This window comes from Lithobates pipiens, unplaced genomic scaffold (genome assembly GCF_037356315.1).
Source record: "Lithobates pipiens isolate NorthernLeopardFrog02 unplaced genomic scaffold, aLitPip1_a1.2 Scaffold_54, whole genome shotgun sequence".
Lineage (NCBI taxonomy): Eukaryota > Metazoa > Chordata > Amphibia > Anura > Ranidae > Lithobates > Lithobates pipiens.
Window position 1 is genome coordinate 1,785,642 of NW_027507876.1, and position 288,358 is coordinate 2,073,999.

At 45.5% G+C, this 288,358-nt stretch overlaps 1 pseudogene; it reads left to right on the plus strand.

The window, feature by feature from the left end:
* The first annotated feature begins 45,404 nt into the window (after positions 1-45,404).
* On the plus strand, positions 45,405-47,345 carry LOC143957677 (uncharacterized; annotated as a pseudogene).
* The last annotated feature ends 241,013 nt before the right edge of the window (positions 47,346-288,358 follow it).

Below are 288,358 nucleotides of genomic sequence, written 5' to 3' on the forward strand. Positions count from 1 at the left end.
GCAATATCTTTGAAAAAAAAGCTATTTTTGGCAGATAAAGTACATTAGAAAATTAAAAGAATGGCATAAAACGAATTAGCTAATAGGATATTTCCAAATGGAACAAATCTTCTTCAGGCTATCCATTCACTGGCATACTTCCCACCTCTTTTGAGAAATGATGAGAGATTTACCTTTCTACGAACCAACTGCCGTATACCTCTATCTGCTGTAATTTCCCCCCCAGACATTTGTTATTTTCAAAGTGTGTGCAATACAGCCAATCAACTTTATGGTAGAAGTAGCCAAAAGAAAACTAACAGGCTTTAACTCAAAAACTTCAGAGCATAGGAAGTGAAAGAACTATTCTCTTTTGTAGTAGAAAAATGAAGAATATTCAATCTTAAGCAGAAATGCCCTACAAAGCTGGGAAGTATCTACAGTTCACGCAAGGTGGCGGACTTCAAAGTCCTTTATGTTCTAAGGGATGCCTGAGAATTTCACATATCTGAATGTTACCTTCTTTATTGTATAATAAAGATGGTGACCCAAAAAACAGTTAATAGTCTCCACTGACTATTGAAAGACACTAGTTAAACATGACTCCACAATTGATACTTCTGGTGTCACCTCATACACTAGAGACTCTGAGCTAGTGCCTCAACAAGTTGGAATGTAATAGGCTGGTTTACGGAGCTTGAAACAGCCTTCCTTGCCCCTAATGTGGATCCTTGAGATTATGATCTTAAATCTCAAAAATACTTTGTTAATAAATTAATAAAATTAATATCCCGGTGTGTTTGAACATAAAAGCAAGCTTGGCAATATTCACCTCCACTCCAGCACTTTTCTTCCAGGTTGAACAATGCCCATTGTTATCCAACCCACTTTTGGTGAGCCCAGGCTGTCAGGTCACCTTGAGGCGACCAAAGGGGATCAGGAGTGCACCACAAGGTTGTGGAACCTAAGGCTGACTGCTGCGGACGGGAGACAGATCCCACTGAGGTTAGAGCGTAAGATTCCCTGGGGTGCGGAGTCTAAGAGCCAGCAGGTGTTCACCAGAGCCTCTAGTGGTGAGGATGGACTTGGCTGCAACTGGCTCCAGGTCACGACCCCCAGGGTCCCCCAGCTCACACCCACAGTAGGCAACAGGAGGACAGGGATAGTGAGGGATAAAGCCAAGGTCGGGGCCACAAGCAGACAGGAATAGTCAGGGACACGCCAAAAGGTCAGGATCACAGGCAAACAGGGATAGTCAAGGACACGCCAAAGTTGGTAACGGAACAACAGAAGAGCACACGGCAGGTAACAGGAAGCTAAACACACAAAGGAATACACAATGGTTGATCAGCAGGGTTGGCCTGCAGTGATGACAGGTTAATATATAGTTCTCTGATAGAAGCTAGGGTGGAGTCATGCCAGAGGATGAATTACAAAAGCATTCAGGTGAGGGTCGGCTGGTCTCTAGAGATGAACACATGGAAACAGGTAAGCAGACCAACTCTATTGCATAACCATGACACAGGTTGTCATGGACATGCCCCCTGGGGTCACGTCATCATGCCAGCCTGTGCTCACAGTACTTTTGGATAGTGCACAACTCACACCTCGTTACGCAAGCACCACATCCAGGAGTAAGGACAACCATTCCCTCTGCCAAGAAGAGAAAAGAACAGATGGCATTCGCGGATTGGCAGAACGTTGCAGGAAAAGGGTAAGTATTATATATATATTTTTTGAGAGGTGGTAGCTGGGGGGATTGTACAGGGAAGGGGGAATGGATCATAGGGTGGTGGGAAAAGTGGAGTCACTCAACACAAAAGACTGAGAATTCTTAGGAATGCAGGGCACCATGAGCCCTCCCCCTGACCGGACATCACCACGGTGCCTTACATTTACAATATACCTGTACAGAAAGCATCATTGACATATATTGTGATATTGAAAAATTCTTAATCTGGTTGAAAAAAAAAGACACAAGTCCATCCAGTTCAACCAACAGAGAGAGAAAAAAAATAACACTCTTAGATAGTGTATGAGGAAGTTTTTTTTATTTAATACCCACAGTTGATGTAATCGCATCAGTTCCATTCCATGAATTAGTAAGGACCACCCAGCCTAGAGAAAAGGCAAAGAAGAGGGCCCTGTAGCATCACATCACTAGTGTAAAAACTTCAGAAAAGGTAAGTATTAATAAAAGTATAAATAACATGCTAGGACACCTTCCTGTGAGGGTGTGGGTGACCAGGGGGGCGAGTTTGGAGCCTGGAGTTGGGTCAGTCTACCCAAAACGAATCTTTTGGTTTCCTATACAGTAGATGCTCCAGAGCTAATTTATTCTTCATATATCTCTTGGGGAGTATATTGTTTAGATAGCTGCCCGTGAGTTGCTGGGTCTGTGCAACAACTGTAGCCATTATGGGGCATACTCACTCTCTCTACCACTACCTTTGTTACTCATTATTCCCCGGGGTTCAGATATTTCCCTTTCAGTGTGTGCAGCAGTACCCTATCTCCCTCTATTTCCCTGACGTGGCGCAGGAATACTTCTTTTCCACATACTCACTCTCCCTGTTGAATTTTTTATTTATTTTTTATCTAATGAAGCATGAGGAGCTGGAACCCAATTATGGCAAAGAGATCAAGTTGTTTGGGGCACCCAGGACACAAAAATGGAAAATGAAGCCAGTATCTAACTCCACTTGCTATAACAAAAAAAAAAAATCACATTTAGGTGAATAAACCCTTTACATACTAAGAACTCTTTGCCCTTCCAACTTGCTTATATTTTGACTAGCATTCTTAGCATACCATCTTGTTAGTAGGGATACTTGGATGGGCTTTAAAGTAAAGTCACATTGGTTGTCCATGTACTGTATTGTTAGTAGTGAATGATACTTAGATGGCCTCCATTACTATAAAGTAAGGTCACCTTGGTTATTCATGTATTTCTCTATTGTTAGTAGAGATACTTGGATGTGCTGCAATACTATAAAGTAAGGTCATCTTGGTTATGTATTTCCATTTTGTTAGTAGGGGTGATTGGATGGGCTGCATTACTAATAAGTAAGGTCACCTTGGTTGCCTATGAATTGCTGTATTCCTAGTAGTGTTACCTGAATGGGCTGTCTTATTACAAAGTCAGGTCACCACCTCCGTAGTCTATGTATTGCCGTATTGTTTGTTAGTACTAGTAGTGATATTTGGAAGGGCTGCATTACTACAAAGTAAGGTCACCTTGGTTGTCCATGTATTGACACATTGTTAGCAGTGATACTTGGATAGGCTACATTACTACAAAGTAAGGTCACCTTGGTTGTCCATGCATTGCCATATTCCTAGTAGTGATACTTGGGTTGGCTGGCCTATTATAAAGTCAGGTCACCTCCGTAGTCCATGTATTAACTATTTGCGTGTAGTGATACTTGGATTGGTTGCATTATTACAAAATAAGGTCACTTTGGTTATCCATGCATTGCTGTTTTGTTAGCAGTGATACTTGGATGGGCTACATTACTACAAAGTAAGGTCATCTTGGTTGTCCATGTATTGCCGTATTCCTAGTAGTGATAACTGGATGGGCTGCCCTATTATAAAGTCAGGTCACCTTGGTTAGCCATGTATTGTTATATTTTACAGAAGGTGGTCTATTATTCCCTTTACCAGTAAGAGTTAAACCTGCAGGTCTCCCTGTATATCACAACTCACCAGCTCTAAAAAGCTGCCTCTTTTCCCTCTGCTGAAGAAAATCTTTGGGCTGAAAAAGAAGTACATTATTTAGCTGCCCCTATATCACCCTCTGTTTCCATCCCCAAGCTCGGCTGCAGCTAGACCAAAGCCAGACATGCTCAAAAGAACTTGAAATTGCCAAGCACTCCAAACCGTTTTTCTGTGTCAGTGGATCTATCCCGGAAGTGTCATGGAGCTGACTCCAGCTGTCAAACGGTGTCCTTTTCTACAAAGACAGAATCACATGAGCCTCTAAATCAGCCCTGGAAAGTTTCAAAGGCTGCGTTAGCCTGAATATGTCTAAGTGGATGGTTTGCCAGTATCAGAACATAGCAGTAGTTCTTTTGAGAATGAACCTGGCCGATCACCTGTTGGGAGAATCGTACAGCACTGGTGCTTTGCCTGTCATAATCGGGTCAGATTTGGAAAGTTTTGTTCAATTAAGATTAAAGACAAACTACAGTCAAAAAGAAAAAAAAAAAACGGGCTTCAAGTAGATATAAAGTCTACTAACTACCTGTCAATCCTTGTTTTTGGCAGTTCCCCATGCTACAAAGCTGCCTTAGCCTGATAACTGTGCTTTACATTTATTGAAGGTGCAATTATTGCTCTACAAGTCTCAGTTCTGCCTCCTGGTGCTGTACAAAGAAATAAATATAAGTAAGGTGTGCAATACCTATAATACGATGCTTAAAGTGTAACTCCACATTTTTGGACACAAAAATAGCAAATAATAAAAAAATAATATAGCATTTACAATTGCTAAATAAGTCACATTGTAATATATTGTTATAAAAAATTACATTTCCTTTTAAATCAGCTGCCACTGTAATTCTGTAGAATTCAATGCAATATAGCAAATCGGAGGCTTTCCGTACAAGATTGGTATACAAAATGCTTCCAAAAATGACACTTCCTGTTTGTGTGATTGGCTTAGTCAAAATCAAATTTTAGGCATCATCTGCAATAGAAATTTCAGTTTTGGTGGGATACTCACCAATGGTTAAATACTGCTAAAGGGATGCCAGCACTGCATTTTTTCTCATCAAAATACTGAGAGTGCACCAGGTGATTATAATGAATCAAATTATTATTACCATCCTGTTAGAAGGCAACATGGTCTAATGTCATATTTCTGGAGTTTCTCTGTTAATGTTACTGCGTTTATTGGTAATAGGGATGAGCTTCGTGTTCGAGTCGAACATACGTTCGACTTGAACATCGGCTGTTCGCCCGTTCGGCGAATTCCGAACGTTATGGGCCGTTCGCACCAAATTCGTGTGGCGCTCACGGCCCACAATGCACTGCGATGGCGCAGTGCATTGCTGGCTCATGATTGGCCAAGCATGCACTGTGACCCTACATGCTTGGCCAATCACAGCGCCGGCAGCGAGGAGAGCCATGATTGGCCACAGGCAGGATGCCTGTGGCCAATCATAGCTCAGGCTGTGTAGTACACGCCCCACACTATATAAGGCCGCCAGCGTGGCGGCCTTGTGTAGTGTGTTGGCATCTGTAGCAGTTAGTGGGTGTTCTGTGTACCTTCAACACAGTATACACCGATCGTTATCAGCCGATTTTTCGTTCTTGCTCTTCTGTAGTGGTTGTTGTCTGCATGCCCTGACCGCAGTATACACCGCTATATTCACCTATATATCTATCGATATATCTATCTTTTATAATAGAGCTGTCAGTCAGTGTTAGGAAATTGTGCGTGCTGTCTGCGTGCTCTGAACGCAGTATACACCGCTATATCCACCTATATAGCTAAATATCTTGCTCATTTTAAATAGAGCTTGCAGTCAGCGTTAGGAGATTGTGCGTGCTGTCTGCATGCTCTGAAAAAGACGGACGGCAAAACAAATTATACAGGGGTGATAACCCTTCCCTATGTTTTCCAAAAAGCTTAAAAATAGTTTTTTTGACCGGTTGAAAATTACAGATTCAACTTAACACAACAAACCTACACAGTCCCTGTCTGGTTTGCACCGCCTGTATACTGCTGTTCTGAGTATATAGGGCCTGGGGGCCACACGTATTTCCTTTTTTTAATATGGGTACGGGGTTCCCCTTAATATGCGTACAAGACCCAAAGGGGCTGGTAATGGGCAGGGAGGGCTACCCATGCCATTTTTCTCAATGATTTTCAACCATATTGCAGGAACCAGATATAACATTAAAACCGCAAGCAGCAAGACGCGCATGCGCGGGATCTCGGACGCAGACGTGCTCTGAGAGAGCTCCGCACGATCCGGCCCAAATTCAGCTATATTCAGCGCAGCCAGCGGGACAGCGGTGACGATAACGGCAGAGGGAAGCTCCGGAGAGGGTGATGAACAGGCGGGCTCGGGGCCAGCCGAAAAAAGGACAGCGTAAAGCCCTACTATTCACCGGGGGGTCCGGGTCCTCTCCTGAGCGCAGGCCGCAATCCAAGATGGTGCCGGGACGCCGAGACACGCGAGGCCCGGCCGGAGCTGCAGCCTTCCTGAGGGATGGAGCCAGCAGAACTCCCCTGAAACTCCCCAGGGATCCGTTTTCCTCACAATCTTCCGGGGACATGGAGGAAGAGCAGCAGGGTGAGTCCCGTTCGCATCCCCCTTCCCCGGCCATAGATGAAGATGCACAGGAACTGGCGGGCTCCCCTGGATCCTCTATGGATAAAAATATGGCTGAACTGGCAGAGGCCATGTCTAGTCAACTTAGTTCTGCTTCCATAGCACCCCAGCCAGCTTATTACTCCGGGGACACAGTGTTACTAGCTCGGTTCTCCACGATGCTACAACAGGAGCTTTCTAAGGCCTGCACTCTGATTACCACTGATCTAAAGAGGGACATTCACAGTATTGGTGAGAGATTTGACATTGTTGAAGCTAAAGTTGAAGGAACTGTTAAAAGCGTTAACCAGAATACCCATATGCTCACAGACCTCCAGGACAGGCTGGAGGATGCCCTTGCAAAAATTGAGGACTTGGAAAATCGCTCTCGCAGATACAATGTGCGTATTCGCGGCCTGCCCGAAACGCATACCGATTTGGAAGGGGCGATGCAGGAGTTAATGAAGGACTTGGTCCCAGACATAGCACCGCATCACATGGAAATTGACCGCATTCATAGGGCCCTTACTGCCCCTAGATCTGATGGCCTGCCTCGTGATGTTATTGTTAAACCACATTACTACCAGATCAAGGAGAAGTTGATGTTTGCTGCCCGCAGTCGACAGGACTTGACTCTCTGTGGGTCGTCTATTCAGTTGTTTACTGACCTTGCTCCTTCTACGGTACAGAAGCGTAGAAATTTGAAACCCCTGCTACAACATCTCATCAACCAACAGATCAGATATCGGTGGGCCTTCCCCTTTAGATTATCTTTCACCTATAATGGGAAATCCTACTCATTTTCCACGTTGCCGGAGGGAGAAGAATTGCTACTTAGTTTGGGCATTATCTCGAGAGACTCATCAGCCTCCTCTCCTCCGATTCCAGCACGCCGCTCACTCTCCCCACTTTGGACGGAGCGTAAGCGGAACCCACCTAGAGGAGCCCCCCGGAAGACCAGGAATCCCGAGAATGCACTTTTATGCCCTCCTTGACATCCTGGACGTGCCACTTGCAGCTGAAGGGATACTACTATTTTTTGCCTGAGGGACACACCTGAGTCCGTCTGTGCCTGCGCGACTGCGTAGTCACCCTGTTAGCACAACCATAGTGCAGTTTCCTATTTTTTGGATTTATTCCACCCGAAACGGTTCTTCCATGACTGACTTAAAGTTAATGTGCTTTTTTCTTTATTGTTTTTATTTTTATTATTACTCTCTCTTTTTGGACATGTTTTACAGCGTCCTCATGGTTTGATGTTTGAACTCTGTTTCTGTATAGCATGGGGGTATGGGGTCTGTCCTATGGTGGGGCCCGTGGGGCCTCCCCCGGGGGGGGGGGGGGGGTGCTGGGGCGGGGGGGGGGGGCATTAGGTGCCTGCTTGCCCTGGGGCCGTTACTCTCGGGGTGGGACGACTCGCGAAGCTAGTGCAACTTATTGTCCGACAGTATGCGAGACCTGAATCCGCACTGCTGGCATGCTATGGAGCAAGGGCCCTTTGGGCCGGATCGGGAATCCATGCTGCTCCTTTGCAAGACTACCTTCTCTCTTTGGAGAAGAGGTACCCTTGCCACTACCGGAAAGGACACTCTATCCGGCAGGGATTATTTCCCACATTGTTATACGGTTTACACGAGTCTACTGGTATAAGTTTCTGGGCCTACGGCCCTTGTCTTTTATGTTAACTAATTCTCAGTTTTTTCTCTTTTTTCTCTTTTTCCTCTCTCTTTCTACCTCCTATCTTCCCCGAGCTGTAGTCCTGACCCTAACCTACGTACGCTGGTACTGGAAGCCTGCGGAATGTCAATCCCATGTATTGAAGGCTATGCCCGACCTTCTGGTGCTACAAGGTAAGAGTGCTCTGCCCTACCACGATGGCTAAGTCATATTCGTCCGACTTTTCGGTGATCACACATAATGTCCATGGCTTTAATTCCCCAATTAAAAGGACTAAAGCCTTTCAATTTTATCACAAACAGAAAGTAGATATTTTACTACTACAAGAAACGCATTTTTCTAAGACGTCAGCTCCACGTTACCTTAATGTTAAATACCCGCAGTTTTACCTGGCTAATGGACCCGATAAAAAGGAGGGGGTAGCTATAGCTTTTTCTAGACGTACCCCTTTTACGCCCATAACCATAATTAAGGATAAGGGTGGCAGATACATCATGGCCGTGGGACGTATACATGACCAACTTGTATCCTTTGTATCTTATTATGCTCCAAACTCAGGACAGGTGGACTTTTTTAGCAAGATGTTACGGACATTGATGCCCAAGGTCCAGGGACAGGTGATTTTGGGGGGAGATAGTAATATCCCGCTGGACAGAATTATGGATAAATCCAACCCTGACAGACCCACTCTCAAGAGACCGCCGACTGGGAGTAATAGGGTGGCTAGGCTCTTACATCTCTATGATTTAATTGACGCTTGGAGGGAGTCCAATCCCACGACTAGAGATTATACGCATTTTTCGCAGGTGCACCATACATATTCCAGGATAGACCATATCCTGGTCCGCACACCTTTGCTCCCGTATCTAACGTCGGTATCGATACTATCCACCCCCTGGTCGGATCATTCTCCGATCAAGATGTCATTGACTGGGTTGTGGTCCAAAGCTTCCCCGGCCCCGTGGCGTTTGAATTCTAGTCTGTTAAAAGACCCCGTTTTGTGCGCTGAAATAGACAAAGCATTGCAGCAGTTTTTTGCAGGTAATAAATCCTCAGATACGTCACCCGCGATTAATTGGGCAGCTCACAAGGCCACGATTAGGGGCATTATGATACAAATAGGCTCTAGGCAAAAACGAGCACGTGACCATGCGATTCGGCAATTAGAAACCAAATTGGACCAGCTACTGCGGGAACAACATGCTCACCCGCTCTGCGACATTAGACATACGATTGACGATGTTAGACTGGAATTGAACTTAGCTCTGACGACTCAGGGTGAAAAACATATTGGCTGGACTAAACATAGGTACTATACAATGGGTGACAAACCGAATACTATGTTGGCCAGGAAACTGGTTCCCCGACCACATACGCCTACGTTACCTAAACTGAGGCTCTCTACGGGTCGCTCCACACAAAACCCTGAACTTATTCTGCAGGAATTTTACAAGTTCTATTCCAAGCTTTATGGCTCACAGACTGCGTACGATCCTTGTAGAGCTGATCTCTTTTTCCGTGATGTTCCGCTGCCTCAATTGACGCAAGCCCACGCGGATCTGATGGAGGCTGAATTCACGGAATTAGAGATTAAAATGGCGATTAAGTCACTCCACCCCTCGAAGGCCCCGGGACCGGATGGCTTTCCAGGCCAATATTATAGGAAATTCCAGGATGTCCTGATTCCTCACCTGTGCTCTTATTTTAATGGGCTTCGGAGGGGAAGCAAGATACCCATACATGAAAATGTGGCTTATCTTAGTGTCATTCCTAAGCCGGGCAAGGATCACGGGGACTGTGCGAACTACCGACCGATCTCCCTGATCAATACCGATCTAAAGATTTTAACGAAAGTCTTAGCATTTAGACTTAACACTTTTCTGCCTAACTATATCCACCCTGACCAGGCCGGCTTTGTCCCGCTTAGGCAGGCATCGGATCAGACCCGCAGGCTAATTAATCTTATATCAGCAGTGCAGTCGGACTGGGATGGTGGAGGCTCTAGACGGGGAATGCTGCTATCGTTGGATATTCAGAAAGCGTTTGATTCCCTTTCTTGGGAATATTTATTTGCGGTCCTACGCAGATATGGTTTTGGTGAGCGCTTTTTGACTCTCCTTGGAACGCTTTATGACACACCATCAGCATCGTTGATGCTGCGGGGATATTCCTCTGAGCCTCTACCGATTAGACGGGGTACGAGGCAGGGCTGCCCACTGTCCCCGCTCCTGTTTGTTCTTGCAATAGAGCTACTGGCCATTAGGATTAGGGAATGTCAGGATGTTCAGGGGATTAGGTGTGGAAACAGAGATCATAAATGCCTACTGTTTGCTGACGATCTCTTGCTCACGCTGACGTCACCAATTACTTCTCTCCCTAACCTATATGCGATTCTTCAACCCATCTCCGAAATCTCGGGGTTAAGAGTTAATCAGTCCAAATCTAAAGCGCTCAATCTTTCCCTGTCGGAGGCCACACAGAAGGCTATAGAGAGCACATACCAATTTAAGTGGGAGTCGGAGGCACTGCCATATCTTGGTGTTAATCTGACCCCGACTATCCAGAAGTTATACAGGCAGAATTACCCCCCACTCTACAAGACACTGGCAGCGGACCTAGCTAAATGGCAGCTACACCCTCCATCGTGGTTCGGCAGACTGCACTCTATTAAAATGAATGTGTTACCTAGAATACTGTATCTGTTCCGTACCCTACCGGTGGCTATTCTGCGTAGGGATCTACAAATGTTGCAAAATGACATTCTTAGGTTTATTTGGGGACACAAGAGGCCCAGGGTGAACAGGAGTACAATGTACACCCTAAGGAAGCAGGGGGGACTGGGCCTGCCGGATCTGCAGAAATATTATCATGCTGCTCAGCTGGCCCACCTTACCAGATACCACTCACGCCACACACATGCTATTTGGATGGATATGGTATCTTATTCCTGTCGTCCCTCACAGGTTTCACAGCTATTATGGCTTCCAATGAAGGATAGACCGCTGATATTGTGTCCTACCCTGTCACTGGCTCTGGCTATATGGGACAGGCTGTCCAAAATATACAAATTCAGATCGCCCCACAACCCGCTGGCGCCATTACTTAATAACAAAGAGTTCACCCCGGGTCTCTCTCCTCAACTGTTCAGTTGGTGGACAAATAAAGGGCTATTGCGCATTGCTGACCTATGTGACCGTAGGGGTATACTTTCTGAACAAGCTCTAACTGAAAAATTTGATATGCCGTCCTCTGAGAAGTTTCGATGTGCCCAATTAAGGCATTTCGTGCAGAGTATGGTCCGTAGGGGAGACCTGGGTTCCCTGACTCCCATGGAGCAGTTGAGTATGCAATATGACAAAATAAGAGGCCATTTATCTGCCATCTACGCATTACTTAGGGGTCCAGGGAAGAAGTTGAGTTATATGGTCCAGTGGGAGCGGGACATTCAGGAATCCTTTGAATTAGATGACTGGTGCACGCTCTCTGAGACGGCATATCGCTCTCTCGCCAACACATCGGTGATAGAGGCTAATTACAAGGTATTGTTGCGGTGGTACATGGTCCCAGCCAGATTGGCCGCTTTTGTTCCGGGAGCTCCGTCCCATTGTTTTAGAGGATGCGGCCAGGTGGGGACCACCTACCATATTTGGTGGTCATGCCCGAAGGTCAGAAGGTTTTGGATTAGAGTGTTTAATTTTGTCTATACTATCACAGGATTGAACCTGAGGAAATCACCTAAGCTGGCCCTCTTGGGGGGAAAGGCGGCAGAGGCTTCCAGGCTTCAGCAGCGGCTCCTTACCTTTATATTTATTTCAGCTAAGATCACCATAGCTCGTAACTGGAGATCAGCCGCACTACCGATAGCCCAGCTTAAACATAAAATGTCATGGCTAATGCTAAACGAACGGTTATCAGCACTGTCACAAGACAGGATGAAAATGTTTTATAGAATTTGGGATCCATGGATTGTCTATCTAACTAATGGTTCCGGGACATATGCTGTTTAACCACTTTCAGACCGGACCATTTTGCTGGTAAATGACCAGAGGTCTTTTTACACTTTGGCACTGCGCTGCTTTAACTGGTAATTGCGCGGTCATGCAATGTTGTACCCAAACAAAATTTGCGTCCTTTTCTTCCCACAAATAGAGCTTTCTTTTGATGGTATTTGATTGCCTCTGCGATTTTTATTTTTTGCGATATAAACGTAAAAAGACCGCAAATTTTGAAAAAAAATGATATTTTCTACTTTTTGTTATTAGAAAAATCCAATAAACTCAATTTTAGTCATACATTTAGGCCAAAATGTATTCAGCCACATGTCTTTGGTAAAAAAAAAGTCAATAATTGTATATTTATTGGTTTGCGCAAAAGTTGTCACATCTACAAACTAAGGTACGTTTTCTGGAATTTACGCAGCTTTTAGTTTACGACTGCCTATCTCATTTCTTGAGGTGCTAAAATGACAGGGCAGTACAAAACCCCCCCAAATGACCCCATTTTGGAAAGTAGACCCCCTAAGGAAATTGATAAGAGGCATGTTGAGCCCATTGAATATTTTATTTTTTTGCCTCAAGCGATTGAATAATGACAAAAAAAAAATTTTTTTTTTTTTTTTACACAAAGTTGTCACTAAATGATATATTGCTCACACATGCTATGGGCGTATGTGAAATGACACCCCAAAATAAATTCTGCTGCTTCTCCTGAGTACGGGGATACCACATATGTGGGACTTTTTGGGAGCCTAGCCGCGTACAGGGCCCCGAAAACCAAGCACCGCCTTCAGGCTTTCTAAGGGCGTAAATTTTTGATTTCACGCCTCACTACCTATTACAGTTTTGAAGGCCATAAAATGCCAAGATGGCACAAAACCCCCACAAATGACCCCATTTTAGAAAGTAGACACCCCAAGCTATTTGCTGAGAGGCATGTTGAGTCCATGGAATATTTTATATTTTGCCACAAGTTGCGGGAAAATTACAAACTTTTTTTTTTTTTTTTTTTTTTTCACAAAGTTGTCACTAAATGATATATTGCTCATGCATGCCATGGGCATATGTGAAATGACACCCCAAAATAAATTCTGCTGCTTCTCCTGAGTACGGGGATACCACATATGTGGGACTTTTTGGGAGCCTAGCCGCGTACGGGGCCCCGAAAACCAAGCACCGCCTTCAGGCTTTCTAAGGGCGTAATTTTTTGAGTTCACTTCTCACTACCTATTACAGTTTTGAAGGCCATAAAATGCCAAGATGGCACAAAACCCCCACAAATGACCCCATTTTAGAAAGTAGACACCCCAAGCTATTTGCTGAGAGGCATGTTGAGTCCATGGAATATTTTATATTTTGCCACAAGTTGCGGGAAAATTACAAACTTTTTTTTTTTTTCACAAAGTTGTCACTAAATGATATATTGCTCACGCATGCCATGGGCATATGTGAAATGACACCCCAAAATAAATTCTGCTGCTTCTCCTGAGTACGGGGATACCACATATGTGGGACTTTTTGGGAGCCTAGCCGCGTACGGGGCCCCAAAAACCAAGCACCGCCTTCAGGCTTTCTAAGGGCGTTACAGTTTTGAAGGCCATAAAATGCCAAGATGGCACAAACCCCCCCCCCCCCAAATGACCCCATTTTAGAAAGTAGACACCCCTAAATTTAGGGGTACACTAGTGAGACTAGGTAATAAATGGCGGGTGCCCTGAAACTATAAAAAAATAACTAACCAACCAGCGTCACCTGTAACAGTTATATGGTGATCACTGGTGAAAGGGTTAACTAGGGGGCAATCAGGGGGCTTTATGCGGTAGTATATGGGGGTCCCTGGCGCTATAAAAAGCTGCGGCGAACCTAAATACCTACCTGCCTAACTAGCGTCACCTGTGACACTAATACAGCGATCAGAAAAACGATCGCTTATTAGGCTGGGTTCACACTGGAGCGATGCGGGAACGCCACGAATGCGCGGCGGGTTCCCGCATCGCATGCCTCCCGGCGGCAGTTCACACTGCCCTATGCGAACTGCTGGGAGTGTCAGTGAAATGTTAATGACACCCCCAGATCAGTTCGCATATCGCAGTGCGATCTGCAAACTTGGATCGCATGGTGTGAACACCCATGCGATCCGATTCTGCTGCGGACCAAAAAAAGGGTCCCGTGCGAGTTTGCGGCGGGTGCGGCGGGTGCGACACGAATTCAGCCATACTATCTGTATAGCTGAACTCGAATCGCACAGAGATCGGATGTGATTTGCACTGCAGTGCGGTGCGAATCACATCCGTTCTCATAAACCGCTGCAATGTGAACCCAGCCTTAGTGACACTGGCGACGGGGGGTGATCACGGGGTTAAACCTTTATTGGGGGGGTTAGGGGGGTACCTTAGAACTAAAGGGGGCTAACCCTAACTGCCCTAACAGTTATTAGTCACAAATGACACCTGCCGGGTGATCAGGGGGTTAAACCTTTATTAGGTAATAAATGGCGGGTGCCCTGAAACTATAAAAAAATAACTAACCAACCAGCGTCACCTGTAACAGTTATATGGTGATCACTGGTGAAAGGGTTAACTAGGGGGCAATCAGGGGGCTTTATGCGGTAGTATATGGGGGTCCCTAGCGCTATAAAAAGCTGCGGCGAACCTAAATACCTACCTGCCTAACTAGCGTCACCTGTGACACTAATACGGCGATCAGAAAAATGATCGCTTATTAGGCTGGGTTCACACTGGAGCGATGCGGAAACGCCGCGAATCCGCGGCGGGTTCCCGCATCGCATGCCTCCCGGCGGCAGTTCACACTGCCCTATGCGAACTGCTGGGAGTGTCAGTGAAATGTTACTGACACCCCCAGATCAGTTCGCATATCGCAGTGCGATCTGCAAACTCGGATCGCATGGTGTGAACACCCATGCGATCCGATTCTGCTGCGGGCCAAAAAAAGGGTCCCGTGCGAATTTGCGGCGGGTGCGGCGGGTGTGGCGGGTGCGGCGGGTGCGGCGAATGGCTGAACTCGAATCGCACAGAGATCGGATGTGATTTGCACTGCAGTGCGGTGCGAATCACATTCGTTCTCATAAACCGCTGCAATGTGAACCCAGCCTTAGTGACACTGGCGACGGGGGGTGATCACGGGGTTAAACCTTTATTGGGGGGGTTAGGGGGGTACATTAGAACTAAAGGGGGCTAACCCTAACTGCCCTAACAGTTATTACAGTCACAAATGACACCAATGCAAAAAAAAAAAAAAAAAAAAAAAAAATGACATTGGTGTCACTGTGACTGGGGGGCAGGGGTAATTGGGGGGGTGATCGGGGGGTAAAGGGGGGGTGTGAGTGTGCCTGGCATGTTCTACTGTGTGTGGGATGTGTTGGTGCAACTCACTGATCCGCTCTCCTCCGTGTCGGAACGAAAAATACCGACACGGAGGAGAGAATACATCACTTCCTCTCCTGTGTTTACATTACAGGAGAGGAAGTGATGTCACCGGGGATTTCCATTCGTCGGGAGCGATCGCGAGGGGGTGGCCATGAATGAATGGCCGTCCCCTCGTCCGGGATCGCTCCCGAACGAAAACCGACCGCCGCAGGCACCGGGCGGGGGCCCGATCGGGCCCCCGACCCGCGGGAGGCAAAGGACGTACATGTATGTGCTTATGCCTGCCCGTGCCATTCTGCCGACGTACATCGGCGTGCGGCGGTCGGCAAGTGGTTAACGTTGTCACGGTAACATGAATTTGAGGATCCAGGACTACGGCTCCCCCCCCCCCCTCCCACCCAGTTCTCCCCCTTTCCCTCTTTTTCCACCTTTTTCTACTCGCCACTCTTTTCTCTTTCCCTGCTATAGGGTCTTTCCTCTTTTCTTCACTGTTCTCTGTTGAATTCTTTATATCTCTCATTTAGCGGTGCTAGCTAAATGATTGGATATTTATATCACTCAAGAGGTAACAGCTCCGGCAGCTGGGATCCTATGTGATCCGGGGTTATTGGATAAGGCACCTATTTCGCTGCCGCCAGCATGTTTACGGAACTGACCGGTGTGTTAGCCCATTATGCATTGTGCTTGATGCACTACGTTGCCGCATTAATGAGACTATTGTTTGTATTGTACTGGAAACCTTTAATAAAAATATTGAAACATAAAAACCGCAAGCAGCTTTAAATGATGTTATTTCCGTTAAATGTCATTTTGTGCAGGGACTGTTCTAAACACGGGAAACATGTGGCACTTCACAGGCATACTACAGACACCCCCCAGGCACGATATTTAAAGGAATATTTCACTTTTTTTTTTCACTTTAATCGTCATTAAAATCAGTGCTCCCGCCAAAACGGCCGTTTTTAAAAGTTTTTTTTGCATTGACCCATGTCCCCTGGGGCAGGAGCCAGGTCCCCAAACCCTTTTTAGGACAGTATCTTGCATATTAGCCGTTAAAATTAACACTTTTCATTTCGAACGTTCGAGTCCCATAGACTTCAATGGGGTTCTAACGTTCGTACGAATTTGGGGTCCGTTCGAAAGTTCTGGTGCGAACCGAACCGGGGGGTGTTCGGCTCATCCCTAATTGGTAACAGTGTTTTGGTATTATCCAGAGTTTGAATTGGATCTGTAATAGATCCGTTACATATTTGTTTCCTATTCCCAAAGATCAGCCATGCTGATACTTGCAGTTTCATGACTTTAAAGGGTAAAGGTCTGACGTTCTTCCTGGTTGATACCAGGTCTGAAATGTAACAGATTGCACATCAAAGCTCTGTAGCATATCAGAATCTGCATCCCAACGCCTGGCTCCGGAACGTCTGTTGCTGACAATACACTGCAAGCAATCTTCAAAGAGAGCCATGGCTGCCAGGACGATTGATAATGGTGGGTGACAAAGATCAAAGGATCAACAGGCACCCAGAGATGATACATGGACAATGCTGCCCCTAGGGACCAACACAGCAGGACGGACAGTAATATAAGATATTAAAAGGACCACCTCTTGACAACAGCTCATTAAACAGGAGGCTAGTGGGGGTGGTTATGAATGGGTCTGGATGAATGTATAAAAGGGCACACAGGAAGGAGTTTGTCCCTTTTTCGCTGGTGGCCCTCTGAGCCGCATGGCTCTGTCTCCATCCTTATCACTCTTGGCTTGGGCCTGAGCCACATGCCTGCATCTCTTTGCCATCTGAAAATGTATAGAGGGTGGATTGCGCTATGGGTAGAAACAGTATATTAGTGGTATGAGCTGCCTCTGCCTAATATCACCACCACGTGGATGTAAATATATTGGATGTATAAGGAAAAATACAGATCTGGCGCTAAACCTTTAAAAAATTGAAGGCTAGATAAAAATTAGAAAATGGAAAAAAAATAAAATGAAGGAATATGTATACTTCTATTATTTTACCTCTAATAAAACTTCTATTGGTAAAGAATTGTGATTGAATAAATGTGTATTTGTGAGGTGTGGCTAGATACACCTATCAAAGCCACATTCTAGTATGAAGAATATCAGTAAATGTAAAAAATATCTAAATCAAATTGTGTCCATGCAAAATTATACCAATCCTGAAAAAAATATATAAATCAAATAGTATCCGTGCAAAATTATACCAATCCTGAAATATATAAATCAAAATATGTAAATCAAATAATGTCCATGCTTAATTATGCTGGAAAAAAAAAATATATATATAGGTGTATACAAACCCAGTATACAATCCTTACTCTAAAGTGCTAATAAAATATTAATTCGTGACAATACAAACAAATATATCAAAAGGTGCAAAAATGTAAAAGTGTCTCATAGGTAATCAATGAATCCTCAGATATACAGGTGCAAGGAAGCACTGAAAGTTTCCACAAAGTCCCAAAAGATTGTACAGATGATTCGTGCAAGAGATGTGAGGTTAAATGCTGAGTATCATTCCAGTGTGCGTGACAAAAAATTGATAATGCCCTCACCAGATACCCTGTCCCTGCAGGGGTGATATACCCTCCACAGTGTAAGCCCCTGTGCCGCTATGTGGATCTCTGGGGGGTTCGTCTGTCATCCACTGGGGGTACTCCGTTTTGATTCTCAACTGAAAAGAGGAGTCTCCATAGTGTAAATCGTTTCAACAGACAATACTTTATTAAATAACAGGGTTGTACTCACATTTAGTACGCAATAAAATGCCAGTAGCATAAAACGCCAGTAACATAAACCACGTCCTGTTGGTGTTACAGCTGAAAGTGAATGGTGCACGTCCCGTAGGCTTGTGCAATTAGTTTCGTAACTAATTGAAATTCTGCCGAATTTTGCATCTTTCGGACATTCGGATGCATCCGAATGTCCGAATAAAAAAATTGCGAATAACAACGAATACAAAAGAAATATAACGAATGAATTTGAATGAATTCGGTAATTCTTTAAAGATCTAATGAAACAAAAGGTCAGCTCAAAGTAAATCTTATAGTCCAATCAGCTAATTAATTTTGTGCCAGAGGATGGATTACTGGCAAAGTGCATTCCTGAGAACTGAGTTAGAAGGGTGTTGTATTGTATTTGAGCGGAGGAGAAGAGACGTTGTCATTGTGTGTGTTAAAAGATTCAATAAACAAACGACTTTCCAAACTACGAATCATTATTACGAATGTATATACATACATAAATAGCGAATTTCAACGAATACGAACAAATGAATTAGACACTCTACGAATAATAACGAATTATCCGAAAACATATTAACGTAACATAACGAATATAACAGAACGAAATTATGTATTTTACGAATGACAACGAACCGAAACTAAACAAAATTTTCCGTTGTGCACAAGTCTAACGTCCCGTGGCCACGTCCTACTAGTTTCGTCACACCGACGTATCTGAGCCCAGCCTGATACTTATCACAATGCTTTCCTCAAAGCTTTATAGCATCTTTGATATTTTGATATTATGTGTTCTGTTGTTATATGTTTGTAATATCTTTGCTTAGTATTTTATGTTAGCGTTTTCCTATTTTTTGGGAAATAAATAAGACTTTGTTTTATTAAGCCATGTGCTTGGTCTCATATTATTGTGATATCAACAGTAACATGATCAGAGTTTTAATAGACAAGCTAACTAGGGGATTAGACAATTTATACATAGGTGCAATACATAGAGGGAATCCGTAACCACCCTTGAATAATATTTATTGTACCAATTACTTCACCTCCCATTCGGAATGGACATGGCCAAACAAACAGCTATTTATTTCAAGCAAATTAGGAATCTGCTCCAAAGTGTGTTAAAATCTCTGTAAATTGGCATATATCGCCCAGAGGGTATTGTTTTGTTTTTTTCACACCAAAAGTGGAAATACACGTTCAAATATTCAAATGAGAAAAACATAGTTGACGCAGCAAAGCATAGCAGCAACAATAAGGCTCCGAGTTGACGGATTCCAGCAGCATGCTTTTGCCAGTATGAGATGCTTCTGAGATCATTCAGAACTATTTGACATTTGAGCCTCTTTCTGACCTATATTTGACCTACTACAACCTGCTTTTGTATTCCTATACCAAACAAATGGGTAATTGGAGAGAAGCGCCCAATGCCCAAAAAAAGTCTAAATACCCATCTTTATACCAAACAAAAGTCATCAACACTGGCCCTTAGGCTACACTTACATGGGTAGTAGATGCAAGGGTGCACCAAGTGTATTTAAAAGCAAAGAAGTGTAGAGTTGCTACATAAAAAATGTGACTGGTGAATAATGCTCAGTGTCAGTGGCGGCTGGTGCTCAAAATTTTTCGGGGGCTCAAACAAACTGAAACATTCTGAAAAAACCCCTATCAATTGTAGCCACACTGTACCATTAATCGCAGCCACTGTGCCATCAAATGCAGCCACTGTGCCCATCAAATGCAGCCACTGTGCCCATCAAATGCAGCCACTGTGTCATATTAAATGCTCCCACTGTGCCATCAAATGCTGCCACTGTGCCCCATCAAATACAGCCACTGTGCCCATCTTATGCAGCCACTGTGCCCATCTTATGCAGCCACTGTGCCCAGCTTCGAATGCAGCCACTGTGTCCATCATATGCAGCTTCACTGTGCCCCATTATATGCAGCCTCACTGTGCCCCATCAAATGCAGCCTCACTTACGTACCTTACAGGCAGCTCCGCTCGGACCGTGTGTTCCACGGAGCTGCCGACATCACTTCCGGTTTCCCTGTTGAACAGGGAAACCAGAAGTAACCTCTTAACAACAAAGCTTCCGCCCATAGTCATACTACGGATGGAAGCTGTTCAGCGCTTTGGATTGCGAAACAAAGCAGGTCAAAATCTTGCAAATGAAGAGCCTCGTCTGCAATGCAATCTCATGATTGCATTGATGTGGCGCTTCCCATAGTGCACTTCAAATTTTTTTTATCTTGATTTTTTTTTTTGTGACTGCTCTGTGGGGGGTTTGCCGCCCTTGCGCCCCCTATGGACAGGCTGCCACTGCTCAGTGTATATACAAAGGAGTAATATATACACTTACCACCCACTTTATTAGGTAGACCTGTTAAATTGCTTGGTAACACAAATTCTAACTGAATACATGATCCCCGCGCTGCCAGGTAAGAAATAGGTGACTAAATGAAATGAAAATGCTGCAAAATCTAAAGTGTTCACAATACACATAAGCAAAATAAATCAATAAAGTGATATTGAGCAGTTTCTTAAGTGTCACTGAATCCCCGTACACGCGATCAGACTATCCGGCGGACTTAGTACGGTGGACATAGTCCGGCAGAACACCCAGACTTTGCAGCTGAGGTCCGCCGGACTTTCTGAACGACCTGCCCACATACGACCGGACTTTTCCATCGGACAAACCACCGGACTTTTGAAATGAACGGACTTGCCCACACACGGAGAAAAGTCAGTTCATTTTGAAAGTGGCTCCAGGTAGACGGGACTAGCGCAGATTGACACCTCGCTGGCTCCGTCACCTGGTATGGACTTAAAGGGGAAGCCCTACGCCGAAAAAACGGGGTGGGGGTCCCCCCCAGAGTCCATATCAGACCCTTATGCGAGCACGCAGCCCGGCCGGTCAGGAAAGGGGGTGGGGTCGGGCGAGCGCTACCCCTCCGCAGCCGTACCAGGCCGTGTGCCCTCAACATGGGAGGGTGCTGCAGCCCCCCACCTCAAAGCACCTTGTCCCCATGTTAATAAGGACAAGGGCCCCTTCCTGACAACCCTGGCCGTTGGTTTTTGGGGCTTGCGGGCGGGGGGCTTATCGGAATCTAGGAGCCCCCTTTAATAGGGGGCCCCCAGACATCGGCCCCCCACCTTATGTGAATGAGTATTGGGGTACCATGCACCCTTGTCCTCATCAACATGGGGACAAGGTGCTTTGGGGTGGGGGGGCACGCAACCTGGTACGGCTCAGGAGGGGGGCACCCTTATAACGCATAAGAGTCTGATATGGACCCTGGGGGGGACCCCCACACCATTTTTTCAGCGTAGGGCTTCCCCTTTAAGTCCATACCAGGTGACGGAGCCAGCGAGGTGTCAATCTTGCCAATGGAGGCGGCTACATTGACTTTCTGCGCTAGTCCCGTCTACCTGCAGCCACGTTCAAAATGAACAGACTCTTCTCCATGTGTGAGCAAGTCCATTCATTTCAAAAGTCCGGCGGACAATTTTGAGTCAAAACTTCTTTCTAAGTCCGCCGGACTTTTGGGGAAAAAAAGTCAGCCGGAGCCCACACACGGGCTGGATAGTCCGATCGTGTGTACGCGGCATTAGTGTATAAACTCAAACAGAATGGTTATAATAAATCAAGCAATAAGTCAGATCCAGTGTCCAAGTATCAATAGATACATCTAATTAATACAATTCAGTTGAACTTCCACCAAAGAAAATGTCCCGTCCCGGAGCCAAACCATACCATCAACTGTAATAACTATAGTAGCAAACCCTTGGCTACAAGGCCAACAGAAAGTGGCACATAATTATAAAGTGGAAGGAAAATGATAAAAAATTTACAAATAAATATCTGAAAAGTGTGGTGTGCATTTGTATTCAGCCCTCTCTACTCTGATACCCCTAACTGAAATCTAGTGGAACCATTTGCCTTCAGAAATCACCTAATTAGTCAATTAGAGTCCACCTGTGTGTAACTTAATCTCAGTATGAATACAGCTGTTCTGTGAAACCCTCAGAGGTTTGTTAGAGAACCTCAGGGCACAAACTGCATCATGAAGGCCAAGGAACACACCAGACAGGTCAGGGATAAAGTTGTGGAAAAGTTTAAAGCAGGGTTAGGTTAGAAAAAATATCCCAACATCTCATGGAGCACTGTTCAATACATTGTTCGAAAATAGAAAGAGTATGGCATAACTTTAAACCGATCAAGACATGGCTGTCCACCTAAACTGACAGACCAGGCAACAAGAGCATTAATCATTGAAGCAGCCAAGAGGCCCATGGTAATTCTAGAGGAGCTGCAGAGATCCACAGCTCAGGTGGGAGAATCTGTGCACAGGACAACTATGAGTTGTGCATTCCACAAATCGGCCTTAATGGAAGAGTGGCAAGAAGAAAGCCATTGTTGAAAGAAAGCCATAAGAAGTCCAGTTTGCAGTTTGCAAGAAGCCATGTGGGGGACACAGAAAACATGTGGAAGAAGGTGCTCTTACCATATGAGACCAAAACTTTTTGGCCTAAAAGCAAAATGCTATGTGTGGTGGAAAACTAACACTGCACCCTGAACACACCATCCCCACTGTGAAACATGGTGGTGGCAGCATCATGTTGTAGGGTTACTCTTCTTTAGTAGGGACAGGGAAGCGGGGATGGGATGGGAATATGGATAGAGCCAAATACAGGGCAATCTTAGAAGAAAACCTGTTAAAGTCTGCAAAAGACTTGAGACTGGGGCAGGGGTTCACCTTCCGGCAGGACAACGACCGTAAACATACAGCCAGAGCTATAATAGAATGGTTTAGATCCATTAAATATAAATTTAAATTGAAAAATTTAATTTATGTGTTTGAATGGCCCAGTCAAAGTCCAGACCTAAATCCGATTGAGGCAAGACTTGAAAATTGCTGTTCAAAGACGCTCTCCTTCCAATCTGACAAAGTTTGAGCTATTTTTCAAAGAAGAATGGGCAAAAATTTCACACATGTTGATGTGCAAAGCTGGAAGAGACATCCCAAAAAGACTTGCAGCTGTAACTGCAGCGAAAAGTGGTTCTACAAAGTATTGACTCAGGGGGGCTGAAAACAAATGCACGCCACAGTTTTCACATATTTATTTGTAAAAAAAATGAAAACCATTTATCTTTTTCCTTCCACTTCACAATTATGCACCAATTTGTGTTGGTCTATCACAGAGACAAAAAAAAACTTTTAAGTTTTTGGCAGTAAGGCCGCGTACACACGCGGGGACTGTTCGCTCAACTTTGTCCACTGAACAGTGTTTCGGTGGACAGTCCGCTCGTGTGTGGGCTTTCAGCGGACAGTTTCAGCGAACAGTCTGCTGAACAAAGTTTTTCGGAATTTCCGAAAAACTGTCCGCTGAAACTTTGTTTCAGCGAACAGTCCCCTCGTGTGTAGGCTTGTTCGTCAAACTAAGTTCCGCGCATGCTCAGAAAGGATTTACACGCCGAAAGTTGTATTGCAGTGTATAGGACGTCGTATTTTTCGTCCCGTCGTACGTGCCGTTCACGTCATCGCGCACGTTTCAGCAGACTGTTCGTTCGTCGTGTGTGGCCAAGTCCGTCCATGCTAATTTTGAGCGGACTGTCCGCTGAAACTGTTTGACGAACAAAGTTGAGCGAACAGTGCCCGCGTGTGTACGCGGCCTAACATGACAGAATGTGGAAAATTTGAAGGGGTACGAATACTTTTTCAAGGCACTGTATGTACATACTCATAGTGATGAAGAGGGAAAAAATAAGTAAACATGTACTAATCAATATTGTCATTTATAATCATCAGTCTCTACTTTAAAGTGGTTGTACAACCTGTACAACCAATTTTACCTACAGGTAAGTCGATATTAAAGCTTACCTGTAGGTTCTTGAAATATTTCCTAAACCTCCACGGTTTAGGAGATATTTGAAAAAAGTAGATTGCCCATGACTATGGTGCATGCACCAATATCTACGGCGCACACGCACTTTAGAAAAGGCACATCGGGGCGTGGCCGACAGCAGAAGAAGAGGGACGTGTTCGAGAGGAGCTCCGCTGGAACCTCTCGCAATCCGGGTCCATCCTCCCTCAGGATCCACTTTGGGAGCCCGCTGGTCCACCCATCTCCCTTGCGGGATACCTCTCCTTCGGGCGGCGGCAGTATTTGGCCGGTCTCGGCATCATACACCGGCCCGCGGCCGCGATCTGCACCACAGGCCGGGCGCCGCCATCTTGCGGCCTACTCAGTCCCCGTGGCCGCCGGACAGCGGAATCCGGGCCGCCCTTCGGCCATCCCGGCACCACCTAGCACCGCTCGACCCTCGGGGCCCCCCGCTGAAGGACGGGAGCCGAGCCTGAGGACACAGGAGCAGCAATCAGCTCAGAGGTTAGTGAGCTGTATTCCGGCGGCCATCTTGCTACACCCAGGATCTCCTGTCTGGCTCCCCTACAGCACCAGTATTACTGTCCCCAGGGGAAAGGACATATTACCCCGCCACAGCGGGGATTGGGCTCCCCTGGAAGGTCCTCTACCTGCCCCACGGTCACCTCCACACTTTGGGTCTGAGGCTTTGGCCCAGCCGGTGGCCATCTTGGCCCACCCAAGCCCTTCAACTACACTCAAAGGCTTTCGTTCACCCTTTTACCTACCTGATTTATGCCTTAAACATCTCTACTAGGTCGCCTGCGCGGCTCTCCAAGATGGTGGATGTTTAATCCGTGAGTTCCGGTCCCGTCCCGCGATCCGTGGCCCCTGTAACGCTAACGCTAGCACAAGATTGATCCAGGGGCAAGCCTCCGACCCTCCTCATCCCTCCCAGGCACTTCATGGGAAAAATCGGGGATCAGCGATCGGCGTATCGTCCCCCGCAGCCCTCCTCCAATATGGATCGCTTTCTAACTAGGCCCTCATCCCCGGCCCCGATCACGCAGGGGGATCCGAAGGACTATGTCAGTGCGCTTATGGCGGAGGATTCCTCGCAGCGGTCACCCCGACAGCCCCCGCCTTCCCCCCCTCCGCAGGCCCTTACACCGGAACTGATGGATCTCAAGCTCCAGGCCCTGGCGCAGCAAGTTACCAGGGACATAGCCCAGGAGATGGGGAGGATCTCCAGAGAACTTAGGGGGGAAATAGATGCCCTAGGGGAACGCACGGCGACCCTGGAAACGAAATTTGACGAGACTCTGCAGTATGTGCAGGCCCTTGAAGAGGAAAACGCTACTCTTAAAAATTCTGTCTCCCAGCTACAACTCCAACAGGAGGATCTTGAGAACAGAGAACGACGCCAAAACCTCAGGATCCGCGGTGTCTCTGAGAAGGTAGCTGACAATAACATCAGGCCGTATCTTCTAGGCCTCTTCAACACTCTGGCCCCGGACATAGTGGACATCGACTGGCGCCTGGACAGGGCCCACAGGTCCCTGGCTCCTAAACCCCCTGCGGGGGCCAGGCCCCGGGATATAGTGGTGCGTTTCCACTTCTATGAGAGCAAGGAGGCACTGACCAAGGCTACACGCAACAGGTCCAGCATCGAGTACAAGGGGGATAAGATTCAACTGTTTAGTGACCTTTCTCCCATCACATTGGCCAAGCGTCGCTCTCTTAGACCCATCACATCCCACCTTCAGGAGCTCAAGGTCCCTTATTATTGGGGCTTTCCCTTCCGTTTGAGTGTCACCATGGAGGGGGCCCAGCACACCCTGCGGGACCCCCAGGAGGGGGAGGCTTTCCTCAAGAAGCTGGGCCTTCCCCCGCTCCCTGCAGAGTTTGACCAAGCTCCTCCGACTACCCCAAGACACAGCTCTCTTCCTCCCAGGATCTGGACCCCGGTGAGAGGAAGAGGATCAAGGGCCTACTCCACACCCCTACGCTCTCAACGCTCCAGACCCCCCACCTGAAGACCTGTCGGGGTCCCCTCGGGATTTGCCCGCTTCATTCCTTTTTTTTTTCTTCTTGTTGCCTCACATGGGGGGTTGTGACCTTCTTGACGGTCTCCCCCCGTGGAGTGAGGTATGTCTCTACAGTTGGCTTTCGGCCCTGCGCGGTTCCACCGCTAGTTCAGAGATCCCAGTTGGGCTGTTTTTTCTACGGTTCTGTTTTCTACTTCAGTTTATGTTTGCTTCCCTCGGCTACTGACTTTGTTACGGAGGACATGAGGAGCCCTTACTACGCCACCGACTTCTCTGGATCGTCGGGGCGGGACGTCACGGACCCCCTTCCATGTTGGGAACTGCCATGTTCCCCACCAAGTCCTTGGGCTGCGGCCAAGGACCCCTGAGGGGTTTGACTCTCTCAGGTTTTTTTTTGCTGATTTTTCTTGTTTTTTTTAGGCTGTCCTGGCCTTATGGTTGCTCCGCATCACTATGTTCAGTGGCCCCCTTTTTGGGCCTGCACGCGTACCCCCTTTTTTGGGGACTGATATGTGTTTTCCTTTTTTCATATTATTGCTCTGCTGTCTTCTTGGTGTTTTGGTTTTTATTTTTTATTTTTTATTTTTTATGCTTATTTTTTGTTTTTTATTTTTTTTTCATGTATTTCTCTGATTTTATTGCTTTTATTGGGGTTTTTCCTCTGATCCATTTGCCGATAACTGTTATGTGCATTTTATGTCTATATATGTCTTTGGGTGTTTCTTTCCATGTTGCAACTAACTCTACTGTAAGCAATATCTGTTTTAATTATAATGTGCTGATAGGCGGGTTGGGGCCCCTCCCTGGCCCCCTTTTGAGCCGTGTTGTGTCTGGGCCTCCGCCCTTTGACCTGCATGTTCACTGGCCTGACAGCCCCGACGCGACATGGCTTTGAAACTGGTCTCCTATAACATAAAGGGCCTGAATTCCGTCAGGAAGCGATGGCTGGCCTTGAGGGAGTTTAGGGCCTCCGGCGCGGATGTGATATTAGTCCAAGAGACGCACTTCCGGGCCGGAGGCTCCTTTAGATTCGCATCTAAACATTTTCCGGTGTCCTATGTGGCATCGGACCCCTCGGGGAAGGCTGGAGTAGCAATTTTAATAAAAAACTCATGTCCTTTCCAGGTTAGGTCCTCTCAAGTGGATCCTCATGGTCGTTATATTATTTTGCAGGGATCCTATCTCTCTAATCCTGTGACGATCATGAACGTCTACGCCCCCAATTCAGGCCAGGTGAAATTTCTCACAGATGCCTTGGCACGTCTGCATAAGCTTTCTACTCCCTTTACAGTTCTAGGGGGGGACTTTAATGCTGTGCTCTCTCCCGCCCGGGACAGACGATCTCTATTTAATCTCACTCCTCCCCCGGCCTCTCACACCCTGGCTACCTCCTTTAGGAAACTTATTCGTACACACCACTTGTTCGACGCTTGGCGGCTGAAACATCCCTCGGGTAGGCAATACTCCTTTTACTCCCCTCCTCACAAGATGTTCTCTCGATTGGATTATTTTTTTATTACGGCCCCTTTGATATCTCACACAGTGTCCTCTGACCTGGGTGCGATAACCTGGTCGGACCATGCCCCCTTGACTCTAGATTTATGCCTATCTGCTGCTTTCCCCAAGAAATGTCACTGGAGACTCAACGAGTCCCTGCTCAAGCACCCTGAAACCAATGCTAAACTCGAGGCGGCCCTGACCGAATATTTTCTCCTGAACAAGGGCTCCGTGCCCAGCCCATCCACCCTCTGGGAGGCCCACAAGGCCTTCTTCCGGGGGCAATGTATTGCTCTCGGTTCTCGAAGGAAAAAAGATGCAGCTCTCTTGAAAACTTCTTTGCTCCTAGAACTTCACAGAGCAGAAAGGGCTCTGTTGCGCTCCCCCACGGTGGATCGGCTGCGCACAGTCACGGGCCTGCGGAACCGTATTAAATCCCTAGACATGTCTCACGTAGACAAATCAATCCTGTGGGCTAAACAGAAGTTCTATGAGTACTCGAATAAGCCACACAGGATGTTGGTTTCTAGACTTAACCCTAGGCCTTATCATGCCTTCCCGGACCACATCAAACTCCCTGACGGGTCCCCCACTTTCTGCCCCCAGACAATGACCCAGGTGTTTGGCGACTTCTATAACAAACTCTATAATTGCCTAACCCCCGCACAACATCCAACTTTTGATTTGGCTGCTTTTGAGGAGTTCATGTCGGGCCTGAAGCTCCCTCAGTTGTCAGATTCGGATCTGCATATACTAAACGCACCCGTTACAGAGGATGAGGTGGATAACACTGTTAAGGCTCTCCCCTCCCACAAAGCCCCAGGTCCGGATGGCCTCCCATACTCCTATTACAAACATTTCCTCCCCATCCTGTCGCCTCATCTAGTGACCCTGTATAACTCGCTGCTTCTAGGTAAGTCACCTCACCAACATTTTCTTCACTCCTTCATCACGGTCATTCCTAAACAGGACAAGGACCCGACCCTACCAGACAACTACAGACCTATAGCCCTTTTAAATTCAGACTACAAACTATTTACAAAAATCCTTGCAAACCGTTTGTCCCAATTCCTGACGAAGCTCATAGACAGAGACCAGGTGGGCTTCGTTCCAACCAGGCATGCGGGTGACAACACCCGGCGAACTATAGACCTAATTGACATGCTGAACAGAGTTCGTCGCCCCGCCCTGATTCTCAGTCTGGACGCCCAAAAGGCGTTTGACCGGTTAAGCTGGCCCTACATGTTCGCGACCCTCACTAGATTTGGCTTGCGGGGACCCTTTCTCTCCGCGCTACAATCCCTATACTCCAACCCCTCTTCCCAGGTCTGATTAGTGTCCTTCACCTCCCACTCATTCCCTATGACAAACGGGACGAGACAGGGTTGCCCTCTCTCCCCGCTCCTCTTTATACTCTGCCTAGAGCCCCTGGCAGAGGCTATCAGATCTCACCCTGATATCAAGGGGGTGCCCATGCGGCAAAGGGAGTATAAATTATCTTTATTTGCGGATGACGTTCTCCTTACTCTAACCAGTCCCCACATTTCCCTCCCTTCCCTGCATGCCCTACTCACTCAATTTAGTTCCCTGTCGGGCTATAAGGTCAACACGGCAAAGACGGAGGCCCTCCCCCTCCATGTTCCCCCGGAGGAACTCCTGCGTCTACAAAATACATTCCCCTACCGATGGTGCACATCGTCCCTCAAATATCTTGGGGTTCAGCTAACGACTTCCTACTCCGCCCTTTACCCGACCAATTACATCCCTCTGTTTAAGTCTATCAACAGTATGTTATCTCGATGGACCTCCCTTCCCCTGTCCTGGATAGGCCGAATTAATGTCCTGAAAATGTCCATCATGCCAAAACTGTTATACTATTTTGAAACCTTGCCTGTCCCCATCCCGATGTCACAGATTAAGTTGCTTAAGCGCTGGTTCTTGAAATTTATTTGGAATGGCAGGGCCCATAGAGTGGCTGGTTCGGTGGTTTTTGCCCCCAAAGATCAGGGAGGCATGGGTGCACCGGACGTCTACAAATACTATCTGGCATCTCATTTGCGCCCGATAGTGTCTTGGTCCTGCCTGAGACCTCCAAATCGCTGGACGGAGATTGAGATGGGTTCCCTATATCCGACCCATCCCTGCTCCTTGGCGTGGTCGCCGGGGACAATGGGGGACCCCGGGCTTCTGGATCTATGCCTGGGTCCCATGTTGTTCACGCTTAGACTGTGGCGTTCCTGCTCTTCCAAATTTGCATTGTCATCACCCTGTCCCCCCTCTCTAATGTGCTGTTTAATCCTTTAATTCCTGACAGTCTATCGCATGTTCGTATGTTTCCCTGGGCTAGAGAGGGATTGTTCCAACTCCGCCACTTCGTTCACCCTGTCACGCGTAAACTTAAGCCCTTTTCGGCCCTCCAAACCGACAGTCAACTCCCAAACCACATGCGGTATTCATACCTCCAGATAACTCACTACTTTTCAACTCTTTCCTCCTCTCTCTCCCTCTCCACACCGACGCCTTTTGAGCTGCTCTGCTCCCAGGGCCCCTACCAAGCAAAGCTTATCTCTAGTATTTACCATATACTCCAGCAGAGGTCCTCTCTCACTGCCCTATCCCACTCCTACATGGGCAAATGGACGCAGCTCCTTAATCAACAAATCACTCTCCCACAATGGTCCAGAATTTGGTCCTCCACCTCTAAAATTTCCAGATGTGTGGCACAGAGAGAGACAGCATATAAAGTCCTACTGTTCTGGTATAGGACCCCCGAGGTTATTCATCGGTATGACGCCTCTCTTTCTCCCATGTGCTGGAGGTGTGGGAGGACCAAGGGTACGCATTATCATATCTTTTGGCAATGCGCTCTAATTACTCCTTTCTGGTCCATGGTATCTCACATGCTCCAGCAAATTTTTGACACCCCCATTCCATTGGATCCTGTCCACCTTCTCCTAGGCCTTCCCTTCCCGGAGTTGGGGAAGGCAGCTAATAAATTAGCTTCCTATGTGCTGCTTGCTGCTAAAAGAGCTATCCCCTCTAATTGGTTGTCTACTCAGCCCCCAACCCAGACTCAGCTGATACAAACCGTCGGGGACATACGCAGGATGGAACATTTGACGGCTATGGTGGAAGATGGGATTGACCGGTTTGGCGTGATCTGGGCCCCATGGGATGCCTCGATTTTTGGGCTCCCACGGGAGCCCTTGGTACCCCTAGCCACCCGGTTGGTGCCCGTCCCCTAGTGTTCCCTGACCTTCTGGCTCCCTGATGTTTTGTATTTTGTCGGTACTTCAAGTCTGTTTCTGCTGGCCCAACGGCCATTTGAAGCTTACCTTACCTCCTGAGGAAATTTATAGTGGTATGTAGCCCTCTTTTGTCAGATATTAGTCACGTTATTGAAGCACCTGCTCAAGACCCCAACCTCTGCTTAACGATATGTGTTGTCTCTCAGCCTTTTTATTTTCATAAGGTCTTACGTAATACTTTTCTGTTGTTTATTTCCTTTCTGCATTTTATTTTGCTTTGTTTTCTTTTAGTTATTTTTTTTTTTTTTATCCTTCCATTGCTACTGTATATCTGTAGTCACCATGAGGTTATATCAGTCTCTCCAATAAGGTATGCTCCAGATTTTCTTTGAATATTGTCAGTTCTGTATCTTTTCATTCTCTGTAAAAAATTCTCTCAATAAAAATTACAATTTAAAAAAAAAAAAAAGAAAAGGCACATCATGCCATTTCTAATGGGGGTCATGCCATGGCAGGCTGCTCCCATGCTCATGCATGACTTCAGGCAGTCACAGACCCAGAGTTCTTGGCCCCGGAAGGAAGAGGGGTTGAAGATGGACAGCAGTGACATCGCAGGCTTCGGTTTCAGGTAAGTGACACATAATGGGCTACTATGCGAAACATAGTAGCCCATTATGCTTTACCTTTGCAGGGAAATAAAGAGGAAGTAAAACCCACCAGGGTTTACTTCCTCTTTAAATGTCCAATCATAGGAAATTGTAGAAAATTTTGATTTCTTTTGTGTTCATAAACATCCAACATTGTACTGGATATAAACGTGCTGTAAAACCACACATGCTACCAATATGTTCTCAAATCCCCTACTTCCAAAATTGCTCTTGTATGTTAGCATCAAGCAAGGTATTCCCAATCTGTGGATACCCCAAAGCCTCCTCTTCGCTAGGGACTCTCCTACTACCTTGCACACTCCCAGCTAATAGATGGGATGGGGGTATGGTTCCTTTAAGACTCTGAATTCCTTATGTGGAAGAGCAAAGAGCCTCCCATTGTGTTAGATAAAATAGCCTTATTTATTATAAGAAAGCACACTTCCCCGCTATACCTGCTACAGTGGTTGGGTGTTCTCTTACTTTCAGTTCCAGTAACAATGGTCACAAGAACAAACAGAGAGGGTTAACCTCCCCATTGAAGACACAGACAGCAATAAAAAATAGCTGACAGTGGTTCTAATCCAACCCTACTCTATCCAAAATTGGTGTCACGGCCTAACTTGAATAGGTGCCATCATGTGGACAGCTTTTCTTAGTGTAGTCTGCTTGCCTTTCCGCTATGATGCTGCCATTTGCTAGAGACTCTGCACATTGCATACAGTAGACTGCAGGAAGTGGGTGTGTATATTTCACCTGTCTCTATTTACTTGAATATTCACCTCCAGTTTATTACCTGTGCTCTGTGATTAGTGTTTGTATCCTGAATGATGTCTCACTGTCTCACCTGGCTTATCATTGTATTTGTTCTGTCTACTATTTGCCTTCTGGGTTACCTGACCACACATCCTGTCTTCTAAATTCTCTTACCACCTTCGGATATTGCCTACAGTTGCCCTCAAAGATGACCGAGTGTCCTACTTCCATGCACCTGTTTGATGCTGCCTTTCCAGGCCTTTGGCAAGCTTCTGCCAGCCTTGTTGTTACATCAGTCCTGCTAGCATCAGAAGTCAGCATAGAAGCCTCAACCTGGGGATTGTTCCAATGTCATCGGGTCTCAGCATATCCAGGTATGCCAAACATTGCTCCCTTGTGGGATGGAATATCCACTCACTTTGTGGTGTTTGGCTTTAGATACACCTGAATTACCACTGTAGAGTTTATGGTACATGGGAACCCACAGAAGAAGACTTATCTTACACAATGTATTGGGAGTTTCCATATCAGAATGGTTTTCCATTTTGTGAAACTAACTTTTATGTCGAAGGTCTACTTCAAAATATGTCTGAACTTTGCCTAATGGAGGCATAATCCATAGAAATTAGGTAAGTGAATGGATGTGCCTTGCCTTCTATGGAGTGGAAGTTGCTTGAACAGTGACCAAAGAAAATATCTTAAATTTATGTTTGTGTCTCAAGCAGTATTCTGTTCCTGCTTAGCTTCCATTTCAGTTGCTATCTACCAGCACTTTCACTGTCAGGTTAATTTCACATTCAGTTGGTGTGCAGGAGAACTGGCTTAGTCAAATCTGAGTTATTTGAGTGGGTTAAGAAATGTTAAAGGGAACAAGTGCAAGAATGGTCTGTGGTTTCATATTTTGTATGTCACAATAGACTTGATATTTACACATGGGAACTTTTGAAAATCAGTGGGCCTGAGAACGAGGGTTGAGTAGTAGGATTATTAGTGCACTGAATGGTGGTTGTGGGCAACGTGCTCTAACTGTGAGAAGGGTTTAACCACTTAAGGACCGCCGTATTGCCAATGTACGTCATTACAATGGCACAGGCAGGCACAAGCACGTACATGTACGTGCCTGCCTTCCAGCGGGTGGGGGGTCCCATCGGACCCCCTCCCGCTGGATACGGCGGTCCGTTTCCCTCCAGGAGCGATCCGTGATGAGGGGATGGCCGTTGGTTTCTGGCCACCCCCTCTGGATCGCTCCTGACCAATGACGAACTTCCTCCCACTGTGTATTGTTTACACAGGAAGGAGGAAGTGATGTCATTCTCCTCGGGGCGGTCTTTTTGACCGGACTACGAGGAGAAGACACAAAGTAAGTGTGCACCAACACTACACTGACATGTAGGCACACACAGGCACACAACCCCCCCCCCCCCCCCGATGCCCCCCCCCCCCAGTCACAGTGTCACTGATTGCATTGATCATTTCTTTACTGATCAATGCATTCAGTGTCAGTTGTAAAAGTAAAAACTGTCAGGACAGTTAGTGTTAGGTCCAGGGTAGCCCCCTATCACCCCCCAATAAAGATTTAACCCCCTGATTGCCCCTAGAGTTAACCCTTTCACCCCCTTTTGCCAGTGTCACTAAGCGATCATTTTTCTGATCGCTGCATGTGTCGCTAGGTAGCTAGTTATTTTTTTAGGTTCACCGCTTGGTTTTTATAGCACTAGGTACCCCGATATACTACCCAATAATGGTTTTAACCCCCTGATTGCCGCTAGTTAACCCTTTCACCCCCTTTTGCCAGTGTCACTAAGCGATCGTTTTTCTGATCGCTGCATTAGTGTCGCTACTGTCGCTAGGTAGATAGTTATTTTTTTAGGTTCACCGCCAGGTTTTTATAGCGCTAGGCACCCCCATATACTACCCAATAATGGTTTTAACCCCCTGATTGCCGCTAGTTAACCCCTTCACCCCCTTTTGCCAGTGTCACTAAGCGATAATTTTTCTGATCGCTGCATTAGTGTCGCTAGGTAGCTAGTTATTTTTTTAGGTTCACCGCCAGGTTTTTATAGCGCTAGGTACCCCGATATACTACCCAATAATGGTTTTAACCCCCTGATTGCCGCTAGTTAACCCTTTCACCCCCTTTTGCCAGTGACACTAAGCGATCATTTTTCTGATCGCTGCATTAGTGTCGCTACTGTCGCTAGGTAGCTAGTTATTTTTTTAGGTTCACCGCCAGGTTTTTATAGCGCTAGGTACCCCGATATACTACCCAATAATGGTTTTAACCACCTGATTGCTGCTAGTTAACCCTTTCACCCCCTTTTGCCAGTGTCACTAAGAGATCATTTTTCTGATCGCTGCATTAGTGTCGCTACTGTCGCTAGGTAGCTAGTTATTTTTTTAGGTTCACCGCCAGATTTTTATAGCGCTAGGTACCCTGATATACTACCCAATAATGGTTTTAACCCCCTGATCGCCCCTAGTTAACCCTTTCACCAGCGATCACAGTATAAGTGTCACTGGTGACGCTGGTTAGCCAGTTAGTTATTTAGGTTCCCCGTCAGGTTTTTATATAGCGCCAGGGACCCCCATATACTACCTAATAAAAATTTGAACCCCCTGATTGCCCCTAGTTAACCCTTTCACCACTGATCACCGTATAAGTGTTACGGGTGACTCTGGTTAGTTTGTTTTTTATAGCATCAGGGCACCCACCATTTATTACCCAATTAAGGTTTAACCCCCTGATCACCCGGCAGGTGATATCAATTAGGTTTTAGGGTCAGGGTCTGCGTCGCCCCAGGCAGCGCTAGGTTAGTGCCAGTACCGCTAACACCCACACGCAAAGCATAAACCTCCCGTAGTGGTATAGAATCTGAACAGATCAATATCTGATCTGATCAGATCTATACTAGCGTCCCCAGCAGTTTAGGGTTCCAAAAAAATGCATTGTTAGCGGGATCAGCCCAGATACCTGCTAGCACCTGCGTTTTGCCCCTCTGCCCAGCCCACCCAAGTGCAGTATCGATCGATCACTGTCACTTACAAAACACTAAATGCATAACTGCAGCGATCGCAGAGTCAGGCCTGATCCCTGCAATCGCTAACAGTTTTTTTGGTAGCATTTTATATTTAAATCCGGAAGGCAGTGCTTGGTTTTTTTTTTTTTGTCATTATTCAATCCCTTAGAACAAAAAAAAAAAAATATTCAATGGGCTCAACATACCCATCAGCAATTTCCTTGGGGTGTCTACTTTCCAAAATGGGGTCATTTGGGGGGGGGGGGTTTGTACTGCCCTGCCATTTTAGCACCTCAAGAAATGAGATAGGCAGTCATAAATTAAAAGCTGTGTAAATTCCAGAAAATGTACTCTAGTTTGTAGACGCTATAACTTTTGCGCAAACCAAAAAATATACGCTTATTGACATTTTTTTTACTAAAGACATGTGGCTGAATACATTTTGCCCTCAATGTATGACTAAAATTTAGTTTATTCGATTTTTCTTATAACAAAAAGAAGAAAATATCTTTTTTTTTCAACATTTTCGCTCTTTTTCCATTTATATCGCAAAAAAATAAAAATCGCAGAGGCAATCAAATACCATCAAAAGAAAGCTCTATTTGTGGGAAGAAAAGGACGCAAATTTCGTTTGGGTGCAATATTGCATGACCGCGCAATTACCAGTTAAAGCAGCGCAGTGCGAAATTGGAAAAAGACCTCTGGTCCTTAAGGTGTTTATTGGTCCGGGGCTGAAGTGGTTAAAGGGGTAACGTTAAATAAGACTTAAAAAGGTAATATTAAATGGGACGTTTTAGGTACCACTCAATTATTCTAGAATTAATCCAAAATGTATAACATTTATTTTTATATTTTATAAATACAATTACATAATAAAAACACATAATACAGCTGACAATTACATTTTCCAATGATTGAGTGGTATCTAAAAAGCCCCATTTAGTATTGTGTTTTTAGGAATTTTCATATTGGGGATGTTGGTACTTTTATGAGTTTACTAACTTAGGGGGTCTAAAGTATTTTGTTATGGTAAATAAAACCTAAGCTTACTCTGCTGTGGGTCAAGAATGCATAATGCACAGAGCAGGGGTCAGGAAAATGTAATGTGCAGGGGTCAGGAGCACATAATGCTCATGGGATGATTTAAAAATTAAGTGAAGTTACAAGAACCCACTTGTAACAAGTATCCTCCCTCAGACTTTAGCCCTGATGGAAACACAGGGCTGTCTCTTGGGAGTAATCGGACAAATATCATTTAAATGAATGGTAGAGTGGATGTCGGTTTGGAGGAGCGGGCAATTCTAAGCAGGCTACGTTTACATAAAGACTGCCCTAGATATCGCCCAACAGTGATTCTGAGACTCCTTAATTGAAACAACTGAAATCCAATGAGAAGGAAAGACCTAAATGATGCTGAATGTTCTTCAGCCAGTAAATGGGTCAGACTCAATCTGATTTGCTGCACCTTCAAATGAATGAACTCATAGTATGCAGTGAAATCAGAGTAAGCTATTTCAGTAGAGGAGAGCAATCTGTAGAGCTGTGCAGCAAGACTGGAGATAAGGCTGGAAGTCATATTTAATTGTTGTTGGGTAGCCTTTTTTTAGAATGTATACAGCATAGAAGAAAAAGAAAACTAGTTCCCGGATGTTCTTTTGAACTTACCTGTGGATATCCAACTGTTTGCGTTTGGTATACTCACTTCAAAGCGTGTTGAGTTGAATAGAAACCTTTTTAGCTGTGTTTTTTTACAATTGAATTCTTTGCTTCTCCAGACTGAATTCTCCTTGGCACTTCCAGCATTCTGCTTGCTCTGTAGGCATTAAACCTGCAAGCGTTACTACAGCCTGTCAACCAATAATAATCTGTGGAGCACTTTTTTCCAGAATTAAAGGGTAAATTAACAGGTGAACCAACTGAAAATATCCTTGCCACTCCTCTGGACCCTGCTTTACATAGAGAACCTGATGCCCCATGCTACAAGTGTAGCAGTCTGTGCAATGTGGTCACATGACTGCACATACCATTGAGAAATGTTTTTTTCTTCTCTTACCAGAGGAAGAAGCCTCAGATGCTGACCAATGAGCACTTGACGTTGTGAGTATTATGGTGGATTCTCACTCCTGAGCTTTATTTTGCAGTGTATAGTGATTGGACCATTACATTGACAACATTGGCCTTCCTGGTCACTATATGCAGCGGGGTCCAGAGGGGTAGCCAGGATATTTGGAGTTAGTTCACCTCTTCATCTTTCATGAAAAGGCGAGCTTACCCTTTAAGTGATCCTTTCTTTGTTAGTTAGCTCTTTGGCTGTCTTGGAAGATCTTTTTCTTTTAGAAGACCACTGATCAATGTGGAAAATTGCTTTGCTCCCCCTCTTTCTACTCAGAGATATGCAGTAGTGAACAATGGATCTTTACCAGCATATCTTGGTATAGTGATAATCTTGTCCTTTGTGGACATAAAGCAACAAGTTTTATCAGCCAAGGTTTTTTGGACCTTGTAGGTTCCTTTTTTCAAAGCAGAGTGACCTGTAGGGTCCCAAAACATTAACCTGTTGCTTTATGTGAATAAAGGAGAAAATGACTATACTATTGTACCAAGGTGAGCTGTGAAGGCCCTTATTGTCCTATGATTGTATGGTGGTGCCATCCACCAATTCTCTACAGAACCCTATTTAATCGGCAGTTGAGCCTGGAAGGATTGCAACAAATACAGTTAAATTTTCTGTAATCTACAGCAGAGAAGGTGTGATTTGCAATCTTGCAGTGTTTTTATGTTAATGCAATGTCTAATGATGTTCTCAGCTCACAACCACACCTTGTTGATGTCATCCTACTGCATTGCACTTTCATCATACCTTACTATGACTTGCATTAAGCTTCAATACATGCAGATCGTTAGACTGCAGTTTTTACATTTCACGTTTTATATTAAATACCCTGGTATTTATCTTTGTTATAAGAATTAAATGGTGAAACAAACACTCCAATATGTCTTTGCATTTCTCATATTTCACTTTGGGCTTTAAGTTTCATTCTTCATTCTTTTAAAATGGTATCCATTTACTGAAGCTGATTTTCTTGCTCATCTGTTGTCACTGCTGATTAGGGATGAGCTGAACGCCCCCTGTTCGGTTCGTACCAGAACCTTTGAACGAACCTAAAATTCATACGAACTTTAGAAGCCTATTAAAGTCTATGGGACTCGAACATTCAAAATCAAAAGTGCTAATTTTAAAGGCTAATATGCAAGCTATGCAACAGACAACACCAGCAATAAGGGGTATCATCAGGTGTATACTGTGCTGGAGGCACACAACACCCACTTTAACTCCTGCAGATGCCTGTATTAGAGAACACCAGCAACAAAGGGTAGATACAGGTGTATACTGCGCTGTGCTGGAGGCGCACAACACCCACTAACTCCTGCAGATGGCTGTATTAGAGAGCAACAGCAGTAAAGGGTAGATACAGGTGTATACTGTGCTGGAGGCACACAACACCCACTAACTCCTGCAGATGGCTGAGAAAAGAACACACTGTCCCAGCCTATCTAGCTCTTTCCCTGCACGCCTACACACTACACAAGGCCGCCGCGCTGGCGGCCTTATATTGTGTTGGGTGTGTACTAAACCCCCTGAGCTATAATTGGCCACAGGCATCCTGCCTGTGGCCAATTATGGCTCTCCTCGCTGCCGGCGCTGTGATTGGCAAAGGACATGAGGGGTCACAGTGCATGCTTGGCCAATCATGAGCCAGCAATGCACTGCGATGGTGTAGTGCATTGTGGACCGTTCGTGCCACAAGAATTTGGTGCGAACGGTCCACAAAATTCGGAATTTGCCGAACAGACGAACGGCAGATGTTCCAATCGAACACCGAGCTCATCCCTACTGCTGATTTATGTTAAAGAAAATTAGGATTGTTTCAAAATTTAGGCAAACTGTGTTTGGATCCTGAGAAACCAATTTTAGAAAAGAGGAGTCAAAACAAGACCCCACATCCCCGATTATATTGAAAAGAAAAAAAGGACTAGAGGTCGCATACCTCGGGACTTTAAAGGTGTCTATGTTAAAGGAATAGTAGTACTACAATGTTATAATAAAAATAAAAATACAAATATAAATTTTTATTTTACAAAAAAATATCAATAGATGTATATAAAGAAGTCGTACATTACATAAAAACAAAAACTGTAAAAACAGTCAATAGTTCACTGCAGATTATATTTATGTTGAGAAAGTGGTAGCAATTATGTATAAATATAATCTGCAGTGAACTATTGACTGTTTTTACAGTTTTTGTTTTTATGTAATGTATGACTTCTTTATATTGTGGAAAGTCCATTATGGCATTGTTCATGGCTTCGATGTCCTCCACATTTCACGGTTGAATCTACTGATACCGACATTCCCCCTTTGTTATTTTTTTTATAGCAAAGATGGGCTGACTTGGACCAAAAGCCCAAGAACTGAGCTAAAACGCTTAAACCCTTCCCCAGCTTGGGCCTAAACAGTACACATTTTTCAATCATGCTCTCTAAAAATGTTTTACTCTACGCAGAATTTGAATCTTCTCTATACAACTATTAGAACTTCGCCAGCCCCACGAGAGCCTGAAGGCTATTTGTGCCTTGACCTGTTAACCAATATTCCCTAATCGGTAGGGTTTTACTACCAACTATGGCTTTATAAAAAGTTTGATGGCCTCCAAATTATTGGATTCTTCTACCCTTTTTTTTTTATTTATTATTTAAGTTAGACCCTCATCATTCATTGGTTCTGCAGAGCTTACCTCCACAATAGCCATTTTGTGATGATGGATTCTCTGTTCTGCCACAACTCTTTAAAGTGATATTAAAATCTCGTTGTTTATTATTTTTAAAGAGAAAAAAAATGTCATACTTACCTGCTCTGTGAAATGGTTTTGCACAGAGCACCCTGGATCCTCCTCTTCTTGGGTCCCTCTTCGGTGCCCCTGGCCACCCCACTCCTGTCGAGTGCCCCCACACCAAGCAACTTGCTATGCGGCACCAAGCCAAGCCACAGCTCTGTGTGTCCATTCAGACACAGAGCCATGGTTCGTTCGGACCCGCCCCCTCTTTCTCCTTATTAGCTAACTGACTGGCTAGGACACAGCAGTGGCGCCGTTGGCACCAGTCAAGCAGGAGGGAGAGTCCCAGGTGGCCAAGGCACTCGTATACATACCTCCATAGAAATGGGGCTCGGGTAAGTATTAGAGGGTCTTAGGGGAGCTGCTACACACAGAGAGTTTTTTTTATCTTAAAAGAGAAGTATGGGTTTTTAATTACAGTTATATACTTACCTAGGTGGATGCAGCATCAGACCGATGCTGCATCTGTCCCCTGGAGTCTCTACACTGAGAACCGAACCACCGAACCACTGCGATGGCTCGGTTCTCAAAGATCTCCGAGAGCTCTCTGCTCCTCTACGTTCACTGGAGCGCTGAGCTGTGGAGGGGTGAGGAGGGGCCGTCTCAGCATCTCAGCGGCTCGCTGAGACTGCCATCAGTCAAGGTAGCTGGCAGATCCAGACTTCGGAATTTGGGATGACGCTCTGCCTCGACGGATTGCAGTGAAGGGAGCGGAGAGCAAGACTTCAGACTGCTCTCTGCTGAAAACGGGTCACAGGAGTGCAAAATAAATTGCACTCCTGTGACCCATAGGAGAAGTCCAGCATAAAAAGCTCAGGCTGGACTTCTCCTTCAATGCATTAAGATAAAGAACCATTTGGCTTTGCAACCACTTTGAGCTGCTCTTTCAGCATGGACATAGTACCATGATTGTTACCAGAAGGACAAAATGTGCTATATGTCTACATTCACATTAGGGATGGGCTGAACACGCCTCGGTTTGGTTCGCACCAGAACATGTGAACAGGCAAAACATTTGTACGAACATGCAAACCTTATTAAAGTCTATGGGACACGAACATGAAAAATCCAAAGTGTTAATTTTAAAGGCTTATATGCAAGTTATTGCCATAAAGTGTGTATGGGGACCCGGGTACTGCCCCAGGGGACATGTATCAATGCAAAAAAAAAAGGTTTTTAAAACTACAGTTTTTTCCGGAGCAGTGATTTTAATAACACTTAAAGTGAAACAAAAAAATATTTCTTTAAATATCGTGCCTGGGGGATCCCCTTGGTCTGCCTGTAAAGTGGTGCATCTGTGTGATGTGTTTTACAGTGCCGCAGCAAAATGATATTTCTAAAGGAAATTATGTTATTTAATATTGCTCGCAGCTGTAATGTATTGCCGGCTCCCGATAATATAGATAAAAATCAAGGAAAAAATTGGCTTGCCCCCCCCCCCCAGTCCATACCCGGCCCTTAGTTCTAACTTTGGGGGATGGGAGTGACTATAAGATCTGAGAGATCGTGGTTCCCAGCTCATAGAAACTCACGATCTGCCTTTCCTCTCCTCACAAAACTAACCACCGGTCATGAGCATCGGCACCCCCACTGTGCAGCGGGCACGTGTGTGCCTGCTATCCCGCTTAAAGGGTCTGATGTATAGATACGATGGTTCAGGGGATCATACCGACCTGCCTCTGTATAATGACGGCAGCTGGTTGGAAAGCGGTTAAATAGGTGTATTATACCAAGGCATTTAAACAATGCAGGAATCAGTAAACAGTCAACTGAACACATTTAAAGATCATGTACTGGATCAGGTGAACACTGGCCTATAACATAACATGGCAGTTAAAGTGCTATTAAAGGCTTGTTGTTTTTTTTAATTTAAATAGCAAACATGTTATACTTCTGTAGTGGACATTCCTCCTCAGGGTACAGGTTACTAGGCATAGTGGATGTAGTGCAGGGTGGAAAGATTGGGCGCCAATCACTTTTTTGTCAAAATGAACAAAGAGAGTTTTATTTTCTCTTAACAGGAAATGGTGGGGAGAGAGGGTTTAGGGCACAGGACACCCTTAGGCAAATACAATGAAAGCTCGGAGACGTCCACGCAGGGGGTAGGCGGAGAGACGCATGAATAAAGTAAACTGGGGAAGCAGGGATAGGTAGATAGAGCGGGGGGCGGAGCTTAGCGCCACGAGGAGTGAGCGCTGCCCGCCCCAGCGTCAGTCAGGGTAAGAAGATTGGAGAGAGAGGACCATGGCATCCTCACTGACGGACCTAGTTGCACAAATGAGGGCCGCGGCGGCAGCCAATGGGGAGCGCTGGCTCCGCGATCAAGTGGCGGCTGTTTTGGGACCGGCAGGGGACGGCGGCAGTGTGCAGGGGGAGGACGCGGCTCGGGTGCGGCGCTCCCGCCGCCGGCTCGTTTCTCCCCGGAATCTCCCGGGTCTGCTGCATTCCGCAGAGCGGGGAACGCTAGCTCCGCCCCCCGCGAGCCTCCCGCAAAACGGCTGGCAATGGCGGCAGCGGAGGCCTTAGGGAGGAGGCGGGCGGGCGCAGTGCCACCAGGCTGCAGGCCGGTCCGGCAGCGGCATTGCAGGTGGTGAGCACCATTCGGCGGGGGCGGGGCCCAGCGGTGGGAGCCGAGGATCGCCAGACGGGCGCCTGAAGGGAGCCAGCCTGCGTGATGGAGCCAAGCGGAGGGACAAGTCGGTGGGCAAGGCAACCACCGGGTGGAGTCGGGGACGGCCCAGGCGAAACTCTCCTCCGGAGCAGTCAGGTGCGTCCAGTCACCAGCTTGGAGAAGACGATCGGAGTCCGGATCGATCCGAAGGCGAATTGTCGGCGTTCGAAGATGAGGTGCCGGGTGGCGGTCCGTCAACGGCCGGTGGTCGGTCAGCGGCTGGTGGGAGTTCTTCCAGGCGGCCCGGTAAGTCAGCTTTTCTTATGGGACATTTGGGGGGGGGTTGGGGGTGGTGGGTAGTACAGTGGTCGGGGCGCCAGTCCTGGGCGGGGGGACATCCTCCCCGCTCCGCCCCCCTCTGGCTCCGCGGGTCATGGACTGCGCACCGGCGGATGGGGGGTTGATGGGCTTCCTGGCGGGGCTGAAAGAGTTGGTGGGCCGCTATGAGCAAGTCGGTCCCGTGCCGATGGCGCCAGGGGCTGCATGGGCCGCGCCGGGGGAAGGGGGTGCGGGGGGGGGTAAGGGATGGGTCGGGGGCAGGTGTCCTGCCTGCCCCAGCGCCGAGTGGGGTTGCGGTGGTGGCGCCTCCGCCCGCCGCGCCTACGGAGGTTACCGGGGGGGTCGGGTGCTGCGGCGGTGACCGCGGAGGCCGCGGTGCTGCCAGGTACGTCCGGGGAAAAGACGGGGACTGGGGGGGACGTGGGCAAAAAACAAGATGTGATTCGGTTGGCGGATGCGGCGCGGTGCGAGGTGTATGTGTGTTTTGAGGGACCGCTGGGCGCGCATTTGAAGCAGGAGGTCAGGGACAAGATTTGGAAGGGGGAATATGTGGAAATATTTTCGCTGTTGCCCCTGGAGAAGTTTAATTTGGACAGGGTGAAGCCGGATGACAACAAGGAGGACGAGGAGAAACGGCGGTACCGGCTGATACTTTCCCGAACTGGTTACAGGCTTTTGCGATTCTGGCCAGTGTGATAGGGGAAAAGAACCCGGAGCAGTGTTCGGCGCTTTTTTGCTATCTGGACGTGATCAGGGAGGCTAACAGAGTCTATGGGGGACTGGCGTGGCTGTGGTATGATGAGCAATTTCGACAACGGAGGGCAGTCAGACCGGTGCTGCGCTGGGATCATAAGGACATCAGCTTGTGGATGTGTTTGATGTCTTCTGCGAGGGTGCCGACTCAGTTTTTTCAGGGGGGTGCGGTGGATCTGGGACTTCCGGTCAATCGGCCTCTAGAAAAAAGGGAGTCTGTTGGCAATACAACGAGGGCAGTTGTAGATTTGCGGGGAGCTGCAAATACAAACACGAGTGCTCGGGTTGTGGGGGAGCCCACCCGGCCTCACGTTGTTTTAAACAAGGAAAAAGTAGGGTTGGAGATTCTGCGCAGAAGAGGGACGATGCCGGTGAGGCTGGAAAGGATGCAGCCTTTTCTCGATCGACATCCGGATAGGGAGGCAGCGCGGCTTTTGGGTACAGGGTTTGAGGAGGGGTTTCGAATTCCAGCGGTCTTGGAGGTGGCCCCTCCTGTGTCGCGGAACCTGCGGTCGGCGCTGCTGCATCCGGAGGTGGTTTCTGAGAAATTACGGAAGGAGGTGGCGCTGGGGCGCGCCGCGGGACCGTTCAAGGATATGCCCATCAAGGATTTGGTGGTTTCGCCCTTGGGGGTGGTGCCCAAACGGGAACCGGGTAAGTATCGGCTGATACACCACTTGTCGCACCCAAAAGGGGGATCGGTTAATGATGCCATCGATCCCAGGCTGAGCGCAGTGTCATACACATCCTTCGATGCGGCGGTTTTCTGGGTGAGGCGATACGGTAGGGGGGCGCTGATGGCGAAAACGGACATCGAAGCGGCGTTTCGATTGTTGCCAGTGCACCCTGACAGTTTTCACCTGCTCGGTTGCTGTTGGCGGGATGAATACTATGTTGACAGGTGCCTGCCAATGGGGTGCTCCGTGTCCTGTGCGTTGTTCGAGCGTTTCAGTTCCTTCGTGGAATGGGTGGTCAGAGACGTCGCGGGAGTGAGTTCGGTTATCCACTATCTGGATGACTTCCTGTGCGTGGGACCCGGCTCATCGGCGATCTGTGCAGTGCTGTTGACGACGCTGGAGCGGGTGGCGGAGAGTTTTGGCATTCCTCTGGCCCCGGACAAGACGGAAGGGCCGACCGCGGTAATCAGCTTTTTGGGCATAGTTTTGGATTCGGGGGTCATGGAGTGCCGGCTGCCGGTAGACAAGCTGGAGGCATTGAAGGAGGAGGTACGGAGGTTGGTAGGCGTTCGCAAAGTTCAGCTCAGGACTCTTCAGTCTGTGCTGGGGAAGTTAAACTTTGCATGCCGGATTATACCGATGGGACGGGTTTTAATTCGGCGGTTGGCAGGCAGTACAGGTGGGGTGGTTTCCCCCACACACTTTGTGAGCTTGTCGAAAGCACATCAGGAAGACCTTCGGATTTGGCACATGTTTTTGGAGCAATTCAATGGAAGGGCGTTGTGGATGTCGGGGCCGGTGAGTAACTTCGACATGGAACTCTACACGGACGCGGCTGGGGCAGCTGGGTTCGGGGCTTTCTTTCAAGGGGCATGGAGTGCGGGCCCCTGACCCATATCCTGGAGATCTGGGGGGCTGCTGCGGAACATGGTGCTGCTGGAGCTTTTTCCGGTGGTGCTGGCGGTGGAGCTTTGGGGGGAAGTTTTCCGGGATCGGAAAGTGCGTTTCCATGTGGACAACTTGGGGGTGGTGCAGGTGCTGAACAGAATGTCGGCGGCATCTCCGCCAGTGGTGCGATTGCTGCGCCATTTGGTCTTTCGCTGTATGCAACTGAACATCTTTCTACATGCAGTGCATTTGCCGGGGGTAGACAACGTTATAGCTGATGCACTCTCTCGTTTCCAGTGGGACAAATTCCGGGAGTTGGCTCCTGCAGCGGAGAAACACGGGATCCCCTGCCCAGAGGAACTGTGGAGGCTTGCGTTGGAAGAGTCTCCGATTGGATCAGAAGGTCGGTGAGTGGGGGAACGTGGTCGGCGTACGAGAGGACTTGGGATGAGTGGGAAGCCTTGTGTGGGCAGGTGCAGGCGGAAGTGCGGGATCATAGGCTGTTGGTGCTGTACTTTGTAGCTCGGAATTTGGAGGACGGCATATCGGTGGCCAGTGTGGGGCGGAAATTGGCAGGTTTGGCGTTCTGGTTCAAGCTGAGAGGTGAGCCGGACTTAACGAAAGATTTTTGGGTGTGTCAGGCGGTGAAGGGTTACCGGAAGGGTCGCCAGGTAAAGGACGACAGGAGGCCGGTGTAGTTTGAATTATTGGGCAGAATTTGTGAAAAGCTGAAGGTGGTGTGTGCCTCGGGGTACGAGGTTGTGTTGTTTAGAGCCGCATTTGTGTTGGCCTTTTTCGGGGCATTCCGAATAGGGGAATTGGTCAGCCCTTCTAAGCGGGGGCGGGGAGGTTTGTTTGTGGAGGAGGTTGCTTGCTTGACTGACAGGGTAACCATGAAGGTACGCAGGTCCAAAACGGATCAGGATGGGAAGGGCAAGGAAGTTGTGGTGTTCGCAATTCCGGGCTGCCATCTGTGTCCTGCGGGAATTTTTGGCTTGCCGACCGGCTCTGCTGGGTCCGTTGCTGCTGCACGAACGGGGGGAATTTTTGTCGCGATTCCAGTTCATAGCGGTTTTTCGGAAATGTTTAATGGCCTTGGGTTTAGGGGGGGAAAAATGTTCCTCTCATCCGTTCAGGATCGGGGCCGCGACGGGAGCAGTCCGGTGGGGATTGGACAAGGAATCGGTGAAAAGGATCGGCCGGTGGGAATCGCGGAGGTTTCGGTCCTATGTTAGACCGGAATTGGTGTGTGTTTAGTTGGATAGCGATAGGGGGGGCTGTCGGCATGGGTTTTGTGTTGTGAACGTCCTGTGACTGTTATGTGGTTTTTTGTTCTTTCTTTCAGGTGGTCCACCAGGGTTGGTCTGGATTATGGGACACTCGTATGTGTGCTGGGGAGCCAGGAGGGGTGATGTCAGACCGGAGGGTAGGCAACTGGGCATCTCAAGGAGGGAGGCTTACATAAAAAAGCTTACAGCCATAACATTTAAAGAGGAGGGCCGGTTTAAAAAAAAAAAAAATTTAAAGTCAGCAGCTGCAAACACTGTAGCTGCTGACTTTTAATAAGCACACTTACCTGTCCAGGGCGCCCGCGATGTCGGCCGCCCGAGGCTGACCCGTCCCTCGGTCTCGGGTCCCGGCGCCGCCATTTTGGCTAAGGGAAACAGGCAGTGGAGCCTTGCGGCTTCACTGCCCGTTTCCTACTGCGCATGCGCGAGTCGCGCAGCGCTTTGTGAATGGGGTGCGCTGTGTCCTGGGACACACAGTTCCCAGAACACAGCGCGACCCATTACCCAGAAGATGCCGCACGGAGGAGAGAAGACCAGAAGATCTCCGCAGAGGAGGAAGAGGCAGATTAGGATGATGTGCCTAGCAACAGGCATTTCTGGTAAGTTAAAAAAAAAAAAATCATATTTTTTTTTTCTGATTTTTTTCTCATTTTTAATGTATTTTTTTTTTCAGGGTGGTCCTCCACTTTAACTCATGTAACTAACTTAATTAACATTGTAGAGCATAATTAACCACTTCAATACTGGGCACTTATACACCTTCCTGGTCAGACCAATTTTGAGCTTTCAGCGCTGTCGCACTTTGAATGACAATTGCGCGGTCATGCTACACTGTACCCAAACTAAATTTTTATAATTTTGTTCCCACAAATAGAGCTTTCTTTTGGTGGTATTTGAGATTTTTATTTTCTGCTAAACAAATAAAAAAAGACAGAAAATCTTGAAAAAAAAACATGTTTTTTTTGTTTCAGTTACAAAACTTTGTAAATAAGTACATTTTCTCCTTCACTGATGGGCACTGATGGGGCTGCAGTGATGGGCACTGATAAGGCGGCATTAATGGGCACCGATGAAGTGGCACTGATAGGCGGCACTGATATGCGACACAGACACTGATAGGTGGCACAAATAGGCACTGATAGGTGGCACGGATTGGCATGGATGGGCGGCATGGATAGGTGGCACAAATGGGCATGGATAGGCGGCACGGATGGGCATGGATGGGCACTGATAGGTGGCTAGGATGGGCACTGATAGGCGGCATGGATGGGCACTGATAAGGCAGCACTAATGGGCACTGATGAAGTGGCACTGATAGGCGGCACTAATATGCGACACAGACACTGATAGGTGGCACAAATAGGCACTGATAGGTGGCACAAATAGGCACTGATAGGTGGCACGGATTGGCATGGATGGTTGGCATGGATAGGTGGCACAAATGGCCATGGATATGCAGCACGGATGGGCATGGAGGGGCACTGATAGGTGGCTAGGATGGGCACTGATAGGCGGCATGGATGGGCACTGATAGGCGGCATTGTAATGTAAAGTATTGTAGGGATGGATGCCAATCAGTGCCAAACAATAATGCATGCCAATCAGTGATGCCCATTGTGGGCACTGATTGGCATCCATTATGGGCACTGATTGGCATTCATTATGGGCACTGACTGACATCCCTGGTGGTCTAGGGGGGGCATACCTGGTGCTGGGCATCCCTGGTGGTCTGGTGGCGTCCCTGGTGGTCCACTGTGGGCATCCCCGGGGGGGGGGGCTGTGCTGATAATCGATCAGCACAGACCCCCCCTGTCAGGGGATCAGCCAATCGTCTCTCCTCTATTTGCGTCTGACAGACGTGAGTGAGGAAAATCTGATCACCGGCTCTTCCTATTTACACTGTGATCAGCCACGATTGGACACGGCTGATCACGCGGTAAAGAGTCTCCGTCTTTACCGAGATCGTAGTTGCGGGGTGTCAGACTGACACACCGCAACAACGATCGCCATGATGCGCGCCCCCGAGGGCGGCTTAATATCCTGATCACGTCATTTGACATCCGGTCAGGATATTAAAACCACTTTGCCACCGTCATTTTTCTATATGGCGGGCGGCAAGTGGTTAACATAAGCAAAACATAACAGAACAGTGACATATAGTAGACACCTGCCTACAACCCTAGGACAAGGGTGCCTACTCGCCCACCAAGGTTCAGCAGTCATCCACTACAGCAGCTATAGAATGTTCTTTCTGATGTGGCTCATCCAAACTGACGAGAGGAGCCTCAAACCCAGATTTCCCCCATATTTATGCCACCGGTGATTAGGCTGGATTCAAAAAGCCCAGAAACTGTAGCACACATATTAACTCGTTTCCCCCTCAACATGGGTCAGCCATTCAACCTTTTCAACACAAAGGAACCCTTGAAATAGTTCTCTGGTCTCGTGGAACCCATGCTAAAAATTAGAAATCGACATCTCATGATACATTAGTGTGATGGTCAGTGGGAAGAATGGTCCTTACACTTGTGGTCATTGGGAAGAATTACATCCTTACAAATAGCTAAAAAGATCAATGGTGCCAGTGGGAACTTATCTGAGAGGCAGAAATGGCCCAATGCTGAAGGAACCCCTAGGAACCTCTGGAGGAACCCTGGTTGAGAATCACTGCGCTAATGAATGCACCTGTAGGCTACCTGCCTATAAGAGAGTTAATGGCGGCATCACAGGTAAAAAAAAAAAGGGGAAAGAGGCTAAAAAAAAGAAGAAAAAAAAGGAAATAAATGCAGCCAATACAGCTAAGGGTTGATAATCTGCAAAGTATTACATTTTTTTTTTCTTGGGCTTAGCTATGCTTCAAACATGACCTTGAGCTGCACAGATGTGCAAGATACTACTGGCTTACAGAGCTTTTTTCACTAAATATATAAGTTGCAAGACTATACATCACCTGCAGTGACACTGTTAGTGGAATGAGATTGTGTCTTCAGGCAGGAAGATCGGAATCCTCTTATAAAGGAAACTTCTAGAAGACAAATATGATGACTGCCACTACTTACACTTTCTTCTGAAAATTGTTTCTGTACACGTTTGATACAATATGCAAGAGATTTATCTGTAATGGGGTACAGGTGGCGGAGGTTACCATTTATAAGCGCTACAAACACAGAGGGGGGACATTATCAAGCAAAAGGAGTATTTGTATGCAAATCAGGCATCTCTCATTTTGCCAATGTGACTTTTTTTCCTGTATATTTGCAACCCCTGTGACTGCCATCCTGGGCAGCCAACTATAAAAGATTTATTACAGCAGATAGCAGATTTTCATACTAAGGACTAAGGAATCTGTATATGTATGACGATACAGCATACCTCAACTTTGGGCAAACAGACATACAATTGCATGCACATGTGAGATTACACAAGTACCAGTGTAAATCCAACCCCAGTCCACAGTGCTATACTGCACCACAGACTGGGCAACTACACTTCCTTTCCCAAACTGAGCAACTACATTTCCTTTTCCTCTTTCAGGCCACAAGAGAGTTGTAGAAGTGGCTGTGAGAGAAGAGAGAAGATTATTAAACCTAGAGCTATGGAGAAATTGAGAGTTGAAGAAGAGCCCCACCCACCACCCAGGAAACAAAGGAAGCTGTAATAGACTGCTGTGCAGCCAGGGAGAGGACAGAGCCTGCTGGGAGGAGCAAGGATTTGTGGGGGATGTAGTCTCCAGTTATATACATAGTAGGTGAGGTTGAAAAAAGACATAAGTCCATCAAGTCCAACCTATGTGTGAGTTAATCCCCTTTTTAATGCATGCCAATATTCTGCTGGCTTTGCTGGCAGCAGCTTGGCTTTGCATGCCATTGCTGAGCCTGTCATCTACTAGGACCCCAGGTGTTTTTTCCATCCTAGATTACCCCAGAGGTTCACCCCCTAGTGAGTAGATTGCATTCATATTTTTGCCATCCAAATGCATTATTTTAAATTTTTCTACATTAAACCTCATTTGCCATGTAGTTGCCCACCCAATTAATTTGTTCAGATTTTGCAAGGTTTCCACAAGAAGTTATTGCCCTTCTTAGCTTAGTGTCACCCGCAAATACAGAGATTGAGCTGTTTACCCCATCCTCCAGGTCGTTTTTGAACAAATTAAACAGGATCGTTCCCAGCACAGAACCCTGGGGGACCCCACTTCCCACCCCGACCATTGCGAGTATTCAACATTTATCACCACCCTCTGAACTTGCCCTTGTAGCCAGTTTTCAATCCATGTACTCATCCTATGGTCCATGCCAACTGACCTACTTTGTACAGTAAACGTTTATGGGGAATTGTGTCAGATGCTTTTGCAAAATCCAGATACACCGGATCTGATACACAGGGAGTCCAGGTAATCGTTTACAAACAATGTAGGGTTGGAAACACCATTGATCAGTCAGCTTATGCTTTTCCGGCACCCCTAGATTGCGCAACAACACTCAATCTCCAGGTTGCAAATCCTGAATCCTCACTTTAGACCACTGAACCATTTGGCCCATGATAAGCATTGTAAGGCTTCTTCGATGTGGAAGGGCGTGTATTGATCTGGGATAGTCCGCTTCGCTGACAGGAATTCGCCCCCTACTTCTTGCCCACTCTTGGCACAGACCAGATCAAAGTCATTCTTGGAGAACAATTTCTCCCATCGAGCTATCTGATCTTTAATTCTCTTCTCCCACAAAGGGGGTAGATTTGGGCAGGGAACAGTGGTTCTTCGTCCATCTCCCTTCTGAGCTGTCTCATCCCCCGCCACCAGGGTGGCAGCACTCACTTTTCCAACCACCATCTGAGGATTTAAGCTGATTGGGTGGCTGGTGATATTCCGCACGCTGACAGGAATTCACCCCCCCCCCCCTCACTTCTTAGTAAGGCTCGACTGGATACGATCACCAGGACCAGTTCTAATCCAACCTCTTCTTCTGCTGAGTCAGGTTCTACCATCACATATGGACCTGGCTGGTCCCATGACAGCTTGACCATGGCTTTAAGACAGGCCCTCTCTCCAGGCTGTAACATCTTCTCATGGGTATCCAGTCGCCACAATCTTTCCACCCCTTCAGCAGGTGCCTTCTTCTCTTGCAACACTCTCTGAAACGCCTGCCTCAGTTGAAGATGAATCTTTCCTACCGGAGCATCCTCCATGGCCAGAGGAGTGAGCAGTCTTCTCACCAGGTTGGTGTTGGTGCCTATCAACAAGGAGTTTCAGCCGGCCCCAGGAAGTTGGAGGCAAACGACAGCCAGTGTATCAAAGGTCTCTGGTTTTCCTGCTAGAGCAGAGTCAAATGTTATCTTGATGGGTATGAATCCATCGTGTGGGCACTTCTGGATCAGGCAGAACTTAGTTCCTATATAGTTTCCTCGGTCACAGAAAGACAGCTATCCAATTGGATGCTGGCATCCCATGTGACTTTGGTGGACATCCAGCCCTGGCTCCCAGGTTTGGCATGCATTTTCCAAGTGGCTAGAGTAGGAACAGATCCCCCATCTGTCAGGAACACTGCTTAACCACTTGCTTACTGGGCACTTAAACCCCCCCCCCCCCCCCCCCCTCCTGCCCAGACCAATTTTCAGCTTTCAGCGCTGATGCACTTTGAATGACAATTGCAAGGTCATACAACACTGTACCCAAATGAAATTTTTATCATTTTTTTCCCACAAATAGAGCTTTCTTTTGGTGGTATTTAATTACAGCTGGGAGTTTTATTTTTTGCTAAACAAACAAAAAAAGATGCAAAAAAAAAAAAAAAAAATCATGTTTAATAGTTTGTTATAAAATTTTGCAAACAGGTCATTTTTCTCCTTCATTGAAGTGCGCGGATGAGGCGCACTGATAGGCTGCACTGGTGGGCACTGATAGGCTGCACTGGTGGGCACTGATAGGCATAGTTAAGGTGGCACTAATAGGCACAGATAAGGTGGCACCGATAGGCACAGATAAGGCAGTACTGATGGGCACAGTAAGGCAGCACTGATGGGCAAAGATGGGCACAGATAAGATGGCACGGATGGGTGGCACGGATGGCTGGCACGAATGGGTGGCACTAAGGGGCACTGATAGGTACCAGTGAGAGATGGGACTGATAGGGGGGCACTTATTTATTCCTGAGGGGGGCAGGTGGGCATTAGTAAGCTGGCCGTGATCGGGACTGATGTCCCGATCACGGCCGCCGGTGATCGGCTCTTTTTTTTCTCCTCATGCTGTCAGCGCGAGGAGGAATAATAGCCGATTACCGGCTCCTTTGTATCACATAATCAGCTGTCATTTGCTGACAGCTGATCACGTGGTAAGGGGTCGGGATCGACCCCTTGCTCGGATCCGTGATCAGGCGAGTGTCATAGACTCGCCGATCACAGAGCGCGCCGCGCGCGCCCCTCAGGGGGCGTGCAGGCTGCTCGTGCACGGGACGACGTCAATAGACGTAGCCCCGGCAAAGAAGGTCCGCGCTGTAGCCGTCATTTGGCTATAGTGCGGGTCTCAAGTGGTTAATGTCAGGGAAAGGTTACAGAGGAGTAGGGAAAAAGTGCAGGGTCACACCATCCTTCCAGGAAGCCTTACCTTTGGGTGCAGGCCAGGCTGCATTCCACTCCTCAATACAGATACTGTCGGCACCTCTGGTCCATTACTCTATTGCCACTTTGCTGTTAGAACTTGTGAGTGCTCCCGGTCGGGAAGCCTTCCCACTGGACCTGTTTGTATTGTTGGACTTCTGTTACAATATACACTTGTCACTGCACCTGGACGTTGTGTGTTTCACCTGCCGCATCATGCTGCACCTCCCCATACTGTGGCCCCTGGTCTAGATGAAAGAGCAGTAAGAGGCCCTTCTGGAAGTCAGAAAAAAACTTTAGTGAAGGGCAGATTGTAGGCCTGTAGACCCTGGTGAAAGAGCAAGGAACAAAAAACCTGTCGCTTGTTAAGGATCCAAGAAGAGGCGCTGGATCCAAAGCTTTTTCCGATAGGTGAGGGATCTTAGTAAAAGCTAGATAGTCTAGGTTTGGCAGCTCTCAATAAAACAAGGCCATCCCCTCCCCCCCCCCCTAGAGATTTGGGTTACCCATCTTCAGAATTCTATAATTGAGCCAGAGGGCACATGTTTAGAGTAGGGATGAGCCGAAAACACCCCCCGGTTCGGTTCGCACCAGAACTTTCAAACGGACCCCAAATTCGAACGAACTTTAGAACCCCATTGAAGTCTATGGGACTCGAACGTTCGAATTGAAAAGTGCTAATTTTAACGGCTAATATGCAAGATACTGTCCTAAAAAGGGTTTGGGGACCTGGCTCCTGCCCCAGGGGACATGGGTCAATGCCTAAAATGTTTTTAAAAATGGCCGTTTTGGCGGGAGCACTGATTTTAACCACTACAATACAGGGCACTTTCACCCCCTTCCTTCCCAGCCCAATTTTCAGCTTTCAGCGCTCTCGCTCTTTCAGTGACAATTGCGCGGTCATGCTACACTGTACCCAAATGAAATTGTTATCATTTTTTTCGCACAAATAGAGCTTTATTTTGGTGTTATTTATTCACGACTCCGTTTTTTTTTTTTTGCGATATAAGCGCAAAAATAGCGGAAATTTGGAAAAAAAACTATATTTTCTTTTTTCTATTTGAAAAGAAATCCAATAAAATCAAATTTTGTCATAAATTTAAGCCAAAATGTATTCTGCTACATGTTTTTGGTAAAAAAAATTCCGTTAAGTGTATAATAATTGGTTTGTGTGATCACGGACATATGTACGCAAATGATCATGTACATATGTGTGCAGGTGATCACGTACATATGTGTGCAGATAATCATTGGGACATGTGATTTTAGTGGGACATATGTGGGGGACATGTTTTTATTATTAGGGACATGTGTTTTTATTATTTGGGGACATGTATGTTTTGGGGACATGTGTGTTTTGGGGACATATGTGGGGACTGTGTTTGTACTGTGTGGTGTGTTGTGTGTGTACACTACACTGATGATCAGTGAGTAAAAAGCTGTAAAAAGCAGCCCATACTCACTGATCATCAGCCGGCTGCAGCGATCTGCTCTCTTCTCCTCAGCGGTGACTTCCGTGTGAGGAGAGGAGAGCCGATTGCCTAGCAACCGGCTGTTTGTTTACATCACATGACGGCCGTGATTGGACACGGCCGTCATGTGATCAGGAGGGCCAATCACAGAGCCCTCCTGCCGATCTGAGATGTGCCGTGTCCGGGTGACACGAGCACATCGGGATCGCGCCGCTGCGCGGGCGCGCGCGCGCGCGATCCCGCTGCTCCTGAATGACGTTCCCAAACGTCCTATCAGGAGCAGGCGGCTCCCACCCGGCCGTATATACGCATTGGCCGGGTGGGAAGTGGTTAATGACGATTAAAGTGAAAAAAAAAAAGTAAAATATTCCTTTAAATATGGTGCCTGGGGGGTGTCTGTAGTATGCCTGTGAAGTGCCACGTGTTTCCCGTGTTTAGAACAGTCCCTGCACAAAATGACATTAAACGGAAATAACACCATTTAAAACTGCTTGCGGTTTTAATGTTATATCTGGTTCCTGCAATATGGTTGAAAATCATTGAGAAAAATGGCATGGGTATCCCTCCCTGCCCATTACCAGCCTATTTGGGTCTTGTACGCATATTAAGGGGAACCCTGTACCCATATTAAAAAAAGGAAATGCGTGTGGCCCCCAGGCCCTATATACTCAGAACAGCAGTATACAGGCGGTGCAAACAAGACAGGGACTGTGTAGGTTTGTTGTGTTAAGTTGAATCTGTTTGTAATTTTCAACTGGTACATTTTTAAAGTGTAGCTCCAGTCAAAAAAATGATTTTTAAGCTTTTTGGAAAACATAGGGAAGGGTTATCACCCCTGTATAATTTGTTTTGTCGTCCATCTTTTTCATCTCACTTGCTGCTGTCTCCTTCCGTTTGCAAGTAGGAGATGTTTGTAAATTGGATGTTTGAAAGTAGGGGCCTGCCCTATATGCTCTGCAGAAATGGCGGAACAAGGTTTTGGTTTTGCCACAACATTGTAAGCCCTCAAAGTGACTCTTGGTGGGCGCTGGAGCGCCCTGCTGTGAACGATTATATCAAGAATTGTAATTACATGCCATTGTTGAACAGTGGTAGAAAAATTGACCTTTGGTGGTTGTGGTGCTGGTGCCACAACACTATAAGTCCTCACCGTTACTCTGGGTGGGCACAGGAAGGGGCCCTCCTGTGAAATATTATATCAAGAATTGTAATTACATGTCCCTGTTAAACAGGGGCAGAAAAATTGGGCCTTAGGCACTGGTGCTGGTGCCACCACACCGCAACCTCTGCCATATACTCTAGTTTTATTGCAGGAATTAGCCCTGCTGCAAAGCATTGCATCAAAAATTGTAATTAAACGCCCCTGTTAAACAGGGGCAGAAAAATTGGGCCTTAGGCACTAGTGCTGGTGCCACCACACTGCAACCTCTGCCATATACTCTAGTTTTATTGCAGGAATTAGCCCTGCTGCAAAGCATTGCATCAAAAATTGAAATTAAACGCCCCTGTTAAACAGGGGCAGAAAAATTGGGCCTTAGGCACTGGTGCTGGTGCCACCACACTGCAACCTCTGCCATATACTCTAGTTTTATTGCAGGAATTAGCCCTGCTGCAAAGCATTGCATCAAAAATTGTAATTAAACGCCCCTGTTAAACAGGGGCAGAAAAATTGGGCCTTAGGCACTGGTGCTGGTGCCACCACACTGCAACCTCTCCCATATACTCTTGTTTGATTGCACGAATTAGCCCTGCTGCAAAGCATTGCATCAAAAATTGTACTTAAACGCCCCTGTTAAACAGGGGCAGAAAAATTGGGCTGATGGCATCAACCAGAACCAGAAATGTTCTTCCAACATATCAGTGGAGGAGGAAGAGGATAGACAATCAACATAACAGAACAGTCACTCAGCATCAGCATAGGCAGTCTTGAAGGGATGTGATATTTCAAAAAAAATTATTCTGTTACATCAGCTTCAGGTGCTTGGTAGCTGTGGGTGATCCAAGACTGATTCATCTTGATGAAGGTCAGTCGATCAACTGATTCGGTGGACAGGCGCAAGAATACGAGGATCCTTCCGCAGGCTTTGCAGGATCAGGGAGGCCATGCAGCATAGGTTAGCTGAGGCATTCGGTCTGGAGTCCACTGGGTCACTAAGGACAACATGATCCGCAGCTACCTCCTCCCAGCCACGTACAAGTCCATGTGTTTCTTGGGACTGTAAATCATCCCTATAAGACTGCTGCTGCTGATGCTGATGCTGAGTGCCAGCGTCCACCTCCATGCTGACACAATCATCCTCCTCCTCCTCTTCCTCCTCCTCATCCTCTTCCTGTGTGATGGGTGGCACAACAGGAACACTGTCTGGATAAAGGGGGCCTTGAGAGGCAAGGAAGTCCTCCTCTTCCTGCCTCTGTTCTGCCTCAAGTGCCCTGTCCATTATTCCACGCAGCGTATGCTCCAAGAGGTGGACAAGAGGTACAGTGTCACTGATGCATGCACTGTCACTGCTCACCATCCTTGTGGCCTCCTCAAACGGTAACAGGACAGTGCATGCATCCCTGATCATGCCCCACTGGAGTGGTGAGAAAAAACCGAGCTCCCCTGACCCTGTCCTGGTGCCGTAGTCGCACAGGTACTCATTGATAGCCCTCTGCTGCGTGTGCAGCCGCTGCAGCATGGCCAATGTTGAGTTCCATCTGGTGGGCATGTCACATATAAGGCGGTTCTTGGGCAGGTTCAACTCCTTTTGGAGCTCAGCCAGCCGAGCACAGGCATTAAATGATCGGCGGAAATGCACACAGACTTTACTGGCCTGCTTCAGGACATCCTGTAAGCCGGGGTACCTGCCCAAGAACCGCTGCACCACCAGGTTAAGGACATGAGCTACACAGGGCACATGGGTCAGTTGTCCCTGTCGGAGGGCGGAGAGGAGGTTGGTGCCATTGTCGCAAACCACCATTCCTGGCTTAAGCTGGCGTGGCGTCAACCCCCTCTTGGCCTGCCCCTGCTGAGCTGACAAAACATCCGCCCAAGTGTGGCTCCTGTCCCCCAAACAAACCAGCGCAAGCACGGCATGGCATCGTTTTGCCTGCGTACTTGCGTAGCCCCTGGAACGCCTACGGAGCACCGCTGGTTCTGAGGACAGAGCACTGGAAGAGGCCATGGAGGAAGAAGAAGAGGAGGGGGTGGAGGAGAGAGGTGTGTCACAACCAATAGTAGCATTTTGGAGGCGTGGTGGCGGAACAACCTCCAACACTACTGCACCTTGTGCTGCATCCTTCCCAGCTGCCAGAAGAGTGACCCAATGGGACGTGAAAGACAGGTAACGTCCCTGTCCATGCCTGCTGGACCATGAGTCAGCGGTAATATGCACCTTACCGCTGACCGCCCTGTCCAGCGAGGCAAGGACATTGCCTTCCACATGCCGGTAGAGAGCCGGAATCGTCTTCCGTGAGAAAACGTGGCGTTTGGGGACCTGCCACTGAGGAACCGCACATTGTACAAACTCATGGAAGGGGGCCGAGTCTACCAACTGAAAAGGCAGCAGTTGAAGTGTTAGCAATTTAGCCAAGCTAGCATTCAACCGCTGGGCATGTGGATGGCTGGGAGTGAACTTCTTTCGCCGGTCCAGCAGCTGGGGCAGGGACATTTGCCTGCTATAATCGGACGTGGGTGTACCGCTAGCAGAGTTCCCGGAAACACTTGGCTGTGACACACCTAATTCTACACCTTCATTCCTCTCAGAGCAGGTTTCAGAGAGGACTGAAGGTCTAGTGGGGTTAGAGATGCCAGCTGATGAGGAGCAAGGAGAGGTCCGCTTTGTTCTTTGGTGTGGGTCTTTGAGGTACGCTTGCCAACGAGCTGCATGGCAGGTCAACATATGTCTGGTCAAGCATGTGGTGCCCAAGCGGCTGATGTTTTGGCCACGTGAGATACGCTTGAGACATATGTTGCAAATAGCAGCGGTGCGATCTGATGCACTCGTCTCAAAAAAGGCCCACACCAAAGAACTTTTAGAATAACGCGCAGAGGAAGCGCTCTGCACAGGCGGAGCTCTGCGGTGTGATTTAGTCGGTGTGCTGCCCCTAAGCTGTCCCCCGGAGGGCATCCTTCCTCGTTGGACATGTGCCTCCTCCTCCTCCTCCTCTCTCCTTCCAGGCACCCACGTGGAGTCAGTGCCCTCATCATCCCCTCCCTCTTCATCGCTGTAGCAAACCTGGCAGTATGCTGCAGCTTGTGGAACATGACTGCCAGATTGCTGTCCTTCTTGAGCATCCCCTCTCTCTGCGCTCACGCTACTGCCTTCCTCTAGCTGAGTGTCATCATCAGAGCCCACAAAACACTGGGCATCCTCCTGGAGCATGTACCCAACACTGTGCTCAAAGAGTTCAGGAGACTCCTCAGGAGGACGTGGTGGGTCTAGGGAAGGAGTCACTGATGATGACATTGAGAGGAGGGAAGACGATGCGTTGGCAGCTGCTTTGCTAGTACCCTGAGACTGGGTGAGAGAGGATGAGGAGGATGAAGAGGGCTTGGTCATCCACTCTACCAAGTCGTTGGCATGTTGCGGTTCAACATGTCCAGCTGCCGAAAAGAAGGACAAGCGTGTCCCATGGCCACGTGCTGATGACAATGCACCGCGTCCACGACCAGCACTGTTGTCTCTAGACACAGAGCCTGCTTGCCCTCTTTTATCGGCTCGCGCCTGTCTGCCTCTCCTTGCTGGCCTTCCAGACATGGTAATGGCCTGAAGGGAGTTGGGTAAAAAAGCAGTTGGGTAGTGTATATTGTGCTAGAGGCACACAACACCCACTAACTCTTGCAGATGCCTTTATTATAGAACACCAGAGATAAAGGGGTATATACAGATGTATACTGTGCTGTGCTGGAGGCACACACAACTTCCAATAACTCCTGCAGATGGCAAGTGGGCTCAAATAGAGAACAGCTATGTAGGTGGATATAGCGGTATGTACTGGGTACAGAGCACGCAGACAGCACGCACTATCTCCTAACACTACTGACTGCAAGCTCTATTATAAAAGATAGATCACTAGCTATATAGGTGAGGTGAATATAGCGGTGTATACTGCGGTCAGGGCACGCAGACAACAACCACTACACAACAGCAAGATCGAAAATCGTCCGAAAACGATCGGTGTGTACTGTGTTGAAGGTACACAGAACACCCACTGCTTCAGACGCCAACGCACTACACATTGCCGCCGCGCTGGCGGCCTTATATAGTGTGGGGCGTGCACTACACAACCTGAGCTATGGTTGGCCACAGGCATCCTGTCTGTGGCCAATCATGGCTCTCCTCGCTGCTGGCGCTGCGATTGGCCAAGCATGCGGGGTCACAGTGCATGCTTGGCCAATCATGAGCCAGCAATGCACTGCATTGCAGTCCATCGCAGTGCATTGTGGGCCGTGAGCGCCACACGAATTTGGCGTGAACGGACCAAAATGTTCGGACTTCGCCGAACGGACGAACAGCCAATGTTCGAGTCGAACGTATGTTCAACTCGAACACGTAGCTCATCCCTAGTTTAGAGGCTAGAAATTAGATTTTTTCCCATTTGGGAAATCTATAAAGACACCAAATGACTTCCAATGCATTTCAAGGGCCAAACAACCCTTCTTCATCATGGCTTAACAATGAATGCGCTCAAAACTGAGAAACTGTGTCAGTCAATCAGAACTAGGATAAATAGTACGTGTGTACCTGAGCTTCTAAGCCCTTGTACACACGGTCTGACATTCTGACAACCAAATCCGTTGGATTTTGTTCCGATGGATTTTGTCTGAAACTGTTGCATACACACGTTCGGACAATTTTGTCAGAAAAACCGATCATTCAGAACGTGATGACGTTATTTCATTACGACGGGACTACGTTCAGGCTAGTAGCCAATAGCTTTGGTCTAGGAATTTGATCTGAGCATGCGTGGCACTTTGTCCGTTCGGAATTCTCTACACATGATCGGACAAAGTCCGATCGGATCATGTTGTCGGAAAATTTTATAGCCCAGCTGGAAAACTTGATCCGATGGAAACAGTCCGATGGAGCCCACACACTGTCGGATTATCCGACAACACGGTCCTATCGGACATTGTCCATCGGAATGTCTGACCGTGTGTACAAGGGCTTAGGATGACAGATTTAGCTTGTGACACCACGGACAAAAGCCTCGCCTTCCATGACCAGTTCATTGTCCATAATGTTAAAAAGCTTGGTTTTAGTAAAGTGTGTGAAATTTCAGTAATCCAGCTGCGCATACTAGATTAAATAGCTAAAGGGATGTTTTACTTTCTGAGAAACCAGTGTCTACAATTTCCTTCAGAGCTAAGCAAAATATAATCTCTCTTCAGACCTTTTCAATGCATATGACTGCAGCATTCCTCTTAATCACAGTGTTCTCCTAATTTCCATTCCCCTGATGGATAGTAAATACAGTGTGCTGATACATCCTGACATCAGTTTATCCCTCCGTATTCTGATCACCCCACGCTAAATCCAATATGTAATTATACTGTACATCCATGGTCTAGAAAAAAAAAAATATTCATCCACTGAAGGGAGAGATGGGATTGGTGCATGAGGTTCCCACGGCAACAATCAATAGTTGAAAGGTTAGAGAGATGTCATCTTCTGATGCCTTTTGGTCCCGCAAGCCATTATTCAAAGCTGCAAAATAGGGGAGGTCAGCTGAGGTACAGAGCAATTACACCGCATAATTGCAAGAGCGATGATTTCCTGCTGGTCCAGAATGGATATTTATGGAGGAAAAACAAATGTAGCCACGTCTATAAATGTCACAAAAATAACAGAATTTCTCAATGTCTAAAAGGAAATCATGAATGAAATGTCGCAGGCGGTTCTATGGGTGGCGCTGTCCTTAGGAAAGCGCTTATGACACTCGGGGACTATAATACTGATATATACCCTGACACCCTCCCTTGAGGCCTGTTATAGGCACTTTAAGTCAAAATAGACAAATTGTGTCGTTTTCTACAGCAATGGAGTAAATAAAAATCGGTTTGGCCTGTTCCCTGAGGATTCTGGGTAATGCACAGCGGGTGGTAACACTGAGCAGTTTATATACTGAGCATTATAACGATTTACTGTACAACAGAACACATTGCATTTGTTTTAAGAAGGTTTTTTTTTTTTTTTTTTTTTACATACAGGTCCATGAGAAATCTAAAAATACAACATTTTTACATGGTTAATATCGATCTACAGAACATGAATATATCATGTAAATAACAGAGAACAAATACAGATGCTTTTATATTATATCTTGTTAAAAAATATATATATTATACCATGTTAAAAAATGTGTGTGTATGTATATGTGTGTGTGTGTGTGTGTGTGTATGTATATGTGTGCATGACTATGTATGTGTGTGTATGTGTGTGTATGTATATGTGTGTGCGTATGTATATATATATATATGTATATATATGCGTATATGTGTGTGTATATATATATATATATATATATATATATATATATATATATAAATATATGTGTGTGTGTGTGTGTATATGTGTGTGTGTGCGTATGTATATGTGTGTGTGTGCGTATGTATGTGTGTGTGTGTGTGTGTGTGTGCATATGTATATATGTGTGTGTGTGTGTGCATATGTATATATGTGTGTGTGTGTATATGTTTGTGTGTGTGTATGTGTGTGTGTGTATATGTTTGTGTGTGTGTGTGTGTGTGTGTGTGTGTGTGCGTATGTATATATGTGTGTGTGTGTATGTATGTGTGTGTATGCTCAACACACTGGATCAGCTTAGCAGATAGGATCAGCTCAGCACACTGGATCAGCTTAGCAGATAGGATCAGCTCAGCACACTGGATCAGCTTAGCAGATAGGATCAGCTCAGCACACTGGATCAGCTTAGCAGATAGGATTGTCAAACAGGCCGGGTCAGGTATCAGGCTGGAAGCGAGGTACAAGGGAGCAGGCAAGAGAGTAGTCACAGACAGGCCGGGGTTGGGTAGAGGCAGATAACAGGTAGGTCACAGACAAGCTGGGTCTAAATCACAGGTAAGTACTTCAGATCAGGTTCTCAGGCACACAACGGTTCTCAGGCACACAATCTTATGCTGACAGGTGCGATTGCGGCTTTGTTTACTTCCGGGAACCCGGGTAGGGTTGCCACCTTTTCTTCAAACCAAACCAGAACATTTTCACGGCGCATGGCAATTTTTTTGTAGTACACGCTTGGGTACCTTAAATACCTTGGGTTACCCAAAAAGAGTAGTAATGAAGTGTGCTACAGTGAACAGTTGCTATAGCCAAATTGCATTAACAGTGGGGGGACTTAAAGGGGCATGATTAAATAAAACAAAAGCATTTAGTGTACCCATAAAATATAATTTGATTAATAAAAGAAATTTCAGTGAAAATAGCCTACCTTAAAAGTGGACACTGTCAGCCAGTAGGGCAGTGGACGGTGTCAGCAGAGCAGTAAATGGTGTCAGTAGGGCAGTGGACAGTGTCAGTAGGGCAGTGGACAGTGTCAGTAGGGCAGTGGACAGTGTCAGTAGAGCAGTAAATGGCGTCAGTAGGGCAGTGGACAGTGTCAGTAGAGCAGTAAATGGTGTCAGTAGGGCAGTGGACAGTGTCAGTAAGGCAGTAAATCGTGTCAGTAGAGCAGTGGACAGTGTCAGTAGAACAGTGGACAGTGTCAGTAGAACAGTGGACAGTGTCAGTAGAGCAGTAAATGGTGTCAGTAGGGCAGTGGACAGTGTCAGTAGAGCAGTAAATGGTGTCAGTAGGGCAGTGGACAGTGTCAGTAAGGCAGTAAATCGTGTCAGTAGAGCAGTGGACAGTGTCAGTAGAACAGTGGACAGTGTCAGTAGAACAGTGGACAGTGTCAGTAGAGCAGTAAATGGTGTCAGTAGGGCAGTGGACAGTGTCAGTAAGGCAGTAAATGGTGTCAGTAGGGCAGTGGACAGTGTCAGTAGAGCAGTGGACAGTGTCAGTAGAGCAGTGGACAGTGTCAGTAGAACAGTGGACAGTGTCAGTAGAGCAGTAAATGGTGTCAGTAGGGCAGTGGACAGTGTCAGTAGAGCAGTGGACAGTGTCAGTAGGGCAGTAAATGGTGTCAGTAGGGCAGTGGACAGTGTCAGTAGAGCAGTGTACAGTGTCAGTAGAGCAGTGGACAGTGTCAGTAGAGCAGTGGACAGTGTCAGTAGGGCAGTAAATGGTGTCAGTAGAGCAGTAAATGGTGTCAGTAGGGCAGTGGACGGTGTCAGTAGGGCAGGCAGTAGACAGTGTCAGTAGAGCAGTGGATGGTGTCAGTAGAGCAGCGGACAGTGTCAGTAGGGCGGGCAGTAGACAGTGTCAGTAGAGCAGTGGACGGTGTCAGTAGAGCAGTGGACGGTGTCAATAGAGCAGTGGACGGTAGGGTTGCCACCTTTTCTTCAAGCCAAACCCAAACAGTTTAGCGGCGCAAGGTATGGCACCCCAACCTCGGTGTGCGATTTTGCAGAGATGGTCACCCGACACATCACAGCAAAATCACGTAAACAGAATTGTGGGATGCCTGTCACCCAAAAGAAGTTTTGCTTTGTGATTGGGGTGCCATTATACCCATTTCCTTCTATTACAAATGTAGCGCCGGGCTCCTGAAGAGCACGCGCTATTTTTTTAGTAAATTTAAAATGTTCCTAAGACCATAGTTGAGTTTTAGGGTAAATTGCAGTAAATTGTGGTCTCAGTATCAGTTTGGCTGGATTGTACTATGTTCTGCCTGGCTATGGGTGTGGGTGTCACCTTTGGCAGGCATTGGAACGCAGTCTGGTTGGACTCATTGGGTACCAATCTCTCTCTCTGAGCCAGTGGGTGCGTTGTCTCGCTGTGTATACAGGGAAAGGGTACTTAAGGTGCTGAGGTCACGTGATTCTGGGTTCCGGTCTAGAAGTCTGTTCTGACTCCCTGGTCCTGGTCCTCCTGACCAGCCCCCAGAGGCCCTCATGGCCTGGAGTGCGGATCCATCAGTTTTCGAGTCTCGGGGCTGCCTAGCCCGAGTCACAGTAACTGGAAGGAGGGTTCCAAGGTGGTCCGGTGCCGTCTTGGGTTTGGAGAGGCCCAGCAACTGAAAACACAACCAGGGGAGGACTCTTCAGAAGAGGGCCATGCACGAGGCTGGCTGCTCGGTAGGAGCCTGTAAGCTAAGCTGGAAAGGACACCAAGTGAATCCACACTCTTACGGTATCGCCAGACCGGCTACAAGATACTGGTACCGTATGAGAGTTCCTAATTTCATCCTTCAGTTACAACTACGTTTGTGAGACTCTCTCTCATTCTAACGTTCTACAACCAAGTCTGTGGCAGAGACTTTGCTTCACCCGAATCACCTGTCGGTTGCTAAATTCACAAAAAAAGGATTTATCCGATTGCTGTAATATCCAGTTGCGAATGGCTATTCCCTGGATTATCTAGAGAGACATTTCAAGTGTCAGCAGTAGGGATGAGCCGAACACCCCCCGGTTCGGTTCGCACCAGAACTTTCGAACGGACCCCAAATTCGAACGAACTTTAAAACCCCATTGAAGTCTATGGGACTCGAACGTTCGAAATTAAAAGTGCTAATTTTAACGGCTAATATGCAAGATACTGTCCTAAAAAGGGTTTGGGGACCTGGCTCCTGCCCCAGGGGACATGGGTCAATGCCTAAAATGTTTTTAAAAATGGCCGTTTTGGCGGGAGCACTGATTTTAATGATGATTAAAGTGAAAAAAAAAGTGAACTATTCCTTTAAATATGGTGCCTGGGGGGTGTCTGTAGTATGCCTGTGAAGTGCCACGTGTTTCCCGTGTTTGGAACAGTCCCTGCACAAAATGACATTAAACAGAAATAACATCATTGAAAACTGCTTGCGGTTTTAATGTTATATCTGGCTCCTGCAATATGGTTGAAAACCATTGAGAAAAATGGCATGGGTAGCCCTCCCTGCCCATTACCAGCCCCTTTGGGTCTTGTACGCATATCAAGGGGAACCCTGTACCCATATTAAAAAAAGGAAATGCGTGTGGCCCCCAGGCCCTATATACTCAGAACAGCAATATACAGGCGGTGCAAACAAGACAGGGACTGTGTAGGTTTGTTGTGTTAAGTTGAATCTGTTTGTAATTTTCAACTGGTACATTTTTAAAGTGTAGCTCCAGTCAAAAAAATGATTTTTAAGCTTTTTGGAAAACATAGGGAAGGGTTATCACCCCTGTATAATTTGTTTTGTTGTCCATCTTTTTTCATCTCACTTGCTGTTGTCTCCTTCCGTTTGCAAGTAGGAGATGTTTGTTAGTTGGATGTTTGAAAGTAGGCCTGCCTCATATGCTCTGCAGAAATGGCGGAACAAGGTGTTGGTTTTGCCACAACATTGTAAGCCCTCAAAGTGACTCTTGCTGGGTGCTGGAGCGCCCTGCTGTGAATGATTATATCAAGAATTGTAATAACATGCCATTGTTGAACAGTGGTAGAAAAATTGACCTTTGGTGGTTGTGGTGCTGGTGCCACAACACTATAAGTCCTCACAGTTACTCTGGGTGGGCACAGGAAGGGGCCCTCCTGTGAAATATTATATCAAGAATTGTAATTACATGTCCCTGTTAAACAGGGGCAGAAAAATTGGGCCTTAGGCACTGGTGCTGGTGCCACGACACTGCAACCTCTCCCATATACTCTAGTTTTATTGCAGGAATTAGCCCTGCTGCAAAGCATTGCATCAAAAATTGTAATTAAACGCCCCTTTTAAACAGGGGCAGAAAAATTGGGCTTTAGGCACTGGTGCTGGTGCCACCACACTGCAACCTCTCCCATATACTCTAGTTTTATTGCAGGAATTAGCCCTGCTGCAAAGCATTGCATCAAACATTGTACTTAAACGCCCCTGTTAAACAGGGGCAGAAAAATTGGGCCTTAGGCACTGGTGCTGGTGCCACCACACTGCAACCTCTCCCATATACTCTAGTTTTATTGCAGGAATTAGCCCTGCTGCAAAGCATTGCATCAAAAATTGTACTTAAACGCCCCTGTTAAACAGGGGCAGAAAAATTGGGCTGATGGCATTACCCAGAACCAGAAATGTTCTTCCAACATATCAGCGGAGGAGGAAGAGGATAGACAATCAACATAACAGGACAGTCACTCAGCATCAGCATAGGCAGTCTTGAAGGGATGTGATATTTCAAAAAAAAATTATTCGGTTACATCAGCTTCAGGTGCTTGGTAGCTGTGGGTGATCCAAGACTGATTCATCTTGATGAAGGTCAGTCGATCAACTGATTCGGTGGACAGGCGCACCCTGTGATCGGTAACAAAGCCACCAGCAGCACTGAAGGTGCGTTCCGAAAGAACGCTGGATGCAGGACAGGCCAGTAGCTCAATTGCATACTGTGCAAGCTCTGGCCAGTGATCCATCCTCAAGACCCAGTAAGCCAGAGGATTTTCGGTGGGAAAGGTGTTCAAGTCTGACCTTGCCCCTAGGTATTCCTGCACCATGTAAATCAGACGCTGGCGATGGTTGCTGGAACCGATCATACCTTGGGGTTGCGGACTAAAAAATTGTCTGAAAGCATCAGTCAGACGGCCACCTTCTCCACCGCTCCTTCTGACCGATGCCTCAGCAACACGTTGTCCAGGACCAGGAGTTTGTAACCTCCCAGTCTCTGGGAACGCGTTGCACAGACCTTTCTGCAAGGCCTCCCGGAGATGTCTCATCCTCTGCTCCCTCTGCGATGGCAAGATAAGGTCGGCAACCTTACCCTTGTACCGTGGATCAAGGAGAGTGGCCAGCCAGTAATGGTCCCTCTCCTTGATCCGAAGAATACGAGGATCCTTCCGCAGGCTTTGCAGGATCAGGGAGGCCATGCAGCATAGGTTAGCTGAGGCATTTGGTCCGGAGTCCTCTGGGTCACTAAGGGCAACATGATCCGCAGCTACCTCCTCCCAGCCACGTACAAGTCCACGTGTTTCTTGGGACTGTAAATCATCCCTACAAGACTTCTGCTGCTGCTGATGCTGAGTGCCAGCCTCCACCTCCATGCTGACACAATCATCCTCCTCCTCTTCCTTCTCCTCATCCTCTTCCTGTGTGATGGGTGGCACAGCAGGAACACTGTCTGGATAAAGGGGGCCTTGAGAGGCAAGGAAGTCCTCCTCTTCCTGCCTCTGTTCTGCCTCAAGTGCCCTGTCCATTATTCCACGCAGCGTATGCTCCAAGAGGTGGACAAGAGGTACAGTGTCACTGATGCATGCACTGTCACTGCTCACCATCCTTGTGGCCTCCTCAAACGGTGACAGGACAGTGCATGCATCCCTGATCATGCCCCACTGGCGTGGTGAGAAAAAACCGAGCTCCCCTGACCCTGTCCTGGTGCCGTAGTCGCACAGGTACTCATTGATGGCCCTCTGCTGCGTGTGCAGCCGCTGCAGCATGGCCAACGTTGAGTTCCACCTGGTGGGCATGTCACATATAAGGCGGTTCTTGGGCAGGTTCAACTCCTTTTGGAGCTCAGCCAGCCGAGCACAGGCATTAAATGATTGGCGGAAATGCACACAGACTTTCCTGGCGTGCTTCAGGACATCCTATAAGCCGGGGTACCTGCCCAAGAACCGCTGCACCACCAGGTTAAGGACGTGAGCTACACAGGGCACATGGGTCAGTTGTCCCTGTCGGAGGGCGGAGAGGAGGTTGGTGCCATTGTCATTCCTGGCTTAAGCTGGCGTGGCGTCAACCACCTCTCAGCCTGCCCCTGCAGAGCTGACAAAACATCCGCCCCAGTGTGGCTCCTGTCCCCCAAACAAACCAGCGCAAGCACGGCATGGCATCGTTTTGCCTGCGTACTTGCGTAGCCCCTGGAATGCCTACGGAGCACCGCTGGTTCTGAGGAAAGAGCACTGGAAGAGGCCATGGAGGAAGAAGAAGAGGAGGGGGTGGAGGAGAGAGGTGTGTCACATCCAATAGTAGCATTTTGGAGGCGTGGTGGCGGAACAACCTCCAACACTACTGCACCTTGTCCTGCATCCTTCCCAGCTGCCAGAAGAGTGACCCAATGGGCCGTGAAAGACAGGTAACGTCCCTGTCCATGCCTGCTGGACCATGAGTCAGCGGTAATATGCACCTTACCGCTGACCGCCCTGTCCAGCGAGGCAAGGACATTGCCTTCCACATGCTGGTAGAGAGCCGGAATCGCCTTCCGTGAGAAAAAGTGGCGTTTGGGGACCTGCCACTGAGGAACCACACATTGTACAAACTCACGGAAGGGGGCCGAGTCTACCAACTGAAAAGGCAGCAGTTGAAGTGCTAGCAATTTAGCCAAGCTAGCATTCAACCGCTGGGCATGTGGATGGCTGGGAGTGAACTTCTTTCGCCGGTCCAGCAGCTGGGGCAGGGACATTTGCCTGCTATAATCGGACGTGGGTGTACCGCTAGCAGAGTTCCCGGAAACACTTGGCTGTGACACACCTAATTCTACACCTTCATTCCTCTCAGAGCAGGTTTCAGAGAGGACTGAAGGTCTAGTGGGGTTAGAGATGCCAGCTGATGAGGAGCAAGGAGAGGTCCGCTTTGTTCTTTGGTGTGGGTCTTTGAGGTACGCTTGCCAACGAGCTGCATTGCAGGTCAACATATGTCTGGTCAAGCATGTGGTGCCCAAGCGGCTGTTGTTTTGGCCACGTGAGATACGCTTGAGACATATGTTGCAAATAGCAGCGGTGCGATCTGATGCACTCGTCTCAAAAAAGGCCCACACCAAAGAACTTTTAGAATAATGCGCAGAGGCAGCGCTCTGCACAGGCGGAGCTCTGCTGTGTGATTTAGTTGGTGTGCTGCCCCTAAGCTGGCCCCCGGAGGGCATCCTGCCTCGTTGGACATGTGCCTCCTCCTCCTCCTCCTCCTCCTCCTCTCTCCTTCCAGGCACCCACGTGGAGTCAGTGCCCTCATCATCCCCTCCCTCTTCATCGCTGTAGCAAACCTGGCAGTATGCTGCAGCTTGTGGAACATGACTGCCAGATTGCTGTTCTTCTTGAGCATCCCCTCTCTCTGCGCTCACGCTACTGCCTTCCTCTAGCTGAGTGTCATCATCAGAGCCCACAAAACACTGGGCATCCTCCTGGAGCATGTACCCAACACTGTGCTCAAAGAGTTCAGGAGACTCCTCAGGAGGACGTGGTGGGTCTAGGGAAGGAGTCACTGATGATGACATTGAGAGGAGGGAAGACGATGCGTTGGCAGCTGCTTTGCTAGTACCCTGAGACTGGGTGAGAGAGGATGAGGAGGATGAAGAGGGCTTGGTCATCCACTCTACCAAGTCGTTGGCATGTTGCGGTTCAACATGTCCAGCTGCTGAAAAGAAGGACAAGCATGTCCCATGGCCACGTGCTGATGACAATGCACTGCGTCCACGACCAGCACTGTTGTCTCTAGACACAGAGCCTGCTTGCCCTCTTTTATCGGCTCGCGCCTGTCTGCCTCTCCTTGCTGGCCTTCCAGACATGGTAATGGCCTGAAGGGAGTTGGGTAAAACAGCAGTGTAATGGAGTCACACAACACCCACTAAGCCCTGCAGATGGCTCTATTAGAGAACAGCAATAAACGGTAGATACAGGTGTATATTGTGCTGGAGTCACACAACACCCACTAACTCCTGCAGATGCCTTTATTATAGAACACCAGAGATAAAGGGGTATACTGTAATTGAGTCACACAACACCCACTAAGTCCTGCAGATGCCTCTATTAGAGAACAGCAATAAAGGGTAGATACAGGTGTATATTGTGCTGGAGGCACAAAAAACCCACTAACTCCTGCAGATGCCTTTTTTATAGAACACCAGAGATAAAGGGGTATATACAGATGTATACTGTGCTGTGCTGGAGGCACACACAACTTCCAATAACTCCTGCAGATGGCAAGTGGGCTCAAATAGAGAAGAGCTATGTAGGTGGATATAGCGGTGTGTACTGGGTACAGAGCACGCAGACAGCACGCACAAGCTCCTAACACTACTGACTGCAAGCTCTATTATAAAAGATAGATCACTAGCTATATAGGTGAGGTGAATATAGCGGTGTATACTGCGGTCAGGGCAAGCAGACAACAACCAGTACAGAAGAGCAAGATCGAAAATCGGCCGATAACGATCAGTGTGTACTGTGTTTAAGGTACACAGAACACCCACTAACTGCTTCAGACGCCAACACACTACACTAGGCCGCCGCGCTGGCGGCCTTATATAGTGTGGGGCATGTACTACACAGCCTGAGCTATGATTGGCCACAGGCATACTGCCTGTGGCCAATCATGGCTCTCCTCGCTGCTGGCGCTGTGATTGGCCAAGCATGCGGGGTCACAGTGCATGCTTGGCCAATCATGAGCCAGCAATGCACTGCGATGATGCAGTGCATTGTGGGCCGTGAGTGCCACACGAATTTGGCGCGAACGGCCCATAACGTTCGGAATTCGCCGAACGGGCGAACAGCCTATGTTCGAGTCGAACGTATGTTCGACTCGAACATGAAGCTCAACCCTAGTCAGCAGTTCCAAGAGTACCTGAGCTTTATTATCCATCCCCTCTATTCCCTACTGTGAGAGACTGTGTTCTGTTAAACGTTTTGCAAATAAAAATTCCTAAAGGGATTCAAGTGTTGGTCTCTACAGTTTATGGGCCATCTACCTTGGGAAACACCTAGACGTATACGAGGCAGAGAAGGTAACGGTAAGCCCAGAAAATCCAGCCGTTCGTTCGGGGGTCAGAGCTACACAAATCTTCTTCCCCTACCAGCACACATCCTCCTCCCTCCAATACCCCCATGGCAAGCGACAGGGGTTATCACGGGGCCCCAGCACACAGGGAGACGCGGACAGCAGGCGGTTCAGAGCGGTGGGCGTGGGGAGCAATTACAGAGGAGGGGGGACAATTACAGAGATTGGGGAGAAATTAGAGGAGGGGGCAATTACAGAGAAGAGGGGTGCAAGAAGGGAGGAAATTACAAAGGAGGGGGGTGCAAATACAGAGGAGGGGGGCAGATAAAGAGGAAGGGGGCAAATAAAGAGGAAGGGGGCAAATACAGAGGAGGGGTGCAAATACAGAGGAGGGGTGCAATTACAGAGGAAAGGGGTGCAAATACAGAGGAGAGGGGAAATTATAGAGAGGGGGCAATTACAGATAAGGGGGGTGCAAACACACAGGAGGGGGTGGCAAACACAGAAGGGTCAAAACATAAGGGAGAGAGAAGCGACAGGCAGCTGCTGGTGCAGAAGTTTTTAATAAAATAAATGCTTAAAAGCAATCCACTCACTCTCCATGTCAGAGCTGTATATGTCAGTCTGTGAAGTTGGCTGTCCCATTCTCCCCTCCGATCCACGCTGCTCTTATCACTGAATCGCTGGAGGAAACAGAGAGCCGCAGGAAACTCATGTGAACTGTCAGCCTCTGATGATGGAGGCGTGGTTAAGCCTCTGGAATGCTCTGATTGGTCACAGCATCCCAGGCTGACAGCTCACTGCAGTCTCCCCGCAGCTCTGTATCCTTGGCTTCCTCCAGCGATTCAGTGATAAGAGCAGCGTGGATCGGAGGGGAGAATGGGACATCCAACTTCACAGACTGACATATACAGCTCTGACATGGAGAGTGAGTGGATTGTTTGTTTTTAAGCATTTATTTTATTAAAACCTTCCGCACCAGCAGCTGTCTGTCGCCTGCTCTCTCCCATATGTTTTGATTGCTCTGTAATTGTTCCCCCCGCCCGTCGCTCCGATACCCCTGCTGTCCAGTGTGCTGGGGCTCGTAAAAGGAGGCCCCATGGTACCCCTGTCAGCTGGAAATGGTGTCCGGGTGTGAGGCAGAGGGAAACCCGGGCACAGCCTCCTAAACCCGTACTGTCCGGGTCAAAACCAGACAGGTGGCAACCCTAAACCCGGGAGTGATGTCATAACGTCACACCCGGGCCCCTGGCAGTCATAGAGATGACTGGTGACCATCTCTATCATCATCATCCAGCGCCAACTGATTCTTTCTCCAGGTCCCCGATGGCACAGGAGAGCCCGGAGAAGCACCGTATGGCGGCGGGAGAGGGGGATGTCCCCTCCCATCGCCTATAAGAATGATCAATCAGCGGAACTGCCGCTATGATCATTGTTATCGTGCACAGAATCGCCGGCTGGAAAGAATGATATCTGAATGATGCCTATAGCTACAGTCACCATTTAAATATCCCCCACAAACTCAAGGACGTCATATGATGCCCTAAGGCATTGAAATGGTTAACAGGATATGTTATTAAAACTCTAAGCTATAAGAAACATCTTTATCTGTTCCACAAGTTTTATATACTGTGTGTGTATATCTACACTATATTACCAAAAGTATTGTGACGCCTGCCTATACACACACCTGATAGGTGTTCTATCGGGTTGAGGTCAGGACTCTGTGCAGGCCAGTCAAGTTCCTCCACCCCAAACTCTCTCATCCATATCTTTGCGCACCAGTGCACAAAGCAAGGTCCATAGTCATGATGGAACAGGAAGGGGCCATCACCAAACTGTTCCCACAAAGTTGGGAGCATGAAATTGTCCAAAATGTCTTGGTATGCTGACGCCTTAAGAGTTCCCTTCACTGGAACTAAGGGGCCAAGCCCAACTCCTGAAAAACAACCCCACTCCATAATCTCCCCTCCACCAAATGATTTGGACCAGTGCACGGTTCATAAAGATGTGGTTGAGTGAGTTTGGGGTGGAGGAACTTGACTGGCCTGTCCTGACCTCAATCTAATAGAACACCTTTGGGATGAATTATAGCGGAGACTGAAAGCCAGGCCTCCTCGTCCACATCAGTGTCTGAACCCATAAATGCTCTTGTGGACGGCCTTGCCAGAAGAGTTGAAGCTGTTATAGCTGCAAAGGGTGGGCCATCTCAATATTGAACCCTACAGACTAAGCCCCTGTACACACGGTCGGAGATTCTGCCAACCAAATCCGTCGGATTTTGTCCGTCGGATTTAGTCCGACGGATTGTGTCCGAAACTGTTGCATACACACAGTCGGACCAAGTTGTCTGATTTAGCGGTTGCCAAGAACGCGGTGACGTAAGTCGTGTATGGCGGGACTAGAAAAAGGAAGTTCAGCTCCACGTCCGGCACCCTTTGGGCTCCTTCTGCTGATCTCGTGTTTTAGTAGAAGTTTGGTGAGAGACAATTCGCGCTTTTCAGATTAGTGATTCAGATCGCTACTGCTCTTCAGTTTGTGCTTGTCTTTGCGTATCTGATAATCAGTGCGTGCAGTCATTAAGTATTTGCTTCTCATTGTGGACTATATCTTGGTATAGTACGCTTTGAAAGGCATTTTTTATTGTCTGCTTGCTTCTGCTATTCAGGTCGTCCTTTCAGGCCTTGCTGTTTATCGGTGCTTTCTGGTGTCCGTTCTGACCAGCCGACCGTTTTCCAAACATGTTTCATCTACGTACTCATCGTACAGTTTGTGCTGTGCAGGGGCTTCGTGTTGGGGTTCTTACTTTGACTTTGACACAAGCCCGGTCCATGAACAGGGAGGGGAGGCGTTTGTGGACCAAGAATTGGTTGCGCCAGCGTCACCAGTTCTCCCACATGCCTTTGCTCCATGAGATCCTCGAGAATAATCCTGATCATTTCTGGATTTTTCTCAGGATGACGGACCCCGTTTTTCACCGTCTGCTGGCTTTGCTGACGCCTTATATCACCAGGCAGGATACCTGCATGCGGCAAGCCATCACTCCGGAGCAGAGGCTCATCGCCACGTTGCGCTACTTGGCGACGGGAAGAAGTCGTCAGGACCTCAAGTTCTCTACAGGCATCTCCCCCCAGGCTCTGGGGATCATTATTCCAGAGACCTGTTCTGCCATTATTCAGCTCCTGCAGAAGGACTATATTATGCTAATTTTTATCCTTAAACATCACATTCTATGTATTTCATAATTGCTAATGTCTTGCATTTCTTTCCTCATTCCCTAATTACCATAATTGCAATATTCTCTAATTCATATGCTCTGCCCCTTTGTCCTCATGCATATTTGCCTCACTAACTTCCCCACCATGCTTTTCTTGGCCCCTAAAACTATAGTCTAGTCACTTAACAATGTCTTTTGGCAGCTCCATAGTATTGTTTTCCCCTAAACACCCCCTAAAATGTCTACAAATGTGATGTGTGTGCTTCAATTCATGAAAAGTGACCTTTTTTGGATTTTTGGAGTTGTGCCAAACTTATTAGTAACCCCCCACTCCCCAACTGCTACCTCAGCTGATAGCAATCTTCTATCTGATGACTTGACCCAACCCAATACACACTCTAAATACCTTTTTCATGATCACATTTATGGACAAATTCACCAAAGCATGTAGTGTAAGGGCCTCAATACTTTCAAATGCTATTTTTATTTTTTTAACACATTAATTTTCTTGCTATGTAATAGCAGAATGTCAAAATGTCCTTCCATTTTGTTATTATGACACTTCTTACCTGTCCGGTGGGCTGCCAATAGTGTAACTAAGGAGGGGCTTCCCAAAGTATCACACATTATTTAGGCATTCAGCTCTCAATCAAGTGGAGAGGGTTACCTGTCCTAAACATCCCCCCTCATTTTTTAGCAAGGGCCCATCAGATGGGGGGATGGGGGGGTTATGACTCTCATAAGGGGACCTTATACTTTAGGCTTTAAATACTCAGTTAAAAAAATGTTATACTAATTTTGTCAAAAAATGTGGGTGTCTAATCTGCATGCAATGTTGATTTGTCAAATTACTAGTTTTTGTTCTTGTTTCACTACACAGTGTCCTTCAACGCCACAGGAATGGCAGACTGTGGCCTCCCACTTTGCCAGTTTTATTAAAGTTGTGCCTTTTTCACCAACAGTGCAAACCCAAGTTCAGAGCGAGATGAGGGGACAGTCTCTTCTTCAGATAATCTTATTATGTTGTGGGTCTGCTACACACACACCTTCTTTTTGTTAACTAATGTATGTAGTGCATTACTGATCAAAATCATGCTAATTTTCAGCACCATGGCAGGAAAATGGCATGATTGTCCAAATTTACACATCACTGTGGGTGCTTTTTACTAAAGGCACATCCACTATGCACTACAAGTGCACTGCAAAAGTACACCCGAAACTGCACTTGGAGTGCAAAGTGGAGTTGTATTTAGTAAATCGCACTCCTTCTCAGCACAAACTCAAATTTGACTACAAATACATTTTATGCCCAATGAAAAAGGAAGCCACACATTTTTGAGAATTCAACTTTTTAATACAAGCACACTCATATGTGCGTTTATTAAAGGTTTTTACAACAAACCAAGAGATTTTGTGCATCCAAAATAGAGTTTAATCATATTTTTTTTTACTTGTTTTTTTTGTGTAAACAGGCATGTATTAAACCGTAAAATACAGAACACAGGAACTTACAAAGTTCAACTTGGAAAAGTGAAGACAATATCAGCCATGAGTATGTACAAACTGGGCTGATATTGCCTTCATCACATGGGGTGTGACCCCTGAAAAAAACACATTTGGAAGATGCACACAGTGTGTCAACATGTGATATCTCCCATCATGGGGGATCAATGTACATGCTTTGGGGCTGCAACCCCTTCATCTCAGACACTTTACACAAAACATGTACATTGATCCCCCATGATGGGAGATAGTGCATGTTTACACACTCTGTGCATCTTCCAAATTTTTTGATTTTGCAAAATACAACATTTTTATGTTAAAAAGCAAAAATAAAACCCTATCTAGTTTTTTAGTTTTCACACTCTCCCCAAAACATCAATGATGTTCTTAATTTTATTTTTAACATCATTGATGTTTTGTTGTACAATTTCTAAATCCCGATTGCACCCCATTATCTCCCCGATCAAGATCTGGGCACTTTCACTGGTAAAACGGGAATCTTCTTCCACATCACCTACAAAACAAAGCAAACAAACACACCATGTAATCCAAATATGGTGATATACATTTATGAGCTTACCAGAAGCTGTGTTCTCCGACACTCACCTGTTGTGGTGACAATTTGTCCAACCTCCACAATCTCTCATTCCTCCTCCTCCTCCTGCTCCTGCTCCTGCTCCTCTGTTTCTGCTTTTGGAAGTTGGCCTTCTTTGGGAGGGGTGTGGTCCCTGGTGTCCTCATACTTGCCGAGTCTTCTCTCCCCTATGAGAATGTAAACAAAGATTAATTAGCACACAGAGGGCAGAAATAGGAATATGAAACATTGCTTGGAAGTGCTGTACAATTGTGTTTTTGGGCCGAGTTACAAGGTGAGAACATTATTGGGGACACTTTGTTAAGCTGGAATACTTCCCTGCAGAACGATGTTTCATACGAACAAACGAAACCATGACCTTGAAAGTGGCCATTTTAAAATGCACAACATGAAATCAAAGCACATGGAGCATGTATGCAAGCAAGAATAATCATATGAACACACAACTACTTACTTTTTTTAAGAACACGCTTGATCCTTAGGTACTGCTCGTGCTCCCTCAGTTTCAGGTCTGACCAGCGTTTTCTCAGTTGATCCTTGGATCGGTGTACCCCAAAATTCTTCAGAAGACTCTTCACAACTTTATTCATGATCTTGGCCTTTCTTATATTTGGGTTTGGGTAAGGTCCATACTTCCCATCATAGTCGGTCCTGTTCAATATGTCGAAAATGCTGGTGTCAGAATGATAGTCTGTTCTATTTGGTAACATTCAATTAGCAAAAGCCAGGAGCACAAAATGGTGTGATTGATGAGCAAAAAACTAAAACTATGTCCCCTTTTCATACACAGGATGACCTCAGTCGGGGGGGAGGCTGTGGCAAGTGGCAGCCAGGAGGTTGACCAACGCCCTCCTTCTCCTGCCCCAGCTACAGGAGCCCAGCCACAGCCTGGAAGGATGCCTGGTGGGAAGTCCCGAAGGAAGACCAGAGAGTGATGGCCTGGGTTGAGTCTGGTGTGCCAGAAGATGCAGCCTCTTGAAGATCCACATCCTGGGGACAGAAATGGCATCTGAATTTCCTGTTCTCTAGGACTTCGGAACCAGACTTCTCTCCCTGAGATATCTACTCCTCAGGCCACCAATTTTTTAATATCTCATTTAGTCATGTCTGCCCTGGGGGCCAAAGGCTGCACCAAAGTTAAGAAGTTTCTCCAGTGCTGCGTTCCTATTTTTAGTTTCTAGCGAACAAAATACATTTTTTTTTTGTTTGATGAAATACTTGTGTAATGTGTTTTCCTTCAAAAAGTACAGTTTATTTGTGAGCAGGCAGGTACATTTCAAAAATACAAAGTGAACGAAATAACAAGGGATAACAACACTAAACAACCTCCTGTAGATTAAAAAAGAAAAAGAAAATATAAAAAATACAATAATGTTGTTGTTGTTGTAAGTTTACACACAAAAAAATATATAAATAAATAAGGAGAAATGAGCAAACTGTCTTTAAAGGAGATTTTTAAGGAATCCCCCCACCCCAAAAACATCCTAAAAAGAAAAAAACTATTTTAAAATTGTGTAGATGTGACGCAAACTAAAATTGTATTGCTGAAATGGTTAAAAAAGAGTAATGAAATCCGTTCGGGAGAAATGTGTGTGACTATGAGCATCAAAAGAAGTTTGTTCTTGCAGCATTGTAAAGAACAAGAGAATGCACTTGATGAAAGAATTTTTAACATTGCAGCGTGACGAATGTGCTATATCGCTTACGAGCAGTAGTTTTACCTGAACGAGCGCTTCCGTGTCGGAATTTGAATGTGAGCATGCGTGGCACTTGGTCCGATCAAAATTCTCTACACATGATCGGATTAGGTCTGACCGGCCCAGTTGGTCGGGAAATATTTCCAACATGTTGGAAAATTGGGTCCGACGGAGATTCGGACAGAATCAGTCCGATGCATACCACACACAGTCGGATTATCCGACGACGCGGTCCGATAGGACGCATTCCGACGGATTCTCCGACCGTGTGTACAAGGCTTAAGACTGGGATGCCATTAAAGTTCATGTGCGTATAAAGCCGTCCGAATACTTTTGGTAATACAGTGTATATAAAATCTGTATATGATTAAGAAAAAAATGTGAATCTATGAATGCCTTTTCTGCACTGTGTAACATATGCGTTATTTTGTTTTGTACATTGCTAAAGCACTATGTACCTTATATACTGAACGCCTAATGTTTGCATTTGGCCATCCAGTCCTGAGATTTACACACCACAGAACTCCTCCTGTACTGGACAGTGAAAGAAGGAGCAGACCAATAAGATAACGTCCCTGATACTCTGCACTTTCTGTCTATTAGCATGCTTTTTGCACTGCTGCACACCTGATTGGATACTTGTGCTGCCTCCCCCTCCCTTCTCTGAAGCTCTGCTGTACAGGCTGTAAAGCAGATTGCAGGAGGCTGATACCAGGTCAAAATCAGATACTTACACTGCCCGCTAGGGGTGGTCCGAACAAACCCCCATCCCCCTCCCGAAAACCTCGAACAGGCAAAAAGTTCTAGCGAACATGCAAACCCTATTAAGGTGTATGGGACACAAACATGAACAATCAAAAGTCCTAATTTTAAAGTCTTATAAGCAAGTTATTGCCATAAAAAGTGTTTGTATATCAATGCAAAAAAACATTTTTAAAAACGTAAATTTTTTCAGGAGCAGTGATTTTAATGATGCTTAACCGCTTGCTGCCCGCCCACTGTCAAATGATGGCGGGGCATTGCAGCTCTTGTTCCGATGGCAGCCCGGAATGGCAGCTCTCGTGCAACGGCGGGGGCGCACCTGCGGTGGAGCGTAGCGCAGCGATCGTGGCCTCACCATGTTGCTAGGACACAGTGCGACCCCGATCTGTGTAAAGAGCCGCGTCCGCGGATCTTTAACCATCTTTATTCATTCACTATATACGGCTGCCGTGTAAGCAGCAGCCTTATGGGGCCCTGAGCCATGATTGGCCAAAGGCACCCTGTCTTTGGCCAATCATGGCTCTCACAGCACATCATGCTGTGATTGGCCAAAGCATACAGGTCAGGTGCATGCTTTGGCCAATCAGCAACTGTCAATGCACTGTGATCTCGCAGTGCATTATGGGGTGCTCTGCGGCAGGCGAACTTCCTGCAAGTGTCGAGCGACCTATATTTTTATTTGTTCTTCTAACAAACGAACACCCGATGTTTGAGTCAAACTTGCATTTGACTCGAACATTGGGACCATCCCTACTGCCCGCATTTAAAAAAATAAATAGTTAATGATGTATTAATGATTACAGTACTGAATAATGTCTCGCATGTCACGAGAGACCCACCACTATATAAAAAATAATGATTGTGCGGCAAGCAGAGTAGGAGTTTTTTTTTCATGTAAGTTACCACAGCAAGTACAAAGTTATTGAGGTGACATCTGTTCCCCCGATGATGCCTTCTGGAAGGAATGGCTCATGAATATATAATCATCTTCCTGCTGAATGATGATGAGGTTATCTGAAAACTCTCATGTTTGCTTTATAACAACAAATCGCCCCTGTATGGAAAACACAATTGAAGGCTCATTAAAAAAAAAAAACGGAGACTTTGTAAAAGCCGGTAGCTCAGGGCAACTCATGTAGCAGTTCATTTCACATTAAGGTGTCAACCAGTCCACAGGTGTAAGTCCAGCATCTGCGATCTTAATCTAAAATAAAAGAGCGAATTAGTCCACGGGGACAGGAGCAATGGCGTGTGTTACCTACAGCCATTGTAAAGCCAGTGACATATGGTATATCCTAAAAACATGTGGAAGAACTCTAAACCTTTTTGCCAAGAGTAGTTTTTTTATCCTGCTTTTTTAGTGTTTTGTCAAGTTAAAATTATGTTTGCAGTACAGTGCTCCATCGCTCCCTCTTGCAAAATGGTGCTCCATCCCTCTCCCATGTTGGACGGTGGCTCTTCCCTTACAGGTGCTGCAGTCCTCTTCCCTTACAGGAAGGTGCTGCAGCTCACTTCATCATCCCTTTTCCCTTACAGGTGCTGCAGCCCTCTTCCCTTACAGGTACTGCAGTCCTCTTCCCTTACAGGTGCTACAGTGCTCTTCCCTTACAGGTGCTGCAGTGCTCTTCCCTTACAGGTGCTGCAGCCCTCCTCCCTTACAGGACAGTGCTTCAGCCCTCTTCCCTTACAGGACAGTGCTGCAGCCCTCTTCCCTTACAGGACAGTGCTGCAGCCCTCTTCCCTTACAGTACAGTGCTGCAGCCCTCTTCTCATACAGGACAGTGCTGCAGCCCTCTTCCCCTACAGGAGAGTGCTGCAGCCCTCTTCCCATACAGGAACGTGCTGCAGCCCTCTTCCCTTACAGGACGGTGCTGCAGCCCTCTTCCCTTACAGGACGGTGCTGCAGCCCTCTTCCCTTACAGGACGGTGCTGCAGCCCTCTTCCCTTACAGGACGGTGCTGCTGCCCTCTTTCATTACAGGACGGTGCTGCAGCCCTCTTCCCTTACAGGAAGGTTCTGCAACCCTCTTTCATTACAGGACAGTGCTTTAGCCCTCTTCCCTTACAGGACAGTGCTGCTGTCCTCTTCCCCTACAGTACAGTGCTGCAGCCCTCTTCCCATACAGGACAGTGCTGCATCACTCTTCCCTTACAGGACAGTGCTGCAGCCCTCTTCCCTTACAGGAACATGCTGCAGCCCTCTTCCCTTACAGGACGGTGCTGCAGCCCTCTTCCCTTACAGTACAGTGCTGCAGCCCTCTTCCCATACAGGACAGTGCTGCAGCCCTCTTCCCTTACAGGACGGTGCTGCAGCCCTCTTCCCTTACAGGACGGTGCTGCAGCCCTCTTCCCTTACAGGACGGTGCTGCAGCCCTCTTCCCTTACAGGACGGTGCTGCAGCCCTCTTCCCTTACAGGACGGTGCTGCAGCCCTCTTTCATTACAGGACGGTGCTGCAGCCCTCTTCCCTTACAGGAAGGTTCTGCAACCCTCTTTCATTACAGGACAGTGCTGCAGCCCTCTTCCCATACAGGAACGTGCTGCAGCCCTCTTCCCTTGCAGGATGGTGCTGCAGCCCTCTTCCCTTACAGGACGGTGCTGCAACCCTCTTCCCTTACAGGACGGTGCTGCAACCCTCTTCCCTTACAGGACGGTGTTGCAGCCCTCTTTTATTACAGGATGGTGCTGCAGCCCTCTTCCCTTACAGGAAGGTTCTGCAACCCTCTTTCATTACAGGACAGTGCTTTAGCCCTCTTCCCTTACAGGACAGTGCTGCAGTCCTCTTCCCCTACAGTACAGTGCTGCAGCCCTCTTCCCATACAGGACAGTGCTGCAGCACTCTTCCCTTACAGGACAGTGCTGCAGCCCTCTTCCCTTACAGGAACATGCTGCAGCCCTCTTCCCTTACAGGACGGTGCTGCAGCCCTCTTCCCTTACAGGAAGGTGCTGCAACCCTCTTCCCTTACAGGACAGTGCTGCAACCCTCTTCCCTTACAGGAAGGTGCTGCAACCCTCTTCCCTTACAGGACGGTGCTGCAGCCCTCTTCCCTTACAGGACGGTGCTGCAGCCCTCTTCCCTTACAGGACAGTGCTGCAGCCCTCTTCCCTTACAGGACGGTGCTGCAGCCCTCTTCCCTTACAGGACGGTGCTGCAGCCCTCTTCCCTTACAGGACAGTGCTGCAGCCCTCTTCCCTTACAGGACGGTGCTGCAGCCCTCTTCCCTTACAGGAAGGTTCTGCAACCCTCTTTCATTACAGGACAGTGCTTTAGCCCTCTTCCCTTACAGGACAGTGCTGCAGTCCTCTTCCCCTACAGTACAGTGCTGCAGCCCTCTTCCCATACAGGACAGTGCTGCAGCACTCTTCCCTTACAGGGCAGTGCTGCAGCACTCTTCCCTTACAGGGCAGTGCTGCAGCACTCTTCCCTTACAGGGCAGTGCTGCAGCACTCTTCCCTTACAGGGCAGTGCTGCAGCACTCTTCCCTTAAAGGGCAGTGCTGCAGCACTCTTCCCTTAAAGGGCAGTGCTGCAGCACTCTTCCCTTAAAGGGCAGTGCTGCAGCCCTCTTCCCTTACAGGATGGTGCTGCAGCCCTCTTCCCTTACAGGATGGTGCTGCAGCCCTCTTCCCTTACAGGATGGTTCTGCAACCCTCTTTCATTACAGGACGGTGCTTTAGCCCTCTTCCCTTACAGGACAGTGCTGCAGTCCTCTTCCCCTACAGTACAGTGCTGCAGCCCCCTTCCCATACAGGACAGTGCTGCAGCACTCTTCTCTTACACGGCGGTGCTGCAGCACTCTTCCCTTACAGGACGGTGCTGCAGCACTCTTCCCTTACAGGACGGTGCTGCAGCCCTCTTCCCTTACAGGACGTTGCTGCAGCCCTCTTCCCTTACAGGACGGTGCTGCAGCCCTCTTCCCTTACAGGACGGTGCTGCAGCCCTCTTCCCTTACAGGACGGTGCTGCAGCCCTCTTCCCTTACAGGACGGTGCTGCAGCCCTCTTCCCTTACAGGACGGTGCTGCAGCCCTCTTCCCTTACAGGACGGTGCTGCAGCCCTCTTCCCTTACAGGACGGTGCTGCAGCCCTCTTTCATTACAGGACGGTGCTGCAGCCCTCTTCCCTTACAGGAAGGTTCTGCAACCCTCTTTCATTACAGGACGGTGCTGCAGCCCTCTTTCATTACAGGACGGTGCTGCAGCCCTCTTCCCTTACAGGAAGGTTCTGCAACCCTCTTTCATTACAGGACAGTGCTTTAGCCCTCTTCCCTTACAGGACGGTGCTGCAGCCCTCTTCCCTTACAGGAAGGTTCTGCAACCCTCTTTCATTACAGGACAGTGCTTTAGCCCTCTTCCCTTACAGGACAGTGCTGCAGTCCTCTTCCCCTACAGTACAGTGCTGCAGCCCTCTTCCCATACAGGACAGTGCTGCAGCACTCTTCCCTTACAGGGCAGTGCTGCAGCACTCTTCCCTTACAGGGCAGTGCTGCAGCACTCTTCCCTTACAGGGCAGTGCTGCAGCACTCTTCCCTTACAGGGCAGTGCTGCAGCACTCTTCCCTTACAGGGCAGTGCTGCAGCACTCTTCCCTTAAAGGGCAGTGCTGCAGCCCTCTTCCCTTACAGGATGGTGCTGCAGCCCTCTTCCCTTACAGGATGGTGCTGCAGCCCTCTTCCCTTACAGGATGGTTCTGCAACCCTCTTTCATTACAGGACGGTGCTTTAGCCCTCTTCCCTTACAGGACAGTGCTGCAGTCCTCTTCCCCTACAGTACAGTGCTGCAGCCCCCTTCCCATACAGGACAGTGCTGCAGCACTCTTCTCTTACAGGGCGGTGCTGCAGCACTCTTCCCTTACAGGACGGTGCTGCAGCACTCTTCCCTTACAGGACGGTGCTGCAGCCCTCTTCCCTTACAGGACGTTGCTGCAGCCCTCTTCCCTTACAGGACGGTGCTGCAGCCCTCTTCCCTTACAGGACGGTGCTGCAGCCCTCTTCCCTTACAGGACGGTGCTGCAGCCCTCTTCCCTTACAGGACGGTGCTGCAGCCCTCTTTCATTACAGGACGGTGCTGCAGCCCTCTTCCCTTACAGGAAGGCTCTGCAACCCTCGTTCATTACAGGACGGTGCTGCAGCCCTCTTCCCATACAGGACGGTGCTGCAGCCCTCTTCCCTTACAGGATGGTGCTGCAGCCCTCTTCCCTTACAGGATGGTGCTGCAACCCTCTTCCCTTAATGGACGGTACTGCAGCCCTCTTTCATTACAGGATGGTGCTGCAGCCCTCTTCCCTTACAGGAAGGTTCTGCAACCCTCTTTCATTACAGGACAGTGCTTTAGCCCTCTTCCCTTACAGGACAGTGCTGCAGTCCTCTTCCCCTACAGTACAGTTCTGCAGCCCTCTTCCCATACAGGACAGTGCTGCAGCACTCTTCCCTTACAGGATGGTGCTGCAACCCTCTTCCCTTACAGGACGGTGCTGCAACCCTCTTCCCTTACAGGACGGTGCTGCAGCCCTCTTCCCTTACAGGACGGTGCTGCAGCCCTCTTCCCTTACAGGACGGTGCTGCAGCCCTCTTCCCTTACAGGACGGTGCTGCAGCCCTCTTCCCTTACAGGACGGTGCTGCAGCCCTCTTCCCTTACAGGACGGTGCTGCAGCCCTCTTCCCTTACAGGACGGTGCTGCAGCCCTCTTCCCTTACAGGACGGTGCTGCAGCCCTCTTCCATTACAGGACGGTGCTGCAGCCCTCTTCCCTTACAGGAAGGTTCTGCAACCCTCTTTCATTACAGGACAGTGCTGCAGCCCTCTTCCCTTACAGGACGGTGCTGCAGTCCTCTTCCCCTACAGTACAGTGCTGCAGCCCTCTTCCCATACAGGACAGTGCTGCAGCACTCTTCTCTTACAGGGCAGTGCTGCAGCACTCTTCCCTTACAGGGCAGTGCTGCAGCACTCTTCCCTTACAGGGCAGTGCTGCAGCACTCTTCCCTTACAGGGCAGTGCTGCAGCACTCTTCCCTTAAAGGGCAGTGCTGCAGCCCTCTTCCCTTACAGGATGGTGCTGCTGTCCTCTTCCCTTACAGGATGGTGCTGCAGCCCTCTTCCCTTACAGGATGGTTCTGCAACCCTCTTTCATTACAGGACGGTTCTTTAGCCCTTTTCCCTTACAGGACAGTGCTGCAGTCCTCTTCCCCTACAGTACAGTGCTGCAGCCCCCTTCCCATACAGGACGGTGCTGCAGCACTCTTCCCTTACAGGGCGGTGCTGCAGCACTCTTCCCTTACAGGACGGTGCTGCAGCCCTCTTCCCTTACAGGACGGTGCTGCAGCCCTCTTCCCTTACAGGACGGTGCTGCAGCCCTCTTCCCTTACAGGACGGTGCTGCAGCCCTCTTCACTTACAGGACGGTGCTGCAGCCCTCTTCCCTTACAGGACGGTGCTGCAGCCCTCTTCCCTTACAGGACGGTGCTGCAGCCCTCTTCCCTTACAGGACGGTGCTGCAGCCCTCTTCCCTTACAGGACGGTGCTGCAGCCCTCTTCCCTTACAGGACGGTGCTGCAGCCCTCTTCCCTTACAGGACGGTGCTGCAGCCCTCTTCCCTTACAGGACGGTGCTGCAGCCCTCTTCCCTTACAGGACGGTGCTGCAGCCCTCTTCCCTTACAGGACGGTGCTGCAGCCCTCTTCCCTTACAGGATGGTGCTGCAACCCTCTTTGCAAACTTTCCGAGGTTGTCTTTAAAAATTTTCAAAATTGTTCATTTTTGTACAAAAATTGTGCATGCTTAGTATTTCACTTGGAGAACAAATACAAATAGATATGTTTGCCAAGTTTGTTTGGGTCCTAGCAGTTTTGCTCCATTTTTGCAGGGGTGACCGGAAAACTGGCTAACAAGCTTCCAAAAGTGGAGTTGAAAAAAATAACGTACACTTTTAAGTACACCAGTTCTTTATAAACAGGCCCCCCATTTTGACTCATATTTGGACAAAATTGAGCCCATTCAACTGCATCCGCTTCCTACTACTGTATATACTACTATAGATATGGCATCTGCTGTTTAAAGTAGAACTATGGTCTCCCCCCCAAAAAAATGGGCGCACTTAGACCTCTTTTATTCTCCTTGCAAATTCCCACACAACCTGTTGAGGTCCATCTAGGGCAGCTTTTGGTGATGGTGTGGCAACAATGCTGCACTGGTACTGAATTCAGAGCCGAGTTGTCACTTTTATGCAGGCTAAGGTGAACACATTTTCAGAAATAAAATCCAGTGACCCCCTACTAGCCCCTTTTTTTTGGGGGGGGGACAGGAGCAGAGCAGGGGATGGGTATAATAGAAGCAAGTTAGGTGTTCCACACAGAGGGATGGTCTTAAAGGGGTAACATTTAATACCACCTGAGCCTATTTTGCTCTGGGTCAAGAGTGTAGTTCCAGGTGTACACTGCAGGTCACCATCACAATGTAAATGTTTCCAACATGGATCACCCAGCACAACATTATTAAATCTGGGAAGAAACATTGGACACAGTTTTCCGTTCCTTACTCCCACTTCTGGAGTCCCTCATCAGTGCTGCCCACCCCACCTTCCTCTTGGTGCCCCCTCAGCAAGCCAATGAGGGTCCATAGACACACACAACACTGGCAAGCCCCAACAGACAGACAGATGGGCCCGAGGCAAAAGCAAAAATAGGTGAAGGGCATGCATGCTGGGTGAAGAGGGGAGAGAGGGGGGTAAATGGTTAAGGTATGATTATATACGACATGATTGTTGGGAAGCGATGCATCCGGGAGGGGCTTTGGGCATGCACAGGAAGAGGTGAAGAACCGGATACCTCAATCAGTGGTCATTGGACAGAGAGAGAACTGTCCGCCCACCCTCCATGTTTTGATTTGGTTTGAGGGTTTGAATTCACAGCAGCCTGGCGGTTGTGGTCTTTTGAAGGCGGTAAAAAAAGAGTGATAGTCTGATGGTTAGGGACCCATCTGTGGTATGGCATCCACGGATTATGGTTGGGGACCCATCTGTGATATGGCGTTCTCGGGTGCATTCTAGTTAATAATGGGTTAACTGGGGACATAGAGGTCTCTGCGGATAGTTTGGTTATTGTCTCCGAGCCGGTGTGTTGCGGCTGGGGGCCTATTGTTTCCACAGATAAAATTAACCAGTTTTCGGTGTATCTCCTCCAAAGATCATCTACCTGAATACATATATTTCTGTTTTAAAGGAATTGTTTTTTGTTTCTTTGGATACAAATTGGCCATAGCAGCCTTATATTAACATGTAACAAAACTCTGGTATGGTCTGGTATTGGTGGGTATAGGTACAGAATTGGTTTGGAATGGCATAGCAGATAATCTTATTAGGAATGGGGACATCTGTTCTACCTCAGTCATGCTGTTATATGTCCTGCTGTAAGGTTGGGTTCTGCTGCATTTTTTAAGCCAGTTGGCCAACTTGTTGAAACTGTGTGTTAATACATCGTGCTGTATTCCCATCAGTCTCTGTGTACACCTACTCCCCAATGGGGTACCATACACTGGGCTTCACCTGCAGACCAGTGCCAGTGCGTCCATAGAGGGCGCAGGAGGCCCCCTCTCCCCTGCACCCGTCAATCTTCAATAAGTAGATTCATGGATTGCATGAATCTATCTATTGTTGCCGCTGCCACCCCCATCCAGGTGTCCGGCCCCTTGTTGGGCGCCAGTCATCTGAATTACAGCTGCGGGGATGTTTTTGGAAGTGTCTGATTAGAGCTGTTGGCTCTAATAGGCATCCTAATTAGAGCCGTGGGCTCTAATAGGCTTCCAAATTGGTAAATAGCGGGCGCACTGCTGTGCGTTCGCTGCTTACGTAGTGCTGTGTTAGGGAATCAAATAAATCACTTCCCTAACACTGACCCGCCTCTCAGCCAATCAGGTGGACGAGTCTGGTTACCTGTCACCTGATTGGCTGAAGTGACAGGCACTGTGATTGGATGCCTATCGGGCGTCCAATCATAGCAGAAGAGGACGGGAGAAGACATCGAGGACTCGAAGGAAGCGTGGAGGAATGTGCTGACTTAAGACAGGTAAGTGCCGGGCGGGGGAGGGACACTGGCAGTATTTGATGTGGCAAACTGGTGCCAATTGATGGGCAAACTTGTGACAATTGATGGGGCAAACTGGCATCAATTGGTATGACACACTGGTGGCAATTGGTGGGGCAGACTGGTGGCAATTGATGGGGCAAACTTGCGGCAATTGATGGGGAAAACTGGTGGCAATTGATGGGGCACACTGGTGGTAATTGATGGTTACAGTGGGTGCGCTTGATGGCACAGTGGTGGTAATTTATGGGTACAGTGGCTGCATTTGATGGGCATAGTGGTGGCAATTGGTGGGCACAGTAGCTGCATTTGATGGGCACAGTGAGGCTGAAATTTATGGGGTTTTTTTTCAGTTTGCACCCCCCCCCAAAAAAAAAATTGTGAGCACTAGCTGCCACTGCTACAGACTGGTGAGGGCATCCTTCTGCTTTCTCTGCTCTCTTCCTCTGTCAGCTTTGTTGAACGTCAGCATGTTTGCATGCAGTACACTTGACTGACTCATAGTCACTTAAGCTGACTGTCAGCTTTCTTTGACCCCACACTTCTGGGGTTCTCTTTAACCCCTTGTGGACCGCCCACCATACATTTACTGCGGCAGGGCGGCCACTCTGTGGCACTTCCGGGTTCTGGAGCATATGCTGCCAGAGGCCAACTCCCACTCTGGTTCTACAAAGCGAGAGCTGATCTGCAGGTATGGCGGACTCTATGTCCGCTGGCACCTGCCGATGCTTCGGTACACAGGCAGAATGGCAGGCTGCCTATTTAAACAAGGCAGATTGCCGTTCTGTGAGTACAGAAGCCATGGAACCTGTATTCCTGTAAAGTAGGAACAGCAATCCATGCCTTCCACTAGTAAAAGTACCTCCCCCACTACACTTAATCGCAGGCTAGATACACAGTTAACCCTTTGATCTCCCCTGATGTTCCCAGCCAGTGTCATTAGTACAGTGCCAGTGCATATTTTTTAGTACTGATCAATGTAATAGTGTCACTGGTCCCCAAAAAGTGTCAAATTTGTCCCGCTTTAAAAAAATTTAAATTAATTAATAAAAATATCCCATAGTTTGTAGACAACTTTGCGCAAAGCAATCAATATACGCTTATTGTGATTTTTATTTTTTTTTTACCAAAAAAATAGGTAGCTGAATACATATTGGCCTAAATAGATGAAGAAATTCGATTTTTTTACATTTTTGTATTGGATATGTTTTATAGCAGAAAGTTACAAATATTGTTTGTTTGTTTGTTTTTTCAAAATTGTTGTTTTTTTGGGTTTATAGCACAACAAATAAAAACTGAAGAGGTGATTAAACATCATCATGTGGGGAAAAAAATGATATCAATTTTATTTGGGTACAGTATCACACGGCCGAGCAATTGTCAGTTAAAATGCTGTATTGCAAAAAAAGGTCCGATCATGAAGGGGGGAAAATCTTCCTGAGGTCAACTGGTTGATAAGACATCAGAGGCCTCATCTGCCCTCCATTAAACCTAATGGAGCAATATGCTCCAGGAGGGAGACCGTCACATTGAGGACATTAAAAGTCCCCTATGTGATAAAATTTCTTTGTGATTTTAAATAAAGTTTTAGTGAAAATGCATACAAAATATAAAGTTACACCCAAGCCTTTAACCCCCCAAAAAAATAAAATTTTGAGCCCGTTCCATCCTTATATACACATGTAAATGCACCTGTTGGGGCACCTACAAAATATGTTGCTTATGATATACGTGTTACAAATGCCAAATACTTCGGAGTGAGGTCAATAACTTTAGGGACAGTTTTTAACAGTTAACTCTAAAGTGGTGACCTGTAGGGGTTTTTAGAGTGTCCCCTATGGAAAATGTATGGTTCCGAAGTTGTAATTTTACAGGCACACACGATTTTAAAGCTTCACATGTTGGATATCTACTCAGCGCAACCTCATCTTTTATATTTTACCAAAAATTTGGCAGTTTTTTTTTTTTTTTTGCCAAGTCAGTCCAATGCAAATTTGCAAAAATGATAACTGTACTTTAAGTTGCATCGTTGGTGAAATGTTTTTTTTTTTTTTTTAAATCGACTCCCTTAAGTCACAATAATATAACAGTCTTTCAGAGTACAGATCCTGACCATTAAACAATCGTAATAGAAATGTGATCAACAGCATGAAGTCCACATAAACATAATTAAAATGCAGAATGAAAACCATTAACATGAAATAAAAATCAAGTTACTAGACAAATTAAACATACATACGATTATTAAATAGTCTACAGGGAAATTAGTCACAATGATGAGAGGGATGCTAGTGTGTAACATTAATTAACAGAACATTTCTTTATTCACCTTTATTCTTGACAAATGACCTTACGAATTAGGCAGAAACACAAACATGGGTAATCATCACCACCATATTATCTTCAATAGAAAACACAAATTTCTTCTTTTAGACTGACTATCACGTAGGTCACACAAGAGGATGATGTACTAATTAAAACACCTGGAGCTGCTAGCAGTCAGCCAAAGCAATGTGCTGATAACAGGAAATATTTTATACCTGAATGGAGTGCCAGGGAGTTCATTTTAAAAGTACACCTGTCAGTAGTTTTAATTGTTCTAAACTGGTCCCTGGGCTAAAATATAGGCAACTATTGGTATCTAGAATCACTGTTTGTTGTTTCCATCAGGGCCCTGGGAGCCTCGCCTATACATATATTATCAGTTACCAGCACTGTTCAAAGCCAGCACCCTCCAATGCCTTCTTAATGGCTAGTAAGGATTCCCATCGAGGCTTCCAGGTTCCTTGTGAAAACATCTAGATCAACCTTTCTCAACCAAGATTCCATGTAACCTTTGGGTTCCCTCAGAAATCTGTGGGTTAAGGCTTCCAGGGTGCTTGTGGAAACATCTAGACAAGGCTTTCTCAACCTGGGTTATTCCAGATGCCTGGGGATGGAGCTTCCAGGGTGCTTGTGAAAACATCTAGCTGAATCTTTCTCAAATAGGGTTCCATGGAAACCGTAGGTTCCTCTAGTGGTTAAGGGTCCCTTCATCAATGTTCATTTTTTGTCTTTCATGTATGTAAACACTGACACCATGATCTTTTCAGATATCTGTAAGAGGCACAATTCTTTATACATTAATTGCTTGATTGAACACCTACTGTATGTGTATATTACTTATGTTTCCATTGTTAATTATGCCAGTGTATTTAATAAAATGTTTTATGGACTTTTGTCCACATGAAATGGTAGACAAATATTTTTTATACAGTACTTCCATATACCTCCAAGCAGTGTCCTACCATCTTTCTCCAATCCTCTTTTTCTGTGTACAGTTGGTAGGTAGTGAGTAGGTACAGATGTGTAGAGTTAAATTGGTAATTTGAATGTGATTAATTTAATCCCAATAGGGATTAGAAGAGTGCAAGAAACCAGTGTGGCTGAATAACCTATCTATAGTTGTGACCTCATCATTGTGCAGATTGGATTTCAAGTTGTTGCACTAAGCTGAGTAGGGGATGAGATCCTTGAAGCCAGCACCTGGCCCAGGACCAGATACACACACAAAGTTTTCTAGTGGCGTTTGTTCTGGGATTTTGCAAAATGATACTCCTTATGCCCCGTACACACGAGCGGACTTTTCGACATCCAAACTCCGACGGACTGAGTCCGTCAGACTATCCGATCGTGTGTGGGCTGCAACGGACTTTAGCTTCGCTAAAGTCTGACGGACTTTAGAAATGAAGCATGCTTCAAATTTTCCCGACGGAACTCCGCCGGACCCGGTCCCCTTCGAATAATTCGCTCGTGTGTGTGCTACTCCGACGGACTAAAACCGACGCTAGGGCAGCTATTGGCTACTGTCTATGAACTTCCTACGTCGAATCCAGTCGTACGTCATCACGTTCGACTCCGTCGGAGTTTGGTGTGATGGTGTGTGGTCAAGTCCGTTCGGTCGAAAAGTCCGCCAGAACTCCGTCGGAACTCCGGCGGAACTCCTTTGGAGGTCTGTCAGACTTAATCCCTCTCGTGTGTACGGGGCATTACAGTTCACCCACCCGGGGGCCGTATACCTAGAACTGAGATGCTAACAGAGGAGGGTAACCGTTTTTTCAGATCTACTAGCACATGCACTGTCACAAAATTGAGAAACTGCCTTCTTTAGCCTTTACATCCACAGGCTCAGTCAATAGAATGTTTTGCCTCAGAAATAATTTAAAATTGAGGTTTAGATACCATCATCCCCCCCCCCTCCCTCTTTTTTCTTTTTTCCTTGTTTTTTTTCTTTTCTCTGTACAAGCCTCTAAATGTAACCCCCCCATGATATTAATATTTATTTTATTTATAGAATTATTCTAATCTTCTTCTACACACACCCCCCGTGTGTGTAGAAGAAGGGATCTGCCTTTGACAATGTGCTTGAGCATGAAACATGTCAGAGAAAGTCCTATGCACTGACACATTCATTGCTGCAGCCTCATGGTAGGTGCAGAGGTTTTTTGCACTTGTTTTTACTGGCCATATTGTACATGTACTTCTATTGATATCCAATAAATACTACACCATATTAGCTTCTCCTTGGCTCCTGGTGAGCTTTTTTCACACAGTACTCACCTCACCGGGGGTATTGAGGATGGATTAACTTCCTAATTCCATGTCCACCCGTATGCTGACTGAGGATATTCACATCAATTGAGCACCATCATTTGGATATGAACCAGCCTTGCATGGGTATCCTGTGTCCAGTTTCTGGTGAGTGCACGATATACTGGTGGCGGGTATTCACCACAAAGTTTTACTACATCGCACGGAGTGGTGGATTATTTTCCCTTAAAGAGGAGGTTTAAGTTCTATTGTGGGTCACCATATGTCCTAACACCTTCTATATCTGGATAAAGAACTATTTGAAGTGATTCACCCAGCGTATCCACAAGAAATCTTTTTTTCACTAATTGTTGACTGCTTTTTTTGTATTTTGATTTTTGGACATTCACATATAATACTTTTTCTAGTGCTGCACTGTTATATCTTTTACGCTAGAAACATTGCTCTGCTTTAGTATGCCTATGGTAAAGTGCCCCAACTGAGGCAGCTGAAGTTAACATCAAGGAACTGTTCAGACCTTGTGGCCTACCTGGGGGCAGAACTGGATTGCTGGTAGCATTACAAACTCTCAGGCCTAAGCCTAGCCCATATTGACTGAGAGCCCCAAAGTAAGCTAGCCTGCCATACTTATTGTTAGCCCTCCACAGTCACTTAGAAAATAAACAGATTGTATTGTCAAGATTATGTCCCAACAGTCAGTTTATGCCATTCTTGAGTGACCTCTGGGAGTTCCTGTCAGAAACCATGAATCAGACTGAGACAGAAGTACAATTAAATCACACTTGTTTATTAATAAAAATGAAAAGGTAAATAGAAAAAGCGTAGTCAAAGCATAGCCAGAGTCCAGTAACCGGATAGAGTAGTCAGCCAGGCCAGAGTTCAATAACCAGATCGGGTAGTCAGCCAGGCCAGAAGTCAGGGATCTAAGTAGAGCAACAGCAAGCAGGATAATTTGCCAGAAGGGATGTCAGCAAGCCAGTCTTTAAACAAACTGCAGGAGATGGTTTCTTGTAATGTCACCAAGCGAAGGCAGAGGTGAAGTGAGCTGGATGGCTTTAAGTAGGCAGGTCAGATGAGCATAATCAGGAACAGCTGGTAACTTTGGAGAGAGAAGAAAGCTGACAATTAGCCGACAGCTGAGCAGTCAGCCCAGAGAAGGAAGGGCTAACCCAGCCCTGACAGTATAGCTTGAACTCTCCAATACCGATTTTCATCCACAAGATGCTTTTATTCTAAACATCAGATTACAGCAGATGACAGGATACAAACAGATGAACAGGTTGTGGCATTGTGCGGTCAAAAGAGGATATTGTCTGTAGCTTACAATGTAGAATACATGTGCTCTGCTACATGAGGCCTGTTACTCCATTGATGACACAGGAAGTACAAAACACAGGAAGAAGGGTGGAGCATTACATACAAAGGAAGTATGTCATAACATAATGGAAAAAATAAGCTTGAGAACACAAGTGCATTACCACAAAAGATCACTAGATGGCGGCATGTGAACTAAATATAAATGTCCATAGAGAAAATGGTTAGGAAAACAATATATGTAAATAAATTCTCTGCCCCGTTTGGGCAGCACAAATACACTAGATAGGATGAGCTGTGCAGCTGACCCTGAAAGTAAACAAAGAAGCTGGAATGCTGGTGAAATTGTTGTCCAAATATGTCCAGTGCCTCTTCTTGGTAACAACGTTACCAGCAATATTCCATTATTTGTTTACTTTTAGCTGTCTGCTACTGAATGGGGTTAGTGATGAGTCATTGGTAGCTATGATGCTGGCAGCTGCAGGGTTCATAGCAACTAGGAAGCCCTTTGAAATTGTTGTCCAAATATTGCCAATGCCATTTCTGGGTAACAAAATCACCATCAATATTCCCCTTTGTTTACTTTCAGCTGTCTGCTGCCGAATGGGGTCATGGATGAGTCATTGGTTGCTATGATGCTGGCGGCTGCAGGGTTCATAGCAACAAGGAAACCCTTTGCAGGAAGTTGTCACATTCATGACAGCTTCTAAGCACAAAATGCCCTACTCTGAGCACCGACACCTCTTTGTACACAAGCTCAGATTTGGTCTTAATTAGCACCAGTTTGCTTATCTGTGAAGTTGTTGCTAATTCTTTTAGAATCTGACACAATAGCTAGGACAGATGCTAAAAGTGGTATTAATAAGAACGACCTGAATGTAGTGCACCTGTCAAATAATTAGCAAAACTGCCACAAGGTTTTCCTAAATTAGGAGCAGGACTCCTAACAGCAAAAAACGTAGCTGCTTTATTGAATATCCCTCAAGCCCCATACATACTATCAGATTTTCTGCTGATTTTTGTCTTCAGATTTACCAAAACCATGTAGTGCAAGGGCCTGGCTGACTGCATACAAATTGAAACCCCTAATGCCTTATACACAGTGTCGGACATTCCGCAACAAAATCCGTCAGATTTTTTCCGATGGATTTTGTCCTAAACTGGTGTTGCATACACACAGTCGGACAAAGTTGTCGGAAAATCCGATCGTTCGGAACGTGATGACGTTCTTCATTACAATGGGACTACGTTGAGGCTAGTAGCCAATAGCTTTGGTCTTGTAATTTGATCTGAGCATGCGTGGCACTTTGTCCGATCCGAATTCTCTATAAATGATTGGAAAAAGTCTGATCTGATTTTTTTGTTGGAAAATTTGAGATCCTACTCTCAAATTTTTTCCAACGGAAAAAGTCCGATAGAGGCCACACATGATCGGATTTTCCGACAATATAATCCGATCGGACCTTTTCCATCGGAATTACCGACCATGTGTACAAGGCATAAGGTTTGACCTCATATTATATGGCTTTGGTAAATCTGAAGGAAAAAATCAACAGAAAATCTGATAGTCATGCACAGAACACTAAAGCCCCATACACACTATTAGCCCTTGTACACACGGTCGGACATTCCGACAACAAAATCTGTCGGATTTTGTCAGACGGATTTATCTGAAACTGGTGTTGCATACACACGATCGGACAAAGTTGTCGGAAAATCTGATCGTTTGGAATGTGATGACGTTATTTAGTTACGACGGGACTACGTTCAGGCTAGTAGCCAATAGCTTTGGTCTAGAAATTTGATCTGAGCATGCGTGCCACTTTGTCCAATCAGAATTCTCTACAAACGATTGGAAAAAGTCTGATCGGATTTTTTTTGTTGGAAGATTTGAGATCCTGCTCTCAAATTTTTTCCGTCTGAATTTCCAACGGAAAAAGTCTGATAGAGCCAACACATGATCGGATTTACTGACAATATAATCGAATCTGACCTTTTAGGTCGGAATTTCCGACTGTGTGTACAAGGCATAAGGTTTGACCTCATATTATATGGCTTTGGTAAATCTGAAGGAAAAAATCAACAGAAAATCTGATAGTGTGTATGGGGCTTTAGTGTTCTGTGCATGACTATTAAATCAAATTTTTGTTAGGTTGATAGAGTAACCAGTCAACTTGGGCAAGATGGGTACATGAAGTATAAATCCTTGATTTCATCAAGTTACGTAGACATCAACTTTAGAAGAGTTTAATTATGCCCATATCATACAAACCTTTTATTTAGAACAATGTTTCTTGCCTTCAATTTTATTTTGCACTGGGCCTATTATTTTATATTCTTCTATTATCCTTGCTGACATGGGAACGAATTGGAATGCATCATGGAGAAAATGAATAAACTCCTAAAAATAAGTTGAGTATAGATGTTTTAAAGTGCCTTTTCAACCAACTTGCATTTTAGGTCTGATTTGCTATCAAGGGAGACCAGCTAGCTGCCAGCTCCTAAGTTATCTCTCTGATGACTCCCATAATCCTCTGGGAGATAAGAGGTTGGCAAACCTTACCGACACCGCTTGTATCATTTAATGGACTTACCCACACTGGAGGTTTTGAAACTGCAGAGCCCATCTCCTTGCAACGGTCTTGATTTATGTCTTGTCAAACCCATGCAATGAAGTGGTTAACCCAATAGGGCCGGTAGATTTTCTTCTGAACGCCCTTGCGTGAACGTTCAAAGCAGAGGAGGCGAGAGAAGAGGAGAAGCGGTTGCTGCCCCTCCCGGCAGCAAAAAAAAAAAAAGATACACAGACACAAAGAAGGAAATAAGATTTCTAAACATTTAACGCCTATACAGCTTGTGGGGGAGGACTGCCAGTCTCCGCTGAGATAAATGGAAAATATTAACAATGAAGTAAATACATTACCAAGGAGCTTGACACCATTTATTGGGAGAAGGGGAATTAAACAGGTATTATAAATTGACTGTACAAATCTAAAAGTGAATATTGATGGCCGGAGCGCACAGACAGACGTGATGGTCTGATTTGTATGCAGTTTAGCAAGGAGACTGGCATAATTCAGGTGGTATCGTGCCATCAATTAAAGTGATGGCACAGACTCAGACTTTTACTTGTTTATTAGACTGAAGATGTCCGTTCCTTGGGCATGTTTCACTGAATGTCACAAATGCTCCTGCAGCCTTTTCTTTTCTAATTTGCGATCTGTGGCAGTGGGAAAATATAAAGAAAAATAGCAATGATTGAGTCATGCGATCTATCTCCATATTTAGGTATTAAAGCTGCGGGGGAGATGAATATTCATTAAGTGCCAATCACGTTTTTTTTTTTGTTTTTTTTATGGAAAATTGTTAAATTGTTTTATTCTTTGTATACAAGGGATCATTATGTACGGAACATTATTAGTGTGTGTTAATGTGTCAAAAACATGTTCTGTGTATAATCTATTTACATAATTGTATATATACGGACCCGTGTTTACTCATTACACAACCAGGCTATGCGTCTCGATTGCAGTGCCAGGCAATGGTTCTAAGGCAGGGGTCTCAAACTAGCGGCCCTCCAGCTGTTGCGAAACTACAAGTCCCATGACCATTGCAAGCCTGACAGTTACAAGTATGACTCCCACAGGCAGAGGCATGATGGAGGCAGTTGGAGGACCACCAGTTTGAGGCCCCTGTTCTAAGGCCTCATGCTCACTGGACATTTTATTTTTTTCCTCCCCTGGCGCACGGAAAAAAGAAAAAGGCAGCATTAAAAATGCCCAAAGGCCAATTTTTACATGTGTGTTTATGCAAATTTGGCGTTAATGCATTCTATTGGCCATTATAATTCATTATTATGCATATATACCTAAACGTGTCTAGCTTTATTGTGCATTTAGGTGTTTGGCCTCCGAATGCTCCTCTTCAAGTTATTTTTTTCCTGCCTCTAAATGCCTATGTGTGCATGAGCCATGCAAACACGGAGAGGTGTTTAGAAGCAGAAAAAAGTCAAACGCCCTTAAAATCTGCGTTATTGACATCCAGTGTGCCATGAGGTCTAATAAAATTTGAGTCAACCAGCTTGTTGAAACAATGTATTCCCTGAGTGGTTGCTTTCTTATCTCAACAGTTGTTGAAGTGGAACTAAAGTTGGAAGAAAAAAAAAATGCCAACAGGTAGGCTCTTGACCATAATTGACCTTACCCTAAACTACACACAACTACACCTCCATATAACCCCTAGGAAAAAACACACTACTATTAATAGGAGCTAAATGGCCAAATCAGCCTTTTTTATTAAACATAAGCTTATAAATAAAACAGAACAATAAACATATCAATCAAAGTAACGATTAGGGTACTAGTATTGTTATCGGGACCGATTCCGAGCAATTGCGCGAGTACTTGTACTCGTGCAAATGCTCCCAACGCCAGATAAGATACCTAGGAGAGATAAAGAAAGAGACCCGGCGCAATCGGAAATCGATCATTGACGATCCATGTCGATGTCGGCTGTTGGACATTCCGTCTTGGTACACCCTGCACTCGGCCCCAGTAAGCCAGCAGTACACATCTTGTTACACCCAGCCCATATAGTTTGAGCTGGGTGTAACAAGATGGCCGCTTGCTGCTTTTATTCAGCCAAGTGCAAGAAGTATCAAGCTGGGCCGTCGCAGGAAGCCTTTCCTTATGACATTTCAGTGCCTGCCCATCAGTGCCCATAAATGCCACCTATCAGTGTCAGCACCACCTATCAATGCCATCCATCAGTGCCAGCCACCTGTCAGTTCCAGCCATCAGTTTCATCTGCCACTGCCCCCCATCAGCCAGTGCTCATCAGTGCCGCCTAATCCTATCAATGCTGCTTAATCAGTGCCACCTATCAGTGCCCATCAGTACTGCATATCATTGCCACCTAATATGTATTGTGCTTTGAAAACTCACAAAAAAGTATTGGTAATCGGTATCGGCGAGTACTTGAAAAAAAGTATCTGTACTTGGTCTTAAAGAAGTGGCACTGGGACAACCCTAGTAACAATGGTTGCAGGTCCTTGACTGTACCATATAACTAAAACTTTGTGTATGTGGCACCAATTACCTAAGTTATGACTCCAGCCACCAAACACCATTTTGGGGACTAACCTAGCTGACCTCAGACGCCCACCGGTCTTACCATTACCCGTCACTAAGAATTAAACCATACTAAGGCCGCGTACACACGGGCGGACTGTTCGCCCAACTTTGTCCGCTGAACAGTGTTTGGGCGGACAGTCCGCTCGTGTGTGGGCTTTCAGCGGACAGTTTCAGCGGACAGTTTGACGAACAAGGTTTTTCGGAATTTCCGAAAAACTGTCCGCTGAAACCTTGTTTCAGCAAACAGTCCGCTCGTGTGTAGGCTTGTTCGTCAAACTAAGTTCCGCGCATGCTCAGAAAGGATTTACACGCCGAAAGTTATAATGCAGTGTATAGGACGTCGTATTTTTCGTCCCGTCGTACGTGCCGTTCACGTCATCGCGCACGGTTTCAGCAAACTGTTCGTCCGTCGTGTGTGGCCATGTCCGTCCATGCTAAGTTTGAGCGGACTGTTTGCCGAAACAAAGTTGGGCGAACAGTCCCCGCGTGTGTACGCGGCCTAACTAGAGAACACCATACCTAAGATGGGTCCCCACCGTTTTACCAATAGCTCCAGGTTTAGACAAAAGACCTCAAAGACCCCAAACCACCAAAGAACAACAAAATAAGTATAACAGTCCTACCCAAAAGGGTAGAAGGGAGGGACATTCTTCTGATGATTTCTTCTCTGCAAGTGAACCTAAACCATTTCTACCTAGAACTATACTCTCCCGCTCCTCCCAATCACCTCATTTACTTGACCAATCAGGTTTTTGTCCGTACTGACCACACCACTTAATATAGGTAACTCCTTCTGCCTGGTTCCCCTTCCACCCAGTCATGAATGCCCTCTGCCTAATTTGCTCCTTCTCAGCTCCGGGCATACCTTTATTGAAGAAGAGCTCTTAGAGGTAGAAGACCACCCTGGACTGACTTGCTCAGTTGAGGGTCTGTGAGTGGTGGTGGGAGCGTGTTGGAAGTTCTCTCCCGGTGAATCTGGCCCAACTTGGCAGAAAGATAGTGGTGGGCCCCTTTGAGGCTACTATGGCCTCAAGGTCGTTTCCGCATAAACTTGTGAGGGTAGGTAAAAGGAGCGTCCATTTTCTAATTATAAGTAAAATAAAGGTGACTAAAGTAGTCATTTTATTGAAAATGGTAGAACATGATAACGCGTTTCAGGGGAACAAAGACTCAACCCTTCTTCAGGGCTACTGCTCTATGGTATGATAGATTGTGCTCAAAATGATGTGTCTGTGACACTGAGGTCAGGACGGTCACGGAATCCTCCAGCGGCGGCAGCAAGAAGAAGAGAAAAGCAATGGGGTTGAAGACACATGCAATAAGGTTGATTTACTAAAACTGGAGGGTGCACAATCTGCTGCAGCTCTGCATATAAACCAATCAGCTTCCAGTTGTTTTTATCAAAACTTAATTGAACAAGCTGAAGTTAGAAGCTGATTGGCTACAATGCATAGCTGCACCGGATTTTGCACTCTCCGGTTTTAGTAAATTAACCCCAATGTCTCTTCTACAGTAAATGACCTGTCTGTTTGCAATCCTCTGCAGAATGTACACTGACCGCTCAGCTCAAAGTACAGCTCCGTTTACATTCCAGAACAGTGCCTGTGTGGGCAGGGTGACTGCATTCCTGCGCATGCGTGGGAGTGACATCATCCCAGTCCAGGCAATCAAGATCGAAGACCAAAGACTGGCACCCGCAAGAAGCCATAGGCAAGATGCCAACACCAGCAAGGGATCTCACGCGTGTCAGACCAATGAACAGATGCAAGTATTTTTACTTTAGTTCCACTTTAAGCAGGGAGTAGGGATGAGCCGAACACCCCCCGGTTCGGGTTCGCACCAGAACTTTCGACGGACCCCAAATTCGTACGAACGTTAGAACCCCATTGAAGTCTATGGGACTCGAACGTTTGAAATTAAAAGTGCTAATTTTAACTGCTAATATGCAAGATACTGTCCTAAAAAGGGTTTGGGGACCTGGCTCCTGCCCCAGGGGACATGGGTCAATGCAAAAAAAGTTTTAAAAACGGCCGTTTTGGCAGGAGCACTGATTTTAATGACGATTAAAGTGAAAAAAAAGTGAAATATTCCTTTAACTGTTGTGCCTGGGGGGTGTCTATAGTATGCCTGTGAAGTGCCACGTGTTTCCCGTGTTTAGAACAATCCCTGCACAAAATGACATTTAACGGAAATAATGTCATTTAAAACTGCTTGCGGTTTTAATGTTATATCTGGTTCCTGCAATATGGTTGAAAATCATTGAGAAAAATGGCATCGGTAGCCCTCCCTGCCCATTACCAGCCCCTTTGGGTCTTGTACGGATATTAAGGGGAACCCCGTACCCATATTAAAAAAAGGAAATACGTGTGGCCACCAGGCCCTATATACTCAGAACAGCAGTATACAGGTGGTGCAAACAAGACAGGGACTGTGTAGATTTGTTGTGTTAACTTGAATCTGTTTGTAATTTTCAACTGGTACATTTTTAAAGTGTAGCTCCAGTCAAAAAAACTATTTTAAGCTTTTTGGAAAACATAGGGAAGGGTTATCACCCCTGTATAATTTGTTTTGCCGTCCGTCTTTTTTCATCTCACTTGATGCTGTCTCCTTCCGTTTGCAAGTAGGAGATGTTTGTAAGTTGGATGTTTGAAAGTAGGGGCCTGCCCTATATGCTCTGCAGAAATGGCGGAACAAGGTGTTGGTTTTGCCACAATATTGTAAGCCCTCAAAGTGACTCTTGGTGGGCGCTGGAGCACCCTGCTGTGAATGATTATATCAAGAATTGTAATTACATGCCATTGTTGAAGAGTGGTAGAAAAATTGACCTTTGGTGGTTGTGGTGCTGGTGCCACAACACTATAAGTCCTCACAGTTACTCTGGGTGGGCACAGGAACGGACCCTCCTGTAAAATATTATATCAAGAATTGTAATTACATGTCCCTGTTAAACAGGGGCTGAAAAATTGGGCTGCTGGTACTGGTGCTGGTGCCACAACACTGCAACCTCTCCCATATACTCTAGTTGTAGTGCAGGAATGAGCCCTGCTGCAAAGCATTGCATCAAAAATTGTAATTAAACGCCCCTGTTAAACAGGGGCAGAAAAATTGGGCCTTAGGCACTGGTGCTGGTGCCACGACACTGCAACCTCTCCCATATACTCTAGTTGTAGTGCAGGAATTAGCCCTGCTGCAAAGCATTGCATCAAAAATTGTAATTAAACGCCCCTGTTAAACAGGGGCAGAAAAATTGGGCTGATGGCATCACCCAGAACCAAAAATGTTCCTCCAACATATCAGCGGAGGAGGAAGAGGATAGACAATCAACATAACAGGACAGTCACTCAGCATCAGCATAGGCAGTCTTGAAGGGATGTGATATTTCAAAAAAAAATATTCTGTTACATCAGCTTCAGGTGCTTGGTAGCTGTGGGTGATCCAAGACTGATTCATCTTGATGAAGGTCAGTCGATCAACTGATACGGTGGACAGGCGCACCCTGTGATCGGTAACAAAGCCACCAGCAGCACTGAAGGTGCGTTCCGAAAGAACGCTGGATGCAGGACAGGCCAGTAGCTCAATTGCATACTGTGCAAGCTCTGGCCAGTGATCCATCCTCAAGACCCAGTAAGCCAGAGGATTTTCGGTGGGAAAGGTGTCCAAGTCTGACCTTGCCCCTAGGTATTCCTGCACCATGTAAATCAGAAGCTGGAGATGGTTGCTGGAAACGATCATACCTTGGGGCTGCGGACTTGAACATTTTCTGAACGCATAGGTCAGACGGCCTCCTTCTCCACCGCTCCTTCTGACCAATGCCTCTGCAACACGTTGTCCAGGACCAGGAGTTTGTAACCTCCTAGTCTCTGGGAATGCGTTGCACAGACCTTTCTGCAAGGCCTCCCGGAGATGTCTCATCCTCTGCTCCCTCTGCGACGGCAAGATAAGTTCGGCAACCTTACCCTTGTACCGTGGATCAAGGAGAGTGGCCAGCCAGTAATGGTCCCTCTCCTTGATCCGAAGAATACGAGGATCCTTCCGCAGGCTTTGCAGGATCAGGTAGGCCATGCAGCGTAGGTTAGCTGAGGCATTCGGTCCAGAGTCCTCTGGGTCACTAAGGACAACATGATCCACAGCTACCTCCTCCCAGCCACGTACAAGTCCACAGGTTTCTTGGGACTGTAAATCATCCCTACAAGACTGCTGCTGCTGCTGATGCTGAGTGCCAGCCTCCACCTCCATGCTGACACAATCATCCTCCTCCTCCTCCTCCTCCTCTTCCTGTGTAATGGGTGGCACAGCAGGAACACTGTCTGGATAAAGGGGGCCTTGAGAGGCAAGGAAGTCGTCCTCTTCCTACCTCTGTTCAGCCTCAAGTACCCTGTCCATTATTCCACGCAGCGTATGCTCCAAGAGGTGGACAAGAGGTACAGTGTCACTGATGCATGCACTGTCACTGCTCACCATCCTTGTGGCCTCCTCAAACGGTGACAGGACAGTGCATGCATCCCTGATCATGCCCCATGAGTCAGTGGTAATATGCACCTTACCGCTGACCGCCCTGTCCAGCGAGGCAAGGACATTGCCTTCTACATGCCGGTAGAGAGCCGGAATCGCCTTCCATGAGAAAAAGTGGCGTTTGGGGACCTGCCACTGAGGAACTGCACATTGTACAAACTCACGGAAGGGGGCCGAGTCTACCAACTGAAAAGGCAGCAGTTGAAGTGCTAGCAATTTAGCCAAGCTAGCATTCAACCGCTGGGCATGTGGATGGCTGGGAGTGAACTTCTTTTGCCGGTCCAGCAGCTGGGGCAGGGACATTTGCCTGCTATAATCGGACGTGTGTGTACTGCCAGCAGAGTGCCCGGAAGCACTTGGCTGTGACACACCTAATTATACACCTTCATTCCTCTCAAAGCAGGTTTCAGAGAGGACTGAAGGTCTAGTGGGGATGGAGATCCCAGCTGATGAGGAGCAAGGAGAGGTCCGCTTTGTTCTTTGGTGTGGGTCTTTGAGGTACGCTTGCCAACAAGCTGCATGGCAGGTCAACATATGTCTGGTCAAGCATGTGGTGCCCAAGCGGCTGATGTTTTGGCCACGCGAGATACGCTTGAGACACATGTTGCAAATAGCAGCGGTGCGATCTGATGCACTCGTCTCAAAAAAGGCCCACACCAAAAAACTTTTAATATAACGCGCAGAGGCAGCGCCCTGCACAGGCGGAGCTCTGCGGTGTGATTCAGTCGGTGTGCTGCCCCTAAGCTGGCCCCCGGGGGGCATCCTGCCTCGTTGGACATGTGCCTTCTCCTCCTCCTCCTCTCTCCTACCAGGCACCCACGTGGAGTCAGTGCCCTCATCATCCCCTCCCTCTTCATCGCTGGAGCAAACCTGGCAGTATGCTTCAGCTTGTGGAACTTGTGGAACTTGACTGCCAGATTGCTGTCCTTCTTGAGCATCCCCTCTCTCTGCATTCACGCTACTGCCTTCCTCTAGCTGAGTATCATCATCAGAGCCTACAAAACACTGGGCATCCTCCTGGAGCATGTACCCAACACTGTGCTCAAAGAGTTCAGGAGACTCCTCAGCAGGACGTGGTGGGTCTAGGAAAGGAGTCACTGATTGGAGGGAAGTACCCTGAGCCTGGGTGAGAGACGATGAGGAGGATGAAGAGGGCTTGGTCATCCACTCTACCAAGTCGTTGGCATGTTGCGGCTCAACATGTCCAGCTGCCGAAAAGAAGGACAAGCATGTCCCATGGCCACGTGCTGATGATGACGATGCACCGCGTCCACGACCAGCACTGTTGTCTCTAGACACAGAGCCTGCTTGCCCTCTTTTATCGTCTCGCACCTGTCTGCCTCTCCTTGCTGGCGTTCCAGACATGGTAATGGCCTGAAGGGAGTTGGGAAAACCAGCAATTGGGTAGTGTATATTGTGCTGGAGGCACACACAACTTCCACTAACTCCTGCAGATGGCAGATAGCTCAATTAGAGAAGAGCTATGTAGGTGGATATAGTGGTGTATACTGGGTTCAGAGCACACAGTCTCCTACCACTGACTGCAAGCTCTATTTAAAATTAGCAAGATAGCTAGCTATATAGATGGATATAGCGGTGTATACTGGGTTCAGAGCACGCAGACAGCACGCACAATCTCCTACCACTGACTGCAAGCTCTATTTAAAACGAGCAAGATAGCTAGCTATATAGATGGATATAGCGGTGTATACTGGGTTCAGAGCACGCACAATCTCCTACCACTGACTGCAAGCTCTATTAAAAAAGAGAAATATAGCTAGTCATATAGGTGAATATAGCGGTGTATACTGCGGTCAGGGCACGCAGACAACAACCACTACAGAAGAGCAAGAACAAAAAATCAGCCGATAACGATCGGTGTATACTGTGTTGAAGGTACACAGAACACCCACTAACTCCTACAGACGCCAACACACTACACAATGCCGCCGCCCTGGTGGCCTTATATAGTGTGGGGCGTGTACTACACAGCCTGAGCTATGAATCATGGCTCTCCTCGCTGCCGGCGCTGTGATTGGCCAAGTATGCGGGGTCACAGTGCATGCTTGGCCAATCATGAGCCAGCAATGCACTGCGATGGCGCAGTGCATTGTGGGCCGTGAGCGCCACATGAATTCGGCGCAAACGGCCCAGAACGTTCGGAATTCGCTGAACGGGAGAACAGCCGAAGTTCGAGTCGAACGTATGTTCGACTCGAACACGAAGCTCATCCCTAGCAGGGAGGCTAAGTGATTACAATGCAAAACAGAGCTCCCCCCGGTGGCTACTACACCAGCTTCTGTACTTAGAGCGTTTTTAAACCTGAAACCAAAAATTTAATATTTTGCACTTTACTAACCCTTAGATGTAGTGGCTGTATTCGTTTTCTTTTTTACGCTTTTTTCCCTCTGTTTTCACCTGTGATCTGGCAAGTCACCTTTTGGACAGCTGCATTGTTAATCTGGGGGGGGGGGGGGGGTGCTAGATGTAGTAGCAGATTTAAATACACTAACCAATTAACACTTTTTACGCAGTTACAGCTAACAGTTTTTTTTCCTTTTTGGGATATAAATTTTACATAGATACAAGCTTATCATTGTAAGCACATCTGTTAGTTGTATATGGTTTGCCTCAACCCTCTAACTGCTACAGCTAGAGGACAGCTTGTTCTGCTAAAAAAATAATAGACTTACTGGCCAGATCACCAAGTAAAAGAAAGGAAGCCTAAAAAAGAAAACTAATGCAGCCATCACATTTAAGAATTGGTAAGCTGCAATATAATAAATATAGTTACATAGTAGGTGAGGTTGAAAAAAGACACAAGTCCATCAAGTCCAACCCATGTGTGTGATTATATGTCACTATTACATTGTGTATCCCTGTATGTTGTGGTTGTTCAGGTGTTTATCTAATAGTTTCTTGAAACTATCAATGCTCCCCGCTGAGACCACCGCCTGTGGAAGGGAATTACACATCCTTGCCGCTATTACAGTAAAGAACCCTCTATGTCGTTTAAGGTTAAACTTATTTTCTTCGAATTTTAATGAGTGGCCACGAGTCTTGTTAAACTCCCTTCCGCAAAAAAGTTTTATCCCTATTGTGGGGTCACCAGTACGGTATTTGTATATTGAAATCATATCCCCTCTCAGGCGTCTCTTCTCCAGAGAGAATAAGTTCAGTACTCGCAACCTTTCTTCATAACTAATATCCTCCAGACCCTTTATTAGCTTTGCTGCCCTTCTTTGTACTCACTCCATTTCCCGTAACCATTTCTGAGGACTGGTGCCCAGAACTGGACAGCATATTCCAGATGCGGCTGGACCAGAGTCTGGTAGAGTGGGAGAATTATCGTTTTATCTCTGGAGTTGATCCCCTTTTTAATACATGCCAATATTCTGTTTGCTTTGTTAGGCTCAGAAATGGCATGCAATGCCAAGCTGCTGCTATCATTTAGTAGGACCCCCAGGTCCTTTTCCATCCTAGATTCCCCCAGAGGTTCTCCCCCCAGTGTATAGATTGTATTCATATTTTTGTCACCCAAATGCATTATTTTACATTTTTCTACATTGACCCTCATTTGCCATGTAGTAGCCCACCCCATTCATTTGTTCAGATCTTTTTGCAAGATTTCCACATCCTGCGGAGAAGTTATTGCCCTGCTTAGCTTAGTATCGTCCGCAAATACAGAGATTTAACTCTTTACCCCATCCTGCAGGTTGTCTATGAACAAATTAAATAGGATTGGTCCCAGCACAGAACCCTGGGGGACCCCACTACCCACCCCTGACCATTCCGAGTACTCCCCATTTATCACCACCCTCTGAATTCGCCCTTGTAGCCAGTTTTCAATCCATGTACTCACCCTATGGTCCATGCCAACTGACCTTATAAGTATAAATGTTTTCTCTTGGATTTAAAGTGGTTGTAAACCCTTACAACACACTTTGACCTACAGGTAAGCCTAGATTAAGGCTTACCTGTAGGTCCAAGAAATATCTCCTAAACCTACACGGTTTAGGAGATATTTACCGAAAGACAGGCACCGCTGTCTACGGCGCATGCGCCGTAGACAGCGGCGCGCAGGTGCACTGAGCGTGCCGCCGTCAACGGCGATATGCCGTGCGTGGTGGCTCCCGTGCGCATGCGCGGGAGTGACGTCATTGCGGCTTTGCCGAATGACAGCGACGCAGCAGCGAGACCCACCGAGAAGATGGATGCGCCGGACTACAGAGGACAGCGGTGACATCGCTGGCTCCTGTGTCAGGTAAGTGACACATAATGGACTACTATGCGATGCATAGTAGTCCATTAGGCTTTACCTTTGCAGGGAATCAAAGAGGAAGTAAACTCATCAGGGTTTACTTCCTCTTTAATACCGCTTTAAAGTGTTACTAAACCCACAACAGTAAAATCTGTCTGTGTATGCAACATAGCATGCTTGTTCACTGTGGATTATAAAGGGTTAATCCTCTGCATCGTATAATAGTCTATTTGATCCTGTATGCACAGATCCTCCCCCTCCTGTACTGTTTATCTGGGGAAAGCCGGCTAACACAGGCAAGGTAGCCGACCTGCACATGCTCAGTTGTGTCTTTTATGCTGGAGAGAACATTTACTGGTTCTCAGAGCTAGCCAGGTTACATGATATTGACATTACACATGTGGGCGTGTATACAGGCTGTAGTGGAAATCTCCTCCTACCTGAACTCTCAGCACTGGAGAAACTGTGCAGTTTATCATGTAACCGTGGTAGTGGTAGTATCGAAAGCCCCATACACACTATCAGATTTTCTGCAGATTTTTTCCTTCAGTTTACCAAAACCATATAATATGATGTCAAACCTTAGGAATTTAAATTTGTATGTAATCAGGCAGGCCCTTGCACTATATGGTTTTGGTAAATCTGAAGGAAAAAATCAGCAGAATCTGATAGTGTGTATGGGGATTTAACCACTTCCCACCCGGCCAATGTACATATACGGCTGGGTGGGCACTCTCTCCTTCTGAGTGAACATTCAGGAATGTCCTTCAGAAAGAGGGGGATCGCATGCGCTCATGCCGCCCAGACATGGCGCAGCTCCGATCGGAAGAAGGGCTCTGTGATCAGATGACAGCTGTGTCCAATCACAGCCATCATGTGATGTAAATACAGAGCCGGTTGCTAGGCAATCGGCTCTCCTTTCCTCACACGGAAGTTGTTGGTGAGGAGAAGAGAGCAGATTGCTGCAGCCGGCTGGAGATCAGTGAGTATGACCTGTTTTTAACAGCTTTTTACTCACTGATCACCAACCTAGTATAAACACACATGTCCCCAAATAATAAAAACACATGTCCCCCACATATGTCCCACTAAAATCACATGTCTCAATCAGGGGCGTACCTAAAGCATTTGGCACCCAGGGCCCATCCTATATCTGGCACCCCCCCTCAACTGTAAAAACAACCACAAAAAACACCCTCCTCTGCCAAGATCAGTGTTTTTTAATTCTGCTTTCTTTTTTAAATGGCGCTGTTGGCTACCGAGTAAACCGGAAGTGACACTGTGCTGTCGCTTCCAGTTTTCTACATCGGTGACCTGATCAAAGGCAAATTCGGCTTTGTTTCGGGTCTCTGGCCAGCTGGCTGGTGGCTCAAGTCTGCGGGTGGGATGGGAGACCTGGGCGGAGCTGTGGGGGGATGGGGACGTCCCCTTCCGCTCCTTGTAATAATAGCCGATGCTGTTCATCCATGGTAGCCAGTGACAATAGACGGGACAGGACAGAGGTGTCAGTCACTCAGGTGTGAGCAGATGCCACATTTTTGGACAGATTGTGCCGCGGTCCAGAAAGTGGAGAGCTGGACTGGAGCTGCTATGAGGGAGACATCAGAGTGATACAGCTGACAATACAAAGTATGGCCCATGTCTACTGTCCTCAGGGACAGATCTGATCCAGATATCCCACTGTATAGCGATCTCTGGATCGGATCTGTCCCTGGGGACAGCATTGGCATTGATGATTTGATTCAGATTTGGGAACTGACCTTCTGACAAGGCGTGTTGCTTGCTGGACCGTGGATGGGATCTGATGGCCGCAGGGAAGATGGCAAGATGCCGCTGTGACCTGCTGCTTGCTGGACGGATCTGATGGCTGCAAGATGTGGGTGTAAGTCCCCCCCTTTATCAGACCAGCTAATCTACTCTATACCTGGTTTGTGAACACAGCAACACCACCCCCCCCTTACCAGGTAAGATCACAGCTCAGCTACTATAGGTGGGTGGTAGACACACAGCAATATACAGCACACACATGCATTCTGCAACCTGTATACAGCACACGCCTGGATTCTGCAACCTGTACATAGCACACGCCTGCATTCTGCAACCTGTATACAACACACGCCTGGATTCTGCAACCTGTACACAGCACACGCCTGGATTCTGCAACCTGTACACAGCACACGCCTGCATTCTGCAACCTGTACATAGCACACGCCTGCATTCTGCAACCTCTACATAGCACACGCCTGCATTCTGCAACCTGTATACAGCACACGCCTGCATTCTGCAAAATGTATACAGCACACGCCTGTATTCTGCAACCTGTACATAGCACACGCCTGGATTCTGCAACCTGTACATAGCACACGCCTGCATTCTGCAACCTGTATACAGCACACGCCTGGATTCTGCAACCTGTACACAGCACACGCCTGGATTCTGCAACCTGTACACAGCACACGCCTGCATTCTGCAACCTGTACATAGCACACACCTGCATTCTGCAACCTGTACATAGCACACGCCTGCATTCTGCAACCTGTATACAGCACACGCCTGCATTCTGCAAAATGTATACGGCACACGCCTGTATTCTGCAACCTGTACATAGCACACGCCTGCATTCTGCTACCTGTACATAGCACACGCCTGTATTCTGCTACCTGTATATAGCACAAATCTGGATTCTGCAACCTGTATACAGCACACGCCTGGATTCTGCAACCTGTATACAGCACACGCCTGCATTCTGCAACCTGTATACAGCACACGCCTGCATTCTGCAACCTTTATATAGCACAAATCTGGATTCTGCAACCTGTATACAGCACACGCCTGGATTCTGCAACCTGTATACAGCACACGCCTGGATTCTGCAACCTGTATACAGCACACGCCTGCATTCTGCAAACTTTATATAGCACAAATCTGGATTCTGCAACCTGTATACAGCACACGCCTGGATTCTGCAACCTGTATACAGCACACGCCTGTATTCTGCAACCTGTACATAGCACACGCCTGCATTCTGCAACCTGTACATAGCCCACACCTGGATTCTGCACCCCCCCATCAGGTCAGCTACACAATACCTACTACACAGCAACCCCCCCTTCTATGACAGGCCAGCACAGTAAGGATGACAGGACAGACACACTCCTCCAACGTCTTCTCACAGCTCACACATCCCCTATCACCAGCTCACCTCGGCTCTCAGCTTCAGCTAGGGAGGTTTAGACTCTGGAAGATGATGTGGACACAATGTGTAACAGCAACCACCCCTGCGCTGAATGATGACACACTCAGCTCGGCTGCTCAGCAGTGGTGGGTGGAGCTAGCAGGGGAAAACAGAAACTAGACCATACTATTTCGGCCGCAGTGCTGGGGGTGTTCCAGCTCACGAAAAACTCACAAAAAACAGAGCAGCCAGAGCCAGGGATTCCCTTCAGGATTATGTCAGACTGTCTGAGTGCAGAGTGAACCCCATAGCAATGGCACCCAGCCACTTACACCCCCCTCAATGTGTGGCACCTGGGGCAGAACGCCCCCCCCCCCGCCCCCTGCTTGGTACGCCCCTGGTCTCAATGATTATCTGCACACATATGTCCGTGATCACCTGCGCACATCTGTACATGATCATTTGCGTACATATGTCCGTGATCACACAAACCTATTATTATACACTTAACAGAATTTTTTTTTATCAAAAACATGTAGCAGAATACATTTTGGCTTAAATTTATGACAAAATTAGATTTTATTGGATTCCTGTTAAAATAGAAAGAAGAGAATATTTATTTTTTTCCAAATTTCTGCTCATTTTTTATGCTTTTGCTTATATCGCAAAAATTTTTAAACAAAGTCGTGAATAAATACCACCAAAATAAAGCTCTATTAAAAATGTAATTTCATTTGCCTCATTAGTGAAGGAGAAAATGTATTTACAAAGTTTTGTAACACGCAAAGAAAAACTTTATTTTTTTAAAAAAAATGTCAGTATTTTTTAATTTGTAGCGCAAAAAATAAAAACCCCAGGGGTGATCAAATACCACCAAAAGAAAGCTCTATTTGTGGGAAAAAAATTATATAAATTTTGTATGACTACAGTCTAGCATGACTGCACAATTGTCATTGAAAATGCGAGAGCGCTGAAAGCTGAAAAATGGTCTGGGGAGGAAGGGGGCGAAAGTGCCCGGTATTGAAGGGGTTCATGTAAAAAGAAGATTTATAAGCAGATGAACTATTTTCATATTACTAGGTTTAGTAACACTTTACGGACTTAAAGCTGGAAACTTGCATGGATTATCTGCTCATTTATGTCAAGGGGACTTGGAAAGCACTTTTACAGATTCCCCGCTTCTGCAAGCTCTTCTACACTGCTGGACCAGTCCCTGCAGCCTCTTCTCTAATGATGGCCATACACCCTTCAATAAATGACCAATTTTTTTTTTTATTTTTTTTTATGATCTTTTTCAACCAAAATGATATGCCACACATCGAAAGTGGGTTTTAATACTTCAATCACAATTATAACTAACGATTGTAAGTTATTGATCACATCTCTGGTGCTACCATGTGATCTCTGATCGATGTAAATACATTTCTACTCAAAAATAAAGTATATACGGTCAGTGCTTCCGATTGATCAATACATTTCCATCCTGGCCAATGGAAGTTTTAAAAGAATCCCATCTAAATCAAGTCTAAATTGATTAGAAGGGAGGTTATGGCTATTTATATACAAATTGATTGGATAATGGCCACTATTACATCCTTTGACATCATCAAACCCTGCATTGGACATGAGGATACAGAGAACAGTCCACTTCCGAACCATTGGGGGAAGGCGATGATTATTGGGGGAAGAATGGAGGATCAGGCAAGTAAAACATGTCAAAGTTTTGAAAATGTATTTGAAATGTTCACCTTTTCAGAAGAAATGAAAAGGTAAACTATCTCCCTACACCCTACCCCCTCCCGCTGTACTTACCACCCGTCTGCGGTGCATTGTCCATACCCAAGGAGCAAGTGTAGAGGTCCAGGAATTTTGAATCCATGATTTTCTCCTTCTTCGCACTGCTGGGTTTTCCTGGGAAGGCTGAGAGAGCTTCTGATTGGAACTGTGATAAAATACGCTGTGGCGCTAACAATTGCGCGACCGTGTGACGCTGTACCCAAATAAAATTGATGTCCTTTATTTCACACAAACAGAACTTTTTGGTGGTATTTGATCACCTCTGCGGTTTTTATTTTTTGCGCTATAAACAAAAAAAGAGCGACAATTAGGAAAAAAAAAAAACATTTTAATTTTTTTTTTTTTTTTCCATTCAAAATTTTTATTAGAAATGTATAATGGTTACAGTAACAGAGCACGTAACGTGCGTGCAAAAAACAGTACAGTCCAAAGCATGGCACATATTGAAACATATCGCTCACATTATGCATCCGATTACATCTCGTTATGTATGGTTGAGTTTCTGGAGCAGAACCTACTCACACAATGGGAAGGTCTAACCTTCTGCTATCATGTATAAAGCAGCCTTTCCCTTTCCATCCAATCAGCAGACATAAGTAACTTTAACATGTCTCACTGGAATAGTCTTAAGTAAAAAATCCTTTGTCATGTCTAATAAGTAAGATAGATTTCTGTCCCAAAGTAAGTCAGTCGTCTCACGTGAGGTCGTTTGTGGGCAAGTTGTTAGACCATCCAAATTATTATAGTCTACTGGAAGTGAAAAATGGGTAGTTGAGTAAGTAGGAAGGGTTATCTACGTAAGTAGAAAGAGGGAGGGAGGGAGGGGGAAGGTAAAGGGAGGGGGGGGGGGGGGTAAAGAGAGAGAAGAGAAGTAGAGGAGGGAAGGATATAGAGGATATGATTGCCTCTCCGGCCTCCGCCGTTCATAGCACTGGGGCCCAGCCTGTCTGGGTCTCTGTATTTCTTGTATTGCGGAGGGAACAGAGTAGATCCCAGTCTGTCCTAGACTATGAGGAGGAGGGATATTGTCTATGTGTTCACCCAAACATAGCGTGCGGGTGTCAGTATATTAGTCCTTAATATGGCACTATTCTCGCTACTTAATTCATGGCTCGCAGGCTCAACTTATATCTCTCTGAGTTTCTAAAGTCGTTCCATTGTCCCCAAGTTCTGGCAAACTTATGTGGGGTGTCTTTCACAATGTGGATTAGTTCTTCCATTTCTGCTATCTTCTCGATACGTTTAAACCACTCTGAAACAGAAGGGGTATCCGGGGATCCCCAGTGAACTGGTACGCATAATTTAGCTGCGTTGAGCATATGCATAGACAGCGATTTTTTGTAAACTAGAGCAGGTATATCAGAGTGGTGAAGTAGAAATCTCTCAGGCGAGTAGTCTAGCTGGGCATTCGTGACTTGGGATATGGTATTGTGAACTAGTACCCAAAAGGTCTGTATTCTGGGGCATGACCACCAGACATGAAGGAATGTGCCTATTTCAATGTTGCATCTCCAGCACCTGTCCGTGATCTCTTTGTTGTATTTGTTAACCAGAGCCGGTGTCCTGTACCACCTTGAGATTGTCTTATAGTTGTTTTCCTGTGTTGTGACATTAAGTGATGTTTTGTGGGCAAGTAGAAATATCTTCTCCCAGTGTTCCTCTGTCAATTCCATCTGCAAGTCCCTCTCCCAGGCCCTGCATGCTGTCCCCTCTTTCGGTGAGATCGAGGAAAAAAGAAGTGAGTATGTATTTGAGATTACATGCTGTTGCGGCGTGGTTTGGGAGCAGAGACTCTCAAATGGGGTGAGTGAGCGTCCAAGTGAGTTGTCTATGTTTGTCTTCTGGAGGAAGAGTCGAATTTGGAAGTAAACCCAATAGGGGAGGGGGTCTGCTTCGGGAGTCTTGGGAATTGCATCGCGCTCTAATAGTTTACCTCTTTGGAAAAATTGATGGGCTTGTAAGTCAGTAAATGGCCATCTATTTCTAAGAAAGTGGGTAGACATTCCCGGTTGGAAGTCCGGATTTAGCCTTACCGGGGTGAGAGGTCCGGGTTTGAGGAGATCTTTCCCCCTTTGACTGCTTCTCGGAAACTGGATAACGTTGCACTGATGAGTGGGTGTTCTTTCAGTGTCTTGGGGATACAGTGCGGGGCTATCCAAGGGATACTTTTGATTTGGAGCTCCGTTAGGGAGTCTTCTAGTTTCACCCAGTCTTTAGTGTTATCGTGAACCGCCCAATCCACTACTCTACATAGGTGACTGGCTTGTGCATATTTTGTGAGGTCCGGTAGACCGATGCCCCCCTTTGGTTTCGGTTTAGTAAGTTGAGAATAACTAATTCTGGGGCGTTTGTGATGCCAGAGAAATTTTTGGGTCAACCTTCTCATTACTTGAAAAAAGGAACGAGGGAGTTTGATGGATATTGTTTGGAATAGGTATAGAACTCAAGGGAGGACATTCATTTTCAATATAGCCGCGAGACCGAACCATGAAAAATGTGAATTGTCCCAGTTACGCAAGTCTGAAGCAATAGCCTGAGTAAGCGGGCCAAAGTTCCTCGCATAAAGGTCTGACAGGTGCGAGGGGAGTTGAATCCCTAGGTATCTAATTGAATCGTGTTTCCATATGAATGGGAAGTTATTTTGGCATAGTGTGACTACGTCTTGCGGGAGGGATATATTGAGGGCATGGGATTTGGAGAAATTGATTTTTAAATTGGAAATACGATGGAATAGGTCGAATTCTTTCAGTAGATTGGGAATTGAGGTTAGGGGGTCTCTGAGGAACAGTAATATATCGTCCGCAAAAGCCGCTAACTTGTATGAGTGGTCAGCGATGGGTATCCCCTTGATGTTATCGTTCGCCCTTATGCTATTTAGGAGGGGCTCAAGCGTGAGGATGAACAGTATAGGGGAAAGGGGGCACCCTTGTCTCGTTCCATTACGGACGGGGAAGGCGTCTGACAGGTGGCCGTTGACTCTAATTCTCGCCGTTGGGGAGGAATATAAAGATAAGATGTAGTTCAACATGTGAATAGGAATACCCAGGTGACGTAAGGTCATTTCCAGATAGTCCCAGGCCAGCCTGTCAAACGCCTTCTCCGCGTCCAAGGAAAGGAAGAAGCCTTTCATCTTGCTAGAAGAAAGCCAGTGGTGAATGTTAATTGCCTTGATGGTGTTGTCCCTGGCCTCACGACCAGGGACAAATCCAACCTGGTCCTTCCCAATCCATGAGGGTAGGAGGGGGAGGAGGCGGTTGGCTAGAATTTTTGAAAATAGTTTCAGGTCTACATTTAGTAGCGAGATTGGCCTGTAATTTGCGACCGAGGTGGCATCTCTACCCTCCTTGTGTATAACCGTTATGTGTGCTGCAAGCGTGTCAGTGGGTGGGGTAGGAGAGATGGCTAGTGAATTGAGGGCTGCCATAAGCGGGGCATTGAGTATATCAGAGAAAGTTCTATAATATGGGGCTGATAAACCATCTGGGCCAGGGCTTTTGCCCGGTTTCAGTTGTTTGATTGCCCTTTTCAGTTCCTCCTCTGTTATAGATTTGTTAAGATCGCTGGCCATTTCATCAGATATAGGAGAAGGGCCGAATTTTCGTAAGAACTTCTTAAGTAGGGCTTCTCTACCATTGTTCCCTAATAGGATGACTTGTTGTCCTGATATATGATAAAGCTTCCTATAGTATTTTTCGAATTGGGCCGCTATATCTACAGACGACGTGTAGGAAACGCCCGTATGATCCTCTATGAAGTGTACTGAGGTATTGGATTTCTTTGAATGGATAGCCCTGGCCAATAGCCTCCCGCTCTTATTACCCTGTTCATAAAAGAGTTTCTGGGTCAAGATAAATTTACGTCTGGTTTTGCAATTAAGGAGGTCAAGGAGTTGTTTTCTAGCATCCGTGAGGGCCAGAAGAGTTTCCTGAGCCTGCGATTGCTTATGTGCGCGTTCTAGTCGTTTAATTTTACTAATCAGGTCATTAATAGTCCCTGTGTGAGCTTGTTTCCGAATAGCTTTGAGAGTCATAAACTCGCCTCTGATCACACATTTATGTGCTTCCCAGATCGTAAAGGGGGATAGATCCGGATCAGTGTTTTCTCTAAAGTAGTTGGTAAGGCTCGTTTTAATGTAATTTATGTCAGTCTCAGAGGACAGCAGGGTGGGGTCCAAGCGCCATATTTTAGTGGTCGTTTTCGTCTGTGGAAGTGTCAGGGTAATTGTGATCGGGTTGTGGTCCGAGTGTATGAGAGGTTCTATAGTTGCTGATTGTAATAGTGGTAAATCTTTTTGAGAGAGAAAAATATAATCCAAGCGTGAGTATTTAGTATGGGGGGCCGAGAAGAAAGTGAAATCCTTCTCGCTCGGATGTGCTATGCGCCATGAGTCGTGGAGACAAAGATCTTGCAGATGGGATTTAATCTTACTCAGAGATCTATATGGTAGTGATGAGGTGCCTGATGAAGAGTCTAACAGAGGCTGGAGAGCAACATTGAAATCTCCTCCCAAAATGGTGATACCCGCCTGAAAACCTATTAAAAGTTCAGTTATTGCACGAAAGAAGCTAACCTGGGCTGTGTTTGGACTATAAATGTTCGCTAGTGTGCACCTATGACCGTTGATAAGTCCTTTTAGAAAAATGTATCTGCCTTCCGGGTCTGTCAGGGAAACGTCAAGCTGCCAATGAATGTTTCTGGACAAAAGAATGGACACCCCCTTCGTCTTGGCCAGTGGGTTTGTGGCATGGAAGGCAGTGGGGAACCTGTGGTTGGACAATTTAGGGATTTTTTTCGAGTGGAAGTGCGTTTCCTGGAGAAACGCCACATCCGATTTCAGTTTCGATAGCATGTTCAGGATTTGGGACCTTTTTTCTGGGATATTTAGACCCTTAACATTCTGAGAGACTACCTTCAGTGTTACATCGTGGGTGCATGGGCTATTGGCAGGCATGATCGTGTAGTTTAGCTAAAGTGATGTATGCGTGGAAAGAGCATGGTCTGATCTCCGTTACGTGCAAGGTCGAGACTCTTAAATTCTATGAGCGTATGTGGCCTTTTTCCGGCTGTCAGACTCAAGAAGTCTCCGTTAAGGAACCGCGGTTCACACTCCGGCGAAAGCCGGAGAGGCAATGAAAAGGAATGTGGACTAGGATATCTATAGGTAGAGGGAGGGGGGGTGGGGGGGGAGATGTCAGAAGGACGGGTCAGAGGGAAGGGAAGGAGGAATAGGGGTGGTATGGGTCACTATACGACACCGGGGGTGTGTAGACCTGCTACCTTACCCAAAGTACCTTGGCGTCCGGTGTAAGTCAAAGAAAATAAATTCTTTGTCGTTTTGTGGAGGAGTGGAAGGTCGTCCGATATGAGTTCTTGCGACGTCCAGTCAGTGTCGAGACCATATGAAACATTGTACTTTCAAGAGTTAATTGCCTACTGTAGTAGGGGAGAAACAGAGAGTGTGTGAGGGTAGAGAGGAGAGGTTTGTTAATCATTTGGATAGTACAACATGTGGTAGGCCATGTATAAAACAATAGAAACTTAGGCCAAACTGTATCAACAGAGCACAAAATAAGAACTGGTAAGCTGCAAATATACGTTTCCAAGCATTGTGAATAAGCTAAGTGTAAAGATATAACTCCATCTGACCCATGTCGTCTATAAAATAAGAAAAGAGTGGAGGAGACGGGAGTGGTAGAGGGACGGGAGGAGGGTAGCGAGGCGTCTAATAAACCTCCGCCCCTGCTCGCCATAAGGCAGCAGGGATCCAGAGGTTATCGAAGGAGTAGATAACAACAAGGTACACCGTACCACCATGGAGGAACGGAGTACTGGCATAGTGGAGAAGAGGCTTATGCCACACTGATGGGTCAGGCAACGTTCACAAAGGCCTGACGTCTCTTCATGACTCCAAGCCGATGGAATGCGTCGAGGAGGCAAGATTGTGAGGCAGTGACCTCAGGATCCCGGCCTCTTTTCTCTATAGCTCAAGGCGACCCTTCTCCCGCACCTCCTCCCCCGACAAGCAAACATTAACCGTAATGATGCGGGAGCCCTGACCATCAAGGATGAGAACCCCTTAAACATGTAAACAATCCCCCAAAACTGTGGGAAACAAACAATGCCCCAATTACATTCAGTTAATGTTCAGGAAAGGGCTAAGAGGACAACTCTGGTCTCTAGAGGCGGCTCTAACTGGAGCAAAAACCGTAGAGCCTCTGGCCTGTGTGACCAAGCACCATCAATTAGGAACTGCTGCGGTATGCCAACAAGTTCGCAGGAGAGGTAAGGAGACTACCATGGTTTGCAGCAGCAGCAGTAGCCAGCCCACTCCGTCTCAAATGAACGGACCAGTGATACGTTACCATAGGCGGTCAACACTCAGACAATCGTCCTGTTAAAGCTATTGGCAGGTAGTGGGTGTCCGAGTTGCCCGTCCTGTGTTGAAAGTCTTGAGAAGGACGTGGGACCAATGAGTAAGAGTACAGGGGGTTGTTTCACGGAATTTCGCTGTTGTAAAAGCCAGGGGGGTAGTATGCATTGTTAACGGTGAGGGGTGGCATTAACAACGGTTTGAACCCGTTAGCCAAGTGTCCAGGCGGGCTCATTGAATGCGGTTCTGTTCAGGAGCTGTCTGGTCGTGCACGCCGGTGTGCAGGGGAGGATGTCGGGCTGAGATGTGGTCTGTCCCTACGCTCCCTCTGAGGTGGCGGTCTTGGGGAAGCGGATCTTCGTCTTCGAATTTGAAAGTCATCTCTTTCTGGGATGGTGTCCATGGAATTAGACCGCTGCATTCGCGGGGTACGGAACGCTTTATACCAGTCCGGTAAGTCAATCAGGGGTATTTGGAGCGTAGAGCAAAACTCTCTAAGATCTTCTGGGACCCTGAGATGTGCTGTGCGTCCTGCCACTGTGGCTGATAGGCAAAATGGATGACGCCAGCGGTATTGAATTTCCTTGCGGCGTAGGACCTCCAGGAGAGGGCGTAGGTCCCTTCTGTGCTGCAGGGTAATTGGGGAAAGGTCTTGGAAGAGCTTAATCTCTGCACCTTGAAAGGTCAGGTTGCGCCTGTCTCTGGCCCTTTTCAGGATGTCTTCTTTCAATTTGAAGTTTACAACACAGCAGATTACATCCCTCGGGGGGTCTGATTCTCTGCCCCTCGGTCTAAGGGCTCTATGCAGCCTTTCAAAGTCAATCGGGGTCTCTGGAGGTCTCCCCAAAAGGTCATTAAAGATATGGGTGGTGGCTTGGGTGATATGCGGTTGTTCGATCGACTCAGGTGTGCCTCTTACCCTGATGTTGTGGCGGCGTCCGCGATTATCTAAGTCCTCCATGTGTCTGTGGAGTTCTCTGATGTGTGTAGTGTGCGCCTGGGAGGCCTGCTGTAGGTGGTGGATGGCGGTGTCATGGCGTGTTGCGGCCTCCTCTAATTCCGACGTGCGTATATGCATAGCCTGGACGTCCCTCCTCAGGTCAGCAATTACCGATGTGAGGGACTCTTTAATGTCATTAGCCACTGACCTGAGATCCGCCATCGTAATCGTGCGTGCTGCGGGCGGGCTGTCCTGTCTCTGGGAGCCTCTCCTCTCTGAGGGGCTTCTGCTGGGCGATCGTTCGTCCGAGTAGGCCGCAGACGGAGCCCCGGCCTCGCGTGAGTGCGCTCTAAACATGTCCGGGATATTGCGCCCGGCGCCGGTTTCGGGTCCCCGCGGGGAGCGGGAGCGGGATTGGGAGTTCTTCCCCTTCTGTTTCCCCATGCTTGCGGTGTAAATACTCTCGGCTAGCCTTCAGTCTGGATCTCTGGCTGCTGGAGCTCTGCAGTTAGGTGGCCATTCCGGATCAGCGCCAGGCCACGCCCCCCACATTTTTAATTGTTCCTTTTAATAAATACCAAAAAACAAAGTAAAAAAAATTATTTCTTTTTTTTTTGGTAAAAAAAATCCCAATAAGCATATATTGGTTTGCACAAAAGTTATAGTGTCTACAAAATAGGGGATAGATGTATGGCATTTTTTTTTTACTAATAATGGCGGTGATCTGCGATTTTTAGTGCAACTACGACATTGCGGTGGACAGATCGGACACTTTTGACACTTTTTTGGGACCATTGACATTTATACGGCGATCAGTGCTATAAAATTGTGCTGATTACTGTGTAAATGTCACTGGCAGGGAAGGGGGCGATTGAGGGGTTAACTATCTTCCCTCGTGTGTGTTTCTAACTGTGGGGGGATGGGACTGACTGGAGGAGGAGACAGATCGCTGTTCCTAATTACTAGGAACAGCAGATCTGTGTCTCCTCCCCTGTCAGAACAGGGAATTTGTGTGTTTACATATACAGATCTCCGTTCTGCCTCAATTGCGGGTGGCAGGCAGACGTAGCGGCCGCTGGCCATGATCATCGACCCCCCCGCCGCGCAGTGGGCACGCCCGCCTTCTATGGCTCTGATGGGAGCCGGCGATTCGTGGGAACGAGCCAACCTGCCGCCATATAATGATGGTGGCGGGTCGGAAAATGGCTAAAAAAAATTGTAATAAAACAAACAATACAAAACTGTGATGTCAACTTACCAGTTTACTGAAAATCTGTGCAACGTAAAAAAAAAATAAAAAATTGTTACCTACCACCATTTTATTCTCCAGGGTCTTTGCTTTCAGAAAATAAAAAAATGTTTGGGGTTTTAACTAATCTGTAGGCCATAAATGATTTTTTAAATGTATGCAAAAATGGCTCTAGCAGCCAAAGAGTTAAAGTATAATTCTCTAGCCGGCAGAATCGGCGATGACATTGGTTTGAATCCTGTTATTTTGTTGCGTTTTTGGTAAAACTGAAGACTACAGTTTTTTTTTTTTTTTGATTTTTTTTTTTAAGACTGCCTCGTCTAAGAAAAAAATATAATTTCACAACTGGAGATTTTAGTCCGTTGTTCTTTCTCTCGCTCATCCCTCTCCATGGTGCTAAGTTCACAAAGCTTTCTCCACACATAAACTATAATAGGATATGTCAAAACGAGGAGGGCAAAATGTAATTTGTGCTGTATTGAGTTTGAATTCCCAGATGATGGTAGAGGTGTATAGGACAAATCGGGAAGAGGAGGTGACTGACAATAAGATTCCAGGTACACATACTCTGGTATTTATCTGGCAGTCATCAAACACCTATGATAAATCATAAACACTGCATTTCTCTTCTGATGTTTGATTGCATTTATTCGTTCTCGCAATGGGTTTATATTGCCCTTTCTGTTAGAAATCTGACAGGCCCCTCAGGATCGGAGAGAAATAAGAATAGATTTGATACGATAAGTAAACACTCTTCAAATGCGTTCCTATATCCAGCGCTCGTTTGCGTCAAACTTTAAAAACAGAACATCCTGTGTTAACAAAATGTGATTCTGGGCAATGTGAACCAAAAAAGAAAAAAATATATATATACAAAAGTTTATGTTGTGGTCCCCTGGGGTGGTTGAGAAGCCAGGTCCCTCACCAGGGGGGCCTACATGGTAACCTTTCAGCTAGTGGAATTATAAACTTTTTTTGCATTCTGGATCACATTCATTGCCAGATTTGACAAGGAGTCTACATGACAACTACGGAACATAGTGGTCTTTAGCCTCATTACATTGTTTCCAGGCCAAGTCCGTTGAAGGTTGCCTACTAACATGGCCTAAACACAATGTGATCACAGTTTGTTTCCAGCGTGTGATTCAGTCAGAGAAGGAAGTGTCACCAGCACACCAGGATCTCCAAAATTGGGTCCAAAATTGTAATCACATAGTATAAAAAAAAATAGAAGCAACGTTTCCGAGCCACGCAGGACCCCTTCATCAGGCATGTGTGGGTGGCTCAGAAACTTTGATTCTATTTATTTTTTGTTACTATGTGATTACAATTTTGGACCCAATTTTGGAGATCCTGGTGTGCTGGTGACATTTCTTTCTCATGATTGCAGTCGGTTTCAGCCATTGGTCATTTCATCACCCAATTTATGATACAGCCGTTTGTGCAGGAACGTGTGCATTGGGAGTTTTGCATTGGAGGTTCTTATTCAGACAAGAGGACCCATCACCACTGCCAGCCAGCCAAACCTTCTTCTGACCACCACCAATCCCTTGCATGTGTCCTACCTTCTTTTTTCTCAGATATGGGCCATTAGAATTATTAGGCTCAGTCTGCTTCTTTTTGGAATTCATCTTTACTTGTGCGACAGGCATCATAACAGTCCATTGCTTCATGGTTCTATAAAACATGTGCAGCACCCTCCTATCTAGGTGCTAGGATAGTTAACTAAATGTGTCTGTTTTTGGCAGGTAATTTTAGTTGCCACACTGTAGTCTGTGAATTGGTTGAGGCAAACGCATAGTTTGGCTCACTGTACTCAGTAAGCTGCAATCATTTGTTCAGGCCTGTTCTGTGTGCACTATTTCAGCTAGTTGCTGGATAGCTTCCTCTGTATCCAGACAACTTGAGAAGTTTCTGGATAATAGATGTGGAGCTATGCAGATAGCAGCATGAATATTAGTGCAGCTCCAAGATTTCCCAGAGAGGAAGGCTCTAAAGTTGGGCTGGGAGACTGTATTTATTCTTAGAGCACACAATGCTCTGGGTCTTGTTCCAGAGTGGAACGGTCCAGCCTGAGGGGACAATCTGCCCTCTAAGGCACTGTGGAAGCCTCAGGTGAGCGATCTGAGGGGAGAATGCAGAACCCAGGAGCCTAGAAGAATCTGACTGGGGGAACTGTCTGCCACAGATCTGTATGGTATCACTGGAGGGCATTGCATGGAAGCTTAGAAGGAGGCATCCATCTGTCCTTGGACCTTGTGAGTCAAGACATTGCTAGATCTTATTGACCTTGTGCACTAGCTACCCCTCTGGTGCCTAGTTAATGTCAGCTGTGGGTCTGTTAAAGGGGACTGGTGTCCTGAAGAGTTCTGTCCAGCTACTTTATTACTCAAAGAGGAAGTATACTTCTGCTTACATTTACCTTAGCATAATAAAAGGCTTACCTTTTAGGTAGTGAAAATATCTTCTAAACGTGCATCATTTAGGAGATATTTACATTCCATGCAGTCAGTGACATCAATGGCACATGTGCTCTGAAGGAGCCCCATCCCATCAACAGTAGCTTGTGTGTGTCAGTGATGTCCTTACAGCTCCAGCCAATCACAGCGTCGGAGCCCGCAAACTCGGGAAATAACTACAGGGAGAATGTCAGCGGTGTGCGGGCGCCGCTGCAACAGCTTTGTTTTAAGGCGCTTACTAAACTTACTATGCTTGGCTAAACCATGCAGGTCAGGTGCATGCTTTGGCCAATCTGCAGCCATCAATGCACTGCACTCCTACAGTGCATTATGGGGCGCTCCGCTGCTCTCGAAATTGCCACAAATGCCCCATATGTTCTTTTGTTCTGCGAACAAATGAACAGCGGATGTTCGAGTCAAACTTATGTTTGACTCCAACATCCAGACCATCCCTACTTGGCACTATAGGTAAAGGTATATAAAGGTAAGATGTGCAGGAGACAAAGGTGTCTATATACAGTGTCTATAAAGTTGGGCTATTGCCTGCTCACCACACTGGAACAAGAGATGATGATGGTTGTCCCTCAGGATTGTAGCTCAGGGGATGGTATCCACCGCACCACGCTACGGCTCACCCGAATCAGATATTACTACAGGATGAATGGGATAGGAGCGGCCTCAAGGCTGCCACCAAACAGCAAAGGGGAGCTGAACGCAGATGTCCCTCAGAATATCCGCTGGATAGTTCTGCTGGTGCAGGCTGTGACTCAGCTGCAGCTCCCACTATCACAGAATCCCTGCACATAGATTCACACGGGGTCCTAAGAGAGTGTGCCAGGCCTCAACACATCCCTCTTATTGTCTCTACCAGCTGGCTGATGGAGAAGAACAGACCGCTAGGAGTTGTAGTTACTGATAATTCAGCCAGAGGGCAAATTCCATCTATATGAACTACATATCCCAAGATGCTCTGCTCTGCCTTGTCTCTGAATAAGAAGGTAATAGGTCAGCATCACACTCAACACTAGAGGGAAACGGCTCCCCCTGCAGCAACACCACACAGTGTCTCCTGATTTCAGGATTATGTATATATCCAGCGCCTGGCCACATAACATTTTGGATTGACTGAGAGCACTGTAGTTGTTCAATAATTAAATGTATCCTAAAATATATATATATATATATATATATATATATATATACTTTTTTTTTTTATTACTTTTAACTGACATCTTTGATATCTCTGACATCTCCAGTGCCACAATTGGCACCTTTCAGGGGGGAGGGGGTGCAGATATCTGTCTACTACAGATATCTGCACCCACTTCCGGGCATAGATAGCCGCAGAATATCCACAGATCCAACCCCCCCCCCCCCCCCCGTTGTGTTCTGTGAAACACACAGTTCACAGAACACAACGGGGACCAGTGAAGATGCGCAGAGCGACTCGCGCATGCGCAGTAGGGAATCGGGCAGTGAAACCGCAACGCTTCACTTCCTGATTCCCTGACCGAGGATTGCGGTGGGGTCAGCCGAGAGACGAGCAATTGCTCGTCATCTGCTGCCAACTTCGTGGGCACCCTGAACAGGTAAGTGTCCATTTATTAAAAGTCAACAGCTGCAGTATTTGTAGCTGCTGGCTTTTAATATTTTTTTTAAGGTGGAGCTCCACTTCAAAGCAGTAGTTAACACCGGAGAATCCCCCCCCCCCCCACCAAAAAAAAACCTGGAAGATAATGGCATAATGTGCTAGTATGCATCGCATACTAGCACATTATGAAATGCCCACCTTAGAACACCTTAGAACAAAGCCCCCCACAGTGGCGCCCGGTCACCGCTGAGGGGGCTGACATGTTCCCCCAGCATTTCTTGCGGGTTTCCGGAGCCCTGGTGTTGTGAGTGTCCGGAGGCGAGATGATGTCACTTGCATACGCATGCACTCAGGCGCCCTCAATTTCAGCAAGAAGCTCTGAAGTTCCAGCACTATACGCGGGACCTTCAGAGTGCATGCGCCACTTATGTCAGCAGCTGCATGCAAGATAAATATCTTCTAAATGGTGTAAAAAATCACAAAGCGGGGCATACAACTGCTTTAACCATTTTTTTTCCCACAAATAGAGCTTTCGTTCGGTGGTATTTGATCACCCCTGGGGTTTTTATTTTTTGCGCTGCAAATTAAAAAATACCGAAAAAGTTTTTCTTTGCTTGTTGCAAATCTTTGTAAATAAGTTTTCTCCTTCACTAATGAGGCAGTACTGATGGGCACTGATGATGAGGCACTTATATGCAGCACAGATTGGCACTGATAGGTGGCACTGATATGCAGCACTGATGGGCACTGATAGGTGGCAATGGTGGGCACTGATGGGTGGCACTAATAGATGCACTGATGTGCAGCACAGATCAGGAGGCACTGGCAGGCACCACTGATGGGCACAGAGTGCCATTCCTAATGGACACTGATTGGCATCCCTGGTGGGCATAGCTGGTGGTCTGCAACAGGTGACCCTGGTGGTCTCCAGTGGGCATCCTCGATGGGTCTACACTGATAATCAATGATAACTGATAACCTGTCAGGAGAGCAGCTGATTGGCTCTCCTCTACTCACACTTGTCAGTGCGAATAGAGGAAAAGCCGATTAAACGTCATTTCCTGGTTACCATATGATCAGCTGTGATTAGACACCGCTGATCACATGGTCACACTTGCTTCCACACCCGGACAGGAATGTAACAGAGTTTAAAATGAGATTTCCTCATAGAGGCAATAAGTTCTTTAACCACTTGCCACCCACCCATTTGCCCGCAATGTACTGCGGGTGAGCGGCATCTGGAGGCAAATCGACATGCCCGAATATCGCTGCCTACCTCTGGGTTGGGGGTGCGTGCGTGAATGTACACAGTGGGAGCCTCTCAGCGAGTCCTAGCCAATGGGACCTGCTGATTGGCAGTGTGCAATCACAGCCCAGAGCTCTGTGTTGGTAAACAATAGAGAGCTCTGTACCGAGGGAGCGATCTGTCAGTTTCTCATCCCTGCAAAGCAACTGGAAAAAAAATGGGTTTGGTTTCATGCAGAGTCCAATTCATTTGCAGAGTAATGCGTTGTACACACGGTCGGACTTTCCGGCAGAAAAAGTCAGATGGAATCATTTCATCGGATATTCCGATCGTGTGTGGGCTTCAGCGGACTTTTTTTTTTTTTTCGAAAAATTCTGATGGACCTAGAAATAGAACATGTTTTAAATCTTTTCGACGCAATCAATTCCTATCGGGAAACCCGTTCGTCTGTATGCTGTTCTGATGGACCAAAAACGAAGCAAGGGCAGTTATTGGCTACTGGCTATTGAACTTCCTTTTTCTAGTCCTGTAATAGTTGTTGTACGTCACCGTGTTCTTAACGATCGGACTTTGGTGTGATCGTGTGTAGGCAAGTCTGTTTCAGCGGAACTCCGTCAGAGTTTATTCTGATGGAAAAAACGGACGTGTGTATGCGGCATAAGTCTACTCTGATGGATTAGTGTCACTGGATCTTGTGATACTAATGACTGTTCTTCATTCAAAGTTTTAATGGTGGATGAAGGCCAATGAGCTACAAATTGCAGCCATCTTTTCAAGTCCCTGAAAAGGGTATTTACAGAATTAAAGTTGGTTTATGAGCAAAATAAAAAATGACATAATGCAGTCTGTCAATGGCATTAATACGGCAGTTTGTTTTTTCCGAATACCCCTGGTGGTTTAGTTGTATCATCTGGTGACCTTTCCAGTAAGTCTGTTATTTTTCAACTTCCTTTAACAGACCATGTTTCCATCAAAAGTGATTGTTAGACGGCTGAGACAAACCATTTAACATTTACAGTACATGGGCACTTACAATGGCTAGCTTTTATTTATTTCATTAAAACTTTAATTCCCCAAAGAAAAAAAAAATAAGTTTCAGTTTATGTAATCTAGAGTTAGGCAATATCCATCTAAAGCTGTTATTCCACATAACATTATCCTCTCCACAGGCTAAAGATGCCGTTGTCCATATATATCTGTAATTCTCCTCCAAAGATGCAGTGGAGGAGTGAATATAGCCACCCTAGGATATGAAGTGTGGTATTGCATTATCAGCAAGGGAAAATAAAAGGAAAGCGAGTCTAAAGCCCCGTACACACGACCGGATTTGCAACGGGAAATGTTGGATGTCAGGCTGTTGGTGGAAATCCGACCGTGTGTACGCTCCATCGGACAATTGTTGTCAGACTTTCTGCCAAATGTTGGATGGCATGTCTTCAAATTTTCCTCCAACAAATGTGTGTTGACGAATTTTCCGTTCGTGTGTACACAAGTCCATCGGACAAAAGTCCAAAGTACAAACATGCATGCTCAGAAGCAAGGACGAGCCAGAAGCGGTCGTTCTTGTAAACTAGCATTCGTAATGGAGAATTAACATTTGTGATGTGGCAAATTATGAAATCTCCAAATGCAGTGCACAATTCTCTTCTTCTTTAAAGAGGAAGTAAACTCTCCCACTCTGATGCTTCTTTTCATTTAGTCCATTATAATAAGTAATTATCAAAGTATAGCCACTGTAATCAAGCCCAAATTGCATATTACTTACTGTTTAAAGAAACTTTAAAAAACTTGTTTCCAGGGGTTAGGCAGCGCCTTCTTAAAGCGGTAGTAAACCCGCACATTTTTTTTTTTTTAAACCTGCAAAGCAAAAGGCATAATGAGCTAGTATGCACCGCATACTAGCTCATTATGAAATACTTACCTTAGAACGAGGCCCCGATATCTGGCCCGATCCACGCCGAGGGAGCTGACATGCTCCCTCAGCGTTTCTTCCGGGTATCGCGGCTCCGGCGCTGTGAGTGGCCGGAGCCGCGATATCGTCACTCCCGCGCATGTGCGCGGGAGATTTCATTCCGGCCGGCCGGCCACTGCCGGATTTTCAGGCCGAGAATCCCCTTGTGCGCATGCGCCGCTGCAGTCAGCGGTGCATACCGAGGGGAATATCTCCTAAACCGTACAGGTTTAGGAGATATTTTTTTTACCTACAGGTAAGCCTTATTATAGGCTTTCCTGTAGGTAAAAGTAAAAAAATTGAGTATACAACCACTTTAAGTATTGTTTTCTGAGTCCACAGTGGAGTGTACTTCTGCCCTTACATTGAGCACTTCCTGTACTGTTAACCAAGCCTCCTTCTCAGTGTCTAATGTTTGTCTTTGTCAGACTTATCAGCTTCAGCTGAAAAGATTGCAGTAATGGCCAGGTTTAGACTGTATGTGAGGTCACATGGTCACATGGTGTGTAGGAGGAAGCTCTGAGTGATTAGCAGAGTTCAGTGTTGTGCCATAGGATGTCCTGATAACAGATAGATAAGCACATAGAGAGTGTGCCGTAAATCAGGGGAGATCTGGGCATGCTCAGTGACTTCATTCTACAGAACAACAAGGATTACAACAATACTAAACAAGTAAGGAGATATCTACAAGCAGTGTTCATTAGGGTTTTTATGCTGATTTACATGGGACAAAGTTGTGGGGGAGGGTTTACAACGACTTTAATGGGATAATAATGAAGCTGCTTTGCTGGTGATACCGATGGAGTTATTGCAAGCTTTTTTTTCTAGTGATATCAAGAATAATATTATGTTTCTCTTATTATTTGTGCAAGTTACCACAACACCATTATCCCATAGTTTATAAGATTAAAGATACAACTATGTTGGTGCACCTTGTGAATTTTACATTGTATTTTTTAAAATGTAACTGCCTACTCCCAAACTGTCATTTGAAGTAATTTTTTTATTGTGCATTAAAAAAAAAAAAATAGACATGCTATCTGCCTATAGAACTTAACCAAAAAGTGCATTCTATGCATCCAAAAATATAGAAAATATACCAAATCAAATCATTATTCAACCAAAAAAATAATGTCAAAGCAATAACTCCAAGACCAATAATAAATGACACGTTATCTCCTCCAATTCCACAACATGTCTGGTTAAAGAATGACTGTTCAGAAACTAACTGAAGAGCACGAAATGAAAAACACAAAAAGAAAAGCGCGAATCAACACTCACCAAACGTCTACTAACACGAAATTAGCACAAGGAGCCCAAAGAGTGGCGCTAAAGAGCTGAAAAACCACGTAGTAGACGGCCAACAATTACGAACGTAGTGTCGTACTAGATGTACAACATTTGTGTGACTGTGTGTAGACAAGCTCAAGACAAGTTTGAGACAACACCCTTCGACAAAATTCCATGGTTTTGTTGGCGGAAAGTCAGATCGTGTGTACGAGGCATAAAAAAGAAGGCCACCACCACTTCTATGGATTGGCAAGCTGCAATAGATTACATTTTAGTTTTTTAGTTTATATATGCTTTAACATAATCTTCAACATAACCAATTTAAGTGTCAGAGAGAATTCTAAAGGGGTGTGAAGTGTTTCATAATGTTTCAGACACTCCCTCAATGATTCAAAGCTAACTATAGCTATATGACCATGTTTTACAATCCGACAACAGAAATGTTTAACAGAATGAATTTTATGATTTGTTAGAGATAAATTTGATATAATCAGATGTGATAAAGATCCAATGTGATCCATCAGTTTTCGGAACGTAGTAATATAGGCATTTTTGGGGTCTTATGATTATTTTCTTATACATTAATGTAACCATGTTTTATTAATGCAACTTTATTACAGCAGGAATCACGTAGTATTGTCTATAGTTTTGGCTTCATTAATTTGATCTATGGTCACAAGCCAGACTTACAGATGTGTATTGCTTTAGTAAATAGATTTTGAATAGGTTATAAGGATTCTAAGAGACGTTTTGCAGATTCTGTTAATCACTGTTTATGATGCTACTTGACATTTTAGGACCCCGAGACTGACATCTAACATTTTCTGTTTTATGCCAATGTATTTTAAAACTGAGCCAGTGTTCTAGTGGGGGGTTATATGAAACGTGTCACCTCTCTACCCCAGACATAAGACTTCATCTTTGAGATTATTGGTACTGAAACCTTAGATAAATGTAGCTTTTTTGTTTAAAATTGATGTTCTCACAACTATACTAACAGTGACCCAATGGGGAAACAAAGTGATATGTTGGCTACTTCCATAAACCGAGAGTGAGCCTTGGGATGTGACTGCAATCTTTGAGTCTAAACTAACATTTACCTCCAGCAAGGCTTTTTAAAACACCTAGACATTCTCAAAAAACATAAAAAAATATGGGGATTTGGTCACACCATATTGCTATATGGTGCTTAAGCCCACTTACTGTGACAATGTACCCCATGATTAGTGGGTCCTACACTATCCATAGATTGGGAGATCCTGCTTCTCTGAACCATTGGAGCTATACTCCTCTATATGTGAGAACATGAGGTCTCCACCATGACACAGGTGGACACTAATGAGAGGTACTTACTGAGGGAGTGGGGTGCTTTTTAACCACTTGCCGACCAGCGCACGACGATGTACGTCGACAGAATGGCACGGGCAGGCAAATGGGCGTACATGTACGTCCCTTTAAATTTGCCATCGGGAGCACGCCGCCGGCGGCGCGCTCCCGCGCTGGTCGGGACCTCTGTGAGTCCGGTCGCGGGACCCGCGGACTCGATAGCCGTGGGCATCCCCGCGATCGTCTCACGGAGCGGCCGAATGAAGAAATGCCGTTGTAAACAACATTTCTCCATTCTGCCTAGCAACTAGTGACGCTGATCTCTGCTCCATGTGATTGGAGCAGAGATCAGTGTTCACTAAATGAAAGCCCAACCCCCCCACAGTTAGTAACACACCCCTAGGAACACTTAACCCCTACACTGCCACCCACTGGTTAACCCCTTCACTGCCAGTGTCATTTACACAGGAATCACTGCATTTATATAGCAGTGATTATTGTATAAATGACAATGGTCGCAAAAATGTGTCAAAAATGTCCGATGGGTCCCCCACAATGTCGCAGTCACAATAAAAATCACTGATCGCCGCCATTACTAGTAAAAAAAAAATAATAAAAAATTATTAATAAAAATGCTATAAAACTATCCCTATTTTGTAAACGCTATAACTTTTGCGCAAACCAATCAATAATCGCTTATTGCGATTTTTTTTACCAAAAATATGTAGAAGAATACGTATTGGCCTAAATTGAGGGAAAAAACATTTTTTTATATATTTTTGGGGGATATTTATTATAACAAAAAATAATAAATAATGCGTTTTTTTCACAATTGTCGCTCTATTTTTGTTTATAGCGCAAAAAATAAAAACCACAGGGGTGATCAAATACCACCAAAAGAAAGCTCTATTTGTGGGAAAAAAAGGACGTCAACTTTGTTTGGGAGCCACGTCGCACGACCGCGCAATTGTCAGTTAAAGCGACGCAGTGCCGAATCGCAAAAAGTGGTCTGGTCTTTGACCAGCAAATTGGTCCGGTCTGTAAGTGGTAAAATCTAATTAAGTCCCAATTTAAGTCCCAAAAGTAGGACTTTATTCCAAATGTATACTGAATGCAAAATCGAAAGTATTTCAGGGGCCATATAAACTCATCAAATTTTGATTAAAAAAGGTTTAAAAAGTCTCAATCCTATACATCAAAGAATATCCAATCCTACTGTATGCATCTACTGGTTATGAAAAACATAAGTGTTAATTTGCACATAGATAAAAATCCATAGGATAGATTTACAATGAACTATTTCATAATTAATATGTGAATTTAAATAATCATGTTGAGTATATGTATGTGTGTGTGTGTGTGTGTGTGTGTGTGTGTGTGTGTGTGTGTGTGTGTATGAGACCATTCAATTTGTTATTATTGAATATTTAAATATATTTAAAAATCATATGAAAAACTTCATAAATATACAGTTTTTATCGCCTCAAATTGTAACTATAATACATGCCATGATTTATAGTCTAACAAATATTGGGACAATGTGAAATATTTAACTTTTGAGAAAGATGGTATGGACACTGAATGGTGTTAATGGTGAAAATGGTGCCCCTTGTCCATAACTATTAAGTGAATAACTCTGCACCAAGTACACTATATGAACTACTTATGTATTTATACATGGTGATCATATCTATCCTTAAAGCGGAGTTCCACACAAAAATGGAACTTCCGCTTTTCAGAACCCTCCCCCTGTCACATTTGGCACCTTTTAGGAGGGAGGGGGGAGCAGATACCTGTCTAATACAGGTATCTTGCTCCCACTTCCGGGCATAGATAGCCACGCCACCCGCGGGTATCTACTCCACTTCCTGACCCCCGTTGTCTTCTGGGAGACACATGGGTCCCAGGAGACAGCAGAGACCAGTGGGAACGTGCAGCGTGAGTCGTACATGCACACTAGGGAACCAGGAAGTGAAGCCACAAGGCTTCACTTCCTGATTCCCTTATCGAAGATGGTGGCGGCAGCACCAGAGAGCCAAAGGACAGAGAGCTTCAGGTGCTGACATCACTAGCTGCCTGGACATGTACGTGTGGAATTAAGTAGAATGGCTCTAAATCCCCTTTATCTAAGGTCCCCCACTGGTAATCCTGGCTCACAGTGTGCCGCCATAGGAAGACACTTCCTATCGTGGCTCAGTCCTGAGCCACACTGCCCGCGTCTATTGACACAGACAGCATGGCCTAGCCCCCGCTCCCTCATCACAGGATTTGAGTGACAGCAGCAGGGGCCAATGGCTCCCCCTCCCTTGGCACAAAAATACAGTATGGCAAAAGATACACAGTATAAGAGAGCAGCATGATGTAGTATCATACATAAGGCGCTGGCCCAAAAAAGTTGTTGAAGGCAGACAAAAGCTTGAAACCAAAGTTGCTAATGTTCTTTCATGAGACCATCAAAGGAAAAAAAAATCAGGAAACACGTTTTATATTGAAACCACTGTCATTTATTTTTTGGTAATCATCCTCTGATAGAACTACAGCAAAGTGACTCCATCCAAATGAAAAGTTGTGACATTTTTGTTGTGCTAAGCATAGTGTAAGACTGAAAAGTGCACAGTAATTCTTGTAAATTCCCTATGACGAGAAATACCAAGAAAAATCTCTTCTGCAAAATATGTCCAACACACAAACATGATCACCAAGTACACACTTCACAGGAGTAAATAAAAGTGTAGATGGGGCCACCGATTCCAAGCAGTTCATCACTGTCAATGGACGATAATTGCCCACAATGACAAATCATTCCTTACTATGGAGTTCTACTGCCAGGAACATCTACCACTCTGTACGCAGTACCATGCCGAGAGATGGAGTGGTAATGATTGAGCAATTTGCAAGTGGAACGCTACCCCTGTAGGAGCAGCAGATTAAATTTTTTTTTTCCCCCAAACAGTTCAGAGGCTTTCCATCACACAGGCAACTGTCCATTCACTCTGGCTCTAGAAAACAGTCTAGGGCAGCCTTTCTCAACCTTTTCAGCACAGAGGAACCCTTGAAATAGTTCTTCGGTCTCAAGGAACCCCTGCTAAAAATTAGAAATCTACAACTCGTGATACAATAGTGTGATGGTCAGTGGAAAGAATGGTCCTTATACTTGTGGTCATTGGGAAAAATTACCTCCTTACAGATAGCTAAAAAGATCAATGGTGTCGGTGAGAACTTATTTGAGAGGCAGAAATTGCCCAATGCTGAAGGAACCCCTAGCAACCTTTGAAGGAACCCTAGGGTTCCATGGAACCCTGGTTGAGAATCACTGGTCTAGGGCGTGTCTTTATGTAATTTATTGGTTGCAAAATTTGCAGGAGAGGGGTTGGGGTAGCTTAAAAAATGCTGACTTGTAAAAGGACACAGTTCAAACGTCTTTGTACAGTCTTTAAGCCAGAAACAAATGGAAAGGCCAGAACTGAGATCCTGTATGGACCAGCTCAGAGAGAGAATCCACTGGCACCCCAAAAGTAATTTGCACATAGTCACTAGGATCCTGAGCTCATGTCAATACTCACGATGTCCCAGGGCAGCTACACACCTCCCAGCCTCCACCAGGCACTCTTCAGTGAGTTCTCCACACCAAATCCTTATGGGAAACTTCTTAGTTCCAAAGGTAATTAGGAATAGGACCCCCAGCTGTGCTATAGCTGGAAGCTCATTGAACATCAGCAGACTCCAGTGGAACTGCCTCAAAGAAGCAGCAGCCCCTGAGGTTAGGAACTTTTCCAGCAAAATAAGAACAGGACTGCTCCAGATCTCAGATTATTTGTTTCTGCTTAGCCACCTACTGGGCACACTTCCCTAGGGATTGGCTGCAGTACCATAAATATTCAAGCTTTACTTTACCAACTGTCTATGCTCTGGAAGCCTACCAAATGCAAGAGGAAGCAATCAAACCTGTAGCCTGTGAAATCTAGAACAGCCCAAAGAAATCAATACCCTCTCCAATGACTACAGAGGAGCCAAAAAAAAAAGAATTTAGCTAAAATCCTATACTAAGTGGGTGCTACACAGGAGATTTGTGAACAAAGTAGCAAAGATACGTACAAAATTCATAAACTAAAAAGGATATCCAAATAGCCTGTACAATTTGGACCAAATGGATCTATTGCATAATTAAGTTCTGTTTTAAAACATTGTCTGCTATTCAAAACAATATTTCTTTTCTCTCCATCAACAGCCATTTAAAAATAATCTGGGGAGTTCCTGGGAAGTTTGGCTGTCCAGACACATGCCAGTTATTTTTATACCTAATCTCGAGAATATTGGCAAAACATCTGTTTCTCAGGCTTCTATTGCACAGCCAGCGAAGAAACATCAGAATACAATTAGGAAATTGAGCTGTGTGACAGAGGAATTGTTATCTTCCAGACTGAGTAACAGCCCAGTAAATAATAATGATCATAGTTTCCTAAATGTGTACAGTGCAGCACTACCCCCATAGGAGCCACTGATTAGGATAGAGCCTCTGTTCCTCGATGTGTACACACATGCAATATCACAAGAAATCACTAAAAGTAGTATTTAGTACCCAATAGCAGCTCTGTATAAAAAAAAAAATAGGCACCAAACCAGGTAGTAAAGGAAAACTAAATATATGGTCACCCAATATGGTTGGTAACTAGGGAAGCATAAAATGCATTAAAAATGGTAATCACAATTTAGTATACAAAGTGATTAACAGTAAGGATTAGGCATAAGATGACATTTGGTGTCCACATCAGCATAAACAGTAGCAAGGCTAGCTCAAGTGCAATAGTGAGCAGTATTAAAGTTTAATCAATTGAGTGCTGGAACTATACAGCCAGAGCGCATTTATGGTAAAAGGGGGGAGAGGGAAGGCAAGGAAACAAAAAGGATTTGCAAAATAATATTACTGAAGGGGCAGTCCTATTAAGATTTTAACAACAGCTATCATTGGTGCCCTTTAGGAGCATTGGTGCACTTAACAACAGTATCCCAGTTAACCTGCATGCAGTATAGGTACAGTAGAGGTGTGGTATAATCTCGGTACAAAAGCAAGGTATATCTGGTTCAGATGTGATAAAGGTTTGGTATAGGTGCAGTCTAGGTTTGAAATGAATGCAGTATAGTGTGCAGTTTGGGTGCAGTGTGGATTGGGTACACTTGGTGTCCTGCTCTTAGTGGTTCAGTCCCAGCTAGTAGTATCAGCAATGGGTAAATAGCCCTCTTATCAGTCCCTGGGATGCTGTGGTGACCTCTCACTGTAGGGAAGGGGCTTGGTCTCTCCTCGAAGGCCTCCAGTGATCAGTAATAGGATGCAGAAGGCGAGTGGATGCTCCAGTCTCCCTGCAACAACGGTGTAGGTTTTGTCCTGTGACGGTGCTGTGTTGCCCCTTGGGTGTACTCACTCCCAGTCTCAGGCTAGGATCTCCAGTGGAATGGTCTCCCACTGACAGGTGAATATTCAGACAGTGGTGCTCTCCCTCTAACTCCCTTGGTGCCAAGAGGAAGAACTTTTCCGAGCAGTTAAAAAAAATATTTTTAATCTCTCACTCCTCCTACAGCACAGTACCTATTGGGATGTGTATTTTAAGGAGTCGATTGACCCCATTATATAGCTGCTGTCTCAAACTACAACTCTCAGGACTCTCAGCACTCTTCATAGATGTTTATGGGCATGCTTGGCTTTAGCATTCCTCTTGTTGGCCAGTGGAATATGGTGCAGCATAATGTCAGTATCTCAGTAGAGGGAGAGAAGAATAAAATGCATTGTCATCTTCTTTACATTGCTGTAACCCAACACCTGGCTGCACAGTCATTGTGTCCAGTGGTTTATAGACCGGTATTCTTGTTATAATTTAAAAGGGACTTCAGAATGACACAATACTTAGAGCTTTTCGTGTGTAGGTAGCACCTTCCTCTGTTTAGGTTGTTAAGCTATATTTAGTTTTTGGTCTCACTGCAGTCAGTGGAGCAGTGATCGTTTTTTTCTTCCGGTCAGGGCTTACTAGCTTGGTATTTGATTTCTCCCACCTACTTCTGAGAGATGTTTCCAGAATATAAGGTGAGGAGAGTCAAATGGCCAGTATGAATATTTAACATGCTCTGGCTAATCCCTGGAAGAAGGCATCCAGAAAATGGCTGGGAGGTGATAAATGTTTGGGAGGCCTTTCCAGGGTGTTCTATTCCCTTCAGGGATGGTTCCAGTTCTCCTGGTGCTGTTGCCCCTTGAAAAGAAGCAATACTGAGTCAGGGATTGCAGTTTGGGCCTTGATAGATGCTGAGCGGAGGGCCTGGAGAAAATGTACTGATGGATCTTGGCTGGAGGGCACTGTCATGAAGGTCCTGGTCTGGAGAAGGATCATTTTATTTCTCCCTCAGGATCCACCTGCGGAAGCTGGTTGACAGTCAACTCCTGGGACTTTGTGCATCTGCAGCTATAATGGTTTGTGCTAAAACTTTGCCTACCTAGAAAAAGCAGAGAAAAGGACTAGTCACAAATATGTAGCCTCTAGTCTGCCTGCATCTGTTATTTCCCTACTACTGACTTACTATGCCTTGTCCTGCACTGTTTCTATGTAGAGGTGGCCATGTTGGTGGAAGCAAAGCTTTGCTTCTTTATTTCAGTGCCTCCAGCAAGAAGAACTGTTAACAAGACAGAAGTGACATCACCAAATCTCAGTACAAATCTCCTGAGACTAGCAGTTAGAGGCATCACTGCCTTAGATCTTACACTGAAGATATACAGCTATGAGGCTGTAGGCACAGAAGTGTGTAGACACAATCTCATACATAGGAGTGAGCTTCTATCTTTCTAGAGGAATAAAAGACAAGGGTCATGCTTGAGCATTATTAAAGGAGTTGTAAACCCTTGTGTTTAAAAAAAAAAAAAAAAACACCTGGCAGTCACTGCCCCCCCCCACCCCCCCCCTGTTTTACTTATCTGAGCCCCTTCACCTCTTTGACGGGGACGCGCTTTCCCTCTCTCCATGGGGTCCCGGCTCTTAATTGGATAGATTGATAACAGCGCAGCCGTTGGCTCCTGCTGCTGTCAATCCAATCCAATGAGGTGGGTGCCGGGGGGGGGGGTCCGACTCCGGCATTCATGTCTGTGGACACAAATGCTGGACTCGGGTGCGCTTCACCTAGGGGGTTATCTGATGTGGGGAGGAGCCGCAAGAGCTGCGGGGGGACCCCAGAAGAGGATGTTCAGAGCCACTCGGTGCAAAATGAGCTGCACAGTGGAGGTAAGTGTGATTTCTTTGTTAATTAAAAAAAATAAAAAGCGATCCTTTACAATCACTTTAACAATTCTAAATGTTCCTATAATATAGCAAATATTCACTTTTTGAGTATACAGGTCCACAAGCCTTGCATGCACTAGTTCCAGAAGGCGAGAGATGAAGAGCAGGAGGAGACAAGGATCTTGCATGCTGCATGGTACACATTCATTACAGATACAAATTGTGCTTGGTTAGGTTTGTTACAGGATTACAACAACAGCATTGGCATATCAGCTTGCTTTCTGTTTTATAAAGGCAATGTCCTAACATCTGCTGCAACAAAAGAAAACCTGTGTTTGCTTACAGTAATCTCATGTGTCCCTTGTCGACCATTCGGTATGATATGAGCTATCATGTATGGTGTTACACGGCCTATGATGGTTCTGTTTACAACCATGCCACATGGAGCCTGAACTGTTGTAGAAGCTGAGAGTCCTTAATTATTAACATTTTTTAGTTTTTATTCTATAGACCTCTGTTTAAACGTGTGCTCTTTTATCTAACCCTAGTTTGAATTTCTTGCTGGACGTTGGGGAGGTTTTACAACCTTCTACAGTTGTTTTTATGAGCTAGCAACAACAGCTCAGTATAACAAGCCAGATTAAATGGTCAATGCACATATCTGTTGAATTGCACGCACCATTATAACTTATTCTGGGCTGTGCTGTTGGCCAGTGGCGTAGCTAGGGAGTGGCTTTTGGGGCTATAGCCCCTAATCTGGGGCCCATAGCCCCGAGTCTCTGCAGAGGTCTCATGGGGGGGGGGGGCTCTCTGGGGATATATACACACATATATAAACACACATATATTATATACATGTATATGCCCACCCAAGCTTATGACTTTCTTTACTACACTGCTATGGGCTCTAGCCCCAGATCTTTTGTAGATGCAATAACTTATTGCGTCTACAAACTATGGGAAAGATTTTTTTTTATGTTTTAGTGATCTGCCATTTTTAGTGGGACTGTGACATAGCGACGGACAAATCTGACTCTAAGTGACACTTTTTTGGGGGACCAATTACATTATTACGTTAATCAGTGCTAAAAAAATGCACTGATCAATGTATAAATAACACTGGCAGGGAAAGGGTTACCACTAGGGGGCAATCAGGGGGTTAACTGTATTCCCTGGGTGTGTTCTAACTGTGTGGGGGATGGGCTCACTAGAACATCACAGAGATTGCTGTTCCCGATCACTGGGAACAGCAGATCTCCATGATGGCTCCTGTCAGAACAGGGATTCCACATTCTCCCTCTGTGTACTGAGATTGTAGGTCGCCGGGGGACATAGAGTCCATGGGACCGATGGGACATGCACGTACCGTGGTATGCGCAATCGAGCTGACCTGCTGCCGTGTATATACAGTGGCTGATCAGCAAGTGGTTAACTTAGTGTGTATTGTTGTGATTAGCTGTGATTGGCCACAGCTAATTACATCGTACAGATGGGATGTGATTGGCATTGTCTGTACTATGTGATCACTTTACCTATCACAGCTAGCAACACAATTGGACACAATAAAATGGCATGAAACAAACTCATCCATTGTTGTGATTGGTCACATTGATCACATAGTATCGGCAGCAGCCTGGTACAGTGATCTGTCATTAACTGTGTCCAGGGGACACAGCCAGTGACAGATCTAGCCTCAGAGCGTCCCGGGAGGATGACGTATGATGCCCACCTGGAACAATGAAGGTCCTACCCAGCTGTCATTTGACAATAGGCTAGGTGGGAAGTGGTTAATCTGGAGGCCGTTAGGGGGTGGTTAAAAAACGCTCAACCATTTGTTTTTACTGTTCCCCCAACAAGTGTAGACCAGCCTATAGGCTTAAACTTTTTAAAAAATTACTGTCTGTGTCCCTCCTGGGGAAATTCACCTTCTATATATGTCATGGGGAATAGTGATGGCCGAACGGTTCGCCCGGCGGTCGTTTCGCGGCGAATTTCCGACATTCGCGGTCCGCACGTTCGAACGCCTTTTTCCGTCGTTCGCCGCGGCGGACTTACGTGTTTAATGTATACAAGAACTTTAACCTTTGGTGACACGTTTATCATGTGATACAGGACAGCCAATTGAGACATGACAGCACATGGACACTTGTACATTCCCCCTAACCTATAAATACACCCGATCCGGTGGCCATTTTACATTCTTTCTTCTGTTACGATAGGGACAGGTTCCTGTGTGGAGTAGGGAGAGATAAACCACTAGCTATTTGGTACACAAAAGTTCTTTTCAGGACTGGTATAGGTGTTAGGTGTTGATAGGTTTGCTGTGCTGCTGATTCTTGCAGCAGCCTGAGTGTCTTTTGTTAGTTTAGAGAAAGGGAAAGGACGGTGTATGCTACAGGGACAGCCAGATTAGTCTTTCATCATCATCATCATCATCATCATCATTAGCTGTTACTATCAAGGTCCACAAAAGAGCTGTTCCAGTAACCACTAATCGTTCTCTTTTTTTGCCAATTTGTATAGGGACAGGAAGGAAGCAGTGTTGTCAGGCAGTGAGGGTAATTTTAAAGACTTGCTGTTATTATTAGTTCCACAAAGGTTCTTTTCAGGACTGGTATCAGTGGTACAGTAATAGGCTTGTACATGTATAATATTCTTTCTTCCAAATATAGAAAGGATATTATACTTGACTGCTGCCCTTCTGCTGCAGTCTGCTAAACATTCACAACTCACTTGTTCCACAAAAGTTCTTATAAGGACTGGTAACTTGGTATAGGGTGCTACGGTACATAGGCTTGAGTGCGGTACAGTCTGCTGTTCTGTAAGGACCGCTATCGGTCCACAATAGATAGGGTTGACGTGCACCACTGCTGACCGCTCACCTATACTGCAGCAGTCCTTCAGCGGTATAGGGACTGACGTACAGTCTGCTAATCACTAACACACAACCTGCTTGTTCCACAAAAGTTCTTATAAGGACTGGTAACTTGGTATAGGGTGCTACGGTACATAGGCTTGAGTGCGGTACAGTCTGCTGTTCTGTAAGGACCGCTATCGGTCCACAATAGATAGGGTTGACGTGCACCACTGCTGACCACTGCCCTATACTGCAGCAGTCCTTCAGCGGTATAGGGACTGACGTACAGTCTGCTAAACACTAATACACAACCTGCTTGGTCCACAAAAGTTCTTATAAGGACTGGTAACTTGGTATAGGGTGCTACGGTACATAGGCTTGAGTGCGGTACAGTCTGCTGTTCTGTAAGGACCGCTATCGGTCCACAATAGATAGGGTTGACGTGCACCACTGCTGACCGCTCACCTATACTGCAGCAGTCCTTCAGCGGTATAGGGACTGACGTACAGTCTGCTAATCACTAACACACAACCTGCTTGTTCCACAAAAGTTCTTATAAGGACTGGTAACTTGGTATAGGGTGCTACGGTACATAGGCTTGAGTGCGGTACAGTCTGCTGTTCTGTAAGGACCGCTATCGGTCCACAATAGATAGGGTTGACGTGCACCACTGCTGACCGCTGCCCTATACTGCAGCAGTCCTTCAGCGGTATAGGGACTGACGTACAGTCTGCTAATCACTAACACACAACCTGCTTGTTCCACAAAAGTTCTTATAAGGACTGGTAACTTGGTATAGGGTGCTACGGTACATAGGCTTGAGTGCGGTACAGTCTGCTGTTCTGTAAGGACCGCTATCGGTCCACAATAGATAGGGTTGACGTGCACCACTGCTGACCGCTGCCCTATACTGCAGCAGTCCTTCAGCGGTATAGGGACTGACGTACAGTCTGCTAAACACTAATACACAACCTGCTTGGTCCACAAAAGTTCTTATAAGGACTGGTAACTTGGTATAGGGTGCTACGGTACATAGGCTTGAGTGCGGTACAGTCTGCTGTTCTGTAAGGACCGCTATAGGTCCACAATAGATAGGGTTGACGTGCACCACTGCTGACCGCTCACCTATACTGCAGCAGTCCTTCAGCGGTATAGGGACTGACGTACAGTCTGCTAATCACTAACACACAACCTGCTTGTTCCACAAAAGTTCTTATAAGGACTGGTAACTTGGTATAGGGTGCTACGGTACATAGGCTTGAGTGCGGTACAGTCTGCTGTTCTGTAAGGACCGCTATCGGTCCACAATAGATAGGGTTGACGTGCACCACTGCTGACCGCTCACCTATACTGCAGCAGTCCTTCAGCGGTATAGGGACTGACGTACAGTCTGCTAATCACTAACACACAACCTGCTTGTTCCACAAAAGTTCTTATAAGGACTGGTAACTTGGTATAGGGTGCTACGGTACATAGGCTTGAGTGCGGTACAGTCTGCTGTTCTGTAAGGACCGCTATCGGTCCACAATAGATAGGGTTGACGTGCACCACTGCTGACCGCTGCCCTATACTGCAGCAGTCCTTCAGCGGTATAGGGACTGACGTACAGTCTGCTAAACACTAATACACAACCTGCTTGGTCCACAAAAGTTCTTATAAGGACTGGTAACTTGGTATAGGGTGCTACGGTACATAGGCTTGAGTGCGGTACAGTCTGCTGTTCTGTAAGGACCGCTATCGGTCCACAATAGATAGGGTTGACGTGCACCACTGCTGACCGCTCACCTATACTGCAGCAGTCCTTCAGCGGTATAGGGACTGACGTACAGTCTGCTAATCACTAACACACAACCTGCTTGTTCCACAAAAGTTCTTATAAGGACTGGTAACTTGGTATAGGGTGCTACGGTACATAGGCTTGAGTGCGGTACAGTCTGCTGTTCTGTAAGGACCGCTATCGGTCCACAATAGATAGGGTTGACGTGCACCACTGCTGACCGCTGCCCTATACTGCAGCAGTCCTTCAGCGGTATAGGGACTGACGTACAGTCTGCTAATCACTAACACACAACCTGCTTGTTCCACAAAAGTTCTTATAAGGACTGGTAACTTGGTATAGGGTGCTACGGTACATAGGCTTGAGTGCGGTACAGTCTGCTGTTCTGTAAGGACCGCTATCGGTCCACAATAGATAGGGTTGACGTGCACCACTGCTGACCGCTGCCCTATACTGCAGCAGTCCTTCAGCGGTATAGGGACTGACGTACAGTCTGCTAAACACTAATACACAACCTGCTTGGTCCACAAAAGTTCTTATAAGGACTGGTAACTTGGTATAGGGTGCTACGGTACATAGGCTTGAGTGCGGTACAGTCTGCTGTTCTGTAAGGACCGCTATAGGTCCACAATAGATAGGGTTGACGTGCACCACTGCTGACCGCTCACCTATACTGCAGCAGTCCTTCAGCGGTATAGGGACTGACGTACAGTCTGCTAATCACTAACACACAACCTGCTTGTTCCACAAAAGTTCTTATAAGGACTGGTAACTTGGTATAGGGTGCTACGGTACATAGGCTTGAGTGCGGTACAGTCTGCTGTTCTGTAAGGACCGCTATCGGTCCACAATAGATAGGGTTGACGTGCACCACTGCTGACCGCTGCCCTATACTGCAGCAGTCCTTCATCGGTATAGGGACTAAGAGTTTTGTCACAGGGTCATTTAAAAAATGACAGGCAGAGGAAGAGGCAGGCCCTTCCGCAGGGGTGGTAGGGGTAGGGCAGGAGCAACAGGCTTGAGCCAAAGTGGGAAGTTGCAGAAGGTGCGTTCAATTACTTTAAAGGATGCACCAGACTTGGTTGAGTGGCTCGCTCAGCCTTACTCTTCTGCACCCTCCTCATCCTCTCGATCTGCACCCTCTTCTTCACTCTCTGCTATGTGCACCCCCAAAGACACTACCACCAACAACACGACCACCACCACCACCACCACATACCTTCCGCTTGAGTCACTGGAATTATTTTCCGATCCATATCAAGAGGACATTTCTGATGCGCAGCCACTCTTGGTATTGGATCAGGAAGAGGAGGTAGCAACAAGCGCTACTCAGCAGTCTGACGCCAGTACCCAGATCAGCCCAAGGAGGAGGTTGGTCCCCGGTGTTGCTGCCTACTCCGAGATCTCTACTTATAGCGGTGGGGAAGGTGATGTTGATGATGACGTGTCTAGTGATGTCACGTGGGTGCCCACAAGAGAGGAAGAGGAGGGGAGTTCAGAGGGAGATATGGACCAGCAGATAGGGAGGAGAAGCAGCAATGACTTACATTGCACAGCAGGGACAAAGCAGACTGCAAATGTATCAGGAGCGAGTCATCGACCATGTACGGTCACATCTGGCGCTCCCAGGACACCGGCACATGGCTCCGCAGTGTGGGCTTTTTTTAACGTGTCCGCTGCTGACAATAGCGTTGCCATCTGCAATCTTTGCAGTCAACGCGTTAGTCGCGGTAAGCCCAATACTCACCTAGGGACGACCGCCTTAAGAAGGCACATGAGCAGCCATCACTGAGCCCAGTGGGAGCAACGGAACACACAAAGCCACACTGCAGGCTCTCACCGTCCAGCCTCGTCTTCTACTTCTCCTTCTCCTCTCTCCTCACAATTGTCCTCCACTCCACCTTCCATCACGCCAAGCTCACATTTTTCTGCAAAAAGGCAGGCTTCCGTGGGCCTAATGTTTGAGCGTAAAAAAATGATGACGCCGGATAACCCTCTTGCCCAACGGTTGGCGGCTGGCTTGTCAGAACTCATAGCCCGCCAACTACTGCCATATAAACTGGTGGACTCGGAGGCCTTTCGCAAATTTGTGGCCATTGGAACACCACAATGGAAGGTCCCAGGAAGGAAGTATTTCTCAGAGAAGGGCATCCCAGAGCTATATGGCCATGTTCAGCGGCAAGTGAATGTATCTCTGGCACACAGTGTCGGTGCCAAGATACATCTGACCACAGACACGTGGTCTAGCAAACACGGGCAGGGAAGGTATATCAGTTTTACTGCCCACTGGGTGAACCTTCTGACGGCCGTCAAGCATGTAACCCGTGGCACCCGTGTAGATTTGGTTTTACCGCCACGGATTGCATGCAGGCCTGACTCTTCTTCTCCTCCTCCTACTCCATCCTCCTCCCTCTCCTCCTCAGCTGCCTCCTCCTTTTCCGCTGCTAGCGTCTCTTCCACTGCACCGCCCAAGCTCCCCAGAACCTATTCCACATGCCAGGTGAGACGTTGCCATGCCGTGCTGCGTCTGTTGTGCCTGGAAGCAAAGAGCCACACTGGCCCGGCACTCCTTTCAGCTTTGCGTTCACAGGCAGATGAGTGGCTAACACCGCTCAATTTGACAGTTGGTAAAGTGGTGTGTGACAACGGTGCCAATCTGCTTAGCGCATTGAAACAGGGCAAAATCACGCACGTGCCGTGCATGGCACACGTCTTAAACTTGGTCGTGCAGCGATTCCTTGTCAAATACCCTGGGGTCCAGGACATCTTGCGGCAGGCAAGGAAAATCTCGGCCCATTTCAGAAGATCTTACACGGCCATGGCTCGCCTTGCTGACATTCAGCGGCGACACCATCTGCCGGTCAGACGTCTTATTTGCGATTGCCCGACGCGATGGAACTCAACCTTCTATATGCTTGATAGGCTGCTCCAGCAGAAACGTGCAGTTAACGTCTACCTGTATGAACTCTGCGAAAGAAACGGTTCTGGGGAGCTGGGTTTTTTTTCACCGCGCCAGTGGCTGCTCATGCGCGACACATGCAGACTTCTGCGGCCATTTGAGGAGATCACCAAACTGGTCAGTCGCAGCCATGGCGCCATCAGTGACATGGTACCTTATGCCTTCTTTCTGGAGCGTGCATTGCGTCGTGTCATTGATCAGGCTGTGGAGGAGCAGGAGCGGGAAGATGAGGAAGTCGCAATGCTGGATGAATTCCCAGGGGGGGCTACTCTATCTGAGACAAGTCAACAACAGGAGTCTGATGAGGAGTCAGAGGAGGATGGTGCCGGGGCGGATGAGCAGGAGCAAGAAGAGCATGCTTTAAACCTTTCTGGGATCCCTGTTGTGCGAGGATGGGGAGAGGAGAATGAAGAGGACGACATTATCCTGGATGATGAGCAGGAGCCAGGCCACCACACCGCTTCCACTTTAGTGCAAATGGGGGCCTTCATGCTCCAGTGTTTTAATAGGGACCCCCGTATAAAAAGCATGAGGGTCAAGGACCAGTACTGGGTGGCAACGTACTTAGACCCCCGGTACAAACACAAAATGGCGGAAATGTTACCGCCGTCGCAGAGGGCTGTCAGAATGCAGCACTTCCAGGCCTTGCTTCGAGAAATGCTGCATTCTGCTTTTGCGTGCGCTGGCAGAGGAGCAATTCCCACTCCCAGAGAAGGATTTGCGGGTACCAATCCAACAGCGCCTGCAAGAAGAGGCCGGTTTGAAGATGTGTTGGTGACTTCGGATATGAGGTCATTCTTTCAGCCGACCCATCGACAGGTGTCATCCGGATCCAGCATCAGGGAACGCCTAGACCGTCAGGTGTCCGACTACATTGGGTTAACGGCCGATGTGGACGCTCTGAGGAGTGATGAACCCCTAGACTACTGGGTGGGCAGGCTTGACCTCTGGCCAGAGCTTGCCCAATTTGCAATCGAACTGTTGGCTTGCCCCTCATCCAGTGTCCTGTCCGAAAGGACGTTCAGCGCAGCAGGGGGGATTGTGACCGATAAGCGTACTCGCCTAGCTCACCACAGTGTTAACTACCTCACATTTCTAAAAATGAATGAGGCATGGATCTCGGAGGAATTCAACACATGTGACCAGTAGACCATGTATATGTCTATAAACTATTTTTTTAATCAAGCACACAGACCTTCTTAATTCATTTGGCTCACTTCCTTGACCCAAAAAAGCACACCGTACTATATGCCCCTACCCTCCTCTTTGAAGAGGTTGAGCGGTGTCATATTTCTACTGGGGCTGCTTATGATATCCCTGTGCTGTGCTGACTTCCTCCTGGGGGTTCTTATTATGAAGGGATCACACTATCCCTGTGCTGTGCTGACTTCCTCCTGGGGGTTCTTATTATGAGGGGATCACACCATCCCTGTGCTGTGCTGACTTCCTCCTGGGGCTGCTTACGGTGCTGCTGTCAGTGCTGTATGTCACGGTGCTGCTGTCAGCGCTGTATGTCACGGTGCTGCTGTCAGCGCTGTATGTCACGGTGCTGCTGTCAGCGCTGTATGTCACGGTGCTGCTGTCAGCGCTGTATGTCACGGTGCTGCTGTCAGCGCTGTATGTCACGGTGCTGCTGTCAGCGCTGTATGTCACGGTGCTGCTGTCAGCGCTGTATGTCACGGTGCTGCTGTCAGCGCTGTATGTCACGGTGCTGCTGTCAGCGCTGTATGTCACGGTGCTGCTGTCAGCGCTGTATGTCACGGTGCTGCTGTCAGCGCTGTATGTCACGGTGCTGCTGTCAGCGCTGTATGTCACGGTGCTGCTGTCAGCGCTGTATGTCACGGTGCTGCTGTCAGTGCTCTGTATTACGGTGCTGCTGTCAGATGCCTCTATCACGGTGCATGTGTCATTCCGGTATGTCACGCTGCTGGTGATCATCTCCTGCACCCTCTTCTTTGCCTACCCTGGTCCCTGACCTTCCCTCTCCTCCATTGCCTTCATTAGCTCCATAGTCCTGAATTGTTAGAACAATTTCCCAAATAAAATAAAAATGCTTGTAGTTATCGATCCCAAATTCACCTCATACATGTATTATGTCATTGTCCAGATGGTGGGACTACGTTTTACCCCCTAATAATTACCACGTGGCCGCAAATTCGACATGAAGGTTTGCAAAGTTCGCCTCCCATTGAAGTCAATGGGGCCCGCGGCGAACGTTCGGTTTCGCGAACGTTTGGGTCCGTTCGCATTTCGCGTTCGCGAAACGTCCCGTCGGAAGTTCGTCCATCACTAATGGGGAATCAAAGTTTTTGTTGCTAAAACAGGAAGATGGGTGGTTGATCCAGTGGGAATGGGGACACCTGGTCTCGGGACAACTGCCTAAGAGGGAATCTTCCACACTTTCAAGAGACTTCCTTGGATGGACTGTCTGTTGTTTTGGGGAAGAAAGTGAAAAGACATTTCTCCAATGGGACACAGGGCAAAAAAATGAATAATTGGAATAATTTCCAGGTCTCAGGAACTCTTGCAAAAAACAGTTCATTGGTGGTCAGTGGGAAAAATGCCTCTTACAATCGGAAAAAAGGTATTTTTAGGGAAAAGGAACGTAGTCAGAATACCATGTGTAGCTATGTAGCTGGCTCTGGAGGAACATCACTGTGCTCGATGTGTTTGGGACCCAACAAGCAAAGCGCCAATCGTTCTAATTAATGAAAGAAAAAAAGTTGAGAAGCTGAGGATCTCTAAGGCCCCAAACCAAAGCTTGCGTTTTAAGAATAGCTCAAAAAATGGCAAGCATTGTGTGGAGTAAGAATTGCAGTATACTTCTGCAGAGAGACATTAGAGGTCTTTGGGAGGTGTTGAGAAATGTTGGGCTTCTTGAATGTGCCTCCAACATGCAGGAGGAATTAAATACTTCCAAGGCATACCTGCTCTCTATTTATTGCTATATGTTCCAACATAGGAGCTCAAATACAAGAGCTATCAAAACATGATGGGGTGGATTTACTTAAGACCAAACTAATTGCTTGGTAAGAAAATTTCAATTTGTACGGGGATGTTCTCTTACCAAGGTGAAAAGTCACTTTGTTTTTTTATTTCTTGCATGTGATTGGGTATTCTTTGCAATGTTTTTTAGAGCCTCTGGCTCTAGGTGCTTCAAAAAGTACCACGCCCTTCTACAGTGAACGGGTCTCCACTGAACAGGTTTACTTGCACATATAAAGGTTTTTCAACAAGTGTAGCAAAACTTTAACTGGACATCGATCTAGTCTGTACATTTGGAGCAAATGGAACTTTTGCATAATTCAGTTTTGTTTTAAAACATTCTTCACTGTCCAAAACAAGATTTATTTTCTTCTCATCGACAGCCAATTAAACTTTATCTGAGTTCCTGGGAAGTTTGGCTGTCCAGGCGCATTCCAGTTGTTTTTATGCCTATTCCTCAGAATATTGGCAACAGATTTGTTTTTCAGGCTTCTATTGCACAACCAATGAAGAAACATCAGAATACAATTACGAAATTGAACTGTGTGACAGACTAATTGTTATCTTCCAGACTGAGCAACAGTTCAGTAAATGATACTGACCATAGCTTCAGAAATTTGCACAATATAGTCATTGTGTCCAGAGGTCTACAGACGAATGCTCTTGTTTATAACTTAGCTTCAGAATGACGAAATACTTGGCTCTTCGCGTGTACATAGGAATAAATGACTTTAGCTACTAAACAGTAGTAATGAACTGGCTTAAAGCGGAGTTCCACCCTGAATTTTTTATTTTTTTTACATATTCACAGACCTTTGATAATGTAAAGAAACATTTGAGAATTTTTTTAAATAATTTTTTATACTTACCAGAAACTCCCTGTTGCTATGTAGTGCTCCTAATCTGCCACTTTCTGGTCCGCTGAGCTCCTCGTCACTTCGTCCCTCGCCTGTGCTCCTGGGAAATGGGAGTCATCATTTCCCAGGAGTCTGTGGGCAGTACTGTGAGCAAAAATCATGTTATTTCCAGACAGGAAATGACACGATTTAAGGCAGTTGCCATAACAACGTGGCGGGACCTTCCTCTGTCAGCAACTTTCGAAACAATCTGCGCTACAGCCACTGAAGAATCGCGCATGTAGGAGATCAAGAGGTGCATGTTGATTACCTCTCCATCGCTATTCCCAGAAGAGGAATCATGGCAACACCCAGAAGAAGATTTACTAAACTGTGAGTTTAAAACAAATATATTATTAACATCCACAAAGTTTTTAATGTTAATAATGCATTATGCTTGTATACCAGGAAAAAATAAAAAAAATGTGTCCGGAACTCCGCTTTAAGTTCAGGTGCAAATCCAAACCCAAAGTCAATGGGAGTCAATGGGCTCAGGTCTAAGCCCTTGTACAAACGGTCGGACATTCCGACAACATTTTTGCCAACGGATTTTGTCCTAAACTGGTGTTGCATACTCACGGTCGGACAAAGTTGTCCGAAAATCCGATCGTTCAGAACGTGATGACGTTCGTTCTTTTTACGACGGGACTATGCTGTGGCTAGTAGCCAATAGCTTTGATCTCGTAATTTGATCTGAGCATGCGTGGCACTTTGTCCGATCGGAATTCTCTACCAACAATCGGACAAAGTCCGATCGGATCATGTTGTCGGAAAATTTGATATCCAGCTCTCAAACTTTGTTGGTCGGATATTCCAACGGAAAAAGTCAGATGGAGCCCACACACGGTCGGATTATCTGACAACATGGTCCGATCGGACCTTTTCCGTCGGAATTTCCGACCGTGTGTACAGGGGCTAAGATTGTCAAATGTTCAAAAACAGTTCTGGCCACTTTCAGGCCAATAGGCAAACAAATTGCATGGGAAACTGGGCACTGCCCTGGAGAACATATACCAAAGCAAAAAATATATATATTTTTTTTATAGCTTAGCGGTTGTATATATGTTGTGCATTTTGGGGTCGTTGGCGATGGTATAATTTGGTTGGGTTAAGCGGTTGGGAACCATCTCAGGTATGGTATCCTAGCGTGGGAACGGTTCCCTGTGTAGTGACCAGGTAGCGTTAAGGACCCTGGGTGGCTGAGGTCAGCTGAGTTTAGGCCCTGAGTCTATAAGTCGTGGCTGGGGTGGCAACTCAGCTAGCTGGTGCCTGACACAATAAAAGGGGTATGGATATATCGGTACCATCAAGGATCTCAAAATCATTACATCTGGTTTTGGTTAGTAAATATTATGTTGGTTAATTATGTTGTTTAATATAAATAAAGTTGGATTGTTAATAAAAGGCCGTGTTCGGCCATTTACCCCACCTCAGGTGTTGCGTGGTTAGTTATGTTAGGGAGAAGGTGTTATGGAGGCGTAAGTAAAGGTAATATGTAAATTGCATGGTCAGCTCTTAGCAACCCTAGTCAAGGGTTGAGGGGGGTGGGGATACTACAAAACACCAAACACAACTTGCAGAGGACACTTCTCTGTCAGTGGCAGTAGGACAAGGACAGTTTGGCTAGTTCAGTCTGTAGTTACACAGCTGAAGACCATGCAGGAACATATAACATAAGTAGTAGTAGACTAGGACAATCTATGGTTCATGGGTGAGGACCATTTAGTAGGTTTTATCACAGATATTGTTAGATTAGAACATTCTGAATTATTGCAGCTGGGGGCAACATGACAGATCTCCAGTGTAGAGAACAAAACTATGTCCATAGGTGAGTAGTCTAGCAGCCAGTCCAAAGGTGCTCCAGGGGCAGTCAGTTCCCCAGAAATTTGCATGTGGCCGGCATCTTGCTGCGCCCATGCATGTGAGATAACACCTTGCCCGAGGGCGTGGTCACAAATGGCCCGGTCTAGGTGGGGGCTGTGGTCATGTGAAGAATCAAACATTAAGGCAGAGCCCTGATTTAGAGATGAGACTATTTAACAACAACCTAGCTCCATCTGGACGCCTCCCCAGGGATTAGCTAGGCTCTGCTGAATATTCAGGCTGGACATAGGTCCCACTCTAAGTTCTAGAAACTTCTTCAAGAGACAAGGGGAAGTATTAGAACTCTCAGCCTTTCTGAGAACTCCCAAGATCTGAGCAGACCAAACAATCGCTGCTCCTGTGATTACAGCAGAAGTTGAAAACCAAATTTGCCTAGCAGCCTACCTAAAAGGGTGGGTGCTACAGTAATAACCAGTGGAGGCCCATCCATAGGGGGCACATGGGCAAAGACCCCCCCCCCCCCCACAGGCAGTCACAAAAAATAAATAAATGTGTGAATGAGCCTCTAGGCTTGGATCACATCTGTGTATCTGTGTGCTGGGTGTAGGGCTGTCCTAACATGTTCACTTGCTGCCTGATATATCCCACCAACTTTCAGATGCCATTGTAATCAGATAAATTGTATTATTCACAGATGGTTGGTCAGTGGTCATAATGTTATGGCTGATTGCTGTATGTGACTTGCGTGTATATACATTGTACATATATGATTTTTGTGTACATACAGTAATTGACTTGTGTGTTCATTGTATACAATGTACATATGCATTATATGACCTGTGAAGATACATTGTACATAGAAATGACCTGTGGTGTATATATTGTACATATATGACCTGTGGTATATACATTGTACAGATATGACCTGTGGGGTATACATTGTACAGATATGGCCTGTGGGGTATACATTGTACAGATATGACCTGTAGGGTATACATTGTACAGATATGACCTGTAGGGTATACATTGTACAGATATGACCTGTAGGGTATACATTGTCTGTGAGGCTGTGCTATATACCATGATCTGTGATGCTGAACTATTTAGTCTGTCTTGTGATGCTGAGCTATTTAATCTGCCCTGTGATGCTGGAGCTGTATACTCTGTCCTGTAATGCTGAGCTGTATACTCCTGACACTATGGGTGGAAGCAAATGGAATACAGGGGACGGAGTGGGTGGATTCTATAAGGGGTGATGCTTATGAGTAATGGGAGTGGTCAAAAATGAAGGCGCCCCCATCCTGAAACTTCACTAGCCGCCACTGGTAATAACAAGCACAAGGTCATCCTTACGACAGAGGAACTGTACTCTGGAAACCTTGCCCAAAAAGGCTGGAAAGGACTAGTTGTGAATAAATTACCTGTTTCCCTGCATTTTTCCCTCTTACTAACTTGTAGATATGCAAGATGAAAGGTACATTTTTTCAAGGTAATGCTTGAGCATGATTAACCGCTTGCTGACAAGGCACCGTCATACTGCGGCAGGTCGGCATGATCGTGCGAACCGTTGTAGCTATACGTCGTCTCGCAGGATTGGGATAGCAGGTGCGTGTGCCCGCTGCACTGCAGGGGGTGCCGATGCTTGTGCCCAATGGTCACATTAACAATGACTGCCGGCCACGAGCGATCACAAGCATGAGAGGCAGAACAGGGACGTGTGTGTGTAAACACACAAATCCCTGTTCTGTTCTGTGAGGAGTGAGAGATTGTGTGTTCCTATTGGCTAGGAACCACGATCTGTCATTTCCTCTAGGTCAGTCAGTTAGAAACACACACAGGGAACACACTTAACCCCTTGATTGCCCCCTAGTGTTAACCCCTTCTCTGCCAGTGACATACAGTAGTCAGTGCATTTTTACAGCATTGATCGCTGTATGAATGCCAATGGTCCCAACAATGTGTCAAAAGTGTCCGATGCGTCCGCCATAATGTTGCAGCCCGATAAAAATCGCAGATCGCCACCATTACTATTATAAAAAAAAATAATAATAATAAAAATGCTAAAATTCTATCCCTTATATTGTAGACGCTATAAATTTTGCGCAAACCAATCAATTTACGCTTATTGCGTTTTTTTCTTGCCAAAAATATGTAGAAGAATACATATCGGCCTAAACTAAGAAAAAAATCATTTTTAAAAAGAAAAAAATGGGGATATTTATTATAGCAATAATGTCGAAATATTGTGTTTTTTTTTCAAAATTGCCTCTCTTTTTTTGTTTATAGCGCAAAAAATAAAAACTGCAGAGGCGATCAAATAGCACCAAAAGAAAGCTCTATTTGTGGGAAAAAAAGGACGTCAATTTTGTTTTGGTGCAGCAGCGCACGACCGCGCAACTGCCAATTAAATCAATGCGGTGCCGAATCGCAAAAAATGGCATTCAGCAGTCAAATCTTCCGGGACTGTAGTGGTTAACAATTCGAAATATTCCTCTAACGTAGCAAATCTTTACTTTTGGAGTTCGGATTCACTTTAAGCCTGGCTTGCACTAGTTCCAGAAGGTGAGAGATGAAGATAAGGAGACAAGGATCTTGCATGGTACATTCATTACAGATACAAATTGTGCTTGGTTAGGCTTGTTACAGAATGTACAACAGCAGCATTGGCAGATCAATTTGCTGCTTGTTTTATAAAGGCAATGTCCTAACATCTGCTGCAACTACAGAAAACCTGTGTTTGGTTACAGAAATCTCAAGTGTCCCTCGTCGGCCATTGGGTATGATATGCGTTATCCTATATGGCATGGCACAGTCTATGTCAGTTCTGTTTACAGCCTATGCTACACTGAGCCTGTACTGCGCTCCCCTGCAGCTGGATAGAACCTTAATGTTGCAGAAGCTAAGAATCTACATTAATATTACAATTTTTTTTGACCTTGTATTTAAACTTGTGTCCTTTATCTAACCCTGGTTTGAATTCCTTATGGGAGGTCTCACAACCTTCTGCAGTTGTTTTTTACGAGGTATACTTAGAAATACAGCTGTTTGTCTTTGCAACCTATTCATTCTGGTGTTTGTGAGTTCATTTTTTATCAGCACAAGCCCATGCTTTATGGCCTGTACTTATGCACTGCAATAGCCTGCAGACAACAGCTTGGCATAACAAGCCAGATTAAAGGGCCCGTTTCTGTTGAATCGCACGCTCAGGGCTTTTTTTTCCGCAGAGAATAGGTGCAGGAACTCGCCCTTCCCAGCCAACTCTCCGCTCCCAACCCCAACGTTCTGCGGGAAGAGAAGTAAAGCAGCGGCAAATCTTTGTATTGCTCAAGGCCCAAAAAGGCACAGAGTACCATGCCTAGCAGTGTATAACACAGAGCTTAGGAAAGTGTACACTGCAGCGATGAGGTGTGTGTATCACATAGAGCACAGAAAAAAAGCATCCAAACTAAGTTCTCATAGGACCAAAATAGGTAAGGAAGAAGGAAAGAGAAAGTGGGGTATGAGAAGGGGTTTAAGCGCCACTCTCCGGTCAAACCTGGATTCCGTTCTGCGGAATTATTGGAAAAGTAGAAATGCCTATTAGGCGGGCCCATGGTTCCCAGGTAGCTTCGAACTTGTTGGCGGAGTCGAATAGTATGCTGGACAGCTTTTCCTGAGACATTATCCACGATATCTTCCATTTTGCCATTGAGAGAGAAACATTTGGCTTTTTCCAGGCCTTTGCGATTGTTTCGCTCCTAATAGCATAAAGTGTATCAGTCTGCCTGCTGGTTTTGAGACGCGCGGGATAGGTTCATTTAAGAGCGCTACTCTGGGGTTCCTAGGGATAACTGAATCAACCAACCTATCCAAGAGTTTAATTTTTTTTTTCCAGAACTGTTGGATCCTTGGGCACTCCCACCAGATATGTGTCATTGTGCCACGAAGTTGGCATCCCCTGAAGCAGAGCGGACTAACCGTAGGGAACATTGAGGCTAGCCTGGTAGGCGTGTAGTACCATCTAGTTAGTACTTTTAAGCTAGCCTCCATTAATGTGGTATTATAGTGGCGTTGCCACCAAAAAATAATTTTTTTTTTTAATTCTTAAAAAAATATATAATTGGGAAAAAAATACATTTTTACTCACCTCTAAATACCTGTTGCTAGGGGGTCCCTCGTAGTCTGCCTTCTTCCTTGCCCGAGCTGGTGACATCACTTCCCCTCGTGCCGCACAGTCACCAGGGACCTGTCACGTGTCCCAGGTGACTGCGCAAGGTATCATGGCACGTAGCATGCGCAGTGGGTGCCCGGCTGTGAAGCCACAGCCGGGTTCCCACAGTACGAATGACGGCGTCGCGAGCGGAGCGGGGAATGAGGGGGGGCTTTGTTCCCCTGCATCGCTGGACCCTGGGACAGGTAAGTGTCCAATTATTAAAAGTCAGCAGCTGCAGTAGTTGTAGCTGCTGACTTTTATTTTTTTAATTTTTTTTTAGGGGGTACCCCACTTTAAGAATGCCCCGGAATGATCTAGAGCACACCAAGTACCATTGTTCCTTAGGCCATTGAAAATTGAAGTCCTTTTCCCAAGCTCCCATGAAGGGTGCCTTGGCTTTGGGGGTAAACAAAGACGAATAGATCGTCAAGATCCCCCCACCCTCTGGTCCATGGCCTGACTGCACCACATTTCATAATCGGGAGAGCTTTTTATTTTCTGTCTGTTCAGTTCTGGTGGTCCTCCTGACCCAGCCCCATGGCCCTCCTGACCTGGGGTGCGGAACCATGCATCCTGAGTCTCGGGGCCGGCTGGCCCGTGGAGACGCAACTGCAGAGACAGGCCTGACTGGATTTCGGGGCCTACTGATCCAAGGGTGGTACGGCGCCATCTCATCTGAAGGGAGTGCCCAGCAGCTGAGGAACCCCAGGGGAGGACTCTTCAGGAGAAGGCCGTGCACAAGGCTGGGTTCTCTGAAGGAGCCTGGAGGCTTAGTTGAAGGATGCAACCTGGATCAACACACATATGGTATCGCTAGATCGGCTGAGAGAACCTGGTACCGTATGTTAGCTCTTTAAGTTTATCTACGTCCTTCAGTAATGCTCAAGTGTACATCACAAGTCTGTGGCAGAGACTTTGTCGACCACCCTACCGGCTGCTATGCCTAGTGAGAGGAGGTCTATCTGGGAGTTGTTAAATCCAGCTGTGAAACGGTCTTTATCCTCTGGATTTTGTCTAAGGACTTCCATTATTTTTGCAATCTAAGTACCTGAACGCACTCCTAACCCTCTACCCTTTATTGAAAGATTCTGTTTCTGTTACAAATAAATAACCCAGAAGAAGATTCAGTGTCCGTTTCCACATTCTTTGGGCCATCTACCACGGGAACCCCTAGACGGAGAAGTAAACAAAACGGTAACGGTAAGCCCAATAAAATCAGCAGCTCCTTCGGGGGTCAGTGCTACATTATTACTAGTCAACCAACATTAGAATTCTTCTATAGCCTATGGGTGGAGCATTTGACCATAAATGTCCGCTCGCGGCGACTGCTTCATCGAATCTTCATGTCGAATCTTTTCTCTCCATGTTGAATAATCTTGGACTAATAGAGTTAGGTTAGACACATTTGACCTTTTCTGCTATTGTCTCTATAATGTCTAATATTTTCTCTCTGTCGAATATTTTCTCTTTTTCCCGAATCTTTTCTCTCTATGTAGAATAATCTTGGACTAATAGAGCTAAGGTTAGGCACATTCGACCACAGGTTCGATGGACACAGATTGCTATTGTCAGTGTCATGTCGAATCTCCTTTCTATATGGAACTGTTGTTACAACGAAAATTAAACTAAAGCATTTGTTTATGTCGGATCTTTCGGTTTTCGGATTCTGCCCGTTCATTATCGTTTCTTAAAACGATAATGAAATACTTGAAAGTCAGATTAAAATGCATTTGGACGAAAACAAATGCACATGTCTACTTCTGCACCCCAATCCACAGCTCTCTTCTCTTCAACCCTCCAGCTTTTGCCTCTTCACCCCCTGCTACCTCTAAACAACCTGCCAACTCTTGCCACTGTATCACCTGCCCCCCCCCCCCCCCCACTACTCAGCTCTAACTTTGTACAACCTCTCCCCCTTTCCAGCTCTCACCTCTTCTCACAAATTCACCCCCACTGCAGTTAACAGCTGTCACCTCCCCCACCGATACCTCTGTGCACAACCACTCGCCCCCCCCCCCTTTTCCCTCTCCCTCCATAGCTTTCTCTCACCTCCTCTTAAAAGCTTGCGGTGCAGCTGTTTTTTTACAACACAGTGTTGTCCTGACTCCCGTTCCACCCTGCCTTGCTTCACCCGCCCTGCTCTCCTCATCTTGCACCACCTGTCAAACGTGTGTAGCACAGAGCAAAGGAAGAGTTTTAGAACACCGCACTCGGTGCTGAGCTACACAGGTGGAGCGTGACAGGAGCCGACTCTCGAAGCCCCCGAGAAACTTAAAAGAGATGCAGTGGTCGTGGAGTGGAGACTTGGGGCACCCACTGACACATGTACTGCTATACACATGTCATGAGTGCCTGACACATAAGCGATTAGTGCAAATACTTCTACTGCCTCCTGTGTTCAGTGACAGGATGGAAAGGACAGGGCTGCCAGAGGTGGCGGAATGCAATTCCGCCACGTTCCGGCAGAAAAAAAGCTGAATGCACGCTCCATTTTTACTTATCCTGGGCTATGCAGCTGGGATGAATTCTCCAAATGCTATGCAGTCCCTGGCTTCAAGGCTTTTAGACTCAAATCTTTATGCCATAGAGTTGCTGCTATTTATTCCAATCAAAGCTATGTATTTGTCAGGGTGCAGCTTGTTTGTTACAGTCAGGGCCACTGTTAGAAATCATGGGGCCCCATACAGCCCTCCTGACGCCCCCCCCCCCCCCAACCATGCCTACATCCCACCTATTGGGGTGCAGCAGAAAAGCAGCTCTAACTACACTGCCTACACCATGAAAATGAAAAAAAAAAATTCTCACATGCTCCCACCTTCTGGGCCCCTCTGTTAATCCAATGGGGCCTAAGGAAATGTAATTTCTGGGCCATCTGGGCCAATTCTGACACTTACTACATGTAAAAATCATCTTTTTTTGGTACATTTTTTTTTGCAGAGGCCCTATAGAATTAAATGGTGGGTGTTGCAATTTTTTTATATCAGTATTTGTGCAGCAGTTTTTCAAACAGTTATTAAAAAAAACAAAAAAACACTAAAGTTAGCCCATTTTTTTGTGTATAAAGAAAGGTGTGAAAGATGTTATGCCGAGTAAATAGGTACCAAACCTGTCATGCTTTAAAATTGTGTCTGCCCGTGGAATGGCAGCAAACTACAGTGCTTAAAATTCTCCATAGGCAATGCTTTAAACGCCTTTAATGGTTACCAGTTTAGAGTTGCACAGAAGGTCTGGTGCTAGAATTATTGCTCTCACTCTGACGTTACAATACCCCACATGCATTCACTGTTTACTGTTGCGGCAGATGTAAAGTATGCATTCGCATTTTTTACATAGTTACATAGTAGGTGAGGTCAAAAAAAGACACAAGTCCATCAAGTCCAACCTATGGTTGTGATTATATGTCAGTGTTACATTGTATATCCCTGTATGTTGTGGTCGTTCAGGCGCTTATCTAATAGTTTCTTGAAACTATCGATGCCCCCCGCTGAGACCACCACCTGTGGAAGGGAATTCCACATCCTTGCCGCTCTTACAGTAAAGAACCCTCTACGTAGTTTAAGGCTAAACCTCTTTTCTTCTAATTTTAATGAGTTCCCATTTGCATGTAAGCACAATGGGACAGGGGCGATTTAAATTTTTTATTTTATTATTAATTATTTTTTACAGAGACGTTTTTTTTACACTTGTTTTTATTAACTTTATTGCTATCACATGGGATGAAGAACAACCCTTGTGACAGCATGGGCCATGACAGATTCTCTTTATGGAGAGATCTTGGGTCTGTTAGACTCCAAATCTCTCCTCTAGCCTCCCATGCAAGCGAATTAGACACAGGTAGATCTGATCAGCTGCTTTCCTGGCCTTAATTTGGCCAGGTAAATAAAGAGGCGGAACAGGAAGTGACAACATAATTCATCATACCCATTTTCCAGGGTTACAGCTAGAGAGAGATACAAAGTCAGTTCCTCCTATCTCTCTCTGGTCATGGCAGCCTTCGCCACCAGCCACATCGCTCCCAAGCACTGTCTTACAGTAGAGCCCAGGAGAGGTGGCAGCAGGAGGAGGGTAGGACACCTTTTCGCCAGTGAAAGAAGTGATCGAGTGGCCAATTAGCCCCTTGGATCACTTCTGCATGTTAAGGAATTTCTGGCTGAAAACATACATACTGGAATGATGCCTGTAGGTGCAGAAATCATGCCGGTATAAACAGTGAAACCAGAGGACATCCATGGACATTCTCCCAGCACTAAGAGGTTAAGCCCTGGTAAACAAGTAGGGGTGAGGGTGGGGTCAAGTAAAATCCATTTATTTATTTAGGCAGAAATGAACAATGAAGCTGTCCTGAGCCCCCCTGTTTAGCTGATGTGGGCTGGGCTCGGTGCAACAGGACCGGTTGTATTGCCTTATCAGCAGCCCTGTTTGCAGTGCATGCAAGACTAGGTTTACGCTAGCGGCAGTGCTGGCTGCCCCTCCAAAAAAAAGCGATTTGTAGTGGACTACTTTTTAGAGGTGGTTGACAGGTGGTGAGGAGGTGATATGTTTCTCCTCTCCACCTGCTTTACACTGTAAATGCCACACCACTACACTGCACGGTTGTGCAGCCTGCTGAAACAACAGGGGTTCGAATTTTTGCCACACACGTCACCAAAGCATTGCTGGTGAATGGGCCCTAAATGTTTATAATTCATATTTTCAAATCTGCAGCAGCCTATCCTGGTACTGGTATCATACTACTGCAATAAAAGGCACATTTATTATAAAGCACAGTTGTGTGCTAGTCAAATATATGTAGCACCCTGGTAGTAGGCAGGGTTGCTAACAAATTTAGCTTGCTGGGTGGTAACTAGCTTGGCTGATTGATAGGGGAATCATTGGCTTTTTCCTAACTTTGGATTTGATGCACCTCTCTCTTCTGTCACTAGGTGGCATTGTTGCCTGTGGCATTAGAATGATCAGGGCATAGTGAATACAGATTAAGAGTTGATGGGTTGCCTCAGCCTATTGGCAGGGTTTTTTTAGTCCCTTGGCCTGCTATGAGAGCCTATTTATTCAGGAAGAGTCAGGTTATTGGGCTTCTGTGCCACCTGGATGGCTGTCTGGGTGGACGCGTGTCCACTGCTAGGTTGTCTGAGGCCTTCAGGCTGGAAGCCCAACCAAGTTGGAAATATTCTGCTGGACAGGGGGAACTGGATCGTTGCCAGCAGTGAAGAAGAAGTACTTGCCCCAAGCAATGACCACTCCTGTCGCTAGGGGCAAAAGATGATCATAGCAAGAGGTAAAGGGAGGAATTGTTGCCAGCAAGGGACAACCATTCCTGTTATCAGAAGCCAGTGTATGCAAGTCTGAAAAGGTACCAGAGCAACCTTTTCACCAGCCAGGGACAGTGAAGAAGTGGGAAAGCTTCAGCAGAGTGCCAAGCCAGGAACCCAGCGGGTTAGCATGGGTGAAGCTTGAGAAGTTTACAGGGGGTAGCTGTGGAAGAGCTCAGGGGATCCAGTGACATCTGGGATCTTGAAGTTTAATGAGAAACTGGGAGCTCACTCAGGGAAGATCTACCGTAGGATACTGGGAGATGTGAGAAAAGACCTATAACGGGTTACTATGAGTTACATGTATGGATCTCTATTGACTGTTCAAAGTTCAGTTGCCATAGAAGACAGCAGTTCTACAAATACAGTTGCTGTATCCTGCTTAAAGGTCCTCTACATGTATAGCTGTGTGCCTATTTTTTTTGTCTGAGTCTACCAATTACTATTGCATCTGCCTAAGGGTATCCTGGCCCTAACCCTCTCTCCCCCAGTTCTGTTTAAGAGACAATAAATCTCTTTTCTTGCATTCCAAAAAGTGACTGGTGCCCATGTTTCCAAATTACAATACACACACCATCCCTAATAATCCACACTACAAGGAAGGATGTCAGCTCTCCCTGACTCTGGAAGTCACCATTAGGCCTTTGGAGGTTGGGGATGCTGCTATATATATATACTATGATCAGAAGTGTGAAGGCAGAACACTCGCTGCTCAGGGGAGCAGTCAGCAGGTGAATGAGCGGGCAGACCAATTGGTAGGTGAGCAGGCTTGCTGGCCAGTCAGCACGCCGACTGGCAGGGGAGCAGAAAGATGACATTATCTCTCACCGCCCGCCCTGCATCACTGCAGTTCCGCCCTCACTGTGCAGCTGCCTTCACTCTGGGACACAGCAAGTGAAAAATCTGCACCTTAGCAGGTAAGTGACATGGCAAATGCCTCTGACTGAACCCCCCCATAACTGCTGCCTCTGACTGAATCCCCCTCCCCTCTACCACATCTGCCTTTGACTAAATCCCCCACCACTGCTGCCTCTGTCTGAACCCCCCCCCCCCCACCATCACCACTTCTGTCTCTGAGTGAAACCCCCCCCCCCCACACCGCCACATCTTCCTCTGACTGAACCCCCCTCTGACTGAGCCCCCCCACCATCACCATCACAACTGCCCCTGTCTGAACCCCTCCACCACCACCATCATTGCTGCCTCTGACTTAACCCCCCCACCACCACCACCATATCTGCCTCTGACTGAACCCCTCCACTGCCAACAACACCCCCCCTTCCCCATTACCACTGCCTCTGACTGAACCCCCCCACCACTACTGCCTCCTCTGACTGAACCCCCCCACTGTTGCATGTAAATCTAACTCCCGGATACATTTAATTTTAATTGTCATGATATAAAATAATGGGTGTGGGGGCCTTTTTTTTTTTTTTTGGGGGGGGGGCAGCATTTAATTCTTGGGCCCAGGCAGCACAATGTCTTGGGCCAGCCCTGACTATGCTCTATGTGATTTGGGAATAGGGATGAGCTGAACACCCCCCAGTTCGGTTTGCAGCAGAACATGCGAACAAGGCAAAAAATGTGCTTGAACGCATGAACATAGTTAAAGTATATGGGATACGAACATGAATAATCAAAAGTGATAATTTTAAAGGCTTATATGCAAGTTATTATCATAAAAAGTGTTTGAGAACCCGGGTCCTGCGCCAGGAGACATGTATGGCCCTGCCTTCAGTCATAAAAGAACTGTCAAAGCGAAGACCCGACATACAGCGGGTGCCTCCCATGGCGATGGGTCGGTCATGTTTTGTTTTTTATCGGTCCCGAGGTGGAGGAAGAGAGAGACAACTTTGTGGGACATTTTTATTTTTTTATTTTTTAATAAAGGACTTGTCCCCAAGCCGTGTCATGTCATTTTCACAATTTTTACACTTCTTTTGTGAAATGGTAGGGTACCCCCTTACCATTTCACATGGGGGGAGGCCGGGATCTGGGGGTCCCTTTGTTAAAGGGGGCTTCCAGATTCCAATAAGCCCCCCGCCCACAGACCCCCACAACAACCGGGCAAGGGTTGTGGGGATGAGGCCCTTGTCCCCATCAACATGGGGACATGGTGCTTTGGGGGGCATGTGGCCTGGTACAGCTCAGGAGGGGGGGCTGCTCTCTCATCTCCCCCTCTTTTCCTGTGGCCTGCCAGGTTGTGTTCTCAGATAGAGATATTTTACGGATTTTTGGGGGGACCCCCACGCCATTTAAAAAAATTTTTGTCACGGAGTTCCCCTTAAAATCCATACCAGACCTGAAGGGTAATGGCTCCAACAGGATCACAGGAGGCCCCATTATACTCTCCTGTTCCACCCCATGCTGTCCCCCTCTGTCCTCTACCCCTCACTGTGTCCTTCACCTGCACTGTGTCCTCCAACCCCCACTGTGTCCCCCTGTGTCCTCCACCCCCACTATGTCCTCTACCCATCACTGTGTCCCCATGTGTCCTCCGCCGCCCACTGTGTCCAACTGTGTCCTCCACCCCCCACGGTGTTCAACTGTGTCCTCCACCCCCCCTCACAGTGTCCCCCTGTGTCCTCCACCACCCACGCTGTCCCTCTGTGTCCTCCACCCCACTCCCCAACAGTATATATATATACTGTTTTTGTGCATGTTTGCAAAATTAAAGTGGCCCGGTCTGGATGAAGTCCAGGGCCAAATTTTTGTCCCAGTCCAGCCCTGCCCTCAGTGCGCACCCTCTGGTGGATATCATCCCTCAGTACAGACCCCTCCTTCCTCATTAATAAAGACCTTGCCTTACACTCACTCACAAGATGCAATGCCGGTCTCACATACTGTACATCAGCAGCAGGAAGTCCTCCCATAAGCTGTATTATATGACTAGAGCTAATTTGATATGCAAGTCGTACAGTGTCTCATTCATATGCCATCTGGCAGTGATTTACATACAAATGAGATGTGAGCTTACTGTAGCAGGGGCAAAGTCTTTGTGGGACAAAGCTTCTGTAAACAAGGAGGTGTCTCCTGTCTACACAAAGGAAGTGAGCAACAGGGCAGGAAATGGTAGGTGCAGCAGGTCTGTGCAGAGGAAATTTTGTTCTGCTTTGAATGCTGTGGAGCAGGTTATTGGTTGCTAGGATGTTGGCTTCCTAGCAACCAATGACGATCACAATGATGGCAGCAGGCAAAACCTTCACTGGGGGACTGCAAGGGGATATGCATCAAGCATACACCACTGGATTCCAGGCATCGGGAAGCACGTGACCTCTCCAAATAAAAGCACTCTGGGAACTGTCTCAAAGTGTCTCGAGGTGAAATGAGAGCCTGATAGGGCTAATGTTCTTTAAACACTGGTGTGAGCCAGCTGAGCAATTAAAACTAATAAACCTGAAGGGGGGAGCACACAAACAGTGGTGAAGTCCTCCCATAAGCTGTATTATATGACTAGAGCTAATTTTATATGCAAGTCGTACAGTGTCTCATTCATATGCCATCTGGCAGTGATTTGCATACGAAGGAGATGTGAGCTTACTGTAGCAGGGGCAAAGACTTTGTGGGACAAAACTTCTGTACACAAGGAGGTGTCTCCTGTCTACACAGAGGAAGTTAGCAGCAGGGCAGGAAATGGTAAGTGCAACAGGTCTGTGCAGAGGAAATTCTGTTCTGCTTTGAATGCTGGGGAGCAGGTCATTGGTTGCTAGGATGATGGCTTCCTAGTAATCAATGACGATCACAATGATGGCAGCAAGGGAAACTTGCACTGGGGGACTGCAAGGGGATATGCATCAAGCATACACCACTGGATTCCAGGCATCGGGAAGCAAGTGACCTCTCCAAAGAAAAGCACTCAGGGACCTGTCTCAAATTATCAGACCTGAAAACTATGAGGGTAGGAGTTTAGTTTCAACATTTGACAGCAGAGCTTACTCATGGTGAACTCCAGCCAGTGAAGGGGGGGGGGGGGGGGGGTAGGTCATAAGGTGGCACAGAGACTCTGTTCTGAATGGGCAGGTAGGTGACTGCGTTCCCTCTTAGATATTGTACATTTAGTTCCATAAGTATCAGAAATAAATGGCGAAAAAAAAAGAAATGATGAGTTCAGCTCAGTTAGGCCAAATAAGAGCCCCTGGGTGATTTATAGAGAAATAAGCTGGGCAGGTTTTGTTATATTTAGAGAAATCCCCCCTCCCTCTCTGTCCAGCACTTAGCCTGGACTTTTGCTATCTCATACCTGGGAACTCTGCCCAAGACTCTGGCCGGATTTTCAGATGTGGTTTATCATTTCCTCCTCTTAATGAAAGCTGCAGCATCTTGTCTCGAGGAGAAATGAGAGCCTGATAGGGCTAATGTTCTTTAAACACTGGTGTGAGCCAGCTGAGCAATTACAACTAATAAACCTGAAGGGGGGAGCACACAAACAGCGGTTCAGACGTCAGCTCCCGCTGCCAAGTGCCAATGTTTTCATTAAAGAAAGAACATCATTTCATGCAAACATTTCATACAGGGTTTTGTCTCTGATGCTGAGAGCATGAGTGTTTTTTTTTTTTTTTTGCTTTATCCCTTTTATTTTTTGTTGGGTTTGAAAATGAGCGGTTATTAGCAGCATTGCTGTTAGAACTACTAAATACATGGGGTGAAGCTTTCAAGGCTCATTTACACCTACCATGTCCCTGCTTCGATGACAGATAATTTTAAAGCCTAAGTTTAGTTACATTTTTTTTTTATATCAGCACACGGGATAGTACTTATATTGAATGAGACATGTCCCTATGTTGGTGGCTGCTGTCTTATTTGATATCCTCCATTCTCTGCCCCCATCAGCCAGTGGACCTGTCATAGGCACTTGTCAAGAGAAAAAGTAAAGTGTTACCAAGATGGCAGCAGGCAATACGGAGGAAGGTATGTCTAAGCCCACTTTCTCACTGAAATTTATGGTGTGGATCTTGTACCCTATTAATTAGACTTGAAATTTAACCCAAGAATAGAGCTCTTGCAAAAAGTAGGTACTCCTGTAGATACAAATTAGTGTGACTATGCAATCTCTTTATTGATTCAAGATACAAAAATTCAAATTAAAGCACGGTGTAAGCCAAAACAACACATACATACTGTACCTACACCATAAAAATATCAGTGTTGTCAAATATAAAAACTGTGTCCAAATAGATTATCTTAAAGAGGAAGTAAACTCTCCCACTCTGATGCTTCTTTTCATTTAGTCCATTATAATAAGTAATTATCAGACTATAGCCACTGTAATCCAGCCCAAATCGCACATTACTTACTGTTTAAAGAAACTTTAAAAAACTTGTTTCCAGGGGTTAGGCAGCACCATCTTAAGTATTGTTTTCTGACTCCACAGTGGAGTGTATTTCCGCCCTTACATTGAGCACTTCCTGTACTGTTAACCAAGCCTCCTTCTCAATCCAACGTTTCTATGGCAACCCTGCTTCCCTGTTCATAGCTGACTTGTTTTATTTCATAGTATTTACTTGTGCCAATGTTTAATGTTTGCCTTTGTCAGACTTATCAGCTTCAGCTGATAAGACTGCAGTAATGGCCACGTTTAGACTGTATGTGAGGTCACATGGTGTGTAGGAGTGATTATCAGCCTCCTGGGATATCAGTTGTGTGCCATAGGAAGTCCTGATAACAGATAGATAAGCACATAGAGAGTGTACCGTAAATCAGGGGAGATCTGGGCATGCTCAGTGACATCAATCTACAGAACAAAAAGGATTACAACAATAGTAAGCAAGTAAGGAGATATCTACAAGCAGAGTTCATAAGGGTTTTTTATGCTGATTTACATGAGACAAAGTTGTGGGGGAGGGTTTACAACCACTTTAATCCCTACAACCAAATAATGTCACTATTGATTCCATCAGGATATTCACCATATTGCTGGGAAATGAATTGATCAATTATCTAAATAGTGTATGTAGCTTATCCTGATCGATCGAGAGAGCTCTATTCTTGGATTTACTCTCTACACTTGTCAAGAGAGCCTCTCGTTCATGGATGTTGTACGATTCACTTCCATCGATAAAAAATGCTCCATGAAATGGAGGTGAGGGACCTTTCATTCATCCACCTGTCCTCCATTCCTAAAGGGCTTTTCATTGGTGAAAGGTACAGTTCCTCTTCTACGATTGGAGGAGGGAAACAGAAAGGGCAGGCAACGTTAGAACACTTGACAATGAATGACCGTTCAAGCAACTGTATTAAAGTGGTTTTAAAGGTAAGATCCTTTTTTTACTATAATGCAGTCTCTGCAATAAGGTAAAAAAAAACCTTTCAATAGCAGTCCCCACAACCCCCCAACCCAGCCCCTGAAATACTCACCTGAGTCAGATCTCGGTCCAGAGCTGAGCATACCGTATCTGCAGCAGCTCTTCTCCCCTTCCCCTATCTTACAGGCTTTGCTGAGAGCTGGTGGATCCATTGGCTATTTTTTAAGTCTTTTTCCCTCTGTTCCACCTGGTGATCTGGCCAGTAACAACCACCTGTATTAGAGGATCCAGATTAAGAAGCAGTTCAGAACAAGGCAGCATTTTCTCATCATACCTCCAACAGTGGTTCAAGTTTGCAGCAAGTTGCTTTGTAAGATGCAGAGAGTAGCAAATACTGAGATGGCGAGACCAGCATTTTGGTCATTTATCACATTATGCTCTGGGCTTCAAAGTTGTTGCTCTGTTGATCCTAGAAAAAAATATTTGCTTTCTTTTCAATTGTTCAAATGCGGAACTTTATTGTAGTTGGCAAACCTTAGTAGATGGACAACATCCAGAACCACAAGCTTTCGTAAACATTTCTTCTATTCTTCTATCCAAAATGCTATTACATTAAAGCATGTCTGGGTGACTGATGATTTCTCCATGGTTCTATTCACAAGAAAAACTAGGAGGATCCCACTATCATCAGTTCATAGAAATTGTTTCACAAAAAAGTATTAAATTCTTCCCTGGTGCATTTATTTTCTGGGACTGTGTTGCAGAGTGTTCTCCTAAGCCCTTGTACACACGGTCGGACATTCCGACGGAAAATGTCCGATCGGACCGTGTTGTCGGATAATCCGACTGTGTGTGGGCTCCATCAGACTGTTTCCATCGGAATATCCGACGGACAAAGTTTTAGAGCTGGGCTATAAAACTTTCCGACAACATGATCCGATCGGACTTTGTCCGATTGTGTGTAGAGAATTCCGATCGGACAAAGTGCCACACATGCTCAAATCAAATTCCTAGACCAAAGCTATTGGCTACTAGCCTGAACATAGTCCCTTTCTATAACGAAATAACGTCATCATGTTACATACGATCAGGTTTTCCCGACAACTTTGTCCGACCGTGTGTATGCAACACAAGTTTCGGACAAAATCCGACGGATTTTGTTGTCGGAATGTCCGACCATGTGTACAAGGGCTAACACAAAACATACTATTCTGTACCTATTAGGTCCCAATGACCATTACTTGAGTGGTGTTTTTGGGCAACAGTAGGGGGCCAAAATAAAGCCACAGAATTATATTCCCTATTCTGCATTCAGTGACTACAAAATGATCACTGTGCAAAGTCTTGGTCAACAAGACCCTCCTTCGGTCATCTTATTGCTTTTTTGGGTGTACTACATAAAGTTAAGTAGTGTTGTGATCAGTCTTCAAGACAAACATTAGAATCGATTTTAAGAACTTTTTACAAGGATAAGGATCTTTATTTTCAACCAATTTTTAAAGCTCCTTGGCCTCAGCTTCAAATAACTGTCACTTTATGTGAATTGAGCTCTTTTGTCTATCACCAGACCTTTCAATGATATATTCACTGTTCTTTTGAGTTTTTCTAACACAGAAGATCCCATATACTGTATAAATATTATTATTTTTTTAACACCATTGGGAAAAGAAATCTCTTCTCTGGCTTTTTATTTATCATGCAGCGATGATGGCGTTTTTGTCAATCAGGCAGAATCTCCCACAAAACTGTCAAGGAAAGTATAAAAATTATATATATCCTCACTGTCATTTTTGGGGAGCAACAGACCATTTAGAATAAAAAAAAGCCTTTTGATTTAAAAGAAGTTGGCAGTGAAAGTGGCACTGCAAAATAACATTTTAGTGCTACTTCATTTCATACTGAAAATGTCAGTGGAAACATGTAATGTAATCCAATAGTCACATTCCATCTATCACCAGCTCTGATCATTGCCTCTTGGTACTATGATAAAACACCAGAATAACCCGAGACAAAGCCTAAAACAATGCATGTTCACTCCCCTTCTTTGCAAACGCAAACTCATTTCCATAAAAATCCCAAATCAGCTTGCCATCTCTGATTTTTTTTTTTTTTATTACTTTTCATGCAGTTTTCTAGCATCCGTGAACACCTAATGCATATAAGTTGCAGTGATTTTTAATTTCCTTTTTTTCCGCCTTGGGTACCTTGCCCTTTTAAGATGCATTTCCTGCCATTTTTTGGCAGCGGTCTAGCTATGCCACAATAATTATACCTTATACCAGTGGTTCCCACTCTCAGTCCTCAAGCCCCCCAACGTGTTTTCAGGATTTTCATCACCTTGCAAAAGTCCTTTATATCCATGTCAATGGCTTGGCATTTATGACCACTGTTTTATCTAAGAGACATTCCCAAAATATGGACTGTAGGGACTACTTGAAGATTGAGGTTGGAAACCACTGCCTTATACTGTATCTCCCTAAAGAAACTATAAATTAATTGTCTTTGTATGAGGTTTGGGTCAAAAGCTGTCATAAATAAATAAAAATGTGACCGGTTCAGCAGGGACTGGCTGAATTTAGATCCATCTATGTCCATATATCTATGTCTGGCTGAATTTAGATCCATCTGTTCCAGCTCAACAGGAGTCAATCTAATGATAGGCTTCTTTCAAACTAGATATTGGAATATGTTTCTTGATCAGTGGGCCATAGCTAATCAGCTGCAGTGCTGATCAGTGTATTCTGACAGCGGAGGAGTCCCCATTGTCAGAACACAATGGCTCAGTGGGGGAGGATCACTCCATCTACCTTGCTTGTGTGGATGGGGGAATCCATTAGTTAATGGGTTTTTTTTTTCCAGCTTGCTGGCTGATCGAAATAAAACAAATAATCCTATGGCTAGCCTAAGACTAAAACATTTTTTTCTAAGAGATATCATTGGTCCTAAACAGTGATAACTGTCATTTTAAATATGTGATACCATGAATGAAAATATAAATCAAAAGGTATAATGTCACATACACACGACCGGACTTTCTGGCAGACTAGGTCCAACGGTCTTCCCAAAGGACTTTCGGTGGAGTTCCGACGGACTTTCCGAACTAACGGACTTGGCCACACACGAACAGACTAAGTTCATTCGAAAGTCCATACATTTTGAATGTGATGCCGTAAACGGGACAAAACAAGGAAGTTCAATATCCAGTAGCCAATAGCTTCCCTATTTGGTCCGTCAGACCAGCACACAGATGAACGGTTTTCACGATTGTAGTCTGTCGGAACTGAGTCCGTTGGATAGATTTGAAACATGTTCTATTTCTAGGTCCGTCAGATTTATTTTTCAAAAAGGGATTGGACTAGCCCCCTCACGATCGGATTGTCCGACGGACTAATCCCTTCGGACCTAGTCTGCCGGAAAGTCCGGTCGTGTTTACGCGGCATTATACCTACTAAAAAAAAGGAAAGAAATAATTTAAAATTAAATTAACTGTGTGATGTTCCAACAGAATATTGCTAGTAGAATAGACATACAATCCACAAATAGACATTCTTCAGTTTTTGCTGAAGTTATTATCTATAGCAGCCTTCCTCAACCTTCTTACCCCAGAGGAACCCTTAAAATAATTTTCTTATCTCAGGGAACCTCTCCTAAAATCTGTCAATCAGGGTAACTATATGCAGAACTATGGTGGCACCATAAGATGGGAGGTCGATCAGCCACAGCTCAATGAACCTTTAACCACCTTTAGAGAAACCCTACGGTTTCATTGAACCCTAAATTGAGACTGGCTGACCTATAGGATCATATTTGAGATCATGGCAACCGCAAATGCAAGGGGTACTCAGTAGAATATCTGGCTTGCGTGCCTTGGTTGCCAACATTTAGCAACGTTCCTGATCCAAATATGATGAGAAAATCCAGATGTATAAATATACCCCACAAACCTCATAGGTGAGATACCATAATTACATTGGGAACTGGGAAGTACTAAAATAGTTAACCCTACAATGTTTATCACAACCAACAATGTATAAGACAATATTTGATGCCGATATGGAAATAAAATACAGTGGGTAACAAACTGTAAGGCCGCGTACACACGCGGGGACTGTTCGCCCAACTTTGTCCGTCAAACAGTTTCGGCAAACAGTCCACTCAAAATTAGCATGGACGGACATGGCCACACACGACGGACGAACAGTTTGCTGAAACCGTGCGCGATGACGTGAACGGCACGTACGACGGGACGAAAAATACGACGTCCTATACACTGCATTATAACTTTCGCCGTGTAAATCCTTTCTGAGCATGCGCGGAACTTAGTTTGACGAACAAGCCTACACACGAGGGGACTGTTCGCTGAAACAAGGTTTCAGCGGACAGTTTTTCGGAATTTCCGAAAAACCTTGTTCAGCGGACTGTTCGCTGAAACTGTCCGCTGAAAGCCCACACACGAGCGGACTGTTTGCCGAAACACTGTTCAGCGGACAAAGTTGGGCAAACAGTCCCCGCGTGTGTACGCGGCCTAACTCTTATGAATATATGTCCTATAATGAACACTTCTACAATACCTGAAAATCCTCAGTAAAAACTGTGAACAATAAAATGTCAGAGGCAATTGTGAAACCAGGGAAAGCAGCATCAATCACATAAACAGTATCAACAAGAAAGCATTGCAGGTAGAAGCAGGTTGATTAGACTTTAAAGCGGGATGTTCTAAAGAGAAAAATGTTTAAGCTCTGAGCTGTTTTGGGCTGAGGCAGTGGTGAGGTGGTGGCAGCCAAGACAATTCTCTTTTTGTGAATGATCCATTGCATATTTCTAGTTTAATTTCATCCTAAAAGCTGCAAGGACAAAAGTGTATGATGTTGAAGCTTTGATTAATGCAATAGCAAAATCAAAAAAATCCATTGTCAAGCTTTTTAAATCATCTGTTGATATTTGCCTTTTTGCTCTATATGTCATCCAATGCCTACCCCAGTGTCATTTTTTTTAAAAGTAGAAATAGCTGCATATTGTATAATGCACACAATGATGTTTTAGACGTTTACGTTAAATTGCAGGATGTGCCACTGAACTTGGCTAATGCTGAACTACTGTATCTCTATTTTACATTACATACCTATTTGTAGAAATACAGGTCAATTTTCCCATAGAAAGTCCTTGGTGTTGGCGCTTGTATATTCATAGGACCAGGCACGAAAATTTGTAGGTACATTGTAAAATTTTGAATAAATAAAGTCCTTAAACCTGTACAAAAATAAAAATCTTCGTCCGTGTGCAGCAAGGCTATTTTGTTTCATTGACCTTTTTTCATGCTAAGTTGTTGACATGTAGAATTGTGATCTTCTAGGTTTGCTTTGTGTCCATGTTAACAACTTACTACATTTAGTGAAATAAATAAAAGATTAGTATAACCATTGCCAGATTGCACAGAAACATCACATTTGCCATCATTTTTCCACTGTGTCAGATTTTTTTGATGATACCAAATAGAAAAAATATTTTGTGCATCAAGTCCTACACTTCCAATATAACTTGAGGACTTTAGGACTCTATGAAGTCTGTTTATCAATATGTTTTCAGAAGATTCACATAACTTTTATTCAAGGTTCACCTATCTTTCTTAAATCATATACAGTCATGGGCAAAAATATTGGCACCCCTACATTTCTGTCAGATATTACACCACTTCTCCCAGAAAATTGTTGCAATTACAAATGTTTAGGCATTCTCATTTTTTTGTATATGTTTGTATTGATATGACACAAAAAAATTGGAGAAACAAAAAGCCAAAATTGACACATTCCACACAAAACTCCAAGAATGGACTGGACAAAATTATTGGCACCCTCTCAAAATTGTAAGAAATAATTGCATTCAAAGTTTTTGATGTTCCTGTAATTTGTAATTAAACTAAACTGTATCAATTAACAGGTGCTGACAATATGGAAATAACACCAGCAACCAGTTAAAATGGTTAAAAATTTTATGAAATTTCTATTGTGTCTCTGTGTGCCACACGGAGCGTGGAGAAGAGAAAGAGCAGCAAAGAATCGTCTGAGGATTCAAGAACAAAAATTGTGGAAAAGCATGGACGATCTCAAGTCTATCTCCAGAGATCTTGATGTTCCTGTGTCATCTGTGCGCAACATTGTCAAGATGTTTACAGCCCATACCACTGTAGTTAATTAACTGATCTAACTGATCAAAGATTGCAACAAATCGATCAACTTCCAGACAAATTCAAACCAACCTTCAGGCACAGGGTACAACTGTGTCAGCTCGCAGTATAAATTGCCATCTGAATGAAATGGGACGCTATGGTAGGAGACTCAGGAGGACCCCACTGCTGACACATAAAAAAAAGACAGATTGCCAAAACTTACCTGAGGAAGTCCTTTTATGTGAATGTGCTCTGGACAGACGAAACAAAAAATTACAGTTTTTTGATAAAAAACATCATTCTACTGTTTGGAAAAATGTGTCCGATTTGGCTGTTTGTTTCTCCACTTTTTGTGTCATTCCAATGCAAACAAAAGAAATAAACATAGGAATGCCTAAACAATTTTCAGGGCTAAGTAGTTCATTATCTGACAGAAGTATAAGGGTATCAACATTTTTGGCCATGACCGTATGGGGTAAAACAGTGAATTTTGGATGAAAACACTGGATAAATAGGCCACTAAATATGTGATTAAGTAAAAAAGGGGTACGACTTGTGTGGGAGTTCAGTAAGGTTTCTTTGAGTTTTCTAAAGAGTGAGGAAAGCTTACAAACCCTGTTGTTTTTTTTGTTTTGTTTTTTGCTGTTTATGGCTCCATTAGAGGGATTTCTTCATACTTATTCAGTGGTGATGGTTTTACCAGATGAGAATCAACAGCACAAGAGGCATAAGCAGACTTGATTTATTTTTATTTTTTATATATAATAAAATAGATGAAGACTACAGCCCCTGTTAGCTTATTGCTACTGTATCTTTTTCTCTTTTCCTGTCTAATGAAACTTGCCAATTTTAAAGCCCCATAGAGACGATGAGAAATTCCGCCAGCAAAAGTTGGGTGTGAGCTTTTGGTCAGAAATTCCAACTGTGTGTATGCTCCATCTGAATTTTGCTGGCAGAATTCCAGCCAGCAAAAAATTGAGAGCAGGTTCTCTATTTTTTCAGTTGGAAAAAGTTCCGAACGGAAATTCCGATTGTCTGTACAAATTCCGAAACGCAAGATTCCTACGCATGCTCGGAAACAATTCAACGCATGCTCTGAAACAATTCAACGCATGCTCAGAAGCATTGAACTTCATTTTCTTGGCTCTTCATAGTGTTGTACGTTAACGCGTTCTTGATGGTCGAAAGTTCAGAGAACTTTTGTGTGACCTTGTGTATGCAAGGCAAGCTTGAGCAGAATTCCGGCGGAAAAACCATCCAAGTTTTTTCTGACAGAATTTCTGATCGTGTGTATGGGGCATAACTGTAAGTGAGGAAATCTCTCTAAGGTCCTGTTCACATCTCATGATTTGTTATTGTCTGTAGAATCCCTGTGAATGCAAATCATGGCAGAACGTGTGATGTTTTGGGTGCTGTCATTCTCTAAATGCAATTTTGGTGTGATCGTTTTGTGCCACGGTTGAGATAAAAGTGAGTTTTAAAAGCATGCTACACTTGTCCTAAAAGGAGCATGAGTTTCTTTTTGGGCAACAAACTCTCATAGGGCAGCCTATGTAGTGAAGTGGTTGCCCTATGAGCAACACACCAAAACACATGCAAATCACTCAAATCGCAAGCACGCTACTTGAAAGTGTGAAAGCCACTTTCTACAGAGCAATACATATACTTTATTTGAGGTGAGCAAGACACTAGACTTCGGGATGAAAACCACATGGGCCCTTGCTGTAATTGCCACCATTCTCTTATTGTTTCAGCTCACTTCTGCAGCTCCAAGTAGAATCTGTAACTTGCTTCCAAAAACCTGTCCATGTAAAGGGAGCAAAACTTGTTATTTCTATAATAAAGAGATGGGTGAATGTGAAACAACAGAGACAATGAATGTGCTGTTACACTAGTGGAGTAAAATGTATGCTATGTATAGTCAGGTGATGTTTACATAATTGGTTATTATACTGCCATCTTCTGGTTATTTTTCTTATAGAACCATCCTTTTCTGTTTATTATCTGTGTCCCCACCCATCTTCTGATGTATTTCCTGTTCCTGCTTCTCTGTCTTGTGAGGAAGAGATGGCCACTTCTGTATAGGCCACATGCAATATGCTTGCATCCGGGAACACATTACAATGTTTTGACCTGCAGATACCGTCTTTCAATCATCTGCCACATTGGGTTGTCTGTTAAACCTGCTGCTCACAATAGAACCCACACTTATGGAAGAAACTGTGTCTGGTGAGTTCAAGCTATCTGATAGACTGTCCGCTGTTATTACATCTGCTTATACAGGCCAGGCATAGAGGTCTCAGCAAGGCATAAGTCAATATTACAACTGTTGGAGTCAGAATAGTGAATGTGGAGGAATTAAAACAGTGTCAGAAGCCATGAAATCAGACTGAGACAGAAGTACAGTTAAATCACACTTGTTTAATAAAAAAAGTAAATAGAACAAACGTAGTCAGAACATAGCCAGCGTTCAGGAGCCGGAATGGAAAGTCAGACAAGCCAAACGTCAGGGAGCGGAGATAATCGTAGTAAAACAGCAAGCAGGATCTGGAGACAGAAGGGATGTCAGTCAACCAAGTCTTTTAACAGGAATGCAGGAGAGCGTCTCTTTGATGTTGACTAAGGCGAAGGCAGAGATCCTCTGGGCTGGACGGCTTAAGTATGCAGGACTGACGAGCAGGATATCATCAACAGCTGGGAACCTGTGGAGAGATATAAGCTGAGCCTAGCCCTGACAAACGGGTTTCCTACTAATTGTCATCCGCTAATGAGTCACATATGGCTTAACCTTTGGATGTCAACCAGGAAAGACCAGAGAGTGTTCATTTTAGGTGGAGACCATTTATTGACATGTAGCATGATGGAACAAAATTGTCCTCTCGCCCTAAAATTTTGAGACTCTCTAGCTTTCGCTTGAAATTTCCTATGTTTTTGAAATTGTGGTTCAACTGTTAAAATAGAAACTCATTCTGAAAAAAATTGAAATTCTGAAAGGGGTTCTTATCTTTCTCCTATACACTATACAAAAGAAAAAAAAAAGGTTTTGGATTGAACTTCAGCTAATTAAAAGCCTAAAATGGGAAAATTTGAAAATCATCACAATTGTTTTCAATGCAAAATAAAGGGGTAAAACAAGGCAAGCACAGACCCCCTGTTGCGCCGTTCTATTAAGCATTCCAGGACGCATCCTTATATTGCCTCGTAAACCAAACGGTTACTTGATTTCACTTTTTTAAGCATTGGACCATGTGTACAGTTATCTATCTACCCATCTTTTCCTTTCCTCCAGTTGGCACGCATGAAGCCCACAGCATGACTGACTTCCAGAAATAGAAGCGTGATTGTAATGCAACTGCACAAATGAAGCACAGACTTAAAGGGCGCCAATGGAAGTGATGTGCCAGATGTATCTCACTTCTCCGCCTCATTTGTCACAATAATGGGAGATACGTCAGTGACACTGTGATGCTCCTAACTAATCCATTATCTGCAATGAGCACTAATGTATATGTATAGGTTGTATCCTCTGTATTGTAAAGGCCAGCTTCCATTTCTCAGTAGTTCTTTGGTGCATTACATGATGTTAGGCATAAATAATACACACTAGAAAACATATTACCGTGTTCTGATATATGCATAAATACATAAATATATTTATGAAGCATATATATATAGCACAGAGATAACGCTACAGTTAGGAAAGCTCCCTCAAGAGACTAGTTAATCAAGTGTGTTTAAACTCCTCTTTGCATGGTTTGCAAGCTTTATAATGACACAGGAAATTAACAATCAGCTTAGACATGACAAGCATTCTTGTAGCGGCCAGGGAAGGTCCAACGGCAAAAATCGCTTTGTTTAATTTGCTTTTAAAAAGAAATCACTCATCTAAAGGGGATTTTCCACACTGCAGTAAAAGGGGAGCTCTGTTTTAGATCCTTCTGCCTAATTATACACTGTTTAATATAATTTGTCACAAAGAATCCCCAGAAAGTGATATTTTATGACCCCTAATTGATATAAGACCACATACAAATTGCTCAAATCACACACTTGGACACCAAAATTCCTCAAATTATCAAGAGTAGAAGAACAACTATATATAGGACTTAACCATATAAAAGGTGCCCTAGTATACTGTACTGTATATGCAATGTACATCACAATTAAAATGCTGTGCATTTATTTTAATTCCTCTAAAACATTGATCCTTGCATTAAAATATATAGCAGAATTAGCCATAATAGCTCATTCATGGAAATATGACCTATTTCACAATAAATAAACTATTTGTTTCACAGTATACCATTGACCTTCTCATCCATCAGAAAATTGCTTACCGGTACATCCTCTCTTGTTTGCAAGCTGGATAGTTCCCAAAGTCTACATGGTAATAATATCTGGAGTTCAATGATCATTATGACGTGTTTCGAGGGTCCCAAACATCCCAATTCCTCAGGCTCTGTGAAACACTTCCCATCCACATGAAAGAATAATTTTACCACTCTCCTTAGTTGGTCCTCAGTGGGTGAAATTAATCCATAAGTGGGGAAGAACCCTAGATATGCAACAACCTTGAACCATATTGTTGATTCGTTTGTCATAAAATGTACCTGGGTGAGACAGAGCAGCCACTCTAAATAATATACTAGTTTGTAGATATGGAGTTTGATCCTAATTAATTTCACCAAGATTTACTTCATTGCTTCGGTACAGGTTTGTAGTTCCCGAAGCCAACGGTTTCCTTTTGAGTCATTTTTTTTTTTTACAGGGTTTTGACTTCATAGTAGACTGCCTTGATAATCATTAAATATTTTTCTTATTCAGGGCATAGAAACAGGTTCACCTTATAGCCGAACATCCAGGTTTTTTGATTTTCTGATATTTATTTTTCACTTGCTGGAGAGAAGCAAAAAACCTTGTGCAAGTTTTTTTTTTTTTTTTTTTATCAAGCAAAAAGTGTTTATTGAGCAAAAAAAGTATATGTACATACATGGTACAGAGCGGTACAGGTATACATAAGCAACCCATTGCAAGATACATGTCAATATCACATTATAAAGATCAATCTACAGACCCAGGAACCATCCACCCGATCTCCTTTGTATCCAAATAAATATTAATTTCTTGTTGTCCCCTCGTTTAACAAAAGAGACCAGCACAATAATAGGTACTAAAATAGTCAGTCATGAACCAAATCTAAAGGGGCTAGTCCAGGAACATCCAGCCATGAGGTTCATATTTTGTTAAACTTGCCTCTTTTGCCTCTGTGCTGGTATATACACTTTTCTAATCGAATAGCATTTGAGTAATCCACTCCAGCAATGTTGGGGGTTCTGTGGATTTCCAATGTCTCAGGATTACTTTCTGAGACTGTAAGAGGGCCCTCGCACAGCTTGCCTTGGCGTGTCTTCCAATGGGAGTGCATCAAGTATATCTAATATACAGTGTTTTGGATACCCGGTGCAAGTTTAATGTTGGTGTGGTTGGAGCATACATAATACCAATAGATATAACTTTATGAACCACAGAGAGAAATATTAATTTCTCAAAAAAGACATTGCCAACATCCCAATATGTATTATATTAGAACCCCCTACTCATGTTCCCCTTCTTTTGGGGGGTTCTAATATAATACACAATAACAAGGACTCTACACTACTCCCCATAGTAGTACTCAGGCCTTTAGATTAGTGGTTCAGTCAGGGGTGTAACTACAGGAGACAATTGTGACCCAGCTCCATGCTCCAGTGGGCCTGTTCAGCTCCCCTGTGCACCTGGATAGGAAATAGAGGAACCAATGCCCTCCATTTTCCTCCTGCAGCTCCTGAAAGTCTGTTTCTCCCCCCCCCCCCCTTTCAGGCATTCAGTAGCTGCAGGAGGAAAATGGAGGGCATCAGTTCCTTATATGCCACCCGTGTGGCTCCTCCTATCTAGGTTACTTGTTTCCTGCTTCACCAGGCTCCTGTGTGCTCCACTGCCCCCCACGCCTCGCCCACAGCTCTGCCAGCGTCTTTCCTCCCCTCTTCTGCCAGCTGCTGCGCGGATTTGTGAGTGAGTGATCAGTACCGTCAGGAGTGTCTAGTGCTCCTGCTCTTCATTCCAGCATCCTGGATTTAGCTGTGGCATTCTCCTTGTCTGTCCACCTGCAAGATGATTATTGTGGCCAGTTCCTGGGTGGAAACCAAACCCGATTTAGGTTAGCCAGGCTTGCAGTCTCAAGCTTGTGATAGCTTGTGTAAATACTTGATCAGGCTGACTGTTTGTCTGGCCTATTCTGCTAGATTGGAATTCCCTGTGTATGACCTCAGATCGGAGATCGACTAGTCTCTGAACCATGCTTGCCTTCTACCTGGACTGTCATTGAACCATTCTGTCTATCAGCCAACCGCAAGTACCTGTTTGCTTAGCTTGTGCCGGCCCAGTCGTGGTATTATAGCATTGTGTATAAGTCCCAAGGGCAACCAAGTACTGTTAGGCCAGTTTGCCTTAAAGTAAAGGGGGCTGCTATAGGTGAAGAACACAGTAACCAGCTATATAGTGTCTGACCACCTGTCTTAGGGGTAAGCGTGACAAGTACCAAATGTTCTGTATTTACAGTACTATGCTTTGGTTTGTGAATAAACGAGAACCTCTGTACAGAGCTAATCCTGTCCATTTATTCTGTGCAGCTGAAGCAACAGAGATGGAGATTGAGGGTTGTGTCCAGAATCTCTTTTATTTGTATCAAAGGTGAAACATCAGAAGTCTGTTTAGACCCCTGATATTTCACCAAAGCCCACCAATGGAGCTCCTAAAAAATTGTAAGAAAAATTATAAAAAAAAAAAATTGTAAAAAAAATGTTTTAAAATAACAAAAATAAAGAGCCAATGACACTAGTGGTTGAACTACCAGGGTTGCAAAGGACTCACTTGCCACCAGACCCTGGCATTCCGCCACCATGAGGGCCCGCTGCAGAACATTTGAAAGGGATTGTAAGCTCTTATGAGCAGGGCCCTGCTTACTCTCTTATCTTGAATTGTATTGTAACTGTACTTGTCTCCATTTATTTTCTAAAGTGGTGTGTAGACTGTTATGCCCCAATGTTGGATGTGAGCTTACTGTTGGAAAGTCCGACCGTGTGTATGCTCCATAGAACATTTGTTGTCAGAATTTCTGCCAACAAATGTTTGAGAGCAGGTTCTTGAATTTTCTAACAACAAAACTTGTTGTCGGAAATTCCAATCGTGTGTACAAAAGTCCACGCATGCTTGGAATCAAGCAGAAGAGCCGCACTGGCTATTAAACTTAATTTTCCTCGGCTCGTCGTACAGTACGTGTTGCACGTCACTGCGTTCTTGAGAATTTCCGACAACATTTGTGTGACCGTGTGTATGCAAGGCAAGGTGGAGCCAACATCCATCGGAAAAAATCCACGGTTTTGTTGTCGGAAAATCCTATCATGTGTAAAGGGCATTAGAGCTACATAAATGCTATATAATATTATTAATGAAATGAGAGAAAAGATAAGAATCTTTAATCACTTTATTTATCTGTACAGCAGTGGTAGAGCACTAGAGGTAATAGCAGAGAGAAAAGCATTCTGCTTGTAGTTAGAAAGTAAGTTTGAGTCTTATGAAGCAGTCCCTTTTATACACAGTATGCTAGTGAGCTAACAATATCCAATTAACGAAAATTTCAGACCATGTATTTTAAAATTCTTCTGTATTTTTGAAGCATTTCCTACATTAAGAAGCATAGACATATAGGGTGTAACAACGCTACAATCAAATATCTTACCAACGAGTTGACATTCATGTTCCAACAATAATGAGTGGAACTACAGTACCTTAAACTACTGTGTTATTGCCTTTAATAAAAAAAAAATGTCCAATTAATTTGGACATTTGCTTTGGCATAGTGCGAAATTATGTTCTGGTCCCATTATTAGAAGTTCAGGGACATGCCATCTTTTTGAAAGCGATAAGGAAGAGAGTAAAAGTATCTTTATATCTTTATTTGAAATGTTCTTAGTGGTTAACCTTACCTTATGATGATCCAGTTAGGGGGTACAGATGTGTGTAGCTTTGTACAAATCTATTTATTTCAAAGACAAGGTAAGGAAATCATGGCAAGGTGAAGATACACGTGAAGCTGATAAGACACCTGTTTCTTTAAATTTTAAATATATTATTCTGCAAAGCAAGTTAAGTGTTATGAGCAGATTTTGAATTAAACATTTTATACATTAAAATATATTTAGTATAAGAATAGCCCCTTAGTACCGACCGTATGCACATATGTGGCATTGGCTTTAAGGGGTTATAGCGGGATGATGCATGCATCTGCAGGCATCAACCTGGTACCATTTTTAAGAGCGGGCGGTTGGCTCTTTAGGAATAACAACTGATGTGGCTAAAAGCCACCCGGCTTTTATCCTGAAGGAGCAGGAGGGGATGCTCCCCCCCTCCCGCCACCTTCCCAGGCCTCGCATCCGCCAGCTAGAGTGAGACTGAAGCAAAGCCAGAAACAACGTTGTTCCAGTCTCCTATGTAAAAACACAGAAGCGACTCACGACGTAACTTTCGATGTAACTTGGCTACCAATGGCGCTGATTTCAATTTTTTTTACAGTATTCAGAAACACCGTTTTTGGCGATCTGAATATTATGAAGTGCAAAGGAGGGGTTTCAGACCCCCGATCCCTCCATAAAGAGTACCTGTCACCACCTATTACTGTCACAAGGGATGTTTACATTCCTTGTGACAACAATAAAAGTGATCAGAATATTTTTTTTAAGTGACCAAAAAAATAATAAGAAAAAAATAGTAAAGCGTCCCCGCATGCCCGCGCAGCAAAGAAACCACATGCGTAAGTCACGCCCACATATGTAAATGGTGTTCAAATCACAAATGTGAGGCATCACCACAATCGTTAGCATGAGAGCAATAATTCTAGCAAATATTAATATTCCCTTCATTAAAGTATTTGTTATTATGGTATATATACACGTATATGGTTTAGTACATTCTATGCAATACTATATATATATATATATATATATATATATATATATATATATATATATATATATACATATATATTTTTTATAAATTGGTTTTTGTCATATGTGTCTCACATTAACCTTCACTATCCATGGGGGATTTACTTCCGGGGACTACCTCCCCTGCTGATGTTTCCATCTGTGTCATCTGGGGTCACCGCCTCAGCTCCTGGGCTGATGATTCACCCGGCCCATCCTTGTCCTGTCTGCCTATGCCCAAACTCATGTATGGTCTGTAAGTATGAGCAGGGGATTTGTATTTTTGTACTATTCTATATAATACTCAATTTAATACCTACCTTAATATCTTTTTAGACATCTGCATTGCATCTTCTCCTGAAGAGTGGCAACATAGCCACGAAACGCGTCGAGCTGTTAGATGCCTTTTATACTAACAAACCTTTTCTATACATTAATTATAATATGCTTTTTCGGACCCCACCAACCCTTATCATGTTGTTACTGTAAAGACACGCAACAATTAGCCTGGATTTTCTATTTACCACTGTCACTATACTATGCTGCTACGTTATTATGCTACATTGCTACTTTGTAATATGTTATGGAATTCATGTTTCCCTGTCTTACTACACCATCCTGTATGCATTCTGGTATTATGCAGGCTATATGGTCACAAATATGGTCTCTTCACCAGACATCATTAGTATTATGTTACGGAGATATGCAACAAATAGTCTGGTGTTTTTATTATGTTACCATTATGACTATATTATACTGCTATGCCACTATGTTATTTTACTACTATGTATTATATTATGGAATTAATAGTTTCCCTGTTTTATTATATCATACTGTACATACTTTGATACTATGCAAGATATGTGGTCACAGACATCATTATTAGTATTATGTTGTGTTGCCCTCCTGGCTGCATGCCTCATATAAAACCCTTTTTTTCTTTTTTTAATTATAGCAAAAGACCTCCTCTGTAACTTTAACCTGGTAACCGTTACATTTTTTTAAAGCATCGTCTATGGAGATTTTTAGGTACCGTAATTTGTCGCCATTCCACGAGTGTGAGAAATTTCAAAACAAGACATGTTGGGTATCTATTTACTTGGTATAACATTAGCTTACACATTCTACAAAAAATGTAGTTAACTTTACTGTTTAGCTTATTTTTTTTCATTCGTGAACAAGTGTATTTTTTCCCCAAAAAAGTGCATTTAAAAGACTGCTGCACAAATACTTCAGCAGAAAGCTATTTACTCTGCAGCCTGAGAAATAAATTTTTATATACATTTTTTTAAATAAATACATTTTTTCTCCACCTATCTTTGTTTCTCTCTGCAAACTGTAGTCAAATGGTTCATAGGATTCCATAGCATAGCTCCCTTTTTGAACTTCAATCCACACTTTCCATTGTGGCCAGCATAGCGGTCTCTTGAATTCTTTAGGCTTTTATGCCCTCTTTGCTGGCCGGAGGCAGGCAATGTTGTTAGGTCCAGAGCGAAGGTGAAGAGCAATATAGCCAGAGTGAAGGTGAAGAGCAATATAGCCAGAGCGAAGGTGAAGAGCAATATAGCTCAATATTATATTCAGGCTTCTTTCAAGGGATTCAAAACCTGAGAATAACCCCACTAGCAGAGGCAAGCACTTCAATAACAATAAATCACAATATGGCATTCTGTACCAGATTGGTTAACTCTGAGTCCAGGCAGGAGGAAAGCAGAGGGATGACTCCCTTTGTGTCAGGTCTCTCTCTTCTGTTCCCTGACACCACAGGCCCAACTTTAAACACTTTATTCAAATCAACATGCAATGGCTTAACTTCCTAGATTAACTGTCCTGCACACACCCACTGCATATACAGAGCCCTAAATATGTGTGTGCGGGTCTGTATTTCACTAGTAGCTTCAGTCCTTTTGAAGAACGGATACAAATTTGTGTCTTAAGCTAGCCACTTTCGTTGGTGCACCTAAACTCCTGAATAGCAGGGTCAAACAACACAACTTGCCCTAATTATTAAGTGGAGAAGAGAGGATCTTCCTCAGCAAGGTGAAAGGACAATGGTGTCTATATACAGTGTCCCTGGAAATGGATGGCCTTATCCTTCAGCCCTGTGGCACTACAAGTGTCAACAAGATGACTAACAGCAAAGATCACTGTATACAGTATCCATTTAACTTCTTCTGTTGTGCAGTGTCCCGGTTTCCTGCAAATGGGCAAACCCCTATCACCCAATCCTGTGGTCAAGGCCCAAACGAACGTCTTGGAACATCCCAACTGTTCACCTCACACTGGAATGCTTTACTGCCATTGCAGGTGCACCTGGATGTGCATCTGGGATCCCCCTCTTCCAGATGGATGTCCAAACTGGTGGCAGAGGCCTAAATCCCGCGGTGAAATCACCTAGGAGACAGCATATCTCCCTCTGGTCTGATCTCTTCCTCCGCCTCGTGCTGTATGAATTTGCCTCAGGAAATCAAAATGGAGCCTCTCTTTTTCTGCCCTCAGAGCATGCTGGTCTTTTGTAGTTCCATACAGTTAAATCTGAATGTGAAACTACAATTCCCTTAATGCTTTTCTCCCTCATGGTAATCACTCTGCTGACAGGATGACAGAGTCTTAGCTGGCAGTAGAGGGAAACAGTCTCATTGCAACGAAGTTGCAGAGTGTCTTTTGATACTGAAGGTAAGATAGCCAGCTCCCTGCTAAGTGTTACAGGTGAGCTCAGTTTCGGTTAACCTGGTATTCGGCCCTTCCACATGACTGCTGAGAAGCAGAGACTCATTTATGACCAACTAATAAACCAATACCTCGTCCCCCCCCCCCCCAAAAAAGACACAGAAGCTGATTAAGTTGGAAATAGGACAAGACCACAGCTTTATTGAACTTTTCAAAAGTACAACTTTCCAAATGTACCAAACAATGCCAGTCACAGTATACTATGAGCACCCATAAACATAAATTCACATAGGCTAAGAGGCCTGTCCATACCAATAGTGCCAGACAGGCATTGGACTGACCCCAGAATTTACCAAACAACATGCCAGTCATAGTATACCGTGCGCACCCATAAACATAAACTCACATAGTCTAAGAGGCCTGTCCTTGCCATCAGTGCCAGACAGGCATTAGACTGACCCCATAATTTAACTTGAGGGCATAGCCCATAAAGCAACATCAATTGATGGCAAGATCAAAACCGCCAATAAAGCTGTGACAAAACATCACAATTGCCGGGAGGGTGGCCAACTCTTGTGGCAGCTGAATCTCCTCAGAGCAGTTGGATTTTCCTCAGCATAGCCTTTTCCTAGAGTTCAGGCTCCACCCAGTCATCTCGGGTCTTGTAGCCAATCCTAAGGGAGCTACTTAACTTCCCTGTTAGGTTCACACCCACAGTGATGCCATGCTTATAGCAGTCAAGGCTCCCTTTCCCTAAAGGCGGTTGAAATAGCCTTCATGCCTGTGCACACAATCCAACCGTTACATAAACACTATCAGGGTGGCCAGAAAAACATTTCAACAAGAAGGTTTTGGGCCCCATGATGAACTTTTAGAAACCTGCAGCTCCGAAAGGTGTCTCTGAACTGGACTAGCTTTTTTTGATTAGGAGAATAAAGCCATTGCAAAAGGGTTTTATATCTGGAATTTCAAAATGTCGGATTGTGACTTGGCTCTGTCAAGGGAGCCCTTCTTTTATAATTCAACCAACATTTTCTCCATGAGCTAACACAAAATGATTGCGCTGGCTTTGAAAATGAAATAAACAGCCTCTCACTTCTTTTAAAGCCAGCTAACAATTTTAACACATCACAAAAAACAATTGAGCATTACTCTTAGCTCGGTTGAAAATTCACATTTTGTAGCAATTTCGGCACCCGCTAAATATTTTTCTCCCAGCTGTTATCATAAAAGTAGGTTAAGCGTATTATATTTTTTTAGTTTACTGCCTGGCATTGTACCCTTGTTACAGGACATTTTAAGAACAAGGCACTGAATTCAAACCTCCTTCAACAAGTCCACTGAATAAAGGACCAATTGACAGCTTGTTCTGTAGCAATACTGCAAAACACTAAAGGGGTTATTTAAAGGCAATTTAAGCATTTGGGATGTTTTAATTCCAAGTGCTATTTTTATTTAAATATATAAATTTATTTTGCATTCATCTTATGTGCGCTTTATTTACATGTATAATGGCAGCAAAAATCTGCACTAGCATTAAAGTATAATAAACCCTTAGTTTTTTTTTTATACTTTCGGCAGCTGATTTAATCGCTAACTGAGTATGCAGCTTTTTCATCTTTTAATCCTTGTTTATGTTTTCCTATTTAAGCTAGCTCTTACCCCTTGTTTTCCTGTTTCAGGGAATCTCCTTTCACTTGCAGTTCAGAAAAAGGAAGAGATACCTCCCAAAGGGGTGGGACTTTAAAGGCAACAGGGTACAATAATTACAAAATTAAATAATTTTATTGAAACAAATATACATATATACAAAATACAAATATCAAACCAAATAAAAATTATATGAGACTTGAAGCTGTATTCCCACAAAAAACAGACAGCCCCATGCGTTTCAGGACTTCGTCAGGGGAAATAGTCAGGAGGGATCACACTGTATAAAGAGCAAATACATAAGTAAATAACAAAATTACAGGATAGTGCATTACATTCTAGAACATAAAAATATTACATAGGGGCATACCATCAAAAGTCATCATATGAAGATGCTGCTGGAGTGGGGGCATGAGTGACAAAACGGACATGCACCAAGGATGTAATGGGGCAGCAAAAAGTGAGAAGTGGGCCACCGATCATTCACACAAGTCCCGCATAGGAAGCAAAAGGTAGCGCACATACGACTGTAAAGAACTTTTTTCTTTTATTCTTCTATAGAAAGGCTCCAAATATGTGGTCTGTTCAAAAAATAAATATTTTTTTTTTAAATGAAAATTTTATATGAAAATATTGTATAGAATAGATCACAGACTAAATAAACCCAGTCAGAAAAAATAGACCACATTGCGGGCAGAACAAGGAGTTAAACCAAACAAATCATACCTGGGTGATTGACAATATATAGCTCACAGTATTCCCAGGTATGGAACCAAAAAAACCCCAGCAGAGAGTCTACAGAGAGAAAAAAAATAAAAAATAAAAATAAACCAATCAAGCTGATCAACCGCCATTGAATCAAAAACTTGCAGGGCTCTATGGAGCCACCCTTGCATTCAGGGACTAGAGTTGTGCCTCCCTACACTGTGTGCATCAATAGAAACGCACAGCACCATAGCCTAGGATGGCAAGGAACAACCCTCCTCTGACCCCAGCCTCCCCCCTCCTCTATTCCCACCCCCCTCCATCCTCTGAGCCAATGAACTTGGCGGATTCTGCACTGTCCACTGTTAAAGCGGCATTAAACTCCAAACTAAATATGTATTATATTGCAGCTTGCCAATCATTAGATGTGGTAGCTATATTCATTTTCTTTTTTTTTTACTTTTTTCCCCCTGGCCATTAACACACCTCCTGTATTAGAGTGAAGGAGCACTGGGGGCACAGTGCACAGCAGCATTTTCACTATTGGGGGGAATGGAAAGTTATGCCGCGTACACACGATTAAACAATCGGGTGGAAAAGTCCGGCAAACTCAAGTCCGCCAGACAATCCCCCCGTGTGTAGCCTCCGGCAGACTTTTTTGACCCGAAAGTACGGTGGACTTAGAAAGTAGTTTTGCACTTCAATCTTCCCGCCGGACTTGCATTTTTCGGCGGACAATCCGGCCGTGTGTAGGCCAGTCCGCCGTACTTTTGAAATGAACGGACTTTTCCCGCCCGGAGAAAAGTCCGCTCATTTCGAGCCGGTCTCCAGGTAGACGGGGCCCGCGAAGGAGACGTCGCTGGCCCCGCCACCTGGTATGGACTTAAAGGGGAACCCCAACGCCGAAAAAAATCGGCATGGGGGTTCCCCCCAGGTCCACATCAGACCCTTGTCCGAGCACGCTACCCGGCCGGCCAGGAAAGGGGGGGTGAGCGAGCGCCCCCCCCCCCCCCCCTCCTGAGCCATACCAGGCCACGTGCCCTCAACATGGGGGGTGCCTCGGGGAAGGGGGGGCCGCGCGGCCACCGCCTGTAAAAGAGCTATAAGAAGGCGCGGTGGCCCAGCAGAGGATCCGAAGAGGGGGACAAGACCCCCGAAGTCGAAAGAAGAGGCCACGGCGAGGAAGAAAGCCGGGCTCCTCCGCTAGCAAAAGAGCTAGAAGAAGATAGCGGAGGAGTCCGGCGAGAAGACCCCCGAAGATGGAAGACCCCCAGAGCTGTGCAATAAACTATTTTATCTTGTGTATTGTGTTGTTTTTTTGTACTTTATTTTACAGGTGAATGGGTAGGGGTACATTGTACCCCATACTCATTCACATAGGGTGGGGGGCCAGTATCCGGGGGCCCCCTTATTAAAGGGGGCTCCCAGATTCCGATAAGCCCCCGCCTGCAGACACCGACAACCAACGGCCAGGGTTGTCGGGAAGAGGCCCTTGTCCTCATCAACATGGGGACAAGGTGCTTTGGGGTGGGGGCGCTCGCTCGTCCCCCCCTTTCCTGGCCGGCCGGGTAGCGTGCTCGGACAAGGGTCCGATGTGGACCTGGGGGGGACCCCCACGCCAATTTTTTTCGGCGTTGGGGTTCCCCTTTAAGTCCATACCAGGTGGCGGGGCCAGCGACGTCTCCTTCGTGGGTCCCGCCTACCTGGAGACGCGCTCGAAATGAGCAGATAGTACGGCGGATTAAGTATGCCATATTAGTCCGCTGAAAAAGTGCAGTGTGTGGCAAGTAGCTCGTTCAGAAAGTCCGACGGACAGTCTGGCGGGAAGTCCGCCAGACTAAGTCCGTCGGATAGTCGGCTACGTGTGTACGCGGCATTAGAAGTACTTGCAGATTTACATACTCTATCAAACTGAAACCAAACTCCAGCTCATACTTTATAATGAGTTACAGCAAACTGTTTTGTTTTGGTTTTTCCTTTTAGGATACATCTAGAAGAGAGCTTGTTCTTTTGAAATACAGCAGACTTATTGGCTGGATCACCAGATGAAAATAGAAGAAAGTTAAGCAAGCCATACATTTTACAATTTTCTTTCCCTCTACCATGGGTTGAAGGAAGAGAAAATTGCTCAATTCACATCCAGCAGCGCTATTGTATTCGAACAGTGGAAGGTTTCCCAGCTGTCAGAATACAATGATCACTGCCAGCAGCTGTCCCCTGTTTTACTTACCTGACCCCTTGAAAGTCACACAATCTCGCCTCCGACATCCTCTTCACCGCTCTGCCTGGCCGTTGATTGGCTAGAGTGGATGGATTGAAAGCAGCGCAGCCATTGGCTCACGCTGCTGTCAATCACATCCAATGATGCGGCGCGCCGGGGGCAGAGCCGAGTATTACAGTGAGCGGCTATCGCCACTGGCTGTATCACAGGAGCATGCCCGCAAGTGCTTCTCACCATGCGAGGGAGCTCGTATGAACGTGAGAAGTACTTGCAGGGGGATGCCGAGACAGCCGCCGAGGGACCCCAGAAGACCAGGTTCGGGGCCACTCTGTGCAAAACGAGCTGCACAGTGGAGGTAAGTATAACATGTTTGTTATTTTAAAAAAAATTATGAACTTTACAACCCCTTTAAGATAAATATCCTTCTGCCCTTACAACCACTTTAAGGGTCCACAGTGCTCTCCTCCAATCCATGAGTTTTCTTTTCAATAATATGCGGAAAAAACATGGAATAATACCCAAGGCTTTATACAGGCATTTTATACAGAAAAGGTCAAATTCTGTGTCAGTGTTGAGTGTTAATTTCAAAGAGGAACTGTAGATAAGCTGAGTAATTAGAAAAACACAATAAAAGAGTTAGTTTTTTTTTAATTTATGGCTCTTATAAACACATTTCTCTATGCCAATTTCTCCATGGGCAAATTCATCTATGGAGACAAGAGGTCTACTTGAAGCCTACAGGCAATGCTCATGGAAAAGACAATAATAGGTAAAAACATTGCATTTATTAAAAAGCAACCCATTGGTAGTGGAACAAGTTAAATCCAAAGATACTTAAGGCAGGATTCTTTTGTTGTATACTCTGATTAATTGTTTTGCTGGTCTTGAGCCTCGTGCCCTACTTTTTCCTAAAGGTGTTTTGAGTGAAGGGTGACAATTCTTTCACTCCACTTTGTGGGGTCGCTATTTTCCTTTTCCATTTTAGCTCTGCTGATTTCTTCACAGCAGCACTCACTGGTTATAAGTTGAACTATCTTACATCTTAAACTGGGTGGCACACGAGAGTGGATTCTTTTGGTTTTCATTGGAGACACTTTAACGCTTATGCTAACTGCTTTAACCATGCATATTAATTTTTTAATTCATGACCTTTTACTTTTATATTTATGGCCTTTGTATTTGTACTTGTAACACTGATGAAGAGGGAGGGTGTTTGGTCCCCAAAACACATTGGATTTTTTCTAGTATGAATCAATTTTATCGTGAAACACCTTGGAGGCTTGTTTGGCAACCACGTTGGATTGCACATATGTGGATTTTTAGCTCTGGGTCCTCTCCCTGTTAAAAGGATTGAGCCAGAAACTCTGTAGTCCATATAGCGATTTTAATGGTTGGTTACAAAAAATGAAAAAATCTGAGGGGTAGATCTGAAATGAGTGGAAGCTCTGCTGATTTTATCATCCAATCCTGTGCAAGCTAACATGCTGTTTTTTATTTTCCTTGCATGTCCCCCTCGGATCTACAGCAACTTTACTTCCAATTACACTTTCTAGTGCACTTGAAGTGCAAAGTGGATTTTCCTTTAGTAGTGTTTGGTTTTTTAATACAAGACTATGGTAGCCTTTGTGACCTGTTGTTCCTCTCACCCCTTGTGTGTAACATGGACGTGTACAGCCTATAACACGTAAGGCAAGCCTTGGTCTGCAAGCAGTGAATCATTCTGGCCATGTCCAGCAGCATCAGCCTAGTTCTCCCTGGTCATTCTTCAACACAGAAGATTCAGTTCAAGATGCTCCCTCAAGGTAGATCTCTTCTCTGGACAAACCTCTCACCAGAGCATTTGTACAGCTCCATTCACTTTTGAGTTGGGCATTTTTTGAGCATTTTTACAGGCTTTTTTGTGTATGTTTTAATCTTGAACATTTTTTTATCAATGATTTTAAGCTGGTAGAAAGCTAGATACCAGGAAGGAAACTACATGAAAAAATGTGTAAAACGCCCCTTTTGTTTTTAAAATATAATTTAATTTTTAATTAAATATATTGGGGCCTAAACACATGACCCTGCCCCTAAGGAAGTTTATGTACTTTTGAGTGACCAGCTTCCAATATAAATGTAAATTCTACTGTTTAGCATTGAAGAGCTTTTGGAGAAGCTTCAAATAGCACTTTAAATCGCATACAGTAGGTCTGAATAGAGCCTATCCACAAAACATTGCACACTGGCTATTTCTGGAGCTTAGTCCAGAATAAAAAAGAACACTTGCCATCCCTCAGCTTACACCTCTGAACAAATGCTTTAGTTATCGGCTGAAGTTGAAAAAACATAAATAAATCAGTTATTGGTTCTTTCTACTCTGGGACAACTGGAACCTCTTCAATAGTAGTAGGCAGAAGCAATCAATGCGATGAGCTTAACAAAAAAACTCCAGGGTACAGTAAACAAATGCTCAGGGTGCCTAAATCCTAGCTTCTCAAGCAAACTAGGGTCACTGAGACTAAAGTGGACATCCAAGCTTTTGTAAACAGCTGGCCTCCACTGCCTGTACTAATCATTTACCCATTTCAGTTGGCTTTGGGGCAATATTCAACAGATAGGAATGCACCATCATCAATGGGGGCAGCTGTAAGAACCCAGAAGAGGCAACCAACCCCCAGAATATGCACAGAAGAAGATGGCCGCATAGGGTAGGACCTGTAGGAGAAAATTGGTGCAGGAGAATAGGACAACACTGGATCTGCTGGGATTGCAAGTATACCTGTGCAGCTGTCATAGTCAGGGGTCAGACTCCAAGATCAGTAGCTTCAGCAGTAGAGAGGCTCCCACAACCAGCTGGAAAAGTGCAGCAGCAGATAATCCTGGCCAATGGCACAGGCTCACCTGAGGCATGGAGTATAAGCACTAACCAGTGTTCACAAGATCTCTGCTGGTGAAGACAGGTTTTGCTGTGTGTTAGTCCCAGGTCACAGCCTTCAGTATTTCCCCACCAGGAGGTAAGCAAACTGGGGTCCAGTAGCAGATATAGGAGGTAGAGATTAAGCAGAAGCATAGTCAGTAAACAAGCCAAAAATCAGTAACAAGTGGTTACAGGTTGGGATCAAGCAGAAGCGTAGTCGAGGAACAAGCCAAAGGTTAGCAACAAGTGGTAGTGGAGAAACAGAAAGCAGCAGGAATGACAAGAGTGAGATATTGGCTGGAGAGAGTACAATTATCTGGCAAACAAGAAGTGCAAAGGCATGGCTAAAATAAGAAGTTCATGGCAGGAGCAAAGGGTTCAAGAGAAACCAAGTTCAAGGCAAGATCATTCAAAGAATTGTCCAGGGAGCTGTCCAGCATACCAGGTGGCTTAGCAAGAAGAGACATTGCCAGACACAGCAGAGGTCACAGGTTCAGGCCTGGGACCTGACAGTACCATAGAAAGCAAACAAGAGGTAAAGGGCACATTAACTGTATTTTCCTGGTGAAGGGAGAAGTTCTTCTTTAAGGCAGGGTCTATAAACTTACTTCAGATGTTTACCAACAGCTTTCATCCCCATCCTTGCTTCATTATGTAGTGAACCGCTGATCCAGAAGGGAACTCCAGACCTGCATGTTTGCGCCAACATAAATGCTAAAAGATTTAAATAACGGCTTCATTATACCAATCCTGCCTCTTAACCAAATTCATTGATGCTTAAAATAACAAGATCTGACAGATCTTATTATTTTATGATTTGTGGATAAAAAGCAAAGACTTGCAGAGAAAATCTACCAAGGGAAGGGTGTAGGCCGGAGATATAGCACTCTTCAAATAAATAATATTGCGATTTAAGTTTAACATTGCCGTGTGTGCTGCCTTCTAGCTATTCCCAGGTGACTGCACACTGAGGATGCAGAGCTCACACATAAATACACCATCCGCATTTGTTACCGTCAGACACTTTTGGATTATTGTACACTTTGTGCAGCAGAAAGGGAGATAATTGTGGTTCATTTTTTTTAACTCAACACAGCATCCATATTCTATTATTTATTAAAATAATATCATAATAATTGACCTTCATCTATTCTTAAACAGTAAGAATGTTTTTTTTTTCAGGCAGAGTATTATGTGGATGGTGTATTTGGATTAGTTATAATGGGAAAAATACATTTTTAAAATGATCTTATTTAGATAAGAAAATAATGTAGAAAACTGCATGATCAGAAATGATCCAACACATCCCACTGATACATTAAATGTATAATTTTCCTGTTGGTACAGATGCCCTTCGAATTTGCACCAGATAAGCTCAGCGCTTCCGGATTCCTGCTGGCGTTGCTTGTCATCTAAGGGAACCTTACTTCACATTTGGTGGGAATACCCCCCTGTGAGGAAGTTTTGGCAAAAGATCCTCGACTTGTACTGCAGACTCCTGGCGACCTCAAGCACACCCTCTCCTGAGGTAGTTCTGCTATCTCTGCTCCCGGGACCACTTAAGTCAGTCAAGAAAGATGTTCTGCGTCACTTTTTGGTGGCTGCTAGAATGGTGTTGCCCAGACATTGGAAGTCGACGGGCATGCCTTCCCTGGGGAATTGGGCAATTTAAGTGGACCGAATTAATAGTTTGGAATGAATGTTGTCGCAGGAAACGAGAAGGGAGGAACAATTCTCCAAGACCTGGACCTCGTGGTCTATGTTTCGATATTCCTCAGAATTTATCCCTTGGGCCACAGAGGACTCTACCGATACACCTGTGTAATCAGGGAAGAATGTCTTCCTCTTGATCCCTAAGCTCTTTACTGTCCTGACCCCTCTTTCCTTGCTCTCTTCCCCCTTTCTTCCCTCCACTTTACATGTTGCAGTATTACCCGATTATTTAATTCATGTCCTCTAGTCTCATTAGACCAGAATGGTGGCACACACAGAGCTTCCCCCCCAGAGAAAAAGTGGCCAGATTAAAAACAGTAGCCCTAGCCTACCTGTAATGAGTGGGCAATACTCGAGAGGATAGTGGTGCACACACACCCACTTTAACTTGGACTAGACATTGTAGGTATACAGGCTCTTATACCATACTAAAAAAACCAAAGCTCAACAACTCATTTTAACCATTTTGACACCACTGTAGCAGAGCTGGATTTTTCTGTTTACGTATCAATGTACAATGAGTATGTTTGTTTATTTTGTATTTTTTCTTGCTTTTTCTATCTTAATAAAATAAGATTGAATTAATTAAATTGATAATTTTCTCTTTTGAGAAGAACTCCATTCTTAGGGCTTGTTCTGACGAGCATTAGATTCTGTCACTCCTCCCAAAAAGCCACGGTGGATCGTATTTAAAAAGTGTTTGACAGGCGGTGAGGAAGCAATACACTCATTGCATGTGGTTGCAGAGCAGTTCTGGTGTGGCCCTGTACACTTAAATGGGTCATGTGCGGTAGACATGTGCACACTGAAATATTTTGTTTTGGAATTTCATTTTCATCCGAAAAATAAATGTATTTAGTTACTCCCGAAATTAGTTTTTATTTATTTTGTTTCGTTAAAAAAAAGCATTAGTCCGAAATCTGAAATAATTAAGGTCGAATCTGTCATTGAAGGCTTATGGTGTCTGTCAAAAGTTCTAAGAAGGTTCGACGGAGCAGCTAAACTGTACGACGCCGCAATCGGACATTTCCGGTCGAATGTTCCGCCTACGAGCTATAGTAGAATTCTAATGTTGTATGACACTAGTAATAATTATATTTATTAATTATTATCACTAGTCAACCAACATTAGAATTCTTCTCTAGCCTATGGGTGGAGCATTTGACCATAAATGTCCACTCGTGGCGACTGCTTCATCGAATCTTCATGTCAAATCTTTTCTCTCTATGTCGAATAATCTTGGACTAATAGCGTTAGGTTAGGCACATACGACCTTTTTTGCTATTGTCTCTGTAATGTCAAATCTTTTCTCTCTATGTCGAATCTTTTCTCTCTATGTAGAATAATCTTTGACTAATAGAGCTAAGCTTAGGCACATTCGACCACAGGTTCGATGGACACAAATTGCTATTGTGAGTGTCATGTTGAATCTCATATCCATATCGAACTGTTGTCACAACGAAAAAGAAAATAAAGCATTTGTTTATGTCGGATCTTTCGGTTTTCAGATTCTGCACATTCGTTATCATTTGTTAAAACGATAACGAAAATACCTGAAATTCGGACGAAAATGCATTCGGACGAAAACAAATGCACATGTCTAATATGCGGTGACGGTCCTCCCTGCAAAATGCAACCTGCAATTCAATTTGCAGTTCAGTTTTTGCCATGGCACGCATACAGCCTCGAAACGCTGCATGCCTCTTTTATTAAGTGGTCAGTTGAGCTACTGTTTTACTGCCCCTAGACGAAACAGGCAGCTCGGATGCAGTAAAAGCAAAAAAGGCTATACCATGTCCAGTTAGATTGGATTAAGGGGAAAAATGGGGTTAATTGCTTGTTTTGCCTGGGGATGATAAATAAGGTCAGGCTTTCTTGACCTCTCACTGTCCTATACTCTGGAATGTGGAAGGGCATTTTTCATTATCCGTATAATGCAGGATTCATTATACAGGATTACATTTTACAGGATGTTACATCCGAGAGATAGGCTCATTTTTCTTGCAACAGGAAACACATTAGTCCACCATTATAAATTTGTTAATCTCACCTGAGTGCTTCAGTTGTTTTGTATTTCCTCCACACCCACAGGTGCTCCAAATATTTGTTATTTTATCCAGTCTCTGTGCTTCCTGCAGGGGATTCCCTGACCAGCTTTCCATTCTGCCCAGTGGGCCTTGGGATGGTGAGCAGGGGCAGCAATTTGAGTTTAAGGCTCTGCCTGAAGTTTTTCCCTACAGAGGGGTATGCAACTATCCCCCCAGCTGCACTATGTGCCACCAGCATTTTTCCCCACTGCTACTGCTCCTCGCTAGTGGAGGGCCATTCGGCCAAGCCCCACACTTCAAGGGCATTAGAGGTTCCCTCGTTGGGCAGGCGACATGGCTGCGGACCATCCTGCCCACCGACCATATCCCGCTCGCATCCCGCATACATATCTGCGAAATCCCCTCGTTTACGACCCTGGGAGGTATAGCAAGATGGTGCCAAGAAGTGGACACGTCATTTCCAGTCACGCAGTTCCAGTCGGTGGCCATCTTAGTGGAGGCTGGAGCATCCAGGGCAAGCACTAGAGTGAGTCACTAGTGCAGATTTAAAAGAATGAAAAAAGGCCTTTAATGCTCCCCTCCCTAATGGAAACCTAGGAAGGAGCACACCAGGGAGGACGTGGCAGGTGAGTCCACCAACCCACACAGGGTCAGCTGGGAGCGGGGCTGGAGCTGGAGCAGGAGCAGGAAGCAGATAAAAGGGCTCTCTAAGCAGAGGATCCTGGTGGCTGGCCAGGTCAGATGCTTCTCCACCTGCCCTGCAGATCCTGCATGTCAGGACAGCTCCAAGGCAATCCAGAGGACTCTGGAGTCACCTCTGTCTTTACCTCACAACAAACCGTACAATTGCATTGGCACACCGCCAACCTTACTCAGGCCCTTTGTGCTTACTTGCAGACAAAGGTCCCAGAGGAAAAAAGGGTGAAGACCAGCAGCAAGGCATGCACCTCTTGCGCTCACCAGTTTTTCCCTGAGTGGAAAAAGACACTATGACACAAATGTATAAACAAAATGGCGGCTAAGGAGTTGCAAGGCTTCCTTAAGGACAAGCTTAACTCCCTCAAAAAGGAAATAAAGAGCACTATTGAGCCAATACACTCAGCAGTAGAGAAGCTGGAGGTGCCAGCAAGCTCTAGCCAAACCAGTACCCCATCTACCAGCAATGTATGTATTGCCTCGGGTAGCGGGGAAAAGGCGGATAAGCCAGAACAGGAGGTCGATTCCAAACAAGACTCTGAGGTCGGCTTATGCTGGGATTTCGAGGAGGATGACCCTGCATCAGAGGGCACCCTATTTCCCTTAGAAGATATGTATAATCTTCTAAAGGCACTGGATATCAAAGAGCAAAAAGCCACAGAGCTTTACCTGCATGACAAAATATACAAAGGGTTGCAGCCCAAAAAACCCAGAACGTTTCCAGTGCATCAAACTCTCAAAAAACCCTTTACAACCACTTTTTACGACAGGTAAGCCTATAATAAGGCTTACCTGTAGCTACCCTGGATATCCCCTTTATCTTCATGTACCGACGTCATCGGCATATGCGCACTGAAGCAATGGCACGTGCCATTGCTTTAGTTAGTATGCCATTACCGTCGGCTCCCGCCAAACACAGCACTGGAGCCCGCGATACCCAGAAGTAGCTCTGGGAGCAATGTCGCCAGCCGCAGCAGTGTGCGAGGACTGCTGTAGGGGCTTCGATCTAAGCTGAGTATTTCATACTAGCTCATATATGCATTCTAGCTCATTATGCATTTGTCTTGTAGGGGTTTTGCCGCACTGGAAGACTTCCTAGAAAGGGTTATCAGGTACCTAACTCTGTTTTTTTTAGTTCTGAATAGAGCGGTGGGGGTTTAGTCCTCCGGTAAGGTGTTTTTCGATGCCTTTGACCCTGTTAAAGAGCTTAACTCTCTATTTGTCATGGTGACCATTGTCATTTTGATGGGAAAATCTACACTTTTGGTTGCTGCTAGAACAGAAGTAGAGGTTAAAGTGGATGTAAACCCACTCTCATCCTTTCTAAACTACTGCCATAGTGGTCATCTATAAGGATATACATGCTTCCTGAATGTATCCTTACCTGTCAAATGTCTCCCCTCTGTCTGCTATGAGACCCGAAAAAATGCAGATTCTGTGAGTGGGTCTGTTGTCCAAGGCTCGGTGGGTGGAGTCGTGATGTCAGTAGACACCCCGCCCACCTCTACACTCCCCTTGCCATCATGCATTTTCTCCTGTGTATTTCTTACACTGAACTTCTGCTATGATCACTAACATCCAGTCAAAATCCAGAAAAGTCACACATGACTTCAGCATGCCCATTCATGCTGAGGTGTAGAGAAGTGTATCATGAGAGAGCTGGAGAAGAAAGGAGGGGGTATGGGAAGTACGCAGAATGCCTCTCTCAGGCTCCTGCATGAGATATGTAAATCACCTGTCTGTCACAGCAAGGGGGAAGAACTGACTCCTATTTCTCTGTATGTCAGTTTTTATCTTGCTGAAAAAAAATAAGAGGATTGCTCAGAGCTGGATTAACTCTTCATAGCAAGACTGGGTACAGATGACATGAAATCCTATACTTTACATGTGCAAAGCTTATTAAAAAAAAAATGGGTTTACATCAACTTTAAGTCTTCCAATGAGGATACTTGTTCCAGTGTCACCTCTCTCTGAGGGGGTCTTCCTCACTTTGGAGATTCACTCTCACTTCCTGTCGTGTCTAAAAGACAGGGAGTTGAGGGAAATCTCCCTAAAATTAGTAACAAAAATTACAAAATAATTCTGTCCAGGGTTTTAGCCATTCCCTACCCTAGCCTTTTTTAACCAGGGTGTCTTCAGGTTTCTTCAGGGGTGCATTGGGAAAATGCAAAAAAAAATGCTCAATTTATGTAGACAAGCTAACAAATGATTTAAGCCTGCCTTTTATTTGCACAAAAGCCACAAGTCTTCCTTGCGCACTATTACAATCTTCCACACTATTATAATCTTCCAGTCGCCGGCATCCTAACAACCAGTGACATCACCAGTTGATAAGAATGCCGGGCACCTACACATCATCCTCGTTTGCCCCTCCCCTGCGCCTCTTCTTGGGGTCACAAGCAGAGTGATGTAGAGAAACTGAGGGAAAAGATAAACCTTGAAATACTAGTCAGTACCAGTGTGTAAAAGTGTATTTGTTTTGGAAGAATACATCACCTCTAATGTTGGGTGTCCTATGTGTGGCTGTTGCTGTAATATGTAAAGCTATTAGTTTAGTTTTTTACATTTTAGAATGGGGTGCCTCAGGATTGTGCATAATTTTAAAGGGTCCCCTGACAAAAAGGTAGAGAAACACTGCCCTACCCTATCAAAAGTGCTGGCTTTAGATACACCTTAACCACTTCCATGCCACCAAACATCATATGAGGTCCTGCAGGCATCATCCAGATATTGTTTTTTTTTTCACCATGAGAATAATCATAGAGGCAGTTCAGCTGCTTGATCATTATTACCGGAGTTGAGAGGGGATGTCCCCCTCCTGCCACCCTCCGGTGCTTCCATGGGCTCTCCCGTGCGATCAGGGACCCGAAGAAGGAATCCACCTACGCCAGAAGGAAGTCATAGACAAAACAAACGGAAAGATGGTCCCAGGCAATATCTATGACTCTCGGAGGCCCGGGCCGACAGAAGTAAACAAAGGCGGGGACTCGGCTAGAAAATATCATATCATTAATTTTTTTTATGCTTTCCAGCCTGAAGCATAAAAAGCCTGTCACGCACTATTCCTATTACAAGGGATGTTTACATTGTAATAGGAATAAAAACATTTTGTTAAAGGGAAAGTGTAAGCGAGTTCGCACGCAAAAGAAAACGCATACATAAGTTGTACCCGCATATGTAAACAATGTTCAAACCACACATTTACAAATACCGTGTGACATAAAAGTTGCAATGATTGACATTTTATTACCTAGGGTGTCTGATAAAAAAATATATAGATATATATATATATAATGTTTGGGGGTTCTGAGTAATTTTTCAGAAAAAAAAAATTATGATTTTTACATGTAGGAGAGAAGTGCTGGAATTTGCGTATGGAAGTGGTTAATTATCAGGATGGGTTTTTGTAAGTAACTTTCATCACATCAGGACTGCAGTTGACCTAACCTCCCTGCACTCAACTCTCTCCATAAAGTAAGCATGCAGGGATTTCTTTCTGTTTTTTTTTTTTCCTTCGGGCTGTGCCCCCCTGCCACTATCATTAGCTAGATAAGAATGGCGTGTCCCCACCCTTTTGGAATACCATATCAAAGCTTTCAGAAAGCTTTAAGGGAAAATATACAGAAGGGGTCACTGGCCGGTCCTGGCATGTGTCATCACGGGCTGCCTGTCTGAACCCAGAAGAGGCAGCCAGCTCGTGATGACTGAGGTGGACCAATATAGTGATGCGTGAGCCAGGCTGTGGCACCTGAGAAGGACAATTCTGGATTTGTTGGACAGGTGTATATGTGAATCAAGGACAACCCTGAATAATGAGTAAGACGTGTTAAAAAAAAGGAGGGGGAGAGAAATTCTTCTTGAAAGAACAACTGACAATGTTGACTTGAACAGAAAATGCTATAGCAGCCCTCCCGCACTTATCATTCAAAAATGCAATGTACATTGTGCTCATTGCAGTAAGCAAGAGCGAACAAATAAATGAGCTGCCCACTTTAGGCGAAGGGTTATTCTGATTGGTTAGTATGAGAAACTTGCATTGGCTTTTGAAGAGCTCTCAAGTCAAATATGAATGGGAAGTTTTTCAAGCAGTTAGAAAACTCAGCCACAGCCTGAAAATTTGTATATTTTTCTGTGCAGCTTAACCTTGAGTCTATGTTCTTATGCTATATTGCATTACTAATATGAAGAACATAAGAGTGTCAGAGAGTTTAACTAATTCTTTCAGAGCTCTCTGATCCTACTTATTGCACACACCTGAATGTCAAAGCTGCTTACAAATCTGCTACCCTCCATAAGGGCATTAAAACAAATATGTTTCCGTCTGGATTGGAAGTTAAGACTAGTTTGTGTTGATGAAGGCACTTTAGCTTCAGCGAAAGCCCCAGCTGATTCTGCTCATCCAGCTCTATATTTCATGAAGACATTAGCACCAGGTCAGACATAATCATCTTGGACAAAAACTGGAACTTGTTAAGAGAACCTGTACTTTCTGCAAAGCAAAGGTATTTCTGATTGACTTTAGAGAAGAGACCCTAAGCATATAAGGGGTGCTTACAAATGTTGCCCCATTCACCTCCATCATAGCGTAGCAACAGAAATGATGTTCTATAATTGAAGGAAACTTCAATCAGCCTGTCCCCTGTCCTGGAAAAATATGGAGCAAGGACTGTGTTCCAAGATTTTATTGTAACTAGGAATGTTGAAATATTTTTTTTTGGAGAAAGACTTCTAGTCTAGAGATGATGCATCAAGCAGCATTATCAGATGCATCAACCAAAGGTGCAGACTCCCAGAGGATGATATAGAGTTTCTCAAGATGCAATGGGACCTACAGGTGAAGTTGAGTCTCAGACACCCCATTCCCACAACCTTGGGCCAATCTGTGTTAATTTTGGCATAAAATTTTGATTTAGTTTTAGTCAGTCTTATGACTAAAATTTTTGTCTCCTGTAATTGTATTTGTTTTAGTCATATTTAGTTGGCTCTCCAGTACATTTTAGTCAACTAAAATAATTTTTAGTAGTCTAAAATCTATGGGTTTTGTTAAATTGTAATGCAGTATCTAAGCATGTACAGTATTTACAATTTCCAAACTCATTATACACTCCTGGAGTAAAAAAAAAAAAATGAATCTGTTATTATCTATGGTATTAAGGTTTGAACAAACTATCATCCGAGGAGGCCTCTAATTTGCACAGTGCTCTGGACGGTAGACTGAGGTGGCCAGTAATGCTGCACAGTGCTCTGGACAGTGGTCTGGGGAGGCCTGTAATACACAATGCTCTGAAAGCCGGTGGTCAGAGGAGGCCTGTAATGCACAGTGCTTAGGACGGTCATGAGTTGGGTTTCTCGGGAGGCCTGTAATGCACAGTGCTCTGGATGGTCACCTGAGAAGGCCTGTAATGCTACACAGTGCTAAGCGAGCTACTGTCGCTACTCGCAACCTTTCTTGATGGGAGCAGAAGCATTTACAGGCTCTACAGAAAACCGAAAGTCCACAAGGGTAAACCACCCTCCCTCCCATCTTTGTTCACTTTTGTTTGTTGACGAATTTGAAACTGATTTTCGTCATAGTTTTTTTTATCAATTGACGAAAATGTGGGGTACTTTTCGTTTAGTTTTCATTACTGGAAATATGCAGCTGGTGAAAATTCTGATAAAAATTTTTTTGAAGATGAAATTAGCACTGAAGCCAGTGCCTAATTTTGTATCTTAGAAATTGCTTGTGGAGTAAAAAGAGATTGACCCTCAGAAGATGTAATGAGTGCATAATGCGGCAGGGCTCAAGTCCTGCGGGAACGCATGGGAATGGAGTTTCTGTACTTTTTCCACAACAGGAACTCCGTTCCCATTAGCAGCCGTGTCCTGCAAGACTTTGAAGTATGCGAGCTGTGTGGCAGGTGCTACACCAGCAGCTGGTGACACAGCTCGCAATAGTAAGTGCTGAACACCTGACCATTCAGGCATTGCCAGTAGGGGGCCCCATGACAGCTTCCGCTTCGATCTACCAGCTAGCTGCTGGGTAGATCAGGTCTAGGTCTAGCTCAGTGATGGCGAACCTTGGCACTCCAGATGTTTTGGAACTACATTTCCTATGATGCTCAAATACACTGCAGAGTGCATGAGCATCATGGGAAATGTAGTTCCAAAACATCTGGGGTGCCAAGGTTCACCATCACTGGTCTAGCTGATGGGTAGATCAGCTATACTGCTCACAGGACATGCAGGGAGAGAGGTGAGCTGAGGGAGGAACATCAGTTTGGGTTGGTAAGCTGAGCACAGTGCAAAGTTTAATGCCAGAAGGGAAGTTTATGTGAAAATATGTGAAGGATTGGAATAGCAGCGAGTGTGTGTTGGAGCCCTGCAGAGTTTGCAGCCGCCAAACTAACATACATCCCCTAAGCAGGAACACATCACTATCTCCCCAAGCATTCTGTCCAGATAATGTGCAGTTCATTTATGACCTTTCCGTTTAACCCTGTGTTATCCAAACTCTGTTCAATGAAAAGTGTAAACTCACCACATAAACACTCTATATACAAAATAACATTCCCCAATAAAGAACAGAACATGATGTTCACATTTGCATGGAAGTACAATTAAATGAATTCTGATTATTCATACACGAAAATTGGATAAAAAAATACCACTTTTGAAGCGTTCGTGCATATGAGCATATCATTTATTTTTTGGTGGGGGAGTGGATCTTGGGTGGGAGTTCCCACACTTTTTTCCCCAGGATTTGATGCCTGATAATGCCCCCCCCCCCCTTTACCTCACATATGGCTTCCATGCTTGGCATGGACTTCTCCCACCATCCATTTGTTTGTATAAGATGTAATAAAGTCCCAGCATACTGCTAAATTACACCCACGACTTCTGTGTAAGTTGAAGCTATGCACTTTCACCTTGCATTCAGGCAGTACTTAGGCCTGGATATTGGGCATTCATACATCAAGCACAGTAATGGGGGAGTGATAATGCATTGACGGCTAATGCCCTAAACCCACCAAAGTAGCCCACAGAGGGTTGTATGTTGTGACCCAAATAAGTCTGTCTACCATAAAAACACAAGTAATAACTGTACGGTTTATCTATAAGCAAAACTTTTTTTTTTTTTTTTTTTGAGAATAGATTGTAGAGATCCCCCTCTGTTTGTACTGGGGACCATTGTCACTGATAAAAAAAAAAGAAGAGGAATGGTTCCAGAACAAAAGAGAAGGTGAAAGCATTCTGCAGCACCACCCTTAGAGGGGACATCGCACATTACCTGGGGTACCCCTAGCTAGCCCAGCACAGTTCTTTGCACACCGACAATTCAATCTCAGACTAGGGGTTGTCATTGAGGACCAACTTGAAACAGGAGAGGCGTATAGGGGCTAAGGACACTACAAAATGACCAATAGGAGAATAATCCTCTAATACAATCCTAATAGCAGACACACCTGCAATTCCCAGGACCATTTTTAAGGCAGGGCAAAATGGGCAGCTGCCCTTTCCCAGTTTAAATTCACTTATTCCTTGAAGGTTTAGTCCCATGCTGTGTCGCGATATCTCAGTGTAAAGTTCTGTTGCTGCTGCCCAGCTCTGACCTATTGACATGTACAGATGACTCACCTGTAGACCCTGTGTTTACATGTAAATAACCGGCCGTGATATGTAAAAAGCTGCACCATTAATATGTAAATAGTCACGGACCATGGCATTGATATGTAAATAGAGGCAGCATTCATATGTATATCATGTCCCCCTGAGGTCACATCCACCATCACTTCTGCTGCCCACTGGGGAGGTAAAGGAGCATGCTTGAAAGTCCAGCCTACAGCTATAGTCATTACGTCTAACACGAGCCTGTTCTGCAAAGGTAAGAAAATTGGAGGTAGAACCCTTCTTCAAAAGAACATGGTGCCACAGCATCCTGAATTTGGTGCCTGTGAATACGCACATCTCAGCCGATGCATGAGGGTGTCATTAACAATTAATGGCACTTCTGTGTATCTGCTAAAGGGCATGTTTCTGTGGTTTCTGTGGTTTTGCATGTATTCCCGACACACACAAATGTGAACGCAGTCTAAATGTCTCAGTTACATTGGTGGTCAGTGTAAATCTTCTCATTACATTGTGGCTGGGTGTACAATAATTTCATTCACACTAGTGGGCGGTGTGAAGGTCCCCCTTACATCGGTGGTCAGTGTAAATCCCTCTTTACATTGGTGGTTACTGTGAATGCTCCTATTACATTAGTGGTCAGAGTAAATCCCCATAACATTGGGGACCAGTGTAGAAACTCCTCTTTATATTGGTAATCGTTAAAAAAATACAAACTTGCATTTATGGTCATTAGTCTATGTAGATGCCCCCTTTAAATTGGTGGGGAGTGTAAATCCCCCTTACATTGGTGGCCAGTGTAGCAATCCCCCTTTATTGGCTGTTGATGGAAAATCCCCCATTACGTTGGCTGTCAGTGTAAATTCTTCATAACATTGGTGATCAATGTACATTTTCCTTTTCATTGGTGGTAAGCGCAGAATTGCCCTTACACTGGAGGTCAGTGTAAATCCCCCTTTACATTAGTGGTCAGTGTAAAAGTGTCACCTGACATTGGTGGTCAGTACACATCTCCTCGACAATGGTTGTCAGTGTAAATTCCCCCTTACACTGGTGGTTGGTTTAAATGCTCTTATTACATTGGTGTCAGTGTGGAATTCCTTCTTTTCTATTGTTGGGTGGTGTAAAATCCCCCATTGCATGGTGGTCAGGGCAAATCCCCCCTCACATTGATTGTCAGTGTCAGTCATTGAAAATTCCCCATTACATTGGTAGAATCCCCCACTATATACTTCCAGCCTTGCTTTACGTGATTCAGAAGCATTGCCACTGATCCCAGGAGTCCTAGGATTTCTAGGAGTTTTCTGTCTATTGATGGGTCCCCTCACCTCCCCAGTCCATGTGAGCAGGCAGTGAGGAGATGATGTGCTGTAACCTTTAGCAACCAATCAGTGAGCAGTAATTCTGTGAACTAAACTTTTGCAGCCAATCATTGAGCTGTAAGGATATGCAGTAACCTCTAGGAACCAATCAGTGAGCAGTATTAATGTGCAGTAACCTCTAGCAACCAATTAGTGAGCAGTATTGATGTACAGGAATCTCTAGCAACCAATCAACAAGCAGAAGTCATGTGCTGTAATCTCTAGAACAGGGGTAGGCAACCCGGGGCCCTCTAGCTGTTGTGGAACTAAATTTCCCATGAGGCATTGCAAGGCTGGCAGTACAAATTAACAGCTGGAGGTCCCCAGGTTGCCTAGCCCTGTTCTAGAAAATAAACAGTGAGCCATAATGTGTGCTGTAACCCCCAGCAGCCAGTCAGTGAGCGGTAATGGTACACTGTGACCCCTGGCAACCAATCGCAATTGCTGCCTGATCTGATTCGGTAAACTGATTTTGAGTCTAGCTGCTATTTATTGTATGTCTCAAAGCATGTGAAGAGTGAATTAGCATGGAAAAGGGGGTCCAAGAAAATGTTTGCCCAAGGTCCAGTCAATTTTAACCTCTTTCCGACTGCCCACCATCAAAAGGTGGCAGAATGGCTCCCCTGCGCAAATTGCCATAGCTATACGGCGGCTGCTTTAAGGGGTATAGGGTGTCTGCGCGCCCACTGCATCACTGAGGTACCGATGCACATGCACGGCCGGGCACCCATGATCACTCCTGAAAGAGCCAGAACGGGGATGTGTGTGTAAACACACACATCCCCATTCTGGCAGGAGAGAGGAGACAGATCATATGTTTCTATTATATAGGAATAACGATCGGCCTTCTCCCCGAGGCAGTCCCATCCTCCTACAGTTAGAACACACTGAAGGAACACATTTAACCCCTTAATCGCCTCCTAGTGTTAACCCCTTTCCTGCCAATGAAATTGATGCAGTAATCTGTGGCTATTTTTAGCTCTGATCGCTGTATAAGTGTCAGTGGTCCCAAAAAAGTGTCAAAAGTTTCCAATCTATCTACCACAATGTCGCAATCCTGATAAAAATCGCAAGTCGCTGCCATTACTAGTAAAAATATATATATATAAAAATGCCATAAATCCATCCCCTATTTTATAGACGTGATAACTTTTGTGCAAACCAATCAATATATGCTTATTGAGATTTTTTTTACCAAAAATATGTAGAAGAATATATATTGGCCTAAACTGAGGAAGAATTTTTTTTTTTTGGGATATTTATTATAGCAAAAAGTACAACATATTGTGTTTTTTTTTTCAAAATTGATAGTCTTTTTTTGTTTATAGCGCAAAAAAAAAAAGAGGTGATCAAATACCATCAAAATAAATCTCTATTTGTGGGGAAAAATAGGACATACATTTTGATTGTGTACAGTGTGTGTACAGTGTGTGTACAGTGTTGCACGGCCGCGCAATTGTCAGTTAAAGAGATGCAGCGCTGTATGGCAAAAAATAGCCTGGTCAGGTAAATTCTTCTGGGGCTGAAGTGGTTAAAGACGGCTTTGGATATTCCCACAGTAGGTCTTACTCGCAATGTCCCAGGAGCTGACTGCCACCCAGCTTCCACAGGTAGTTCCACAGTGAAGGAGATAAGATCCTTCTCCAGTGCCCTCCAGTAAAAATTATTTTAGTAACCTTCTCCAAGCCCTCAGCCCAGCACCTGCTGAGGACCAAAATGCAATCCAGTATAGCTGCCTCTTAGGGGAAGAAACCCCAGGAGAACTGGAACCCTCCTACCAGAGGAAAAACCCACTGGAAAGGCTTCCCAAATGTTTATCACCTCCCCAACCACTTTCCAGGGATTGGTTGAAGTAGGCATAATAAATATTCATAATCGAATATTTGACTCTCCCTGCCCTATATTCTGGAAGCTTCTCCCAAAAGCAGGTAGAAGAAATTCAACACCCAGGATAGGAAGCCCCGACCAGACAGAAACAATGGATCCCTGTGTAAGGAGCTTGTGATTGTGATTGGCTGATGATTGGCACCAAGAAGTACAAGTCCTTGTCCTGCTCACTCTATGATAGAATAACAACCTACATGCTGGTAACCCTTTTACCTCCACCAACTTGTGCCTATCTCCTTACCAGAGGCCTTCCCACAACATCCCTGGCTATTAGCCTTTATATTTAAAAAAAAGGAATGTCCACACAAATTATATAGTTTCTGCACGTTACTGGTGTTTTTCAAAAGATGGCAGTGACTTATCACATCACATGCACATACTATCAAGGGTCGCTTGACATCACTTTTCCAATCACACATATGGTGGACATACCCTAGCAGTACATTTCACATCACTCTTAAGCCATCTTTCATGTTACATGGTCTCTCTCCTTAACAAGGTGCCTTCTATAGTATACCAGTCTCTCCCTCCAAGTTCCAATCCATAGCTCTACCCAGTTGGGTATGCTCTCTGAAGTTACTCTTGTTCTTGAGTCATTATACTTGCTCAGAGGGCTCTAACCTGGCTATTAGGCTCTATTCATCTAGGTCACAATGCTCCTCTAATCATTCCAGATACAAGACTCCTGCAGCTGCTCCTTCTGAATTCTGTACACTTTTACTGGGACTTCTGCCCTGAGCAGAGCCTGAGCTGTGCTGACTAAATCTGCATAGATGAGGGGTAATTGGCTCCCATACCCCCTGTCCCTCCCAACCTAGCTTTTATGTAGTCACTGAATACACCCATGACATCACTACAGGAAAGACTTCTCGAAAAGGGAGCTATCACTTCCCTTTACCATACTATAATGAGAACAGAGCCATCCAGTGGCCATCCAGTTAAGTGCACCTGCTTAAAACGGCTCCACTGACTACAGCAGTGATTCTCAACCAGGGTTCAGTGGAACCCTAGGGTTCTTCCAGAGGTTGCTAGGGGTTCCTTCAGCATTGGGCAATTTCTGCCTCTCAGATAAGTTCCCACTCACACCATTGATCTTTTTAGCTATCTGTAAGGAGGTAATTCTTCCCAATGACCACAAGTGTAAGGACCATTCCTCCCACTGACCATCACACTAATGTATCATGAGTTGTAGATTTCTAATTTTTAGTAGGGGTTCCCCGAGACCCGAGAACTTTTTCAAGGGTTCCTCTGTGTTGAAAAGGATGAGAAAGGCTTTACTACAGTAAGGCCAAACATTAAATAAAATAAGGAGTATGGCCATACTTTTTTGGCCATACTTCTCCTATGGATCACAGGCGTGCAGTTCGTTTTGTACTTCTGTGACCCATTTTCAGCAGACAGCAGGCTAAAGTCTGCTTCCGGCTGACGTCACTCAGCCGATCCAGGCTGGGGAAAGATCCAGACTCCACCCACATGCCTGGATTGGCAGCTGGCTCAGCCTCTCAGCTATGCCGCTGGGAGACTGAGCCAGCTGCTCCTTCCCCACCCCAGCCCAGTGCTCCAGTGAGTGTTTGGTCATTCAGTTCTCATTGCAGAGGAGGTGGGGGACAGATGCATTTACCTAGGTGAGTTTTTTTGTTGTTGTTTTTTTTTAAACCCCATACTTCTCTTTTATGCCTAACAACCTAACTAGAGGAGGTTACTACAATCCAATGCAATTGATACACCTGTTCAAAGGACAACTGTCTAAGAGGGGTATATACTTTCCTTTAACTTTCTGCTGGGTCTCTGGGACAGGAAGCGGAGGGCAATTCCCACATGGTACACAGACAGCACACAATAACTGTGTGCGCAGTCAACACTTTTGGATAGAGTAGGGAAGAGTTAAAACCACAGCCAAGTTAACGTATGCAACCATTCACAATAGTTGTATAGTCTATGTGGGATGCTGTTCTTGAAATTTCAATGCATTACATACTGTATGCTGTGAGGTCTGTACATTATACTGAATATTCCAAGGTATACAGTTCCACATATATGCTTTTATACTCAAACAGCAAAACTGTCAGTGACCCACAGGCTGTTGATCATATGATGAAATGAAAACTTTTATCGCACTCCATGCAAGGCCAGTCCGATTTACAGCGGCTATAATATAAAGGTCTTATCTTACTTTATCTGCTTGTGTTCAAACCATTTAGGTTCTTTTTCAGCAGTCTATACACCTCACCAGCCTCTTTCATATCTTTCAGCGTTGCCCTGGCATGAGGTGCGTAACATTTTTGTGACTCCTCCAAATCATGAAACCCAATCACCCCTCTCCCTGTGTGACTGCTTTCTGGCTCAAAGCTGACAGTATTGCAACCAAGTGGGAACAAAATAAAGCAGACCAAAGCAACCACTGGAATGTATCGATTTATTGTGCTTACAATGGTAACCATAAAAAAAGGTCCCATAGCAGTCAGACCTGGGTTTTGCCTTCCAGGATTATATATTTTTTGTACATTTTTCTTGTTCAATATTTTTATTCAGAAGCATTGGCAAGTTACATTTTGAACTATGCAATATTGATGCATATTGACTATTGTATTGGTTGCATTCTATATTTTAAATAAGTATTTTTATATCGTGCTTGATAAACAGATTAGTCACATACAGTGAGGGAAAAAAGTACTGATATTTGATCGCTTGCTGATTTCGATCCCCTATCAATCAGCAAAATTTCTGGCTCCCAGGTGTCTTCTATACAGGTAAAGAGCTGAGATTAGGAGCACTCCCTTGAAGACAATCTCAGCTTGTTACCTGTATAAAAGACACCTGTCCACAGAAGCAATCAATCAGATTCCAATCTCTGCACCATGGCCAAGACCAAAGAGCTGTCCAAGGGTGTCAGGGACAAGATTGTAGACCTACACAAGGTTGGAATGGGCTACAAGACCATCTCCAAGCAGCTTTGTGAGAGGGTGACAACAGTTGCTGTGATTATACACAAATGGAAATAACACAAAATAACTGTCAATCTCCCGTGGTCTGGGGCTCCATACAAGATCTCACCTCCTGGAGTTTCAATAATTATGAGATTTGTGAGAATTCAGCCCAGAACAACACAGGGGCGGATCCAGAGTCTAGTGTCAGGAGGGGCACTTCTATAAAATATGTTTTTTTGGGGGCAATTTATATGGGAAATGGCTGGTATTGGCACTTCAATCATTACGGCACCATGGCTGTTATGGTGTCAGGATGATTGAAGCCCATTATTTCTATTAATACATTGTAATATAAAATTAAATGGTTCAACTCACCATAATGCAGAATCAATGGGAGCCCTGAGGGTGTCTTTCGACATGTCGCCTGCCACCAAACACGGATTGTCACTTGCCACATCACTTGTCACCAAATGCGGATTGTTACTTGCCACGTCACCTGCCACACATTGCGGATTGCCACTTGCCACATTACTTGTCACCAAATGCGGATTGTTACTTGCACGTAGCCTGCCACACATTGCGGATTGTCACTTGCCACGTCACCTGCCACACATTGTGGATTGTCACTTGCCACATCGCCTGCCACACATTGCGGATTGCCACTTGCCACATCACCTGCCACACATTGTGGATTGCCACTTGCCACGTCACTTGTCACCAAATGCGGATTGTTACTTGCCACGTAGCCTGCCACACATTGCGGATTGTCACTTGCCGCGTCACCTGCCACACATTGCGGACTGCCACTTGCCACGTAGCCTGCCACACATTGCGGATTGTCACTTGCCACATCGCCTGCCACGCATTGCGGATTGCCACTTGCCACGTCGCCTGCCACACATTACGGATTGCCACTTGCCACGTCACCTGCCACACATTGCTGATTGTCACTTGCCATGTAGCCTGCCACACATTGCGGATTGTCACTTGCCACGTCACCTGCCACACATTGCGGATTGCCACTTGCCACGTCAATCTGCCACCAGATGCGGATTGCCACATAGCCTGCCACACATTGCGGATTGTCACTTGCCACGTCGCCTGCCACACATTGCGGATTGCCACGTCACCTGCCACACATTGCGGATTGCCACTTGCCACGTTGCCTGCCACACATTGCGGATTGCCACTTGCCACGTAGTGTGCCACACATTGCGGATTGTCACTTGCCACGTCACCTGCCACACATTGCTGATTGTCACTTGCCACGTCGTTTGCCACACATTGCGGATTGCCACTTGCCACGTCACCTGCCACACATTGCGGATTGTCACTTGCCACGTCACCTGCCACACATTGCGAATTGCACGTAGCCTGCCACACATTGCGGATTGTCACTTGCCACGTCGCCTGCCACACATTGCGGATTGCCACTTGCCACGTAGTCTGCCACACATTGCGGATTGTCACTTGCCACGTCACCTGCCACACATTGCTGATTGTCACTTGCCACGTCGTCTGCCACACATTGCGGATTGCCACTTGCCCCGTCACCTGACACACATTGCGGATTGCCATGTAGCCTGCCACACATTGCGGGTTGCCACTTGCCACGTAGCCTGCCACACATTGTGGATTGCCACATGCCACGTAGCCTGCCACACATTGCGGATTGCCACCTACTGTGTCACTTTTCTGCTAAGGTGTTCTTTTGTTGAGTCCAGGGTGAAGATAGGCAGCAGAGAGATGATGTAATCTCTCTGCTGCACACAGCTTCCCGCACAGTGAGGGTGGAACTGGAGGGATGCAGGGCAGTGAGAGATGTTGTCATCTCCCTGCTCCCCTGCCCGCTGGCTTCCTGATTGGCCAGCAGCCCTCCTAAGCCTCCCAGCTGCCCCCCCTCACCCGTCCACTCAGCGCTGGCACCCGCGGAACCGGCCGCGCTGGTACCCGCGGAACCGGCCGTGCTGGTACCCGCGGAACAGGCCGACGGGCACCCGCGGAACCGGCCGCGCTGGTACCCGCGGAACCAATGGGAGCCCTGAGGGTGTCTTTCGACATGTCGCCTGCCACCAAACACGGATTGTCACTTGCCACATCACTTGTCACCAAATGCGGATTGTTACTTGCCATGTCACCTGCCACACATTGCGGATTGCCACTTGCCACATCACTTGTCACCAAATGCGGATTGTTACTTGCACGTAGCCTGCCACACATTGCGGATTGTCACTTGCCACGTCACCTGCCACACATTGCGGATTGTCACTTGCCACATCGCCTGCCACACATTGCGGATTGCCACTTGCCACATCACCTGCTACACATTGTGGATTGTCACTTGCCATGTCACTTGTCACCAAATGCGGATTGTTACTTGCCACGTAGCCTGCCACACATTGCGGATTGTCACTTGCCACGTCACCTGCCACACATTGCGGATTGCCACGTCGCCTGCCACACATTACGGATTGCCACTTGCCACGTCACCTGCCACACATTGCTGATTGTCACTTGCCACGTAGCCTGCCACACATTGCGGATTGTCACTTGCCACATCGCCTGCCACACATTGCGGATTGCCACGTCGCCTGCCACACATTACGGATTGCCACTTGCCACGTCACCTGCCACACATTGCTGATTGTCACTTGCCATGTAGCCTGCCACACATTGCGGATTGTCACTTGCCACGTCATCTGCCACACATTGCGGATTGCCACTTGCCACGTCAATCTGCCACCAGATGCGGATTGCCACATAGCCTGCCACACATTGCGGATTGTCACTTGCCACATCGCCTGCCACACATTGCGGATTGCCACGTCACCTGCCACACATTGCGGATTGTCACTTGCCACGTAGCCTGCCACACATTGCGGATTGTCACTTGCCACGTTGCCTGCCACACATTGCGGATTGCCACTTGCCACGTAGTGTGCCACACATTGCGGATTGCCACCTACTGTGTCACTTTTCTGCTAAGGTGTTCTTTTGTTGAGTCCAGGGTGAAGATAGGCAGCAGAGAGATGATGTAATCTCTCTGCTGCACACAGCTTCCCGCACAGTGAGGGTGGAACTGGAGGGATGCAGGGCAGTGAGAGATGTTGTCATCTCCCTGCTCCCCTGCCCGCTGGCTTCCTGATTGGCCAGCAGCCCTCCTAAGCCTCCCAGCTGCCCCCCCTCACCCGTCCACTCAGCGCTGGCACCCGCGGAACCGGCCGCGCTGGTACCCGCGGAACCGGCCGTGCTGGTACCCGCGGAACAGGCCGGCGGGCACCCGCGGGACCGGCCGCGCTGGTACCCGCGGAACCAATGGGAGCCCTGAGGGTGTCTTTCGACATGTCGCCTGCCACCAAATACGGATTGTCACTTGCCACATCACTTGTCACCAAATGCGGATTGTTACTTGCCATGTCACCTGCCACACATTGCGGATTGCCACTTGCCACGTCACTTGTCACCAAATGCGGATTGTTACTTGCACGTAGCCTGCCACACCTTGCGGATTGTCACTTGCCACGTCACCTGCCACACATTGCGGATTGTCACTTGCCACATCACCTGCCACACATTGCGGATTGCCACTTGCCACATCACCTGCTACACATTGTGGATTGTCACTTGCCATGTCACTTGTCACCAAATGCGGATTGTTACTTGCCACGTAGCCTGCCACACATTGCGGATTGTCACTTGCCACGTCACCTGCCACACATTGCGGACTGCCACTTGCCACGTAGCCTGCCACACATTGCGGATTGTCACTTGCCACATCGCCTGCCACACATTGCGGATTGCCACTTGCCACGTCGCCTGCCACACATTACGGATTGCCACTTGCCACGTCACCTGCCACACATTGCTGATTGTCACTTGCCATGTAGCCTGCCACACATTGCGGATTGTCACTTGCCACGTCATCTGCCACACATTGTGGATTGCCACTTGCCACGTCAATCTGCCACCAGATGCGGATTGCCACATAGCCTGCCACACATTGCGGATTGTCACTTGCCACATCGCCTGCCACACATTGCGGATTGCCACGTCACCTGCCACACATTGCGGATTGTCACTTGCCACGTAGCCTGCCACACATTGCGGATTGTCACTTGCCACGTTGCCTGCCACACATTGCGGATTGCCACTTGCCACGTAGTGTGCCACACATTGCGGATTGTCTCTTGCCACGTCACCTGCCACACATTGCTGATTGTCACTTGCCACGTCGTCTACCACACATTGCGGATTGCCACTTGCCATGTGACCTGCCACACATTGCGGATTGTCACTTGTCACGTCACCCAGCTGCCCCCCCCCCCTCACCCGTCCACTCAGCGCTGGCACCCGCGGAACCGGCCTCGCTGGTACCCGCGGAACCGGCCGTGCTGGTACCCGCGGAACAGGCTGGCGGGCACCCACGGAACCGGCCGCGCTGGTACCCGCGGAACCGGCCGCGGAACCGGCCACACTGGCACCCGCTGGCCATATTCTCGGAGGGGGCAATTGCACGTTGCCCCCCCTGGATCCGCCGCTGGAACAACATGGAAGAATCATGCAATGATATTCGACCGCAGTGTTGGGTACATGCTGCTGGAGGATGCGCAGGGATTTGAAGGCTCCGATGTTGGTTCCCAGGTTGAGGAAGAGAGTAACATGAGCCTAGGGGGGGTGCCCAAGGAGGACAAGAAACTGGCAGTCATGTTCCCCCAGCTGCAGCATACTGCCAAGTTTGCTCCAGTGACAGGGAGGGAGGGAATGATGAGGTCACTGACTGTTCTTGGGTGCCTGGGAGGAGGCACAACTCCAAAGAGGCAGGATGTCCTCTAGGGGGCAGCTTAAGGACAGCCACCCTATTGCACCCTATTGCATTGCACCACAGAGCTCCACAGGTGCAGGGTGCTGCTGACTCCCCACTGACTTTTAAAAGTTCCTTGGTGTGGGCCTTTTTTGACACGTGTGCAGCAGATCGCACCATTGCTGTTTGCAACCTATGTCTGAAGAGGATAAAGCGTGGCTAGAACAGCAGCCACTTGGGCACCACATGCTTGACCAGACAGACATATGATGACCTGCTATGCAGTCCGTTGGCAGCAGCACTGAAAGACCCACCTAAAAGAAAAAGGCAGACTTTTCCTTGTTCCTCATCTGGGATCTCCAACCCTACTATACCTCCAGTCCTCTCAAAAACCTGCACTGAGAGGAATGAAGGTATAACAATAGGTTCCCCAAGTGCTTGCAGCCAATCTGCTAGCAGTACACCACCTTCTGATTTTAGCAGGCAAATTTCCCTACCCCAGTTGTTAAAACGTAAAAAGAAATTTGGTCCAAGCCATCCACATGCTCAACGTCTAAATGCTAGCTTGGCCAAATTGCTAGAACTGCAACTGTTGCCTTTCTTAATCGTACAACATGGGACACAGCCATAGTAATTACTATGTGGGTTATAGGCCACCTTCAAGTGATGGACACTGGCACACCCTAAGGCAGAAAGTCTACTCCCTATATAACCCCTCTCACTACTGGGAGCACCTCAGTTTTTTTGCCAGTGTCTAAGGTGTTGATCACAAGTAAAGATGTGCTGTGCTGAGCTCCACTGGAGAAAATCCTTGCTAGGGCTAGCTATGCAGCTGGATCCATTCAAAGTGTCTTTTCAGGCCATACTGAATGGTACCCACACCTTGTGGTGGAAGAAATGAGGTTTAGCCTGTAAGGCTTTTCTTTTTAGAGAGCTGGACCCCAGAATCCAGGGCTTTTCATTTTTTTTCAGCCATAAGATCTTTCTGGCGGTCTTTTACAGGTCCAGGAGTGTGGATCTCCCAATAAAAAGGGGCACCAGTTTCTGAAGGTTTTTAAAAGTAGCCCACTGTGAGAAGTGAAGATTGAGTATGTTGGTTTTACCACAGAAAAGCCTGCGGCGGGAAAGGTAAATGGAGATTTCTAAGGAATTTTTAAAGTTTTATATAAATTGTCTCCTTTAAAAAAGTAAATGTGGCATGCCTAAAAACGTCAATTTTTAAAACTTTTTTTTGTATTGACCCATGTCCCCTGGGGCAGGAGCCAGGTCCCCAAACCCTTTTTAGGACAGTATCTTGCATATTAGCCATTAAAATAAGCACTTTTAATTTCGAACGTTCGAGTCCCATAGACTTCAATGGGGTTCTAAAGTTCGTACGAATTTGCGGTCCGTTCGAAAGTTCTGGTGCAAACCGAACCGGGGGGTTGGCGGCTCATCCCTATTCAGGAGGCATTGAAGAAAGGTTCGTGCAACACATTTCCAGACCCTGGGAGGTTACAATGTCCTGGTGCTGGACAATGTGTTGGTGAGGCTTCAGTCAGTCAGAGGAAGAGCGGTGGAGAAGGTGACCGGCTGATTGATGCCTTTAAACAATTTTTCAGTCTTCAGCACCAAGGTCTGATTGGTTCAAGCAGCCATCGTCAGCATTACACGGCGAAGGAAAATCTAAGAGCAAGAGCAGACTTGGAGGTTTTTCCAACAGAGCATCCACTGGGTTACTGGGTCTTGAGGATGACTGACCAGAACTAGCTCAATATGCAATTGAGCTACTGTCCTGTCCTGCATCCAGCATGCTTTCTGAACACACATTAAGTGCTGCTGGAGGGTTTGTAATGGATAAATAAGTGCGCCTGTACTCAGATTCCGTTGATAGGCTCACATTCATAAAAATGAATCAGTCTTGGATCACCAGCTATCAACCACCTGATGCTGATGTAACTGAATGAATTTGCTATGGATGTGGGATCCCGTGAACACTGCCTATGCTGACTATCCTATTCCTCCTCAATCTTGATGATGCTAGCTTCCAACAATATATTTGGTTTAGGGCACCGCCACCACCCAAGGCCCAATTTTTCTGCTCCTGTTTAACAGGGGCATGTAATTATATTTTTGATATAATATTTCATAGAAGGGCCCGTTCCTGTACCCAACAAGAGTATCTGTGAGGGCTTACAGTGTTCTGGTACCACCAACACCTAAGCCCCAATTTTCTGCAGAGTATACAGTGCCTTGCAAAAGTATTCATCCTCCTCAGATTTTTACCTATTTTGTGACATTACAGCCTTTAGTTCAATGTTTTTTTTTTAATCTGAATTATATGTGATGGATCAGAACACAATAGTCTAAGTTGGTGAAGTAAAATTAGAAAAATAAATACATAAAACTATTTTTCAGAAATAAAAAACTGATAATTGACATGTGCATATGTATTCACCCCCTTTGTTATGAAGCCCATAAAAATCTCTGGTACAACCAATTACCTTCAGAAGTCACATAATTAGTGAAATGATGTCCATCTGTGTGCAATGTAAGTGTCACATGATCTGTCAATACATATACACACCTTTTTGAAAGGCCCCAAAGGCTGCAACACCTAAGCAAGAGACACCACTAACCAAACACTGCCATGATGACCAATGAACTCTCCAAACAAGTAAGGAACAATGTTGTTGAGAAGTCAGGGTTAGGTTATAAAAAAAAATATCCAAATCTTTGATGATCCCTAGGAGCACCATCAAATCTATCATAATCAAATGGAAAGAACATGGCACAGCGGCAAACCTGCCAAGAGACGGCCTCACACCAAAACTCACGGACCAGGCAAGGAGGGCATTAATCAGAGAGGCAGCACAGAGACCTAAGGTAACACTGGAGGAGCTGCAGCGTTCCACAGTTGGGCTTTATGGCAGAGTGGCCAGAAGAAAGCCATTGCTTACAGCAAAAAACAAAATGGCACATTTTAAGTTTGCGAAAAGGCATGTTGGGAAACTCCCAAAATGTATGGAGGAAGGTGCTCTGGTCTGATAAGACTAAAATTTAACTTTTTGGGCATAAAAGAAAGAGCTATGTCTGGCGCAAACCCAGCACATCACATCACCCAAAGAACGCCACCCGCCAGTTTTTCAGCAGTTGGGACTTGGAAACTGGTCAGAGTTGAGGGAAAGATGGATGGGGCTAAATACAGGGATATTCTTGAGAAAAACCTGTACCACTCTGTGTGTGATTTGGGGCTAGGACTGAGGTTCACCTTCCAGCAAGACAATACACACTGCTAAAGCAACACTTGAGTGGTTTAAGGGGAAACATATAAATGTGTTGGAATGGCCTAGTCAAAGCAGATGCCTCAATCCAATAGAAAATCTGTGGTCAGACTTAAAGATTGCTGTTCACAAGCGCAAACCATCCAACTTGAAGGAGCTGGAGCAGTTTTAAAAGGAGTAATGGGCAAAAATCCCATTAGTAAGAAGTGGCAAGCTCATAGAGACTTATCCAAAGTGACTTGGAGCTGTGATAGCTGCAAAAGGTGGCTCTACGACTTTAGGGGGAAAATAGTTATGCACATTGACTTTCTCTGTTATTTTCTCTTATTTGTTTGCTTCACAATAAAAAAATAAAAAAAAAACATCTTCAAGGTTGTGGGCATGTTCTGCAAATTAAATGATGCAAATCCTCAAACAATCCATGTTAAAGCGGAGGTCCACCCTAAAATGGACTATCCGCTCATCGGATTCCTCCCCCCCCTCCGGCGCCACAATTGGCACCTTTCAGGGGGGAGGGGGGTGCAGTTACCTGGATAATCCAGGTAACTGCACCCACTTCCGGGCTAGCTCTCTGCGGAAAGGGGCGTACATTACGCCCCTTTCCGCAAGTGCCCGCCCCCTTCCGCAAGTGCCCCGCTGCCTGCTGGGAAACACACAGATCCCAGAGGCAGCGGGGACCGTCCTCATTGCGCAGCGTGGCTCGCGCATGCGCAGTAGGGAACTGGGAAATGAAGCCGAAAGGCTCCATTTCCTGATTCCCATACCCAAGATGGCGGCGGCAGCACTCGAGTGTCGATCTAGAGATCGGCTTCGGGTGCCGACATCGCGGGCGCGCTGGACAGGTAAGTGTCACTATTTTAAAAGTCAGCAGCTGCAGTATTTGTAGCTGCTGACTTTAAAAAAAAAAAAAAACGCGGAGTCCCGGTGGACTCCCGCTTTAATTCCAGGTTGTGAGGCAACAAAACACGAAAAATGCAAAGGGGGTGAATACTTTTGCAAGGTACTGTATAGGGCAGGCCGTATAGAATATATACTGCTGTTCTAAGTATACAGTGCCAGGGGGCCCTGGGAACCCCCACACTTTTTTTTCTAATTTGGCTGCGGGGTTCCCCTTAATATCCATACCAAACCCAAAGGGCCTAGTAATGGACTGGGGGGGGGATTTTTTTTCAATGATTTTGACAATACATTACAGCCGCAAGTAGTTTTAAATGACATTTTTTCCTTTAGAAATGTCATTTTGCTGTGGTATTGTTCTAAACACAGTAAAAATGTGCTACTTTACAGGCATACTAAGGACACCCCCCAGGCACGATATGTATTGTACCGTAATTATGCTGCCCCCCTCTACATTGTAAAGAGCTGCATAAACTGTTGGTGCTATATAAATATTGTATAATAAAAATAATAAAGGAATATTTCATTTTTATTGTTTCACTTGAAGCATTATTAAAATCACTGCTCCCAAACAAAAATCTGTTTTTAAAACTTTTTTTGCATTGATACATGTCCCCTGGGGTAGGACCCGGGTCCCCAAACACTTTTGTATGGCAATAACTTGCATATAAGCCTTTAAAATTAGCACTTTTGCTTTTTCACATTCGTGTCCGATTGACTCTAGCGGTAGGGAAGGTGACGTCGATGATGACGTGTCTAGTGATGTCACGTGGGTCACCACAAGAGAGGAAGAGGAGGGGAGTTCAGAGGGAGATATGGACCAGCAGATAGGGAGGAGAAGCAGGCGGAACTTAGATTGCACATGATGCATCAGGAGCGAGGCATCAACCATGTACGGTCACATCTGGCGCTCCCAGGACACCGGCACATGGCTCCGCAGTGTGGGCTTTTTTAACGTGTCCACTGCTGACAATAGTGTTGCCATTTTCAGGCCTTGCAGTCAACGCATAAGTCGCGGTAAGCCCAACACTCACCTAGGGATGACCGCCTTAAGAAGGCACATGAGCTGCCATCATCGAGCCCAGTGGGAGCAACGGAACCCACAAAGCCACACTCCAGGCTCTCACCGTCCAGCCTCGTCTTCTACTTCTCCTTCTCCTCTCTCCTCACAATTGTCCTCCACTCCACCTTCCATCATGCCGTCCTCAAGTTTTTCTGGAAAAAGGCACACTTCCGTGGACCAAATGTTCGAGCGTAAAAAAAAAATTATGACGCCGGATAACCCTCTTGCCCAACGGTTGACGGCTGGCTTATCAGAACTGATAGCCCGACAACTACTGCCATATAAACTGGTGGACTCTGAGGCCTTCAGAAAATTTGTGGCCATTGGAACACCACAATGGAAGGTCCCAGGAAGGAAGTATTTCTCACAGAAGGGCATCCCAGAGCTATATGGCCATGTTCAGTGGCAAGTGAATGTATCTCTGGCACACAGTGTCGGTGCCAAGATACATCTGACCACAGACACGTAGACTAGCAAACACGGGCAGGGAAGGTATATAACTTTTACTGCACACTGGGTGAACCTTCTGACAGCCATCAAGCATGTAACCCGTGGCACCTGTGAAGATTTAGTTTTACCGCCACGGATTGCATGCAGGCCTGGCTCTTCTTCTCCTCCTCCTACTCCATCCTCCTCCCTCTCCTTCTCGGCTGACTCCTCCTTTTCCGCTGCTAGCGTCTCTTCCACTGTGCCGCCCAAGATCCCCAGAACCTATTCGACATGCCAGGTGAGACGTTGCTATGCTGTGCTATGTCTGTTGTGCCTGGAAGCCAAGAGCCACACTGTCCCTGCACTCCTTTCAGCTTTGGGTTCACAGGCAGATCAGTGGCTAACACCGCTCAATTTGACAGCTGGTAAAGTGGTGTGTGACAATGGTGCCAATCTGCTTAGCGCACACACACGTCTTAAGCTTGGTCGTGCAGCAATTCATTGTCAAATACCCTGGGGTCCAGGACATCTTGCGGCAGGCAAGGAAAATCTCGGCTGATTTCAGAAGATCTCACACGGCCATGGCTCACCTTGCTGACATTCAGTGGCGACACAATCTGCCGGTCAGACGTCTTATCTGCGATTGCCCGATGCAATGGAACTCAACCTTCTATATGCTTGATAGGCTGCTCCAGCAGAAACACACAGTTAACGACTACCTGTATGAACTCTGCGGCAAAACAGGTTTTGGGGAGCTTGGTTTTTTTTCACTGTGCCAGTGGCTGCTCATGCACGACGCATGCAGACTTCTGCGGCCATTTGATGAGATCACCAAACTGGTCAGTTGCAGTCATGGCGCCATCAGTGACATCGTACCTAATGCCTTCTTTATGGAGCGTGTATTGCATCGTGTCATTGATCAAGCCGTGGAGGAGCAGGAGCAGGAAGATGAGGAAATCGCAATGCTGGATGAATTCCCAGGGGGGGCTACTCTATCTGAGACAAGTCAACAACAGGAGTCTGAAGAGGAGTCAGAGGAGGATGGTGCCGGCGCGGATGAGGAGGAGCAAGAAGAGCATGCTTTAAACCTTTCTGGGATCCCTGTTGTTGTGCGTGGATGAGGAAAGGAGAACGAGGAGGACGACATTATCCTGGATGATGAGCAGGAGCCAGGCCACCACACGCTTCCCGTTTAGTGCAAATGGGGGCCTTCATGCTCCAGTGTTTTAACAGCGACCCCCATATAAAAAGCATAAAGGTCAAGGACCAGTACTGGGTGGCAACGTACTTAGACCGCCGCTACAAACACAAAATGGTGGAAATGTTACCACCATCACAGAGTGCTGTCAGAATGGAGCACTTCCAGGCCTTGCTTCGAGAAATGCTGCATTCTGCTTTTGCGTGTGCTGGCATAGGAGGAATTCCCACTCCCAGAGAAAAAGTGGCAGGTACCAATCCAACAGCGCCTGCAAGAAGAGGGCGGTTTGAAGATGTGTTGGTGACTTCTGATATGAGGTCATTCTTTCAGCCGACCCATCGACAGGTGTTATCCAGATCCAGCATCAGGGAAAGCCTAGACCGACAGGTGTCCGACTACATCGGGTTAACGGCCGATGTGGACGCTCTGAGGAGTGATGAACCCCTGGACTACTGGGTGGGCAGGCTTGACCTCTGGCCAGAGCTTGCCCAATTTGCAATGGAACTGTTGGATTGCCCCTCGTCCAGTGTCCTGTCCGAAAGGACATTCAGCGCAGCAGGGGGGATCGTGACCGATAAGCGCACTTGCCTAGCTCACGACAGTGTTGACTACCTCACATTTATAAAAAAATTAATGAGGCATGGATCTCGGAGGAATTCAACACATGTGACCAGTAGACCATGTATATGCATAACTCTATAAACGATTTATTTAATCGAGCACACGGACCTTTTTTCTACCTTTGGCTCACTTCCTTGTACAAAAAAAGCACACCGTACTATATGCCCGTACCCTCCTGTTCGAAGAGGTTGAGCGGTGTCATATTTTTGGGTCCCGCAGTGAGTTGCTAGTATCAGTGCTGCTGTCAGTGCTCTCTCTCGGTACTGGTGTCAGTGCTCTCTATCATGGTGCTGGTGTCAGTGCTCTCTCTCTATCTCGGTGCTGGTGTCAGTGCTCTCTCTCTCTATCTCAGTGCTGGTGTGGTGTCAGTGCTTTCTATCTCGGTGCTGGTGTCAGTGCTCTCTATCACGGTGCGGGTGTGGTGTCAGTGCTCTCTATCTCAGTGCTGGTGTCAGTGCTCTCTATCTCAGTGCTGGTGTGGTCTCAGTGCTCTCTATCACTGTGCTGGTGTCAGTGCTCTCTATCACGGTGCTGGTGTCAGTGCTCTCTATCTCTGTGCTGGTGTGGTCTCAGTGCTCTCTATCACGGTGCTGGTGTCAGTTCTCTCTATCTCGGTGCTGGTGTCAGTGCTCTCTATCTCGGTGCTGGTGTCAGTGCTATCTATCTCGGTGTTGGTGTCAGTGCTCAGTCTCTATCGCAGTGCTGGTGTCAGTGTTCTATCTCAGTGCTGGTGTCAGTGAGGGAGATAGCAGCGGAGAAGCCAATCAGCAGGCAGTGCCAGCACCATGGCTGAGGATCAGCACTGGACTGGCACCTCCGGACCGCCGCAGTGGAGCCCTGCATAGGTGGGGGTAAGGGCCCGGCAGAGGGAGGGGCTTAAGCACAGGTTGGAACACTGGGACACTGGTACAGGACTGCGCTGCCCTGACTGTGGCACTGATCATCTCATGCACCCCCTTCATAGCCTGCCCTGACCTTGCCTCTCCTCCATGGCCTTAATGCACTCCTGAATTGTCAAAATTTCACAGATAAAAAACGAATGCTTGTCGTTGTCGATCCCAGATTCACTTAATACTTCTGGTATGTCAGTGTCCATGTTGTGGGACTATGTGTACACAGCTAGTAAGTATTTTGTGGCTGAAAATATGACCTGGAGGTTTTTAAGGTTTGCCTGCCATTAAAGTCAATGGGGTCCCCCGTGAACTTTGCGGTTCGCAAACTTTTGCCGCGTTCGCGGTTCGCGTTACGTCCTGTCGGAAGTTCGTCTATCACTAGTCAGGGGTATCCCTGTTGGCCAGTTTTTGAGAATCTGCAGATTGTGCAGTGACCAATCATCTTATAAGAAAGAAGCGAGAGCTCTTTACTTGTGGTTTTTACAAAGGGGATTTCCCAAACATATGTTAGATAGAGCTTGCGCAATTACGGATTCCAAAGACAGGTCAGAACTTTTGAGCCAATAAAAATATGGAACAAAAAATAAACAGAAAAAAATATTTTTCAACAAAGAGAGACCCACTTTGAGCATATCCTTCTGTAGGGAATTTAATGAGATCAAAACCATTGTACATCGATATTTGCCTATAATTTTTGAAGATAGTGTATGCACAGACCTCTTGCAGGATGGAATAAATTTCATTCCCAGACGTGCACCTACTTTGGGCAATTTTTTGTCCCCTAGTTTGATCCTGCCACCTTGAGGTCCACCACTTGGTTGCACTTCAAAGGAAATTATGGTTGAGGTGTGACTGGTGTGTTCGTGTTGTAAGCACATCATTAAGGGGGATTTAATACAATCCTTCTCTAATGAAAAAACACATCAGATCAAATCCTTCTTTAATTGCAACACACGGCATGTAATTTATGTTGTTGCATGCAAGTCATGCAATGTGAAATACATCGGACGTACCACTAGGAGAATCAGGTAAAGAATTCAAGAACATTTGTACAGCATTGAAAAAAATGTATCCACAAATGTTGCTAGATGCTTCAACCAATACCATAATGGCAGCAGTACCTTTGCAGGTGTACAGATTCTAGAAAAAGTTTTGACACCCACTAGAGGAGGAGATGTTTTCAAACTTCCTTGCAAAAGGGAAGTTTTTTGGATTTTTTATTTTAATACCAGAAAACCTTTTGGAATTAACCATGAATGGGGCATCACACATTTTTATAATTAGATTTGTTTTTGTTCCATCCAGGTCTATAAATATAAATGCAGTGTATGCGATTAATTTCAGACATGCATGTATATATATATATTAATTCCACATCTTTTTTCATTATTTGGTCACTGTTACAATTTGCACATTCTGATGTTTATATTTTACATTGGAATCCATTTCTTTTTGTTACACTTTTCCTTCTGTCCTTCATAGATTTGACCTTTGATGGTTATATTTTTTTTATCATCAGTCAGATACATGTGTTTTTCACGTAAATAGTCCGATTACATTGAGGTTTCATTCAACTGAACAAAGTTTTGGTTCTGAACTTTTAATACCCAATGAGATTTTGCTTTATACATCTATTTATATACACATCTATGAATGTTTATCATGTGTGCATACATTTTTTGCATAAAATTTTGCATTCATGTATTCAATGAATAGGTGTGTTTTGGGTTAAGCCTCTTTGGGCAATTATAAGCCTGGATTTGGACACTGTTGAGCCAGGTATGTTTTGGGTGTATCCTAATTTGGGCGGACTCCCTTAAACGCCCTGCCTGTTTAGGCTCCATGCACACTGGAGCTCATAAACTGCAGTTTATTGGAGTTTGGGCGTTTTTTTAAAAAGCCCATAAACTCCACTCTATGTTAGCCTATGTGTCCATGCATACATGGACGTTTTTTAGCTTTAATGAGCAGTGGAGTTTATGGGCTTTTTTTTTAAAGCCAGAAATTTGTGTTTTTTTCACCGCCAAAAAAAGAAAAAAGCCAATAAACGCTCATAAACACACGTTAATTAGTGTTCGGCTTTCTATTTTCTCAATGCATTGTGGGAGTTTGGAATGCACTGTAGGATTTTTGGCGTTTCCTCTGTGTATTTTTATTGAAAATGCCCATAAACGCTAACGCTAATAAAAGCTCATAAACGCTAGTACAAAACGCTGTTAAAAGCACGTTTTTCAACCAGCGTTTTCTGCCAGCAATCTGGCGTCCAGAAAAAGCTTTTTTAAAGTTTCAGTGTGCATGGAGCCTTATGCCCCGTACACACGAGAGGGATTAAGTCTGACAGACCTCCAAAGGAGTTCCGCCAGAGTTCCGACGGAGTTCTGGCGGATTTTTCGACCGAACGGACTTGACCACACACTATCACACCAAACTCCGACGGAGTCGAACGTGATGACGTACGACTGGATTCGACGTAGGAAGTTCATAGCCAGTAGCCAATAGCTGCCCTAGCGTCGGTATTAGTCCGTCGGAGTAGCACACACACGAGCAAATTTTTCGAAGGGGACCGGGTCCGGCGGAGTTCCGACGGGAAAATTTAAAGCATGCTTCATTTCTAAAGTCCGTCAGACTTTGGCGAATCAAAAGTCCGTTGCAGCCCACACACGATCGGATAGTCTGACGGACTCGGTCCGTCGGAGTTTGGATGTCGAAAAGTCCGCTCGTGTGTACGGGGCATTAGTGTTGCATTGGTTGTGAACAAGCAAGCTATCGCCCAGGCATGTACTGGCCTTCGGGACTACCGGGAGTTTCCCGGTGGGCCGATGGCTCAGTGGGCCATTCTGATGTAAGGGGACTGGTGATGGGACACTCTGATGTAAGGGGGTGCTGATGGGACACTCTGATGTAAGGGGGTGCTGATGGGACACTCTGATGTAAGGGGGCTGGTGATGGGACACTCAAAATGTAAGTGGGCCGGTCTGGATGAAGTCCAGGGCCAAATTTCTCTCCCAGTCCAGCCCTGCTATCGCCTGTGAAACGTCTACCATTGCCTGTATCTGTCTGACCCTTTTGACAATAAAGATGACAATGAGATAATTTGGAGTTCCAATGTGCAACCAATTACTCGGCTTGTTCGTCTTCTACGGTGGTGAGCCGAGGTCTGCACCTGTGATCCATCCTGCACCTGATTCTGCTTCTCTTTGTTCTTTACTGTGATTGGCAAAAAAAGGGTTTTGCCACCAAGTCATGTTTTGCGAAGGGATCAAACGCTTATTTCACTCATTAAAATGTAAATCAATTTATAACTTTTTGAGTTATGCATTTTTCTGGATATTTTTGCTGTTTTTCTGTCTCTCACTGTCAAAAAAAAAAAAAAAATACCATTAAAATGATAGACTGATCATTTCTCTTCTTCTTTGTCAGTCGGAAAACCTACAAAATCAGCAGGCTATCAAATACTTTTTCCTTCACTGTACATGTTTATGCTGGCAGATTTATTTAACAATAGGGTATCAGAATAGAAGGGGGGCAAAATATCGATTGGGTATGTGAGGGATGGTAATAAGTTCTGGGAGTTCAAAAAGGTAGCGGGGCTAGTATTGTTTTATGGCGTGAGGCAATGTCAGGGTTCTAGAAGTTATGAATCCATGCCTTGTGGGAGATGATTATCTATCCATGGTTGCCATAACTTTTGTATACTCATGAATTCTGTCCTGGAGTGTTGACTCAATTTGTTCATGGATCATGGACTGAGTGATTTTATTTTTAGTTTCGGTAAAGCAGAGTCTAGATGTTTTCCATTCCTTAGAAATAGTTTGTTTGAGAGCAGTGATTCTAACCAGTATTCCTCCAGAGGTTGCTAGGGGTTCCTTCAGCATTGGGCAATTTCTGCCTCTCAGATAAGTTCCCACTGACACCATTGATCTTTTTATCTATTTGTAAGGATGTAATTCTTCCTAATGACCACAAATGTAATGACCTTTCTTCCCAATGACCATCACACTATTGTATTATAAGTTGTAGATTTCTAATATTTAGCAGGGGGTTCCCTGAGACCAGAGAACTATTTAAAGGGTTCCTCTGTGTTGAAAAGGTTGAGAAAGGCTGGTTTAGAGGCAGTCATGATTTGTAGGAGGAGTTTAAATTGGGCAATGGTGATGTCAGGAGGGTGTTTGAGAAGTGCTATTGTGGGGTCTGGGGGGAAAATGGTAAATAGAAGGTTTGATAACATGTCAAAAATATTGGACCAAAATTTACAAGCTATTTGACAAGTCTACATATGTGCAATGTAAGTCCTTGCAGCCCTGAAAGCAAATGGGTTTGTAACTGGGGACAAATTTATATATCCTAGAAGGACTAGGTACCACTGAGATCGTGCCTTGTTATTTGTTTCTAAGCCCCTGTAGACACGGTTGGAAATTCCGACGGAAAAGGTCCAATCGGACCATGCTGTCGGATAATCTGACCGTGTATGGGCTACATCTGACTTTTTCCATCGGATGGTCCGACCAACAAAGTTTGAGAGCTGGATATAAAATTTTCCGACAACGTGATCCGATCAGACTTTGTCCGATCGTTTGCAGAGAATTCCGATTGGACAAAGTGCCACCCATGCTCAGATCAAATTACAAGACCAAAGCTATTGGCTACTAGCCTGAATGTAGTCCCGTCGTAATGAACAAACGTCATCACGTTCCGAACGAGCGCATTTTCCGACAACTTTGTCTGACCGTGTGTATGCAACACCAGTTTCGGTCAAAATCCGGCTGAAAAAATTCAACGGATTTTGTTGTCGGAATGTCCGACCGTGTGTGCAAGGGCTTAGGCTGGCATGTTCTATGAGCAGAACTTTGTTGTGGTCCAGATTTCATCCCAGTCTTCACTCACTAGAGCAGTGGTGGTTAACTTTCTTGATATAGGGGGCCCTTACTCTGGTACTTGACATCACAAAGGTCCACACTTAATATTCCATAATTGTAATATTACAGAAAACTGGCAATAGTAGATGGTCAAAGGCTAATGACATCCTGCAGGAGACGGTCAGAGACTGGAGATGCATTAGGCGACTCATAGAGTTCACTAATATTTTTTAACTTTTAAACAGGTAATGTTTATTGAACATTATTGCAGAGATTACAATCACAGTGGCATACACTGAACATTCAAAAGGCATTGCGTCATAACCATAGCAGCAGATAAAAGACATTTTTCCATTACAGTAGCGATTATGTATCACAGTCAAGGAAAGTCCAAACATTGACATGTTATTTACTGTAACAGTACATCAAATTCCCTCATCACACGTGGCAGCCTCCTGCAGCCATTTATCCCATATTCTATGATATTTAGCTGGGCAACCCCTATTTTTATATAAGAATTTTTTGTATGGGAGCGAAAGATTAACTTCCCGTTTCCAGTCCTCAACCCGGGGTGGAAGGGGCCTCATCCACTGTCTAGCTATCACTTTTCGAACAGAAAACAAGGTTTCCTGCAGGAAAGTGCCAGTAGTTTTATCTAATACGTCAGGAAATAAGAGTTCACTAATATTAAAGGCTCCTTTACAAATCAGTGATTCCAAATCGTTGTGCTCCCTATAGCACTATAAAAAAAAAAACTATTGTTTGAAGGGTCTCAGAGGACCGAAGTGTATAAGGGCTGCAATTTAGGCACCAGGACTCTAGAGTGACTCCGAGGTTGTTGGTCCATTTGTTAGCGTTATGCCGCATACATACGATCAGACATTCTGACAACAAAACCGTGATTTTTTTCCCGACGGATGTTGTCTGAAACTTTTCTTGCATACACATGGTCGCACAAATGTTGTCGGAAATTCTGAACGTCAAGAACGCGGTGACGTATGACGAGCCGAGAAAAATGACGTTTAATAGCCAGTACGGCTCTTCTGCTTGATTCCGAGCATGCGTGGACTTTTGTGCGTCGGAATTGTGTACACAAGCTCAGAATTTCCCGACAACACCAGCTCTCAGACAGTTGTTGTCGGAAATTCCGACAGCAAATGTCCAATGGAGCATACACAGGTCAGAATTTCTGACAGCAAGCTCACATCGAACATTTGTTGTCAGAAATTCCAATCGTCTGTAGGCGCCATTAGAAAAGGGAAGAGGCAAAAGTTTGGAGATAATTGCTAGGTAGAACCTGGAGGTGATACCTGCAAAATGAGGGTGCATAAATGTGGGTTAGGGACCTTAGATTGTAAGCTCCTTGAGAGCAGGAACTGATGTGAATATACAATATATATATATATATATATATATATATATATATATATATATATATAGCGATGTGTAAATTGACAGCTCTATATAAGTACCTGTAATAAATAAGCAAATTTTTAAGAGATGAGCTGTGCCTCTTCCTTTTTATACTGCCCCATAGTGCTAAATTTCTTAACATATGACAGTCGATAGTATTTAACTGCTAACCCACTAGCCGCCGTCATACTGCAGCAGGTTGGCTCTCCTGGGCGTAGGAGTACGTTGGCCACTTTAAGAGCTTTAGGGGGAGCACGCCCACGGTGCGAAGCTGGATGCTGATGTGCATGGGCGGCAGTCACGATGTCCTCCAGCCACCCACAATCGCTCATCACAGAGACAGAATGGGGGTCTGTCAATGTAAATAAACAGATCTCCATTCTGTCAGGGAAGTAGAGAGAGATCTGCTGTTCCTAGTAATCAGGAACAGCAATCTCTCTCTACTCCCAGTCAGTACACTCCCCCCACAGTTAGAAACAACTGCCTAGGGCTCACTTAACCTTGATCGCCCCCTAATTTTAACACTTTCCCTGCCAGTGACATTTATACAGTAATCAGTGGCTTTTTTTTTAGCTCTGATCGCTTTATAAATGTCACTGATCCCAAACAAGTGTCAAGTGTCCACTCTGTCCACCGCAATGTCACTGTCCCACTAAAAATCACACATCACCACCATTAGTGGTAAAAAAATAAAGAAATAACAATAAAAATTTCATAAATACAGTATCTCACAAAAAGTGAGTACATCCCTCACATTTTTGTAAATATGTTATTATATGTTTTCATGTGACAACACTAAAGAAATTACACTTTACCATAATGTAAAGTAGTGAGTGTACAGCTTGTATAACAGTGTAAATTTTCTGTCCCCTCAAAATAACTCAACAGACGACCATTAATGTCTAAAGCACTGGCAACAAAAGTGAGTACACCCCTAGGTTGAAATGCCCTAGTTGGGCTCAATTTACCATATTCCCTCCTGTGTCATGTGACTCGTTAGTGTTACAAGGTTGCAGGTGTGAGGAGGTGTGTCAAATTTGGTGTTATTGCTCTCACTCTTTCATACTGGTCACTGGAAGTTCAACATGACACCTCATGGCAAAGAACTCTCTGAAGATCTGGAAAAAAAAGAATTATTGCTCCAGAAAAAGATGCCCCATGGTGCAGCATGGTGGCCAAGACCATACAGTGGTTTAACAAAACTGGTTCCACTCAGAACAGGCCTCGCCATGGTCGACCAAAGAAGTTGAGTGCATGTGCTCAGCGTCATATCCAGAAGTTGTCTTTGGGAAATAGACGTATGAGTGCTGCCAGCATTGCTGCAGAGGTTAAAGGGGTGGGGAGTCAGCCTGTCAGTTCTCAGACTATACGCCGCACACTGCATCAAATTGGTCTGCACGGCTGTCATCCGAGAAAGAAGCCTCTTCCAAAGATGATGCACAAGAAAGCCTGCAAACAGTTTTCTGGAGACAAGCAGACTAAGGACATGGATTACTGAAACCATGTCCCGTGGTCTGATTAGACCAAGATAAACTTATTTGGTTCTGATGGTGTCAAGCATTTGTGTCGGCAACCAGGTGGGGAGTATAAACAGGACCGTTTTTAAGGCAGGGCAAAAGGGACAGTTGCCCTGGGCCCCATCATTGTAGTTGGGCTCCTAGCAGCTGCCTCATACTTGCCAACTATCCCAGTTTAAATTCCCTTAACCCTTGACATTTTAGTCCTGTGCTGTGTCCCGATATCTCAGTGTAAACTTCTGCTGCTGCTGTCCATATCTGCCCTATTGCCATGTAGGAATGACTCACCTGCAGATGCCGTAATTGCATGTAAATAACCTACTTTGATATGTAGATAGTGGCAGCATTAATATATAAATAGTCGTGGACCGTGACATTGATATTTAAATAGAGGCAGCATTCATATGTATGTCATGTCCCCCTGAAGTCACACCCACCATCACTTCTGCTGAATGCTGCTCACCGGGGAGATAAAGGAGTATGCTTGAAAGTCCTGCCTAAAATAGTGGTCATTAAGCCTAACATCATGTTCTGCAAAAGTAAGAAAATTGGAGGTGGAACCCTTCTTCAAATTCCGCAGCACCTAGAAATTTGGTGCATGTGAATACGCAGGCAGGCAGTGGGGAGATGATGTGCTTTATCCTTTAGCAACCAATCAGTGAGCAGTAATGCTGTACACTAACCTCTTGCAACCAATCAGTGAGCAGTAATAATGTGCAGTAACCTCTAACAACCAATTAGTGAGTGATATAGATGTTCAGTAACCTCTAGCATTCAATTAGTGAGCACTATTGATGTACAGTAATCTCTAGCAACCAATCAACAAGCAAAAGTCATGTGGTGTAACCTCTAGAAAATAACAGTGAGCTATAATGTGTGATGTAACCTCTAGCAGCCAGTCAGTGAGCGGTAACGATACACTGTAACTTCTGGCAACCAATCGCAATCCCTGCCTGATTCAGTAAACTGATTTTGAGTCTAGCTGCTATTTATTGTATGTCTCAAAGCATGTGGAGAGTGAAATTGCATGGAAGAGTGGGCCAAAGAAAATGTTTGGCCAGGGTCCAGTCAATATTAAAGACGGCCCTGAGCACAAAGACAAGTGTGTCTTGCCTACAGTCATGCATGGTGGTGGGAGTGTCATGGTCTGGGGCTGCATGAGTGCTGCTGACACCAGTTAGGTACAGTTCATTGAGGGAACCATGAATGCCAACATGTACTGTGACACACTGAAGCAGAGCATGATCTCCTCCCTTTGGAGATCGGGCTACAGGGCAGTATTCCAACATTTTAACAACCCCAAACACACCTTCAAGATGACCACTTCCTTGCTAAAGAAGCTGAGGGTAAAGGTGATAGACTGGCCAAGGATGTCTCCAGACCTAAACTCGATTGGGCATCTGTGGGGCATTCTCAAATGGGAGGTGGAGGATCGTAAGGTCTCCAACATCCACCAGCTCCGTGATGGCGTCATGGAGGAGTGGAAGAGGACTCCAGTGGCAACCTGTGAAGCTCTGGTGAACTCCATGCCCAAGAGGGTTAAGGCAGTGCTGGAAAAAAATGGTGGCCACACAAAATAGTTACACTTTGGGCCCAATTTAAGCATTTTCACTTAGGGGTGTACTCACTTTTGTTGTTAACGGTTTGGACTTTAATGGCAGCAAATTTACACTGTTATGCCATGTACACACAACCGGACTTTTCGACAGAAAAGTTCAGACGGAACAAATCCGTCGGACAATTCGATCATGTGTGGGCTTCATCAAACCTTTGCTGTCGAAAAATCAGATGGACTTTAGCTTTAGAACATGTTTCAAATCTTTCCAACGGACTCGAGTCCGGTCGAGAAATCCGTTCGTCTGTATGCTAGTCCGACGGACGAAAACCGATGCTAGGGCAGATATTGGCTACTGTCTATGAACTTCCTTATTCTAGTCCGGTCATACGTCATCACGGTTGAATCCATCGGACTTTGGTGTGATTGTGTGTGGCCAAGTCCGTTCATTCAGAAAGTCCGTCAGAAGTCCGCCGAAAGTCTGTCTGGAAGACCATCGGACCTAGTCTGGTCCGATGGTCTTACACTCCGGTCGTGTGTATGCGGAATTATACAAACTGTACACTCACTACTTTAAATTGTAGCAAAGTGTCATTTCTTCAGTGTTGTCACATGAAAACATATAATAAAATATTTACAAAAATGTGAGGGGTGTACTCACTTTTGTGTACATCCCCTATTTTGTAGACGCTATAGTTTTTGCACAAACCAATCAATATACGCTTATTGCTTTTTTTTGTTTTTTTTTACCAAAAATATGTAGAGGAATACATATTGGCCTAAACTGATGAAAACATTGTTTTGTTTTTGTTTTTTGGGGATATTTATTATAGCAAAAAGTTAAAAATATTGTTTTATTTTTCATCAATTCATCAATTCATCAAATACGACCAAAAGAAAGCTCTATTTGTGGGAAAAAAAGGACGTCAATATTGTTTGGGTAAAGTGTTGCACGGCCGCACAATTGTCAGTTAAAGCGACGCAGTGCAGTATCGCAAAAAATGATCAGGTTAGGAAGGGGGGAAATGCTTTCTGGGGCTGAAGTGGTTAAATATAGGCTTGACTACAGTCTGGCTTGTCTATGGCTTTGATAACGTTATCAAAGAATGATCGCCACAGCCAGGGAACAAATATTTTTAGAAGGAAAGGTCAGTAATGGCAACCTACATATTTCTCTAATGACAGGTTTCTTGTTTAGCATCCCCTTCCAGTAAATATTAAATATAAAGAAGTTCAATCCATTTTAGTGCAATATTCAGACTGATTATGACTTACAAAATTGGAGAGGATTATGGGTAAATGAATGTCCTTTATACTCATCCAATTTTCTAAAAGTGCATAACACTTAAGGAACATCTTTTCTGAAAAATTCCTATATCCTTTTTCTTCTAGGCACCTGCAGTTGTATAGCCTTGCTCATTCACTACTAGCTCCATTCCCACAGAGATAAATCTATTATAGCTCAATAATATAACAGCAAGTTCCATATTCTTGTCTATTTCTCCATTATATTTAACTCTACTATACCTTCACTTGTATGTAAAATATATATATTTTTTTCAGCTTTGAGTCTTTTAAATTAGAAAATGTGCAGGAAAAAAAGTATTTGTGCATCCAGTAAGAACCAATAAGATATCAGCTACCATTCTGTATCTAGCCCTTAAAATGAGAGTTGAAATTTTTATTGGCTGTCCTGGCCACTCAAACATCACCCCAGTTCGGTTTGCACCAGAACCTGCGAACAGACCTAAAGTTTGCACGAACGTTAGAACCCTATTAATTACAATGGACGCGAACGTTCATAATCTAAAGTGCTAATTATAACGGCCAATATGTATGTTATTGTCCTAAAAAGGGTTTGGAGACCCGGGATCTGCCCCAGGGGACATGTATCAATGCAAAAAGAAGTTTTAAAAACGGAAGTTTTTTCTGGAGCAGTCATTTTAATGATGCATAAAGTGAAAAAAAAAGTGAAATATTACTTTAAATATCGTACCTGGGGGGTGTCTAAAATATGCCTGTGAAGTGGCAGGTGTTTCCCATGTTTAGAACAGTTCCTGCACAAAATAACATTTGTGGGGACTTCCGGTTCCGGCGCCACATGAGGAGGAGGCAAGCGGATACCGCTCCGACCGCTCACCCCCCTGAAACCGGCCTCTAAGCCTGCCATACGCCTCGTGGACCCCCCCACCGGACTCCGGGAGTAGCTGAGCCGCCGATGGATCGCTTTGTGGAGCGATCCGCGCACAGATCGTTTGCCGCGGCGGTCGCCGCTGACACAGACCAGGCCGAGACTGCGGCCAAGATGGCGCCTATGCAATGCCTCACTGAGCCTTCCCCGCTGTCTCCGGCGGCTCCCAACGCTGCCACGGCCCCCTCTGCTGACATCGCACAGGCAGTAGTGTCTCTCCTGACCCCCACGCTGACCGCTACTATAGACACAGCTATACAAAAGGCCATGGAGCAGCTCCGCACTGAACTCCAGCTGCAGGCCCAACGCCTCACACACGCGGAGGAACGCATCTCCCTCATGGAAGATGACACCACAGCACAATCTGTGGCCATAGCACGCCTTACCCATTCTACCAGAGACCTCTGGATTAAAATCGATGATTTGGAAAATCGGGCCAGAAGGAACAACTTGAGGGTAGTGGGCCTACCCGAATCGGTTACTGCTGCACAACTGACTGACATTTGCGCCAAAGCCATTCCTGCGCAACTAGGCCTCAAAACGCCATGCATTGTTGAACGGGCCCACCGCCTAGGCCACCCCAATGAACAGCGCGCTAAACCCAGAGCAGTCATTGTCCGCTACCTCAATTATGCTGATAAGCATGCCATTCTACAAAAATTTCGATCCCAACGTTCCCTGACTGTCGATGGGGCGACCTTGCTTCTATTTGCTGACTATTCCATTGAAGTCATGAAGATGCGCAAGGCCTTTTCACCGATCTGTGCGGCCCTCTTCAACAACCATGTTAAATTTACTCTAGCATACCCGGCAGTACTTCATATTACTTCCTCTGATGGTACCCACCGCACGTTTACCTCTCCTGCTGAGGCGGAACACTTTCTTAACTATCCTGCAGACATGGACACGGCCCATGCCCCCTCAACCAGAAGCCTTTCGCCTGGATCGGCTCTCGAGCCTCACACCGGCACCCCCCAACGTATGAGTCCTGAAAAACCGCCTTACAAACGAAGCCGCTCAACCACTCATCCTCCCCGCACAGCCCTTCGCTGAAGATCACCTTTTGCTGAGCTTCAGCGCCTTTCCTTGTGTTGGAGATCCTGCTACTCCTATTGATTTAATGCAGGATGGATGTTCGCTGGCCTACAGTTTTGCAAGTTGTTTTGCGAACCTCCAGTGTGTTGGGTTTGCGACTGCTCCCTCACTTTATACCTCTCCCGCCGTTTTTGTTACGGTTTGGTATATACAGGGGGATGGTTTACATTTTTCTTTGTTGTTTTTAATAACCTAGGCCCGGCTGCCTGCCATGGGCTTGTCTACTGATATGTTTTGGTTGTTTTCTTTTACCTATGTTTCTTTTCCTATGTTACTTGATATATTGATGCTCCCATTATTTTATTTTACTGCTGCTATCTGATTCCTCCTGCAGTCCATTACCCTACCCTTCTTCCCTGATCTTCCCTCCCCTTTTCTTCTTTTTTCCTCCCTTCCCCCTCCTCCCCTCCCTTGTTTTGCCTGGGTCCTCCCCCTTTTCCCCTAGCTTTTCCTTATACCCCTCCCTCTACCCCGAGGTGCAAATCTTGCCTCTCCCAGGGGGTGCGGTCACTCTCTGGGAGATGTGTTTATACAACGTTCCTTGTGTGGAAAAAAGTGAAGATGTGGTTTACACTTGTTTAGTAGCTTTACTGTCCTGTCTTTCTCTTCTTTACTCTTTTCCTATCACTCCTTTTCCTGCTCTCCTTTCCTCCCCTTCTCTCTCCTCCCCCCCTGTCCAATGTGCCGTCTTATATACACATACCCGCCCCTACTACAATACCCACCCTAAGTCCTATCGGATCTCCTTTAATAGTAGCTCTGAGACTCTTATGCACTCACCACACACCTGATGGCTGACACAAGCGGAACCCAACTGACCGTGGTTACGTGGAATGTCAAGGGCCTTAGATCTCCTGCTAAACACATGAAAATACTTAGACATCTTCAACGTCTGCGGACGGATGTCGCGCTCCTTCAGGAGACCCATCTGTCCGCTGACGACATCTCTCGCCTCCGGAAACTCTGGGTCAGAGAGGTCTTTGGCTCACCTGCTAATGGTCGCAAGGCAGGTGTAGTTATTCTCCTACACAAACACCTTCGCTATACGACACGGGACGTTCGCACTGACTCGGGTGGGCGTATGCTTACCGTACGTCTCTCTTTGAACAACAAAGATCTAGCCTTTACTAACATCTATGCCCCTAATTCACCTAACTCTGCGTTTTTCCAGGACCTGCTGGCTTGGATATCGAACGTGCCTGAAACTCTACATTTAGTTGGTGGGGACTTTAATTCAGTCATTAACCCGCTGGAGGATAGGCAATATCGGGATCCTCCTGACATCACCATAATCGGTCCTCGCACACCCGCTACCACACCACTAGATAGGACATTTTCCACCCTCCAGTTCACTGATGTCTGGCGCCTTGCTCACCCCACCGATCGGGAATTCACTTATTTCTCGCCCCCTCACAAATCTTTCTCGCGACTCGATTACTTTTTTGCATCCCCGCCCCTAGTGTCGTTCGTTAGAGATCCGGAGATTAAAGATATGGTAATCACAGACCATAGCCCAGTCCTAGTCCGTTTACTATATGCCAAACCCTCGTCGCCAATAACCACGTGGCGTTTCCCTACACATTTAGCAGATAGCGAGGATTTCAAGCAGATGCTGTTAACTAGCTGGTCGGAATATACAGACACTAACGGTGCACATTTAAATGACCCTAACTTGTTTTGGGAAGCGGGAAAGGCCTACCTTAGGGGCAAGATCATAGCCTATGTTTCCAGACATAAGCAACATTCCAAGAAGCAATACTTGCTAGCTAGCCAAAAAGTTACGTACAATGCATCTCAACCTTCTGCGCAGTGGTTCCCCTGCTAACCTTCTTGCCTGGCAATTAGCCAAGCAGGAATTTGACCTCTGGGCCGACGCACATGAACGTCTGACCTCCTCCTACCACACACTGCGCCTCCATAAATACGGCAACAAGGCAGGGAAACTTCTCTCTAGGCTTTGTTCAGACTTTCATCGCCCCACCTGCATACATACCCTGAAACGTGCAGATGGGTCTCTTGCTTCTGCTCCAGAGGAGATTAGTAATATTCTCACTGAATATTACACTTCTTTATACGCCACTGACCCTATCGACCAATCCTTAGCGGATCGATTATTATCCAAAATCCACTTGCCAAAAATAACTGCCCCGCAACTGGAAGCCATTAACGCCCCCATCACAATAGCAGATGTTAAATCCACTATTAAACACCTATCCTCCTCCAAAGCCCCAGGTCCTGATGGCTATACTGCGGAATTTTATAAGATTACTCAAGACTTCCTTCCTGACACCTTGTGTAATGTGTTTACTGCTCTCTGGAAGGGGGGCTCCTATCTTCCTACGGGCTCCCAGGCACATATTAAACTGATAGCAAAAAAGGGCAAGGACCCCTCCCACCCTGGATCCTACAGACCGATCTCCCTGATAAATGTTGACGTGAAGATCCTGTCCAAAATTATTGCATCCCGTCTAGCGGCGCTCCTCCCCTCTCTTCTTCACCCAGCTCAATCTGGTTTCACCACTGGTAGATCTGCAACCCTTAACATCCGTAAGGTTCTCTTGGCACTGGAATGTGCCAAGCGAAATCCGGATTGTGACATGGCCATTATCTCGGTAGATGCAGAGAAGGCCTTTGATAACATCAATTTTACCTGGCTGTTTAAGGTTCTCCAGACCTTTGGCTTCTCTGGCCCGGTTTTGCATTTCCTGCGCCAGATGTATGCTGCCCCAACTGAATGAATGACTTATATAGCGCTACCTATACGAACTGAATCGCCTCTGGGCGCTTTTTCTTGCCACCGGTGTCCATCTGCAGCTATTTATGTGGTCCTTTAACCTGTAGAGTCCCGACACACTTACAACATTGACATACACATACACATATTATGGCCAATTCTTTTTGGACAGGGTCTAATTAACCTACCAGCATGTCTTTGGAGTGTGGGAGGAAACCGGAGTACCCGGAGGAAACCCACGCAGGCACAGGGAGAACATGCAAACTCCAGGCAGATAGTGTTGTGGTCGGGATTTGAACCAGCAACCCTATTGCTGCTAGGTGAAAGTGCTAACCACTACACCACTGTGCTGCCCTGTGCTGCCAAGCTGGTGACTCCAGATTTTGTTTCTCTGACTATTCCCCTCACTAAAGGCACACGGCAAGGTTGTCCACTCTCTCCCCTACTTTTTAATTTGGCCATTGAACCCCTGTCAAGAATCCTAAATTCCCCTGAAGGAATTAGTGGTATCCCCATACACGACCAAACCTTGCAATCGGCCCTCTTTGCAGATGACATTCTCCTCTTCTCTTCGGACCCTTTAACAGATTTTACCACCATTCGTGACCTGTTTACAAATTTCCGGCAATGCTCGGGGGTTTCGGATTAATTATGACAAAACTGAAGTTCTAGCCCTAAATCCACGCAAAGCCATATTCTGGCAGTCATCTTCACCCTTCACTCTTGCACGACACTCCATCACATATTTAGGTATATGCATAGGTAGGGAACCCTCCTCACTGTACTCCCTCAACTACCCTCCACTGTTGACCAAGATTGTGCGAGAACTAGAGTCTTGGGCGGGCCTGCCGCTCTCGCTCTTTGGGAGATGCCACCTTTTCAAGATGGTTTCATTTGCGAGATTGTTGTACCCGATGCAAACTATCCCACTTTTAATAAAACACTCTGACATCCAAAAACTACACAAAGCCCTGAATGCCTTTCTATGGGCAAATAAGAAGCCTCGCATTGCTCTTCAGAAACTAAGTCTCCCGAAGTCCGAGGGAGGGGCTGGCCTGCCCAATATTCGCTTCTATAACCTGTCTTGTCTAGTACGCCAAGGGTTGGATTGGCTAGTGGGTAAATCTAGATATTCAAACTATGTTCTCGAAAATGCATTGGTACACCCTTATACTCTCCCTGCTGTTCTTCGCTCCAATTTACATGTTCTTCCGGGGCATCTTAAGGTTAATGTTCTCATCCGTGACACCATTATTGCGTGGAGTGAAGTCAGAAAACTCATGGGACTATCTACCAACTTCTCTACACATCTGACTATCCAGGGGAACCCAATGTTTCCTCCCTCCACGACACACCAGGCCTTCACACTTTGGAGCTCGAAAGGTCTTACTTCGGTAGCCTCCCTATATGACCTTCCTCAGGGACGACTCAAACCTTACCATACTTTGGCTGGCGAATACTCCCTCCCTCCAACTCAAGTGTTTCACTACTTCCAACTAACTCACTATCTGCAAGCTATAGGAGGGACTCGGCCAGACTGCTGCTCCAAGTCTCCCCTTGACTCCATGCTTCAACGTGACACTTATTCCATCTCCGATCTCTACTCCCAGTTGATCTCCTATCAAGCTGATAAGTACCACCTCGCCCCTTTCAAAAATTGGGCCTCCATCTTTGGCGACACGACCCTCTCTGACAATATTCTAAAAGGATACAGACTCGTTCATAAACTCGTCATTTCTGAAGTCTGGAGGGAAACGCAATTTAAGCTTGCACACAGGGCCTACTACCCATTTCGCACCACCACTGGAGATCCCTCCCAAGCAAAGTGTCCTTGGTGTTCCTTAGATCGCCCCACCTTGCTTCATCGCCTCTGGGAATGTACTTCAATTTCCACCTTTTGGGACTCGGTGATACATTACATATTCACTATTACCACAATTCGTTTGCCGAAGGAGCCACTCATGTGCTTGTTTAGCTGTGGCCTAACTAACTCTGACAAGACTCACCCTGGATCGGGGGTGCTTTCACACTGGATGCACATCTGTCTGCTGGCTGCTCGTAGAACTATTATGTCCCATTGGATCTCCTCGTCCCCTCCGAGTCTACATGGCGTACAGCAGGCTCTTTTATCCCTGTTCTACATGGAAAGATTGGACACTATTTCCTCGCATCTCCAGTCTACTACCCGGTTTTTCGCACGGTGGAAAGTCTACATTGAACAGTCCTTTTCTCCAGATGACATTCCATCAATTATGTACCCTTTCAGATACACCGAATGGTACCTCCATCGTAACCTCAATAACTCGCTAGGGGTATTTAAGCTACCGACCTCCCATATTCCTACCCATCCTCTCAATGTAGTGCATTATCCGCCATGAGCCCATGAGATAACCTTCCGGCTGCTCCGGTCCTCCTACTACCTCCTTGACGCTTGTTCTCTCTATCCACCATGTGTCTCCTCTGACTTCTCTTTTTGGCTACCACAGATCTACTATTAATGTGTCTTCAACTTATCAACTGTCAGTAGTATGTAGGGGTATTGGACATTGATATTATGTTTCTTATGGTTGTCAGTTCCCCGTGATATGGTGTTTACTGTACTATGCAGCGCTTAGGATGGCACGCATCCCCCATATTCCTCCTCCCCCCCCCCCCCCCTCCTCCTCTTCTCTTTTCTTTTCTTTTTCCCCTCTTTCTTCCTTCTTCTTGAATAATTCTTATGGTTAGATTTTTCTCCTAAGTCTTGTTTTACCAGGTATTTGAATCTCATACCTCATGCAATTTGTCAATTGATATGCTTCTTGTATCTTGTTAAACTCTAATAAAAATATTTATAAAAAAATAAATAAAAAAAATAACATTTGTAAAGGAAAAAAAGCCATTTAAAACTGCTTGCGGCTATTAAAGCATTAATTAAGTAATTATTAAGTAATGTCTTGTCCTGGCAATATGGAGGAAAATCTTTGAGAAAAATGACATGGCTACCCCATCACCCCCCTACCCCAGCTCGGTCTTGTATGGATATTAAGGGGAACCCCACACCCAAAATATGTTATGTTAATGTTAGGCAGATGCCTGTGTTGCACAAATGAACTACATAACACCAGCAACGAGGGGGTAGATTCAGGTGTATGCTGTGCAGGAGGCACACTACACTGACTGAATATTAGGCAGATGCCTGTGTTGCACAAACTACACAACACCAGCAATGAGGGGGTGGGGGGGGGTAGATTCAGGTGTATGCTGTGCAGGAGGTACACTACACCCACTGTAACAGCACTAGGTTAGGAAGCAGAGCAAAGCTGACACTGTCCCTGCCTATCCTGCTCTCTCCCTGAACACTACACTGACTGTAGCAGTGCTATCTAAAGAAGCAAAGCAAAGCTGACACTGTCCCTGCCTATCCTTCTCTCTATGAACGCCGCAACACACTACACAAGGCCGCCGCGCTGGGTTCGAATCGAACACCAGGCTCATCCCTAATGGCAGCATACACTTTGGGTTGTGACTCTGTCTCCACAACCTGAAAGGACCACACAGCGATAAGATGACAAGACGGCCTCCGCCCCAGTATTCTCCATATATATGAATCACTTTCAACGGGTGGGTCATTGTATGCTGCCATGAAGATGCGACAGGAAAGGAAAATTACGGAAAGGTAAGTATACAATTTTCCGGTTTCCTGTTGCATCATGGCAGCATACACTCTGGGGAGTAACTCGCAGACTGGGTGAGAATGCAAGAAAAAATAAATTTATTAACAAGAGGTGTTGGCCTGGATAACGGCCCTTCCAAAGTCCACTGTTGAAAGTCATGCAGAATCCACCTTGTAATGCGATATAAAAGTGTTTCTGGAAGACCAGCTGGCCGCTTTACAGATAGTCTCCGCCGAGACCCTGCAATAGGCCGCCCAAGAAGTTGCCACTGCCCTGGTGGAATGCACTTTTAAGCCCTCTGGAATTTGTAGTTTACTCAGCGAGTAGGCCTTTTTGATATTCTTTACCAGCCATGAGGCGATGATGTGAGCCGATGCCACCTGACCTTTCCTACAGCTATATGGAACAATTAAGAGGTTCTCCGATCTCCTGATCGACTCGGTTGCTGAGAGATATTTCAGAATGTTGCCCCTGACTCCAGAGGATGAGGATCACCCTGGTCTGGGATAAGGGCTGGAAGGTTCATCTCTTTATTAAAGTGGAAGGAGAAGGACACCTTAGGTACAAAACGGTTTGAAGGCCTTAGTACTGTTCTGTCCGGGTAGACAACCAGGTATGGTTCTTTGGCTATCAAGGCTTGACACTCTCTTTGCTGATGCTATAGCAATCAAAAATGAAACCTTGAGCATTAGATCCCAAAGTGAGATATTGTTGAGTGGAGAGAACGGTTCATTAGACAGGATTTCCAGGAGAGGTCCCATACCGGGAATGAAGGTTTCCTAGGGGGCCTTAGTTTAAGGCAGGCCCTCTGAAACTGGATGACTAGAGGATCATGTGCCCATTTGACCCCAGTCAAAGCAGATAGGGCTGATACTTGGACTTTCAGGGTACTGGATCAAAGTCCTTTCTCTAGGCTTGACTACAGGAATTCCAGAATTTGAAAGGCTGTCAAAGAAGATATGTCCCAACCTTGTTGTTGAGAAAAGGTGGTAAACTTCTCCCAGATTCTTTGGTAGGTGTTTTCTGAGAACAGCCCTGTTCTAAATACCTAATCCTCTCAGCCTCCAGGCCATCAGATGTAGTCTCTCCAGATTCGGATGCAGAAGCTGGCCCTGAGAGAGCAGGTCTGCTGACAACGGGAGAGGCAGCGGATCCGCCGTGTTCAGTTGTAGGAGAGTAGTGAACCATGGCCTCCTCGGCCAAAAGGGGATCACCACCACTACTAGTGCTGCTGACCTCTTGAGCCTCAGAAGGAACCTCACTATGAGGGGAGTCAGAGGGAAGATGTAGCCGAGGTTGAAGTTCCAGGAATGTTGAAGACAATCTACTCCCTCTGCTGAAGGAAAGGAAATTCTTGATAGGAACCTCTGACATTTTGCATTTGCTGGTGTAGCCACCAGATCTATGTCCGGTGGGCCCCAGGTCTGAGTTATGAGAGTGAATGCTTGGGGACTCAGAGACCACTAGTTGGAAACAAAGCTTCTGCTGAGTGAGCCGGCCAGGAGATTCTCAACCCCTGGAATATAGGCCGCTCTCAGATCCAGTAGGTTTAGTTGCGCTCACTCCATCATGGGGTGAACTTCCTGCATCATGGAGGAGCTTCTGGTGCCCCCCTGCCTGTTGATGTAGGCGACAGCCACCCTGTTGTTCATCCTCAGGAGGATTTGTTTCTCTCTCATGTAAGCGCTGAAGGCCAGGAGGGCCTGAAAGGCTGCCTTCATTTCCTGCACGTTTGAGACTGAATCTTGGATCCTGAATGGCCAGCGCCCCATGATGTTGGTAGTGTGCCCCCCATCCCTCCAGGCTGGCACCCGAGGTTACCATTTCCTGTGGAGGGGAAACTATATGCCTGCATCTCCTCAGATTGCAGAGATGGGTCCACCACTGTAAGGATTGTTTGACCTCCTCCAAGATGTAGATTGGTTGGGTCATGGATGAGCCATCCCATTGGCGCAGGAAGGAGGTTTGAAGGGGTCTCACATTCCATTGGGCCCATTGGACCATAGGAATGGTCACGGACAGAGAGCCTAGGAGACTGAGACATGCTCTGGCTGGTAGGGATGCTGCCGAGATTGCTTTTATTACTCTCTGAATCAGGGAGGGAAATCTTCTCTACTGGTAGCTGGTAGCTCCACTTTCCAGGTATCCAACTCCGCACCCAGGAAGACCACCCTCTGGGACGAACATTGCTCTTTTTCCAGTTTATTAATCAGCCCAGTCCTTGTAGAGTGGAAACTAGGACCTCTCGATGTTGGATAAGGGACTCCTGGCTGCTTGAAAGGAGGAGGATGTCATCCAAGTAATGATGGACTCTCAATCTTTTCTCCCTCAAGGACGCTATCACTGGTACAAGGACCTTCGTGGAGGTTCTGGGGGTCATAGAGATCCTGAACGGGAGGCTCTGAAACTGAAAGTGGCCCTGATTTACTGAGAACCGAAGGAACTTCTGGAAAGCAACATGGATCGGGATGTGTAGGTAGGCGTCCTGGAGGTCAATGGGAAGCATCCAGTCTCCCAGATTTATGGCTTGGAGGATCGACTGCAAACGTTCCATCTTGAATGACTCCACTTGGATGAAGCGGTTGAGGTTCTTCAGATCTAAAACTGAACATAGGTCCCCTGATTTTTTCTTGACCAGGAACAACGGGGAGTAGAATTCCCGGCTCCTCTGTGATATAAGTTGCTTTCTTCTGAAGAAGCTCTTGAACATAACTGGTCAGCAATAACCGTTTTTCCCCGGATGGTGGAAGACTGGTCGGACAAAAATGATCCCCTGGGGGACGGCCTCAGAAAGACCATCTGTGCCCGAAACGGACAGTCGCAGTTGCTTCCGCCCAGGCCAGCTTGAATTTCAAAAGCCTTGCCCCCACTACCAAAGACTTTTGGTCACCGGAAGCGGGAGTTTTGGGTTTTTGGAATTTCATAAAGATCTTTCCCAGGCCTATAGGCTTTTGCATCCCTGTATCTGTCTGGCAGATTACGCCTAAAGGGAGGAGGCCTCTGTTGCTTTGGTTTCCTGTCTGATGGAATAAGTCCCGACTTCCCGCCGGTCACTTTTGAGATTGCTGAATCCAGCTTTGCTCCAAAGAGATTCTCGCCATCGTACGGGATGCGGCACCAATTCGATTTAGAGACAGTGTCGGCCGCCCAGGGTTTCAGCCACAGTGCCCGCCTGGGCATTACAGAAGCCAACATGGCCCTTGATGCTGATTTAATTGCATCCACGAGGCTTCTGCCACAAAGTCCCCCGCGAGACTCAGCTCCTGCAGAGCTTTCACTATGCTCTCCTGATCTGCGCCTTCTGAGACCAACTTCTCTGTGTTTGCCGACCAGCTGGAAATGGCCCTGCCTATGGCGGCAAGTGCTACTGCCGGTCTGCAAGTGCCTCCTGCCGCTAGGTAGGCCCTCCTCAGATCCGTGTCAATCCTCATATCCAGGATATCCCTGAATGTCACAGCGTCCTCAATCGGCAGTGTCACATGCCTGGCTAACCGCATAAGAGATGCGCCTACAATAGGAGGGGAGACCAGAGGACTCAGGCTCCTTAAGGGGATACAATTTGGCAAGCCTGTTATTCATACTCAATTTTTTTTCTCGGGTCTCTGCCATTCTTCCTTAATTACATTGTCCAGTTTCTCAATGAACGAAAATGCTTCTGAGTCTTTTCTGGAGGTTCGGGAAGTATTTTTTCCGTTTTGGTTGGGCGGCCTGGGGTTCCTCCAAAACGTATAACCTCTTTTACCGACTTGACAAAGGGTTCTATTAGCAAAAAGTCAAAACCGGCAGATGCTTCCCGCCCCTCATTGTCAGACGGGGAATCCTCCTCTCTTGATGTACTCATTTTGTGGGTAAACACCCCAACATATATTCTATGAGGCATGGGCTGCAAATAGGTACTTGGGTACTCTGATGGGCTGCAGATAGGTACTCTGGTATTCTGATGGCCTGGTGAAAGGTACCCAGGTACTCTGATGGCCTGGTGACAGGTACTCGGGTACTCTGATGGCCTGGTGACAGGTACTCGGGTACTCTGATGGCCTGGTGACAGGTACTTGGGTACTCTGATGGCCTGGTGACAGGTACTCGGGTACTCTGATGGCCTAGTGACAGGTACTCGGGTACTCTGATGGACTGTGACAGGTACTTGGTTACTCTGATGGACTGTGACAGGTACTTGGTTACTCTGATGGACTGTGAGTGACAGGTACTATAATGGGTGGTGACGGGTCCTCTTTATTGGGGGGGGCAATCAGTGTGCTTGATGTGTACTGTAAACGGTAACGAGATGTTACTGCAATCTTCTCCTCACACACGATCGGTGTGTGAGGAGGAGAACCTGGTAACATCTCGTTAGCGCGGTTTGTTTACATTTAGTAATCGGCTGTGATCCTTACTCACGTGGGTAAACAGCCAGCCAATGGCTGTTTACCAGCGTCGGTGATGAGCAGAGCGCTCACGATCGCGTGCATGCGCCGTGCACAGTGGGGGTGTAACCGTCTGTAATCGGCCGTGACTTCATCACGGCCGATCACGTGGTAAACAGCCAATGGTGGCGAGCGGTGTCTCTGTGACACGCCGCCACCGAAGGAACAAGGATGCACGTGCACGATAGCGCGCATTACCTGTTTAAACGGGAGGACGTCATATGACACCTTCCCGCCACAATAGGTGCGTCGCCTGGCCGTCATTTGACGGCCAGCGGTCAGCATCTAGTTAAGCAGTTAATGAAGTCGGAGCTAAACCCCACCTATTCCAGATTTTTTCTAAATTTGAAAACAGTCTATGACCACACGCTTAGCTGTGTGTTAGCCTGAGAAACCACCCACCAACCTGGAGCATCAGGATGCAGAGGAGCCTGCCAGAGGGAGGAATATGGTGACGAAAGTTGGCCATACACCATACAATTTTCTTATTCAATTTCCTTTAGATTTACCTTCAACTGTGTAGTATAAGGGCCTGTCTGATTGCACACAAATTGAAAATGTTTTGATTTGACCTCATATTATATGGTTTTGGTAAATCTAAAGGAAATCTATAGAAGAAAATTGTATAATGTATGGCCAGCATAATGCTGGATACACACTATACAACTTTTGCTGTTCGATTTCCTTTAGATTTACCTTCAACTATGTAGTGCAAGGATAGTGTAGCACTAATATACAAATTTTCACAATTTTGATTCATTTTGTTTCTACTTATAAGTGTGTATCCTTCACATGTGTGTTTTATGGGATTAGCCTTCATTGGTATTTCTCATACTCAGTCACAGCCTCTGTAGCCTGCTCGGATTGGCTTGGAGAGTCAGAGAGGCGCGGGCTGATGATGTTACAGCCTCTGCCAATCCAAGCAGGCTTTGTATTCATTAATAGAATACATCGCTCGCCGTGATTGGCTCCAGCAAATGCAGGAAGAAGGAAGAAATATGAAGCCTCGGAAGCCTCGAAAGCCAGGTCGTCTTATACGGTAAGTACCTGTACCTGTAAGATTAGGGGGTCGTCTTATATGCCGGGTCGCCTTATACACCGGCAAATACGGTATGTATCCAGCTTTATGCCCTGTACACACGGTCGGACATTCCGACAACAAAATCCATCAGATTTTTTCCAAAGGATTTTGTGCCAAACTTGTCTTACATACACACGGTCGGGACAAAGTTGTCAGAAAATCTGATCGTGGTGACGTTCATTGCGTACAACAGGACTACGTAGAGTCTAGTAGCCAATAGCTTTGGTCTTGTCATTTAATCTGAGAATGCGTGGCACTTTGTCTGTCGGAATTCTGTGCAAACGATTGGAAAAAGTCAGATAGAGCCCACACACGATTGGATTTTCCATCAAAATAATCCGATCTGACTTTTTCCGACGGAAAACCTGACCGTGAGTACAAGGCTGGGTTCACAACGCAGCATGGAGCGACTCACAGCAGGGGTCCAGTGCGTCCCTATTCGCCATTTCAGGCCCAATTTCAGATCAAATCTTTGTCTGAATTCGGACCTGAAATGGACCAGAAGACACACAGGACTCCTGTACGATTCGCTCCGGAGATGTGTTATATACGTATCCATAGAGAGCCAGTCACAATCTCCTGGCATGCGAATTGGATGCATGAAAATATGATTCCAATTCGGAATAGTGTGAACCCAGCCTAATACAACCTCTTCCTCTACCCCTGTAGTTGATAACCATTTATCCCTTGCGGTGTGTGGGGTGGGAAAACAGCATGCGAAGAGAACATAGCAACCAATGAAAGTAAATCATCTACCGGACATTCAGCAATCTAATGTAACCCTCTTTTGGATTAGTGGGGGGGGGTATGTTAAATGGCCCTCCCCATGCAGGCTAAACCTGTGGGTAAATAAAAGAACCAGAGCCTTTGCTAAGTAGAAGATTGGGTTTGTTAATAAAGTTGGCAGTGCCTCCACCATAGCTCCCAGCTGTCCCTGATTTTGAGAGACTATCCCTCATTCGGAACAAAGTCCTTCTGTCCCTCTTTTCTCCTCATTTGTCCCTCATTTTGGTCTCATCTATATAAAATGTATTACTTACAGTATCTATCAATAATTACTTTACAGCACTAAACCTTTCATTCAATTTCGAAATTGCTGCATTTGTAAATTCCAAAAGTCAATATAAAGGAATAGTAGTGATAAAAAAGCACTTGAGTAGTGTTGAGCGAATCTGAACTGTAAAGTTCGGGTTCGTACCGAACTTCTGGCTTTTTGGGTCCCGAACAATTTATTGTAAGTTCGGGTCTGGTGTTCGGCAACGTAATGGCGCATTTTAAAAAGCCCTGCAGCAGCCAATAAACATTTGTTTAACTGGTGTGCCCTTAGAAGCCATCACAGCCATGTCTACTAATGGCATGGCTGTGATTGGTCAGTGCAGCATGTGACCCAGCCACTATTTAAGCTAGAGGCACACAGCACAGCATGTCACTTTGCTTTAGACAGTGTAGGGAAAGGTTCCTGGCTGCTGCTGTGAGGGAGAGAATTACATGATAGGAGTCCTGATTCTGAAATCTATTCTAATTAGTCAGCGATTTTACACTGCACTGAGAGAAATAATAATAATTCTAATAACTCAGCGATCTACATAGATTTACCTGGTTGGGTTGCAGTGCACAGTCTTTTTACACTGCCATGAGCCCAGTGCACATGTTACTGTGACATACACCCTGTATGTACTCTGGGTGTATTCTGCTCTTCCAAAAACATTTAGTGCAAAAAAAATAAAACTTTGCAGTGTTTTTTGCATATGTGGAGGTGTGTGTTACACAATTTATATATTTTTCTTCTATTGTGCTATTCCCAAAAAATTTTTTATGGCAAAAACATTTTTTTGAATAGCATTTTTGCAATTTCTGCAGCTCTAAGATACACGTTTACATACTCTGGGTGTATTCTGCTATTGCAAAAACACCCATTTAGGGCAAGATCCTAAATTTGGAAAATATGAGGAGAACGTCAAAGAAGGGACGTGGCTCCAGTCGTGGTGCTGCTGGTGGAGCTCCTGTTGCAGGGAGAGGACGTGGTCTATCTGTGCCAGCTACACGCACAAGTGAAACCCCTTCCTCAGGTGCGAGTAGACGACAGAACCCGCAGCGGTATTTGGTCGGGCCTAATGCGGCTGTACGAATATTGAGGCCAGGACAAGTACAGGCGATAGTAGATTGGGTTGCTGACAGTGCCTCCGGTTCCTTGACATTATCTCCCACTCAGTCTCCTGATGAAAGATCAGAGTTGGCACCTGCAGCTGATGTCCATCAGTCTTTCACACCACCCCCTTGCAAATCAGCCAAGCAGTCTGAGCCACAAATCATGCAGCAGTCTTTTATGCTTTTTGATGATTCTGTTAGCAGGGTTTTCCAGGGCCATCCACCTAGCCCTGACCCAGAAGTGGAAGAGATTGATTGCACTGATGCCCAACCACTTATGTTTGAAGATGAGTACATTGGAGGACCATAGCAGCACGTCTCGATTTTGACGAAACACAGGTGCCAACTGCTGCTGCTTTCGCAATTGTGCAGACCGACAAGGAGGGCAGGGGTGAAGACTGGGTGGAAGATTGTGGAGGACGATGAGGTCCTGGACCCCACATGGAATCAACGTCATGCAGGTGACCAGTGTAGTTCAGTGGAAGAGGCAGTGGTTCGCACAGAGCCACCAGCACAGCAGAAGAGGGAGCAGGGTGCAAAAGCGGAGCACCCGTCCCCTAGACAGTATGCCTGCTACTGCCCAACGCAGCAAGGGACAGAGCACACCAAAGCCAGGTCCAAGGAGTTCCCTAGCGTGGCAGTTGTTCAGACAATGTGCCAAGACACAAGTGGTTTGCACGCTGTGCAATCAGAGCCTGAAGCGAGGCATAAACGTTCTCAACCTGAGCACAACCAGCATGACCAGGCATCTAAGTGCAAAGCACGAGCTGCAGTGGAGTAGACACCTCAAAAACCAAGAAAGGTCTCTGCCTCTTCTGCTGCAGTCTCGGCCTCTTCATCCACCTCTGTAGTGACAGTGGCACCTGCCAACCCGCAAACAGAGGATCTGCCAGCAACACTACCACCTGGGTCACCAACCATCTCCACAATGTCCCATGGAAGAGTTCAGCTCTCTATCTCCCAAACACTGGAGCGGAAGAGGAAGTACCCCCTAGCCACCCACGATCCCTGGCCCTTAATGCCAGCGTTTTAATATTCCTCGCCTTTGAAATGCTGTCATTCCGTCTAGTGGAGACGCAGAGTTTTAAAAGCCTGATGGCATTGGCTGTCCCACAGTACGTCGTGCCCAGCAGCCACTACTTTTCCATCCCTTCCCTGCACAACCAAGTGGGGGACAAAATCAGGTGTGCACTGCACAACGCCATCTGTGGCAAGGTCCACCTAACTACGGATGCGTGGACCAGTAAGCACGGTCAGGGATGTTATATCTCCCTAACAGCACACTGGGTAAATGCAGTGGCAGCTGGGCCTGAGGCTGATAACAGTTTGGCGCATGTCCCTCCACCACCGAGGATTGCACGGCGCTTCAGTTTGCCTCCTGTTGCTAACTCCTCCTACGCCGCTTCCTCATCCTCTACCGCTCCCCTCATCCACACAGGAGTTGTGGAGGGACATGGAACAACAGACCGATGAGTGGTTGGTGGCAGTGAGCTTCAAGCCCGGCCTGGTGGTGTGCGATACTGGGCGAAATCTCATAGCAGCTCTGGGCCTAGCCGGTTTGACACGCATCCCTTGCCTGGCGCATGTGCTGAACTTGGTGGTCTAGAGGTTCCTTAAAAATGACCCCTATATGCCAGAGCTGCTGCAGAAAGTGCGGGCTGTTTGTGCGCACTTTCGGCGTTCTCACCCTGCTGCTGCTCGCCTGTCAACGCTGCAGCGTAACTTCAGCCTTCCCGCTCACCGCCTCATATGTGACGTGCCCACAAGGTGGAACTCCACCTTGCACATGCTGGCCAGACTGTGTGAGCAGCAGCAGGCGATAGTGGAGTATCAGCTGCAGCACGCACGCGTGAGTTGCTCTGCAGAACAGCACCAATTCACCACCAATAACTGGGCCTCCATGCAAGACCTGTATGCCTTGCTGTGCTGTTTTGAGTACACTACCAACATGGCCAGTGCCAATGACGCCATTCTCAGCGTTACTACCCAGTTCTATGCCTCCTTGAAAAAACGCTTCAGGCGATGATGGAAGAGGATGTGGCACAGGAGGAGGAGGAGGAAGAGGGATCATTTGCAAGGTTTTCAGGGCAGTCATTTACAAGTGGCTATGAGGGTGGGTTCCTGCACCAACAAACGTCAGGTACACAATTGCCTGGCAGCAAGGGCACAGTTCTGGAGGATGATGAGGTGGAGGATGAGGAGGAGATGGCGGAGGAGGAACCATGTTCACAGCAGGGTGGCACCCAGACAGCTCATGGTCATCACTAGTGTTTGGCTGGGGGGATACAGAGGACACAGACGATACACCTCCCACACCTCCCACACCTCCGACGATAAACCTCCCACAGAGGACAGATTTTCGTTGCCACTGGGCAGCCTGGCACACATGAGCGATGACATGCTGCTGTGTCTCCACAACGACCGCCCAGTTGCCTACATTCTAACTGGTGGTGATTACTGGGTGGCCACCCTGCTGGATCCCCGTTACAAGGACAATGTATCCTTAATTCCCTCATTGGAGCATGATCGTAAGATGTGCGAGTACAAGCGCACACTGGTAGAAGCGCTGCTGGTGGCATTCGCACCTGACAGCGGGGGTACGATGGAAGCACAAGGCGAAGGCAGAGGAGGAGGAAGAGGTTGCCAACGCAGCCAGGGAACCGCCAGCACCTCAGAAGGCAGGATTAGCATGGCTGAAATGTGGAAAAGCTTTGTCAGCACGCCACAATAACCAGCACCACCAGCTGAGATGGAACATCTAAGCAGGAGGCAGCATTTCACCAACATGGTTTAGCAGTATGTGTGCACACGCTTACACGTACTGAATGACGGGTCTGCCCCCTTCAACTTCTGGGTCTCCAAATTGGGCACATGGCCTGAGCTTGCCCTTTATGCCTTGGAGGTGCTGGCCTGCCCTGCAGCCAGTGTATTATCTGAACGTGTATTTAGCATGGCAGGGGGCGTTATCACAGACAAGCGCAGGCGCTTGTCCAGAGCCAATGTGGACAAGCTCACGTTCATTAAAATGAACCAGGCATGGATCCCACAGGACTTGTCCGTACCATGTGCAGAAGAATAGACATGTATACCGGTGTTCTGACAAAAACTGTCTGGCCATCGGATAGTGTCTGGCCCGAGGACAAGAAGATTCCGAAAATCTTGGAAGATGAACGGCGCCTGCCCCATGAGTGCAAGTTCAAGCCCCACCATCCAAGTGGACATACGGTAGCACATACCCTGTTTCCCCGAAAATAAGACAGTGTCTTATATAAATTTTTGCTCCCAAAGATGCGCTAGGTCTTATTTTCAGGGGATGTCTTATTTTTCAAGAAAGAAGAATACCGTACACATTTTTTTTTGAACAAAAAAAAGTAAATTTATTACCTGTATACGGTAAAGTAGTAGTGGTCATCACAAACCAGCATAACCAGACAAACTGTGAATCCTACGGTATCAAGAATTTTTTGTTACTACCATTTCCATGTACAACAATCTATGGTACATTTACTGATACTGATATTTACTGGTATGAACACAAAGTAAGATTTATTCAACGACAGTCATGTCATCATCTTCTGGAACATCATAACAATCCAAACCCTGAATTTCCTGGTGAATTTCTTGTGACTCCATTTCTTTCAGAATCAGTGGGCCAAATCTCTCATGTTTATCAATAGCACTGTCTTTAAATGAGTACTTCTTGTCAAGGTAGCCTGCTCGTAGTGCATTTGCAATGCAACTGTCAGTGATTTTCTCCCATGAATTCTTCACCCAAGTCACAACCTCTTGCAGTTTAGGTTTCACAAAGTTTCCACGCTAATTTCTCTCCATTCTATTTTCAATGTAGTCGTTAATTTCCATGCGCAAATTGTCCTTGAATGGCTTGTTTATTGCAATATCAAGAGTCTGGAGATAGGCCGTCATTCCTGCGGGAATCATTATTTGATCTATTTTTCTTTCGTGAAGAAATTTCTTCATGTCTTTAGCGCGGTGAGTGCTGGCTGCATCCCAGACTAGCAGACCTCTTTGGCTCCCTCGCATAACAAGCGGCAGCATTAAATCGACCCACTTCCTTATAACTGCTTGTGTGGCCCAGGCTTTTTCAGTTTCAAGAATAAAAATGCCCGAAGCACGTTCAATCTTTTCCTTCTTGCCCTTAGAAATGATTAAAGGTGGGATTTTAGTGCCATCCAGACGAATTGCCAAAATACAGGTAACACGTGCACTTTTGTAAGCAGTGGAGGGAATGTACACTGAGGAGACACCCCACTGTTCAATTGTTGTTTGAGATGATTGGCCCATAAACACTGCAGTTTCATTCATAGCAATCATGTTGGAAAGATTGTATTTAGAGAAGTCAGCATCATCAATAAAGGACTTGAATGCAAGTGCTCGCTGAATAACTTGAGCATCTTCCAGCCTAAACAGTGTTGTGGATCTTCTTAAAGACAGTTCACTTCGATGAAGGAAATTATCCAGCCAGTGTTGTGATGCTTTGAAGTCTTCGGGGGCTATGTCAAACTGTGGTGCCATTGCAAGGGCAAATTCTTGAATCTGAGCCCTATTCACAACCAAAGCCTTTGCTCTCCTGTCAACAACCCATTCACAGATTAGGTCTTCCAGCTCGGAAAATAATGGTTGCCGACCTGATCCACACTTGTGCTTTTTAGCATTTCCCTTGTCCACTTGCTCAGTGAGGATACCGTACTCTGCTCGCCATTTTCGGACCAATCGGATATTCAACATCTTCTCTTTGCAGAAAGCAGTAAGATTTTGGCCCCAAGAGTCTTCCACGATTCCTTGCTTGTACTCCATGGAGTAGCTCTTTCTTTTTGCTCTCATGTCTAGGGGTAAAAATATACCAGCACTGTTTACCAGTATTTCTTGTATCAGCAGAAAAGCAGTCACCCCCCTAAAGTGACACACTGGATCAGAGTGGGGATTGAAATGGGGGGAATCAATAAAAATGGCACAGGAGGATCAGAGGGGGGATTACCATTTTAGAACCTCCTGTGCCATTTTGATTCCCCCTTTCTGATCCTCCTGTGCCGATTTGATTCCCCCCCTCCTCAAATCCACCATGTGTCATTTTAAGTAATTTTAAGCCCCCCTCCCCCCACCCCTGTGCCAGTGGACAGTTTAGTCTCTCCCCCCTCCCACCTTCACCAGACATCCCCCCCCCACACCTCAGTCACCCCTGTGGCGGTGAGATAACACACAATGTGCCCGACTCCTGTGTCTGGCAACGGAGGCACGGGCTCTCTGACGGGCGACGTTCCCCTGCGCAACATCAGGGACGTCGCTCGTCATCCATAGAGCCCGCCGCAGCTCACTGATTTGAAGAGACCTCGCACTGCCTGAACAGCTGCGGCCAATCAGTGAGCTGTGCGGCGGTGCCTGCCGCTACCGTACAAGAGTCTAGAGTCAGATGCCTTATGTTCGGGGGGTACCTTACGGTATGTTCGGTGGATGCCCTATTATCGGTGGATGCCTTATTATCGGTGGATGCCTTATATTACAACGAGAGGCAAAACTGTAAGTAGGCCTTATTTTCGGAGGATGTCTTATTTTCGGGGAAACACGGTAGTAACAGGGCCCCTCACAGGCTCGCTTCACTCGCCATGCTTCAGGCACGGCCTCGCTTTGCTCGGCTTGAACCTCGGATGGTGTGGCTTGAACCTGGACTCACCGCGCAGCGCCGTTCATCTTTGGAGATTTTCGAAATACCCTTGTCCTACATACTGAGCAAACGCAGTACATGGCGGACACTATCCGATGGGGGACAGAATTCGACACATTACCGGCCTTATCCAGCCATTGTTGTATTTTTGAATCAGTGTTGGCTACCTCGTCGTCCTCCACTGCCGCTTCCACCTACACTGCCACATCCACCGCCACCTCAACCTCCTACTCCATATGGACCTCGTCCTCCTAGGTCAAGATTATAATTTTTTTTTTTTTATTTCAAAGTATTTTATTTTCCCACTAACTTATCCATTAAATTAAATAATTTTTTCCAGAAAGGGCATTAAGTTATTTCCCTATCCACATTTGTTTACAGAGCACTTGCCATGCTCTGAACAACATTTTGTTGCCATTTGACTTCAATGGTAGGGGGCGTGTCCTATGCCTACGCACTTTTGCTAATAGGTGTCCCTCCTATCTCAAAAAGTTGTGAGGTATGGCCTCCATCCAGGTCAGGACCTCTGAGAACAAAGGGGATTCCCTTCCTGGAAGATTAATCAGTAATCTAATAAAAGTAATCGAGAGCAGAAGAGCTACTGTAACCAGTATATAGCATTAACCATACGTATATAGATACACACCAGTATGGAAATAAAAATGTTATATTAGAGAAGAGATTAACAACAACAGTATATACAGTACATCCCTTGTACAAACAGGTAATATCAACAAAGGGCCCCGCAGGAGTCCTGGTGGAATTGTGCATGTCTACCTGGGTAAATACTGTATACTGTAGTCATAATGCAGCAGAGTCTAGTTGCAGAGACCCCTGAGGATAATCACAATGTGGCTTCCATCATGGTGTCAGGCAGCTGAAGACAGAATCAGTGATGACAAGGAGATCCTCCGTGATCCATCCATTGTCCTACCAGCCTGGAACATTGCTCCTCTCCAGCAAAAACAGCCATAGTCATTCTGGAACTCAGTCTATCTACTCTGTGTCTTAGTCCCTAGTAGCTTCTAATCTGCCATGCAGGCTCTAGCCTATGCTGGGTATTGAGCCCTGAGCTAAAACTAACTATAGAATCCCAAACCAGAAGGGACAGAAGAAATTAGAAAAATGGGAGCTGCATATAAATTCTATTTTAGTAAACAGGTTTACCTACCAATATACAGCAATTTGACTACTACACCTGCACACTTTTCACAGCCTGAACTATCTGGTATAATGCATGAGAGATAGACATGCAATTTGATTTGTTCAGATTTGTTTTTCGGACAAAAATTTTATTTTTGGAGATTAGGATGTATTTGAATTTCCAAATGACGATGTCAGCCAATCCGAACAAGCTATAACAAAATTTTCGGATTAAATCAGCAAATTCAGATTATTCAGAGAATAGCTGGTTAAGGAGCAGGTGGTCACCCACCCCCAAAGCAGCTTGTCTCCATGTAGATGAGGACAAAGGTCTCTTCCCCACAACCCTAACCTTGTGGTTATGGGGGTGCAGGGGGATGACTTATCAGAATCGGGATGCCTCCTTTAACAAGCTCCCCCATGTGAATGAGTATGGGTTACTTAGTACCCCTATTCATTCACTAAAAAATTGTCAAAAGTAAAAAAATAAAAAAAAATAAAAAAGGAACATTTTTGACAAGTCCTTTATTAAGAAAAACAAAAAAGTCACCCGAAGTAGATCCAACATCAATCACAATGAATGTTAACCCATAAAAAAATAAAGCCAGTTGAACACAACAATTCCATCTGAATGACAGATAAAACATTGATCTACACTCCCTTCCCCCATATGGCATGGTGTGGCTCAGGGGAGGGCTCACTAATCTTCCCCTTTTCCTGGCCTGCTGGGCTGTATGCTCAGATAAGGGTCTGGTATGGATTTTGGGGGAACCCCACATTTTATTTTCTTTATTTGGCGTTCCTCTTAAAATTCATACCAGACCCCAAGGGCCTGGTATGGATTGGGGGGGGGGGGGGGGTTACACTGTGTTGTGTGTTTTTTATTTTATTTTTTATTTTTTTTAACCTCCACTTGTTTTGTTTACATTCTGCTGACAGTGTAGAATCACGCTGACAACAGACAAGTCATGGTTGTTAAGGACGTGGCGGCCATCCATTCCTAAACAACCAGCTCTTCTTAATGAATTTGAATGAAACAAAATGAATGCCAAAGCTTAAAAAAAAAAAAAAAAAACATAAAGCGAATAGGGTCCAATAATGCATCCAAAATGAACTCTTCATTTAACAAATGTATCCAGAAAATGAAATGAATCTAAATTTTACGACTGGCACATGTCTACCATTCATCATTAGGGATGTATAAAAGACCAACATTGAATTCACTTATGTATTCCTACACCACGTAAAAGGTATTGTACAGTATTTTATTTTCACCCAGACATTACTACAATGCACCAGTCCGCCCTCCTCCCTTTCGCTATTATTTTGGTGATCGGCGAACCCCTGTTTGCAAGGCAGAACATATATTCCCAACTGCACCCTTGTCAGGCTCCCATCTCAAAAACAAAAACAAAAAAAATCCCACAACCAAGAAGTTTGTTACATCATCAAGTCAGATACCAATCTGAATAAAATTGGTCACACAAGAAGGAAGGGCAACACAGTAAACCCAACAAACACTGCTGCATTGGGCATTGCTGACACTGAACATGATGAAAAGAGGAGGCAAAAGAGTGATCCTTGGTGTCCTGCTGCTCCTTTATTCAATGTATTAAATGCTACTCCTTGTTTTTCCAATCGCGGGATGAGGGAGGTCCTGGTAGGCTGGGCTGTATTGCTTGACTGCAGTCCAGTGTGGAGAAACGTTTTACAGAGTTTGGGACCTGGTTGTCCTGTTTTAACAGGGGTACCCGGAATATAAGTTTCCATAAAAGTATCTGAAAATTTGTATTTGGCAGTTTGTCTTGAGTTAGGCTTAGAGGGAACCGCTACATTCTCCATTCAGGGGGAAATTACTGGTTTCCTTGGCTAGCATGCATTGAAAGGGGTCTTTTCTTCCTTGTACACCCACACCATCCTGTTAGACATCTGGAGCCCCAAGGGAAAAATCCAATATATTGTATGGTTGACACTTGACTTGGTAACTGTGTGGATAATTGCCAGGCCCAAGCGTTCTCACTTAGCGACAGAGGGCTTGAAGGCTTGAGCAATCTCCAACAAGTGTATTGTCTGAACATATCCAGCGATTTTTGGAAAGGGGGGCCCTAGTGAGAAAACAGGGGATGTAGTGGAACATGTGGATGTTCCCTTAGAATGCTGTTACTTTGCCTTCTATTGCCAATATACAGGTTTTACTTTAAAGTCACTTTCAAATTCAACTTTATGTAACTATTCCTGATTATGCAATTTATTTGTTGCCTGGAAGATGGGCTCTACTGATATGCTACATCCAATCTTTAAATCCCTCTACCTATGCTATATTTTTCCTGCTTTTGTATATTTGATTTGATTCCTATATGCAGGAAACTAATGTATTACCAGCTACATCAACCTGCCTCTCACACAAAATGAACAAGGGGAGGATGATCCAGCATTTTTTGAACAATAAGCGTGAGATCTAATGGAGGAAAATGCATTTTTACAAGTGGCACTCCATCCAAACAGCCGAGGCTTGTTAAACAGACAAATAAATGCTGTTTGCAGGAACTCAAAGTGATTGCTGGCTAAAATATATGAAAGAGTATTATTTAAACCTTAAAGCTGTTTTCTGGATTTCCTCTTTCAAGAAAGTAGTTTGCTGATGGATACAAGCTAGAAGGCCTCCCCTTGTTTTAAGATGGAAGAGTTCATTAACCGTACATGCAAGCAGTCATCTGGCAGATAAGAACTGGGAAACTAATTTCTTGAGCCACAAATTTTGCATTCACAACATACTACGTCCATAATATGGTGTCCCATTATGACCCCTGCACCTGTTCACTCATATCTTAAGATGGGGAGCAGATTGATGATTCCCCACCATAAAGGAATCTTTTACGACAAGATTTCTCAACCAAGGTTCCTCCAAGGGTTTCTAGGAAATATTTGGGCAATGAGCAATTTGTAAGCAAAGGCTAGTATCTCTTTTAGGGAAACCCCTCCCCAAGGTGAGTATGGCTAGCCTTTTTTATTTATAACAGTGATTCTCAACCAGGCTTCTGTGGAACCCTAGGGTTCCTCCAGAGGTTGGTAGGGGTTCCTTCAGCACTGGGCAATTTCTGCCTCTCAGATAAGTTCCCACTCACACCATTGATCTTTTTAGCTATCTGTAAGGAGGTAAGTCTTCCCAATGACCACAAGTGTAAGGATCATTCTTCCCACCGACCATCACACTAATGTATCATGAGTTGTAGATTTCTCATTTTTAGCAGGGGTTCCCCGAGACCAGAGCACTATTTCAAGGGTTCCTCTGTGTTGAAAAGGTTGAGAAAGGCTGATTTAAAAACCAGGGGCTGGAAGTATTTAGGGCAGAGGTTAATGGGAAAAGGCCACCTGTGGACTACCACTATGTGGGGTGTTAGCCCCAGTGAAATATGGCCTACAGGGTAGGGCCCGTAGAGGCTCCATGGGAGAGCTCATCTAAGAGAACCTACAGTGAGGGAACTGGAAGTGCTGGTTGGCAACCTTGTCGTAAAGATGAATTTGGACTATACAATGTTTCTGATGCCGGGTGTAAGGAGAAGCAAGCATAATGATGTATTGGAAGAAATGGCACACCATGGATGTTGAGAGTAAAGCGTTGAAATGGCTAACTGTGTGCACAGTTGTTGTTTTCTTGAGATGGGCCTCAAGCCGAGAGCATGTGAGTAAGATGGTGGATTTCCCTCGTGTTACAGTGGCATGGAAAAAGAACAAGGGTGCACACACACAGCTTCAGGCAAAAAATTGACCCACCTATTCCAAGGTGCTAATGCTGGCTCATCATCGTAGGCAATATCAAGAAAAGAAGAAAAGACTGATCGCACGCTTGAATCCAAAAGATGCTGTAGAAATCTCTTTATTGTCATGGGCCAGACAAAATTGCAGTGATGATCAGTTGATGCGCTTCACATGAAAAAAACTTTTACATGGCACCCTATGTTCATTTTGCAAAGGAAGGTGGGTGGGGCCCTTCTCCAACATGACTGTTGCTGGTGGCCAATTGCACCAAGTCAAAACGCATGGTTCGCACATTCATTATCTGGATGTGTAGGGATGCCATTAACAAAGCACACGATTTTTCCATAATGCACAAATGAGAAGCTAGCCTTAAAGGTTGCCATTTCAAGATACCCTCTCAGGGGTTTGTGTACCCCCCAAGGATTTGTATACCCCAGGATGGGACCCACTCTCTATACAAAAACCTGCTTACTCCCTAAAGCCACTAAGACTAACTAACCAAAATGCTGACATGGTGGGCTAAGCAATCAAGTTGCATTCTTCCTCCCAAACTGCACCTCAAATTTTGGCCATGCTTCTCTTTTAAAATGACTTTTACCCCTTTCTGGCTGGAGTTCCCCATTAAACTTACCAGGCAAATATGAAATGTAAGTGTCTGAATTTTCTTGAATGCAGCAGAAAAATAAAACAGGATCTAGTTAGGAAAGGTTTTCTCCCAGCAAATGCAGCTTTAGCAAAAAACCTCAAACATACACAACTCGGATTATGCAGACACAAGCAGTTCTGTAATGGAACTGCAACGGTACAAAGCAATAAACCTGCACATCAAGATGCTATACATTTGGAAGCGTCACGAAGGGGCCGCGTGTAGCATGCAGGCTGCTTATCAATATAATCACAATTTATTGTGTTATATCTACGCTAATGATTTCTTATGGCAGTTTATCAGCCCTGTTGGAGACACACAAAATTAACTATAATTTACAAGACATTGTAAATGGTTATAAAGTGACAATCTCCAACGCATCGTTCTTCCGAAAATAAATTGGCGTCTGAATAAGTGATGATCAGTGTTTATGCAGGAGAATCAGGAGCTGTAACTTTTCCGGTAAACTGATCACACCTACACTAAAGTTATATGTTATCCCAATGTGATATATAGATCAAGGCACTACTACGTTTTTTTCCCCCCATAAAAGCCCTTTTTTAGCTAAAAGGTATTGTACATTTGAGTGCACTTGTGGGCAGACCATGGGCAGGAAAGCAGGGGCATACCTAGTAGTAATCGCATGGCAAAAATCAAAAAGGTTATTGCCCCATCCTAAAAAAAACAAAAAAAAAACACATTGTATGACACCTTAATTACCATACTAGGTGAAGGACTGATATTAGCAATGACTAATATGGCCGTATTATCAGGGGTGGTTCTGACAACTCATGGGGCCCTCGGGCAATCCAAGATTATGGGGCCAAACAGTAGACACACACACACACACACACACACACACACACACACACACTATACAATCACACAGTATACACAGACATGTTTCTATTGGTTGAGAAGGTACTGGAGAGGTGGGGCAGCTGTAATCTCAGGATTTTTAGACCAAAAGGATGTCGGTAAGGGACATTTCAGAGACAGATATAAAAAAAAACACAGATTTTTACATACTGTCCCTGGTTTTACTGAGGCTGGCAACCCTGATGGGGCCCCCTAGTGGCATGAGGCCCTCGGACAGTGCCCGAGTGGCCCAATGGTCAGTCCTCCCCTGGGTGTTATTGATGATGGCTGATATGATATGACTGACAATATTTATATGGCAGTGATAATATTGATGGCTGCTGTAGATAAGAAGACCAATATGATGACTGCTATTGACATGATTGATATGGCTGTGATATTAACCCCTTCATGTCGACCGTACGCAAATATGCGTTCTCAGCTTGAAGAGGTCATACTGGGGTGATGCCTGGCCCGGCTAAAAGCCACTCGGTTGTTATTCTAAGGAGTGGCAGGTTATGTTCTTCCCCTCCTCCCGCCACCTTCCGCGGCTCTCCCATCCCATTGGGAGGCCTGTACGACCAGCCGACACATCTTCTGGCTAGCCTAAGACCCGAATGAAGCCGGAAATGGCTTTGATCGGGTCTCCGATCTAGTAACCCGGAAAGGATGTCATGACATCCCTTCCGGTTTACTCGGCTGCCAATGGTGCTGATTTAAAAAAAATACTTGCTATTACAAAACGCAGATTTTGGCGTTTTTAATACTTTTAAGTGCAAAGGAGGGATTGGGGGTCTTATAGACCCCCGGTCCCTCCATAAAGAGCTCGCATGCAGAAGCAACCGCATACATAATTCACACCCGCAAATGTAAATGGTGTTCAAACCACACATGCGGGGTATCGCCGCGATCGTTAGAGTGAGAGCAATAATTCTAGCACAGGACCTCCCCTGTAACTCAAAAGTGATAACCTGTAGGAATTTTTAAAGCATCGCCCATGGAGATTTTTAAGTACCATAGTTTGTCACTATTCCATGAGTGTTTCAAAGCATGACATGTTAGGTATCTATTTACTCGGTGCAACATCATCTTTCACATTATACAAAAAAATTGGGCTAACTTTACTTTATTGTGTTTTTTATTTTTTTATTTCATGAAAGTGTCTTTTTTGCCAAAAAATTGCATTTGAAAGGCCGCTCCGCAAATACCGTGTGACATAAAATATTTCAACGATCGCTGTTTTAACCGGAACTGTGGCAATATGACTTATATTGACATGATTGATATGGTGGTGATATTAATGATGACTGATACAAACGTGAAGACTGATATGATATGACTGACATGATTGATATGGCAGGGCAGGGACAAGGGGTGGGCAGGAGGGACGGCTGCCCTGGGCACTGTGGTATCATGTGAGGGGGCACCACAAGGAGGTTGGGGGAGGGGGATTTGTGTTGGAAGGGGGAATTTGGGGGGGGCAGCAGGGGATAGTAATTGTTCAAGGAGGGGACATTTTGGGAGGATAAGTGATTTTGAGGGGATTTGTGATGGGTGGGGGGATGGGGGAAGAATGTTTATGCTAGGAGGAGGGCTTTGGGGGGTTTGCGCTAGAAAAAGTAATATGGTAGGGGGAGCAGATTTGTGTTATAAGGGTCATTCTTTTTTTTTTTTTTGGGTGGGGGATTTGTACTAGAAGGGGCGATTGGGGGATTTTTTTTGTGCTAGGAGAGACATTTGAGGGGGGGATGGATTGTGCAAGGATGGGGGATTGGGCAAAAGGGGTGATTTGGGAGAGGGGCATTTGTGCTTGGGGAAGAAACTTTGTGGGAGGGGGGATTTGTGTTAGGAAGGGTGATTCAAGGGGGAGGATTTGTGCTCAGAGGGAGGATTGGGGGGCTTTGTGCTGGAAAGGGGCAAGGGGGACTTGTGTTTTTATGCTGGAGGGGGAATTTGTGGGGGGTGACAGGGGTAAGATTTGTTGTAGGAGGGGAAATATGTGGGTGGAGAGAATTTTTGCTGGGGTTGATTTGGGGTGTGTGCTAGGAAGGGTGATTTAGGGGGATTTGTATTGGGAATGAGGATGGAGGAAGAGGATTTGTGCTAGAAGGGGGGATTAAGGAGGAGGGATTTGTGTTAGAAAGAGGGAATTGGGGGGGGGGATTTATACTAGTATGGATGACTTGGGAGGATTTGAGCTAGGAGGGGAAATTTTATAGAGGGGGCGATGCTGGAAGTGGGTGATTGGGGAGGGGGGTTTGTGTTCAGAGGGGAAATTTGTGGGTATAAGTTTTGTAGTAAGAGGGGGGAATTTTTTTTGGGGTGGCGGTTTCATGCTGGGGACATGTGGGGAATGAGATGATTTGAGCTAGGCGTTGGGGGGGGGGGGGATTCGTACTGGAAATGGGATTTCAGCAGGGGGGTTGATTTTATGGGGAGGTGGGAGAATTTATACCTAGGGGGTAAGCATGCATCTTAGTGCTCAGTTTGTTTGTTTTTTTTGGTGGGGGAGGGGATTTTTGATGACATATAATGGTCAGATATCTTGGGGGGGGGGGGGGCAATTTGGCATGTTTGCCCTGGTATCTAGATGACCTTGTCCCATCACTGTTGTAGTGATATTAATGATGATTGATACAGACCTGAAGACTGATATGATATGACTGATGACATAGTGGTGATATTAATGTTGACTGATATAGACATAAAGACCGAAATGATGACTGATATGATATGACTGATAGTGACAAGATTGATATGGCGGTGATATTAATGAAGACTGGTACAGACATGAAGACTGATATGATATGACTGATATTGATATGGCGGTGATATTAATGATGACTAATATAGACATGAAGACCAAAATGATGACTGATTTTGACTGCACTGTAAAAACTTGAAGCCAATCTAGCACACTTTTCTGCTTGCCTCTCAACTTCTCTTCTCTTATGGTGGGCTCATTGGATGGCTATACACAGAAATTTGAAGTGGAGGCTGGTTATGTAATGCAGATATCTTAACTACCCATCCTAACCTAGGAAAAACCAAATTAGGCTTCAGTGGATCTGGGGTGGGTACTGGCAATTCCATACAAGCCAAGTAAACATTATTGTATAATAGTGGTGGTTGGTGCTCTATTGTCTTGGGGGGTGGCCCGGTGCCTCCCTAGCCAGCCACCCCCCCCAGCCAGCCAGCCAGCCAACCAACCAACCCACCCGCCCCCACTCTCATCTTGGCGCTTTCTCGATCGTCGCCTCCCCTTGCCTGGTCACTCAATCGCCGCATTGCTCGGCCATCGCTTGCAATGCTCCCCTGCCAGCCCCTGCACTTACCCCACCCAGGTCATGGCTTTAGTGGCTTCCTCCTCTGCATCTTCTTCCGAGTCCCGGCGGTCGCTTCTACTCCCAGCCAATCAGGTCTTAGGATCTGCGGCCAATTGGGTGTTAGGAGAAACAGGAAGACATTAGCTCCCCAAGCCCACCCTTTTTTAAGCCAATTAGAGCCTCAAGCTCTAATCATGTGCTTCTAGAAATAAAATAAAAACCCATTGGAATCCATGCGTCCGGCACCCTGCATGTAGATTAGGGGCTGGGCACATGGATTAGGGGGGTGGGACCCTGCATGAGCCGCCATCACTGCTGTATAAAATGATTTTCATAGAAGGCTTCTCCCCTTCCTTCTTGCTGGAAATGTGTTCTCTAAGGAAGTTTTAGTAAGGTGCATAGGATGTTTTCACTAAAGAAGTCTCAGTAAGGCACATAGAACTATGAACTGCATTCTTTCTGAAGTTCACAGAATTGGACAAAAACCTCCTTTTATCATAAACTGAGATGATTTCCTCAGCACTTTAAAGAGGTGGAATTTTGACCTTCCAAGCTTTCATCTTACATTCTTTTATATATGTTGTTCTTGTGTTCCGTTTGAGAAGACTAATGGACCAAACTTGGCAAATCCTTATATGACCAAAGCGGATGAAGCCCCGATCAAGCAATACATCAATGTTTTAGCGCAATGAACTAACACATTCCATCTTTGATGTATACAGTAGTTCCACGATTGCTTCAAGTTGTCCTAAAGGAAAGTTATTTTCTGTCTTTATACAGATCAGTTGTGGCACCTCTTCAAATTATATTACTCTTAAACTACTTTTTTAAAGGAATGCCAATTTACTCTAATGATTCTCTCATGGATTGTTTTCCTTTATGCAATCTGGAGCTTTGCAAGTAGTCATGTAACCAAAGCCATCATGGCCCAATTGATTGCTGCAAGACCAAACACCACAGTTGGCTTGATACACAGAGAAAATAACATATTTGAGACCACCGTGCTGGTAGAATAATGGCCTATCGAAGCAGCAGTAGCAACTGGTTGCTAATTAGTATATAATGATAATTGGTAGATAATGAATTTGTACATAATTCAGGCACCTATGCCAGACTACTATAGAAGTAATTAATATCCTGCAGAGTCAGATCTAGAATGGCACAGGGCTCAGTAGGGGGACTGCCATTAGGATAGAATTTGGAGACCCAATGGACTCTCTAATGTGTTGTTGCTTGAAGATTTGTGGTTGCACCTCTGAGTAAACACGCATTACCCAATATTCCTCCCTTTCAGCCTTCACAAAAATAACACTTGTTATCTTTACGTACTAAATAAATACACAGGAGCAGACAGTAGTACCACTAGTTCCTGTAGATATTCATAGGAACATAGGAAAGTTAGGAACAGGGTCTGCAAACACATAAATGAACATCAAAGGTCCCAGGGCAGCATGTAAGGGCTGGTGTATTTGGTAAGCAAACTTGTCAGTCCTTGTAATCTTTCAAAACTAAAAGGAATTTCTAAGAGTAGACACCTCAAAGTACTTGGTGCCAGAGGGAGCCCTTCTACACACTTGGACAGTCCTTAACTTTTCCAACTTGTGAGCCATGCCTCACTTACCTATTGTGGTCTTGTCCAGTGAGAGATGGTAAGTGGTTCAAGCTAAACTTTAAAGTCAGGGGCATCAAGGTCTTCATTGTAGAACATATGCAAAGGCTGTCCTATATAATTTAAAGGTTAGGTCCACAGCATGGCAGGGGGTGCGAGGGGTGGAGCTGGTCTGGATCAAAGCATTCTCTTCTAAATCCCTGCCCTTGGTCAACGTTGTCCATTTCCATGGTGCTGGTGGGCCAGCTACTAACACCATAACAGCGACTCAACACCCCCCCCCCCCCCTCCGTACCCTGTAAACAAGTGGTGCTGTGCAATGAGTAGGAGCAGGTCACTGTGCAGTCAACCAACTCGAAATTGTGCAAAGGCTGCTCACTAACACTGAACTCTCCACTTCTTTATACCAATATTACTGGTTCTGAGGGGCAAGAATTAAGTCTTGCCCCCCCAGAACCAGTAATATTGGTATAAAGAAGTGGGGAGTTGGTTGACTGTACAGATGGAACTTGTAGTTTATTCATTGACAGATGTTTGTGAAAGAATGATATGGCTGTGTCGGTGGAACCATGCGAAATACAAAGACAGAAGCTGTTAGGGAGAGGAACCCTACAATCTTGCTAGGGGAAGGGAATGTACAATGTTAGGAAAGGTGGAATTAGACTTAATCAATGTGTATAGTACAGTGGTTGAGGTCTTGCACAGTTGACCACTGAATATCTAAAAAAAGAAAAATTGTGGGCCCCAGTTCCTTATACTGCTTTATCTTCCTGAATAACCTCAAAATCCAGAAGTTTTTTTTTTACAAGCACATACAGTGCCTTGCGAAAATATTCGGCCCCCTTGAACTTTTCAACCTTTTGCCACATTTCAGGCTTCAAACATAAAGACATAAAATTTTTATTTTTTGTGAAGAATCACCAACAAGTGGGACACAATTGTGAAGTGGAACGAAATCTATTGGATATTTTAAACTTTTTTTAGCAAATAAAAAACTGAAAAGTGGTGCGTGCAAAATTATTCGGCCCCTTTACTTTCAGTGCAGCAAACTCACTCCAGAAGTTCGGCGAGGATCTCTGAATGATCCAATGTTGTCCTAAATGACTGATGGTGATAAATAGAATCCACCTGTGTGTAATCAAGTCTCTGTATAAATGCACCTGCTCTGTGATAGTCTCAGGGTTCTGTTGAAAGCGCAGAGAGCATCATGAAGACCAAGGAACACACCAGGCAGGTCCGTAATACTGTTGTGGAGAAGTTTAAAGCAGGATTTGGATACAAAAAGATTTCCCAAGCTTTAAACATCCCAAGGAGCACTGTGCAAGCGATCATTTTGAAATGGAAGGAGTATCAGACCACTGCAAATCTACCAAGACCTGGCCGTCCCTCTAAACTTTCAGCTCAGACAAGGAGAAGACTGATCAGAGATGCATCCAAGAGGCCCATGATCACTCTGGATGAACTGCAGAGAACTACAGCTGAGGTGGGAGAGTCTGTCCATAGGACAACAATTAGTCGTACACTGCACAAATCTGGCCTTTATAGAAGAGTGGCAAGAAGAAAGCCATTTCTCAAAGATATCCATGAAAAGTCTCGTCTAAAGTTTGCCACAAGCCACCTGGGAGACACACCAAACATGTGGAAGAAGGTGCTCTGGTGCTCTGCTGAAGAAAAGCAGGCCCAAACCATGATGCTGCCACCACCATGTTTGACAGTGGGGATGGTGTGTTGAGGGTGATGAGCTGTGTTGCTTTTACGCCAAACATATCGTTTTGCATTATGGGCAAAATCGAACTTTTTGCCCATAATGCAAAACGATATGTTTGGCGTAAAAGCAACACAGCTCATCACCCTCAACACACCATCCCCACTGTCAAACATGGTGGTGGCAGCATCATGGTTTGGGCCTGCTTTTCTTCAGCAGAGACAGGGAAGATAGTTAAAATTGAGGGGAAGATGGATGCAGCCAAATACAGGACCATTCTGGATGAAAACCTGTTGGAGTATGCAAAAGACCTGAAACTGGGACGGAGATTTAACTTCCAACAAGACAATGATCCCAAACATACAGCAAAATCTACAAAGGAATGGTTCACAAATAAACGTATCCAGGTGTTAGAATGGCCAAGTCAAAGTCCAGACCTGAATCCAATCGAGAATCTGTGGAAAGAGCTGAAAACTGCTGTTCACAAATGCTCTCCATCCAACCTTTACTGAGCTCGAGCTGTTTTGCAAGGAAGAATGGGCAAGAATTTCAGTCTCTCGATGTGCAAAACTGATAGAGACATACCCCAAGCGACTTGCAGCTGTAATCGCAGCAAAAGGTGGCTCTACAAAGTATTAACGCAAGGGGGCCGAATAATTTTGCACGCCCCACTTTTCATTTTTTTTATTAGTTAAAAAAGTTTAAAAAATCCAATAGATTTTGTTCCACTTCACAATTGTGTCCCACTTGTTGGTGATTCTTCACAAAAAATAAAAATGTTATATCTTTATGTTTGAAGCCTGAAATGTGGCAAAAGGTTGAAAAGTTCAAGGGGGCCGAATACTTTCGCAAGGTACTGTAAGTTCAGCTTGATATGACTAATTGTATCAATATTCAATAATTTTATACAAATGCTGTTTTAACTTATATCATTTTTTTTTTCTTTCTCTTTTTTTTTTTTATTGTAGGTGGGGGCAACCATATTTACTCCTTAAATGATATAGGGCAACCCTTGCATATGTTCTAAATGAAGACCTTGATGCCCCTGACTTTAAAGTTTAGCCTGACCCACTTACCATCCCTCACTAGACAAGACCACAATAGGTGAGTGGCTCACTCCTCAATTTTCTTGCTTTGCAAGGCTACACAATGGTTTTGCTCTAATGCTCCTGCTTAAAATTTAAAGCTGGCCTTAGATGAGTCTGGCTGATCGAAAGAAAGCAAATGGATTCCCTCATCCACATGAGCGAGGTGGATGGAGGAATCCTCCCCACTGTGTTATTGTATTCTGACAGCAGGGAATCTTTCGCTGTAAGAAAACATTATTGATCACCGCAGCAAATTGGCTGTAAGCGCTAATCGAATGAAAATTTACCAGCAATCCCATTTGAGAGTCTAAGAACTTTGAGTCATCAATTTAAAAATCTCTATATTAAATACTGTAACATAAATATGGATCTGTAAGTTTGTACAAATGTGAATTTCATTTAAAAAATGACTTCAAGATAAATGATGAAATATTTACTGAAAATATTCCTTCCCTAAAAAAAAATATGCCTTGTATTTAAAACTAAACACCCAGCTTCTCTTCATTCTTGCATAGTTTTACAGGTGCTACAGGACATTCTTCCCACTGCCCCCTAATGTACTGTATGATGCATTCTTCCCTCTGACTCCCAATACAAGAAGCATTCTTCCCAATGACCCCCAAAGTGAGAGGCATTCCTCACACTGACCTCCAAAATAAGAAGCATTCTTCCTACTGACCACCAGTCCACGAAGAAATTATTTCCAATGTAAAGGGCATTCTTCCCACTGACCACCAATTCAAAGGGCATTCTTCCCACTGACTACTAGGGATGAGTCGAACACCCCCCGGTTGGGTTCGCACCAGAACCTTCGAACGGACCGAAAATTCGTACGAACTTTAGAACCCAAATTGAAGTCTATGGGACTCGAACGTTCGAAATAAAAAGTGCTAATTTTAATGGCTAATATGCAAGATACTGTCCTAAAAAAGGGTTTGAGGACCTGGCTCCTGCCCCAGGGGACATGGGTCAATGCCTAAAATGTTTTTAAAAATGGCCGTTTTGGCGGGAGCACTGATTTTAATGACGATTAAAGTGGAAAAAAAAAGAAGTGAAATATTCCTTTTAAATATCGTGCCTGGGGGGTGTCTATAGTATGCCTGTAAAGTGCCACGTGTTTCCCGTGTTTAGAACAGTCCCTGCACAAAATGACAATTAACGGAAAAAAAGTCATTTAAAAACTGCTTGCGTTTTTAATGTAATATTTGGTTCCGGCAATACGGATGAAAATCATTGAGAAAAATGGCATGGGTAGCCCCCCCTGCCCATTACCAGCCCCTTTGGGTCTTGTACGGGTATTAAGGGGAACCCCGTACCCATATTAAAAAAAGGAAAGACGTGGGGCCCCCAGGCCCTATATACTCATAACAGCAGTATACAGGCGGTTCAAACAAGACAGGGACTGTGTAGGTTTGTTGTGTTAAGTAGAATCTGTTTGTAATTTTGAACTGGTACATTTTTAAAGTGTAGCTCCAGTCAAAAAATCTATTTTTTAGCTTTTTTGAAAACATAGGGAAGGGTTATCACCCCTGTATAATTTGTTTTGCCGTCCGTCTTTTTTCATCTCACTTTCTGTTGTCTCCTTCTGTTTGCAAGTAGGAGACGTTTGTAAGTTGGATGTTTGAAAGTAGGGGCCTGCCCTATATGCTCTGCAGAAATGGCGGAACAAGGTGTTGGTGTTGCCACAACATTGTAAGCCCTCAAAGTGACTCTTGGTGGGCGCTGGATCGCCCTGCTGTGAACGATTATATCAAGAATTGTAATTACATGCCATTGTTGAACAGTGGTAGAAAAATTTACCTTTGGTGGTTGTGGTGCTGGTGCTGGTGCCACAACACTATAAGTCCTCACAGTTACTCTGGGTGGGCACAGGAATGGGCCCTGCTGTGAAATATTATATCAAGAATTGTAATTACATACCCCTGTTAAACAGGGGCTGAAAAATTGGGCTGCTGGCACTGGTGCTGGTGCCACGACACTGCAACCTCTCCCATATACTCTAGTTGTGGTGCAGGAATGAGCCCTGCTGCAAAGCATTGCATCAAAAATCGTAATTAAACGCCCCTGTTAAACAGGGGCAGAAAAATTGGGCTAGTGGCATCACCCAGAACCAAAAATGTTCTTCCAATATATATTCGGGTTACATCAGCTTCAGGTGCTTGGTAGCTGTGGGTGATCCAAGACTGATTCATCTTGATGAAGGTCAGTCGATCAACTGAGTCGGTGGACTGGCGCACCCTGTGATCGGTAACAAAGCCACCAGCAGCACTGAAGGTGCGTTCTGAAAGAACGCTGGGTGCAGGACAGGCCAGTAGCTCAATTGCATACTGTGCAAGCTCCGGCCAGTGATCCATCCTCAAGACCCAGTAAGCCAGAGGATTTTCGCTGGGAAAGGTGTCCAAGTCTGACCTTGCCCCTAGGTATTCCTGCACCATGTAAATCAGATGCTGGCGATTGTTGCTGGAACCGATAATACCTTGGGGCTGCGGACTAAAAAATTGTCTGAACGCATCGGTCAGACGGCCACCTTCTCCACCGCTCCTTCTGGCCGATGCCTCAGCAACACGTTGTCCAGGACCAGGAGTTTGTAACCTTCCAGTCTCTGGGAACGCGTTGCACAGACCTTTCTGCAAGGCCTCCCTGAGATGTCTAATCCTCTGCTCCCTCTGCGATGGCAAGATAAGGTCGGCAACCTTACCCTTGTACCGTGGATCAAGGAGAGTGGCCAGCCAGTAATGGTCCCTCTCCTTGATTCGAAGAATACGAGGATCCTTCCGCAGGCTTTGCAGGATCAGGGAGGCCATGCAGCGTAGGTTAGCTGAGGCATTCGGTCCGGAGTCCTCTGGGTCACTAAGGACAACATGATCCGCAGCTACCTCCTCCCAGCCACGTACAAGTCCACGTGTTTCTTGGGACTGTAAATCATCCCTACAAGACTGCTGCTGATGCTGAGTGCCAGCCTCCACCTCCATGCTGACACAATCATCCTCCTCCTCCTCCTCCTCCTAATCCTCTTCCTGTGTGATGGGTGGCACAGCAGGAACACTGTCTGGATAAAGGGGCCTTGAGAGGCAAGGAAGTCCTCCTCTTCCTGCCTCTGTTCTGCCTCAAGTGCCCTGTCCATTATTCCATGCAGCGTATGCTCCAAGAGGTGGACAAGAGGTACAGTGTCACTGATGCATGCACTGTCACTGCTCACCATCCTTGTGGCCTCCTCAAACGGTGACAGGACAGTGCATGCATCCCTGATCATGCCCCACTGGCGTGGTGAGAAAAAAACCGAGCTCCCCTGACCCCGTCCTGGTGCCATAGTCACACAGGTACTCATTGATGGCCCTCTGCTGCGTGTGCAGCTGCTGCAGCATGGCCAACGTTGAGTTCCACCTGGTGGGCATGTCACATATAAGGCGGTTCTTGGGCAGGTTCAACTCCTTTTGGAGCTCAGCCAGCCGAGCACAGGCATTAAATGATCGGCAGAAATGCACACAGACTTTCCTGGCCTGCTTCAGGACATCCTGTAAGCCTGGGTACCTGCCCAAGAACCGCTGAGCCACCAAGTTAAGCACGTGAGCCACACAGGGCACATGGGTCAGTTGTCCCTGTCGGAGGGCGGAGAGGAGGTTGGTGCCATTGTCGCAAACCACCATTCCTGGCTTAAGCTGGCGTGGCGTCAACCACCTCTTGGCCTGCCCCTGCAGAGATGACAAAATATCTGCCCCAGTGTGGCTTGTGTCCCCCAAACAAACCAGTGCAAGCACGGAATGGCTTTGTTTTGCCTGCGTACTTGCGTAGCCCCTGGAACGCCTACAGAGCACCGCTGGTTCTGAGGACAGAGCACTGGAAGAGGCCATGGAGGAAGAAGAAGAGGAGGTGGTGGAGGAGAGAGGTGTGTCACAACCAATAGTAGCATTTTGGTGGCGTGGTGGCGGAACAACCGCCAACACTACTGCACCTTGTCCTGCATCCTTCCCAGCTGCCAGAAGAGTGACCCAATGGGCCGTGAAAGATATGTAACGTCCCTGTCCATGCCTGCTGGACCATGAGTCAGCGGTAATAGGCACCTTACCGCTGACCACCCTGTCCAGCGAGGCAAGGACATTGCCTTCCACGTGCCGGTAGAGAGCCGGAATCGCCTTCTGTGAGAAAAAGTGGCGTTTGGGGACCTGCCACTGAGGAACCGCACATTGTACAAACTCACGGAAGAGGGCCGAGTCTACCAACTGAAAAGGCAACAGTTGAAGTTCTAGCAATTTAGCCAAGCTAGCATTCAACCGCTGGGCATGTGGATGGCTGGGAGTGAACTTTTTTCGACGGTCCAGCAGCTGGGGCAGGAAAATTTGCCTGCTATAATCAGACTTGGCTGTGACACACTTAATTCTACACCTTCATTCCTCTCAGAGCAGGTTTCAGAGAGGACTGAAGGTCTAGTGGGGTTGGAGATCCCAGCTGATGAGGAGCAAGGAGAGGTCTGCTTTTTTCTTTGGTGTGGGTCTTTGAGGTACACTTGCCAACGAGCTGCATGGCAGGTCAACATATATGTCTGGTCAAGCATGTGGTGCCCAAGCGGCTGATGTTTTGACCACGCAATATACGCTTGAGACATATGTTGCAAATAGCAGCAGTGCGATCTGATGCACTGGTCTCAAAAAAGGCCCACACCAAATAACTTTTAGAATAACGCGCAGAGGCAGCACCCTGCACAGGCGGAGCTCTGTGGTGTGATTCAGTCAGTGTGCTGCCCCTAAGCTGGCCCCCGGAGGGCATCCTGCCTAGTTGGACATGTTCCTCCTCCTCCTCCTCTCTCCTACCAGGCACCCACGTGGAGTCAGTGCCCTCATCATCTCCTCCCTCTTCATCGCTGGAGCAAACCTGGCAGTATGCTGCAGCTTGTGAAACATGACTGCCAGATTGCTGTCCTTCTTGAGCATCCCCTCTCTCTGCACTCACGCTACTGCCTTCCTCTAGCTGAGTGTCATCATCAGAGCCCACAAAACACTGGGCATCCTCCTGGAGCATGTACCCAACACTGTGCTCAAAGAGTTCAGGAGACTCCTCAGGAGGACGTGGTGGGTCTAGGGAAGGAGTCACTGATGATGACATTGAGACGAGGGAAGACGATGCGTTGGCAGCTGCTTTGCTAGTACCCTGACCCGGCGTGAGAGAGGATGAGGAGGATGAAGAGGGCTTGGTCATCCACTCTAAGCTGCCGAAAAGAAGCACAATCGTGTCCCATGGCCACGTGCTGATGATGACGATGCACCGCATCCACGACCAGCACTGTTGTCTCTAGACACAGAGCCTGCTTGCCCTCCTTGTTGGCCTTCCAGACATGGTAATGGCCTGAAGGGAGATGGGAAAACCAGCAATTGGGTAGTGTATATTGTGCTGGAGGCACACAACACCCACTAACTCCTGCAGATGGCTCTAGAGAGAAGAGAAGAGCTATATAGGTGGATATAACGGTGTATACTGCGGTCAGGGCACGCAGACAGCATGCACAATCTCCTACAACTGACTGCAAGCTCTATTACAAAAGAGCAATATAGCTAGCTATGTAGGTGGAGACAACGGTGTATACTGCGGTCAGGGCACACAGACAGCACGCACAATCTCCTACAACTGACTGCAAGCTCTATTACAAAAGAGCAATATAGCTAGCTATATAGGTGGATATAATGGTGTATACTGCGGTCAGGGCACGCAGACAGCACGCACAATCTCCTACAACTGACTGCAGGCTCTATTGCAAAAGAGCAATATAGCTAGCTATATAGGTGGATATAACGCGATGGTCACAGTGGTCACAGTGCATGCTTGGCCAATCATGAGCCAGCAATGCACTGCGATGGCGCAGAGCATTGTGGGCCGTGAGCGGCACATGAATTTTGGTGCGAACGGCCCATAACGCTCGGTATTCGCCGAACGGGCGAACAGCCGATGTTCGAGTCGAACGTATGTTCGACTCGAACACGAAGCTAATCCCTACTGACTACCAATGTAGGGGACTTCTTCCCACTCATTACCAAATAAATTTGAGTCATCATTCTAAAAATCTCTATATTTAATACTATAACATAAATATGGATCTGTAAGTTTATACAAATGTGATTTTCATTTCAAAAATGACTTCAAGATAAATGATGAAATAATCACTGAAAATATTCCTTCCCTGAAAAAAAAAAAACTTTAAATTCAAAACTAAACACCCACCTTCCCTTCCTTCTTGCATAGTTTTACAGGTGCTACAGGACATTCTTCCCCCTGACCCCCAATGTACTGTATGATGCATTTGTTCCTCTGATCACCCAATATAAGACATTCTTCTCACTGGCCTCCAATGTAAGAGGCATTCTTTCCTTTCACCCCCCAATGTAAGACATTGAGACATTCTTGCAACACGGTGGATGGTAGGCGCAGAGGCAGTAAATTTTGCAAACAAGGAATGTCACAAATTAGTCCACAACTAAGGGCAGCTTATCCGAGAGCGTAGCTTCTCTGTTGTAAAAAGAAGGGGGAAACAGGAAAGAGCCACTAAGTGTAATATTATGTAACGTGTTTAATTGCCCCATAATGGGCTACTTACAGGATAAATGAAGTAAACAAGAACTTCTGTAATGCAGTATTGCTGAGTAGACATGTGCAGACTAGAATATTTCGTTTCGTTTTTTCGTTTTCGTTCGTAAATTTTATTTATTTAGTTACTCCCGAAATTCGTTTTTATTTATTTCGTTTTTCGTGCAAAAATTGCATTCGTCCGAAAATCCACATGAATTACGGTCGAATCTGTCTTGGAAGGCTTATGGTATCTGTCGAATGGATAAAGAAGATTCGATGGAGCTGCTAAACTATATAGCCTATAGGCGGAGCATTCGATTGCCGAAATGTACGATTGCAGTGTCGTATAGTTGCGACGATCCCGTCGAATATTATTATAAACGTGCAACGATCCCGTCGAATATTATTATAAACGTGCAACGATCCCGTCGAATATTATTATAAACGTGCAACGATCCCGTCGAATATTATCATTATTTTTTTTTAATTTACTTCCCCCACCCAATTCCAGTATCGTTTCTCTCTGTCGATTCTGTTCTCTCTATGTCGAATATTTACTCTCTGTCGAAGCTTTTCTATATAATAGGACTAATAGAGGTAAACGAAACTTAGGCACATTCGACCACAGGTTCAATAGACATATGGAGTCACGTCGAATCTCCTATTCTATATCGAACGGTCACTTCGAATCTCCTATTCTATATCGAACTGTTGTAACAACGAAAACGAAAAAAAGCATTTATTTATGTCGGATCTTTCGTTTTTCGGAATCTGCACTTTCGTTATCGTTTGTCAAAACGAAAACGAAAATACCTGAAATTCGGACGAAAATGCATTCGGACGAAAACGAATGCACATGTCTATTGCTGAGTGCTGTGTCCGTCATCTGCGAGGGGGCGCTGCAGCAGCAGGTGGATAGCCTGCTGGTGTCAGGAACCAGAGGAGGAGGTCCGCTGGGGAGACCAGTATCCGGGTGGAGCACGGCTCTGTATGGTAGCCCTGTGATGTGCTGCAGAGGCAGGAGGGAAGCCTGAGAGGGAAGTCCGCTTGGAAAAGTGTCCAGATGGAACGCATCGTGGATCACATCGTGGATCACATCGTGGCGGGGGGGCTTTGCGATGCTGGCGTCACAGATCCCAAAGTTCAGTACTACCCGTTTCGGAGCATGCAAACTCCATTTTCAAGCTCCTCAATTCTTCTTGCCTCAATTCTTACCTCTGACCCCCCCCCCCCCCCAATGTAAGAGACTTTCTTCCCACTGACATTCTTCCCTCTGACCATCAAATGTAAGACACACTCTCCCTGCTGACCCCCAAAGTAAGAGGCATTCTTCCCAAAGATCCCCAATGTAAGGAGTATTCTTCCCTCTGACCCTGATGTAAGAGGCATTCTTCCCACTGATCACCAATGTAAGAGGCATTCTTCCCACTGACTCCAATATAAGAAGAATTCTTTAGTACTGACCACCAGTGTAAGGAGAAATTCTTCTCAATGATTACCAACCTAAGAGACATTCTTTCCACTGACAACCAATGTAAGGGGGCTTCTTTCCATTCCCCACCAATGTAAGAGTTTTTTTTTCCACTGACCACCAATGTATGAGGCATTCTTCCCACTGATCACCAATGTATGGGGCATTCTTCCTGCTGACTGCCAATGTAAGGGGCATTCTTCCCAGTCCCACTGACCACCAATGTAAGGGACATTCTTCCCACTGACCACCAATGTAAGGAGCATTCTTCCCACTGATCACCAATGTAGGGGGCATTTTTCCCACTGATCACCAATGTAGGGGGCATTCTTCTCACTGATCACCAATGTAAGGGGCATTCTGCCCACCAATGTAAGGAGGCATTTTTCCACTGACTTCCCGTAAATTAATTTTAGCAGGGGTTCCCTGAGAACTGAACAATATTTTTAGGGGTTCCTCTTGGGTGAAAAGGTTGAGAGAGGTTGAATTACTGCAATCTCTACCTGGTCACTGTTCTTCATGATTTGTCTGATTAAGCCCCCTGAACTGCCTGTATAATATACCTGCTCCTATCCTCAGTGATGCACGATTCTTCCCATGGGTAACAGAAATCCCTTGGCAGGTACCTCTTAGTTTTTGGCTCCAGGTCTTCTACTATAATATTACCTTAATTGCTAGTCAGAGCGAACAACTTTCTTCACTACTGTATACTAAATATTTCAGGTGCAGTGTTCCTGCTTCATTGAACTTTACATCAACATTGTTTCTCAGTGCACAGGGAGACAAATGTTCTTGTGTGAGGTCAACAGGAGCTGACATTGACATTCAGCCTGGCTCTGTGGCCAGAATTACTTCCCTTGTTTTACAGTCAGATTGTTTTAAAGAACCAGATAAAAAAGGAACAATAAATAAAATGCATGGGAAACACTTGACTGTTACTGACGTTTACACCCATAGCTTTTCAGAATGCAAGAGGAATTTTGTGTGAATATATTCTATATATATCTAGATACATATCTATCTATATTATATATATATATATATATATATATATATATATATAGAGAGAGAGAGAGAGAGAGAGAGAGAGAGAGAGAGAGAGAGAGAGAGAGAGAGATACATTCTGAAAAGCTATGGGTGTAAACATCAGTAAGGTCTCATGCACACGAGACGCAGGTGAAAACTCTGCTCCAAAAAAAGCTGAAACGCGCGTTTTGCCGCGTTTGCATGCCGCGTTTAGACGCGTTTAGCTGCGTTTGCGTTTATAAGCGTTTATAAAGATAACATCATGTAGACCCTCCCCAAGCTCTCAAAGCATGTTGTTTAACAATTTCTGCTATTTTGATCAGAGTGAGCAGCAGCATAGAGAGCAGTTGTACACTTGCATTTGCCTCTCTTTCTGTGGTATATATTTTGATATGGATCCCATATTGAATATATGTCAGGAAATGCTCCTGATGTTGCTCTTGATGAGACAGCAACCTCGTTGCAAATTTCGTGAGAGGTCCAGAGTCAGAGCTCATCGATATTGGACCCATCCGTTGATGGGACAGCGAATGTCCATTGGATATTTCACAAACATGTATGTGCAGCTGCGTACCTACCCCGACAAGTTTTTTAATTTAAGCCGGATGTCCATTGTCACATTTGATCTGCTTTTAGAAAAAGTACGACCGTGGACACCAATATGAGAAACAGTGTGTCACCAGAGGAACCTCTGTTGGTAACGATCAGGTATGTGTATATATTTATAAAATATATTTATCTATAGATGTACAGATTAATTTTTTTCTCTGTCCTTTAAAAAAAAAATAATGTCTATTTATAGCAAATTGTCCAATTTTTTTAAAATCTCTAAAATTTTCTTGTGGCAATTTTTAACATGTTTTCATTATTTCTAATATAAAACAATATTAAAATAGTTAATTATTTATTTTTTAATCTTAATATATGTTTTTATTAATTTTTTCTAGTTTCAAATTGTTTTATTTAAAAGCAAATCTATGTTAATTAGATTTTTTATAATTGTTTTAAATTTATTTTGCCAATTTTTTAATATATTTTTATCGTGAAATATGTACTGATTCATATATTTTAATTCTTTGCTGCTGTATATGGTAGTATATTTTTTAATGCCTTATTAAAATATCCAGAATCCTAACCCTAACCATTCATCCTAACCCTAACCCTAACCCCTAACAGCTAAACATATCCCTTACACCAGGGGTGTCCAAACTTTTTTCAAAGAGGGCCAGATTCGATGAAGTGAACATGTGTGAGGGCCGACCATTTTGCCTGACATTCTTTGAACCATTAAAATTCGGTGATTCGAGCACTCATACCTGGCCCAACAAAAATTCTTGTGCCTTTGTCGCGCTCGTTTGCCCGACACACAGACGCATGCTCTGTTCTTTAGGGGTACCGTTAAGTCTTAATGGTACCCCACACATTGGAAACATGGGGTGCTTTTGGTGCAGCGCAATTAAAAAAAAAAAAAAGCTCTGGGACTTCTTTCCCTGCATTTTTGTGGGTATGGAAGCCCATTGAAATGCATGGGCTGCCCTACACACAGCATGCAGCCATGCAGATGTGAGCCAAGGGCTTATTGGAGGGGCAGTAAAACTACATGGTTGAGCTGTTTTTACCACCCCCAACTTCTCCCCCTTTAGCTGCAGAGGGAGCAGCTGGGGGTGTACACATGCTGTGGCTGCAGCTGGAGGTATGCTCAGGGTGAATGGGCCTGCACTGCAACTACCCCGCAAATGTGTGGACTGCACAGTTGCGGTATAGTGATGCTACATTTACGGGCTTAAAACAGGTGGTGAGGAGGCAACATAATGCCTCTTTACCACCTTTCAAATGCCTCTAAAAAGCGATCTGTATATGGATTGCTTTTCAGAGGAGCAGCAATCCTGGCTGCTATCACACACACAAGCACCACAAAAGCAGTTCTGATGGTACAAGAATGGGGGGGGGGTCTGGATTAAAAGTAACACACATGCATACACATACACACAGACATACACACATACAGACACATGCATATACTTACATACATACAGACACATGCACACACACACATACAGACACATGCACACACGTACATACATACATACATACATACAGGCACATACATACATACATACAGACATACACGCACATACATACAGACATACATACACACACACACACACACACACACACATACATGCACACAGATACATACAGACACACATACAGACACACATACATGCACACACATACAGACAGACATACACGCACATACATACAGACACACATGCACATACGCATACATACAGACATACATGGACACACACACACATGCAATCATACATGCACAGACACACACACACATGCACACACACACACACACACACACACACAGACACACATGCACATACAGACACACATACACACACACACATACATACAGACAGACATGCACACACACACACATATAGACACACATGCACACACATACATACAGACATGCACACACATGCACAGACACACATACATACAGACACACATACATACAGATACACATGCACACACACACATACATACATACATACAGACACACATGCACACACATGCATACAAACATGCACACACATACATACATACAGACATGCACACACACACATACAGACAGACATGCACACACACACATACAGACAGACATGCACACACACATACAGACACACATGCACACATACAGACACACATGCACATACATACAGACACACACACACATACATACAGACAGACATGCACACACACACACATATAGACACACATGCACACACATACATACAGACATGCACACACATGCACAGACACACATACATACAGACACACATACATACAGATACACATGCACACACACACATACATACATACATACAGACACACATGCACACACATGCATACAAACATGCACACACATACATACATACAGACATGCACACACACACATACAGACAGACATGCACACACACACATACAGACAGACATGCACACACACATACAGACACACATGCACACATACAGACACACATGCACATACATACAGACACACATGCACATACATACAGACACACATGCACATACATACAGACAGACATGCACACATATACATACAGACACACATGCACACATACAGACACACATGCACACACATACATACATACAGACACACATGCACACACACACACATAAACATAAATGAAGCCTTTTTAAAACGAATCTAGCTTGTAGTACAGTACCTTTCCATTCCATTTCCTCATTCAGCCGGGTACTGCACTGTAGGGGGAAGCAGAGAGCACAGCACACTCCTCTGCACTTTACTTTCACTTTTGAAGCCGACGGAGCTTCACACAGTGCCGGGGATCGGCTCATTTGACAGCCCTGATCCCACAGCACACCAGGTGGGCCGTTCAAAACCGGACTGCGGGCCGCGATTGGCCCGCGGGCCGGACTTTGGACATGCCTGCCTTACACTAACCCTAACCCTAAATAACCCTAACCCTAACCCTAATCCAACCCTTAATCCTAAACAATAACCCTAATGGACAACCACTTACCATAACACCCAACCCTAATGACCAAATTACATTGCCGCAGATGGTCACAGTTTACTTTGAGGCCGTTTATCTCTGATGCAGAAAAGTGCATGTCATTTTGCGACCCGAATGTGGGGCCCCCTATCTCGGGGTCATTTGGTGACAGGATCCTCAAATTTGGATATGTTGTAGTGCCAGTTCCACTGTGTCTACATACCAAATTTGGGGTTCCTGGCAATAAGTGGCCCCAAGATATGGGCCCCCAAATTCGGGTCACAAAATGTCATTCTCAGATCATATTTCTGAGTTTTCAGGTGCAAAAAATTGGGTTCCTTTAAAAACGCATATAAACGCAAACGTGGCTGTATGCGGCTAAATGCGGGTGCCGCGTTTAGCCGCGTTTTGCGTCTGAAACGTGGAAATTTTTGCGTCTGAACCCATTTTTTTGCTTCTGGAAAAACGAGGTTAAACGCAACTGCATAAAAACGGCAAAAAACTATGCTGTGTGCATGGACACATAGGATAACATTAAATGAGTTCAGGGGCAGTTGAAAAAAGTGTCCAACTGCATCTGAACACGCGTTTAACTGCGTCTTGTGTGCATGAGGCCTTACAGCCAAGTGTTTCCCATACATTTTATTTGTTTTTTTTTTGGTCCTTTAACCACTTGCTTACTGGGCACTTAAACACCCTTCCTGCCCAGACCAATTTTCAGCTTTCGGTGCTCTCACACTTTGAATGACAATTACTCAGTCATGCAACACTGTACCCAAATGAATTGTGTGTCCTTTTTTTCCCACAAATAGAGCTTTCTTTTGGTGGTATTTGATCACCTCTGGGGTTTTTATTTTTTGCGCTATAAATGAAAAAAGACCGAAAATTTCGAAAAAAAACGCATATTTCTTTGTTTCTGTGACAGAATTATGCAAATTATTAATTTTTCTTCATAAATTTTGGCCACAATTTATACTGCTACATATCTTTGGTAAAAATAACCCAAATTAGTGGATATTATTTGGTCTTTGTGAAAGTTAGAGAGTCTACAAGCTGTGGTGCGAATCGCACAAAATTGATCACATCTGATGTACTGGTGGCCTATCTCGCTTCTTGTGACCCGAACAAGTCAGGAAAGTACAAATACCCCCCAAATGACCCCTTTTTGGAAAGTAGACATTCCAAGGTATTTAGTAAGAGGCATGGTGAGCTTTTTGATGTTGTCATTTTTTTCCCACAATTCTTTGCAAAATGAAGATTTTTCATTTTCTTTATTTTTCTCCACAAAATTGTCATTGTAATAGGTTATTTCTCTCACGTGGCATGTGTATACCACAAATGACACCCCCAAAAAATTCTGCTACTCCTCCTGAGTATTACAATACCACATGTGTGGGACTTTTTCACAGCCTGGCCACATAGAGAGGCCCAACATGCAGGGAGCGCAATCACGTGTTCTAGAAGCATAAATTACACATCTAACTTGTTGACTATTTATTACACTTTTGAAGCACCAGGACAATGACACGTGACACTGATGACAGATGGCACTGATACGTGGCAATGATGACACTTATACGTGGCACTGATGACACGTGGCACTGATGACAGATGACACTAATATGTGGCACTGATGACACGTGGCACTAATACGTGGCACTGATGACACGTGGCACTAATACGTGGCACTGATGACACGTGGCACTAATATGTGGCACTGATGACACGTGGCACTAATACGTGGCACTGATGACATGTGGCACTGATACGTGGCACTAATACGTGCCACCGGTGACAGATGGCACTAATACGTGGCACCAATGACGCGTGAGACTGATGACAGATGGCACTGATAAGTGGCATTGATGACACGTGACACTGACAACAGATGGCACGTGACACTGACAGGTGGCACTGATGACAAATGGCACTGATACGTGGCACTGATGACAGATGGCACTAATACGTGGCACTGATGACAGATGGCACTATGTGGCACTAATAACACGTGGCACTGATGACAGATGCCACTTATACGTGGCACTGATGACAGATGGCACTGGGGACAAATGGCACTGACAACAGGTGGCACTGGGGACAGATAGCACTGCGGGCAGGTGGCACTGGGGTGGGGTGGATTGCACTGGGGTGGATGGCACTGGGGTGGATGGCACTGGGGCGGATGGCACTGGGGCAGGATGGCACTGGGGCAGGATGGCACTAGGGGAGATGGCACTGGGGCGGATGGCACTGGGGCAGGATGGCACTGGGGCAGGATGGCACTGGGGGGGGCATGGCACTGGGGGGGGTGGCACTGGGGGAGGATGGCTCTGGGGGAGGATGGCACTTTTTTTTAAACTTTTTTTTTACTTTTTTTTTTTTTTTTTCTTTTGTACACTGACGGCTGCTGCAGCCGTTCTTCTCTCCCCTCTCACACGCTGTCTGTGTGAGGAGGGAGAGCGGCGCTGAGAGATGATCTCATATGTTTACATATGAGATCATCTCCCATTGGACACGCCGATCACGCTGTAAACGGCCGCTGTGATTGGCCGTTTACAGCGATCTGTGTTTGCCTGTCCCCGGGGGACACGGCAAACACAGAACTTCCGCGATGCGTGCCCGCGGCGGCGCGCATTGCGGAAGTAAACACCAGGCCGTCCAGGGACGGCCAGGCGAGGGAAGCCGCCCGCCCTAAGGCCGTCATTCGGCTATAGGGCGGGCGGGAAGCGGTTAAAACAATATACAATAAACAATACATACATTAACAATAAAAACAAGGTGTGTGTGTAGCAGACCCACAACATAATAAGATTATCTGATGAAGAGACCTCATCTCACTCTGAAATTGGGTTTGCACTGTTGTAGAAAAAGGCCCCAAAAAAACTATGAGACACCTAAAACAAAGCCAAGCAGTAAATGAAAACAAAGATTATTGGAGTTTGAAAGAAAAATTTATTAAAAAAATGCCTCTCAGACATTGTCTGGCATGTAAATGTAATATATTTGTATAATATTTTTGAAAATATTTTATTATATAATGGCACTTTGCTACAATGTAAATTAGTGAGTGTACAGCTTGTATAACAGTATAAATTTGCTGTCCCTTCAAAATAACTCAATACACAGCCATTAATGTCTAAACCGCTGGCAACAAAAATTAGTACACCCCTAAGTAAAAATGTCCAAACAGGGACCAATTTGCCATTTTCCCTCCCCGGTGTCATGTGACTCATTAGGCCTCATGTACACGGGGTGTTGTTCAACCTCTCCTAAACTATTTAACTTGACAGCTAGAAACCGGCTTCTAAAAATGGCCGTTCAGCCGTGTTTACATACCACGTTTAGTAGTGGCATTTGCGCCCAGAAGCGTTGGTAAAAATAAAATAAAATATAAATTATATATATATATATATATATATATATATATATATATATATATATATATATATATATATATATATATATATAATTTTTTTTGTTATTCATGAGTTAGCAGCGTTTACAAGCTGTTACAGGCATTTGGCATTTCAAATGCCTCTGAACATCTATCTGAACCCATTTTTTTGGGTTCCAAAAAAAGCTTCTAAACTCAACTGCCTAGAAACAACTATAAATGGCCCTGTGTACATGTACTGGTAATATAACATAGAGCGGAGCTCAGGGGCAGCTGAAAAAAATGCTCACCTGCTCCTAAATGTCCGTTTACTAAGCAGTAGGGATGGGCTTAATTTTCAGGTCAAACACGAGTTTGACTCGAACATTAGCTGTTCGTCCGTTCGCCGAATAGCAAACAATTTGGGGTGTTTGTGGTAAATTCGAAAGCCGCGGAACACCCTTTAATAGTCTATGGGAGAAATCAAAAGTACTAATTTTAAAGGCTAATATGCAAGTTTATCGTCATAAAAAGTGTTTGGAGACCTGGGTCCTGCCCCAGGGGACATGTATCAATGCAAAACAAAGTTTTAAAAATGGCTGTTTTTTCAGGAGAAGTGATTTTAATAATGCTTAAAGTGAAACAATAAAAGTGTAATATTCCTTAACATTTCTTACCTGGGGGGTATCTATAATATGCCTGTAAATGGGCACGTTTCCAGTGTTTAGAACAGTCTGACAGCAAAATGACATTTCTAAAGGATAAAATGTAATTTAAAACTCGCGGCTATCGAGTTTGAAGGGGACCCCCAAAGCCATTTTTTTTACGTCAAACAGTATTTTTCATCCTATTGGAATAAAGGTGTTAAATGATTTGCCTCAAATCTCTGACACTTTTGCTTGACAGCTTGGTCTGTTAAAGAAATTACAAAAATAACAGACTTACAGGCTGGATCATCAGATGAAAATAAAGGAAAAAAAATGAAACAAACACAGCTGACAATACCTAAGGACTGGTGAGCAGCAATATATTAAATGTTTGCTTTTGAGTGTATATGCCATTTAAATACATACACTTATGCACTTAACCCCCATATTTGCACAACACCATACTCATCTGAACTCATCATGTGAAGACATACCTCATACTCTCACTGCTGTGACCATCACAGGACCAGAACTTTAGTTTGGATATTTCTGAAAATATTCTTAAATTCAGGGTGCAGCAGTAAAATTTGTGTGATATGAATCTGAGGTCTTTAGTCCTATGGGCAGACCTAAGTCAAGTGGAAGGTTCTGATTTATGGCTTTTGATACAAAGCTAAAGTGTGTCTGGCCACGATAAGGATCCCACATTATTAAAGAATGTGTTGTCAC